The sequence below is a fragment of the Heterodontus francisci genome, chromosome 2, assembly GCF_036365525.1.
Source record: "Heterodontus francisci isolate sHetFra1 chromosome 2, sHetFra1.hap1, whole genome shotgun sequence".
NCBI classification, from domain to species: Eukaryota; Metazoa; Chordata; class Chondrichthyes; order Heterodontiformes; family Heterodontidae; genus Heterodontus; species Heterodontus francisci.
This window is the reverse complement of record NC_090372.1, coordinates 218,558,904-218,807,903: the sequence shown is the minus strand read 5'-3', so window position 1 is coordinate 218,807,903 and position 249,000 is coordinate 218,558,904. Positions and strand designations below refer to the sequence as shown.

At 45.0% G+C, this 249,000-nt stretch overlaps 3 protein-coding genes across 10 annotated transcripts in view; 2 read left to right on the top strand and 1 right to left on the bottom strand.

Annotated features, from left to right (window-relative positions):
* Nucleotides 1–7,426: 7,426 nt before the first annotated feature.
* cfap20 (cilia and flagella associated protein 20) lies at nt 7,427–21,414 on the top strand. Its single transcript, XM_068052355.1, has 6 exons — nt 7,427–7,843; nt 10,371–10,450; nt 10,932–11,043; nt 11,576–11,764; nt 19,236–19,346; nt 21,198–21,414. Exons 1-6 carry the CDS (start codon nt 7,760–7,762, stop codon nt 21,198–21,200), a joined length of 579 nt encoding a protein of 192 aa, XP_067908456.1. The 5' UTR covers nt 7,427–7,759; the 3' UTR covers nt 21,201–21,414.
* A 31,030-nt stretch (nt 21,415–52,444) lies between these two features.
* LOC137351339 (diacylglycerol O-acyltransferase 1-like) lies at nt 52,445–220,070 on the bottom strand. Of its 6 annotated transcripts, XM_068015783.1 has the most exons (18): nt 186,421–186,492; nt 180,348–180,435; nt 118,427–118,521; nt 116,268–116,308; nt 111,914–111,999; nt 110,288–110,340; nt 103,348–103,453; nt 100,982–101,110; nt 86,784–86,855; nt 80,471–80,574; nt 77,830–77,868; nt 72,594–72,635; nt 71,022–71,066; nt 63,107–63,219; nt 59,239–59,304; nt 55,474–55,561; nt 54,084–54,146; nt 52,445–53,573 (listed from the first exon to the last, which is right to left on the bottom strand). In XM_068015783.1, the coding sequence occupies exons 1-18, from the start codon at nt 186,481–186,483 to the stop codon at nt 53,427–53,429; spliced, it is 1,440 nt and encodes a 479-aa protein (XP_067871884.1). In that variant the 5' UTR covers nt 186,484–186,492; the 3' UTR covers nt 52,445–53,426. The 6 variants fall into 6 exon arrangements, with proteins under 6 accessions (XP_067871884.1, XP_067871892.1, XP_067871910.1 ...); XM_068015791.1 differs by lacking the exons at nt 118,427–118,521; nt 186,421–186,492 and adding an exon at nt 219,705–220,070; XM_068015809.1 differs by lacking the exons at nt 118,427–118,521; nt 186,421–186,492 and adding an exon at nt 213,037–213,257.
* An 18,926-nt stretch (nt 220,071–238,996) lies between these two features.
* zgc:63863 (uncharacterized protein LOC393372 homolog) overlaps nt 238,997–249,000 on the top strand; it is a 96,939-nt gene continuing 86,935 nt past the window's right edge. For all 3 annotated transcript variants that reach the window (XM_068015771.1, XM_068015763.1, XM_068015762.1), the window contains exon 1: nt 238,997–239,210. In XM_068015771.1, the coding sequence (XP_067871872.1) occupies nt 239,129–239,210 (82 nt within the window). In that variant the 5' untranslated portion in view covers nt 238,997–239,128. The remainder of the gene's footprint in view (nt 239,211–249,000) is intronic.

The window sequence follows — 249,000 nt, the reverse complement described above, 5'->3', positions numbered from 1 at the left end:
ACTTCCACCACCCTTGTGGGTAGTGAGTTCCAGGTCATTAGCATTCGCCTTGTAAAAAAGTTCCTCCTCACATTCAAGAATCGTTACAGCACAGAAGGAGGCCATTCAGCCCATCGTGTCTGCACTGGCTCTCCGAAAGAGCAATTTACCTAGTGCCGCTCCCCTGCTTTCTCCCCATAACCCTGCACATTCTTCCTTTTCATATAACAATCCAATTCCCTCTTGAATGCCTCGATTGAACCTGCCTCCACCACACTCTCAGGCAGTGCATTCCAGATCCTAACCACTCACTGTGTGAAAAAGATTTTCCTCATGTCACCATTACGTCTTTTGCCAGTTAACCTTAAATCTATGCCCTCTTGTTCAACGTCCTACCACCTATGGGAACAGATTCTCCCTATCTACTCTGTCCATAGATTTTGAACATCTCTATCAAATCACCTCACAACCTTCTCTTCTCCAAGGAAAACAGTCCCAACTTTTCCAATCTATCTTCATAACTGAAGTTCTTCATCCCTGGAACCATTCTCATGAATCTTTTCTGTACTCTCTCCAATGCCCTCACATCTTTCCTAAAGTGTGGCGCCCAGAACTGGACACAGTACTCCAGTTGTGGCTGAACCAGTGTTCTATAAAAGTTTAACATAACTTCCTTGCTTTTGTACTCTATACCCCTATTAATGAAGCCTAGGACTTTGTATGCTTTATAAACTGTGCTCTCTCAACCTGACCCGCCACCTTCAATGACTAATGCACATATACACCCAGGTCCCTCTGCTCCTGCACCCCATTTAGAATTGTACCCTTTTATTTTATATTGTCTCTCCATGTTCTTCCGACCAAAATGAATCACTTCACATTTTTCTGCATTGAACTTCATCTGCCACTTGTCTGCCCATTCCACCAACTTGTCTATGTCTTTTTGAAGTCCTACACTATCCTCCTCACAGTTCACAATGCTTCCAAGTTTCATATCATCTGCAAACTTTGAAATTGTGCCCTGAACACCAAAATCTAGGTCATTAATAAATATCAGGAAAAGCAAGGGTCCCAACACTGATCCCTGGGGAACTCCACTATAAACCTTCCTCCAGCCTGCTTCTTTTTCTTTCTTTTGGGCCTCCTTATCTCGAGAGACAATGGATACGCGCCTGGAGGTGGTCAGTGGTTTGTGAAGCAGCGCCTGGAGTGGCTATAAAGGCCAATTCTAGAGTGACAGGCTTTTCCACAGGTGCTGCAGAGAAATTTGTTTGTCGGGGCTGTTGCACAGTTGGCTCTCCCCTTGCGCCTCTGTCTTTTTTCCTGCCAACTACTAAGTCTCTTCGACTCGCCACATTTTAGCCCCGTCTTTGTGGCTGTCCGCCAGCTCTGGCGAACGCTGGCAACTGACTCCCACGACTTGTGATCAATGTCACAGGATTTCATGTCGCGTTTGCAGACGTCTTTATAGCGGAGACATGGACGGCCGGTGGGTCTGATACCAGTGGCGAGCCCGCTGTACAATGTGTCTTTGGGGATCCTGCCATCTTCCATGCGGCTCACATGGCCAAGCCATCTCAAGCGCCGCTGACTCAGTAGTGTGTACAAGCTGGGGATGTTGGCCGCCTCGAGGACTTCTGTGTTGGAGATACGGTCCTGCCACCTGATGCCAAGTATTCTCCGGAGGCAGCGAAGATGGAATGAATTGAGACGTCGCTCTTGGCTGACATACGTTGTCCAGGCCTCGCTGCCATAGAGCAAGGTACTGAGGACACAGGCTTGATACACTCGGACTTTTGTGTTCCATGTCAGTGCGCCATTTTCCCACACTCTCTTGGCCAGTCTGGACATAGCAGTGGAAGCCTTTCCCATGCGCTTGTTGATTTCTGCATCTAGAGACAGGTTACTGGTGATAGTTGAGCCTAGGTAGGTGAACTCTTGAACCACTTCCAGAGCGTGGTCGCCAATATTGATGGATGGAGCATTTCTGACATCCTGCCCCATGATGTTTGTTTTCTTGAGGCTGATGGTTAGGCCAAATTCATTGCAGGCAGCCGCAAACCTGTCGATGAGACTCTTCAGGCACTCTTCAGTGTGAGATGTTAGAGCAGCATCGTCAGCAAAGAGGAGTTCCCTGATGAGGACTTTCCGTACTTTGGACTTCGCTCTTAGACGGGCAAGGTTGAACAACCTGCCCCCTGATCTTGTGTGGAGGAAAATTCCTTCTTCAGAGGATTTGAACGCATGTGAAAGCGGCAGGGAGAAGAAAATCCCAAAAAGTGTGGGTGCGAGAACACAGCCCTGTTTCACGCCACTCAGGATAGGAAAGGGCTCTGAGGAGGAGCCACCATGTTGAATTGTGCCTTTCATATTGTCATGGAATGAGGTGATGATACTTAGTAGCTTTGGTGGGCATCCAATCCTTTCTAGTAGTCTGAAGAGACCACGTCTGCTGACGAGGTCAAAGGCTTTGGTGAGATCAATGAAAGCAATGTAGAGAGGCATCTGTTGTTCACGGCATTTCTCCTGTATCTGACGAAGGGAGAACAGCATGTCAACGGTCGATCTCTCTGCACGAAAGCCACACTGTGCCTCAGGGTAGACGCGCTCGGCCAGCTTCTGGAGCCTGTTCAGAGCGACTCGAGCAAAGACTTTCCCCACTATGCTGAGCAGGGAGATTCCATGATAGTTGTTGCAGTCACCGCGGTCACCTTTGTTTTTATAGAGGGTGATGATATTGGCATCGCGCATGTCCTGGGGTGCTGCTCCCTCGTCCCAGCACAGGCATAGCAGTTCATGTAGTGCTGAGAGTATAGCAGGCTTGGCACTCTTGATTATTTCAGGGGTAATGCTGTCCTTCCCAGGGGCTTTTCCGCTGGCTAGAGAATCAATGGCATCACTGAGTTCTGATTTGGTTGGCTGTATGTCCAGCTCATCCATGACTGGTAGAGGCTGGGCTGCATTGAGAGCAGTCTCAGTGACAGCATTCTCCCTGGAGTACAGTTCTCGGTAGTGCTCAACCCAGCGGTCCATTTGTTTGTGTTGGTCAGTGATTATGTCCCCTGATTTAGATTTGAGGGGGGCGATCTTCTTGATGGTTGGCCCAAGAGCTCTCTTCATGCCATCATACATTCCTCTGATGTTTCCGGTGTCTGAGGCCAGCTGAATATGACTGCATAGGTGTTGCCAGTAGTCATTTGCACAGCGCCTGGCTGTTCTTTGTGCAGTGCTTCTGGCTGCTTTAAGTGCTGCGGATGTTAAATCGCTGGGGGCTTTCTTGTAGTTCAACAGTGCAATGCGCTTAGCGGCTATGACAGGTTCCAGCTCTTCATTACGAGATTGAAACCAGTCTGCATTTCTCTTCGCACTTTTGCCGTAGGTGGTCAAAGCTGACTCATAGATGGCGTCTCTGATGTGGGCCCACTTGGTCTCAGCATCCCCTGTGGGAGTGTTTTGAAGGGCTGTTACAAGTGAATTTAGAAATTTTTGTAACAGCTGTGGGTGAGAAATTCTGCTCGTGTTGATGCGCGGGTGGCCCTTCTGCTTGGAATGATGCAACTTCTTTGGTTTGAGTCTAACCTTGCTGCACACCAGGGAGTGGTCGGTGTCGCAGTCTGCACTGTGGAAGCTGCGTGTGATTTGAACACTGTTTAAGGCGGCTCGCCTTGTGACAATGAGGTCTAGCTGGTGCCAACGACGTGATCTTGGGTGCCTCCATGAAACCTGGTGACAGGGTTTAGTGTGAAAGAACGAGTTGGTAATGCAGAGGTTATGATAGGTACACAACTCAAGCAGTCTCTGCCCGTTCTCATTCATCCTTCCAACGCCATAGCGCCCAAGGCAGGAGGGCCATGAGTCATGGTCGGCCCCAACCCTGGCATTAAAGTCCCCCAGCAGGAATAGGTGTTCGGTGTTGGGGATGCTGCTAATGATATTATGGAGTTGCTCGTAGAACTGGTCTTTAGCTTCAGGAGGGGAGCAGAGTGTTGGAGCATAGATGCTGAGTAGGTGTACTGGACCAGAGGTGGTGAGCAGTCGGATGGACAGTATGCGTTCCGAGCCATTTGAGGGAGGCTCTATCATGCTGAGCAAGGGGTTTCTGATGGCGAAGCCCACTCCATGCTGTCTTGGTTCTTCAGGATCCCTGCCCTGCCAGAAGAAGGTGTAGTCTTGCTCTGCTAGAGATCCACTCGCGGGGAGGCGTGTCTCCTGAAGTGCTGCAATGTCTACATTGAGTCTACTGAGCTCGTTGTTAATGATGGCGGTCTTCCGAGAATCGTTGATTTATGTAAGGTCTTCCGACAGGCCAGGACACATAGTTCTGACGTTCCAGCTTGCAAAGCGAAGGGCTGGTACCTTCTTTCCTTTTTTCGTGTTGTTTGGTGCAGTGTATTAGTCCACCTTTCGGGCAATGACCCTGAGCTCCAAGCACCCATTGAAGCAGGTAGACTGTGGCGGGACAGAACCTTATTGACCGGGGGCTGCCCGGTTTGAGGCGGACGGTAGCTGTCCAGTGAGGTGCAATGACCTCTCCCACCGACAAAGGCAACCCGTGGTGCCCAGTTTCTACGCCAATTTATCTGGACTTATAACCCGTAACTGCTGCCTTCTGTGTTGTGTCAGTCGCTGTGAGGCAACTATGGAGTGACCTCTCCATGGCGCATGCCTGGGCAAGTTTATGGAGGTTGAGGAGTTGCCCAGTCGTCAAAACCCCCCTCTCGGCCTTTCTGGTGGGGTCCAAAGGAGTGCAGGACACAACGTTTGGCACCGGTATGGCTGCAGGAACTGCCAGAAACATGCCAAAGGTGACACATGACCGCCTACGGGGTTCCGTTCCGGATTATCTGTTAGGGTTTACTCCCTTAGCCTTGGTCTCTCCCGAGACGCCCACAAGGCAGTGGGGAAGTTAGGGCCCCTACAGAGCCTGCTAAACACCCATTAACCACTACTCTTTGTTTCCTGTCACTCAGCCAGTTTTGTATCCACTTGCAACTGTCCCTTTTATTCCATGAGCAATACATTTGCTCACAAGTCTGTTGTGCGGCACTTTATCAAACACTTTTTGGAAGTCCATGTACACCAGATCAACAGCATTTCCCTGATCAATCTTCTCTGTTACTGTATCAAAAAACTCCAGCAAGTTAGTTAAACATGATTTTCCCTCACAAATCTGTGCTGGCTTTCCTTAATTAACCCACGTTTGCCCAAGTGACTATTAATTTTGTCCCAAATTATCATTTCTAGAAGCTTCCCCACCAGCAAGGTGAAACTGACTGGTCTGTAGTTGCTGGGCTTATCTTTACACCTTTTTTGAACAAGGGTGTAACATTTGCATTTCTCCAGTCCTCTGGCACCACCGCTGAATCTAAGAAAGATTGGAAAATAATGGCCACTGCCTCCACATTTCCACTCACACCTCCCTCAGTGTCCCTGGATGCATCTCATCCGTTCTTGGTGCCTAATCAACTTCAAGTACAGCTAGTCTAATACCTCCTCATCAATTTTAAACCCTTTAGGTTTTTTTAAAAATTCATTCATGGGAAGTGGGCTTTGCTGGCTAGGCCAGCATTTATTTCCCATCCCTAATTGCCCTTGAGAAGGTGGTGGTGAGCTGCCTTCTTGAACCGCTGCAGTCCATGTGGGGTAGGTATACCCACAGTGCTGTTAGGAAGGATTTTGACCCAGCGTCAGTGAAGGAACAGTGATATAATTCCAAGTCAGGATGGTGTGTGACTTGGAAGGGAACTTGCAGGTGGTGGTGTTCCCATGTATTTGCCCTTGTCCTTCTAGTTGGTAGAGGTCCTGGGTTTGCAAGGTGCTGTCTAAGGAGCCTTGGTGCGTTGTTGCAGTGCATCTTGTAGATGGTACACACTGCTGCCTGTGCGTCGGTGGTGGAGGGAGTGAATGTTCGTGGCTGGGATGCCAGTCAAGCAGGCTGCTTTGTCCTGGATGGTGTTGAGCTTCTTGAGTGTTGTTGGAGCTGCACCCATCCAGGAAAGGGGAGAGTATTCCATCACACTCCTGACTTGTGCCTTGTAGATGGTGGACGGGCCTTGGGGAGATAGGAGGTGAGTTACTCGCTGCAGGATTCCTAGCCTCTGACCTGCTGTTGTAGCCATGGTATTTATATGGCTACTGCAGTTCTGTTTCTGGTCAATAGGATGTTGACAGTGGGGGATTCACCGATGGTAATGCCATTGAATGTCAAGGGGAGATGGTTAGATTCTCTCTTGTTGGAGATGGTCATTGCCTGGCACTTGTGTGGCGCGAATGTTACTTGCCACTTATCAGCCCAAGCCTGGATATTGTCCAGGTCTTGCTGCATTACCCGAATTACCTCCTCCTTCACCATCTTCTTCCTTGGTATAGACAGATGCAAAGTTTTAATACCACAGCCCTGCCCCTTGCCTCTATGCATAAATCCCCTTTTTGTTCCCTAATCAGCCCCACTCCTCCTTATACCATGCTGTTCTTTTAATTTGCCGATACAAGACGTTTGGATTCCTTTTTTATTAGCTGCCAGTTTCCTTTCATACTCTCTCTTTGCTTCTCATATTTGCCTTTTCATTTCCACTCTTAATCTTCTACATTCAGCCTGGTTCCCAGTTGTGTTATCCACCTGACATCTGTCATAAGCACAGGTTCTCTTTATCTTAATCTCTATCTCTTTCATCATCCTAGGAGCTGTGGATTTATTTATTTTATTTTTATTTGTTTGCCTTACCTTTCCCCTTCGTGGGAATATACCTCGACTGTGCCCAAACTTCTTTAAAGGCAGCTATTCTGCCTGCCAACCCTTGATTCCAATTTATCCAGATCCATTCTTTCCCCGTTGAACTTGTCTTTTCCCCAGTTCAGTATTCTTACTATGGGTCGTTCCCCTATTGACACTTGATCCACCTCATTCCCAAGAACCTAGTCAAGCTGTGCCTGCCCTCTGATTGGAGTATAAAACATACTGCTGTAGAAAATTCACCTGAACAGACCCGAGGAACTCTTTCCCCTCACACTATCACTAAAATGCCCTGCAAACATCACCCTCCACAATGCCCACAGCCTCTGAGCCATTGAACAACAAGCAGCCCCGCTTGTACACCTGGCACCTTTGGCGGGCAATATGCAGATGTCGGGAGTGGTCCAGAGGCTGAACTGCGCAATCACATCGGAACCCTCGTGGGCCAAATCCGTCATCGATGTGTTGAAAACAATCTGACCAATGGCTTCTTGCTAAGGCAGTAGGTAACCAATCGCTTGCGAGTGTCCTCCTGACATGCAAATAACATCCCGCGAGTAACCAATAGCTGCAATCAGATCGGGAAGATGCCAAGAGCTCGCGCCCTCCGACAGAGGCTCGTGCGCTGATAGGAGGAGAGAGGAACGATTCTGACGAATAGGGCGGCGGCGCGCGCACGGAAACCATGGCAACGCCGGCCCCAAACACAATGGGAGCTCCAGTGGCAGAGAAGGAGCGAAAGGCACGTCGCCATAGCAACGGACCTTAGCAACCGGGCTGCAGCTGGGAACCACAGGCGCGGCCGCCGCCATCGAGACAGAAACTTGGGGCCGGGAGCAGCAGCAAGGCCCGGGTGCCTCCCAGAGACAGTCCCCGGAGCCCGGACCCTCACCCCGGGTCTGTATTAAACATCGGGACCGCCATACGGGGCGAGTCAGCGGCGCCTGCGCGGGGGGAACTTTCTCCCCCGGAACCTTTGTTGGGAGGCGGCGGGTTGCAGCCGGACGTTGCTAGGGCCCGGGTCCGGTGGCGGAGCGGCGGTGAGAGATGTTCAAGAACACGTTTCAGAGCGGATTCCTGTCCATCCTCTACAGCATCGGCAGCAAACCCCTGCAGATCTGGGACAAGAAGGTGAGGCCGCCGGCACACGCGCTAGCGGGAGGTTGGCGCTCAGGACTAGGCCCCAGGCCTCGAGTCCTTCTCTCCCCCCCGCCCCGAGCCCCGAGGAAAGAGGGACCTCCTCCCCCCCCCCCCCCCCCCTCCTCCCGCAGTGAGTGTAGTGTGCTGGAGAGGAATGGGTGACTCTGGACCTATGGTTCCCAATGCTATGATTCACTGGGTAACACTCTTTCTCTGAGTACCAGTCTTTCTTAATCCAGGCTGACACACTCAGAGCAGTAATGAGGGAGCGCTGCACTGTTGGAGGTGTAGTCGTTCAGATGTGTCATTAAACTGAGACCCTGTCTGCACACTCAGTTTGATGTCAAAGAACCCTATTTAAAAGAGCAGAGGAGTTCTGTGATGGTAGAATCATGAAGAGCAGAGGAAATGTATTTGTGGATATGAACCAATGTTATGCTGAGGATTTTAATGGATAGAAAGTTTGTCATGTGCAATGGTCACAGGTTTATTTGGGTGCAATTTTAGGGGCTCACCATATATTGCTTTTATTAGTAGGGGGATGGAGTTTCGGAGCCACGAGGTCATGCTGCAGCTGTACAAAACTCTGGTGAGACCGCACCTGGAGTATTGCGTGCAGTTCTGGTCACCGCATTATAGGAAGGATGTGGAAGCTTTGGAAAGGGTGCAGAGGAGATTTACTAGGATGTTGCCTGGTTTGGAGGGAAGGTCTTACGAGGAAAGGCTGAGGGACTTGAGGTTGTTTTTGTTAGAGAGAAGGAGGAGGAGAGGTGACTTAATAGAGACATATAAGATAATCAGAGGGTTAGATAGGGTGGATAGTGAGAGTCTTTTTCCTCGGATGGTGATGGCAAACACGAGGGGACATAGCTTTAAGTTGAGGGGTGATAGATATAGGACAGATGTTAGAGGTAGTTTCTTTACTCAGAGAGTAGTAAGGGCGTGGAATGCCCTGCCTGCAGCAGTAGTAGACTCGCCAACTTTAAGGGCATTTAAGTGGTCATTGGATAGACATATGGATGAAAATGGAATAGTGTAGGTCAGATGGTTTCACAGGTCGGCGCAACATCGAGAGCCGAAGGGCCTGTACTGCGCTGTAATGTTCTAATTCTAATTCTAAAAAATATACAGGTTAATACAGTAAACCACTTCAGTTATCAGAGACTTTAAATTGTGGACAAGGTTGATCCAAAGCAGAAATAAACTGCACCATTTAGGAAAACGCCAGAGCTGGTGCTTGAGAAGAGTTGTGAGACAGGGCAGAACACAATCGTTGTGGGGGTCCCGGAATAACCGAATAAGCTGTTCCTCTCCCTGCAAAGAGCAGCTCTGCTAGTTAGAGCAATATCAGAGCAAACTTTACATCATTATAAATAGTGGCCAGTTTAGAAATGTAGCTTGACCCTAGTGTTACTGAATTATTGAAGGCTGTAGTCCCAAACAGTTTGTGCTGAGAGGCCCATTTTCCAATGCTTCAACACCATGTGCACAAAAGGTGGTTAAAGCCCTGTCTCCATTGTGTCAGATTAATACAACACCTCCCCACAGGGCATTTATATCTAGTGCTGAGGAAGCTGGGCTAGTCAGGCCTCTTATAGTGTTCCCTTATTATCCGTGAGCAACGGATAGGCCGGAGATCCCACTGAATTCTGGCAGTTACTGCATACTGCTATTGAGAGAACAGTCATTGTCACAGACTGCTACTGTAGTCAACAAGTAATTCTGGTGGGAACCTCAGAAACTGGCTCTTCAGAGCTACCTGTGTCCCAGAGCCTGCAGCTACGTTGTGACAGCTGACATAGCACAATGGAATGGGAAATATTGACGGAGCAATTTCCAGTGGTAAACGTTAAGAGAACAGTGCTAACTGTGGTCTGTGTTCTGGCGTAAATCACCTTTGTCTGTCAACTCTGTGGTTGCTTATTTCTGATCTTTGTTCCTGAACTTTATTACAGAGAACTGTTAGAGGAGTAATATCTTCAGATTGGGAAAGGGACGGGTCTGGTCTCTGCTCAGCTTTGACTTTCCGTGTTTGCTGCAGTTGTATCTCTCTCTGCGATAGTGTCTGGTTACCTTGTAGCAGTAATACCACCATGTTGGTGAAATGTTAAGAAATACGTCCATTGCTCTGCTGATTCTGGGTTACTGCATGGCCTGCTTCTTCCCCCTTCCCTGTCAGTGCTGGAATTCCCTCCTTAAACCAGTCCACCAGGCGACATTACTCACCATTTGAATTAAGTGAACAAACATTTGGTTATCTCCCCTGAGCTCCCAGTTCCTGCACATTGTCCAGTCGGTCCCTCTGTGAAGGGAATGTAGATGTTTTGCTATGTTGTAGGCAGTGCAGACAAGGGCAAAGGGTAATTTCGGGGCTGACTGTTAGCTTAGCAGTTCTGACAGATTATATATTTATTATGTAAAATATCTACAGAGTACTCATTTCTACTAGTGCTTGCACTAACTCCAAACCCAGGTGCAGCTTATTACATTTTTAACTGTACATTCTGTTTAACTCTAGGTTAGAAATGGCCACATAAAAAGAATTACAGACAATGATATTCAGTCCCTGGTATTGGAGGTTGAAGGAACCAATGTCAGGTGAGTCCTGCAGATTCCATTCCTGCTTTAACCTGTTAGTAAACTCCTTGAGTAGCTCAATGAGGAGTCAGTCGCATCAGGAAGGCCCCTGGTTCAGTCCCCAATCTGTATTGGGCAGATGGATGGTAGAGAGAGCAGAATCGGCCTCAGCACCACAGGTTTAGGGAGGGGAGGGGAAGCTCGGGCATGGGGAGGGGTTTAAGTTCGGTGGGGGGAGGGGAGCGTTTGTGCCTTCAGTGATGCCAGAAATGTATTCACAGATAATATTCTGAAAGTTTGAATAGAATGTGGAGGTTACAGCTCATATGGATTTGAAGATATATTCTCGGAGTCATTAATGGAGATCAATACTGATAGCACATCCTGCCAGACTATGATTAAAACAGTTTGCAGCTTTGTGGTCTGGCTGGTAGTTAGGAGCTGTGACTGTGCCTTGGTTTAGGTTTGAGCTGATGCTAACTGTGGCTGAAATCCCTTTCAGCACCACATACATCACCTGCCCGGCAGATCCAAAGAAGACTCTTGGCATCAAGCTGCCGTTCCTAGTGATGATCATCAAGAACTTGAAGAAGTATTTCACCTTCGAAGTCCAGGTTAGAGTGAAGAATGAGCACCTTGTAGTCCTTGACCCAGACAACGGGATAGTGAACTGCATGGAAGTGGGTGGGTGGGGGACGCTTTGGGTGAGTGCATTCACCACTGTGGTCCTGTGCCAGACGCACTAACAGTGCCAGCTTGAAGCTCTGGTGTATGCTGAGCCAGCACTTTGGGAGCTCCATTTGGCTTTAGCACCAAGTTGAGCTGGGGAGAGGGTAAATCACTGGAGATTTTCCACTCCTGATCACAGTGTGCAGACTTCCTGCCACACAGTGCCCCCCTGGGGATGTCAGTCATGGACTGGATCGATGCTCCCCAATGTGGAACGGTTGGCTTGCAGGAGGAGAGTTGGCCACGTCTCTCAGGCCGGTTAGTGCCTGTGGAATTGTTTCACCACCCCTGCCTGCCTGTCAAACATCTTTGGCTTTGGAGGAAGGGCAGATCTCGGTCAGTACTGCTCCTAACCAGCCAGTCTTCTGCCCTAGTTATCTGACCCTGACCCTCACTGCCTGTACTCTGTCTTTGCAGGTTCTGGATGATAAGAACGTGCGACGGCGATTCCGAGCGAGCAACTATCAGAGCACAACTCGGGTGAAGCCCTTCATCTGCACCATGCCCATGAGACTGGATGACGGCTGGAACCAGATCCAGTTTAACCTGTCTGACTTCACCCGGCGAGCGTATGGCACCAACTACATTGAGACGCTGCGAGTGCAGGTGAGGCGGATGTGGGAGAGGGAGGGGGGCAGAGGAGCTGTTGTCAGCCATGGCATTTCCAGGTTGGTGGGTAGCTGGCGTTAAACAACAGGAGCCCATCAATCACCTGCATTTATAATAGCGCCTTATTAGATGTAGAACGCATTGTGTTCAATTCTGGGCTCTTGCCTTCCGGGAGTGGAGAGGAGAGGAGCTCTTCCAGCGTGCTGGAGTTAGAGGAAAGCTGCAAGGTGATTGGTTGGGTGAGTAGCAGCTGTTAGTGTATTTAAATATCTTTAAAAAAAAATAAGGGGAAAGTTTTTTTTTGTTGGAAAAAAAAACCTCTGGTGATAAGGTGAGTACGATTAAAGTGTCTTTTTTAAGGATTTTAGATTGGAGTGGGTAGAACAAGGCCCCTAGTGTAATTAGTATTTTTTAATTAAGGGAGTAACTAATTAATCTAAGGGTAAGTCATGACAGGAGAGCTCAGCCCTGTGATATGCTCCTCCTGCGCTATGTGGAAAATCAGGGACGCTTCCAGTGTCCCTGACGACCATGTGTGCAGGAAGTGTATCCATCTACAGCTACTGGCTACCCGCATTACGGAGCTGGAGCTGCGGGTGGATTTTCTATGGAGCATCCACGATGCTGAGGACGTCATGGATAGCACGTTTAGTGAGGTGGTCACACCGCAGGTAATGGCTGCACAGGCAAAAAAGGGATGGGTGACCACCAGACGGAGTAGTAGGCGCAGGCAGGTAGTGCAGGAGTCCCTTGTGGCCATCCTCCTCTCAAACAGATACACCGCTTTGGGTACTGTTGTGGGGGGGTGGAATGACCTCCCGGGGGAAAGCAGCAAAAGCCAAGTTCGTGGCACCTCTGAGGGCTCTGCTGCACAGCTGGGGAGGAAAAGGGGTGGAAGAGCTATAGTGATAGGGGATTCTATCGTAAGGGGTGCAGATATGCATTTCTGTGGCCGCAAACGAGACTCCAGGATGGTATGTTGTCTCCCTGGTGCTAGGGTCAAGGATGTCTTGGAGCGGCTGCAGGACATTCTGAAAGGGGAGGGTGAGCAGCCAGAGGTCGTGGTTCATATTGGTATCAATGACATAGGCAGGAAGAGAGAGGAGGTCCTGCTAAGTGAATATAGGGAGTTAGGCAGAAGGTTAAAAAGCAGGACCTCTAGGATTGTAATCTCAGGATTACTCCCTGAGCCATGTGCTAGTGAGGGTAGGAATAGGAGGATAAGGCAAATGAATGCCTGGCTGAAGAGCTGGTGTAGGCGGGAGAGCTTCAGCTACTTGGATCATTGGGATCTCTTCTGGTGCAGAGGTGACCTGTACAAGAAGGACGGGTTGCATCTGAACTGGAAGGGGACCAATACCCTTGTGGGGAGGTTTGCTAGTACTACTCGGGAGGGTTTAAACTAGTCTGGCGGGGGGTGGGACCCAAAGTAGTAGTCTCTCCAATGAGATAGTTGAGGCAAATGTAGAGGTTAAAGCAAGCAAGTCCAGTAGACAGGCCGGGCAGGGGCAGGAACAGGGAGCGTGGAAGGTCTGTTAAGCTAAACTGCATTTACTTTAATGCAAGAAGCCTTACAGGTAAGGCAGATGAACTCAACGTGGATCAGTACATGGGATTGTGATATAGCTATTACGGAAATGTGGTTGAGGGATGGGCAGGACTGGCAGCTCAATGTTCCGGGGTACCGATGCTTCCGGCGTGACGGAGGTGGAGGTGAGAGGAGGGCGAGTTGCACTATTGATTAGGGAGGACATCACTGCAGTACTTAGGGAAGATATCCTTGGGGGGGAATGTCCAGCGAGGCCATATGGGTAGAACTTAGAAATAAGAAAGGGGTGATCACTTTGATGGGATTATACTATAGGCCCCCCAATAGTCAGAGGGAATTGGAAGAGCATATATGTAGGGAAATCACAGATAGGTGTAGGAATTATAGGGTTGTAATAGTAAGTGATTTTAACTTCCCAAAGATTGACTGGGACTGCCTTAGTGCTAAGGAATCAGATGGGGAAGAATTTGTTAAGTGTGTCCAGGATAGTTTTCTGAAGCAGTATGTGGATGGCCCTACTAGAGAATGGGCTACACTCGACCTCCTCTTAGGAAATGAGGCTGGGTTGATGTCAGCGGGGGAGCACTTTGGGACCAGTGACCATAACTCTATTAGCTTCAAGATAGTTATGGAAAAGGATAGGACTGGTCCTCAGGTTGAAGTCTTAAATTGGGGTAGGCTAATTTCGATGGCATCAGACAGGAACTCTCAAAAGTTGATTGGGAGAGGCTGTTTACAGGTAAAGGGACGCCTGGCAGTGGGAGGCTTTTAAAAGTGAGATAGGAAGAGTTCAGGGCCGGCATGTTCCTGTTAGATGGAAGGGCAAGGCTGGCAAGTTTAGGGAACCTTGGTTGATGAGGGATATTGAGGGTCTGGTCAGGACAAAGAAGGAGGCATATGTCAGGTATAGGCAGCTTGGATCAAGCGAGTCCCTCGGAGTATATGGGATGTAGGAGTACACTTAAGAAGGAAATTAGGAGGGCAAAAAGGGGCCATGAGATTTCCCTGGCAGATAAGATAAAGGAGAATACTAAAAGATTCTATAAGTATATTAAGAGTAAAAAGGCAGTTAGGGAGAGAGTAGGCCCACTTAAGGATCAGTGTGGTAATCTATGTCCTGGAGCATATCAACATTACAAAGGAGGAGGTGTTGGAGGTTTTGAAGCGCATTAAGGTGGATAAATCCCCAGGGCCTGACCAGGTGTATCCTAGGATGCTATGGGAAGCAATGGAGGAGATTTCTGGGGCCCTGGCAGAGACTTTTGTATCATCGTTAACCACGGGTGAGGTACCAGAAGACTGGAGGATAGCTAATGTTGTGCCTTTATTTAAGAAGGGCAGCAGGGATAAGCCAGGGAACTACAGGCCGGTGAGCCTTACATCAGTAAAGTTATTGGAAGGGATTCCGAGAGACAGGATTTATGTGTATTTGGAAAGGCATGGTCTGATTAGGATAGTCAGCATGGCTTTGTGCGTGGGAAATCATGTCTCACGAATTTGATTGAGTTTTTCGAGGAGGTGACCAAGAGGATGGACGAGGGCAGGGCGATGGATGTTGTCTGCATGGACCTTAGCAAGGCTGGTTCAAACAAATGGGATCCAGGGTGAGCTAGCCAATTAGATACAAAATTGGCTTGGTGGTAGGAGGCAGAGGGTGGTAGTGGAGGGTTGTTTTTCAGATTGGAGGCCGGTGACCAGTGGTATGCCGCAGGGATCGGTGCTGGGCCCTCTGTTGTTTGTCATATATTAATGACGGATGTGAATGTAGGGGGCATGATTAGTAAGTTTGCAGATGACACCAAAATTGGTGGTATAGTGGACAGTGAAGAAGGTTGTCTAAGGTTACAGCAGGATATAGATCAACTGGGAAAGTGGGCAAGGGATTGGCAAATGGAATTTAACGCGGACAAGTGCGAAGTGATGCATTTTGGGAAGTTAAACCAGGGCAGGACATATACAGTGAATGGTAGGGCCCTGGGGAGTGTTGTTGAGCAGAGAGACCTTGGGGTGCAAGTACATAGTTCCCAAAAGTGGCAACACAGGTCGACAGGGTGGTGAAGAAGGTGTATGGCATGCTTGCCTTCGTTGGCCGAGGCATTGAGTACAAGAGTTGGGGCGTCATGTTGCAGATTTACCTAACGTTGGTTAGGCCGCATTTGGAGTACTGTGTGCAGTTCTGGTTGCCGCACTATAGGAAAGATGTGATTCAGCTAGAGAGGGTGCAGAAAAGATTCACAAGGATGTTGCCTGGTTTGGAGGGCTTGAGTTATAAAGAGAGATTGGATAGGCTGGGTCTGTTTTCCCTGGAATAAAGGAGGCTGAGAGGGGACATGATAGAGGTATATAAAATTATGAGAGGCATAGATAGGGTAGATAGCCAGAGTCTGTTTCCCACTGTAGGGGTGACTAAAACTAGGGGGCATAGATTTAAGGTGAGAGGGAGGAGATTTAAAGGGGATCAAAGGGGTAAATTTTTCACACAAAGAATAGTGGGTATCTGGAATGAGCTGCCAGAGGAGGTGGTGGAGGCAGGAACAGTAGTGACATTTAAGAGGCATCTGGACAGGTACTTGAATGAGCAAGGCATAGAGGGATATGGAATTAATGCAGGCAGGTGGGATTAGTATAGATAGGCATTATGGTCAGTATGGACGCGGTGGGCCGAAGGGCCTGTTTCTATGTTCTATGACACACTTTAGGAAGGATGTCAGGGCCTTGGAGAGGGTGCAGAGAAGATTTACTAGAATGGTTTTAGGGATGAAGTTACTGTGGAGAGACTGGAGAAACTGGGATTGTTCTCCTTAGAGCAGAGAAGGTTAAGGGGATTTAATCGACGTGTTCAAAATCATTACGGGTTTTGATAGAGTAAATAAGGAGAAACTGTTTCCAGTGGTAGGAGTGTCGGTAAGTAGAGGACACAGGTTTAAGATAATTGGCAAAAGATCCAGGGGGGATGAAAACGTATTTTTATGCAGAGTTTTTGTGATCTAGAATACGCTGCCTGAAAGGTGGAAGCAGATTCAGTAATAACGTCAGATAAATACTTGGAGAAGAATTTGCACGGCTATGGGAAAAGAGCAGGGAGTGAATCATAGAAAAGTTGCATCACAGAAGGAGGCCATTCAGCATGTCAGGCCCCTGCTGGCTCTCTGAAAGAGTAATTTAGCTAGTCTCACTCCCCCCCACCCTTTTCCCAAACTGGGAATGGGACTAATAGGATAGCTGGCACAGGCACAATGAGCCAAATGGCCGCCTTTGTACTGTTTGTGTCTGCAAAATATCCGAAGGGCCGAGGAAAATCTGACACCATGTCCAAGACAAAGATGGTTGGGTGGGGGGTGGTGTGGTGCATGGGTAGGTGGGCACCAAGGTTTGGTGGGACAGCTGGCTTTTTTTTTTTCGTTCATGGGATGTGGGTGTCACTGGCCAGGCCAGCATTTATTTCCCATCCCTAATTGCCCTTGAGAAGGTGGTGGTGAGCTGCCTTCTTGAACTGCTGCAGTCCATGTGAGGTAGGTACACCAACAGTACTGTTAGGAAGGGAGTTCCAGGATTTTGACCCAGCAACAAAGAAATGGCGATACAGTTCCAAGTCAGGATGGTGTGTGGCTTGGTGGTGGTGTTCCCATGCATCTGCTGCCCCTGTTCTTCTAGGTGGTAGAGGTCGCGGGTTTAGAAGGTGCTGTCTGAGAAGCCTTGGTGAGTTGCTGCAGTGCATCTTGAAGATGGTACACACTGCTGCCACTGTACGTCGATGGTGGTGGGAGTGAATGGGACCCCATCCACAAACAATCAAGTCTGCTGCTTTGTCCTGGATGGTGTTGAGCTTCTTGAGTGTTGTTGGAGCTGCACCCATCCAGGCAAGTGGAGAGTATTCCATCACACTCCTGACTTGTGTTATGTAGAGATGGACAGGCTTTCCGGAGTCAGGAGGTGAGTTAATCGCTGCAGGATTCCTTGCTTCCGACCTGCTATTGTAGTCATGGTATTTATATGGCTACTCCAGTTCAGTTTCTGGTCAATGGTAGCCCCTAGGATGGTGATAGTGGGGGATTCAGCGATTGTAATGCCACTGAATGTCAAGGGGAGATGGTTAGATTCTCTCCTGTTTGAGATAGTCATTGCCTGGCAATTGTGTGGTGCAAATGTTACTTGCCACTTATCAGCCCAAGCTTGGATATTATCCAGGTCTTGCTGCATTTCTGCACGGACTGCTTCAGTGTTGCGAATGGTGAACATTGTGCAATCATCAGCAAACATCCCCACTTCTGACCTTATGATTGAAGGAAGGTCATTGACGAGGCAGCTGAAGATGGTTGGGCCTAGGACACTACCCTGAGAAACTCCTGCAGTGATGTTCCGGGACTGAGGTGATTGACCTCCAACAACCACAACCATCTTCCTTTGTGCTCGGTATGACTCCAACCAGCGGAGAGTGTTCCCCTGTTCCCATTGACTCAGGTTGTGCTAGGGCTCCTTGATGCCATACTCTGTCAAATGCTGCCTTGATGTCAAGGGCAGTCACTCTCACCTCCCCTTTTGTGTTCAGCTCTTTTATCCATGTTTGAACCAAGGCTGTAATGAAGTCAGGAGCTGAGTGGCCCTGGCGGAACCCAAACTGAGCGTCACTGAGCAGGTTATTGCTAAGCAAGTGCTGCTTGATAGCACTGTCGACAATGCCTTCCATCACTTTACTGATGATCTAGAGTAGACTGATGGGGCGGTAGTTGGCCGGGTTGACCTTGTCTTTTTGTTTGCAGGACATAGCTGGGTAATTTTCCACATTGCTGGGTAGATCTCAGTGTTGTAGCTGTACTGGAACAGCTTGGCTAGGGGAGTGGCACATTCTGGAGCACAGGTCTTCAGTACTGTTGCCAGAATATTGTTGGGGCCCTTTGCAGTATCCAGTGCCTTCAGTTGTTTCTTGATATCATACAGAGTGAATCAACTTGGCTGAAGACCTTCAGGAGGAGGCCTTTAAGAAGGGTCTTAAAGTGGATACTAGAATCAGAAAGTTCTGGAAACACATGTCAGTCAGCAACTGAAAGAGAAAACACAAGAAAATTTCTTGGGTGAAAATGTTTTTATGTGCAGGATCTGTCGTTGGGTGTGTGGAACTTTGTGATGAAGGGATGGCATGCTGTTGCCTTTTCTAGTGTTTCTTGATTTCATTTCACAGGCAGGAATCGAATCAATTTGCTCAGCTATTGCTTCCTGTGACCTCATTTTCAGAAGGAAATCAAGAAATAAAAACATTCCAATCCAAACTTCACCACTGTCTCCTGCTAAAAGTGGAGACCTCCTGTAGCACAAGGAGATCAATTGTTCAGACATTCCTGGTGCTTCACTGGCCTCTGTTTCCTGTTGTTCACATTCCTGGTGCTTCACTGGCCTCTGTCTCCTGTTGTTTAGACATTCCTGGTGCTTCACTGGCCTCTGTCTCCTGTTGTTTAGACATTCCTGGTGCTTCACTGGCCTCTGTCTCCTGTTGTTTAGACATTCCTGGTGCTTCACTGGCCTCTGTCTCCTGTTGTACGCAGCAATCTCCAGGTATTATTTTGGTTGTGTTTCCTCATCAGACCCTCAGGCCTGATGAAGCCTTTTTGTTTGTTGGTAGCTATGTGTTTATTTCAGGCAACTGACAGGTAAATTGCGTATTTAAAAAATTCCACATTCTTTTTGGGGATGGGGTTAAGCCTGTGATGCATCGTCTCCCTGTTTCAGTCTGCTGAAAGCAGTAATGCCACCCCAGTATCTGCGTACCCCTGAATACTGATATTGGAATGCTGAGATGCATTAACTCCAACACTTCCCTAATTTGCAGAGTACATTGATAAATGGACACCATGTCACTGTGTGTGTTGACTTTATTTTCACTGGCAGTGGTGGAGTTAAAGAGTTACCCTGTTTACTTTCTAGATTCACGCAAACTGTCGGATCCGGCGTGTCTACTTCTCAGACAGGCTGTACTCTGAGGATGAGCTCCCAGCAGAGTTCAAACTTTACTTGCCTGTACAGAATAAGGCCAAGGTGAGTGTGTTGTAAAACATGGATTCCTCAAACTTGTACCTCATTAACCAGTGACACCAGCAGAGCCTTGGGAAATCTTGTGTATATAAGGGTGTAAGGTTGACAGGAGGCAGAGGGGTGGGATATGTGTAGTGGTGGAAAGAGAAAAGATTTTTTTTTTATAGAGAGATACAGCACTGAAACAGGCCCTTCGGCCCACCGAGTCTGTGCTGACCGTCAACCACCCATTTTTACTAATCCTGCATTAATCCCATATTCCCTACCACATCCCCACAATTTTCATACCACCTACCTACACTAGGGGCAATTTACAATGGCCAATTTACCTATCAACCTGCAAGTCTTTGGCTGTGGGAGGAAACCGGAGCACCCGGCGGAAACCCACGCGGTCACAGGGAGAACTTGCAAACTCCGCACAGGCAATACCCAGAGCTTGGGTCGCTGGAGCTGTGAGGCTGCGGTGCTAATCGCCAAGCCACTGTGCCTCCCCTGTGAAACAAGATGGTGAATTGTAGTCAGCCGCATGAAGTTTTTGGCCAGTTTGTATTTGATAAGGTATTGGAAACTATCAGAGGCTAGTGCTGCAGGCAGAGACTGGACTTTTTTTATTTTATTAGAGATACAGCACTGAAACAGGCCCTTCGGCCCACCGAGTCTGTGCCGACCATCAACCACCCATTTATACTAATCCCACATTCTTACCACATCCCCACCTGTCCCTATATTTCCCTACCACCTACTTAAACTAGTGACAATTTATAATGGCCAATTTACCTATCAACCTGCAAGTCTTTTGGCTGTGGGAGGAAACCGGAGCACCCGGAGAAAACCCACGCAGACACAGGGAGAACTTGCAAACTCCACACAGGCAGTACCCAGAATCGAACCCGGGTCCCTGGAGCTGTGAGGCTGCAGTGCTAACCACTGCGCCACTGTGCCGCCCTCTCTCACTGTGGGAGGAACTACCACCCACTATTTATGTAAAAATATCAATGTTTACATTTTTAAAAGCCAGCACCTAACTCCTGGTTAGGAGCTGCTCCTCGCCCTGATCCCTGAACTGACGGCACATGTTCTGAACATACAAAAAGGGTGAGGAAAAACTCCCCAGTGCTCGCCCAGTACATTACAGCGTGTGACCACGAGCACCGCCCTCCCCAACTGCTGGTAACAGAAACTTCCAAAAAAAAAAGTGGAGACATTCTGAAATGTATTGGTTTTTATACGTATTTGGGTGCTCAGAGATTGGATTTTTTGAATTTTTCTCTGCCCCACAACCTTCCTGATTTCTTTCCCCTCCCCTCCGTGTTTCTTGTTGGGATGGAACGGAAGATACTGAGAGGTAGTCGACCTGGGCAAGGTGCCAGCAGAGGGGAATGTTGAATGATTTGTTTGTCAGGTGACTAGTGGTGAGCGAAGAGCATTACTGGTGCATTTTACACACCGATTTCCCCATCCCATCTACTTTGGTCACAAAAGAATCTGTTCTGGATAAGGGAAGTAAAGGCCGGCTCAGTTCTGCAAATGAAACCCAACCGGAGCCCGAGTCCCTTCAATTTTTCCTGCGCCCGACCCGAACATCAGTTGACCTACCTTCCATTTTTCACTTAGTTATTTTAAGCTTGTGCAGATAAGTAACAAACAAAACCACCTTTCAAGTCCAAAAAGTAAATTAACAGTGGAGCCACTTACCGGAGGTGGTGATGGAGCGTGTCCGATTCAGCCCAACCCGAACCCGGCACGTCATCTGGTCCTGTTGGGTTCGGGTCAGGTAGCCGGCCTTTAAAGGGAAGGGGTGGAGAGTGCAGAGATTTAAAGGATAACTTGTCATAAACATTTCCGTCTATACAGTGAGAAATGTGAGCGGGATGAAGTTTCCATGTATTGTCGGAAGCCCAGCAACCCTCCCTTTCTTCAGTACCATCAGCTTCCCAACATGCAGAGACGCTATGGAAAGTAAATGTTTTGTATATTTTCATTTAATATAAACCCAGTGATTTGAACTTTCTTGTTGCTTTTTCCTTCAATATTGTATCTTTTATCTGAAATAAAACTTTCATATACCTGAGCTGGACCCAGTGTTTCACTGAAGAGGCCGAAGAGATTTGAGGCATATAGTGCATATTCCTGTAGGGGTTGCATCTCTCTCAGGATGGGCAGTGAATGCAGCTCTGTCAATGTTGTCCACATCCGCAGATAAAATGGTGCTGTCTGCCAGCACCAACTCTACCTGTATGCCATCCTGATTTTTATTCATTCATGGGCTATGGGTGTTGCTGGCAAGGCCACATTTATTTTTTTTATTCGTTTCTGGGATGTGGGCAGCCCTGGCTAGGCCAGCATTTATTGCCCACCCCTAATTGCCCTTGAGAAGGTGGTGGCCTTCTTGAAATGCAGCAGTCTTCGGGAACATAAGAGCAGGAGTAGGCCATTCAGCCCATTGAGCCTGCCCCGCCATTCAATACGATCATGGCTGATCATCCATTTCAATGCCTTTTTCCCCACACTATCCCCATATCCCTTTATATCATTTGTATTTAGAAATTTGTCAATCTCTGCTTTAAACATACTCAATGTGCTTCCACAGCCCTCTGGGGTAGAGAGTTCCAAAGATTCACAACCCTCTGAGTAAAGAAATTTCTCCTCATCTCTGTCCTAAGTGGCTTCCCCCATATTTTGAGATTGTGTCCCCTGGTTCTGGACTCCCCAACCAGGGGAAACATCTTACCTGCATCCACCCTGTCTGTCCCTTTTAAGTGTTTTATAGGTTTCAATGAGATCACCTCTCATTCTTCGAAACTCTAGAGAATACAGGCCCAGTCTCCCCAATCTCTCTTCATAAGATAGTCCCACCATCCTGGGAACAAGTCTGGTGAACCTTTGTTGCGCTCCCTCTATGATAAATAATATCCTTCGGGATATGTTCGGGAACAGTGACCATAATTCCGTAAGTTTTAAGGTACTTGTGGATAAGGATAAGAGTAGTCCTCGGGTGAAGGTGCATAATTGGAGTAGGCTAATTATAACAATATTAGGCAGGAACTGAAGAATTTAGATTGGGGGCGGCTGTTTGAGGGTAAATCAACATCTGACATGTGGGAGTCTTTCAAACGTCGGTTGATTAGAATCCAGGACCGGCATGTTCCTGTGAGGAAGAAGGATAAGTTTGGCAAGTTTTGGGAACCTTGGATAACGAGGGATATTGTGAGCCTAGTCAAAAAGAAAAAGGAAGCATTCGTAAGGGCTGGAAGGCTGGGAACAGATGAATCCCTTGAGGAATATAAAGACAGTAGGAAGTATGCCAGCCAAGAGCGACGTCTCAATTCATTCCATCTTCGCTGCCTTCGGAGAATACTTGGCATCAGGTGGCAGGACTATATCTCCAACACAGAAGTCCTTGAAGCGGCCAACACCCCCAGCTTATACACACTACTGAGTCAGCGGCGCTTGAGATGGCTTGGCCATGTGAGCCGCATGGAAGATGGCAGGATCCCCAAAGACACATTGTACAGCGAGCTCGCCACTGGTATCAGACCCACCGGCCGTCCATGTCTCCGTTATAAAGACGTCTGCAAACGCGACATGAAATCGTGTGACATTGATCACAAGTCGTGGGAGTCAGTTGCCAGCATTCGCCAGAGCTGGCGGGCAGCCATAAAGACAGGGCTAAATTGTGGCGAGTCGAAGAGACTTAGTAGTTGGCAGGAAAAAAGACAGAGGCGCAAGGGGAGAGCCTACTGTGCAACAGCCCCAACAAACAAATTTCTCTGCAGCACCTGTGGAAGAGCCTGTCACTCCAGAATTGGCCTTTATAGCCACTCCAGGCGCTGCTTCACAAACCACTGACCACCTCCAGGCGCGTATCCATTGTCTCTCGAGATAAGGAGGCCCAAAAGGAGGAAGGAGCTTAAGCAAGGAGTCAGGAGGGCTAAAAGGGGTCATGAAAAGTCATTGGCAAACAGGATTAAGGAGAATCCTAAGGCTTTTTATATGTATATAAAGAGCAAGAGGGTAACCAGAGAAAGGGTTGGCCCACTCGAGGACAGAGGAAGGAATCTATGCGTGGAGCCAGAGGAAATGGGTGAGGTACTAAATGAGTACTTTGCATCAGTATTCACCAAAGAGAAGGACTTGGTGGATGACGAGTCTAGGGAAGGGAGTGTAGATGGTCTGGGTCATGTCGTTATCAAAAAGGAGGAGGTGTTGGGTGTCTTGCAAAGCATTAAGGTAGATAAGTCCCCAGGGCCAAATGGGATCTACCCCAGAATACTGAGGGAGGCAAGGGAAGAAATTGCTGGGGCCTTGACAGAAATCTTTGTATCCTCATTGGCTACAGGTGAGGTCCCAGAGGACTGGAGAATAGCCAATGTTGTTCCTTTGTTTAAGAAGGGTAGCAAGGATAATCCAGGCAATTATAGGCTGGTGAGCCTTACGTCAGTGGTAGGGAAATTATTAGAAAGGACTCTTCGGGACAGGATTTACTCCCATTTGGAAACAAAAAAAACTTATTAGCGAGAGGCAGCATGGTTTTGTGAAGGGGAGGTCGTGTCTCACTAACTTGATTGAGTTTTTTGAGGAAGTTTCGAAGATGATTGATGAAGGAAGGGCAGTGGATGTTGCCTATATGGACTTCAGTAAAGCCTTTGACAAGGTCCCTCATGGCAGACTGGTACAAAAGGTGAAGTCACATGGGATCAGAGGTGAGCTGTTAAGATGGATACAGAACTGGCTCGGTCATAGAAGACAGAGGGTAGCAGTGGAAGGGTGCTTTTCTGAATGGAGGGATGTGACTAGTGGTGTTCCGCAGGGATCAGTGCTGGGACCTTTGCTGTTTGTAGTATATATAAATGATTTGGAGGAAAATGTAGCTGGTCTGATTAGTAAGTTTGCGGACGACACAAAGGTTGGTGGAGATGAGGGTTGTCAGAGGATACAGCAGGATATAGATCGGTTGGAGACTTGGGCAGAGAAATGACAGATGGAGTTTAATCTGGACAAATGTGAGGTAATGCATTTTGGAAGATCAAATACAGGTGGGAAGTATACAGTAAATGGCAGAACCCTTAGGAGTATTGACAGGCAGAGAGATCTGGGCGTACAGGTCCACAGGTCACTGAAAGTGGCATCGCAAGTGGATAAGGTAGTCAAGAAGGCATACGGCATGCTTGCCTTCATTGGTTGGGGCATAGAGTATAAAAATTGGCAAGTCATGCTGCAGCTGTACAGAACTTTAGTTAGGCCACACTTAGAATATTGCGTGCAATTCTGGTCGTCACATTACCAGAAGGACGTGGAGGCTTTGGAGAGGGTACAGAAGAGGTTTACCAGGATGTTGCCTGGTCTGCAGGGCATTAGTTATGAGGAGAGGTTGGATAAACTCTGATTGTTTTCATGGAACGATGGAGGTGGAGGGGCGACATGATAGAGGTTTACAAAGTTATGAGCGGCATGGACAGAGTGGATAGTCGGAAGCTTTTTCCCAGGGTGGAAGAGTCAGTTACTAGGGGACATAGGTTTAAAGTGCAAGGGGCAAAGTTTAGAGGGGATGTGCGAGGCAAGTTCTTTACACAGAGGGTGGTGAGTGCCTGGAACTTGCTGCCAGGGGAGGTGGTGGAAGCAGATACGATAGCGACGTTTAAGAGACATCTTGACAAATATATGAATAGGAAGGGAATAGAGGGATATGGGCCCCGGAAGTGCAGAAAGTTTTAGTTTAGACAGGCATCAAGATCGGCGCAGGCTTGGAGGGCCGAATGGCCTGTTCCTGTGCTGTACTGTTCTTTGTAAGGGGACCAAACCTGTGCACATTACTCCAGGTGTGGTCTAACCAAGGTTCTGTACAATTGAAGCAAGACTTCACTACTCCTGTACTCAAATCCTCTGGTGATAAAGGCCAACATACCATTTGCCTTCTTAATTGCTTGCTGTACATGCATGTTAACTTTCAGTGACTTATTGACAAGGACACCCAGGTCCCTTTGTACATCTACACTTTCTAATCTCTTATCATTTAAGAAGTATTCTGCACATACTCACTAGGTCTGTCTAAATCCCCTTGAAGCCGCTTTGCATCTTCCTCACAACACACTTTCTTACCTAGTTTTGTGTCATCTGCGAACTTGGAAACATTACATTTGGTCCCCACATCCAAATCATTGATATATATTGTGAACAGCTGGAGTCCAAGAACTGATCCCTGCGGTACCTCACTAGTCACAGTCTGCCAACGTGAGAATAATCCGTTTATTCCTACTCTCTGCTTTCTGCCTGTTCACCAATCCTTAATCCATACCAGTATATAACCTCTATTCCATGTGCTTTAATTTTGCTAACAAACCTCCTGTGGGGGACTTTATCAAAAGCCTTCTGAAAATCCAAATATACTTCGTCCACCAACTCCTTCATCAATTCTGTTCGTAACATCCTCAAAAAACTGCAACAGGTTCATCGAACGTGATGTCCCATTCATAAATTCATGTTGACTATACCCAATCAGATCATTATTATTCAAGTGTCCATTTATCACATCCTTTAGCATAGATTATAGCATTTTCCTAACGACCCTTTAAATAGTGGGGTAATGTTTGTGACCTTCCAATCTGCAGGAACTGCTCCAGAATCTATAGAGTTTTGGAAGATAATCACCAATACATCCACTATCTCCATAGCTACCTCTTTCAACACTCTGGGATGTAGAATATCAGGTCCTGGGGACTTATCAACCTTCAGCCCTATTAATTTCTCCAATACAACCTTCTTACTAATACTAATTTCCTTCAATTCCCCATTCTCCCTAATCCCTTGGATCTCTAATTCTGGGAGATGTCTTGTATCTTCCTCAGTGAAGACAGACACAAAGTAATCATTTAGCTTCTCTGCCATTTCTCTATTCCCCATTATAAATTCCCCTGACTCTACATTTGTCTTAGCCAAACCTTTCCTTTTTACGTACCTAAAGAAGCTTTAACAGTCCATTTTTATGTTTTTTGCTAGCTTACATTCATATCTTCCTTTTTTTTTATCAGTTTCTACGTCCTCCTTTGCTGTATTCTAAAATCCTCCCAATCCTCAGGTTTACTGCAATTTCTGGCAACTTTATAGGCTTTTTCTTTTAATCTTATACAATCCTCAACTTCCTTTGTTATCCACGGTTGACTGTCTTTACTTTTGGGGTTTTTCTGCCTTGAAGGAATGTATAGTTGCTGTAAATTATGTAATATTTCTTTAAAGACTATCCATTGCCTATGTACTGTCATACCTTTTAATGTATTTCATCAATCCACTCAGCCAATTTACCCCTCATTCCTTCATAATTTCCTATGTTCAAATTTAACAGAATCACAGAATTGTTACAGCGCAGAAGGAGGCCATTCAGCCCATCATGTCTGCACCAGCTCTCTGAAAGAGCAACTCCCTCAGCTCCATTCCCATGCTTTCTCCCTGTAACCCTGTACATTATTCCTTTTCATAGAACTGTCTAATTCCCTTTTGAATGCTTCATTTGAACCTGCCTCCACCACATTCTCAGGCAGCGTATTCTAGACCTCAATCACTCGCTGCGTGAAAAGGTTTTTCCTCATGTCACTTTTGCTTCTCTTAACAAATACTTTAAATCTGTGCCCTCTCATTCTCGATCCTTTCACGAGAGAGAACAGTTTCTCTCTATCTACTCTGTCCAGACCCCTCATGATTTTGAATACCTCTATCAAATCAACTCTCGGCCTTCTCTTCTCCAAGGACAATAGTCCTAACTTCTCCAATCTATATTCATAACTGAAGTTCCTCATCCCTGGAACCATTCTCGTGAATCTTTTCTGTTCTCTCTCCAACGCTCTCATGTCTTTCCTAAAGTGCGGCGCCCAGAACTGGACGCAACACTCCAGCTGAAACCAAACTAGTGCCTTATACCAGTTCAACATAACTTTCTTGCTCTTGTACTCTATACTGCTATTAATAAAGCCCAGGATTTTGAAACCTTTATTAACCGCTCTCTCAATCTGTCCTGCCACCTTCAATGACTTATGCACATATACACCCAGGTCCCTCTGCTCCTGTACCCCCTTTAGAGTTATACCCTTTATTTTATATTGTCTCTCCATGTTCTTCCGACCAAAATGAATCACTTCATATTTCTCTGCATTGAACTTCATCTGCCACCTGTCTGCCCATTCCACCAACTTGTCTATGTCCTTTTGAAGTTTTACACTATCCTCCTCACGGATCACAATGCTTCCAAGTTTTGTATCAGCTGCAAACTTTGACATTTTTCCCTGGACACCGAGATCTAGGTCATTAATATATCAGGAAAGCTAGGGTCCCAACACTGAGCCCTGGGGAACTCCATGACAAATCTTCCTCCAGCCCAAAAAACATCCATTGACCACTACTTTCTCTTTCCTGTCACTCAGCCAATTCCGCATCCATGTTGCTACCCTCCCTTTTATTCCATGAGCTATAATTTTGCTCACAAGTTTGTTGTGTGGCACTGTATCAAGTGCCTTTTGAAAGTCCATGTTCACCACATCAACAGCATTGCCCTCATCAACCCTCTCTGTTACCTCCTCAAAAATCTCTAGCAAGTTAGTTAAACATGATTTTCCCTCACAAAATCCATGCTGGCTTTCCTTAATTAACTCACATTTATCCATGTGATTATTGATTTTGTCCAGAATTATCTTTTCTAGAAGTTTTCCGACCACTGAAGTTAAACTGATTGGCCTGTAGTTGCTGGGCTTATCTTTCCACCCTTTTTTTGAACAAGGGTGTGATGTTGCAATTCTCCAGTCCTCTGGCACCACCCCCGAGTCTAAGGAAGACTGAAAAATTATAGTCAGTGCCTCTGAGTTTCACCCTCTCTTCCCTCAGTTTCCTTGGATGAATCTCCTCTGGTCCTGGTGTTTTATCCACATTAAGTACAGACAGCCTATCTAATACTTGCTCTTTATCAATTTTAAACCCCTCTCATGTCTGACTTACCTCCTCTTTCAACATTGCCTGGGTTGCATCTTCTTCCTTGGAAAAGACAGATGCAAAGTATTCATTTAATACCTCAGCAATGCCCTCTGCCTCCATGTGTAAATCCCCTTTCTGGTCCCTAATCGGCCCCACTCCTCTTACCACCTTTTTACCATTTATATGCCCATAGAAAACTTTGGGATTTCCTTTAATGCTAGCTGCCAGTCTCTTTTCATTCTCTCTCTTTGCTTCTCTTTTTTGCTTTTTCACTTCCTCTCTGGACCTTCTATATTCAGCCTGGTTCTCAATATTATTTTCTACCTGCCATCTGTCATAAGCACACTTTATCTTAATCTCTACCTCTTTTGTCATCCAGGGAGCTCTGGATTTGTTTGCTCTACGTTTCCCCTTCGAGAGAACATACCATGACTGTGCCCAATCTATCTCCTCTTCTACCGGTTTTCCTGCCAGCTTTTTTCACCCCAATTTATTCGCCCCAGCTCCATTCTTACCCCACTGAAGTTGGCCTTCCCCCAGTTAATTATTCTTACCCTGGATTGCTGTATGTCCTTTTCCATGGTCAGCCTAAACCTTATGATACAATGATCACTATCCCCTAAATGCTCTTCTACTGATACTTGGCCCACCTCATTCCCAAGAACCAGGTCTAGCAGTGCCTCCTTTCTCATTGGACTAGCAACATACTGTTGTGGAAATTTTTTCTGCACACACTCGAGGAACTCTTGCCCCTCACTGTCCATTACACTACTGTTATCCCAGTCTATGTTTGGATAATTAAAGTCCCCATTATAACTACCCTATAATTTTTGCACCTCTCTGTAATTTCCTTGCAAATTTGTTCCTCCACATCCTTCCCACTCGCTGGTGGCCTATAGACAACACCGAGCAATGTAACTGCACCTTTTTTGTTCCTTAGCTCTAGTCAAATTGATTCTGTTCTGGACCCCTCTGTGACATCCTTTTTCTCCAGCACTGCAATGCTCTCCTTAATCAATACTGCCACCCCTCCCCATTTTTTCCCTTTCATATCTTTCCTGAACACCGTGTATCCAGGAATATTTAACACCCACCCTGCCCTCCTTTGAGCCAGGTTTCTGTTATAGCCAGGCTATCACACCCTGGCTTCACATAGAATTTTATATTATGTTTGTAAGTAAGGTAATTCAATCATATTATGGTCACTCATCCCTAAAGGTTCTTTTACAAGATTATTAATTAGTCCTTTCTCATTACATAATGCTAGATCTAAAATAGCCTGTTCTCTGGTTGGTTCCTCAACATACTGCTCTAGAAAACCATCCCTAACACACTCCAGAAACTCGTCCTCCACAGCATTAGTGTTTATTAGGTTAACCGTCTATACGCAGATTGTAGTCACCCATGATTACTGTATGACCCATGCTAAGTGATCGCACAACCAACGGATCAGATCTAAGCTCTGCCGTCCTGCTACATTCAGTCGCGAATGGTGATGGACAATTAAACAACTAACTGGAGGAGCTGGCTCCACAAATATCCCCATCTTCAATGATGGAGGAGCCCAGCAGATCAGTACAAAAGATAAGGCTGAAGCATTTGCAACAATCTTCAGCCAGAAGGGCCCTGTGGATGATACATCTTGGCCTCGTCCTGAAGTCCCCACCATCACACATGCTCGGCTTCAGCCAATTCGATTCATTGTGTCATATCAAGAAACAACAGAAGGCACTGGATACTGCAAAGGCTATGGGCCCTGACAATATTCTGGCAATAGTACTGAAGGCCACGCCCCTAGCCAAACTGTTCCGGTATAGCTGCAACACTGGTATCTACCGGCCAATGTGGAAAATTGCCCAGGTGTGTCCTGTACACAAAAAGCAGGACAAATCCAACCTGGCCAATTACCACCCCATCAGTCTACTCTCAATCATCAGTAAAGTGATGGAAGGTGTCATCAACAGTGCCATCAAGCAGCAATTGCTTAGCAATAACCTGCTCAGTGACGCTCAGTTTGGGTTCCGCCAGGGCCACTCAGCTCCTGACCTCATTACAGCCTTGATTCAAACATGGACAAAAGAGCTGAACTCGAAAGGTGAGATGACAGTAACTGCCCTTGACATCAAGGCAGCATTTGACCGAATATGGCATCAAGAGGCCCTAGCACAACCATCTTCAGCTGCTTCATCAATGACCTTCCTTCAATCATAAGGTCAGAAGTGGGGATGTTTGCTGATGATTGCACAATGTTCAGCACCATTCGCGACTCCTCGGATGCTGAAGCAGTCCGTGTAGAAATGCAGCAAGACCAGGACAATATCCAGGCTTGGGTTCATAAGTGGCAAGTAACAGTCACACCACACAAGTGCCAGGCAATGACCATCTCCAACAAGCGAGAATCTAACCATCTCTCCTTGACATGGAATGAAACCGGATGGACCACCCGGCATCGACCTAGGCACCGGAAACGACAACGGCAAACCCAGCCCTGTCGACCCTGCAAAGTCCTCCTTACCAACATCTGGGGGCTTGTGCCAATGTTGGGAGAGCTGTCCCACAGACTAGTGAAGCAACAGCCTGAGATAGTCATACTCACAGAATCATACCTTACAGTCAATGTCCCAGACACTGCCATCACCATCCCTGGGTATGTCCTGTCCCACCGGCAGGACAGACCCACCAGAGGTGGTGGCACAGTGGTATACAGTAGGGAGGTAGTTGCCCTGGGAGTCCTCAACATCGACTCCGGACCCTATGAAGTCTCATGGCAACAGGTCAAACATGGGCAAGGTAACCTCCTACTGATTACCACCTACCGCCCTCCCTCAGCTGATGACTCAGTACTCCTCCATGTTGAACACCAGCTGGAGGAAGCACTGAGGGTGGCAAAACTGAGGTCAATAGGAATCAGGGGGAAAACCCTCCGCTGGTTGGAGTCATACCTAGCGCAAAGGAAGATGGTTGTGGTTGTTGGAGGTCAATCATCTGAGCTCCAGGACATCACTGCAGGAGTTACTCAGGGTAGTGTCCTAGGCCCAACCATCTTCAGCTACTTCATCAATGACCTTCCTTCAATCATAAGGTCAGAAGTGGGGATGTTCGCTAATGATTGCACAATGTTCAGCACCATTCGTGACTCCTCAGATACTGAAGCAGTCCGTGTAGAAATGCAGCAAGACCTGGACAATATCCAGGCTTGGCTGAGAAGTGGCAAGTAACATTCGCGCCACAGAAGTGCCAGGCAATGACCATCTCCCCTTGACATTCAACAGCATTACCATCGCTGAATCCCCCACTATCTACATCCTAGGGGCTACCATTGACCAGAAACTGAACTGGAGTAGCCATATAAATACCATGGCTATGAGAGCAGGTCAGAGGCTAGGAATCCTGAGGTGAGTAACTCACCTCCTGACTCCCCAAAGCCTGTCCACAAGGCACAAGTCAGGAGTGTGATGGAACACTCCACTTGCCTGGATGGGTGCAGCTCCAACAACACTCAAGAAGCTCGACACCATCCAGGACAAAGCAGCCCGCTTGATTGGAACCCCATCTACAAATATTCACTCCCACCACCACCGACGCACAGTGGCAGCAGTGTGTACCATCTACAAGATGCACTGCAGCAATGCACCAAGGCTCCTTCGACAGCACCTTCCAAACCTGCAACCTCTACCAACTGGAAGGACAAGAGCAGCAAATGCATGGGAACACCACCACCTGCAAGTTCCCGTCCAAGTCACACACCATCCTGACTTGGAACTATATCGCCGTTCCTTCGCTGTCACTGGGTCAAAATCCTGACTCCCTTCCGAACAGCACTGTGGGTTTACCTACCCCAAATGGACTACAGCGGTTCAGGAAGGCAGCTCACCACCACCTTCCCGTGGGCAATTAGGGACGGGCAACAAATGTTGGCCTGGCCAGCGATACCCACATCCCATAAACTAAATTAAAAAAAAAACATGCTTCTCTAATCTCCTGATTAATACCATGCCCCAAACTGCCAGTACTATTTGGTGGCCTAAAACAACTCCTACCAATGTTTGCTGCCCTTTGCTGTTTCTTCGCTCCACCCAAATAGATTCCACATTTTGTTCTTCCGATCTGGGATTCTTCCTTACTAAAGTACTAATCGCATCCCTCATTATCAGTACAACACCACCTCCTTTTCCTTTTTGCCTTTTCTTCCTTAATGTCCAACAGCCTTGAATATTCAGTTCCCAGTATTGGTCACCCTGTAGCCACGTTTCTGTTATGGCAATTAGATCATACCCATTTACCTCTATTTGGGCCTTTAACTCATCTACCTTGTTGCGAATGCTGTGTGCATTCAGGTAGAGTGCCCTTAACCTTGTCTTTGTCTCCACAAGGACGATGCGGTGGTCATTCCTACCAATACTGTCATGGTCAGATGCATCTGCGACAGGTAGTTTGGTGAGGATGAGGTCAAGTAAGTTTTTCCCTCTTGTTGGTTTCCCCACCATCTGCCGTAGACCCTAGCAGCTATGTCCTTCAGGACTCGGCCAGCTCGGTCAGTAGTGGTGCTACCGAGCCACCTTTGGTGATGGACATTGAAGTCCCCACCCAGAGTATCCATTGTGTCCTTGCTACCCTCAGTGCTTCTCCCAATTGGTGTTCAACATAGAGAAGAACTGAGCAGCCGAGGCGAGGGGCGGGAGGCGGTAATCAGTAGGAGGTTTCCTTGCCCATGTTTGACCTAATGCCATGAGACTTCATGGGGTCCGGAGTCGATGTTGACGACTCCCAGGGCAACTCCCTCCCTACTGTATACCACTGTGCCACCACCTCTGGTGGGTCTGTCCTGCCGGTAGGACAGGACATACCCAGGGATGGTGATGGCAGTGTCTGGGACATTGACTGTAAGGTATGATTCTGTGAGTATGACTATCTCAGGCTGTTGCTTCACTAGTCTGTGGGACAGCTCTCCCAACATTGGCACAAGCCCCCAGATGTTAGTTAGGAGGACTTTGCAGGGTCGACAGGGCTGGGTTTGCTGTTGTTGTTTCCGGTGCCTAGGTCGATGCCGGGTGGTCCGTCCGGTTTCATTCATTTCCTTAGTTGCATCAAACCATCACAAAGTCTGAGTGGCTTGTTCGGCCATTTCAGAGGGCATTTAAAACTCAGCCACATTGCTGTGGGTCTGGAGTCACATGTAGGCCAGACCATGTAAGGATGGCAGATTTCCTTTCCCAAAGGACATTAGTGAATCAGATAGAATCGTAGAAAATTTAAGGCACAGAAAGAGGCCACTTGGCCCATCATTTCTGTGCCAGCCGAAATTGTACATTTCAATCAGATCTCCCCTCAGCCTCTCTGTTCCAAGGAGAACAACCACAGCCTATCCAATCTTCCCTCATAGCTGCACTTTTCCAGTCCTGGCAACATCCTCGTAAATCTCCTCTGTACCCTCTCTCGTGCAATTACATCTTTTCTGTAATGGGGTGACCAGAACTGCACACAGTACTCAAGTTGTGGCCTAACCAATGAGTTATACAGTTCCAGCATAACCTCCCTGCTCTTATATTCTATACCTTGGCTAATGACGGAAAGGATTCCATATGCCTTCTTAACCAGCTTATTGACCTGTCCTGCTACCTTCAGGGATCTGTGGACATTCACTTCAAGGTCCCTCACTTACTCTACACTTCAGTATTTTCCCATTAATTGTGTATTCCTTTTCCTGGGTTGACCTCCCCATTTGAATCACCTCACACTTCTCCAAGTTGAATTCCATTTGCCACTTTTCTGCCCATCTGACCAGACCATCAATATCTTCCTGCAGCCTACAGCTATCCTCCTCGCTATCTACCACACGGCCAATCTTTGTGTCATCCGCAAACTTCTCGATCATGCCCCCTGCAGTTAAGTCCAAATCGTTAATATATACCACAAAAAGCAGGGGACCCAGTACTGAGCCTTGCAGAACGCCACTGGAACCAGCCCTCCAGTCGCTAAAACACCTATCAACAATTACCCTTTGTTTCCTGCCACTGAGACAATTTTGTATCCATCTTGCTGCATTTCCCTGGGGTTTCATTTTTTTAACCAGTCTGCCATGTGGGACCTTGTCAAAAATCTTGCTAAAATCCATGTAGATCACATCAATTGCACTGCCCTCATCTATCTTCCTTGTTACTCCTTCAAAAAATTCGATCAAGTTGTTCAAACAAGATCTTCCCTTAACAAATCCATACTGACTATCCTTGATTAACCTGTGCCTTTCTATGTGACAGTTTATCCTGTCTCTCAGAATAGATTCCAATAATTTGCTCACTACTGAGGTTAGACTGACTGGCCTGTAATTATTCGGTCTATCCTTCCCTCCCTTTTTAAACAGAGGTACAATGTTAGCAATTCTCCAATCCTCCAGCACCACAGCTGTAGCCTGTAAAAACTGGAAAATGATGGTCAGACCCTCTGCTATTTCCTCTCTTGCTTCTTTTAACAGCCTAGGATACATTTCATCCGGCCCTGGTGATTTATCAACTTTCAAGGATGATAATCCCATTAATACTTCCTCTCTCCCTATGTTTATCACATCCAATACCTCACACTCTTCCTACTTAACTACAATATCTGCATTGTCCCCCTCTTTTGTGAAGACAGGCACAAAGTATTCATTAAGAACCATACTAACATCTTCCACCCCTATGTCTTTTATGGGCCCTACTCTCCTTAGTTATCCTCTTACTCTTAATGTATTGATAAAACATCTTTGGGTTCACCTTGACTTTACTTGCCAATATTCTTCCATGCCCGCTCTTGGCTTTCCTAATTTCCTTTTTGATTTCACCCCTCCACTTTCGATACTCCTCTCGGCTTTCTGTAGTATTGAGTTCTGTGTGTTGGACATAAGCTTTCCCTGTCTCTTTATCTTATCCTGTAAGCTCCTTGACATCCAGGGGGCTCTAGATTTGGCTGCCTCACCGTTTTTCTTTGTGGGAACATGTTTACCCTGAACCTCTTGAATCTCCCCTTTGAATGCCTCTCACTGCTGTGACACTGATTTACCTTCAAGTAGCTATTTCCAGTTATAGAGTTACTACAGCACAGAAACAGGCCCTGCAGCCCATTGTGTTCGTGCTGGCCATCAAGCCTATCTATTCTAATATCATTTTCCAGCACTTGGCCCGTAGCCTTGTATGCTATGGCATTTCAAGTACTCATCTAAATACTTCTTAAATGTTGTGAGGGTTTCTGTCTCTACCATCCCTTCAGGCAGTGTGTTCCAGATTCCAACCACAGAATCACAGAATAATACAGTGCAGAAGAGGCCCTTCGGCCCATCGAGTCTGCACCGATGCATTAAAGACACCTGACCTGTCTACCTAATCCCATTTGCCAGCACTTAGCCTTGAATGTTATGACGTGCGCAGTGCTCATCCAGGTACTTTTTAAAGGTTGTGAGGCAACCCGCCTCTACCTCCCTCCCAGGCAATGCATTCCAGACTGTCACCACCCTCTGGGTGAAAACGTTTTTCCTCAAATCCCCTCTAAACCTCTTGTTCCTTACCTTAAATCTATGCTCCCTGGTTATTTACACCTCTACGAAGGGAAAAAGTTTCATCCTATCTACCCTATCTATGCCCCTCATAATTTTGTATACCTCAATCATGTCCCCCCTCAGCCTTCTCTGCTCTAAGGAAAACAACCCTAGCCTATCCAGTCTTCTCTTCATAGCTGAAATGCTCCAGCCCAGGCAACATCCCGGCAAATCTCCTCTGCACCCTCTCCAGTGCAATCACATCCTCTCATGTGGCGACCAGAACTATACACAGTACTCCAGCTGTGGCCTAACCAGTATTTTATACAACTCTATCATAACCTCCCTGCTCTTACATTTATGCCTCGGCTAATAAAGGCAAGTATCCCATATTCCTTCTTAACCACCTTATCTACCTGTGCTGCTGCCTTCAGTGATCTATGAACAAGTACACCAAGGTCCCTCTGACCCTCTGTACTTCCTAGGGTCCTACCATCCATTGTGTATTCCTTTGCCTTGTCGTTAGTCCTCCCAAAATGCATCATCTCACACTTTTCAGGATTAAATTCCAGTTACCACTGCTCCGCCCATCTTACCAGCCCATCTATATCGTTCTGTAATCTAAGGCTTTCCTCCTCACTATTTACGACACCACCAATTTTCATGTCATCTGCAAACTTACTGATCATACCTCCTATACTCACGACAAACAGCAAAGGTCCCAGCACTGATCCCTGTGGTATACCACTGGTCACAGGCTTCCAATCACAAAAACAACCCTTGACCATTACCCTCTGCCTCCTGCCACTAAGCCAATTTTGGATCCAATTTGCCAAATTGCCCTGGATCCCATGGGCTGTTACCTTCTTGACTAATCTCCCACGTGGGACTCTACACCTAGTCACCTCCCTGAAAAATTTCAATCAAATTTGCTAGACATGATCTCCCCCTGACAAAGCCATGTTGACTATCCTTGATTAATCCCTGCCTCTCCAAGTGCAGATTAATCCTATCCCTCATAATCTTTTCCAATAGTTTCCCTACCACTGATGTTAGACTCACTGGCCTGTAATTACCTGGTTTATCCCTACTACCCTTCTTGAATAATGGTACCACATTCACTGTCCTCCAGTTCTCTGGCACCTCTGGATGTGGCCAGAGAGGATTTGAAAATTTGTGTCAGAGCCCCTGCAATCACCTCCCTTGCCTCACAAAGCAGCCTGGGATACATCTCAACTGGGCCTGAGGATTTATCTGCTTTTAAGCTCACTAAAACCGCTAATACTTCCTCCCTTTCAATGTTAATTTGTTCAAGTATATCACAATCCCCCTCCCTGATCTCTACACCACTTTCACTAAATCACTCCTCAGTTTAGTAAAATTGGCCTTGCCCCAATTAAGAACTCTAACTCCTGTTCTATCTCTGTCTTTTTCCATAATTATGTTAAAACTGACTGAATTATGATAACTCCCACCAAAATGCTCTCCCACTGCCACTCCTTCCACCTGCCCATCTTCATTTCCTAAAACTGTCTAAAACTGCGCCCTCTCTTGTTGGACTTGCTACATACTGGGCAAAAAACGTTCTCCTGAATGCACCTTAAGAATTTTGCTCCCTCAATTTCTTTCACACTAAAACTATCCCAGTTAATATTGGGGTATTAAAATCCCCTACTATTACTGCCCTATTGCTCTTGCACTTCTCAGAGATTTGCCTACATATCTGCTCTTCTATCTCTGACTGTTTGGGGGTCTATAGTACACTCCCAGCAGTCTGACTGCCCCTTTTTTGTTCCTTAGCTCAATCCATATGGCTTCATTTGGTGAACCTTCCAACATATCATCCCTCCTCACAGCTGTAATAGTTTCCTTGACCAACATTGCCACTCCCCCTCCTTTCTTATCCCCCTCCCTATCGCATCTGAAAAACCTGTAACCAGGAACATTGAGCTGCCATTCCTGTCCCTCCTTAAGCCATGTTTCTGTAATAGCTATGATAACATACTGCCATGTGTCTATCTGTGCCCTCAGCTCATCTGCTTTATTTGCTATACTCCTTGCATTGAAATAGATACCATTTTCTAACCCTCATTTCTTCTGTCTCCCAGATTCATCCATTAATTTTCCGTCTTCCATTTTAATTTCTGATTTTGTCCCAACTGAAACTACCCTCAGGTCCCCAGTCCCCTGCCAAACTAGTTTAAACCCTCCCCAACAGCACTAGCAAAACGTTCCGCGAGGAACTCAGTCCCGGCTCCGTTGAGGTGCAACCCGTCCAGCCTGTCCAGGTCCCATCTCCCCCAGAGCCAGTCCCAATATCCCAGGAATCTGAAGCCCTCCCTCCTGCATCATCTTTCCAGCCACACATTCATCCTTCTATTATCCTTCTATTTCTATATTCACTTGCGTGTGGCACTGGGAGTAATCTGGAGATTACTACTTTTGAGGCCCTGCTTGCTAATTTCTTACCTAGCTCCCTAAATTCTGACTGCAAGACCACATCCCTCTTTCTACCTATGTCGTTAGTTCTGATGTGGACCACGACTGCTGGCTGTTCACCCTCCCCCTTCAGGATGCTCTGCAGCCACTCAGTGACATCTTTGACCCTGGCACCAGGGAGGCAGCACACCATCCTGGATTCACATCTGCGGCCACAGAAACGCCTGTCTGTTCCACTGACTATTGAATCACCTATCACTATGGCTCTTTCAGTCTTCCCTGTACCCCCCTGTGCAGCTGAGCCACCCGTGCTGCCATGGACTTGGCTCTGGCTGCACTCCCCAGGTGAAGCATCACTTTCCTCAATACTCAGAACTGAATACCTGTTGGGGAATCAGATGCACTCAGGGGTCTCCTGCACAACCTGCCTGATTCTTTTTGACTGTCTGGTGGTCACCCATTCCCTCTCTGCCTGTATCTGACCACATCTATAAATGTGTTATCCACGTAGCTCTCATGAATTCACTGCAGTGTCGTCAGCTGCCGCTCAAGTTCCAAAACCTGGAGCTTAAGTTGCTTCAATTGATGACACTTCCTGCACAAATGGTTCTCCAGGATACGGTAAGCATCCTGGAGTTCCCACATAGCACAGGAGGTGCACTGTCGCGGTTGAAGCAACCCTGCCATTCCTTTATTTATTAGTTGACCCTTTGCTGCTGCTAAAAAAAAGACCCTACTAATACAACAGTTTAGAATTGTTAATAAAACCTTACTAGTACTGATAAATTCTACTAAAAATCAATACAGTTAAATAGTTAAAATAAACCTTACTCAAAAAAAATACCAGCTACTCACTTGTTCCTTATTATTAAGCTATTTATACATGCACCCTAACAGCAGTGTACTAAGCCAGCTATTTACTGATACTCCCTGACAGCAGTTACTCACCAACCAATTACCTTGCAGCTTTCCTGTGACATCACTGCTCACTTTGTTTTCAAACTCCACATGCCTGGACTCCTCTCTGCTGCCCTCCCGAAAGGTAAGTGCTCTAGGCCGCGATCCTCAGGCTGTATTTATCTGCTGCTCACTCCGTGTTCTTCCCACAGGTTCGCACCTTTCCTGGAAGCTAAGTGCAGTAGGATGCAATCCTCGGGATGGGTTTTTACAACACTCAACAATGGTTTCATTGCCACAATCAGACTAGCTTTTAATTCCAGATTTATTAATTGAATTCAAATTTCACCATCTGCTGTGGTGGGATTCAAATCCATGCCCCCAGAGCATTAGCCTGGGGCTCTGGGTTACTAGCCCAGTGACATACCTCCACGCCATCGCATCCCCAATTGCCCTTGAGAAGTTGGTGGTGAGCTGCCTTCTAGAACCCCTGCAGTCCATGAGGTGTAGGAACACTCGCAGTGCTGTTAGGAAGGGAGTTCCAAGATTTTGACTTAGCGACAGTGAAGGAACAGCAATATAGTTCAAAGTCATGATGGAGCCTGACATTTAGGGGAACTTGCAGGTGGTGGTGGCGGTGTCCCCATGAGCTTGCTGCCCTTGTCCTAGGTGGTAGAGTCACGAGTTTGGAAGATGCTGAAGGCTGAAATATATCCGTCAGCAAGTTATTGGTAAGTAGGTGCCGCTCGAAAGCAATGTGGACAATACCTTTCATCACTTTGCTGATGATTGACAATAGACTGATGGGGTGGTAACTGGCTAGATTGGAATTAGCATGAATTTTGTGGGAAGGACATACCTGGGCAATATTCCACTTTGTCAGAAAGATGCTAGTGTTGTAGCTGTACTGGAGCTACACAGCAGGTCGTGACTTTCTGGCAGCAGTGGTGGACCTGGGTGGAGACTGAGACTGAGTGCAGCAACTAAGGAGTTAAAGCAGGGGCAGAGCTTCCAGCAAATTCACCAATAGCAAAAGCAATATCTGCAAAACAGCTGTAGTGTCATACCAGGGAAGGGGCCTATTAGTGAGTTGCTGGTAAGTGTTTTTCATTAGTCTAGAAAGTAAAGTCATTGCAGGGCACCTCAGCCCCGTGGAATACACTCCCCTTGTCATTTGAGAAATCCTGGACACTTCTCCTGGGCTGGATGACCACATGTGCAGGAAGTGTTGCCAGCTAGAGCATCTCGAGCTCTGGGTTTTGGAGCTTGAGCGGCATCTGAAGTCACTACAGTGTATCTGTGAGGTTGAGAGTTTTATGAATAGCGCATTTCTGGAGGTGGTCACCCCGCAGCTTAAAAATGTACAGGCAGAGAGGCAATGGATGACCATGAGAAGGACAAAGAGAAACAGGCAGGCAGGGTAGGGGTACCTTGAGTGCATCTTGTTCTCCAACTGTTATTCAGTTCTGAATAGTGGAGAGAAGTGATGGTTCCTTGGGGGTGTGCAGGCAGAGCCAAGTCCACAGCACCATGGGTGGCTGAGCTGCACAGAGCAGGAGAGGAAGATGAGTGGTTGGGGTTCATTAGGTGAGGCGAACAGATAGGGGCTTCTGCGCCTGCAGATGGGACTCCAGGTTGGTATGTTGCGTCCCTGGTGCCAGGTTCAAGGATGTCACTGGCTACAGGACATTCTGGGGGAGGGTGAACAGCAACAGGTCATGGTCCAGATCAGCACCACTGACATAGGCAGAAAGAGGGATGAGGTCCTGCAGGCAGTGTTGAGGGAGCTAGAAGTGAGATTGAAAAGCAGGACCTCCAAATTACTTCCAGTACCACGTGCTAGAGCGTATAGAAATGGGAAGATAGAGCTGATGAATACTTGGCTGGACCAATGGTGAAGGAGGGAGGTCTTTAGATTCCTGAGGCATTGGGACCACTTCTGGAGGAGATGGGATCTATACAGACTGGATGGAATGCACCATAACAGGCTGAGACCAATATCCTCACAAAGGGTTTTGCTGGGGCTTTTGGGCAGGGTTTAAACCAGCTCGGCAGGAGGGTGGCAACCTGATATGTGCATCCAAATCCATCTTACAATTACTGATCTCTCCATTTCAAGCATTCACCACCATCTGTGTGAAGTAGTTACATCTGATCTATTTATTCTTCCATTCCTCTGCTGACACCCTGCAACTGGCTGTTACTTGGGATATGGCACTTCATCCAAACAACCATGCCTTACAAGAGTCCAGAGCGAGGGGTACCCAGGTCTTTGTGGGCTGCTTAGGTGTATCATATGGAACTATCAGGGCCCACAGCTAAAGTTTGCCAATATTCCCATTAGTTTAATAGAATCATACAGCACAGAGCGAGGCCATTCAGCCCATTGTCCCTATGCTGGCTCTGTAAAGAGCTATTCAATTAGACTCACTCCTTCCCTCTTTCCCCGTAACCCTGGTGACTATTTATCTAATTCCTTTTTGCAGGTTACAACTGAATCTGCTTCTGCCATCTGTGAACTTACTTATCATACTTCCTATATTCATGCCTAAATCATTAATGTACACTACAAACAACAAGGGTTCCAGCACCGATCCCTGTGGTACACCAGGCTTCCACTCGCAAAAACAACCCTCGAACATTACCCTCTGCCTCCTGCCACTAAGCCAATTTTGGATCCAATTTGCCAAATTGAACTGGATCCCATGGGCTTTTACCTTCTTAACCAATCTCCCATGCGGGACTTTATTAAAAGCCTTATTGAAGTCCATGTCGACTACATCAACTGCTTTACCCTCATCTACACATCGAGTCACCTCCTCGAAAAATTCAATCAAGTTAGTTAGACACGATCTCCCCCTGACAAAGCCATGCTGACTATCCCTGATTAATCCCTGCCTCTCCAAGTAGAGTTTAATCCTGTCCTTCAGAATTTTTCCAACAGTTTCCCAACCACTGATGTTAGACTCACTGGCCTGTAATTACCTGGTTTCTCCCCGCTACCCTTCTTGAATAATGGCAGCACATTTGCTGTCCTCCAGTCCTCTGGCACCTCTACTGTGGCCAGAGAGGATTTGAAAATTTGTTTCAGAGCCCCTGCTATCTCCTCCCTCACATAACAGCCTGGGATACATCTCAGCTGGGCCTAGGGATTTATCCACTTTTAAGACCGCTGAAACAGCTAATACTTACTCCCTTTCAATGCAAACATGTTCAAGTATATCACAGTCCCCCTCCCTGATCTCTACACCTACATCGTCCTTCTCCATATTGAACACAGATGAAACGTAATCATTTAAAACCTCACCTAGTTCCTCTGGATCCACAACACAGATTGCCACTTTGCTCCCTAATGGGCCCCACTCTTTCCCTGGTTATCCTCTTGCCCTTAATATACTTAAAAAATGCCATAGGATTTTCCTTTATCTTGCCCGCCAGTGTTTTTTCCTGTCCCCTCTTCGCTCTCCTAATTACATTCTTTAGTATCCCCCTACACTTTCTGTACTCCTCTAGGACCTCTGCTGTTTTCAGCCGTCTGAATCTGCTGTAAGCCTCCTTTTTTTCCTCCTGATCCAAAACTCTATATCCCTTGACATCCAGGGTTCCCTGGACTTGTTGGTCCTACCATTCACGTTAATGGGTACATGTTGGCTCTGAACCCTCACTATTTTTCTTTGAATGACTCCCACTGGTCTGATGTAGACTTTCCTACAAGTAGCTGCTCCCAATTCACTTTGGCCAAATCCTGTTTTATCATATTGAAATCAGCCTTCCCCCAATTCAGTACCCTTATTTCCGGCCTGTCTGTCCTTTTCCATAACTAACTTAAATCTTAGAGTTATGGTCACTATCCCCGAAATGCTCCCCCACTGACACTTCTACACTTGTCTGGCTTCATTCCCTCGGATTAGGTCCAGTACTGCCCCTTCTCTTGTAGGACTTTCCACGTACTGGCTCAAAAAGCTCTCCTGTATACATTTTAAGAATTCCGCCCTCTTTAAGCCTTTTACACTAAGACTATGCCAGTTGATATTAGGTAAGTTGAAATCCCCTACTATTATGACCCTATTATTTTTACACCTCTCTGAGATTTGCCTACATATCTGCTCCTCTATCTCTCCCTGTTTGGAGGCCTGTAGTACACTCCCAGCCAAGTGATTGCCCCCTTTTTGTTTTTAAGTTCTACCCATAAGGCCTCATTTGAGGAACCTTCCAAGATATCATCCCTCCTTACTGCAGTAATTGACTCCTTGATCAACAGTGCAATGCCACATCCTCTTTTATCCCCTCCCATGTCACGCCTGAAGATTCATTTCCCTGGAATATTGAGCTGCCAGTCCTGCCCCTCCCTCAACCATGTCTCTGTGATAGCAATAATATCATAATCCCAATGCCCTCAATTCATCTGCCTTACTAGTAAGACTCCTTGCATTAAAATAGATGCAATCCAGTCTTGCATTTTTTGCTTGTGCCTTAACAGGTCTATATTTGCTTTGCCTTCCAGACTCACTCAGTTCCTCTTCTATATTTGACTGTGCATCACCCCCTACTGTACCTCCACTTTGTATCCCATTCCCCTGCCAAATTAGTTTTACCCCCCCACCCCCCAACAGCACTAGCAAACCTCCCAGCAAGGATGTTGGTCCCATTCCGGGTCAGGTGCAACCCGTCCAACTTGTACAGGTCCCACCTTTGCCAGAAACAGATCCAGTGATCCAGAAAACTAAAGCCCTCCCTCCTGCACCATCTCTTCTGCCACGCATTCATCTGCTCTACCCTCCTATTTCTAAACTCACTGGCATGTGGCACCAGGAGTAACCCAGAGATTACAACCTTTGAGGTCCTGCTTTTTAATCTGCTACCTAGCTTTATAAATTCTTGTTGCGGTACCTCATCCCTCTTTTTACCTATGTCTTGGTACCAATGTGTACCATGACCTCTGACTGCTCCTCCTCCCCCTTCAGAATGTCCTGCAGCCGCTCTGTCACATCCTTGACCCTAGCACCAGGGAGGCAACATACCATCCTGGAGTCACGTTTGTGGCCACAGAAACGCCTATCTGTACCCCTTACAGTAGAATGCCCTATCACTATAGCTCTTCCACTCCTTTTCATCCCCAGCTGTGCAGCAGAGCCATCCGTAGTGCCACAAACTTGGCTGTTCCTGCTTTCCCTGGGAGGCCATCTCCTCCCCCCCCCCCCCCCCAACAGTATCCACAGTGGCGCAGTGGTTAGCACCACAGCCTCACAGCTCCAGGGACCCGGGTTCGATTCTGGGTACTGCCTGTGTGGAGTTTGCAAGTTCTCCGTGTCTGCATGGGTTTCCTCCGGGTGCTCCGATTTCCTCCCATATGCCAAAGACTTGCAGGTTGATAGGTTAATTGGCCATTATAAATTGCCCCTAGTATAGGTAGGTGGTAGGGAAATATATAGGGACAGGTGGGGATGTGATAGGAATATGGGATTAGTGTGGGATTAGTATAAATGGGTGGTTGATGGTCGGCACAGACTCGGTGAGCCGAAGGGCCTGTTTCAGTGCTGTATCTCTAAACTAAACTAAACTAAAGTATCCAAAGCGGTATATCTGTTTGAGGGGGATGGCCACAGGAGACTCCTGCACTACCTGCCTGCGGCTACTACTCCGCCTGGTGGTCACCCATCCCTTTTCTGCCTGTGCAGCCATTACCTGCAGTGTGACCACCTTGCTTGGTGAATCCTTATTTATAAAGCCCAGGCTCCCATATTCCTTATTAACCACTTTCTCAACCTGTCCTGTAACTTCAATGATATGTGCACATATACCCAAGGTCCCTCTGCTCCTGCACCCACTTTAGAATTGTACCTTTAATTTACATTGCCTCTCCTTGCTCTTCCTACTGAAATGAATCTCTTCACACTTTTCTGCATTAAATTTCATCTGCCACTTATCTGCCCATTCCACCAGCCTGTCTATGTGCTCTTGACGTTTATCACTATTTTGTGTCATCTACAAATTTTGAAATTGTGCTCTGTACACCCAAGTCTAGATTATTAACATGATTCAAGAAAAGCAAGGATCCCAACTCCTGGGGAACCCCACTTCCTCCAGTCCGAAAACAACCGTTCTACTCTGTTTCCTGTCACCCAGCCAATTTTATATCCTTGCGGATTTTAGAGGAACATGGGAAATAGGACGAGTAGGAGGCAATTTGGCCCTTCGAGTCTGCTCCACCATTTAACTGGATCACGGCAGATCTACCTCAATGCCATTTTCCTGCACTATCCCCATATCCCTTGATATCTTTAATATCCAGAAATCTATCAACATCTGTCTTGAACAAACTCAATGACTGAACCTCCACAGCCCTCTGGGGTACAGAATTCTAAAGATTCACCACCCTCTGCGTGAAGAAATTCCTCATCTCAGTCCCAAAAGACTTACCTCTTATTCCGAGACCATATCCCCTTGGTGTATCCTTATTCACTGCTTTCCAATTATAAGGCAAAGAAATGAGCACAAACAGGCTTTCTTAGGTTTAAATAAGAAAGGTGAAATTTTATTAAAACTTAAACTCTATTTAGGTTAACGCCTACGGATACACGCTGTGCCCCACACTAGCATGCATACGCGATACACGCATGCAAATAGAGACAGAAAAGAGAAGAAAAATAGTGGAGAGGTTTGAGGCAATCTCTGAAGAGGGGTTTTTGTTACTGTGCTCCGAGCTCGCTGTAGTCCTTGCTTGTAGGTAGATCTTGCTTTTTGTTGGGGCCCAGTATTCTTCTTAAACCTTGTTCACAGTGGGAGACTTTTCTCTCTTTGGGGTTCATGTGTCTTCAGTTCCGTGAGAAAGAGATGGGAGCAGACAGGGGAGAGATGTTCTCAGTCTAGCAGTAAACAGCTTTCTGAGTTCCAACACCGTTTCTCCAATTTAAAACTCCCCAGTTGGCCAGTCACGTGACCGACTGGTTTGACCAGGTCTATTTTGTGTATTGGGGAAGCAGGGACTGGTTCCTTTGTTCCAACACTGTTTGCAAAAAATGTTTTTCCAGTCAGGGGCTTGGCAACCCCTTCTAATAGGCCTTCTTTTCTTCCCAGCAACAGTTTTAAACTTTAATGTCCATGTGGTGAAATTAATGAGTCTCATTCTTGGCAGGTGGGGGCCTGCATGACATGCCCATAAAGGGCCTGCCAGTTAATCCCCATAAAGGGGCCACTGGCAGGAAACCAGCTTCAATCAGCATTAAAGAGACGACTAGTCTGGGCAGGCTCAAACAGCTCCATGAATTTCTCATCATCTGAGCTATTGCTAGGGTGGAGCTAGTACCTTATCAATTGTTATCTGTATTTTGAGCACTCAACATTAGAATAATTTTACGTTTCAAGGTCTGATGCTTTTCAAGCAGTTTGGGCGCCATTAATATTTTTGGTTGAGAGAGGGTCTTGCACCTGAAGCATCAAATCGGTCTGTTCTCTTTGCAGATGTTGATGGTCTGACAGTATAGTTTCAGTGTTTTCTGTTCTGGTGATGGTGCTGAATGTTAAGATTGCTATGACAGCCAAGCTCTCCTGCACATTTGACTCTTCAACTCCTTGCTACTTCAGATCAGTACCCTGATTCTCAGAAGGAGGAACATTGTTGTTTGCCAGCTCCTGCAATCAGCTGAGATGTCCCAAGCTGTTGACAGTATATCATTTGGTTTGCCCTTGTATCTCTCTTCCTGCCTTGTTTACTATTCAAGTTTGCTACACAAAATATTGTTTTGGTAATCTTGAATCATCCGTGCAAATGACATGCCCTGATTAGCATAGCTCTTTTGAGCATTATCACACTGGATAGTTTTGGTGCATTTAAAGATATATCAGATGCTAATTTGTCCTGGTCTTAAATACACATAAAAGATAGCAAGATTTGCAAGAAAAGCATATCCAGACAATGCAGCAATTCCTTTTGATATTTCATCTGGAATTATTTTCCAGCTTCCAAGGGTAATTGAGTGTGAATCCAACGTTTTAACCCAACTATGACCATCTGCATTCCACAAACGAGTTATCTATATCCCCTGCAACAAATTATTTGTCTTGCGCCACATAGTCAGTCATTGTTGACTATCTCTGTCCATACGGTTTATCAAAAAGTTTGATTGACACATCAGCTGTTTTGTGAGAGAGGGTGGTTGCTAATTTTGTAGTCACGCTCTATGATTGCAGTTTTATGATACTGATGATGATGAGAGAGACAGAGAGATTTTTAAAAAACACGCCGAGCAGAGACTATTTGCTTGCAGAAGTCAAGTTGGACTTCAAAATGACATTCAACTGAAATCAAGGTACCCTGCAACTGACTTGTGGATACAGAGAGGTACAGCAATATCCACAAAGCAGCAATGAAAGTGGCTTCATTGTTTGGTTCCACATATCTTTGGATAGCATGCACCGTCAAGTATCACATTGAAATAAAGTTACGATCAGTTTTCCTTCATATTAAATATATTATAATTAGAATAGCTACATATTTAGTTTGCATTTATCAAAACATATGAAAAAATAAGGATAAAGTGGCTTGTGATAGTTTTCATTTATCAGAAGTAGCTGTCACTAAAGCTGTCACTGCAGCTGGTTAGCACTGCAGCCTCACAGCTCCAGTGACCCGGGTTCGATTCTGGGTACTGCCTGTGTGGAGTTTGCAAGTTCTCCCTGTGACCGTGTGGGTTTCCACCGGGTGCTCCGGTTTCCTCCCACAGCCAAAGACTTGCAGGTTGATAGGTAAATTGGCCATGGTAAATTGCCCCTAGTATAGGTAGGGGAATTAAGGGAAGGTAGGAACATGGGATTAATGTAGGACTAGTATAAATGGGTGGTTGATGGTCGGCACAGACTCGGTGGGCTGAAGGGCCTGTTTCAGTGCTATAATCTCTAAAATAAAAAAAGGTTGGTGACCCCCTCATCTAGAAGGACAAGTGCAGCAGACGCATGGGAACACCACCACCTGCAAGTTCCCCTCCAAACCACACACCATCCTGACTTGGAACTATATTACCTTCACTGTCACTGGGTCAAAATCCTGGAACTCCCTTCCTAACAGCATCGTGGGTATACCTACCCCACATAGAGCTGCAGCAGTTTAAAAAGGCAGCTCACCACCACTGTCTCAAGGGCAATTAGGGATCAAATGCTGGCCTTGCCAGTGACACAACCCATGAACAAAAAAAACTAACAGTATCTGAACCTTCTGCCAGTAGAAAGTTTCTGCTTATCTACTCTATCTAAACCCTTCATAATTTTCAACTGTGACTGAATCTCCCTTTTATTTAAGCACTCCAATGGGACCAATCTCCTTGGGCAGAATGGGAAGTTTAATGTGCAATGATCTGTTGACCTTCAATACAATGATCCTACAACCCTGTTAAAGCAACATTAATTTATTGGATATTAAACACAGGAGCAGAGTAAATCAGTCTATACTGCATCAATCTGCAGTGAGATACAGTGCAAGTTATATTGGAAAAAGTTTTCTCTACTCAGCTGGACCTAGATCCAGTTTAACCCACCCAACTTCATGCAGTGAGCCTACAGCACCAACTACAGAAATGTTGTGAGTGCAGGTGGGGAGGGAGGGGCTGCTGTCGGCCACGGCATTTTCCAGGTCAATAAATAGCCAGCCATGAACAGCGGGAGCTCAAACCACTTGCCCCTCCACCCCCCAACCCAACAATAGAAATCCAGTACTTTAATTTGGGCAACTGTCCTAGGCAGCTCATCACTACCTTCTCAAGGGCGATAAAGAATGGGCAATAAATGCTGGCCTCGTCATAAACACCCACAACCATGAATGAATCAAAAAAAATAATTTATATAGCACCTTTAGTTGAATAAAATGCCCCAAGATGCTTCACAGGAGTGTTATAAAACAAAAGACACAACCACCTAAGGAGATATTAGGTCAGATGACCAAAAGCTTGATCAAAGAGGTAGGTTTTAAGAAGCGTGTTAAAGGAGGAAAGCGAGTAAGAGAAGCAGAGGCGTAGGGAGGGAATTCCAGAGCTTAAGGACTTGGCAGCTGAAGGCACGGCCACTAATTGTGGAGCAAATAAAATGGGGGATACTCCGAGGCCAGAATAGGTAAGTGCAGAGATCTCAAAGGGTTGTGGGGCTGGAGAATATTACAGAGGTAGTGAGGTCATGGAGGGATTTGAAAACAATGCTGAGAATTTTAAAATGAAGGTGTTGCTTGATTGGAAGCTTTGAACAGACAGCCCCTTTGAAACGTTACACTTCAAAGTTAGTTTGTCTATTGCAGAACTTTGTGTTATAGACAATCAATACACCAAAGGCACCTTCAAGAACCTATTTAAAATGATTGCTTTTATTAAAAACCGTATCTATAAGCGCCAATTGAAGGATGCCCATTTTCAGGCTGGCGAGACCTTGTGTGGGCCCTGGCTTCCCTTTTTTCAATCCATGATTTCCATTAATGATCCATTTCACATGATTAAAGTAGTTTCAAAGAAGTCCCTAAAGGCATGGCACAAATAGAATGAAATCACAATAACATACATTGAAACTAAATACATAAAATTATAACAATGATTAGTTGAACATTACAGCCCCCTTCATTACAACAGCAGCTCAATATTGGGGAAGGGCTGCAGTAAGAGGAGAACACTGGGTAAACTTCTGATCCTCGGTTACAGCTGAGTAGCATAAAAGATGGGAACAAAGGAGGAACAGACACACACATCAAAGCTCAGCTATTTCTCTGATAGGGAGACTGGTGCACACCAATCAAGACACATAATATACTGTTTGGTAAACAATTTTTGGAGCTTTGTTCTTTAAAAGAAAAGATAGCCATCTTGATTGAAAGGGTTTAAGAAACCCAGTGAAGTGAAGTGGTTACAATCCATGATTACATTTCAACAGTAATTAACTTCCTAGCCACCAGGGCTCTGAATGACTCAACTATTGAGTCAAATCAGGTTGCATATGGTGCAATACATTAAAGAGGGGCATTTCTAACCATAGGGTCAGGCAGGTTATAACAACTCAGTTCTACATTATTGTTATTACTGTTATCCCTACTGCAGGGCAAAGGAAAGTGTGTGCGCGGGTGGGGGGGGAGAAACTCCAGTCTAATAAAACGTGAGCATTAAGTCCTCTTGCTCTGAACAAAACAGCCCATGTTTTGCCCAGCCCAAAGTCAGACGGCTGCAATGCATTTACACGTAAAAAGAGATCCCTGCACAGGATAGGTTCTTTTTTCCATAAACATAAAAAGCCAGTCATATATTCAAATATCAGAAATGAGCATAGGCACCCTAGAAAGTGGATGGTATGATCTTAGCCTGGATCCTCTTTGACCAGATTCCCCTGCACGCACCAGCTGCTTCTGAGCTGGGCACCAGGCATGATCGAGTACAGTCAAGGTTCACTGAAGCAGAGGCATAGACCAGATGAACAGTTATGAATACGGGTGTCAGAGATGGCAGTCGCAGCGACAGTGTTCCCTACCATTTTATTCTAGTTATCTGCCAGTCTTGTTTCCAGGGGCAGAACGCCAGCTGGCCAGCAACAAATAGCAGTAACAAAACGGAGACGGGGATCATATATCATAGAAACGGACAGCCCAGCTGTGGGGCTGGGAGGGCTGTAGAGGGAGGACGGGATCTATCTTTAATGAATGAGCCTCTCTCCTCCACACACTCAATATTTAACATTCAGATGAATGGTTACTGACCCACCTGGGGACCACATTAGAAATTGTAAACTGGATTGATCTGTCTGAACAGATAACACTCCAGAGATTGCATTGCTGATGCAGTTTTCTATCTTACAGTAAGAGACAGGAAACAGATTTACAATCAAACGTTACAAAAATCAGTCAGGCACTTAGTGAGAAAACAAACAGCAACAACCAACCATACGTTTTTGGGAGGGCTGTCTCTGCTTCAGTCTGGTTTTAGTCCCTTAAGACACAAAAAAATTATTTAAAAAAAACATTTTAAGCTTTCTAATGATTAGTGTTTGTAGTGCAAATCTTCTCCAACACTTGATTAATGCCCTAACATGGTGAAACTTGCATCCACTGTGCGCACACACATGGTTGGTGCCAAGGAGCAGATAGTTGGACTGCAGCTCTTAAAGGGCATTGGTGGATTACTTTATTGTTTAAAGTACTCACCCATCTAACATTGGAAAAAACTTTTTGCCAACCCATTAAAAAAAGTCAATGTTTCTACATGGAAGAAGAGCTGCCAGGCCAGGCCAGGGCTCCTTCCTATGAGGCCATTCTGTAAAATCCCCCCACAGACGCAGGTCCTCCAGTGACCTCATTCATAGTATTGGAGACTGCAGACTTTTCTGAGAAACTACTCACGGGTGGGCAGACTCCAGGAAAGTAGGGTACAGCCGAGATTCTTTCTCAGAGCAGATCAGGACATGGACCCTGTCATGAATCTTTAAAAGACACAATTCTATAAATGTAACTTCTGTTCTCCCCTTTTATAAATTTGGTGGGTGAAGGCTTACCATGAATAAAAGCTACTTCCTAAACAGTCCTTCACCTTCGAATACAAGGGGTGGTATCATTAGTTTTTAAATTAGAAACGACTGTTTCAATATTTCCTTCCTGGATATCTTGATGTTTAACCATCTTCTCTTCCATACTTCGACATTTTAGGTTTGGGGCCTTGAAAACTGGGTGCATATCTGGAAGCTCTGTGTCATGGCTCCGCAGCTTCCTGGGTGGCAGTGCACCCTCAGAAAACTAGCCCTTTGGTGTAAACAGACTGCTGGTGATCTAGCTTAGGTAAAGTTTGTTCATTCAGCTCCCTCACAGGTTTTGAATCCCTGTCATTGTGAATTCTACACATAATTAATTAATGCATCTACAGGCTTATAACACTTGCTCTAGTTGACGAGTTTGAATGAAATCCCTTTTTGTGCTATTTACTATTTGCAGGCTGTTACTTTATTTGGCAACAGAGGAAATTAAAGCCTCTGCTGTTTACACAACTGAGGGTAAAAAAAAAGCTTTTTGCATCTAACCTCTGAATTTCAACAGTAATAGAACAAGTGTTGAGAGTCCTTACTTTTCCAGACTGCATCTGTACAGTCTGGAGGTCAGCTCTTTTAAAAAAAAAAATAAAAAATTGATGGCAAACTGATGATGACACCAGGTTTATACAGTCCTTACACAACAGATAGTGTCGTCCTGCAAAATGGGTGCTTCTGCATCCGTCACGAGGGACTAAAACAAGAGTGATTCAGAGAATATTATATAAAATATTAATGACTCTTCCCCCCCCACCACCTCCCCCCCCACACCCTCCCAAATAAACACAGACTCACCATACATCCCAGAAGAGTGTTTGTGGAACAAATTTTATTCAGCTTCACTCAGTGGGATTAAACTATAATCTGGTTGGGAAACCAAGCAGAGAAGGATGCGATGGATTGACTCTTGCTGATCACCCTGTTAACCAGTTATGGCTGAAATTGAACTGAGTGCGCTCCTAATGGTATAAATAGCTAGACAGCAGTGTTATTCAATATTTGTAGTGCAGGCGAATCAGCTACACCCTCCCCTATCCTTTTTTTGGAAGTGGGAAATTGAAGCATGTAGTTATTTTCTGTGTTAAAATCTCATCGCTGCTGGTCAGTTTTATTTGCGATGCCCGAGGTATAAAACTGAACAGCTCCTTCAGCTGGGGCTGAGCCAACGGGACGTGGGGAGAGGCCTCGAGGGAAAAACATTTGTTTTTTACCTTGCGAAAGCTGCTGGTATGTTTTGCATTCTACCCCTCGCCCCAACTCGACAGGATGTCACTTTCCTTGCACTAACCAGAGAGAGACAAAAAGCAACCCCCGCATCCGCCAGCCCTGCAATGGATGGCTAAACTGGCACCTTATGTGGTTGGCACAATTTACATCCATCTCAGTGGCCGGCTTGCTGCTGGACTGAAATTCTACTTCTAACCTCTAATCTGCACTCCCCAATCCATTCATCAGTTTCAGCCCTTTGGATCCCATTTGTAATGTTCAGTGACTAAGGTCCTATAGTTTCCACTGCTCTGAATCCATGCACACTCAAGTGTACTGGCTGCAGATGTAATAATTAAAGGGATGGTGCCCGTGTTCCACAAACATTCTCTTTATGGCATCAAACTCTCCTCCAACCCCTTAAAAGAAAAAAAAGACAATTCCTCTCCAAGAAATTTCCACTAATTATAAAAATAGATAAGGAAGGCATCATCACAGCTCTTGCTCATGTACTAAGTCCTGTAATTGTTGCGGGGTTCCCGCAATCACTGGGGTCCCTCGTAGTTCAGGATGTAGTAATCGTGCACATACATCAGCACTGCAACAGGCTGTCCGATGATCAGGGACAACCACACCGCCGCATTCCCGTAATTCCCACTCAGGAACTTCCCAACAAACCAAGCCAGCGGAATCTGTAAGTCAAAAAGGTAAAGTGCCTCAATTTTGTTTTTAAACGCCTTGTACTTCGTCTGTCTCTCTCTCCCCCTGCATTACGCTCACTGCCCCCCACTATGTACATTTAGGGGATTAGTGACAAAAAGCCAGTCTGAAAAACGCACAGAAGTCTCTGCCCACACCCCCTTGCAGGCAGCTGGACAAACTAGGGGTTCAGATCTCGCACCGCTCAAACAGATGGACAAATCTACCTCTCCAATTCAGCAAATCATGAAGTTGAATATTCTGTACAGTTACAATTGTTAAGCTTAAAATTGCTCCCCTAGACTTGTCTGTAGGAAATGGGGCGGAATTGATCGGGGATATTTATTTCCAAGCCGCTGTGACCACTGCAAATTTATGGAGTCTTTTTTATTGCACAGAAGGTGGCCGGATTTACACTGTTGCTTGTTCTTAAAAACCACTCGTGCCTGCTGTAGCTTCACTCAAAAACCCCAGAGTCAGACAGTTCTGATACTGTTACTCACCTGAGCCATCATACCCATGAACGCCCATAGGCGGAACATCTTCAGAGGGACACTGACCAAGTACTGGGGAAATAAGACCATTTATTTAGTACTTGAGGTAGAAACCTCTCAGTCACAGTTGAAATATTACTTGTAAATAACAATATTGATGGTAGGGGCTCTATTTAACGCTAATGATATAAAAGCTGGTTAAATGTCAGCCGTGGCTCAGTCGATAGCACTCTCACCCAAGTCATGGCATCAAGCCCTGCTCCAGAACTTGAGTACATAATGCAGACTGACCTCCCAAGGCCAGTACCAAGGTTGAGCCTGCCCTCTCAAATGGATGTAAAAACTCCCATGACGCTATTACAAAGAGTCAGAGTCACTTCAGCACAGGCTGCCATTCGGCCCATCAAATCCACACCAGCTCTTTGTAGAGCAATCCAGTCAGTCCCATTCCCCTGCTCATTGATGGTTTCCACTTCCAAAGGGATAGGGTATTCCTCCCGCTGTCCCCGATAGTATTTATCCCTCAACCAACATTACAAAGAGATTACAAAAGCAAAATACTGCCTATGCTGAAAGAAGAAATGTTAGAAATATTCTGTTCCTCCTCTCCTGACTTGAGTATTTTCAGTATTTTCTGTTTTCATCACAAATAGTTAACTGATTATTAATCAGTTGCTTGTGGGAGCTTGCTGTACGCACATTGGCTGCCATGTTTCCCTACATTGCAAAGTGACTGCACGTCTGAAAGTACTTTGTCCTGAGTGTGTGAGAGGTGCTGTTGAAATGCAGGCCTTTCTTTTCTCTATGAATGGACTCCACCTGAAACATTAAGCCAACAGACCTGCTGCCCGTACCCAGTGTTTTACTTTGTTTACGATTACCAGCATGGAGTACATCTATTTATCTCAATAATCTCCAAAACACATTGCTTTTCGCAATGTGCAGTAAAATTATGCTAATAGATGTTAAGTTAATGGCTGCATTGGTGGGAAGTGAGGCAGGATGCAAAGCAATAAGCATTGCTGCATGATGTGTGATGGGGAAGACGACAGGAATGAGAGCAGCTGGTTGGCTGGCAGCAGAGTGATAAACTCTAATGTACTAGGTGGGGGAAGGGCAGGGATGGGGGTTGTGGGATACTGAGCATTACTATATGGGAGGGGTATTTGGAAACAGAGCAATAATTACCATGATAGGGGGTGGGGGCAGTAAGTGCCACTGAACGGAGATGGGGCAACAAATGTGGGGGTGGGGTGCACGCATGTCGTTGCAAGCAGCTGGGGGAGTAACAGCTGTACCGGCTCACCAGCTGGGAGGGGCAATTCCGGGATTTTTGGGGGGGGCAGGGACCATTAACAGTTTCAGCAGAAAAGGAAATTTGAAAACTTCACATCCTGACCTCATGAAAAAAAGCTGACGCGAGGAAGACTGCCGTCTGTGCCATCCTCTTGTTCACCCCTCTCTTCAGCATGGGCTTGTAGAAGTGTCTGTGTGTAAAACAGAAAGATGTTTAACAGATTTGTTTTGGTGTGGATGCAGATAATGTGGGCAGGGTTCTAAATGAGTTTTTTGTCTCTGTCTTCACAAAGGAGGGGGTTGATGCAGACATTGAACTTAAAGAGGAGTGTGAACTATAAGATACGGTGAGCATAATGAGAGAGGGTGTGGCATCCTTGAAAGTGGATAAATCGCCAGGGCCGGATGGACTGCATCCCAGGTTGTTAAAGGAAGCCAGGGAGAGAATAGCGGATGCGCTGAGGATCATCTTCAAATCCTCACTAGATACAGGAGAGGTACCAGATGACTGGAGGTCTGCGAAAGTTGTACCATTGTTTAAAAAGGGTGCGAGGGATAGGCCAAATAATTATAGGTCGGTCAGTCTGACCTCGGTGGTGGGTAAATTGTTAGAATCAATTCTGAGGGACAGGATAAACTGACACTTAGAAAGGCACAGATTAATCAGGGATAGTCAGCATGGATTTGTTAGAGGAAGGTTATGTCTTACTAACTTAATTGAGTTTTGAGGCGGTAACAAGGAGGATTGATGAGGGTAGTGTAATGGATGTGGTCTACATGGATTTTAGTAAGGCATTTGACAAGGTCCCGCATGGCAGACTGGTCAATAAAATGAAAGCCCATGGGATACAGGGAAATGTGGCAGGTTGGATCCAGAATTGGCTCAGGGACAGGAAACAAAGGGTAGTAGTCGACGGATGTTTTTGCGAATGGAAAGCTGTTTCCAGTGGCGTTCCACAGGGCTCAGTGTTGGGTCCCTTGCTGTTGGTGGTATAGATTAATGATTTGGACTTAAATGTGGGAGGCATGATTGGGAAATTTGCTGATGATTCAGAAATTGGACGTGTAGTTGTTAGTGAAGAGGATTGCCATAGACTCCAGAATTAGATCAATGGCTTGGTTGAGTGGGCGGAAAAGTGGCAAATGGAATTCAATCCAGAGAAGTGTGAGGTAATTTATTTGGAGAGGGCAAATAAAGCGAGGGAATACACAATAAAGAGGAGGCTATCGAGAAGGGCAGAAGATGCGAGAGACCTTGGAGTACATGTCCACAGGTCCCTGAAGGTGGCAGGACAGGTAGTTAGAGTGGTGAAGAAGGCAAATGGAATGCTTTCCTTTATTGGTCAAGGTATAGAATACAGAAGCAGGGATGTGATGCTGGAACTGTATAAAATGCTGGTTAGGCCACAGTTGGAGTATTGCATACAGTTCTGGTCACCACATTTCAGGAAGGACATAATTGCTCTGGAGAGAGTACAGAGGAGATTTACAGAATGTTGCCAGGGCTTGCAGCTATGAAGAAAAATTGGATAGGCTAAGGTTGATTTCCTTAGAACAGAGGAGACTGAGATGTGACTTAATTGAGGTGTACAAAATTGAGGGGCCTAGATAGAGTAGACAGGAAGGACTAGTTTCCCCTAGTGGAGAGGGCAATTACCAGGGAGCACAGATTTAAGGTGATTGGTAGAAGGATTAGAGGGGACATCAGGAAAAACCCAGAGATTTTCACCCGGAGGGGGTTGGCTGCCTGGAATTCACTGCCAGGAATGGTGGTGGAGGCAGAAACCCTCAATTCTTTTAAAAGCTACCTGGACAAGCACCTGAAGTGCTGTAACCGGCAAAGCTATGAACCAGGTGCTGGAAGGTGGGATTAGATTGGGCAGCTAGTTTTTTTTTCGGCTGGCATGGACACGACTGACTGAATGGCCTCCTTCTGTGCCGTAATATTTCTATGGTTCTATGAACATTCTCCCCCCAAATTAAAAGAAAAGGTTTGATCCGTGGCTTCTGGACTCATCACCCTTGCCACCTCCAAATTCCACTATTCCAATCTCTCTTGCCTGACTTCACAGTCAGAGGTATGACAGCACTGAAGGCCATCAAGTCCATGTCGGCTCTCTGTAAAATAATCCAATCAGTTCCATTCCTCCACCCCACCCTTGTAGCCCTGAAAGTTTATTTGCCTGAAGTGCCCATTCTAATTTCCTTTTAAAATCATTGATCATCTCTGCTTCTACTAGCTTCATCAGCAGCGAGTTCCAGGTCATTATCACTCGCTGCGTAAAAAGGACTTCCTCACATCCCCCTGCATCTCTAGCCCAAAACCTTAAATCACTGTCCCCTGGCACCTCCCCCGTATCTAGGGAACATGGAAAGATTATGGCAAGCCCTCCGCTATCTCCACTCCCAATTCCATCAGCAACCTTGATGTAAGCCTTCTGGACCAGCAGACTTTCCAGTCTAAGCAAAGCCAGCCTTTCCAGTATATCTTTCCCACCAGTTTTCACCCCATCCGTTACCTCTACCATCTCCGCTTCTACTGATATTTCGTCAGCATCCTCTTCCTTAGTAAACACTGACATAAAGTTGTCATTAAGTATTCAAGCCTTGCCCTCCACGTCATAAATCATCCTCTTGGTCCCACTAGGACCCACCCCACCTCTTAATACCCGTTTACTATTTACATGCCAGTGGATGATTTTTGGGTTCTCTTATGTTAACTGTAATATTCTCATACTCTCGCTTTGCCAGCCATATTTTCCTCTTCACTTCCCCTCTCAATTAATTGTATTTGGTCTGGTACTTGAAGAATTTACATGACGTTCATCATTCACCCTCTTTTCTGTTTCATCATATTCTCTATATCCCACATCATCTAAGGGGCCCTGGGCTTTGGCTCCCCTGCCATTTGCCCTTATTGGAATGTACCTAGCCTGTACCTGAAACATCTCCTTAACAATTACCCATTGTTCCGCCAGCTTGTCCTGTCAATTTTTGGTTCCATTTTTCCCTTGCTAGATCCCCTTCTGAAGTCTTCTATAGGCATATAAATAGTAAAGATGGTAGTAAAAGGAGTAGTAGGGCCGATTAGGGACTAAAAAGACCTTTACACAAGGAGTCAGGGAGGTTAGCTGAGGTTCTAAATGAATACTTTGCATCTGGCTTTACCAAGGAAGATGCTACCCAGGCTACAGTGAAAGAGGAGGTAAATAATATTTTTTTTAATTCATCCATGGGATGTGGGCAGCCACTGGCAAGGCCAGCATTGGTTAATACAGTTTATCCAAAAGAAAACCTGACAAATCCCTCCCCAAAGCTCTCCATTCCCCCACTTCCAATCCTTTGTGCATCACCACTACCTTTGTCCCAGCAGTCAACCATGCCTTCAGCTGCCTAGGGTCTACGTTTTGAACATCCCACTCTCAACCATTCTGCCTCTCCACCTCCCTCAACTCCTTTAAGCCTCACCATTGACTATGCATTTAAGGGGAAGCTATATTAAGTGCATCAGAGAGAAAGGAATAGAAGGATACGTTAATAGCGTTAGATAAAGTAGGGTGGGAGGAGACTTGTGTGGAATGTAAACATCTGCCCAGATGAGCTGATCAAACATGCTTCTGTGCTGTAAATTCTATGTTAGCTTTTGGCCAGCTCTCCTTTGTCATGATACTCCTTTTCCTTACGCCTCTCTGAATCACCTTGGGACTTCCTTTTTCTCCTAAGTTAAGGAGGTTACATAAATGTAAGTTGTTGTCAGATCAGAAACTAGTGGCATAGATAAACGTTTTACATGTTTTGATTTATATCACTGAGGCCAAGGAAACATCATGAGTAGAAGGAAACTGTAGGTGCAGTAATCTGTCCTTACCTGCTGCACCACTTGTGGACGGGAATGTTCCAGTTCTTCCAGAAATATGGCACAGTCTCCGAATTCCTAGGACAAAAACTGATTGTTACACATTTACTTCAAGATCAACATCCCTGCCACTACTTTTCAGTAGTACACAACTCCACCCAGCTCAAATGAAATTGACCAAAGTGGTTTAAAAAAAGTTCAATGGGTATTGTCCGTGATTCAACAGGTAGTTGAGGTGTTGAGCCATAGAGAGGAGGATGGGTTGAACCTGAGCAGAGCCGGGATGGAGTTCCTTGCGGGACGTTTTGCTGGTGCTGTTGGGGAGGGTTTAAACTAGTTTAACGGGGAATGGGGACCTGAGGATAGACTCAGTTGGGACAAAATCAGAAATGAGAATGGAAGGCAGAAAATTAATGGATAAGTCTGGAAGACAGAGGAAACAAAGGTTAGAAAATAAGAGAATAAAAGCAAAATACTGCGGATGCTGGAAATCTGAAATGAAAACAAGAAATGCTGGAACCACTCAGCAGGTCTGGCAGCATCTGTGAAAAGAGAAGCAGAGTTAACGTTACGGGTCAGTGACCCTTCTTCGGAACCATTCCGAAGAAGGGTCACTGACCCGAAACGTTAACTCTGCTTCTCTTTTCACAGATGCTGCCAGACCTGCTGAGTGGTTCCAGCATTTCTTGTTAGAAAATAAGAGAGTTTGGCAGTGCTCAAGGGTATCTATTTCAATGCAAGGAGTATAGCAAATAAAGATGAGCTCAGGGCACAGATAGACACATGGCAGTATGATATCATAGCTATTACAGAAACATGGTTTAACGAGGGACAGGAATGGCAGCTTAACGTTCCTGGTTACAGGGTTTTCAGACATGATAGGGAGGGGGATAAGAAAGAAGGGGGAGTGGCAACTTTAATCAAGGAAACTATTACAGTGGACAAGGTGCCACATAAAAGGCTATTGCGCAAAGTAGGAGCTCATAGTGTAGGGGGTAACATATTAGCATGGATAGAAGATCGGCTGGCTGGTAGAAAACAGAGTATGCATAAATGGGTCCTTTTCTAATTGGCAGGATGTGACAAGTGGAGTCCCGCAGGGGTCTGTGCTGGGGCCTCAAAATTTTCACAATTTATTTCAATGACTTAGATGAGGGGAGCAATGCCATGGTAACTAGATTTGCAATGACACAAAGATAGGTAGGAAAGTATGTTGTGAAGAGGACATAAGGAGGTTGCAGACGGATATAGATAGGTTGAGTGAGTGGGCAAAAATCTGGCAGATGGAGTATAATGTGGGAAAATGTGAAGTTGTTCACTTTGGCAGGAAGAATAAAAAAAGCAGAGCATTACTTAAAAGGAGAACGACTGCAGAATTCCGAGGTGCAGAGGGGTCTAGGTGTTCTAGTGCATGAGTCACGAAAAGCTAGTTTGCAGGTACAGCAAGTAATAAAGGCGTCTAATAGAATGCTATCCTTTATTATGAGAGAAATTGAAAATAAAAGGATGTTATGCTTCAGTTATACAGGGCATTGATGAGACCACATCTCGAATATTGTGTGCAGTTTTGGTCTCCTTATTTAAGGAAGAATGAGAATGCATTAGAGGCGATTCAGAGGAGGTATACTAGATTGATAACTGGAATGAGCGGGTTGTCTTATGAGGAAAGGGTGGACAGACTGGGCTTGTTTTCACTGGAGTTTAGAAGAGTGAGGAGAGACTTGATTGAAGTGTATAAGATCCTGAATGGGCTTGACAAGGTGGATGTGGAAAGGATGTTTCCTCTTGTGGGTGAAACCAGAACTAGTGGGCACTGTGTTAAAATTAGGGTCCCCCTTTTAGGACAGAGATGAGGAGAAATTTTTTGTTAGAGGGTTGTGCAACTTTGGAACCCTCTGCCTCAAAGTGCTGGAGGCGGTGTCATTGAAAATTTTTAAGGCGGAGGTAGATAGATTCTTATTAGGCAAGGGAATCAAAGGTTATCGGGGGTAGATGGGACTGTGGAATTTGAGACACAAACAGATCAGCCATGATCTTATTGAATGGCGGAGCAGGCTTGAAGGGCAGAATGGCCTACTTCTGCTCCCAATTTGTATGTTCATATGTGTACCAGTCAGTTTAACTTCGGTGGTGGCGAAACTTCTAAAAATAATAATTCAGGACAAAATTAATAGTCACATGGACAAATGCGGATTTATTAAGGAAAGTCAGCATGGATTTGTTAAGGAAAAATCATGTTTAACTAACTTGCTTGAGTTTTTTGACGGGGTAACCGAGAGGGTTGATGAGGGAAATGCTGTTGATATGATGTACATGGACTTCCAAAAGGCACTTGATACAGTGCCACACAATAGACTTGTGAGCAAGTTAAAGCTCATGGAATGAAAGCGACAGTATGAACATGGATACAAAACTGGCTGAGTGATTGGAAACAGTAGTGGTTAATGGATGCTCTTCGGGCTGGAAGAACGTTTGTAATGGAGTTCCACAGGGGTCAGTGTTGGGACCCTTACTCTTCCTGATATATATTAACAACCTAGACCGTTGTGTACAAGGTACAATTTCAAAATTTGCTGATCATACGAAACTTGGAACCATTGTGAACTGTGAGGAAAATAGTATTAAACTTCAAAAGGACATTTACAAGCTAGTGGAATGGTGGATAAGTGGCAGATGAAGTTCAATGCGGAGAAATGTGAAGTGATTCATTTTGGAAGGAAGAACATGGAGTGACAATATAACATAATGGGTACAACGCTAAAGGGGGTGCAAGAGCAGAGGGACCTGGGTGTTTATGTGCATAAGTCATTGAAGGTGGCAGGACAGGTTGAGAGAGTGGTTAATAAAGCATGTAGTATCCTGGGCTTTATTAATAAACATGACATGAAGTCCTGTGACATTGATCACAAGTCATGGGAATCAGTTGCCAGTGATCGCCAGAGCTGGTGGACAGCCATAAGGGCTAAAGAGTTGAAGAGACTTAGCTGTTGGCAGGAAAAAAGACAAAAGTGCAAGGGGAGAGCCAACTGTGTAACAGCCCCGACAACCAATTTTATCTGCAGCACCTGTGTAAGAGTCTGTCACTCTAGAATTGGCCTTTATAGCCACTCCAGGCGCTGCTTCACAAACCACTGACCACCTCCAGGCGCTTACCCATTGTCTCTCGAGACAAGGAGGCCAAAGAAGAGGAGAAGATGATTAATAAGGGCATAGAGTACAAGAGCAAGGAGGTTATATTGAATTTGTATAAGACACTAGTTCAGCCTCAGCTGGAGTATTGTGTCCAGTTGTGGGCGCCGCACTTTAGGAAAGATGTGAAGGCATTGGAGAGAGTACAGAAAAGATTCACAAGAATGATTCCAGGGATGATGAACATCAGGTATGAAGACAGATTGGAGAAGTTGGGACTGTTTTCCTTGAAGAGAAGGCGGAGAGATTTGATAGAGGTGTTCAAAATCATGTGGGATCTGGACAGTGTATAGAGAAAAACTGTTCCCACTCGTGAAAGGATTGAGAATGAGATGGCACAGATGTAAAGTGACTGGCAAAAGAAGCAAAATTGACATGAGGTAAAACTTCTTCATGCAGTAAGTGGTTGGGGTCTGGACTGCACTGCCAGAGAGTGTGGTGAAGGCCGATTCAATCGAGGCATTCAAAGGGAATTAGATAGTTGTTTGAAAAGGTAGAATGTACAGGGCTATGTAATGGCCTTAAATGAATTGCTCACTCGGAGAGCCGGTGCAGTCTCGATGGGCCTCCTTCTGTGCTGTAACAATTCTGTGATTCTGTGAAATATTCCCAATTGAAATTTCTAGAAAAGAAGGTCCTTCAGGATTGATATCAAGTGCAATATCACATTACTTCAGAGCTCAGTTCTTACCACCAGTCCCTATAAAACTCCCGATCTCCAAACTTCATCAGTTCAGCTAAAAAGTTCATGCAGGAGTGGAAGAACCAGTAGAAGAAGATGAGCCAAATCAGGTGGTTGGGTACCTGCAAAGGCAAAGAATGGAGATTCTGGTCCGAGGTATTTTTTTGTTACATTTCTCTTCTCTAGGTTATGGAAAGCCACTTAGGTGAAGACAAGCAGTGCAACCACAAGCCAGTTATCGACTCCAACACAGGACCAGTTATCTGTGACAGTGCTGCATCAGATATGTTCATCCACTGCTAATAAGCTTCAATTACGCACAAATTAAACAAAAGTGTTATTATTCAAGAGCTAAGTGCCCAACTCCAAAGTAGTCTTGGATACTGGGAGTTGCTCACTTTAATACAAACAGCACAGCCGACATATTAAATGTCAACGCAGCCCCACAGCTCAAACAAGAATTCTAAGGTGTATATGAGGATTGGAGGTTGGTGGGTGTGTAATAGGAGCACAGACAAGCAACACTATAGAGTGATGAGACAGGGGTCACAGCTACAACATTCCGTTGCTGAGGCCATACAATCCTACACGCAGGAGAAAGCTATTGATGCCCCTTATGCCAACTCTCCCCCGGTGCTGAAAGAACAGCAAAATCATTTTATTTCAAACCAGTTCTCTTCTGGAAACTGTCACTTGAAGATAAATCAGTGTCAAGAGTAGTGGAAGGCATTCAAGGAAGAAATAAAAAGGGTTCAGAACAAATAGGTTTCTGCAAGAAAAAGGGTGGGACTTACTAATCTAGACCCCCCCCTCCCCGGATGTCAAAGAACATACAGGGTACCTTAAGGCAGGAAACAAAGCTTATATCAGATGCTAAGAGCTCAATACTGCAGAAAGCCTAGAGAAGTACAGGGAAACGTGTTCAGGAGAACTTCCTGGACCAGTATGTTCAGACCAACCAGAAAGGAGGCATTGCTGGATCCAGTACTGGGGAATGAGGTGGGCCAAGTATCTGTTGGGCAGCACTGGGTAAGAGTGTTTAGGTTAGTATTGGAGAAAAGCGAGGAACAATCCAAAGTTCAACTTCTAAATTGGAAGAGGGCTAACTTCAATGGGATCGGAGGGGATCTAGCTAGGGTAAAATGGTAAAAAAGATGGACAGGAAAAACTGTAACTGAATAATGGGTGATCTTTAAGGATGTTTCAGGTACAGGCTAGGTACATTTCAACAAAAGGGAAAAGCAGGAGAACCAAAGCCGGGGTTCCTTGGATGATGAGGGAGATAGAGAATATGATGAAAGCACAAAAAAAAGAGGGTGTACGATGCACAGCAGGTGAATTGTACAAGTGAGAACCAGGCCAAAAAAAATAAGTTGCGAGGGGCAGCGAAGAGGAAAATAAGACAGGCAAAGAGACAGAAGTTAGCATAAAAGGGAACCCAAAGATCTTAAACCAGCATGTAAATAGTAAGAGGCGGGGTGGGTCCTATTAGGAACAAAGAGGGTGATATATGCTTCGAGGCACATGGCAAGGCTAGAATACTTAATGACTCTTAGCAAACACTGATACAAAGTAAAGACCATGCTGACAAAATATTGGTAGAAGCGGAGATGGTAGAGGTAATGGATGGGGTGAAAATTGAAAGGCAGGATGTACTGGAAAGGCTGGCTATGCTTAGAGTGGATAAGTCACCTGGTCCAGATGGCGTGCATCCCAGATTGCTAAAGGAAGTGGGTGTGGAGACAGAAGGGCTTGCTATGATCTTCAATCTTCCCTGGATACGGGGGAGGTGCTAGAGGATTGGAGAGTGGCAAATGTGACAACCTTATTCAAGAAAGGGTCTAAGGACATTCCAAGTAACTAGAGGCCGGTTGGTTTAACATTAATAGTTGGCAAGGTTTTAGAAACAATAATCAGGGTGAAAAATAGAAAATCAACAGGCATTTGGAGAGGTTTGAGTTAATTAAGGAGAACCAGCACTGATTTGTAAAAGGCAGATCGTGCTTGACTAATTTCACTGATTTTTTTCATGAAGTAACAGAGAAAGTTGATGAAGGGAATGCAGGAGAGGTTGTCTATATGGATTTTAAGAAAGCCTTTGACAGTCTCATAGAAACCTACAAAATTCTAACAGGTCTGGGCAGACTAGATGCAGGATGTTCCCCATGGTGGGGGAGTCCAGGACCAGGGGTCACAGTCTAAGGATAAGGGGGTAAGCCATTTAGGACTGAGATGAGGAGGGATTTCTTCAGCCAGAGAGTGGTGAACCTGTGGAATTCTCTACCACAGAAAGCAGTTGAGGCCAAATCATTAAATATATTCAAGAAAGAGTTAGATATAGTTCTTAGGGCTAAAGGGATCAAGGGATACGGGGAGAAAGTGGAGACAGGGTACTGAGTTTGGATGATCAGCCATGATCGTAATGAATGGCAGTGCAGGCTCAAACGGACGAATGACCTACTTCTGCTCCTATTTTCTATGTTTCTAAAAGGCTGGCAACCAATATTGAGGCTCATGACTAAGAGGGTCAGAGTCAACTTGTTTTCTATCTTTAAGCCGGACAGTCATGGTAAATGGTTGTTTCAGCCTGGAAGCTGTTAAACAGTGGTGTTCTCCAAAGGTCAGTGCTAGGACCAATAAAAATAAGCAATTTGGATATTGGAATAGAGTTAAATTTCAAAATTTGCCAATGATAAATTTTTTAAATATTCGTTTGGGGGATGTGGGCGTCGCTGGCTAGGCCAGCATTTATTGCCCATCCCTAATTGCTCTCGAGAAGGTGACGGTGAGCTGCCTTCTTGAACCAGTCCTTGGGTGTAGGTACACCCACAGTACTATTAGGAAGGAAAGGGTGGCAGTCAGCGAAGAGGATACCAATCAACTGCAACAGGACAGCTGTGCAGGGAGGGAGGAAAAAGGACAAGAGAGCAATAGTGGTAGGCGATTCTATGGTTAGAGGAACAGATAGGTATTTTTGTGGTCACAGACAGGATTCCAAGATGGTATGCTGCCTCACTAGTGCAAGGATCATGGATATCACCGAGCGGCTAAAGAGCATTCTGGAGGGCGAGGGTGCACAGCCGGAGGTCGTGGTCCACATTGGTACCAATGATATAGCAAGAAAGAGGGATGAGGTCCTGCAGGCTGAGTTTAGAGAGTTAGGAAAGAGATTAGCAAGCAGGACCACAAGGGTAGTAATCTCTGGATTACTCCCAAGCCCACGTGCTAGAGAGTATAGTAATAGCAAAATACACCAGATGAATGCATGGCTGGAGAGATGGTGTCGGAGAAAGGGCTTCAGATTTCTGGGGCATTGGGATCGGTTCTAGGGAAGGTGGAACCTGTACAAGGCAGACGGTCTGCACCTGAACAGGACTGGGACAAATATCGTTGCAGGAAGGTTTGCTAGTGCTGTTGGGGATAGTTTAAACTAGATTGGCAGGGGATGAGAACCTGAGCGCAGTCTTAGGACAATTTCAGGGTAGGGAACAGGAGGCTGAAAATTAGCAAAATTAGCGAGTGACTCTGAAAGACAGATGAAGCAAAGGTTGAAAAGTGTGCAACACAGGAATTTGGCAATGTTAAAGGGTATTTATTTAAATGCAAGGAGTAGAGTAAATAAAGCCGATAAGTTGAGGGCACAGATAGAATCATGGCAACACGATATTGTTGCTATAATGGAAACTTGACTTAAAGAGGGGCAAGAATGGCAGCTCAACATCCCTGCATATAGAGTTTTCAGGTGCGACAGAGAGGGAGATAAAACAGGAGGGGGTGTAGCATTATTAGTTAATGAATCAATAACAGTTTTGAGGAGGGATGATATGCAAAATGAGTCATCAAATGAGGCCATATGGGTGGAGATCCAGTACTAGGAGTGTACTATAGATCCCCAAATAGTGAGAGGGAGATAGAAGAACAAATATGTAGGCAGATTTCTGGAAGGGTGGGGCCTATCAGAGATGTACAGGGGAACTTATGTGTGGATGCAGATGATGTGGGCAGGGTCCTTCATGATTTTTTTGTCTCTGTCTTCACAAAGGAGAGGGTTGATGCAGACATTGTAGTTAAAGAGGAGGCGTGTAAAATATTGGATACGATAAGCATAATGAGAGGGGAAGTACTAGAGGGTCTGACACCCCTGAAAGTGGATAATTGCCAGGACTGGATGGATTGCATCCCAGGTTCTTGAGGGAAGCCAGGGAGGAAATAGTGGATACGCTGAGGGTCATCTTCAAAACCTCACCAAATACAGGCGAAGACCAGATGATTGGAGGTCTGCGAACGTTGTACCATTGTTTAAAAGGGCTGTGAGGGATAAGTCAAATAATTATAGGCCAGTCAGTCTGACCTCAGTGGTGGGTAAATTGTTAGAATCTATGCTGAGGGATAGGATAAACTGTGACTTAGAAAGGCATGGATTAATCAGGGATAATCAGCATGGATTTGATAGGGGAAAGTCATGTCTTACTTAGTTGAGTTTTTTGAGGAAGTAACAAGCAGGATTGATGAGGGTAGTGCAGTGGATGTGGTTTACATGGATTTTAGTAAGGCATTTGACAAGGTCCCACATGGTAGACTGGTCAGTAGTATGAAAGCCCATGGGATACAGGGGAATGTGGCAGGTTGGATCCAGAATTGGCTCAGTGACAGGAAACAAAGAGTAGTAGTCGACAGATGTTTTTGCGAATGGAAAGCCATTTCCAGTGGCGTTCCACAGGGCTCAGTGTTGGGTCCCTTGCTGTTTGTGGATTATATGAACGATTTGGGCTTAAATGCGGGAGGCATGATTGGGAAATTTGCTGATGACACAAAAATTGGCTGTGTAGTTGATAGTGAAGAGGATTGCTGTGGACTCCAGAATTAGATCAATGGCTTGGTTGAGTGGGCAGAAAAGTGGCAAATGGAATTCAATCCAGAGAAGTGTGAGGTATTGCATTTGGAGAGGGCAAATAAAGCAAGGGAATACACAATAAAAGGGAGGATATGGAGAGGGGTTGAAGAAGTGAAACACCATGGAGTGCATGACCACAGGTCCCTGAAGGTGGCAGGTCAGGTGAATAGAGTGGTGAAGAAAGCATATGGATTGCTTTCCTTTACTGGCCGAGGTATAGAATACAAAAGCAGGGATGTGATGCTGGAACTGAATAAAATGCAGGTTAGGCCACAACTGCAGTATTGCATGCTGTTCTGGTCACATTACAGAAAGGACATAATTGCTCTGGAGAGAGTACAGAAGAGATTTATAAGAATGTTGCCAGGGTTTGCAGCTATGAAGAAAAATTAGATAGGCTAGGGTTGTATTCCCTGGAACTGAGGAGTGACTTGATTGAGGTGTACAAAAGTATGAGGGGCCGAAATAGAGTGGACAGGAAGGACCTGTTTCCCCTGGCAAGGAGCTCTGTTACCAGGGGACACAGATTTAAGGTGACTGGTAGAAGGATTAGAGGGGACATGAGGAAAAGCCTTTTCACCCAGAGGGTGGTGGGTGTCTGGAATTCACTGCTAAGAACGGTGGTGGAGGCAGAAATCCTCAATTCTTTTAAAATGTACCTGGACATGTACCTGAAGTGCTGTAACCTACAAAGCCAAGGGCCAGGTGCTGGAAGGTGGGATTAGTTTGGGAGGCTAGTTTATTAGGTCGGCGTGGACACGACGGGCTGAATGGCCTCCTTCTGTGCTGTTCAATTTCTATGGTTCTAGGACATATATAGGCTGGTAGAATGGACAGATAAATGGAAGATAGAATTTAATACAGAAGGGATAGGATGAGGCAAGAAAGACTAAATGGCACAGTTCTAAAGAGTGTGCAGAAACAGAGGGACCTGGAGGTTCATGTGCACAGATCTTTGAAGAGCACGACATATTGAGAGAGTAGTTAGCAAATCATGTGTGATCTGGAAATTCATAAATAGAGGTATTGAGTACAAAAGCAGGGTAGTTATACTGAACCTTTATAAAGGTCTGGTTAGGCCACAATAATCGCTATTCCTTCACTGTCGCTGGGTCAAAGTCCTGGAACTCCCTTCCTAACAGCACTGTGGGTGTATCTACACATAGACTGCAGTGGTTCAAGGCAGCGGCGGCTCACTGCCACTTCTCAAGGGCAATTAGGGATGGGCAATAAATGCTGGCCTAGCCAGCAATGCCCACATCCAATGAAAGAATAAAAATGTCCCCCTCCAAGTCACACACCATCCTGACTTGGAGACATATCCTCCACTGTCACTAGGTCAAAATCCTGGAACTCCCTTCCCAACAGCACTGTGGGTGTACCTACACCACATGGACTGCAGCGGTTCAAGAAGGCAGCTCACCACCACCTTCTCAAGGGCAATTCGAGATGGGCAATAAATGTTCGCCTAGCCAGCAACGCTCACATCCCAGAATAAATATTTAAAAAAATATGTGCCTGAGGGAGAAAGGAATAGAGAGAATGCTGATATGGTTTAATGAAGTAGGGTGGAGGAGGCTCATAATTCATAAACACTGATAAAGACCTTTTGGGCTGTTTATCTGCTGTAAATTCTATGTAATGTAATGAATCACTGGAGCAACTGATAAATCACAAAGACTTTCATCCTGTGACCATCGCTGCTTACAACAGATGTGAACCTACAATGAGATGTTACTCAAGGAAGAAATTTACACAGTGCTTTCCACAACCTCAGGATGTCTCAAATCACCTTACAGCCAATGCAGTACTTTTGAAATGTAGAGTCACTGTTGCAATGTAGGAAACTCAAAGCTAATTTCCACACAGCAACGGCCCATGAAGCAACACGACGACAACCAGATAATCCATTTTAATGATGTTGGTTGATGACACCAGGAGAACTCCCTGCATTTTTTCCCCCCAAGTCGTGCCATGGGTCTTTAACATCCACCTGAGCGGGCAGACAGGGCTTCGGTTTAACAGCACATCCCAAGAACGGCACCTCCAAAAGTGCAGTGCTTCTTCAGTACTCCACTGGGAGCAACAGTCTGGATTATGTGTTCATATTTCCAGACTGGGACTTAAATCCATGAGCTTCTGACACAAAGGTGAGATCGCTACCCAATGAGCCCCGGCTGACAGCGTCCAACCTTTCGAAGAATGGTCAGGATCCATGTGCCGCAACCATTGAATGGGCCAGGCATTGATTACACCAAACGATAGAGGCATTTAAGGGGAAACTAGGTAAGTATATGAGGGAGAAAGAAATAGGATATGCTGATAGAGTGAGATGAAGTAAGGTGGGAGGAGGCTCATGTGGAGTATAAACACCTGCAGGGACAGGCTGGGCTGAATGGCCAACTGCTGTGCTTTCAAATTCATATAAAAATGGGAGCCTCATTCAGTGTTTAAGTCCACTAATATGCAGAGAATCAGTGACCTTCAGCTCTTTTGTTGCTCACTTCCTGGCCTGGTTTACCCTTGCCTGTTCCCCATGAAACTTGTGTGCTAGGGTAAACTATTAAAAGCTAACCAAAAACAGAAAATGCTAGAAATACACAGCTGAGTATTTCCAGCATTTTCTGTTTTTGTTTCAGATTTCCAGCATCTGCAGTATTTTGCTTTTGTAGTAAGATCCAATTCCTGATTGATGCTGACAAGCTGCTCCTTCGCTGGTCTAAATCCACCAGCCTTTTCAAATCCTCCAAAATTGTAAAACAGCAGAGGTTCAAAGCCGGGACTGGGTCCAGCCCATCGTCTAAGCCTTGGACACTGCCAATGTAGAACGCAGGTATGGGGTGGGGGTACAGGAGAGAAGAGGTCACATGGCTACTACAGAATGGTAGATACCTCCCTGCACCAACTTTTCCCTCTGGGATTAGGGGCTTGGCCAATTGCATATCTATGTTAAATTGAAAATGTAGAGTACTTTAGTTGAACAAAGCGAACTGTCGCAAACTTAATTTCCAAAGAAAGAAAATTACTTACAGCTAGCTTCAGTAGGCGCTCTATCATCCTGGAATAGTCCATATCCTGAAATTAACAATTACCAGGGTTTATTATACACGCACACAAACATGGAATACAAATCTTGGCCATTAACTGATCTTCAAAGGTGAATATTGTGTGGGCATATGGAATGTGCTAAAACAGACTGAAGCAGAAGAAATGCCATTAAATTAAATAAAATCCAACTTCAAGATGCACCCAGGTAGAAGCTTTGAACAGAGTCAAGAGGTCCTCTCAATGTACAATGTCTGGATCCTTAGTTATTTCAGGGTATTCAAAGGTAGGATTAAAAAAAGATGTGTGAGTTAATGTAAAGGGAGATTTACTCTGTATCTAACCCATACTGTACCTGTCCTGGGAGTGTTTGATGGGGACAGTGTAGAGGGAGCTTTACTCTGTATCTAACCCCCGTGTTGTACCTGTCCTGGGAGTGTTTGATGGGGACAGTGTAGAGGGAGCTTTACTCTGTATCTAACCCCGTGCTGTACCTGTCCTGGGAGTGTTTGATGGGGACAGTGTAGAGGGAGCTTTACTCTGTATCTAACCCCTTGCTGTACCTGTCCTGGGATTGTTTGATGGGACAGTGTAAAGGGAGATTTACTCTGTATCTAACCCCGTGCTGTACCTGTCCTGGGAGTGTTTGATGGGGACAGTGTAGAGGGAGCTTTACTCTGTATCTAACCAGTGTTGTACCTGTCCTGGGTGTGTTTGATAGGGACAGTGTAGAGGGAGCTTTACTCTGTATCTAACCAGTGTTGTACCTGTCCTGGGTGTGTTTGATAGGGACAGTGGAGAGGGAGATTTACTCTGTATCTAACCCTGTGCTGTACCTGTCCTGGGATTGTTTGATGGGACAGTGTAGAGGGAGATTTACTCTGTATCTAACCCATGCTGAACCTGCCCTGGGAGTTTTTGATGGGACATTATAGATGGTGCTCTATTTTATCCAATCTGGGAGGCTCAGTGCTGACTACTGTGTGCCACAAATGGTTTGTTCTGAGCACAAATAAGTTCAACGCAAGTTTGATTTGGTCACAACTGAAACAACAGCAGCAACAACAACTAGTATTTATATAGCATCTTTAATGCAAAAAAAGTCTTAAGGCACTTCACAGCAGCACTAAAATACAAAATTTGACACTGAGCCACATTAGACGATAGTAAGGCAGATGGCCAAAATCTTGCACAAATAAGTAGGTTTTAAGGAGGGATAAGATTGGGCCGCTTGTTTTTCAGCCGGCGCAGACATGATGGGCTGAATGGCCTCTTTCTGTGCTGTAACCTTTCTATGGTTGTAAAGGAGGAAAGGCAGGTAGAGAGGAGGAGAGGGAATCAATTCCAGAACTTAGGACCTAAGCAACTGAAGGTATGGCCATCAATGGCGCAGCAAATGGATCACTTTTTACAGCAGCTCCTCAGTGCAGACATTTTAGTATGTTCTGTATGCTCACACGATCATCGTTTAAGATTTATGCATCCATCCATAGCAACGGAAAAAAACTGAAAGAACAAGAGTCTAATATCTGATTAACATTATAACCAGTTACTTACTTTGAATGGCTTCATTGCATTCTGTATGGCTGGTACTATCCACTAGTGAAACAAAGGAAAAGTTCTAAGTTCCTCAACTTACAGAACATCTCTATACAAGACATTCAATACAAGGGTATAAAACTTAGCACCAAGTACAGGACACTGTGCATCAGTGAATTATATTACCAACTTTTTAAACACACTAGGGTAACAAACTCTATTTATACATCAGGACTGCAATCACAGAATCGTTACAGTGCAGGAGGCTATTTGGCCCATCGTGTCCGCACCGGCTCTCCAAAAGAGCAATTCACTCAATTCCATTCCCCTGCCTTCTCCCCGTAACCCTGCACAGAATGTTATCAAGGTTGACCTAATGCTTCCAAGACAACACATGCACAAATCAGGTATCGGAGAGGTCCTTTGGAAAAAAGGCAAAGAACCAGTCAACACAAATGGGTGGGGGTGGGAGGGAGGACTTGACTGTGAGAATACATTGGGCATAATATTTACTGTCTGTGTGGACCTGTATTGCAACTCGCTTGTATAAGTAGCAATGCATTTTTACACAGTTGGCTTCTACGAATTTTCTGTCAATACTGGCAAAAGTGCCAGAACTAGAGTTGTGAACATTTATTTTTACCAGCTGCACAATTCTGTACTTGCAGCTACATATTATCACCTACATTAATTCCTCCCAACAATGTAAACGAGAAGACACTGTGGAGCCCTCAGAGGGTAGCATTTTTTCCTCGAAGTCAGGTCATGGGTTTAGGTTGCACTCCAGAGACTCAAGCACCAAATCTAGGCTGACACCCCAGTGCAATACCGTGGGACTACTGCATTGTTGAAGGCGTAATCTTTTGAATGAAAAGTTAAACCTAATCCCGGTCTATCCTCTCTACTAGATTTTACAGATACAATGGCATCATTCGAACAAGAGTAGGGAGTTCTCTCCAATTTCAAGGCCAACATTTATCCCTCAACCAAAATCTGAAACAAATGGTCTGGTCATTATCTCATTGCTGTATGTGGGAGCTTGCTGTGTGGAAATTGTCTGTCACCTTTCCTACAACAGTGACAGTAGATTAAAAGTAGTTAATTGGTTGTGAAGCACTTTTGAATACCCTGAGGTTATGAAAGGTGCTTTAAAAATGGAAGGTTTTCATGCTATTTTTCAGTGCAAACAAGTCCACGGTATAAATATACCCTAGAATGTGCCACACTGCTCTGTTACATCGGGAGCAGGGCTCAAATTCTAGATTTTTCAGACTGCAATCGGAGAGCTCAACAGCTCAGAAAAATTCCAAAAAAAGAAAGATGCTCATTTAAAGAGAGTCATTCATCAAAGACTTGTGCTGCAGCTGGGTTAAAGACCAACCTTTTTCTGCCAGGTCTAGCCCAGGCCAACGGATGAAGACTATAAAAATTACATCAGAGTAATTGAAGCAGATAGTATTAAGGTATACATGAGGAAGAGTGGAATTGAGGGGAAAAAGCATAAAGAGGTAATTAGAGTCAGAGGAGACTTGTGTGGGTGATGAACAATGGTATGAACAGTTGGGCTGAATGGCCTACTTCTGTGCTATAGATTCAGCATGACTCCACATAATTTAATAGCCAGTGATTTTTCTGAGGATTGGTTTCAGACATTTAAAAAAAAATTCTTTCATGGGATGTGGGTGTCGTTGGCAAGCCCAGCATTTAGAGTCACAGAGTTTTACAGTACAGAAACGGCCCTTCGACCCAACGCACCTGCGCCGACCATCAAGCACCTGTCCAATCTAGTCCCATTTTCCCGCACTTGGCCCGTAGCCTTGTATGCTATGGCATTTCAAGTGCTCATTTAAGTACTTCTTAAATGTTGTGAGGGTTCCTGCCTCCACCACCCCTTCAGGCAGTGCGTTCCAGGTTCCAACCACCCTCTGGGTGAATTTATTTTTCCCCTCAACTCCCCCCTAAACCTCCTGCTCTTACCTTAAATCTATGCCCCCTGGTTACTGACACCTCCGCTAAGGGAAAAAGTTCCTTCCCATTTATCTTATCAATGTCCCTCATAATTTTGTATACCTCAATCAGGTCCCCCCTCAGCCTTCTCTGCTCCAAGGAAAACAACCCCAGCCTTTCCAGTCTCTCTTCATAACCGAAATGCTCCAGTCCAGGCAACATCCTGGTGCATCTCCTCTGCTCCCTCTCCAGTGCAATCACATCCTTCCTATAGTGTGGCGACCAACTGTGGCCTAACCAGTGTTTTATACAGCTCCATCATAACCTCCCTGCTCTTACAGAACATAGAACAGTACAGCACAGTACAGGCCCTTCGGCCCACGATGTTGTGCCAAACCTTTAACCTACTCTAAGATCAAACTACCTACATACCCTTCATTCTACTATCATCCATGTACCTATCCAAGAGTCGCTTAAATGTCCCTAATGTATCTGCTTCTACTACCACCGCTGGCAGTGCATTCCACACACCCACCACACTCTGTGTAAAGAACCTACCTCTGACATCTTCCCGAAGCCTTCCTCCAATCACCTTAAAATTATGCCCCCTGGTGATAGCCCTTTCCGCCCTGGGAAAAAGTCTCTGGCTATCCACTCTATCTATGCCTCTCATCATCTTGTACCCCTCTATCAAGTCACCATTCATCCTTCTTTGCTCCAATGAGAAAAGCCCTAGCTCCCTCAACCTTTCCTCGTAAGACATGCCCTCCAGTCCAGGCAGCATCCTGGTAAACCTCCTCTGCACCCTCTCTAAACCTTCCACATCCTTCCTATAATGAGGCGACCAGAACTGAACACAATATTCCAAGTGTGGTCGAACCAGGGCCTTATAAAGCTGCAGCATAACCTCGCAGCTCTTAAACTCAATCCCCCTGTTAATGAAAGCCAACACACCATACGCCTTCTTAACAACCATATCAACTTGGGTGGCAACTTTATATTCTATGCCTTGGCTAATAAAGGCAAGTATCCCGTATGCCTTCCTAACCACCTTATCTACCTGTGCTGCTGCCTTCAGTGATCTATGGACAAGTACACCAAGGTCCCTCTGACCCTCTGTATTCCCTAGGGTCCTACCATCCATTGTATATTCCCTTGCCTTGTTAGGCCTCCCAAAGTGCATCACCTCACACTTCTCAGGATTAAACTCCATCTGCTACTGCTCCGCCCATCTTACCAGTCCATCTACATCGTACTTTAATCTAAGGCTTTCCTCCTCACTATTTACGACACCACCAATTTTCGTGTCTGTGAACTTACTGATCATACCTCGTATATTTACGTCTAAATTATTCATGTACACTACAAACAGTAAGGGTCCCAGCACTGATCCCTGCGGTACACCACTGGTCACAGGCCTCCATTCGCAAAAACAACCCTTGACCATCACCCTCTGCCTCCTTCCACGAAGTCGATTTTGGATCCAATTTGCCAAATTGCCCTGGATCCCATGGGCTCTTACCTTCTGAACCAATCTCCCATGCGGGACCTTATCAAAAGCCTTACTGAAGTCCATGTAGACTACATCAACTGCTTTACCCTCATCTACATATCTAGTCACCTTCTCGAAAAATTCAATCAAGTTAGTTAGACATGATCTCCCCCTGACAAAGCAATGCTGACTATCCCTGCCTCTCCAAGTGGGGATTAATCCTCTGTCTCAGAATATTTTCCAATAATTTCCCTACCACTGACGTTAGACTCACAGGCCTATAATTACCAGGTTTATCCTTGCTACCCTTCTTGAATAATGGTACCACATTCGCTATCCTCCAGTCCTCTGGTACCTGTTCCTATTTTCCTATGTACCTCTCCTGTGGCCAGAGAGGATTTCAGAATTTGGGTCAGAGCCCCTCCTCCTCCCTTGCCTTACATAGTAGCCTGGGATACATCTCATCTGGGCCTGGGGATTAATCCACCTTTAAGCCCGCTAATACTTCCTCCTTTTCAATGCTAATTTGATCAAGTATATCACAATTCCCCTCCTTGATCACTACACCTACATCGTCCCTCTCCATAGTGATTTGATTGTATATCACCCCCTACTGTGCTTCCACTCTGTATCCCATCCCCCTGTCAAATTAGTTTAACCCCCCCCCCCCCCCTCCCCCCAATAGTACTAGCAAACCTCCCAGCAAGGATGTTGGTCCCTTAATTGTTGCCTTAATTGCCAACTGAGTGGCTTGCTCAGCCATTTCAGAAGGCAGTTAAGAATAGAAACATAGAAAATAGGAGCAGGAGTAGGCCACGCGGCCCTTCGAGCCTGCTCCGCCATTCATTATGGTCATGGCTGATGATGCAACTCAGTAACCTGTTCCCGCTTTCGCCCCAAACCCTTTGATCCCTTTAGACCCAAGAGCTATATCTAACTCCTTCTTGAAAACATACAATGTTTTGGCCTCAACTGCTTTCTGTGGTAGCGAATTCCACAGGCTCACCACTCTCTGGGTGAAGAAATTTCTCCTCATCTCAGTCTTGAAAGGTTTACCCCGTATCCTTAGACTATGACCCTTGGTTCTGGACTCCCCCACCATCGGGAACATCCTTCCTGCATCTACCCTGTCAAGTCCTGTTAGAATTTTATAGATTTCTGAGATCCCCCCCAACACTGCTCTGGGTCTAGAGTCACATGTAGGCCTGACCAGGTAAAGACAGCAGATTTCCTTCCCTAAAAGGACATTAGTGAACCAGATGGATATTTACAACAAATGATGATAGTTTCATAGCACCATTACTGAGACTAGTATTCAACTCCAGATTTATTTTATATTAATAGCATTTAAATTCCACTAGCTGCTACGGTGGTATTTGAACCAGAGTCCCCAAGTTATAAGCCTGGGCCTCTGGATTACTAGTTCAGTGACATTACCACACCACCACCGCATTGTTATTGTTTTTCCCCTTATATTTTGGGAGCTTTATTCTGCAGACAATCTTGCCAAACGTGTCTTGGAAATCCCTGATACTGACACATGGTGCCTGGATTGGAAAGATTCTAACCTCCCTCACCGTGGAACATAAATATTCACCAAGAAACCAAGAAAAAGCCTTGATAAAATGTCAAAACTAAAAACAGCAAAAATGATAAACCATCAAAACATTTTTCACATTACTTGGTTGTCACGTTGATGAGATACATGGATCAGCTCCCTCTTTTACCCAACCCCACCAAAGTATTTGGTAAACACACTGATCAATAGTGATCTTTTAAAGAACAGTGTGCTACTCCAAATTTGGCATTACTCACCTGCTGCGTTAACCCCACTTGTAATTGGATGAAGAAAAGCTGCAAAGGAAAAACAAATATCAAACCAAATATTTAGGAGAAGTGGGAAGGCACTGAGTAACGATGAAGGTCTGATGTTTATTTTTTTATTTTTTTTATTTAGAGATACAGCACTGAAACAGGCCCTTCGGCCCACCGAGTCTGTGCCATTTATACGAACCCTACAGTAATCCCATATTCCCTATCACCTCCCTACACTAGGGGCAATTTACAACAGCCAATTTACCCATCACCTGCAAGTCTTTGGATGTGGGAGGAAACCGGAGCACCCGACGAAAACCCACACAGACACAGGGAGAACTTGCAAACTCCGCACAGGCAGTACCCAGAATAGAATCCAGGTCCCTGGAGCTGTGAGGCTGCGGTGCTAACCACTGCGCCGTCCAAAAAGCTGAAGATTTCATTTGCAAAACCAACTTCAAAATAACCCATTCTGCCAGTGATAGTTTTCTCCCCCTCCATGAGTGAACACATAAAAAAATACAGACTTGTAAGCAGGTCCATTTGGACTCACCAGCATGACCACACACCAGTTGAGAATTCCTCTGTAATTGCTGTGTTTATGTTTAGTTTAGTTTAGAGATACAGCACTGAAACAGGCCCTTCGGCCCAACGAGTCTGTGCCGACCATCAACCACCCATTTATACTAATCCTACATTAATCCCATATTCCTACCACATCCCCACCTATCCCTATATTTCCCAACCACCTACCTATACCAGGGACAATTTATAACGGCCAATTTACCTACCAACCTGCAAGTCTTTTGGCTTGTGGGAGGAAACCGGAGCACCCGGAGAAAACCCACGCAGACACAGGGAGAACTTGCAAACTCCACACAGGCAGTACCCAGAATTGAACCCGGGTCACTGGAGCTGTGAGGCTGCGGTGCTAACCACTGCGCCACTGTGCCGCCCGTCACCTGATGTGTGATATCAGAACAGAACAGGAGTAGATCAGTCAGCCCCTCAAGCCTGTTCCACCATTCTATTAGATCATGGCTCCATACCCCTCGTTAGCCTTATGCAATAAAAATCTATCGATCAGAGTCTTAAAATTTTCAATTGGCCCCCAGCATACAGAGCACTTTGGAGTTCCAGATTTCTACTACTGTGTGCGTAGAGACATGCTTCCCAATTTCATTTCTAAATGGTCTAGACCTAATTTTAAGATTAGAGTCATAGAGTCATACAGCACAGAAACAGGCCCTTCGGCCCATCATGTCTGTGCCGGCCATCAAGCACCTACCTATTCTAATCCCATTTTTCAGCACTTGGCCCGTAGCCTTGTATGCTATGGCATTTTAAGTGCGCATCTAAATACTTTTTAAATGTTGTGAGGGTTCCTGCCTCTACCACCTCTTTAGGCAGTGTGTTCCAGATTCCAACCATCCTCTGGATGAAAAGATTTTTCAAATCACCTCAAAACCTCCTGCCCCTTACCTTAAATCTATGCCCCCTGGTTATTGACCCCTCTGCTAAGGGAAAAAGTTTCTTCCTATCTAATCTATCAATGCCCTTCAAAATTTTGTATACCTCATAATTTTGTATCCTTTATTCTAGATTCTCTCAACAGCTGAAGTAGTTTCTCTATCTAGTCTATTGAATTCTTCGATCAATTTAAATGTCTTGAAAAGATAACTCCTGATCTTTTTAAACTCAAGGGAATACAAGCCAATTTTATGCAACCTGTCCTCATAATTTAACCCTTTAAGTCTTGGCAACGGATGAATCTGTACTGTACACCCCACCCCCGGCCAACAGATCCTTCCTAGGATACAGTACCCAAAACGGATCTCAATACTCCAGATATTAAATGACCTGCTGTCTGGTTACTTATTTTTTGTGGTGATAGCATGACTGCACCAGCGCCATGTAAATGGTGGACTGAACACAGCATCCTACCATTATCTTGAATGAATAAAGACATTTACATTTGCTGCAGTAACACTGTTTAATGGGGAAAAAGACCAACCTCCTCTTTTACCCACTCCCCTAAGACCAACAGTGCTGGCAATGCAAAAGGGTCAACTGCTGTTTGAGGTGAACTATTCCAGCCCAGAATTAGACATGTCGCAATTTAAGGTTTACATCCTGCTGTTCTGTGAAGGGTATCATTAGTTCAAAAGCAAACATAGAATCCCTCTGGTGGTGCTAAAAGCTGGAGTTTCCAATCGGTTATAAAGTAAGCATAGCTAGAAAAGTGGGCATGTGGACATTAAGTGAGGCCCATCTGTGGTTTACTGCAGCCCAACCCTCTTAAACAGAGTCAACAGTCACCATTTAGGTTCACACATGAAGAATGCCTCATTGCTAAGGGTTACTTGCAACCTCATTAATATACCATAGCACAAGCTGCACTTTTAGGAGAGATGGGAAGAACATGTAAACTAGACTTACCTGTATTTACAAATGGGTACGGTTTCCTTATATATTTAGATCTGCTTTTGCCACAAAATCTTCTAATTTCTTTGAGAGAGAGATGCTGGCAAATTTATATTCGCCAACACCTGCCACTCCCCCCACCCCCGCCAGTATATTTTCTAGCACAGAGGGATCTACTGTAAGAGATTCTGGGATGGAATTGTCTAAAATTGCTCACCATTTCAAACATTCTCCTCAGCAGGAACCGCTTGCGGATGCGGGGCGACCGGGGAAAATTTAGCTCATAGCACAGGGTGGGAGCAAACAGGAAGTAATACATGTCTAGAAAATGAACAGAAAAAGACGTCAAAATAAAGGGGTGGCAATGAAGATGATAAACAAATGATCATAGAATCGTAGGGAAGGAAACTTGCTATCCTTCCCCAGTTTGGGCCTATATGCGACTCCAGCTCCACACAATGTGGTTGACTCTTAACTTTCCTCTTAAGTGGTCTAGCAAGCCACTGCAGTATAACCACACAGTTCAAGCAGAAGGCTCACCAACCGTCTCTAAAGAGTAACCAGGAATGGGCAATAAATCATAGCAACATACAGAAAACAAAATAAAGGCTTGCATCTGTATCATGCTTTTCATGACCACCGGATGTCTCAAAGCATTTTACAGTCAATGAAGTACTTTCCTACATTACAACAGTAACTACAGGAAAGTACTTAATTGGCAGTAAAATGCTTTGAGATGTCCAGTGGTCATGAAAGGTACTATATAAATGCAAATCGTCTTCTTTTGACGTGTAGTCACTGATGTAATGTAGGAGGTGACAGCACAGTAAGAGGCCATTCGGCCCATTGTGCCTGGGCTGGATCTCTGAAAGAGATATCCACTCCCCCGCTCTTTCCACTCAGCCCTGCAATTTTCCCCTTCTGGAATACATTTCCATTCCCTTTCGAAAGCTATTACTGAATCTTTTCCCATCACCCTTTCAGGTTGTGCATTCCAGATTATAGCAACTCGCTGTGTAGAACAATTTCCTCCCATTACCCCTTTGTTACTGGCCCATCCGTTAGTGGAATCAGTTTCTCCTTATTTACACTATCCTGAGGTCATGAAAATGCAAGTCTTTTTTCTTTCATACCTTGGCTTTTCAAAAGAGCACAGGATGACTGAATTTATGAAGAGTGCAAATTATCACTACAACCTCACCAAAAGTTTCATCCCAATTTTTTGAAAAAACTTCACTCCAATCAATATACAAATACTTGCAGATTATAGTCAGCAGGGGGCAGAACAGGTTCATTTCCTGCCACAACTCACTACTGTAACTGAGCAGCTATGCAGCCAGTACAGATATCTTACTTCATTGCGCTGAGTACTCATCAGCCCACCCTGTCTGCCGGGAAAGATGCGTTGCAAGGGAAAAATTAAGCAACCTCTGAACCAGTAATGTGAGGAAATGTTATCAAAACTGGATTTGGTTCTCTCTGATGCGGAAACTTGAAGGTGACCTCATTGAAGCTTATTTGAAGAGAATACCAAGTTTACTCAGGCAGCTTCTTCACTATGGCAAAGGATTCAAACAATGGGGACAAAGAATATATATTCTGAACTTTTACTGCCCACCCCTAGTTACTCTACGAAGGTGGTGTAGTTTGGTACTGCTTGCTTGGCCACTTCAGAGGGCAGTTGAGAGTCACTTAATGTGGGACTGGTGTCACATATCATCCAGAACTGGTAAGGAGAGGATATTTTCCAGAAAGGATATTGATGAAGTAGTTGAGATTTTACAACAATCCACTAACTTCATTGCCATTTGTAGCTACTTGTTTTAACCTGATTACCTACAGGATTCAAATCTGAATTCAAATTCCCAAATTGTCACAATGGGATTGAACTAACAATTTTCTGGATTATTAGTCTAGTAACATAACCACTACACTACCGCACCCTAATGCTAATCTGTAGCAAATGGACTGGCTTTTTGGCCTAATGGGCTTTTCCTGTTCATAAAAATCAGATTTTGGTAAAAATTTAGAGTCACATTAGTACTACAGCACTGAAAGAAGCCATGTAACCCATCGGGTCTGTGTCAGCTGTAAATTGTATATTAATTGTTTAATTCTATTCAGGTGGTGGACATTAACTGGGAGATTCACTTGTGCTCTTACACATAAGAGCAGATTGAAACTGTGGCGGTGGGTTTGGAAATGCATGTCTGTAGTGTGTGCCGCTATAAATAAAAGCTTCTAACGTGTAAAGATCGGGCTCTAGTTTGATCCTTCACCACTCGGCTATCTGGATTAGATCATCAGCTCTATGCTGGAGTAATCTGAAACTAATCCCAAATCCCCATATTTTCCAATGCTTAAAATATTTATCCACTTTTCCCTTAAAAGATGCAATGGTCTTTTCACCAACCACTCCAAAGCACAGCATTCCATGTTTCAATATTCCTCTGTGTAAGGGAATTTCTCCTAACCCCACACCCCTCCTCACTTACTGACAATTGAGAATGATAGTTTTGTTAGGCAAGGGCATGAATGAATATGAAACAAAGGTGAGTAAATGGAGTACAGGTAAAGATCAGCCATGATATTCTTAGCAGAACAGACTTGAGGGGCTGAATAGCCTACTCCTTTCCAATGTTGTTCATTCTAAACAGTTTCCTAATATCGCCAAGGACAAAACAAACCAAAGTTGTCATCATCAGTGAAGAATTACTAAGTTAAAAGGTCACACTGATAAGACTTCCTCTTCAGAAACATGCCATTTTACATATCTATATTCAATGGAGCTCTGCTATCCTGAAGATTTGCCTCTTGTCATCTGGTTAACCCAAACAGCCATTCTTTATTTGAGGACATCACACCCACAGTAGAGTGCTTGCTAATAGGAGATAAAATGGATAGTGACGAGGGGTTTAATAGCCCTGATGGTTAACTTATTTTTTTGTGAATGTACACTCAAACTAGTGGGAGTCAGTTCTTCTTATTTGCTTGTGTGGATCCAGTGAATGGAGCAGCAGGGACCAGTGCTTAAGCACCAAAGCGCTCAAAGACAAACGTCTAGGGATGCGAGGAAACAACTGACACTGTGTTACAGACACTTTGTGATGGAAGGATGTCTATCAACAATGAAATATTACTTGCGTGCAATGATTAAAAACAGGCACAGTAAAATGTCAAACTTAAATTATAGCAAGTTACAGCGATATGAGCGGTTAAGCATTCCACAATTTATTAGGTTGAAGTGCTCAGAGCCTAGAGTCTTGAATTATACTGGGATATTTTCAACCAGAGCAACTTACAGAATCACACAACACAGAAGCAGGATTTGCAGCTCATTGTGCCCATGCCCGCACTTGGTAAAGAGCTACCAATTAGTCCCACTTAGAATTGTTAAAGTGCAGGAGGCGACCATTCTGACCATTGTGTCCGCACCGTCTCTCCAAATGAGCAATTCACTTAAAGCCATCCCCCCACCTTCTCCCCGTAACTCTGCAAATCCTTTTCATATAACAGTCTAATTCCCTTTTGAATGCTTCAATTGAATCTGCCTCCACCACGTTCTCAGGCAGCGCATTCCAGACCTTAATGACTCGCTGCGTGAAAAAGTTTTACATGTCGCTTTTGCTTCTCTTAACCATTTCTTTAAATCTGTGCCCTCTCGTTCTCAATCCTTTCACGCTATCTACTCTGTCCAGACCCCTCATGATTTTGAATACCTCTATCAAACCTCCTCTCAGCCTTCTCTTCTCCAACGGAAACCGTTCTAACTTCTCCAGTCTATCTTCATAACTGAAGCTCCTCATCCCTGGAACCATTCTCTTGAATCTTTTCTGTACTCTCTCCAATGCCCTCACATCTTTTCTAAAGTGCGGTGCCCAGAACTGGATGCAATACTGCAGCTGAGGCCGAACTAGTGTCTTTTATAAGTTCAACATAACTTCCTTGCTCTTGTACTCTATGTCCCTATTAATAAAGCCCAGGATACTATATGCTTCATCAACCGTTCTCTCTACCTGTCCTGCCATCTTCAATGACTTAGGCACATATACACCCAGGTCCCTCTGCTCCTGCACCCCCTTTAGAATTGTGTTTCCTACCAAAATACATCATTTCACATTTCTCTGCATTGAACTTCATCAGTCACTTGTCCACCCATTCCACCAACTTGTATATGTCCTTTTGCAGTTCTACACTATCCTCCTCACACTTCGCAATGCTTCCAAGTTTTGTATCATCTGCAAACTTTGAATTTGTGCCCTGTACACAAAGGTCTAGGTCATTAATATATATCAGGAAGAGTAAGGGTCCCAACACAGACCTGTGGAGGACTCCACTATAAACCTTCCTCCAGCCCGAAAAACATCTATTAACCACTACTCTGTTTCCTGTCACTCAGCTAATTTTATAATTATGTTACTACCATCCTTTTTATTCCATGAGCTATAATTTTGCTCACAAGTCTGTTGTGTGGCACTGTACCAAATGCCTTTTGAAAGTCCATATACACCACCACATCAATTGCATTACCCTCATCAAGTCGCTATTACCTCCTCAAAAAAACTCCATCAAGTGAGTTAAACATGATTTTCCCGTTAAAAAAAAGCCATGCTGGCTTTCTTTAACTGACCTGCATTTGTCATGTGACTATTAATTTTGTCCCAAATTATTCTTTCTAGAGGTTTCCCTACCTCCAAAGTTAAACTGACTAGCCTGTAGTTGTTGGGCTTACCTTTACACCCTTTTTTTTTTGAACAAGGGTGTAACATTTGAAACTCTCCGGTTCTCTGGCACCATCTAAGGATGACTAAAAAATTATCATCTTCTGCGATTTCCACCCTCATTTCTTTCAGTATCCTTGGATGCATCTCATCTGGTCCTGTTGCCTTATCCACTTTAAGAACAGACAGCCTATCTAATACGTCCTCACCAATTGTAAACCCTTCTAGTGTCTGAATTACCTCCTCTTTCATCATTGCTGGGGTTGCATCTTCTTCCTTAGTAAAGATAGATGCAGAGTATTCAGTTAATACCTCAGCTGCCTCCATGCATAAATCCCCTTTATTGTCCCAACTCCTCCTTTTACCACCCTTGTACTATTCATATGTCTATAGAAAACTTTGGTATTCCCTTTAATGTTAGCTGCCAGTCTCTTTTCATGCTCTCTCTTGGCTTCTTTTATTTGCTTTTTCACTTCCCCTCCAGGCTTTCTATATTCAGCCTGATTCTCAATAGTATTTTCTACCTGGCATCTATCATAAGCACACTTTTTCTTTTTTATCTTGATCTCTACCTCTTTTGTCATTCAGAGAGCTCTGGATTTGTTTATTCTACCTTTCCCCTTCGAGGAAACATACTTTGACTGTACCCAAACTATCTCTTCTTTTAAGGTAGCTACCATTTTCCCTGACAACCTCTGACTCCAATTTATTCGCCCCAGCTCCGTTCTTACCCCATTGAAGTCAGCTTTCACCCAGTTAATTATCCTTACGTTGGATTGTTCTTTGTCCTTTCCATAATCAGCCTAAATCTTATGATGCAATGATCACTAAATGATCTCCTACTGATACTTGATCCACCTGGCCCACCTCATTCCCAAGAACCAGATCTAGCAGTACCTCCTTTCTTGTTGGACGAGAAACATACTGCTGTAAGAAAATTTCCCGAACACACTCTTGCCCCTCACTGCTCTTTAAACTACTAGTAACCCAGTCAATGTTTGGATAATTAAAGACCTCCCATTATAAATACCCTATAATTTTTGCACCTCACAAATTTGTTCCTCCATGTCCTTCCCACTAGTTGGCGGTCTATAGACAACACCGAGCAACGTAACTGCAGCTTTTTTGTTCCTTAGCTCTAGCCAAATATATTCTGTTCTGGACCCCTCTGGGACATCCTTTTTCTCCAGCACTGCAATGCTCTCCTTAATAAATACTGCCACCCCTTCCCATTTTTTCCCTCTTTTCTGAACACCTTGTATCCAGGAATATTCAATACCCAGTCTTGCCCTTCTTTAAGCCAGGTCTCTGTTATAGCCACAAAACCATATTTCCACATGTCAATCTGTGCATGTAACTCACCAATCTTATTAACACTCCATTCATTCACATACTCCCCCACTCTTTTGCCATGGCCCTGCAAATATTGCATTTTTAGTTTTCTCCCTTAATAAGCTTCGGTCTCCAAAAGCAACAGCGGGCTAGGGCAAACTTGATACGAGTGGCTAACAGGAGATTCACATGAAAAAAAACGCACAAGCTGTCTGCTTCCGTCCCCTGCATTCCAACCCTATACACACTGGCTCCCACCCTTGCAACTTACAGAAAACTAATTACTGACTGAACCTCATTGGCAGCAAAAATTCCCATCTTTCAGACGTGCCACAGGGAGTCTCACTGCTCTAGTCCAGGAAGTTGCTCACAGCCCTGTTCACCTATAAAATTACAAACTTCAACAAGGACAATCTCAGATCTGTCAAGGTGCCAACAACCAGGACTTTCAACTCACGACTCTCAAAACCTCCTCACCTTTGTATGTCAGGTTCCCTGGATACACGACAACTGTTTGCACTGCTTCTCCATTCTCTTTCAACCCAGGAGCTACAAAAAGAATCAAAATTATTCCAGCACTGCTACAGATCAAACCCAAATAATGTCAATAGTCAAAGCAAACATCTGCAGTAGTAAACTGATGCATAAATTATACTGCGTGTCTGAATTGCAGAGAAATTCTTCAAATCAGTCCTTAGCCTCTTCAAGTGGCCTCCTCCAGCAGTTGCTAAAAATAGAGGCATTAGACCTGCTTTGAAAGATATGGCTTAAAGAAAGCAGCAGAAATGAGATCTGCATATGACACTTAATTCAGCAATACTATGTCTACAAGAGGAACAAAAACATATTTCTTTAGAGTGTAATAAAAACAGGAAGTGCTAGAAATACCCAGTAGGTCTGGCAGCATCTGTGGAGAGAGAAACAGTTAACATTTCAGGTCTGTGACCTTTCTTTCAAATGTTTCTGATTTGTGACAGAGGGTGGGGAGCAAATTCCTATACTATCCTTGCACTTTTGGAACCTGCATATGAATTAACCATATGATGAAGGTCTCCCTTCTCTGCTGCTTACAAGGATCAAAAATTTGTAAAAGAAATGAGTTTGGGCAGTCTCAATTTAATACCCTGCAAAAATGGGCCTGTAGGACAAAACTATTAATTTGGCACTAATTAGAAAAAATGGAAATGTCACGCTATGTAACAGGTCTTCTGAGAGTGGGAATAAGGCACATTGTCACAAAGTTTGTAAGTCCAGACTGACTCTACAGTGTAGTTCAGGGAGTCCTGCAGTTTAAAAAGGTGCTGTCTTGAGATGCTTAACTGAGACAACTTCTGCCCTTTTAGGTAGGTGTACAAGATCCAATGGAACCAATCAAACCCATTGGATGCCCACCAAAGCTACTAAGTACCATCACCTCATTCCATGACAACATGAAAGGCACAATTCAGCATAGCAGCGCCTCATCAGACCCCTTTCCTATCCGATCCTGAGTGGCGTGAAACAGGGCTGTGTTCTCTCACCTACACTGTTTGGGATTTTCTTCTCCCTGCTGCTCTCACATGCATTCAAGTCTTCAGAAGAAGGAATTTTCCTCCACACAAGATCAGGTGGCAGGTTGTTCAACCTTGCCCGTCTAAGAGCGAAGACCAAAGTACGGAAAGTCCTCATCAGGGAACTCCTCTTTGCTGACGATGCTGCATTAACATCTCACACTGAAGAGTGTCTGCAGAGACTCATCGACAGGTTTGCGGCTGCCTGCACCGAATTTGGCCTAACCATCAGCCTCAGGGAAACGAACATCATGGGACAGGACGTCAGAAATGCCCCATCCATAAATATCGGCGACCACACTCTGGAAGTGGTTCAAGAGTTCACCTACCTAGGCTCAACTATCACCAGTAACCTGTCTCTCGATGCAGAAATCAACAAGCGCATGGGAAAGGCTTCCACTGCTATGTCCAGGCTGTCCAAGAGAGTGTGGGAAAATGGCGCATCGACACAGAACACAAAAGTCCGAGTGTATCAAGCCTGTGTCCTCAGTACCTTGCTCTATGGCAGCGAGGCCTGGACAACGTATGTCAGCCAAGAGCGACGTCTCAATTCATTCCATCTTCGCTGCCTCCGGAGGATCCTTGGCATCAAGTGGCAGCACCGTATCTCCAACACTAAAGTCCTCGAGACGGCCAACATCCCCAGCATATACACCCTACTGAGCCAGCAGCGCCTGAGGTGGCTTGGCCATGTGAGCCGCATGGAAGATGGCAGGATCCCCAAGGACACATTGCACAGCGAGCTCGTCTGTCGTATCAGACCCACTGGCCGTCCTTGTCTCCGCTTTAAAGACGTCTGCAAACGCAACATGAAGTCCTGTGACATTGATCGCAAGCAGTGGGAGTCAGTTGCCAGCGATCGCCAGAGCTGGCGGGCAATCATAAAGGTGGGGCTAATGTGTGGCGAGTCAAAGAGACTTAGCAGTTGGCAGGAAAAAAGTCAGAAGCGCAAGGAGAGCGCCAAATGCGTAACAGCCCTGTCAACCAATTTTATCTGCAGCACCTGTGGAAGAGTCTGCCACTCTAGAATTGGCCTTTATAGCCACTCCAGGCGCTGCTTCACAAACCACTGACCATCTCCAGGCACTTACACATTGTCTCTTGAGACAAGGAGGCCAAAGAAGAAGACAAGATCCAATGGAACCAATCAAACAAGAGCAGAGGAATTCTATCCATGTCCTGAACAAAATCTACCCTTGCAAAACCAGATAACCTGGCCATTTCTCTCACTGCTGTTTGTGGGGCCCTGTGCTGCACAAATTGGTTGACTCGAGGACATGAAAGATGCTATTATAAACGATAGTTCATTTACTCGTTCTTTTATTGTTGGGGCAGAATGGTGAAGGTTGGTTCTGGTGCACCTGGAAACCCTTAATGCTAATGTTGCATGCTTTAACTGGGAACGTGCTTCAATATCCAGTGCCAACAGCCTTCCGCTGGAGCACGGAAGAGGGAAAAAAAAACTGTAAAAATAACAGATTCCCACTCATTTCCAGGTGTTCCAATGTTACACACTACTCTCCAACAGAGCAGGTGAATGGTCGACCCGCTTCCAGCTCTATTGGTCTCGTGCTTACGCTCACTTCCTTTCGAGTGTACTAGGCTGTACTCCTCATCTGGAAGGTCCTCCCAAGTGAGGGGAAACACAGGTGCAGTTTGCATGCCCTTTCTATTTTCTCCAACTCTGCATCCCCTCCATTGACCTGGATGAGTTTGGTAAGTAAGTACTAGCCTATCATTCTGTCATGCACATTTCTGGCACTGCACAAGATCACAGTATCAGTATTCCTCATTTAACACAGCTTAAATATTTTGAAAGGTAACACCTTTATAGGCAACCAAATTAAAATGCCCACTTTACAGCGCCCTTCATGCACCATTTCTAAAGACAGCCCAAGGGCTTCTGGGCACTTAGGCATCAGCACGACCGGGGCATCTCATCAAGGCAAACTTAAACACTCATTAATTGTAGCCTTGGGAACACATTCATAAAATAATTGCAACAATGAAAATGGTCTTCCCTGAAAAAGTAATTGGTCTCTTTTCAGGCATGTGTTTCCAGTATTAGTTTAACATTTAAATGTTTAGTTTAGTTCTAAACTAAACTAAACTAAAATTTAAATGTTAGAGCACAGAAAAATGTCATTCAGCCCATCAGCCTGTATTTTCTCTGCAACAGTCACTAGTGTTTCTACCCCTCCTTTTAATATCCCCCTTTTTCAAATAATTATCAGATTCCCTTCTAAATGAATTAATGGACTTTGCTTCAACAATGGTTTGTGACAGAGAATTCCATATTCTGACCACCTTCTCAGCAAGCAAGTCTCCACTTTAATTATTTGTGATTACCTGTCTTGGTGCATTTGCTACTGTCTTGCCAACGAGTGGAAACATCAATACTGATATCTTATAACCAGAGTCCTGTCGTCACCCCTTAATCTTGGCAGGTCAAACTGCAACTCCATCTTTGATTCCAACCTACACTGCAAATTTTCCATTGTTTTTATATACTCCAACCTAAGGTAGTGTACAAAGTTCAACGTTACCCATTTGATTTTGCATCCTATCCTCTAGATACAAAGCCAAGGAAATAGTTTGCCTTTTCATGTACTCTACCTTTCATGACACTTGTACTTTCACACCCAGGAGCCCCTATACCTCTACTCAATATAAAATCTTGCCATTTATGCTTATTTCGTTTCCTTAAGCTTACTTAAATCTATAACATTTTATTTCTCTACATTGCACGATGTCTGCCACCTAACAGAAATTCAGGCTTTATAAATAAGGACAAAAAAATAATAGGATAAAGAGATAATGATGAATGTATACAAAACATTAACCAGCTCATAGTTAGAGCACAGTGTGCATTCTGAATTAAAGTCACAGACAGTGTAAAGCTTAGATTTACCAATAAATTGCCAGTGATGGGAAAATACGAGAACAGACTGGAGATACTCAGTTTATTTCAACGCGAGCAGAATGCTGGCCTAAGATTTAATGGAGATTTTTTCAAATAATAAAGTGCGTTGGAGTAAATATATGAAAGCCGAGACAAAGGAGAAATTGGTATGAGGCCTAAACAACTAAGGGCACAGCCACCACTGGCGGGGCAAATTGAAGGTGAATATAGAAAGGGCCAGAGTCAGAGGAACAGAGAGTTCATGGGTTGTCGATCTGGAGTAAGTTACTGAGATAAGGAAGGGCGAGGCCATGGTAGAATTTAAACACTCAGATGAGAATTTTAAATTTGAAGCGCTGGGAGACTAGGTGTCAATGTAAATAAGCAAGGGTGATAAGTGAGTGGGCGATGTTACAGAGGTAGAAGTTGATTATTTGTCATGAAGAGGATATGTTGGAATTTCAACAGGGTTAACTAGGATAAGGTTGTAAACAGTCTTTTTTAACTTGAGACAGTGGCCAAGAAGGGGGATGATGATGATGATGATGATGATTTCAGTCTTCCCAACATGCAACGGAAGGAAATTGCGGCTCATCCAAGACTGGATATTGGACAAGAGGTCTGAAAGCCCAGACAGTTGTGATGAAAACCCCACATGCCAAATGGAAAATGTTAATTTCGTCAAGTGGAGCTTTGCCTGAGAATTTTACTGGAAATTGTTACAAATAACATTTTAAAAAGAACAGCTAGCAGCCAAAATGGCCACAAACATTTGCATATGAAAGAAACCAAAGGATTGGACTGGAGACAGAAATAGTTGACTCGGCCTAGCCAGAACAATGGGCGCTGATTTCAATTATCTGAGATAGCCTTATCAATGTGGTTGTCAAGAGACATCGACACCCATTGACGTTGAAAGAGTCAGCCCCCCGACCAAGTAGGTCTGGACAGCTTGAGGGAAGAGCCTTGAATTTCAGAGAAAATTCCAGAAACTTTGCATTAAAACACAAAGAGGTGGTCATATCATGTGACTTCTTGTGCAACTCTGGGAGTTTGAGAGTCGTAACTCAGAAAGCACACAGTAACTGAGAGCCATCAGGGGAACAGGTTCTCTCTCCCTCTCTCTCACTCTGGTAGAGATCCAGAGAAGCCTGAAGCTGCAGCTGGTGGAAACCAAGTCTGCAGATCCTTACAGTCAACAACTAGGGGACAAGGATAAAGCCCCTCTTCCACCTTCCAGAACCTGAGAAGCAAGCCCAAACCATACACTTGTCCAGCGAGGACTTCAGAACTACAATTTCAACTAAAGACACTGACTACTCACCTGTATTTAAATTTCATTTTTATTATAGACTCTACTCCAACCTCCCAACTCTGTTTTTCCCTCTGTAATCTATTTGTGTGTTTGAGTGAGAGACTCTTGTGTCAACGTGAGGCGTGGATGGGTAGCATATTTTAGTAATTTTTAATTGGCTTAGAGTGATACGGTTAATAAACTTATATCTTCCTTGTTTAAACTCAAGAAAACCTGTCTGATTGGTTCATTTGCAATTATATTAGAGGCACAGGAGCAAGTGCTCACTGAGGTGGTAAGTTAAATCACTAAAGGGGCGAAAGGGGAGCCCGAGACCACTTCCTCACCTGGTCATAACATAGTGGAGGAGGTCAAGAGGTGGTGGAGGGGTAGCGCTGGGCAGTCACATGCAGATAGATGGAGAATCAAATGCTTTGCCACTGGAGAGGTGGACGCAGAGACTACTGCATCTTTTAAGGAAAATTAAATATTTAAAGTAGAGGAAAATACAGGGCTACGGCGAGTGTCAGGAACAGCAGTATTAGTTGTTGAATCTCTCCAGTAAAGAACCAGCACATACGTTATGGTCCAAATAGCCTCCTGTGGTGTAACCTACAATGGCTTTATCCTACTGGTATGCCATCCCACAGTCTTTCACAATCCTCTCCTTGGGTTCTACAGAACGTTTTTATAGAGAAGGTCTAGCATAGTTTACGTATTCCAAGACCAAGGGAACAGTGCTACCAATTGAGCCAATCTGACATGACCGAATGCAGGACAGCCAAATCTCAGCAAGGGAAGGCTAGATGTTTCCCTCAGCAAGGAGAAAGAAAATCCGAGCTGCATCCCCTCAGGGCTAGCTGAAGAGGAGCATACAGATAGCCTTCTCTCAGCTCTGCTAAGAAATGGTTTGTAGTATGGTGGAGGAAGAAGGCAAATAAAAGTCTAACTTCTTAACAAATGAGCAGTGTGATAGGGGAGTTGGGGAGGAACAGTGAATACCTTCACTATAGCATCACACTATATTAAAATATAAAACCAACACAGAAGCAGAGTAAGTCGTAGCATCAATGCATGGCAGCGTAGAGCTGAGACATTAGTTCACATGAGATCTCTGGTCAGTGCAGTCTCTAATCACAGCTGCAAGGAAAGGGCAAACATTGACCAGTAGCTTTATGCACAGGGAGAGGAGAGAGAAGAATCAAAAAGGAGAATTATCTTGAGCCACAACTGCATAACAATAGTACAGTAGCGAGAGATCAACTTAGCTTGAAAAAGCAAGAATCTGTTTGGGTAGAGATAAGAAACAGGAAAGGTAAGAGGTCACTTGTGGGAATAGTTTATAGGTCCCCTTACAGTGGTTACACCGTAGGACAGAGCATTTAGGAAGAAATAAATGGGGCGTGTAAGAAAGGTACCACAATAATCATGAATGACTTAATCTACATGTAGATTGGGTGAATCAGATTGTCAAAGGTAGCCTAGAAGAGGAGTTCAGAGTGCATTCGGGACAATTTCTTAGAGCAGTATGTTCTAGAGCCAAACAGGGAGCTGGCTATTTTAGATCTGGTAATGTGCAATGAGACGGGATTGATCAATAACCTCATGGTAAAGGTGCTTCTTGGTGACAACGATCATAACATGATAGAATTTCACATTCAGTTTGAAGGGGAGAAGTAGGGGTCCAACACTAGTGTTTTAAACCTAAATAAAGGAATTATAAGGGCACGAAGGCAGAGCTAGCTAAAGTGAACTGGGAAACTAGGTTAAAAGATAGGTCAGTAGAGATGCAGTAGCAGACATATATATATATATATATATATCTCTATCTCAGTCATCTCTATCAAAAAGGTGGTGGTGTTGGGTGACCTGCAAAGCATTAAGGTAGATAAGTCCCCAGGGCCTGATGGGATCTACCCCAGAATACTAAGGGAGGCAAGGGAAGAAATTGCTGGGGCCTTGACAGAAATCTTTGCATCCTCATTGGCTACAGGTGAGGTCCCAGAGGACTGGAGAATAGCCAATGTTGTTCCTTTGTTTAAGAAGGGTAGCAAGGATAATCCAGGAAATTATAGGCCAGTGACCCTTACGTCAGTGGTAGGGAAATTATTAGAGAGGATTCTTCGGGACACGATTTACTTCCATTTGGAAACAAACAAACTTATTAGCGAGAGGCAACATGGTTTTGTGAAGGGGAGGTCGTGTCTCACTAATTTGATTGTGTTTTTTGAGGAAGTGACAAAGATGACTGATGAAGGAAGGGCAGTGGATGTTATCTATATGGACTGCAGTAAAGCCTTTGACAAGGTCCCTCATGGCAGACTGGTACAAAAGGTGAAGTCACACGGGATCAGAGGTCAGCTGGCAAGATGGATACAGAACTGGCTCTGCGATAGAAGACAGAGGGTAGCAGTGGAAGGGTGCTTTTCTGAATGGAGGGCTGTGACTAGTGGTGTTCCGCAGGGATCAGTGCTGGGACCTTTGCTGTTTGTAGTATATATAAATGATTTGGAGGAAAATGTAGCTGGTCTGATTAGTAAGTTTGCGGACGACACAAAGGTTGGTGGAGTTGCGGATAATGATGAGGATTGTCAGAGGATACGGCAGGATATAGATCGGTTGGAGACTTGGGCGGAGAAATGGCAGATGGAGTTTAATCCGGACAAATGTGAGGTAATGCATTTTGGAAGATCTAATGCAGGTGGGAATTATACAGTAAATGGCAGAACCCTTAGGAGTATTGACAGGCAGAGAGATCTGGGCGTACAGGTCCACAGGTCACTGAAAGTGGCAACGCAGGTGGATAAGGTAGTCAAGAAGGCATACGGCATGCTTGCCTTCATCGGTCGGGGCATAGAATATAAAAATTGGCAAGTCATGCTGCAGCTGTACAGAACTTTAGTTAGGCCACACTTAGAATATTGCATGCAATTCTGGTCGCCACACTACCAGAAGGACGTGGAGGCTTTGGAGAGGGTACAGAAGAGGTTTACCAGGATGTTGCCTGGTCTGGAGGGCATTAGCTATGAGGAGAGGTTGGATGAACTCGGATTGTTTTCACTGGAACGACGGAGGTGGAGGGGTGTCATGATAGAGGTTTACAAAGTTATGAGTGGCATGGACAGAGTGGATAGTCAGAAGCTTTTTCCCAGGGTGGAAGAGTCAGTTACTAGGGGACATAGGTTTAAGGTGCGAGGGGCAAAGTTTAGAGGGGATGTGCGAGGCAAGTTCGTTACACAGAGGGTGGTGAGTGCCTGGAACTTGCTGCCGGGGGAGGTGGTGGAAGCAGGAACGATAATGACGTTTAAGAGGCATCTTGACAAATACATGAATAGGATGGGAATAGAGGGATACGGTCCCTGGAAATGCAGCAGGTTTTAGTTTAGGCAGGCATCAAGATCAGTGCAGGCTTGGAGGGCCGAATGGCCTGTTCCTGTTCTTTGTTCTATTTAATAACTCTCAGCAAAGATTTATCTCAGTGAGAAAGACTTGAGAAGAATGCATCATCCATGGCTAAATAAGGAAGTTAAGGAGTGTATCAAATTGAAAGAAACACTGTACAAATCTGCAAAGATTAGTGGTAGGTCAGAAGATTGGACAGATTTTAAGCATCAGCAAAGAATAACTTAAAAAAGAGGGAGAAAGTAGAGCATGAGAAAGCTGGCTGGTAAAAACAGTTACTAAGAGTTTCTACAAGTATTTAAATAGGAAAAAAGAGTAACTAAAGCTAGTGTTGGTCCTCTAACGAGTGAGTTTAGGGAATTGATAATGGAAAACAAAGAAAATGGTGGAGGCACTGAACAGATATTTTGTGTCTATCTTCATTGTAGAAGACTTAGAAAAATTCCCAAAGATCTTGAAAATCAAGAGGTGAAAGGCAGGAAGGAACTTAAAAACAATGACCATCACCAGGGAAAAGGTGCTGGGAAAACTACTAGACCTAAAGGCTGACAAGTCCCTAGGACCAGATGGTCTGCACCCTAGGGTCGTAAAGTAAGTGGCTGCAGAGATAGTGGATGCATTGGTTGTAATCTTCCAAAATTCCTTAGATTCTGGAAGGGTCCCAGCAGATTAGAAAATAACAAATTTATTCAGGAAAGGTGGGAGACAGAAAGCAGAAAAATATAAGCCAGTTGGCCTAATATCTGTCATAGAGAAAATGCTAGAATCTATTAAGGTGGTTATAGCAAAGCACTTAGAAAATCATAACAGTACCAGACAGAGTCAACATGGTTTCGTGAAAGGGAAATCGCATTTAACTAATTTATTAGAGTTTGTCGAGGAAGTAACAAGCAAGGCTGATAAAGGGGAACCAGGAGATGTGGTGTACTTGGATTTCCAAAAGGCAATTTATAAGGTGCCATATCAAAGGTTACTACACAAGATGAGAACACATGGTGTAGGGGTAGCATATTAGCATGGATAAAAGGATTGGTTAGCTAACAGAAAGCAGAAAGTAGAATCTTTATCAGGTTGGCAAGATCTAACTCATGGAATGCCACTGGGATTAATGCTGGGGCCTCAACTATTTACAATCTATATCAATGAATTGGATGAAGGGACCAAATGTATGGTAGCTAAATTTGCCGATGACACCAAGATAGGAAGGAAAATAAATTGTCAAGAGGGGATAAAGAGTCTACAAAGGGATATAGATAGGTTAAGTGATTAACAAAAATTTGGCAGATGGAGTATAATGTAGGAAATGTGAACTTGTCCACTTTGGCAGGAATGTTGGCATTTATTGGAAGGGGAATACAGTATAAAAGTAGGGAAGTTTTACTGCATCTGTACAGGACCTTGGTGAGAGCACATCTGGAGTTCTGTGTACAATTTTGGTTTCCTTATTTGAAAAAGAATATAATTGCATTAAAAGCAGTTCAGAGAAGGTTCACTCGACTCATTCCGGGGATGAAGGGCTTATCTTACGAAGAAAGGTTGAACAGGTTGGGCCTATATCTGTTGGAGTTTATATACGAACATACGAATTAGAAGCAGGAGTAGGCCACTCGACCCCCACCCCCCCCCGAGCCTGCTCTGCCATTCAATAAATTCATGGCTGAACTGATTACTCTACATTTCCACCTACCCCCAATAACCTTCCACCCTCTTGCTTATCAAGAATCTATCTACCTCTGCCTTAACAATATTCAAAGACTCTGCTTCCACCGCCTTTTGAGGAAGAGAAATCCAAAGACTCACGACCCTCTGAGAAAAACTTTCTTCTCATCTGTCTTAAATGGACGACCCCTTATTTTTAAACAGTGACCCCTAGTTCTAGATTCTCCCAAAAGGGAAAACATTCTTTCCACATCCACCCTATCAAGACCCCTCAGGATCTTCTTTGTTTCGATCAAGTCGCCTCTTACTCTTCTAAATGCCAATGGATACAAGCCTAGCCTGTCCAATCTTTCCTCGTAAGACAGCCCACCCGCTCCAGGTAAACATTCTCTGTGCTGCCTCTAATGTATTTACATCCCTCCTTAAATAAGGAGACCAGTACTGTACACAGTACTCCAGATGCGGTCTCACCAATGCCCTGTATAGCGGAAGCATAATCTCTCTACTTTTGTATTCAATTCCCCTCAGGTTAAACAATAAAATTCTATTAGTTTTCCTAAATACTTGCTGTACCTGCATACTAACCCTTTACGATTCATTTAGTAGGACACCCAGATCCCTCTGCATCTCAAAGCTCTGCAATCTCTCACCATTTATAGAATATGCTTCTTTTTTATTTTTCCTGCCAAAATGGACAATTTCACACTTTCCCTCATTATAGTCCATTTGCCAGGTCTTTGCCCACTCACTTAACCTACCTCTATCCCTTTGTAGCCTCCTTATGTCCTCATCATAAGTTATTTTCCTACCCATCTTTGTGTCATCAGCAAATTTAGCAACCATACCTTCAGTCCCTTCATCTAAGTCATTTATATAAATTGTAAAAGGTTGAGGCCGCAGCACAGATCCCTGTGGAACACCACTTGTTATATCTTGCCAACCAGAAAATGACCCATTTACGCCTACTCTCTGTTTCCTGTTAGCTAGCCAATCTTCTATCCATGGAAATATGTTATCCCCTACACAATGAGCTTTTATTTTCTGCAATAATCTTTGATGTGGCACCTTATCAAATGCCTTCTGAAAATCTAAGTACAATACATCCACCAGTTCCCCTTGTAACTCCCTCAAAGAACTCCAATAAATTGGTTAAACGTGATTTCCCTTTCACAAAACCATGCTGACTCTGCCTGATTACCTTGACTTTTTCTAAATGCCCTGCCATAACATCTTTAATAATAGCTTCTAACATTTTCCCCAAGATAGACGTTAAGCTAACTGGCCTGTAGTTTCCTGCATTTTATCTCCTGCCCCCACCCCCATTTTTGAATAAAAGAGTTACATTCGCTATTTTCCAATCTAAACGAACCTTCCCCAAATCTAGGAATTTTGGAATATTAAAACTAACGCATCAACTATCCCACTAGCCACTTCTTTTAACACCCTAAGATGAAGTCCATCAGGACCCGGGGACAGGTCAGCCCACAGATCCAACAATTTGTTCAGTACCACTTCCCTGGTGATTGTAATTTTCTCGAGTTCCTCCCTCCCTTCCATTTCCTGACTTACAGCTAATACTGGGATGTTACTTGTATCCTCAATACTGAAGACCAATGCAAAATATCTGTCCAATTCATCTGCCATCTCCTTATTATCCATTATTAATTCCCCAGGCTCACTTTTTATAGGATTAGCGCTCACTTTGTTAACTCTTTTTTAAATATCTATAGAAACTCTTACTTTCTGTCTTTATATTTCTAGCTAGCTTTCTCTCATACTCTAATTTTACCTTCCTTATCAATCTTTTAGTCCTTCTTTGCTGTTTTTTATATTCTGTCCAATCTTCTGACTGCTGAGAGGTGATTTTATTGAAACATATAAGATCCTGAGGGGACTTGATAGAGTGGATATTGGGAGGATGTTTCCTCTAGTGGGGGAGACCAAAACTAGGGAACACAGTTTAGGAATAAGTTGGAGATGAGAATTCTTTCTCTGAGGTTGTTAGTCTGTGGAATTCTCTTCCCTAGAAAGCAGTGGAAGTTGGGTCATTGAATTTATTCAAGGCTGAGTTAGATAGATTTTTGTTAGACAAAGGAGTCAAGCATTATAGGAGGCAAACAAAAAACTGAAGTTGAGACCATAATCTGATCAGCCATGATCTTACTGAATGGCAGAGCAGGCTCAAAGGGCCAAGTCTTATGTTCCTATAGGTGCTGCAGAACCCTGGGAGTTGGTTACAGGTCAGCACACTTAGCAGCGAATGGTCAATGTGTGGCAAAATTGGGTTGCTTGTGTTTTTTAAAATATAATCATTGCTAGGTTGCATGGGAGAGCAGGGGATCTGGAGAATAAATCCCTACTCAGAATCTTTGTTGGATCGACATTTCCCATCATTACAGCAGTGACTAAACTGTAAAAGTATCCAGTTCTGATGAATATCATTGATCTGAAACGTTAACTCTGTTTTGCTTGCCTGACCAGCAGACTGTTCCCAGCGTTTTCTGTTTTATGGTTGTAAAACAGAATCACAGAATAATACAGTGCAGAAGAGGCCCTTCGGCTCATCGAGTCTGCACCGATACATTAAAACACCTGACCTATCTACCTAATCCCATTTGCCAGCACTTGGCCCATAGCCTTGAATGTTATGACGTGCCAAGTGCTCATCCAGGTACTTTTTAAAGGATGTGAGGCAACCTGCCTCTACCACCCTCGCAGGCAGGGCATTCCAGACCGTCACCACCCTCTGGGTAAAAAAGTTCTTCCTCAAATCCCCCTTAAACCTCCCGCCCCTCACCTTAAACTTGTGACCCCTCGTAACTGACCCTTCAACTAAGGGGAGCAGCTGCTCCCTATCCACCCTGTCCATGCCCCTCATAATCTTGTACACCTCGATCAGGTCACCCCTCAGTCTTCTTTGCTCCAGTGAAAACAACCCAAGCCTATCCAACCTCTCTTCATAGCTTAAATGTTCCATCCCAGGCAACATCCTGGTGAATTGCCTCTGCACCCCCTCCAATGCAATCAAATCCTTCCTATAATGTGGCGACCAGAATTGCACACAGTGCAGCTCCAGCTGTGGCCTTACCAAAGTTCTGTACAACTCCAACATGACCTCCCTGCTTTTGTAATCTATGCCTCGATTGATAAAGGCAAGTGTCCCATATGCCTTTTTCACCACCCTATTAACCTGCCCTTCTGCCTTCAGAGATCAATGGACAAACACGCCAAGGTCCCATTGTTCCCCGAAACTTCCCAGTGTCAGGCCATTCATTGAATACTTCCGTGTCACATTACTCCTTCCAAAGTGCATCACCTCACACTTTTCAGCGTTAAATTCCATCTGCCACTTTTCTGCCCATTTGACCATCCCGGCTAACTCTTCCTGTAACCTAAGACACTCCACCTCACTGTTAACCACTCGGCCAATCTTTGTGTCATCCGCGAACTTACTGATCCTACCCCCCACATAGTCATCTATGTCGTTTATATAAAAGACAAACAATAGGGGACCCAGCACAGATCCCTGTGGTACGCCACTGGACACAGGCTTCCAGTCACTAAAACAGCCGTCAGTCATCACTCTCTACCTCCTACAGCTAAGCCAATTTTGAATCCACCTTATCAAGTTACCTTGTATCCCATGTGCATTTGCTTTCTTGATAAGTCTCCCATGTGGGACCTTGTCAAAGGCTTTGCTGAAATCCATGTAAACTACATCAACTGCACTACCCTCATCTACACACCTGGTCACATGCTCAAAAAATTCAATCAAATTTGTCAGGCATGACCTCCCTCTGACAAAGCGCTTTAGGATATTCGGAGGTCATGAAAGGTGCTATATATGCAAATCTTTTTATACACTCACCTGACAGAGACCTTGACAGCGTCTTCACTTTGGCTCTGCGCTGTTCTCTGCTCCATTTGTTTACATCCTTGTACGAGTAGAGCTTGAGGAACTGGATAGTGTAGCACATCAGCGCCATCACAGAACCAACTGCAGAATGAGAGATAAAGTCTCTTAAAACAATACGTTGTAGAACCAACCAGGGAACAGACTATTTTAGACCTGGTAATGTATAATGAGACAGGATTAATGATCCCATAGTAAAAGGACCCTCCATGGAAGAGTGATCATAACATGAAGAATTTCACAATCAGTTTGAGGGTGAGAAAATTGGTTGAAAAACTAGTGTCTTAAATAAAGGCAATGACAAAGGTATGAAGACAGAGTTGGCTAAAGTGGACTAGGAAAATAGATTAAAAAGGAAGACAGTGGGTAAGCAGTGGCAGACATTTAAGGAGCTATTTCATAAAGATATATTCCACTAATCAAGAAATACTTTTATGAGAAGGATGAACCATCCATGGCTAACTAAGGAAGTTAAGGATGGTATCAAATTGAAAGATTAGTGATAGGCCAGAAGACAATGAACATTTTCGAAACAAGCAAAGGTTGAGTAAAAAAAAAAAAGGGAGAAAATAGATGAGAGTAAATGATCAAGAAATATAAAAACAGACAGTAAGAGCTTCTACAAATATATAACAAAGAAGAGAGTAGCTAAAGTAAATGTTAGAGGATGAGACTAGGGAATTAATAATGGGAAGCAAGGAAATGGCAGAGATTTTGAACAAATATTTTGCATCTGTCTCCATGGTAGAAAACACTAAAAGCATCACAATAGTAGAAAATCAGGGGAAAAGGGAGGGAGGAACTTAAAACTATCACGAGAGAAAAAGTACTAGGCAAACTAATGGGACTAAAGGCTTAAAGGTCTCCTGGACCTGATTGTCTGCACCCTAGGGTCTTGAAGAAGTGGCTGCATTGGTTGTAAACTTCCAAAATTCTCCAGATTCTGGAAAGGTCCCAACAGACTGGAAAACCACAAATGTTACATCCCTATTCAAGAAAGGAGGAGACAGAAAGCAGGTAACTACAGACCAGTTAGCCCAATATCTGTCACTGGGGAAATTTTGGAATCCATTAAGGAAGTAGAAGCAGGATATTTAGAAAATCATAATACAATCAAGTAGTCAAGTGGTTTTATGAAAGGGAAATAGTGTTTTACAAACTGCATTGGAAGCAGTTCAGAGAAGGTTCACCAGGTTATTCCTGGGATGAAGGGATTGTCTTATGAGGAAAGGACAAGCAGGTTGGGCCTATACACATTGGAGTTTAGAAGAATGCAAGGTCATCTTTTGAAACATAAGATTCTGAGGGGGCTTGACAGGGTAGATGTTGAGATGATGTTTCCCCTCGTGGGGGAAATCGAGAACTAAGTTTCAGGATAAGGGGTCACCCATTTAAGACAGAGATGAGGAGGAATTTCTTCTCCCAGAAGGTTGTTAATTTTTGTAATTCTCTATCCCACAGACTTGCAGAGGCTGAGTCATTGAATATATTCAAGGCTGAGATAGACAGATTGTTGAACTATAGGGAAGTCAAGGGTTATGGGGAACAGGCAGGAAAGTGGAGTTGAGGCCACGATCAGATCAACCATAATCTTATTGGATGACGAAGCAGGCTCTAGGGGCTGCATGGGCTATTCCTGCTCCTATTTCTCATTTTATGCAAGTCAACTCCCTGCTTGTAAACATACTGCAATCTCAGATTACCTAGCTTCCAAACCGTAAATATCCTTTATGCCACTACAAATTGCATTTTAACCACTGCGCATCTCAGCCCACAGCCACAACAACTCTCCTACTTCTAATACCGCAAAAAATGAAACATTTGTGTGGCACTGATAAGGCCAGTTAGTATGTTCAAAATGTAGGGAAATGGTAGCGTTTTAGGAAAGGGTCAGTTCTGATGGACAAAAAGCCTTTTCTGATGTCAGTGGATTACTATTGATGCAAATTCTAGAAATGATTGAGCTTTTTGAGGGATAAGAAAATATCATTTATGAACCTTGTGAAAAATTGCCCGAAATTATTAAACTCTGTCCTAAATCTGGATAGACTCTCAATTAGTTAAACACAAATTTAAGAGCAGTTACTGTAAAAAGCAGCTAACTATCCTTGGAATGACCTCATTACAGACTGGGATTTTTCCACTCTGCACCAGATGACCCTGAAAGCCTTGGTTGGTTTGGAACAATTAGTTTTGCAAATGACAGGGCTTCTCCATATAATCTAAAGACAAATTTGGTGGGTTCTGAAATGGGGTTGAAGAAAGTTGACCCTCTTTCCAGCCTACTCCCCCACCTCCCTACTGTCTTCCATTCTACTCACCTGGAGTTATTGAATTGACCGTTAATACCACAGCTGCAGGGAAGGAGAGAATGGTGATCTGGTTAACCGTGTGCAAGACCAGCCCGAACCTCTCAGACAAAACACCCTGTGAAGGAAAAAAAGTCAAAAACTTTCCTTAACGTGATTATATCAAACAGAAAACTGTTTGGGATCACTTCTTTAAAAAAATCAGACTTTCCTGCATATATTCAATGAGTCTGTGGGTACCCCAGAAACTACAGTGATAGACTGACTGCTATGAGACCATGGTTCAAATCCCAGATTCTCAAGCAGGAGGTGCTTTGACAGAAAAAGCCACATTTGCTCCACCTAAATCATGCTAGGACCAGAATCCTGGAGAATCGCATAACTAGGGCTGTAGATAGGGCTTTAAACTAAATAGATGGGGGGAGGGTTCAGTTGCATGGAAAATTAGGAAGTCAAAGTTGAAGGAGAAGGTAGGAGTGCAGGTTAGTGATGAGACCGATTGTTACCAGAAAATAAAAGGAAGGGACAGAATGTGTGAACGTCATATTGCACTCAGAAATCGTACAAGAGTAGGGAAATTTGATAATAGAACCAACTTAAAGGCTTTGTATCTGAATGCACGAAGAATTCGGAATAAATGAGTTGACAGCGCAAATAGAGACGAATGGGTATGATTTAGAGGCAATTACTGAGACGTGATTGCAGGGAAACCAGGTTTTGGAATTGAATATCCAAGGGTACTCAGTATTTCGGAAGGATAGACAGGAAGGAAAAGGAGGTGGTGTAGCTTCGTTAGTAATGCAAGAGATGAGTGCTGTAGAGAGAAATGATAATAGGCACTGGAGATCAAGACGTAGAATCAATCTGGGTAAAAATAAGAAATAGCAAAAGGAAAGAAGTCTCTGGTGGGAGTAATCTATAGGTCCCCAAACAGCAGTTCCGCAGTGGGGCACAGTATAAACCAGAAAGTACTGGGGGCTTGTAAGAAAAGTACAGCAATAATCATGGGTGATTTTAATATGCATATAGAATGGATTAATCAAACTGGCAAGGGTTATGAGAGGCATGGACAGAGTGGATAGTCAGAAGCTTTTTCCCAGGGTGGAAGTCTCAGTTACAAGGGGACATAGGTTTAAGGTGAGAGGGGTAAAGTTTAGAGGGGATGTGTGAGGCAAGTTCTGTACACAGAGGGTGGTGAGTGCCTGGAACTTGCTGCCGGGGGAGGTGGTGGAAGCAGGTACGATAGCGACGTTTAAGAGGCATCTTGACAAATACATGAATAGGATGGGAATAGAGAGATACGGTCCCCGGAAGTGCAGAAGGTTTTAGTTTAGGCAGGCATCAAGATCGGCGCAGACTTGGAGGGCCGAATGGCCTGTTCCTGTGCTGTACTGTTCTATGTTGTTCTTTGTATCCTCAAGGGAAAGTTCACTGAATGTATTAGAGATTGTTTTTTGGAGCAATATGTTGCGGAATCAACCAGGGAGCAGGCTATTCTAGATTTGGTATTGTGTAATGAGGTGGGATTAATTAATGATCTCATAGTTAAGGATCCTCTAGGAAAGAGTGATCAAAGCATGCTAGAATTTCTAATTCAGTTTCAGGGTGAGAAATTGGAGTCCCACACTAGCGTTCTGGAGTTAAACAAAGGTAATAAATAGGCATGAGGACAGATTCGGCCCTAGTGGACTGGGCAGGAAGACTAAAAGGTAGGACAGTTGATGAGCAGTGGCAGATGTTTAAGGAGATATTCAATTCCTCCCAACTAAAATATATTCCAGAGAGGAAAAAAGATTCTAAGAGGGGGAAAAAACATCCACGGCTAAGCAAGGAAGTTAAGGAATAACAAAGACAAAAGCTAAGACATACCATATTGCAAAGGCCAGTGGCAGGCTGGGAAACTTTTAAAGATCAACAAAGGGTTACTGAAAAAGTAATAAAAAGAGCAAAGGTAAATTATGAAAGCAAACTAGCACAAAATATAAAAACGGATAGCAAAAGCTTCTATAAGTATATAAAAGGGAAGAGAGTAGCTAAAGTGAATGTTGGTGCTTTGGTGGATAAGACAGGGGAGTTCATAGAGGGGATCACAGAAATGGCAGAGACACTAAATCAGTATTTTGCCTCAGTTTTCACGGCGGAGAACACTAGTACCATCCCAATAGCAACAGGAAATGCAGAGGTTATAGAAAGGGAAGAACTTAGAACAATCACCACTAGGGAAAAAGTACTGAGTAAACTATTGGGATTGAAGGCAGACAAGTCCCCAGGGCCTGACGGCCCACATCCTAGGGTCTTAAAGGAAGTGGCAGTGGAGATAGTGGATCCATTGGTTATAATATTCCAAAATTCCCTGGATGCGGGAAAGGTTTCAGTGGATTGGAAAAAAGCTAATATAACGCCCTTATTCAAAAAGGGAGGGAGGCAGAAAGTAGGAAACTATAGACCAGTTAATTTAACATCTGTCATTGGGAAATTGTCAAAATCCATTATTAAGGAAGAACAGAACATTTACAAAGTCAAAACACAATCCATCAGAGTCAGCATGGTTTTATGAAGGGTAAAATCATGTTTGACTAATTTGCTAGAGTTCTTCGAAGCTGTAACCAGCAAAGTGGATAATGGGGATCCTGCAGATGTAGTTTATCTGGACTTCCAGAAGGCATTTGATAAGGTGTCACACAAAAGGTTAATACACAAGATAAGATCACATAGGGTTAGGGGCAATTTATTAGCTTGGATAGAGGATTGGCTAACCAACAGAAAACAGAGAGTTGGGATAAATGGGTCTTTTTTTGGCTGGCAAGATGTAACTAGTGGGGTGCCACAGGGTTTGGTCCTCGGGCCCCAACTATTTACAATCTATATTAATGACTTGGATGCAGGGATAGAAGGTACTATAGCCAAATTTGCAGATGACACTTAAGTAGGTGGGATAGTAAGCTGCAATAAAGAAATAAGAAATTTACAGTTGGATATGGATCGGTGAGGAGAATGGGCCAAAATTTGGCAGATGGAGTTTAACGTGGATAAGTGTGAGGTTATTCATTTTGGTCGGAAGAATAGAAAGGCAAATAATCTAAATGGAGAGAAACTTCAGAGTGCTTCGGTGCAGAGGGATCTGGGTGTCCTTGTGCATGATTCGCTGAAAACTAGGATGCAGGTACAACAGGTAATAAGGCAGGCAAATGGAATTTTGGCATTTATTGCTAAAGGAATAGAGTATAAAAAAAAGGGAAGTGTTGCTGCAACTGTACAAGGCATTACTGAGACCACACCTGGAGTATTGCGTACAGTTTTGGCCCCCTTACTCAAGTATGTATGTACTCAGGGATGTAGTTGCACTGGAGGCAGTTCAGAGGAGGTTCACTAGATTGATTTCAGAGATGAGGGGTTTGTCTAATTGAGATATAGAAGATGAATAAGGGGATTGACAAAGTGGACGTAGACAGCATGTTTCCTCTGGTGGGGAAATCTAGAACGAGAGGTCATAATTTTAGGATAAGGGGTAGCAGATTTAAAACAGAGATGAGGGGAAATTACTTCGCTCAAAGGTTCGTGAGTCTGTGGAATTCACTACCCCAGAGTGCGGTGGATGCCGAAACATTGAGTAAATTTGAGGAGACACAGATTTTTAATTAGTAATGGGTTGAAAGATTATGGAGAACGGGCAGGAAAGTGGAATTGAGGCCGAGATGAGATCAGCCATGATCATGTTGAATGGCGGAGCAGGCTCGAGGGGCTGAATTGCCTACTCCTTACGTTCTTCTGAAGAAGCTCCATGTGAAGAATACATCAACAGTCCATTAGGTGTCAGCCTCGTCTCTGTGATGGCAATCTTGCCCGAGTCAGAAGATGGTGGACTTGAGCCCCATTCCAGAGAATGAAGCACCATCCCAGGGCTGTTACTGAATTGTATAGATTCCGCTATTTTGTATTGCTAAAACTATACTGTTTATAATGAATATGCAGTACTTGTGCAGTATTGGGGAGTGCTGAACCATCGAAGGTGCTGTCTTTCAGATGAGAAGATAAAATGAAGTCCTAACTGCCCCCTCAGGTGGTACTATTAGAAGAAAAGCAGGGGACACATCCCCCATGTCCTGGCCAATAGTTAGCCCTCAACCAAAATCACTAAAACAGATTATCTAATCATTATCACACTGCTGTTAGTAGGAGCTGTGCATAAATTAGCAGGTAACTTGGCACAAGAAGTGAAAAGGAGAAAAAAAGGCAGAAAATGTGGTTGCCATGCTCCTTTAGCATCTTGTATCATCTGAATGAAGAGCACAGGCTCCTTCTACCTTCTAAGCTGCAGGCAGTTCCATAGCACAAAGCTCAAAGGCATTAGAACAAAACAGAGGGATATTTACTCATTAAAAGTACTGTGGCATAATGGGTTTTATTACCATCGCTTCACTCTGGAACCGGGGTTCAAATCAAGACTGAAACACTCAACTCTATGAATTAGCAGGATCCAAGTGAGAGGATTTATGTTAAGTCGCAGATCAGTTCGTACTAGTTTACAAGCCCCAAGAACAAGCACATCTGTGCAAGAATTGGAAATTTTACACAGCTGTATTTGTGTCCAAGGTTGGGTACCTACTGAAACCAAATTATCCCAGGTTTCCCTGCACCAGACTAGCAAAGGCTCCTAGTTAGGTATGGTCAGGTTAAAATAATAAAATATCCTCTCCATACATGTCAATGCACTGCAACTTTGCAGGTGGCACAGTGGTTAGCACCGCAGCCTCACAGCTCCAGGGACCCGGGTTCGATTCTGGGTACTGTCTGTGTGGAGTTTGCAAGTTCTCCCTGTGACCGCATGGGCTTGGGCGGCACAGCCTCACAGCTCCAGGGACCCGGGTTCGATTTTGGGTACTGCCTGTGCGGAGTTTACTAGTTCTCCCTGTTACTGCGTGGGTTTTCACCAGGTGCTCCGGTTTCCTCCCACTGCCAAAGACTTGCAGGTTGATAGGTAAATTGGCCATGGTAAATTGCCCCTAGTGCAGGTAGGTGGTAGGGAATAAGGGATTACTGCAGGGTTAGTATAAATGGGCGGTTGTTGGTCAGCACAGACTCGGTGGGCCGAAGGGCCTGTTTCAGTGCTGTATCTCTAAATAACAAAAACAAATAAATAACTCCAACCTTGCAAATTTGAAGCCAAAATCAACTGAATATATAGACACAGAGTACTTAAGGACTGCGAGGCACAGTATATTCTTTGCTGAGGAAAGATGCCTGTGGGAAGGGTTGCTATTTGCCAAATTCACCACAGGACAGTCCAGTTTTTCAGCACGTTGCCTGGATTTAAATCACAAGTCCAGCTCTCAGCGTTGCCACTTATTGTGCTGTGAAGTTAAAATGAGAGGCTTTCAGCGAATGATCGGACTTCAAGCCCTGATCACATCCCATTCCAGTTTTGGATTGGCAAAAAGTGGCAATGCTATCCCAGGATAATCAATTTCCCAAGTGTAATGCTCTGAACTCCACAGCATTTCCAACAGTTTGTTCAGTTGACCTCTCTGGCTATGCCCTGCAGCACACAGAAGGAATGCTATGCAAAACGCACCCTGCCAAAAAGGCAGGTGCTCAAACATGAATGGCAGTGACAAGCTGAGTGCTTTAAATAACAGGGTAAAAGGATGCACAATTTACAAGTCATATCAACCTCGATTTACACATGGAGTCAGATTAAACACAGTAATCATACAGAATGTGCACTCAAAATAAAAATGATTGAACTGTTCTGCTGAGCCACAGATCGGTTTCAGGTTTAATATCCAGACAGTGCTGTTGAGCTCTGAGCTAGTTATTTTTATTTTGCTTATGAAATCGGCAACACTGATATTTATTGCCCATCCCTAGTTGCCCCAAGAAATAGGTGCGGTAGTTTCCCATCCCCAAAGGAGACTAATGAAACTAGCAGCTTTCATGGTCACTTTGCTTCTAGTTCCAGCTCACTGATTGCCGGATTTACTGAACTTAGTTTCATCAATTGCTGCAGTGGCATTTGACCTCATGATCTTTGGGCTACTTGCCCAGTATCAATCACTCAGCATACTATAGCCTTGAATGCCCTAAGCAGCATATTACAAGTGGTGGTGGTGGCAGGGGAAGATTTGGTTGTAGGAAGAGAAACGGGACGGACAGGATTCCTCCTCCTGATTACTATCTAGCAATCCCGCCTTGAAGTGTGGGTGTCTGTTGGGCAAGAACAGGATCAAGCTCAGTCAAACTGTAATCATTGTCACAGGAAGCACATAATGAACAATGGGGAAATGGTGGCAAAGTGGTAATGTCACTGAACTAGCAATCCAGAGGCCTGGGCTAATGTTCTGCGGACATGGGTGGAACTTAAATTTAATTCAATCAATTAATAAAATCTGGAAAGCTAGTCTCAGTAAACAGTCACGGATCGTCATAAAAATCCATCCGGTTCACTCATGACCTTTAGGGAAGGAAATCTGCTGTCCTTACCTGGTCTGGTCTACATGTGACTGCAGACCCATTGCAATGTGGTTGACTCCTAAATACCCTCTGAAATGGCCTAGCAAGCCACTCAGTGGTCAAAGGCAATTGGGGATGGGCAACAAATGCTGGCCTAGTCAGTGACGCCCACATTGCATGAAAGAATTTTTAAAAAGGCCATTTGGGGGAAGTGTTCCCATTGTCTGTGGAACTGTATTTGCACAGCTTTAGAAAAACTGGGGTAAAGAAAGATTTGTTACTATCTGATTGGAGATGTTTGACTTGCTTTGACACAGGTGAAGCTCCTGCCCTCCTGACGGCAGTGACGCACGCTGGGGGTTTACATTCCCCAAAGAACAGTCAACCCATTTATCCAGCTCTACAATCAGCTTCTCCAATAGCCTCACCGACACTAATGATGAACCAAAATTAAAACATAGGCACGCCCCACCCCTCAGGAAAAAGAAAACTACAAACTCACCATAGCCATTTTCCTCTCAATCTGCAGCGTCACAATTACAAAAGCATTCGAGACTGGGGAATATAAAGAGGTGTGTTAAATCACAAACAGTAAGTGGAGAGAGAATATAGACTAATGATATGTGGGTAAAATGACACACTGACAGTATTGCCATCCCTTGCTACTAGACATTCCCTTTAGTTTCACTTCCTCTCCAGTCACGAAAGACAATACTTAGAGTCAGTCATTTACAGCGCAGGAGACAGCCATTCGGCCCATCAAGTCCATGCCAGCTCTCCACACAACTATCCAGTCAGTCCCATTCCCCTGCAAGTCTATTTCTCTTAAGTAGCCATCTAACTTTCTCGAAGTCATTGATTGCCTTTGCTTCCACTACCCTTGTGGGCAGCGAGTTCCAGGTCATTACCACCCGCTGCATTAAAAAAAGTGCTTCCTCATATTCCCCACATCTTTTGTGCGAAACGTGTCCCCTTGTCCTTGTACCATTAGTTAATGGGAACAGTTTTTCCTTGTCTAACTTATCTAAGCTTCTCAATCTTGTACACTTCTATTAATTCTCCACTCAATCTCCTTTGTTCTGAGGAGAACAAACCCAGATTTTCCAACCTAACCTTGTAACTAAAATCCTCCGTTTCTGGAACCATTCAGGTAAATTTCCTCTGCACTCTCTCAAGGGCCCTCAGATCCTTCCTGAAGCATGGTGACCAGAACTGGACACAATACTCCAGTTGGGGCCTAACCAGAGCTTTATGAAGGCTCAGCATAACTTCCCTGCTTTTGTACTCATTGCCTCTATTTATGAAGCCCAAGATCCCATATGCTTTACTAGCCACTCTCAATATGTCCTGCCACTTTCAAAGATCTACGCACATGCGCTCCCAGGTCCCTCTATTCCTGTACACTCTTTAGAACTGTGCCATTAAGTATATATTGCCTCTCCCTATTCTTTCTGCCAAAATGCATCACCTCACACTTGTCTGTATTAAATTCCATCTGCCACTTGTCGATCATCGCGGCAGCAACAGAAAAGCTGTTGACCCCAAGGCAAGGCATGAGGTGGTACCTCAAAGCAAAAAGAATTCACTAATTCAGGATGAGGGAAGGATAAGAAGATTACATTGTTATATAATAGGAATGGAAAGCACAATGCAAATATAGTAACAGGATTCTAACCACTTGCAACTTCAACATTCAAAAGAGGATTTCAGGTGTTACAAATTAAGATTAGCAGAAAATATCAGGAACCAGTTCAAAATTAGTGGATTGCAGGCATGGAGGAATATTAAATATAATTGGACAAGTACACAGTTAGGAGATCTGAAGAAAGAAGGAAATTTGGGTGAACATTGTCACATACAAGGTTAGTACAGTTGTAGAATAAGAACCAGGGAAAGACATCATGTGGATACTTTAAATAAGTTTGAGATAACTGAGTGCTTGCTTCTAAAATTCTCTGAGATATGCTGTAATGAGAATTAAACCAGCAAAGAGCTGTTAGTACAGCATTCTTCTGTGCAAACCAATGGCAAATGCCTTTAATTTAAGCTACTACTGGAGTGCTGGAAACCACGAGAGAGTGGAAAAGGCTTAGAGGAACAAGACAGTTCCCCAATGAGGGATACTCACCAATTAGAAGACACAAAGCAGGCCAACTGTAGGGATCCTTCAGGAACAGTGAGACTACTTGGATTGGGTCCACTAATATACCATACCTGCAATTGAAAAGGGATCAATACCTTTTTTTAAAAATTGATAAAAGTTAAAAGATTTTTTTAAATGTAATATAGAAAATCAATTTCAAGATTAAACTTTCAGGTAACTGCCCCATCAACTCAGAGTTAAAGACTGGAACAGTCAGTAACTCCTTCCCCAACAAACAAAATATAAATATAAAACCAGGGGAGAAAGATCAAAGATATTCTCACTTCTTACCAGGAAGGCTCCTTGCCCACCCAGACTATTCCCTATTCCACTACACAAAGTACCAGCTTCTGAATAGCTCTGTTTTAATTACATGGGTACAGTAGCGTGTAGGTTACATTACTAGACCAGCAATCCAGAGAAACTGAGTTCAGATCCCATGGTAGTCTGAGAATCTGAATTGAAAACAAATCGGAAATAAAATATATCTATACAAGTTAGAGTGATCGTGAAGCTGACAGATTGCTGTAAAAACCCAACTGGTCCACCGATATCCTTCAGGAAGGAAAGCTGCTGTTCTTATCCAGTTGACTGATAAGTGACTCCAGTAACATGTGGTCGACTCTTAACTACTTCTCTTGGTCCAGCAAGTCTCTCTGTTGCACCAAAACCACAATGGCCCACCATCACCTTCGCAGGGACATTAGGAATGGCCAGTAAACACTGGTGTTGCCAGCAATACAATTTTAAAATGTATAAAATATTTGCAGCTTGCCATGTTTCCAATTAAGTTTCTTTATGAAGGGGGAAAGAGAATTTTATTGATATATATTACATCTATAAAACCTCATCTTGTCCCCCATCTCCCAACAAGGATCATCGTTTTTCCACAGTGCTCTACAAGCACAGTTAACTGACTGCAAGCATCACCAATGTAAATAGGAAAAGCCGAAGCAACGCTGACTAATATTAAGCAAGTGTTTAGTGCACTGATCTCTATTTTGACAGCCCTCTAACACACTTTTCTATTGCAGGTTGCTGGGAAAGTGTGAAGGGGAGTGTTTAAAGTGAAGTGTTTATGTGCAAACTATTCACACTGCACTTCAGTACTACCACTTTCTAATTTACATAAAAAAGACCCCTTTCGTATCCTGAATGGCGTGAAACATGGCTGTGTTCTCGCACCTATACTGTTTGGGATCTTCTTCTCCCTGCCGCTCTCACATGCGTTCAAGTCATAGAGTCTTAGAGAGATACAGGACTGAAACAGGCCCTTCAGCCCACCGAGTCTGTACCGGCGATCAACCACCCATTTATACTAATCCTACATTAATTACACATTCCCTACCACATCCCCACCTTCCCTCAATTCTCCTACCACCTACCTACACTAGAGGCAATTTTACCATGGCCAATTTACCTATCAACCTGCAAGTCTTCGGCTGTGGGAAGAAACCGGAGCACCCGGCAGAAACCCACGCGGTCACAGGGAGAACTTGCAAACTCCGCACAGAGTACCCAGAACTGAATGCGGGTCGCTGGAGCTGTGAGGCTGTGCTGCTAACCATTGTGCCGCCCCAAGTCTTCAGAAGAAGGAATTTTCCTCCACACAAGATCTGGGGGCAGGTTGTTCAACCTTGCCCATCTAAGAGCGAAGACCAAAGTACGGACGGTCCTCATCAGGAAACTCCTCTTTGCTGATGATCCCACACAGAAGAGTGTCTGCAGAGACTCATCAACAGGATTGCGGCTGCCTGCAACGAATTTGGCCTAACCATCAGCCTCAAAAAAACGATCATGGGACAGGACGTCAGAAATGCTCCATCCATCAATATCGGCGACCACGCTCTGGAAGTGGTAAGTGGTTCAAGTGTTCACCTACCTAGGCTCAACTATCACCAATAACCTGTCTCTCATTGCAGAATCAACAAGCACATGGGAAAGGCGTCCGCTGCTATGTCCAGACTGGCCAAGAGTGTGTGGGAAAATGGCGCATTGACACTGAACACAAAAGACCGAGTGCATCAAGCCTGTGTCCTCAGTACCTTGCTCTACAGCAGCAAGGCCTGGACAAAGTATGTCAGCCAAGAGCGACGTCTCAATTCATTCCATCTTCGCTGCCTCCGGAGAATCCTTGGCATTAGGTGGCAGGACTGTATCTCCAACGCAGAAGTCCTCGAGGCGGTCAACATCCCCAGCATATACACCCTACTGAACCAGCGGCGCTTGAGATGGCTTGGCCATGTGAGCCACATGGAAGATGGCAGGATCCCCAAGGACGCATTGTACAGCGAGCTCGCCACTGGTATCAGATCCACCGGCCGTCCATGTCTCCGCTTTAAAGACGTCTGCAAACGCGACATGAAGTCCTGTGACATTGACCACAAGTCGTGGGAGTCAGTTGCCAGTGATCGCCAGAGCTGGCGGACAGTCATAAAGGCGGGGCTAAAGAGTGGCGAGTCCGAAGAGACTTAGCTGTTGGCAGGAAAAAAGATCTGACCATTTTAGTAGCGTCCGTTGAGGGATAAATATTGGCCAGGACACCAAGTCTCCTTCAAAATAGTGCCACGGGATCTTTTACATCCACCTGAAAGGGTTGTGGGGACAGGGGGGGGGGGGGTGGAAAAGAGAGATATAGCGTTGGTTTAATGCCTCATCCAAAAGGCGGAACAGACTTACAGCAGCTGATCTCCCAGAAAGCAAATTCAAATGGGCAATTTACAAGCAGCTGAGGAAAAGGGATAGAAAGGATAAAGGAGTAATCATTAATGAACATATAGACATTATCAGCTTGAGTACGCTGTGTGCAAAGTACTGCACACAGACTAAACTATATACCAACATTATCAGATTAGCAAAGTAATGATGTCAAATGACTCCAAGTGCTCTGGCTCAGACGTTGATAACTACACTTCAAAAGTACTTCACTGGTTGTGAACTTGCAATAACTGCTTAAGATTCAAGTATTTTTATCTGTCTCCACCATCTTCTATTTCATACTAGATTTCTCCTTTCTTCTCTACAGTAGTTTATCGAGGGAAGGGGCATTGCTGAAAAGATTTTGCTTGTCCTTTTCAAATGGCTATTTACAAATTTTTAACCTGTTGTGAAATAATTTGCACGTCAGCTGTGGCTCAATGGTTAACACTCTCGCTTCTGAGTCACAACGTTCTGAGTTCAAGTCCCACTCCAGGGCTTGAGCACAAAAATCAAGGCTGTCATTCCACTGCAGTACTGAGGGAGCGTTGCACTGTCTGAAATGCTGTCTTTCGGATGAGACGTTAAACTGAGGCCCCACTCTGCTTGCTTGGGTAGGTGCAAAAGATCCCATGGCACTATTTGAAGAGCAGGAGTGTTATCCCAGGTGTCCTGGTCAATATTTATCCATCAATCAACATCACAAAAAGAAATTAGCTGATCATCACATTGCTGTTTGTGGGAGTTTTCTTTGTGCATACTGGCTGCCACATTTCCTGCATTACAACTGTGACTACACTTCAAAAAGTACTTCATTGGCTATAAAGTGCTTTGAGACATCCAGTGGTTGTGAAAGGCGTTATATAAATGCAAGTCTGCTTCTTTTAAATTGGGCCGTTAAGGTTCATCCTGGTGATTACACAACTTCCACGATGCATCTCACATTAATTGGGCAACACTAGCTGGAATCTTACTTGAAACCCAAATTAAGATCTTTTAGTAGTACAGAACTTGAGTATTGCTGAAAATAGAGACATGTTGTTGAGACTTTTTTGTCTTGCACTCATCAGCACAATCGCAAGAATTACAAATGTAAGGGAAAACAACAACTTACACTGCATGAGTGCTGATCGGTTGGCAAGTGAACTGCGATTGGTAGAGGTGTTAACATGGTGAATGCACCAGTTTAAAGTGACTTACAGTTAATTGCCAAGCTTGGTTTAAAATTTAAACCAAGCAGCTTGACTCTGATTCCCAGCGATTGGGTGTCACTTATTTTGTTCAGCTGAAACAGGCGCAATGTGCGTACATATTCTTTCTGTCTTGACCACAGTCAAGCTGTCTGGTTTAACTTTTAAAGAAAGCTTGGCAGTTAACTGTCAGTCACCATAAACTGGCGCATTTGCCATGGCAACACCTCTACCAGAGCTCACTTGCCAACCAATCAGCACTCTCTTCTCATGCAGTTTAAATTGTTGTTTTCCCTTACGTTGGTTATTCTTGCAATTGTCCTGATGAGTGCAAGACGAAAAGCTTTGACAACATCTCTGTTTTCAGCAATACTTAAGATCTTTTATTTCCTCCCTCTTTCATCCACAAGAGTAAAGGAGACACTTTTTTTTTTAAACAGAATAATACTTACTTAATTAGGTTCTCTAGGAAAAGACGGGCATTGCTCAAGACCTGAAAGAAAATCAAAAACTGGTTACACAATATCTGTTGCTAACATGGTTGGTGTGCATTAATGGCGTCAACAATATCAAGATCAAATACCAATTTGTACAGTGTTCCTAATCTAATTCGTCTCCCACAATTAAACCAGACTACAATGATCACTGCATAAGTCAAGCCCAAGAGCTCTCACCTAGGAACATAGGAGGGGGCCGATCAGCCCCTCGAGTCTGTTCTGCCATTCAATTAGATCACGCTGATCGATATCTTAACTCCATCCAACCGTTTTGTTTCTGCAACCCTTAACACCCTTGCCCAACAAAAATAACCAACCAAGAGCTGGCATTTTAAAAGTTTGCTTTGGTTTAGTTGCAATTGCTGAACAAGTAAAGTTCTGGTGCAAGATTCTGTTTATTTATCATTGACAGAAACTGAACAGCCCAAGCTTGAAAGGCTCAACATCTTGAGAAATTTTTTTTTATCAGATTCTCTCTCCAACTACCCCATCCCACTCCACACTTTGAAAGTCAATGATAATTTCTAACACATTCTAACTGGATAATTTTACCTCAGTTTCCATTTTTTCTTCTGCCCCTGAAATACTTTGGGATGTTTTTATTTCATTAAAGATAGTAAACAAGTTTAAGCTATTGGTGACTTTAAATGGATCTTGCCTGTGAAGACTGAGTGTTACTCATGATGGCGGAGGGTGGTGGCAGCTTTATTATTTGTCTTATTTATATGCACAGTGTATTCATGCAAGTTTGCATATAAAAGGGGAGGAGGTTGGGGATGGGGGAAATGGGTGGGCCCAAATCCATAGGTACAAATGCTAATGAACTAGCTTTGATACGGTTTCCTGATGGACTATGGATTTGTATCTTGTTTGCATGTCTCAAGAATCAATAAACGATTTAGAGGGGAGGGGGAGTTGCTGGGCAGAAGGCTCAGGATCACGTGGTTGAGGGTGACAGATCATTGCAACAGGTGGCTTGCTTGAGGGACCGTGGGGAGTACTCCTGTTCCACATTGCTCTAAAAAGTACTTACCTCCTTGATCCTGCTGCTCTTTCTCCATTTAGCTGTTGGGTTTACCAAGCCCAGGGAAACTGGATCGGCCAGCATTAATTTTAAATCAGCCCCCCAACTGCATTGCTGGAGTATGATATATTAGAATAAGGTATCCCATTTTTCAATTGCGACACTGACATGTCACGCAACTTCCCCATAAAAATGGCACTAGGCCTGTACACGCAAGCTGATGTCCTGTTATGTGCTTAGTGATATTTAACACTCCGCCAGACTTTTGTGGAAGGGTTAACAGTGAGTAGACTGCCATAAACGTAACACTCAAGACGGTCACTGCTGTAAGCTAACACCAAACTCTTAGAAGGTATCCATTACAGACACGACTGGTCATATTCACTTGCAAGGTTTAAATGCCTGCTGCCTTAATGCATCTAAAAACAAGGGCAGATGTGAAGTGTCGGCCATGGTGTTAGCCACAAGATCAAGAAATCTTACAAACAGAAAAGTACCATCTGGCCAAATGGGCCAGTCGTTTTGTCACAGATAACCCCACTAAGGTACAAGATAACAACAGGTTTAGATAAGGTAGACAAATAAAAGCTGTTCCCATTAGCTGATGGTACAAGGACCAAAGGTCACAGATTTAAGGTCTTGGGCAACAGATACAGGGATGTGAGAAAGAAGTTTTTTTTTTTAAACACAGCGAGTGATAATGACCTGGAACGCGCTGCCTACGCGAGTGGTGGAAGTGGAGACGACAGATGATTTCATGAGGAAATTGGATAGGCACTTGAGGGAAAGAGAGTGGGGAATGGGAATGACTCGATGGGCCGAATGGCCTCCTCCTGTGCCCTAATGACCTCACTCAGCAAAGCTTCAATTTCCCTTTCACCTCTCCCCAGATATACTTCCAATTGTCTCTTGATTTATGTCACTTACTTCAATTCCTTCCTCTAACATATTGCACATACCTTTAGTCATTGAGTAAAAAAACTGTCTGACATCCAACCTTATCGTAAATTCCCTGACATATAACCTGTACCCACCTCTCCCCCCACCCACCCCCCAGTATGTGAAAACTTCACGAAAGGGAACAACTTGCCTGCATCAGTTTTCTTTTCATAATCTTGAAAACTTCCAGTAGGGGCATCAATTGTGAGGGGAGGCACTGTGCAACCCAAAATTCTGGGGGTTGGACTGGACAGGAAGGAAGGGAGGGGAGATGAGGGGGGTGGAAGGAAGAGGAGTGGAAAAGAAGAAAAACTGAAAAGGTAAGAGACCAGAGTAGATTTTCAGCTTTTAAACTCAGCCTCCTTTAAAAATTTCCAAAGGTTCATTGCAGCCTTTTATTAAACATGTCTAAAATCAAATAATTATATGACACATTATTAGAGTGTTTTTTTAAAGAATGATACCCAAGGCATGCACTTACAGCCCACAAGAGTAAATGCTGTTCAAACACCCCAAGACCTTTTGGGAAATGGATTGACTCATGCATAAATCCTGACCCAAATGTCTGCCAAATCTTCAACAAACACAGGCATTGAAAGTTTATATGTTTCGCCATGCTGTTGGATCTCTACAGTACACAGTGAAAACTAGTTCAGAACAAACAGCAAGCACCTTGCTCAGTACAACAAAACATTTGAGTGCACAAAACTCAGTGGTGTCATGGGTCAGTGTAATTCAGCTGAATGGTTAATGTTACTTTTTTTTATTCATTCATGGGATGTGGGCATCGCTGGCTAGGACAGTATTTATTGCCCATCCTTAATTGCCCTCGAGGTGGTGGCGGTGAGCCGCCTTCTTGAAACGCTGCAGTCCACGTGGGGTAGGTACACCCACAGTGCTGTTAGGGAGTTCCAAGATTTTGACCAGTAACAGTGAAGGAATGGTGATATAGTTCCAAGTCAGGATGGTGTGTGGCTTGGAGGGGAGATTTTTTTTTTTTTAAAAAGGATGGGTGGTGTTCCCATGCAACTGCTGCCCTTGTCCTTGTAGTTGGTAGAGGTCGCAGGTTTGGAAGGTACTGTCTAAGGAGCCTTGGTGCGTTTATTTATTTTATTTTTAAAAATTTTATTTAGAGATACAGCACTGATACAGGCCCTTCGGCCTGAGTCTATGCCGACCATCAACCACCCATTTATACTAATCCTACATTAATCCCATTACCCGCTCACATCCCCACCTTCCTTCAATTCCCCTGCCACCTACCTATACTAGGGGCAATTTACAATGGCCAATTTACCTATCAACCTGCGAGTCTTTGGCTGTGGGAGGAAACTGGAGCAGCCAGCGAAAACACACGCGGTCACAGGGAGAACTTGCAAACTCCACACAGGCAGTACCAGAATCGAACCCGGGTCGCTGGAGCTGTGAGGCTGCGCCACTGTGCCGCATCTTGTAGATCAGGGTTGTCCAATCTTATTGGGCAGAGAGCCGCATTACAATTTTTGCTCGGGCCAGGGGGCCAGTGAGCAAATTTCAAAAGATTAAAAATTTATCTTACTCATAAAAACAACAAATGTGCATTTTTGTGAAGCTTTAAATGAGAAGACTAATTTATTGACTTACTTTCTCATCACTATATTGAAAACTGATTTAGTGACATACCTTGCATTGTTTTTGCTTGCATGAGTAGTCAATCTCTGCCCGCATACTTGATGTAGCAATGCAAAGTATTCTGGATAAAAATCTATCTGACAGGAGTGATCTAGATTTTTCTCTCTCTCTCTCCCATGTTCCCCCTCCTGTGTTTGTCCCCCCCCTCTCTCTCTGTTTCCCCCTCAGGTTTGTGCTTTGGACCAGAGCTGTTCATTTTTCTGTCAATTAACACCCTCTCTGCACTAATGCTTTGTCTTTCAGCACAACATTAACATACCATTTGCCTTTGCTCCATGACCCTCTGGTCAATTATTCTCTGTGACCCGCTGTCCTATCAACACCTTGCCTTTTGTTATCTCTTACCCCACCCCCACTTTATTTGCTTAAAACCTATTACATTTCTAACATTTGCCAGTTCTGATGAAGGGTCACTGACCTGAAACGTTAACTCTGCTTCTCTCTCCACAGATGCTGCCAGACCTGCTGAGTATTTCCAGCATCTGCAGTATTTTGCTTTTATTATTAGACTTGAGCAGCCAGGTTTGGGGAAGTGGTGGGGTAGGGGATGTTGTGATGACAAGGTTAAAAAGACCAGGTACATTGTGGGTTATACAGATATTTATAACTACTCAATTTCCCTCTCTCCCAAGGGAGCACAGACAGCCATCCAAGTAGCTCATTTAAGAGTTACACTGTCAGAGACCTGGCAGCAAGTTTCTCTGACTTAATGAGGATTGGTGAAGGGCTTGTGGAGTCGGAGATAAGTGCAAAATGCTCCCCAAATTCAGTACCCCTGTCTTCCTCTATTCATTTCCACAATGGATCAGCTGCAGTCAGGAATTCACCATATGGGAAGCCGTAAGTACAAACATGTGTGAAGTTGCAATGAAACATGCTCCATCTGTTTTAAATGAAAGTGTTGTAGGTTCTGCAAGTAACTAAAACAAGTCTGCTCAGCATTTTGTGCCAGTTTTTTTTAAAGCCATCATTTATAATCACACTGCATTTAGCTCAGAAGCTGCAATGTCAGAATGGGAATGTCCTAAATCTAAATTTGGAAAGGGCGCATGTTGTATTGGGAGATTATAACACACATGACAAGCTAGCAGGAATTTATACCCAGTGACCTTTATAATCTCAGCCACGCTGATCTTATCCCTCATTAGAATCACAGAACAGTATAGCATGGAAGGAGACCATTCAGCCCAACAAGTCTGTGCCAGCTCTTTTGAAGAGCTTTTGAAGTTAACTCCACATCCCAGCAATTTATTTCCCCTTCAAGTATCTGATTCCCTTTTGAAGGCTACTGTTGAATCTATTATTTACGCTATTGAAACTCTTAAGCACCTTTATCAAATCTCCTCATAGCCTTCTCTGCTCTAAGAAGAATAATCCACTTCTTCAGTCTATCCACATAACCATAATCCTGAAAACATCATAGTAAATCTCTTCTGGAATCTCTCCAAAGCCTTCACGTCCTTCCTAAAGTGTGGAGCTCAGATTTGGACACTACTCCAGCTGGAGCTGAAACAGCGTTTTATATTGTCGTAGCATACTTCCTGACTTTTGTACTCTAAACCTCTATTTATTAAGCTCATGATCTGATTTGCTTTGTTAACTTATCCCGCCACCTTCAAAGATTTGTCCACAGACACCTCAGGTAGCTTGTATTGTCTCTCCTCATTCTTCTTACCAAAATGTTTCACCTCACACTTTTGTGTGTATTGAATTTCATTTGTCACATATCTGCCCATTCCACTTGCCTGATTATGCCCTCTTGAAGTCTATAAATATCCTTCTTACTGTTTACTGCACTTTCCAGGTTCCATGTCATCTGCAAAATTGTGCCCAACACCCCGAAAATGTATATCAAAAACAACAGTGGTACTAGTACTGAACTCCGGGGAACGCCACTGTACACGTCCCTCAAGTCTGAAAAACAGCCATTCGACAACTGTTCGACACAATTGCTATTATAAAAAGCAAAATACTGCAGATGTCAGAAATCTGCAGTGAAATTGAAAAATCTGGAAATACTCAGGTGGTCAGGCAGAGGGAGAGAGTGTTTCTCTCTCCATAGATAGTAGCTGACCTGTTAAGTATTTCCAGCGTTTTTTATTTTTAATCCCTTAACCAATTTTGTATCCATTCTATTTCCTACCTTTATCTCAAGGTTTCAATTTTGCTAACAAGTCTAATATATGGTACTTTATCAAAAACTCATATACACAGTATCAACCACATTGCTCTCATCCACCTCTGTTACCTCATTAAAAACTCAAATTAGTTAAACATCATCTACCCTTAAATCTGAGTTGACTCTTCTCCAAGTGGCTGCTAATTTCCTACCAGATTGTTTCTAAAAGCTTCCTCACCACCTACGTTAAACTGACTGGCCTGTAATTGCCAGGCATATAGAACAAAGAACAAAGAACAGTACAGCACAGGAACAGGCCATTCGGCCCTCCAAGCCTGCGCCGATCTTGATGCCTGCCTAAACTAAAACCTTCTGCACTTCCGGGGACCGTATCCCTCTATTCCCATCCTATTCATGTATTTGTCAAGATGCCTCTTAAACATCGCTATCGTATGAAATGGAAAAGTCCTGGGGAAAATTGATGTACAGAGATATTTGGGTGTTCAGATCCATTGTTCCCTGAAGGTGGCAACGCAGGTCAATAGAGTGGTCAAGAAGGCATACGGCATGCTTTCCTTCATCGGACGGGGTATTGAGTACAAGGGTTGGTAGGTCATGTTACAGTTGTATAAGACTTTGGTTCGGCCACATTTGGAATACTGCGTGCAGTTCTGGTCGCCACATTACCAAAAGGATGTAGATGCTTTGGAGAGGGTGCAGAGGAGGTTCACCAGGATGTTGCCTGGTATGGAGGGCGCTAGCTATGAAGAGAGGTTGAGCAGATTAGGATTATTTTCATTAGAAAGACGGAGGTTGAGGGGGGACCTGATTGAGGTGTAGACAGGGTGGATAGCAAGAAGCTTTTTCCCAGAGTGGGGGATTCAATTACTAGGGGTCACGAGTTCAAAGTGAGGGGGGAAAAGTTTAGGGGGGATATGCGTGGAAAGATCTTTACGCAGAGGGTGGTGGGTGCCTGGAACGCGTTGCCAGCGGAGGTGGTAGACGCGGGCACGATAGCGTCTTTTAAGATGTATCTAGACAGATACATGAATGGGCAGGAAGTAAAGCGTTACCGACCCTTAGAAAATAGGCGACATGTTTAGGTAGAGGATCTGGATCGGCGCAGGCTTGGAGGGCCGATGGGCCTGTTCCTGTGCTGTAATTTTCTTTGCTCTTTGTATCTGCTTCCACCACCTCCCCTGGCAGCAAGTTCCAGGCACTCACCATCCTCTGTGTAAAAAACTTGCCGCGCACATCCCCTCTAAACTTTGCCCCCTTTGCTCCTCACTTTTGAACTCAGTTATTTCTGAATAGGGTATTTCAGGAAAAAAAAAATCATGTGGGTGTCGCTGGCGAGGCCGCCATAAATTCCTGTCACTAGTTGCCTTGAGTTTGACACAACCGAGTAACTTCCTAGACCACTTTAGAAGGCAGTTAAGATTCAAACACATTGGCGAGTCACATATAGGTGTCACGCTCACACAAGGACAAATTATGAACTATAAAATGAAATAAAATTAACTCAAAACAGACAACTTTTGCTGCAAACCAAATGGAGTAAGAGGTCAAGTGATCTCTCCTGCACTGTGAATGCATATGGTAACTGCTGGAATGCTGAACCAATCATGAGATCTGGTCAAGTGTTGAAGAAAGCATTAGAAATGTAAATGGCCCAATGGTAATAACTATCTTTCTTCAACAAGTAGGGCTAACAATGATTTTGCAGACATGGAGACTCCAGACTCAGTCTCAAGATAATTGGTGTGAAAAACACCACTTTATCAAGATGGAATAGAGATGAGCAACATCCAAATTCATTGATTAACAACAGCCACACCAAACACCATTTATGAAAACACAATGGGAGAAAAACTTGGGTGACCTGACAGAAACCAAGTCTCCGAGAAGGAGTTTTAATGAGAGTACTTTCTGTGCAAAAAGCCAGAAACCAGTAGGAAGAGAGACACATCCCAGCTAGAAGGACCCTGCCAGAATACTATCTTTAAGCTACTTAGAGGCAGAGATGAAAGATGAACAGGACTTTTGCCATGAACAGTGACCGAGATTTAACCAGACAAGCCTGCAACAGAGCATCCGCCTATCTAAAACTTTCAAAAGTTTGACTTCAGCAACCCAGGAGAAAGGAAAAACAGGCCTGCACCTATTTTAAAATCTACCTCCCAGGGAAACAAACAAAGCTCAACAACAAACTCTTTAAAACCAGGCTAGATGCATGCTATCTTTTAATCTGATCTTTTCTTGTGCATGTGTGCATGAGAGAGAGAGTGGGTAAAGTTGCAAATTTTTTCAGATATTGTTTAATTAACATCTTCCTTTAAACTTGAGAAAACCTGCAATTTGTGTTTATTGACCATTAAAACACCCAAGGGTTAAAATACAATTCTAACAAACACACTGCTGTTAGTTGAGAGGTGAAAAGTGGAAATCATCCCCATCATCTCTCACCTGTCTGTAACATAGGCCAAAATGCAGCAGATTTCCTTCCCCAAAGAGGAGAACACAATTTGGGTTTTTATGATAATCTGTTAGCTTTATGGCCACTTTTCCACAGATGCTAGCTTTTTATTTGTTTTTATTTTTATAAACTGAATTCATATTCTCAAATTGCCATGGTTGGATATAAATTTGTCCAGGTACATCCGACTGCTCACTGCCTCTGGTCCAGTACACCTACTCGGCATCTATGCTCCAACACTCTGCTTCCCACCTGAAGCTAAAGACCAGTTCTACGAGGAACTCCATAATATCATTAGTAGCATCCCCAACACCGAACACCTATTCCTGCTGGGGGACTTTAATGCCAGGGTTGGGGCCGACCATGACTCATGGCCCTCCTGCCTTGGGCGCTATGGCATTGGAAGGATGAATGAGAATGGACAGAGACTGCTTGAGTTGTGTACCTATCATAACCTCTGCATCACCAACTCGTTCTTTCACAATAAAACCTGTCACCAGGTTTCTTGGAGGCACCCATGATCACGTCGTTGGCACCAGCTGGACCTCATCGTCACAAGGCGAGCCTCTTTAAACAGCGTTCAAACCACACGCAGCTTCCACAGTGCGGACTGCGACACCGACCACTCCCTGGTGTGCAGCAAGGTTAGACTCAAACCAAAGAAGCTGCATCACTCCAAGCAGAAGGGCGGCCCGCGCATCAACATGAGCAGAATTTCTTATCCACGGCTATTACAAAAATTTCTAAATTCACTTGAAAAAGCCCTTCAAAACACTCCCACAGGGGATGCAGAGACCAAGTGGGCCCACATCAGAGACGCCATCTATGAGTCAGCTATGACCACCTACGGCAAACGCATGAAGCGGAATGCAGACTGGTTTCAATCTCACTTTGAAGAGCTGGAACCAGTCAGAGCCGCTAAGCGCATTGGACTGCTGAACTACAAGAAAGCCCCCAGCAAGTTAGCATCCGTAGCACTTAAAACAGCCAGGCGCTGCGCAAATGACTACTGGCAACACCTATGCAGTCATATTCAGCTGGCCTCAGACACCGGAAACATCAGAGGAATGTATGATGGCATTAAGAAAGCTTTTGGGCCAACCATCAAGATGATCGCCCCCCTCAAATCTAAATCAGAGGACACAATCACTGACCAACGCATGCAAATGGACCGCTGAGTTGAGCACTACCTAGAACTATACTCCAAGGAGAATGTTGTCACTGAGACCGCCCTCAATGCAGCCCAGCCTCTGCCAGTCACGGATGAACTGGACGTACGACCAACAAAATCGGAACTCAGTAATGCCATTGATTCTCTAGCCAGCGGAAAAGCCCCTGAGAAGGACGGCATTACCCCTGAAATAATAGAGTGCTAAGCCTACTATACTCTCAGCACTCTACGAATTGCTTTGTCTGTGCTGGGACGAGGGAGCAGTACCACAGGACATGCGCGATGCCAATATCATCACCCTCTATAAATACAAAGCTGACCGCGGTGACTCCAACAACTACCGTGGAATCTCCCTGCTCAGCATAGTGGGGAAAGTCTTCGCTCAAGTCGCTTTAAACAGGCTCCAGTAGCTGGCCGAATGTATCTACCCTGAGGCACAGTGTGGGCTTTCGAGCAGACAGATCGACCATCGACGTGCTGTTCTCCCTTCGTCAGCTACAGGAGAAATGCCGTGAACAATAGATGCCCCTCTACGTTGCTTTCATTGATCTCACCAAAGCCTTTGACCTCGTCAGCAGACGTGGTCTCTTCAGACTACTAGAAAAGATCGGATGTCCACCAAAGCTACTAAGTATCATCACCTCATTCCATGACAATATGAAAGCTACAATTCAGCATAGCGGCGCCTCATCAGAACCCTTTCCTATCCTGAGTGGCGTGAAACAGGGCTTGTTCTCTCACCTACACTGTTTGGGATTTTCTTCTCCCTGCTGCTCTCACATGCGTTCAAGTCTTCAGAAAAAGGAATTTTCCTCCACGCAAGATCTGGTGGCAGGTTGTTCAACCTTGCCCGTCTAAGAGCTAAGACCAAAGTACGGAAAGTCCTCATCAGGGAACTCCTCTTTCCTGACGATGCTGCATTAACATCTCACACTGAAGAGTGCCTACAGAGTCTCATCAACAGGTTTGTGGCTGCCTGCAACAAATTTGGCCTAACCATCAGCCTCAAGAAAACAAACATCATGGGACAGGACGTCAGAAATGCTCCATCCATCAATATCGGCGACCACGCTCGGGAAGTGGTTCAAGAGTTCACCTACCTAGGCTCAACTATCACCAGTAACCTGTCTCTCGATGCAAAAATCAACAAGCGCATGGGAAAGGCTTCCACTGCTATGTCCAGACTGGCCAAGACAGCGTGGGAAAATGGCGCACTGACACGGAACACAAAAGTCTGCGTGTATCAAGCCTGTGTCCTCAGTACCTTGCTCTACGGCAGCGAGGCCTGGACAACGTATGTCAGCCAAGAGCGACGTCTCAATTCATTCCATCTTCACTGCCTCCGGAGAATCCTTGGCATCAGGTGGCAGGACCGTATCTCCAACACAGAAGTCCTCGAGGCGGCCAACATCCCCAGCATATACACCCTACTGAGTCAGCAGCGCTGGAGATGGTTTGGCCATGTGAGCCGCATGGAAGATGGCAGGATCCCCAAGGACACATTGTACAGCGAGCTCGCCACTGGTATCAGACCCACCGGCTGTCCATGTCTCTGCTTTAAAGACGTCTGCAAACGCGATATGAAGTCCTGTGACATTGACCGCAAGTCGTGGGAGTCATTTGCCAGCGAGCGCCAGAGCTGGTGGGCAGCCATAAAGGCGGGGCTAAAGTGTGGCGAGTCGAAGAGACTGAGCAGTTGGCAAGAAAAAAGACAGAAGCGCAAGGGGAGAGCCAACTGCGAAACAGCCCTGACAACCAATTTTACCTGCAGCACCTGTGGAAGAGTCTGTCACTCTAGTATTGGCCTTTATAGCCACTCCAGGCGCTGCTCCCCAAACCACTGACCACCTCCAGCCGCTTACCCATTGTCTCCCGAGACAAGGAGGCCAAAGAAGAGAACATAACCGCTAGATTTTTAAAAGTTATTCATGGGATGTGGGCATCACTGGCAAGGCCAGCATTTGTTGCCCATCCATAATTACCCTGGAGAAGGTGCTGGTTAGCTGCCATCTTAAAATGCTGCCAATCCATGTGGTGTAGCTACACTCACAGTGCTGTTAGGGAGAGAGTTCCAGGTTTTTGACCCAGCAAGAAACGGCGACATAGTTCCAAGTCAGGATCACGTGCGGCTTGAATGGGAACTTGGTGGTGGTGTTTCCATGCATCTGCTGCCCTTGTCCTTCTAAGGTGCTGTCGAAGAAGCCTCAACAAGTTGCTGCAGTGCATCTTGATGACGGTACAACTGCTGCCACTGTGCGCCAGTAGAGGAGGGAGTAAATGTTTAAGGTGTGGATAGGCTGCCAAATCAAGTGGGCTGCTTTGTCCTGGATGTTGTTGAGTTTCTTGAGCATTGTTGGAGCTGCATTCATCCTGGAAAGTGGGGAGTATTTCATCATGGTAAGTGTGACGATGAAAACATTACGCACGAAAACAGAAAAATTGACTTTGTCTTAAGAAAATGGACTGTGCTGAAAAAGATGGCTGCATGCGTATTCAAACCTTGCCACACTGTCTATTTAAAACAAAGAATACCTTTTCAGTTTGGAGGGATCAATTACATCCATTTTGAAACATTCCTGAATTGAATGTTTTCTTCTGAAACAAAGAAGGTGGAAACATCATAACTGGCTTATTCTCATCCTGAACCCATCAAGAGACACTTTCGAATTGAATGGGTTCTTCTAAAACAAAGGAAGTGAGAAACAGCCATAACCTCGGCCATTGTTGGTCACCACAGGGCAGGAGATCCACATTTCCCAACGGGACAAAGATGTGAAACTATTTTTTACCTTAAAGGTAGCTCCCTAGAGAGCAAGAGAGTGATAACCAGAAAGAAGCTTCACCAGGAAGCTTGTTTCCAGTTAGGGGGCTGGGAGAAATCCAGCAAGACAGAAAGGAAGCGCCCTGCTGTAGAATTCTACATCTTTAATTATGCAGCAGTGAATTAGAAGTGACCACTGTTTTTAACTGAACTTTTAACCAAGAGAGAAACCTACGAACACCTCAGGCTTGCAACCAATGAGAACTTGAGAATGCAACAGGTTTACCATGCCCCCTAAAACCTACCCCACTTAAAACCACTTACCCCTTTTCTTCTCAGTCTTTTGTGGGCGCGTGCACAGGCAAATGCATGAGTGGATGCAGTTGTGGCAATTTTGGGATAAGGCGTACTGATCAATAAATAATTGACTTTCTGTTTTAAACCTACATGAAAACCTGTCGCTGTCTATTTGACAAATAAAACACAAAGGGGTTAAACGTGAATAACAAACAAACACTTGCTGCGGTCAGGTGGGAGCTGAACAGCGGGAACCATCCAAACCCCTCGTCACCTGACCATAACACACTCCTGACATGTGCCTTGTAGATGTTGGACAGGCTTTGGGGAGTCAGGAGGTGAGTTACTCACTGCAGAATTCCCCGCCTCTGACCTGCACGGTATTTATGTGGCTGGCCCAGTTAAGTTTCTGGTCACTGGTAACCGCCAGGATCTTGATGAAGAATTCAGTAATGCTGTTGAATGTCCAAGGGAAATGGTTAGGTTCTCTCTCCTTGGAGATGGTCATTGCCTGCCACTTGTGTGGCGCGAATGTTACTTGCCACTTATCAGTCGTCATTGCCTGCCACTTGCGTGGCGCAAATGTTACTTGCCACTTATCAGTCCAAGACTGAATATTTGCTAGATTTTGCTGCATGCAGATGCAGACTGCTTCAATATCTGAGGAACTACTGAACACTGCAATTATCAGCAAACGTCCCCTCTTCTAATCTTATTTTGGAGGGAAGATCACTGATGGACCAGCTGAAGATGGTTTGGCCTACGATGACTGTACACTGGTACCCTGTGCTGTGGTACCATGGAATAGAAACAACTGCTTTAAAACTGCAACAGATCTGGAGTAATACACAATTGAATGGACAACAAATATCCTCACTCCTTCAAACACTCCAACCATCTAAAATTTATCTCTTTGGTGCTGAATACAACAACCCGGTGGGAAGGAATCTGATGCCTCACCTGCTCTGGCTACCCCTGACTTCATAATTCTTTGCCCAACTTCTAATGCCCTCAGGATGTGGGTTAATAAAATGGGCAATAAATAGGGTTTTGCTGGTGCCACCCAGATCCAAAGAATAAATAAAGCTGAGAGTAGCACTGGTTATCCGTCACAGCATATATTTAATTTCTAAATTTTAAAAAAGGAAATACAAAAAATATATCTCATCTTCACTGGGTTTGACATGGCTGTGAGGAACAGATCTGTCCCAAAAGACAAAATTTCACAAAAGGTCACTGACCTGAAACATTAACTCTGCTTCTCTCTCCACAGATGCTGCCAGACCTGCTGAGTATTTCCAGCATTTCTCGTTTTCATTTCAGATTTCAAAACTTGACTGACTTAGGTCGACTGCGTACACGGCTGTGATGGAACTGCTAAACACATGCTCACTTAATAGCACAAAGGTGGCCAACATCCCAAAATACATGAACCAAAGCAATAAATTGTACACTGGCAGAGCTCTAGCAAAGGCAGTGAGAGTGACCTTGTTACAGTCATTCGGCAATCCAGTAGATATTCTAGGACATACATAACCGCTGAGCAAAACAAGCTGAGGACTCAATTGCTTTTTTTTAAGATTAGAGATACAGCACTGAAACAGGCCCTTCGGCCCACCGAGTCTGTGCCGACCATCAACCACTCATTTATACTAATCCTACACTAATCCCATATTCCTACCAAACATCCCCATCTGTCCCTATATTTCCCTACCACCTACCTATACTAGTGACAATTTATAACGGCCAATTTACCTATCAACCTGCAAGTCTTTTGGCTTGTGGGAGGAAACCGGAGCACCCGGAGAAAACCCACACACAGGGAGAACTTGCAAACTCCACACAGGCAGTACCCGGAATCGAACCCGGGTCCCTGGAGCTGTGAGGCTGCGGTGCTAACCACTGCGCCACCTGAAATTGGCTGGATTAATTCGATACCCAAGTACTAAACCACAAAACAAGTTACTATTAGTCCCCACACACATTTTAAAACTATTAAACATGTATTGCTGTAATTAAAGGTTCAGAATGCACTAACTTCATAGCAATTTTTATTGGACTAGTTTCAGACCAATATTAATGTGGAAATTAATCCTAAATAAATGGATTATAAATACAGCTTTGCTGGTGCTGCCCAGATCAAAATAATTATGAATAATTAAAGAATCTCAACAATTTGCATTTATCTAATAACTTTAGCATAGTGCCAATGCGCTTCACAGGAGTGTTTTCAAATAAACTCAACATCGAGCCACATAATGAGATATTAGGACAGATGACCAACATCTTGGTCAAAGATGCAGATTTTAAGCAGCCTCACAAAAGGAGCAGAACATAAGAATACAAGAAATAGGAGCTGGAGGCGGCCATTCAGCCCCTCGAGACTGCTCCACCACTCAGTAAGATCATGGCTAATCTACCTCAGCTACGCCATGCTGCCCTATCCTCATATCCCTCAATTCCCTTAGTATCCTAAAATCTGTTGATCTCTGACTTGGATATATTTAACACCTGAGCATCCATAGCTCTCTGCAGTTGATAATTCAGCAGAGAAAGGTGGGTAGCTTCAGTGAGGGAATTCTAGAGCTTAGGGGTAGGCTTCTGAAGGCACAGCTACCAATAGTCGAGTGAAAGAAATAGGAGAGGCACAAGAGACCAGAAATGGAGGAACGCAGAGATCTCACAGGGTTGTAGGGCAGAAGGAGGTTACAGAGACAGGGAGCAGCAAGGGCATGGGGGAATTTGAAACCAAGGATGCAAATTTTAAAGCAGGCATTGCTGGATTGGGAGTCAATGTAAATCAGTGACCATGGGGGTGATGGGTAAACAGGACTTGGCGCTGTGGGAGTGAGTTCACACTACCCGAGTACTTCAATGGCCTGGGCTGTCTGTGGGATCACAAACGGAGTTCAAACAGTTCTCTGCTGAGCATGGGATGCATTGCATAAGCAGGCTTGAGGCAAAGGTATTTCCAGAGTCAGGAAGGGTGGTGTAATGTGCAAGAGTCACAGTGATGGTCTGGAATGCCTTAGTGGGGACACTTGCATTTTATAGTAATAAAATAATTGGAAGAGTTTGTGACAGCAATATAACCAAGGCAATAAATAATTAGAAGAGATTGAAAAGGGCTAAGTGCATTTTATTGGGTTCATATTATATAGAGTCATACAGTTATACAGCACAGAATCAGGCCCTTCGGCCCATCATGTCCATGCCTATTTATTCTAATCCCATTTTGCAGCATTAGCCCACAGATGATTACTTTTCCAGCTGTAGGAAAGCCCACTTTAACATCAGTATTACCCAGTCGCTCTTCAAAACCCCTCAGAACTAGCCTCGTTTTAGCCTTCTAAGTTCCATTGAGAAGGACTTTTTCAGTACAAATCCATCTATGTGACAAGGCTGGCTGTCCCCTATCTAGTACTTATATTGTCACTTAAGTATCTTCAATCTACTATGAATGATTGATGGACTGCATGGAGTGCACAGATCAAAGGTAAAAATAGTACAAGTAGTGTTAGAGAGATTCTGTATGCAGGAATGGCGTAGTATGATGTACCTGATAACTCATACTAAAATCGTGAAATGTGATGTCTCAGTAAAGACCTGACACTACATTGTTACAACTTCATAAGAACATAAGGAATAGGAGCAGAAGTAGGCCATTTGGCACCTTGAGCCTGCTCTGCCATTCGATAAGATCATGGCTGATCTGATCATGGCCTCAACTCCACTTGCCTGCCTGCACCCCATAACCCTTCACTCCATTGTAGATCAAAAATCTGTAATTCAGCCTTGAATATATTCAATGACTCACTCTCCACTGCTCTCTGGGGTAGAGAATTCCTAAGATTAAAAACCATCACAAAAGTAGTTCCTCCTCATTTCAGTCTTAAAAGGGAGACCTCTAATTCTGAAACTGTGCCCTCTAGTTCTAGATTCCCCCAGGAGGAAAATCATCCTCTCAGCATCTACCCTGTCAAGCCCCTCAGAACCTTACATGTTCCAATAAGATCACCTCTCATTCTTCTGAACTCCAATGAATATAAGCCCAACCTGCTCGACCTTTCCTCATAAGATAACCCTTAAATCCCAGGAATCAACTTAGTGAACCTTCTCTGAACTGCCTCCAATGCAAGTTATATACCTCCTTAAATTAAGAGACCAAAACTGTTTGCAGTACTCTAGGTGTGATCTCACCAACACCTGTACAGTTGTAGCAACACTTCCCATTTATACTCCATCCCCTGGCTATAAAGACCAACATTCCATTTGCCTTCCTAATTAAAATAGAAATGCTGGAAATACTCAGCTGGTCAGGCAGCATCTGTGGTGAGAGAAGTAGCGTTAACTTTTCACGTCTGTGGCCTTTCATCAGAACTGCCTTAATTACTTTCTGTACCTGCATGCTAACTTTTTATGATTCATGTACAGCACAAGGTCACCCAGATCCCTCTGTACCACAGCATTCTGTAGTCTCTCTCCACGTAAATAATATTTTGCTTTACTATTCTTCCTACCAAAATGGATAACCTCACATTTCACACATTATACTGTTATGATCACCTGGTCCAACGTTTATATTAATTTTCTAGAGATAACTTTTCATTAGGGAATTGAATTTTTTAATGCAAGACAAATGAAAACACCTGGTTTGAGAAGCTGGCAAACAAACCTCGGGTGGTTACAAATCAATCAACAGTGGCCCAATTTTTGGTAAGGTCATATCGGAAAGTATAAAGACTCTACATAACGGGAACCGTTCTTAACTTGATGGAGACTGTCAGTCTGCAGCTAACTCAGTCAGGGGTTTAAATTATTCATATGATTTCCCAGAACAAGGATAAAATTTAAAGTTCAAAGATTTCTCCATGAGTGCTACAGAGACAGAGTTAGAGAGGTGAGAACCATAAAACTGCAGGCGGCCTCGTGCAGTTGGAACCAGATAGTCTAGGAGAGTTTGTTCTGTCATTGCTAGCAATATCAATTATTCATGTGGGTATCAGGAATCAAAGAGAAGATTTGGAATTGTAAATTAATTTGAATTGCCATTGGAGACATCCCATATCTACCACATGCTATAGAGATAAATGATGCAGGGGGTGCCTGTTGGGTTTTTGATCTGTGTGATAGCTAACACAGTTAGCTTTGAGACAAGCAGTTGGTTTTTGAAAAGCTGTTGGCTTTGAAAGCAGCTGGGCTCAGGAGCCAAGAGGTCACCGGGAACTAAGGGTGTTTTTGTTTTGAGGCATGCTCATCTCGAGCTGGGAAGTCCAGATTTGGGAGGTGATCTCATATCTCAGAAGATAGCTGAGAAACTAAGGAATCACTTTGGATTGGCTCCAGAAACCAAGATCCTGTAAAGTATAGGAGACTCAGGGGTGGAAGTAAAAGTCAAATGGGAGTGTTCTGTAGGATTTTATGTTTAAAGTATAAAATGTCTCAAATTGTCGTGTTAAGTTAATACTGTGTTGCTTTAGTTTAGTTTAGAGATACAGCACTGAAACAGGCCCTTCGGCCCACCGAGTCTGTGTCGACCATCAACCACCCATTTATATTAATCCTACACTAATTCCATATTCCTACCACATCCCCACTTGCCCCTATATTTCCCTACCACCTACCTATACTAGGGGCAATTACTAATGGCCAATTTACCTATCAACCTGCAAGTCTTTGGCATGTGGGAGGAAACCGGAGCACCCGGGGGAAACCCACGCAGACACAGGGAGAACTTGCAAACTCTTGTAAAGTAAAACTTTTGTTTAAAACATGAAATCTTGTGGCGTAATTCTCAGTAATAACTGGGAATTTGACTTTTTAAAATATCAACAGCCCCTAACGGGATCGTAGCAATACTCCATCTGCCAAATTTGTGCCCACTCACTTAACCTATCTACATCCCTTTGTGAACTGCGCCCTCCTCAAAACTTGCTTTCAACTTATCTTTGCAGTAGCACAAATTTGGCTACAATACACTCTGCCTCTTCATCCAAGTCATTCATACAGCTTGCAAATAGTTGAGGCTCCAGCACTGTGACAACCCCACTAGTTGCAGTTCGCCTAACTGAAAATGACCCATTTATCTCGACTGTTTTCTGCTAGTTAGCCAATCCTCTATCCATGCTAATCCATTACCCCAACACCATGAGTTCCTGTGCTTTTATGAAGCACCTTATCACATGCCTTTTGAAAATCCAAGTACACAACATCTACTGGTTCCCCTTTAAGGGAGGCGGTAGGGTGGCAGTGATGTCATTGGACTAGTAATCCCGCGGCCCAGGCTAATGTCATGGGGACACAGGTTCAAACCCCACGATGACAGCTAGTGGAATTTAAATTCAATTAATTAACAATACTTGAATTGAAAGCTAGTCTCAGTAATGGTGCCACAAAACTATCATTGATTGCTGTAAAAACCCATCTGGTTCACTAATGTCAGTTGGGGAAGGAAATCTGCTGTCCTTAACTGGTCTGGTCTACATGTGACTTCAGACCCACAGCAATGAATAGAGGCGTTACATTTGTAGTTTTCCAATCTGCTGGGACCTTTCCAGAATCTAGGGAATTTTGGAAGATTACAACCCATGCATCCACGATCTCTGCTTATGTACACTCTGGTGTTTAAAGCAACAAGATGATTTAAAACAAGAAAGCAGTCTAACAAATGCACATTAGAATATGGACAGCAGAGTTTGGATGAGCTCATACTTATGGAGGGTGCACATGGGAGTCTAGAAGTAACAAAGGCATGGATGAAAGTTTCAAGAGAGGAGCTGAGGCAGAGGTAATGGAGATGGAGTGATGGAGAGGTTATGGGGCTGGAAGCTCAACCCAGGGTCAAACAGGACATCAAGGTTGGGAACAGTCTAGTTCAGTCTCAGACAGTGGCCAGGAAGAGGTATGGATTTGGTAGTACTCTCACCTGGATCAGAAGGTTCTGTGTTCAAAACCACTGCAAAGTCTTGAGGACACAATCTAAGCTGACAATGCTGAGGGAGTATTGCACTGTTTACATACAAACATATGAATTAGGAGCAGGAGTAGGCCACTTGGCCCCTCGAGCCTGCTCCTCCATTCAACAAGATCATGTCTGATCTGATTGTAACATCAACTCCACATTCCCACCTACCCCCAATAACCTTTCACCCCCCCTTGCTAATCAAGATCTGAGCAATGAGACTTTAAACCAAGATCCCATTTAAATCAGGTGGATCCAAAAGATCCTCTGGTCCTGATTCAAAGAGCAGGAAAGTTTTCCTGGTGTCGTGGCCAACATTTATCCCTCAAGCAACATCATAAACATATTATCTAGTCATACATCTCATTGCTGTGTGAATCAGAACCGTTTTATATATACATTGTGTAGTTTCATTTGTGTAGGCTATTTTTAATGAGCACTTCAATCTATATGGAATCACCAGGAAATGTGTTATTTTTTCATTTTGAGGCAATGGACAGCATGCTGAGAATCTCTCCAGAAACTGATATGATGATTCAGCTGTTAAAATAGGCTGTGCCAATCCAATCCATCTGGGAATAAAGATGTAGACTATCTTTACTTATGGAAACTGAACCCAGCTGGAAATACAGAAGGGTTGCAGGAAAAGCCTGGATGCCCTTCAGATGGCTGACTGTTCTGGTGGAATTAAACGATCCCAAAGCATTGTGCAAGAATGAGCAAGGAGTTCTCCCAGTATCTAGGCCATCATTCTTTCCTCCAACAAAAATAGAAGATAACTGGCTATTTATTTCCTTGCTGTTTGCAGATCTTCTTGTGTAGAATAGCTGCTGTATAACAATTACTATACTTCAAAGCAATACATTGGCCTTGCTCAATTTCTACGCTTATTTATCCAATTGCAGGGAGAGCATCTCTAGCAATGTCTTCTCTTTCCAACCCCACACCTTTACCTCTGGTGATCCCCCCAAGGATCGATTCTTGGTCCCCTCCTCTTCCTCGTCTACATGTTGCCCCTCAGTGATATCAAGCGCCCAAGTTCAGCTGTCAATTCCATATCCTCTCCATCACGAAGACTGCTTCTTTCCAACTCTAACAGCACCCTTCTCTGCTCCTTCTTCAGCAAAACTGATGATGGGACCTTCCCTAAAACCCATCTATTGACTAAGCTTTCAGTTACTGCCCTGACTCCGGCTCGGGTCTGATTTCTGTCTGATTACCCTTCTGCGAAGTGCCTTGGGAGGGTTTTCCATGTTAAAGGTGCTTATGCAAGTTTTGTTGCATTTTTTCCCCATTAGTGCCTGGGATCTGAGAGACATTGGCAAAGCTGCAATTATCCATTCCTCATAACACTGACGTAGTGGTAACAGCAGGCCCACTGCTTGAACTATTCCAGTCCTTTTACTGGTGATGCTGAGACAGAGAATTCCAGGATTTTGACCTGGGTGATGAAGGAATGGCAATATACTATACATCTCAATCAGTGATTAAGGTATGGCAACATATGTCCAAGTGCATGATTTGGAGGGGAACCTGGAAGTAATTCTGTGCCCACGCATTTTCTGCTCTGGTTCTTCTCAGGTGATAGAGGTCAAAGGACTGAGAGGTGCTGTCAAAATAAGCTTATGAATTGCACAATACCAATTCATAGAACAGTAACAGAACAGAAGGAAGCCATTCAGCCTGTCCTGTCTTGTCGGCACTCTAAGAGCTACTCAGTTAGTCCCAATCCCCGGCCTTTTCCCCACTGCCTTGCAAATTTTTTCTCTCCAGATAATTATCCAATTCCCTTTTGAAAGCCGTGCTTGAATCTGCCTTCACCACACTGGAAGGTAGTAATCTCTGGATTACTCCCAGTATCATATGCGAGCGAGAGTAGAAATAGGAAGATAGGGAGGATCAATGTGTGGCTTGAAGAATGGTGCAGGAGGGAGAGCTTCATATTCTTGGGGCAGGAGGCCCCAAAACCTATTCAAAAGGGACAAGTTGCATCTCAACCGGAATGGGACCAATGTCCTCATGGGGAGATTCATTAGCGTGTTGGGGAAGGTTTAAACTAAATTGGCAGGGGGATGGATATTTATTAGAAAAGAGAAATAAGGTGCATAATGTGAGTGTTGCACAGTACTGGAGAAGGAAGTAGTTCCATATTAGATAGGAGCAGACTGAGCAGTGCTACGAGGAATACAAAGACAGGACTATAATGCATGCATGTAAACGCAGAAAGTGTAGCGAATAGGTTGGTGAGCTACAAGCACAAATAGCAAAGAACAAAAGAAGAACATTACAGCACAGGAACAGGCCATTTGGTCCTCCAAGCCTGCGCCGATCTTGATGCCTGCCTAAACTAAAACCTTCTGCACTTCCGGGGACCGTATCCCTCTATTCCCATCCTATTCATGTATTTGTCAAGATGCCTCTTAAACGTCATTATCGTACCTGCTTCCACCATCTCCCCCGGCAGCAAGTTCCAGGCACTCACCACCCTCTGTGTAAAGAACTTGCCTCGCACATCCCCTCTAAACTTTGCCCCTCGCACCTTAAACCTATGTCTCCTTGTAACTGACTCTTCCACCCTGGGACAAAACTTCTGATTATCCACTCTGTCCATGCCGCTCATAACTTTGTAAACCTCTATCATGTTGCCCCTCCACCTCCGTCGTTCCAGTGAAAACAATCCGAGTTTATCCAACCTCTCCTCATAGCTAATGCCCTTCAGACCAAGCAACATCCTGGTATACCTTTTCTGTACCCTCTCCAAAGCCTCCATGTCCTTCTGGTAGTGTGGCGACCAGAACTGCATGCAATATTCTAAGTGTGGCCTAACTAAAGTTCTGTACAGCTGCAGCATGACTTGCCAATTTTTATACTCTATGCCCCGACCGATGAAGGCAAGCATGCCATATGCCTTCTTGACTACCTTATCCACCTGCATTGCCACTTTCAGTGACCTATGGACCTGTACGCCCAGATCTCTCTGCCTGTCAATACTCCTAAGCGTTCTGCCATTAACTGTACACTTCCCACCTGCATTAGACCTTCCAAAATGCATTACCTCACATTTGTCCGGATTAAACTCCATCTGCCATTTCTCCGCCCAAGTCTCCAACCGATCTGTATTCTGCTGTATCCTCTGACAATCCTCATCACTATCCGCAACTCCACCAACCTTTGTGTCGTCCGCAAACTTACTAATCAGACCAGCTACATTTTCCTCCAAATCATTTATATATACTACAAACAGCAAAGGTCCCAGCACTGATCCCTGCGGAACACCACTAGTCACAGCCCTCCATTCAAAAAAGCACCCTTCCACTGCTACCCTCTGTCTTCTATGGCAGAGCCAGTTCTGTATCCATCTTGCCAGCTGACCTCTGATCCCGTGTGACTTCACCTTTTGTACCAGTCTGCCATGAGGGACCTTGTCAAAGGCTTTACTGAAGTCCATATAGATAACATCCACTGCCCTTCCTTCATCAATCATCTACGTCACTTCCTCAAAAAACACAATCAAATTAGTGAGACACGACCTCCCCTTCACAAAACCATGCTGCCTCTCGCTAATAAGTTCGTTTGTTTCCAAATGGGAGTAAATCCTGTCCCGAAGAATCCTCTCTAATAATTTCCCTACCACTGATGTAAGGCTCACCGGCCTATAATTTCCTGGATTATCCTTGCTACCCTTCTTAAACAAAGGAACAACATTGGCTATTCTCCAGTCCTCTGGGACCTCACCTGTAGCCAATGAGGATGCAAAGATTTCTGTCAAGGCCCCAACAATTTCTTCCCTTACCTCCCTTAGTATTCTGGGGTAGATCCCATCAGGCCCTGGGGACTTATCTACCTTAATGCTTTGCAAGACACCCAACAGCTCCTCCTTTCTGATAATGAGATGACTGAGACTATCTACACTCCCTTCCCTAGTATAGGAATATGATGTAGTGGCAATGACGGAAACGTGACTTAAAAATGGCGAGGACTGGTGCTTAATATACAAGGGCATAAAATGTTCAGAAAAGGATAAAAAGGGAGGTGAGGTAGCAGTACTGATTAGGAAAGAAATTGTCGAGTTGGAAAGAGGGGATGTCCGTGAAGGGGCAACGACAGAATCCATCTGGTTAGAGTCAAGAAGCAAAACAGTATGATCACATGACTAGGAGTATTCTATAGGCCTCCAAATAGTGGGCAAGAGAAATAAAGGAGCAAATCTGCAGGGAAATCACAGGGATATGCAAGAACACAAGTCATTGATCACAAGTCGTGGGAGTCAGTTGCCAGCATTCGCCAGAGCTGGCGGGCAGCCATAAAGACAGGGCTAAATTGTGGCGAGTCGAAGAGACTTAGTAGTTGGCAGGAAAAAAGACAGAGGCGCAAGGGGAGAGCCAACTGTGCAACAGCCCCAACAAACAAATTTCTCTGCAGCACCTGTGGAAGAGCCTGTCACTCCAGAATTGGCCTTTATAGCCACTCCAGGCGCTGCTTCACAAACCACTGACCACCTCCAGGCGCGTATCCATTGTCTCTCGAGATAAGGAGGCCCAAAAGAAAAAAAGATGCAAGAACTATAGCGTGGTGATAATTGGGGGACTTTAATTACCCAAATATTAATTGAGATAATTTTAGATTGAAGGGAAAGGAGGGAAAGGAATTTCTGGATTGTGCTTAAGAGAACTTCCTTGATCAGTATGTTTTTTTATTTAGAGAAATACAGCACTGAAACAGGCCCTTCGGCCCACCGAGTCTGTGCCGACCAAGAACCACCCATTTATACTAACCCTACAGTAATCCCATATTCCCTACCTACACTAGGGGCAATTTACAATGGCCAATTTACCTATCACCTGCAAGTCTTTGGCAGTGGGAGGAAACCGGAGCACCCGGCGAAAACCCACGCGGTCACAGGGAGAACTTGCAAACTCCGCACAGGCAGTACCCAGAACTGAACCCGGGTCCCTGGAGCTGTGAGGCTCCAACTAAAAAGGATGCATTGCTGGATCTGGTGCTGGGAAATGAAGTAGGCCAAGTGGACCAAGTGTCTATGGGGGAAGCACTTGGGTAAGATTGAACTTCATATCATAAGGTTTAGACTCATAAGACAGAAAAGCAAGGAACAATATAAGGTAGAACAGCTAGGTTAGAAGAGTACTAATTTCAATGTGATGAGAAGGGATCTAGCCAGGATAAAATGAATCCAAAGACCGACAGGCAAAACTGCAACGGAACAATGGGTTATCTTCAAGGAACAGATCTTTCAGGGACAAGTTAGGTACATTGCAACAAGGGTGAAAGTCAGGGGAACCAAAAACAGGGCTCCGTGATCGAGATTATGATGAAACAAAAAAAAAAAAGGGTCTCTGATGCATGTCAGGTGAATTCTTCAAGTAAGAACCAGGCCAAATACAATAAGTTGAGGGGGGAAAGTGAAGAGGAAAATTATATTGGCAAAGGGAGAATACGAGAATAAAATACCAGTCAACATAAAAGGGAACCCAAAAATCTTCTACCGCCATGTAAATAATAAGCGGGTAGTAAGAGGTGGAATGGGGCCTGTTAGGGACAAAGAGGGTGATGTATGCTTAAAGGCAAAGGGCAGGGCTAGAATACTTACTGAGTACTTTGCATCGGTGTTCACTTAGGAAGAGGAATCTAACAAAATATGTGAAGAAGCGGACAGAGTAGAGGCAGTAGATAGGTAGAAATTAAGTGAACTGGAAAGGCTGGCTATGCTTAGGGTAGATAAGCCACCTGGTCTGGATGGCTTGCATCTCAGGTTGCTAACAAAAGGGTTTGCCATAATCTTCAAATCTTCCCTTGATGTGGGGGAGGTGCCAGAGGATTGGAGAGTGCCAACGATGATACCCTTATTCAAGAAAGGGTGTAAGGACAGTCCTAGCAACTATAGGCCAGTTACTTCATCAGTCGTAAGGTTTTAGAAACAATAATCGGGGGGAAAAAAGCCAACAGGCACTTAATTAAGGATAGCCAGCACAGATTTGTAAAATAAAAAAAAAAGTGCTGGAAATACTCAGCAGGTCGGACAGCATCTGTGGAAAGAAACAGTTCCTAAACGTTAACTCTGTTTCTCTCTCCAAAGATGCTGAGTATTTCCAGCACTTTGTTTTTATTTCAGATTTCCAGCATCTGCAGTATTTTGTTTTTATTTTACAGATTTGTAAAAGGCAGATTATGCTTGACTAATCTAAAGGCGGGGCTAAAGTGTGGCGAGTCGAAGAGACTTAGCAGTTGGCAGGAAAAAAGACAGAGGCGCATGGAACAGCCAACTGTGTAACAGCCCCGACAATCAAATTTTTCTGCAGCACCTGTGGAAGAGCCTGTCACTCTAGAATTGGCCTTTATAGCCACTCCAGGCGCTGCTCCACACACCACTGACCACCTCCAGGCGCTTACCCATTGTCTCTCGAGATAAGGAGGCCAAAGAAAGAATCTAATATATATATATTTATGGCTGGGGAAGCTGATGTTGATGTCGAGGTAAACAATCCATTCAACGGGTTCAGCTGATGCAGTGTGAACGGTTATGATAACACCAGGAATGGATCTTCAGGGAAAGAGTTCAATAGACTGATTTCTGGGATGGCAAGACTGACGTATGAAAAGAAATTGGGTCGATTAGGCTTGTATTCGCTAGAGTTTAGAAGAATGAGAGGGGATCTCAGACACCTACAAAATTCTAACAGGACTGGACAGACTAGAAGGATGCAGGAAGGATGTTCCCAATGGTGGCGGAGTCCAGGACCAGTGGTCACAGTCTAAGGACAAGGGGTAAGCCATTTAGGACTGAGATGAGGAGGGATTTCTTTACCCAGAGAGTGGTGAACCTGTGTAATTCTCTACCACAGAAAGCAGTTGAAGCCAAATCATTAGACATAGTTCTTAGGGCTAAAGGGATCAAGCGATACGAGAAGAAAGCAGGAACAGGGTAGTTTGGATGATCAGCCATGATCGTATTAAATGGCAGTGCAGGCTTGAAGGGCTGAATGGCCTACTCTTGCTCCTATTTTTCTATGTGGATGATGGTCCGACTTGTATGACCACAGTCACAACTTGAGCTGGTCATGTTCCAGTTGCAAAGCAAGGGGCCACAAATGGTTGAGGGTTGTCCAGATTTTCCATGGGAGGTTGAAACCTGGGACTTCACCCCTCAGGTCAGTTACCAGGTTGCAGTTGGTGATGTTAGCAGCCAGCCAAGAGGTGCGCCATCAAGAGGTGGGGCTGTTGTTTGTTTGTAGGGTGTGGAGGGTGTTCCAGTAGAACAACAAGATTTCAGGTGAGTGTGAGAGATTTGTTTTTGAGGTCCTGTGCCAATGGAAGTGCTTCGTTAGCAGTCAGCTTCCCTGCAGACATCAGGAGGTTCAATGTGTGCTAGCACAGGAAGATACTCAAGCTGTGTTGGTCTCAATGTTCCAGAAATAATCCTCATGATTTTCTGGAGGTGGATATCTACAAAGTTTGTGTGGCAGCTCCTGAGTCAGGTTGAGCAGCAGTACTCTGCTGTTGGGTAGACCAGGGCGTGAAGCAGTGCATAGCGTGTTGGCAATAAAAACCCACTGGAAACTAGTTTAATTCTATTTCTTCATCAAATAACAGCGAAGGTTGATGAAGGGAATAGGGTGGATTTTGTCTATATGCATTTCAAAATTTGCTGACAACAAACTTGGAGGAGTGGCAAACAGTTGAAGATGATACGAGCCACCTGCAACAGGACTTAGATAGGCTAGCAGAATGGACAGACAAGTGACAATTGGAATTTAATACAGACAAGTGTAATGTGATGCATTTTGACAAAAAGGGATAGGGTGGGGCACTAGAGACTTAACGGCACAGTTCTAAAAAGTGTGCTGGAACAGAGGGACCTGGGGCATGTGCATTGATCTTTGAAGGTAGCAGGACAAAGTGGTTAGCAAAGTGTATTGGATCTTGGGCTTCATAAATAGAGGTATAAAGTACAAAAGCAGGGAAGTTATGCTGAACCTTTATAAAGCTCTGTTTAGGTCACAACTAGAGTATTGCATCCAGTCTGTTCACCACTTTTAGGAAGGACGCAAGGGTTCGTGAGAGGGTGCAGAGGAGATTTACCAGAATGGTTCCATGGATGGGGGATTTTAGTGATAAGGTTAGGTTGGAAAAACTGGGGTTGTTCTCTCTGGATCATAAGAGCATGAGGATAGATTTGATAGAGGTGTACAAGATTATGACAGGCTTAGGTCAGTTAGACAAGGAAAAACTGTTCCCATTACGTGATGCTACAAGAACTAGGGGAGACAGATTGAAGGTTTTGGGCAAGACATGCAGTGCAGTGGGGGGGGGGATGTGAGGAAGAACCTTTTTACGCAGCGAGTGGTAATGACCTGGAACCCGCTGACCACAAGAGTGGTGGAAGCAGAGACAATGATTTCAAAAGGAAATAAGAGCAAAAATACTGAGGATGCTGGAACTCTGAAATGACAACAGAAAGTGCTGGAAATACTCAGGAGGTCTGGCAGCATCTGTGTAGAGGATAACAGAATTAATGTTTCAGGTCTGTGACACTTCATCAGAACAGGCAAAAAATAGAAATATAACAGTCTTTGAGCAAGTAAAAGGTGGGAGGGAGGAAAGAAGAACAAGAAGGAAAGTCAGTGATAGGACGGCAGGGGTGGGGGGGGGAAAGAGATTAGGGAAAGGAAAGCAATGAAGGTGAGCAATGTAAAAGAGATAAAGGGAAATCCCATCGGAGAGAAGAGCAGAACTTCAAGGTAGGCATTCCTGGAAGAGAAATGGCAGCGAATTAAAGACTAAAAAAGAGCAAAATACTGTGGATGCTAGAGCCCTGATGGGGATCAAGTGGGGTGTGGGACTGACTGGAAAGCTCCGCAGAGAGCTGGCATGGACACAATGGGCCAAATGGCTCTTTCTATGCTGTAAATGACTGACTCTCTCAGGCACTGCATTCCAGATCCTAACCACTCACTGTATAACCAAGTTTTTCATCCTGTCGCTTCAATTCTTCTTCTGGCTATTTAGACCTTAATTCTGCTATAATGTCCAAGGTAAAATAGCGGGACTCAGTGTTATAAAAAAATTATACTTTAAGTTTAGTTAGATTTGAAGATGTATAGTGGGGCTCCCAAAGGGCTGGTGTTAGGACCATTACTTTTCTTGATATCTATTCATGACCTAGTCTTGGGTGTACAGGGCACAATTTCAAAGTTTGCAGATGACAAAATTTGGAAGTATTGTGAACTGTGAGGAAGATGGTGATAAATTTCAAGAGGACATAGTCAGGCTGATGGAATAAAAATTTAATGCAGAAAAGTATGCAATGATTCATTTTGGTAGGGAGAATGGGGAGAAGCAATACGAATTAAAGGGTTCAATTCTAGAGGGGGTGCAGGAGCAGAGGAACCTGGGGGTATATGTGCATAAATCCTTGAAGGTTACAGGGCAGTTTGAGAAAGCAGTTAACAAAGCATACAGGTTCCTGGCCTTTATAAACACGGACATAAAGTACAAAACTAAGGAAGTTACGATAAAGTTGTATAAACACTATTTTGGCCTCGACTGGAGTATTGTGTCCAGTTCTGGGCTCCACACTTTAGGAAGGATGTGAAGGCATTGGAGAGGGTGTAGAAAAGATTCGTGAAAATGGATCCAAGGATGAGGAACTTCAGTTACATGGATAGGTTGGAGAAACTGGAGTTGTTCTCCTTAGAGAAGGGAAGATTGAGAGGAGATTTTATAGAGGTGTTCAAAATCATAAAGGGGGCTGGACAGAGTAGATAGGGAGAAACTGTCCCCATTGGCAGAAGAAACCACAGGATACCAATTTAAGGTAGTTGGCAGTAGAAATAACAGCGACATGAGGAAAAACTTATTTACACAGCGAGTGGTCAGGATCTGGTATGCACTGCCTGAGTGTGTGGTGGAGGCAGATTCAATCGAGGTGTCCAAAAGGGAACTGGATAATTATCTGAAGAGAAAAATTTGCAGGGCTATGGGGAAAAGGCGGAGGCGTGCGATGACGTGAGTTGCTCTTGCAGGGTGTTGGCACAGACACGATGGGCTGAATAGCCTCCCTCTGTGCTGCAACTAGTCTATGATTCGATAAGATTTGCCTCTTTTACAGTCTGAATTATATAACTAATAAGTCAGTAAAGATACTGTTGGGAGTTCTTGCCAAGTCTTTTCAAACTTATGAACAACTAACTGAGTGCTGGAGGAAGTCAGATGAGGTCAAAGCAGGTCATGTTTCACTTAGAGTTGCAGACGGGTGGTCAGATGATACAGAAAAAGTTTACAACTCATTTACTGCACCATGAAACCTTTCAACAAGTCATTCAAAAGAGGGCAATTATGGGCAAGCCCAACTACCAACAGGCACTTAACCACAAAGTTTCCCCAAGGCCTGAAATAAATATTTATTCATGGGATGGCTGAGTACTGCAAACTAACATAATCTGGGAATACGTTTTAGAGCAAAGGTCAGATATGCAACGGGAGTGAGGAGCAGCAGGAAGGGAGAACACATTCCATTCAACGTATCTATTCTGCAGAAGAGACGGGAGAGTTATCACTGACTGCTGAGACACCTTTTAGTGACAAGTTCACAATGCAGGCAAAATTCTAGAGCCAGATCCATCACCTGTTGCAAAGCAGGACATGTATCAATTAAGGAAGCAAGAAATTACTAGAGGAAGTAGAGACTGTTGCAATTCAAGCTGAATTGTGACTTGCACAATCATTCTCGAGAGTAATTTGGTTTACTCCCAAAGTAATGACTCACCAAACACTGTATATGAGCACCTCCTAACAAGCAACATTATTTTACCTAAAACTGTATACAAGTTAACTCAGTATCAGCTAGGCATGCCAGGAAACTGCCCCACAGAGTGGTAGGCTATGGGTTTGCACCACAACTTCCCAAACCAATCCTTAATGTCAATAATAAAAACAAAGTGCTGGAAATACTCAGACGGTCTGGCAACATCTGTGGCGAGAAAAGCAGAGTTAACGTTTCAGGTCTGTGACCTTTCATCAGAACTAGCAAAGGTTAGAAATGTAATAGGTTTTAGGCAGGTGAAGCAGGGTGGGCAGGGGGAGGGAGAGAATAAAAGGGAAGGTGCGTGATAGGGTAGAGGGCAGGAGAGAATAAATGACAAAGATGTCATGAGACAAAGGCAAAGGGAGTGCTAATGGTTGTGGTGAAAGACACAGCATTAGTCATAGAGTTTCACAGCACAGAAACAGGCCCTTCGGAGTGTTAATGACAGAAAAGTGAACAGCTTTATCCAAAAGCACAAACATGAAAAATTAAGTTTTAGGGAGGCACATAGTTTAAAAAATAATAAAATAAAACACAGACAGTCATGCTCCGAAATTATTGAACTCAATGTTGAGTCCAGTAGAGTGCATAATCGGAAAATGAAGTGCTGTTCCTCGAGCTTGCGTTGATGTTTACTGGAACACTGCAGCAGGCCAAGGTCAGAAATGTGGACATGGGAGTAGGGTAGTGAATCGAAATGGCAAGCAACCAGAAGATCAGGTTCATGCTTGCGAACTGAGCGGAGTCCGCAAAGTGGTCACTGAATCTCTGTTTGGTCTCCCCAACGTACGGGCAACTGTATCATGAGCAGCAAATACTCGATACTAACTGCTTTTAGTGTACAGGGCATACATGGGCAATTTTCCACATTGCTGGATAGATGCCAGTGTTGTAGCTGTACTGGAACAGCTTGTCGAGGGGTGCGGCTAGTTCTGGAGCACATCTTCAGTACTACAGCCGGAATGTTGTCAGGGTCCGTAGCCTTTGCAGTATACAGTGCCTTCAACCATTTCTTGATATCACGTGGAGTGAATCGGATTGGCTGAAGACTGCCATTGTCACGCAAGATGTCTTTGACTTGCCCTATTTCAGCATCAAGCTTGCATGATGAGCAAATGGCTCGGGCCCTGTTTATGAGGCTGCCGTTAAGGCCAATCTTATATTGTGTGGAACTGTACGAATCCCAACGCGTATACTGACCAGTGAAGGTAGGTTTGTGGTCGACCGTGGTAGAGAACCCCTTAGCAGATTTCTCAACTAGTACGTCAAGGAAAGGTAGCTCATTTGATTGCTTCATTTCAAAGGTGAATTTGAGCGCAGGATGGAGCCCATTAAGATGTTTAAGGACATGTCCTGATGAGTGCAAGACGAAAAGCTTTGACAACATGTCGCGATTTTCAGCAATACTCAAATTCAGTATTGGCTAAACGGATAGTAGGAGGTTCAATTTGAGAATTGTGTGGGCCTCCTTCTGCCCCATCCTCACTATCCCTTTCATCCTTCACTGTCTTTACTACCTGACATGCCTGTGCTTGCTTATCCTCCTCTCAGTGATGATATTGCTTCAACATATTGAAATGACATAGCCGATTCTTGTTCCGGCGATCTGGGGTGTCAAATAAATGAATTTACCAACTCTCGACCACTTTATATAGACCACTGAACTGTGCGTGAAGTGGTACACCCTGTAAAGGTAATAATAGTAACAGGTACATGGTGTTGGTGAGGCCGCACCTGGAGTACTGTGTACAGTTTTAGTTCCCATATTTAAGAAAGGATATATGGCATTGGAGGCAGTTCAGAAGAGATTCACTAGGCTGATTCCTGCGATGAAGGGGTTGACTTATCAAGAACGGCTAAACAAGTTAGGCCTTTACTCATTAGAGTTTAGAAGCAGGAAAGGGCGATCTTATTGAAACGTACAATAATTCTGATTCTGAGGGGGCTTGACAGGGTAGATGTTGAGAAGATATTTCCACTAGTGGGGGAATCTCGAACTAGGGGACATAGTTACAGAATAAGGGGGCACTCATTTAAAACTGAGATGCGAAGGATTTCTTCTCTCAGAGGAGGGTAGTGAATGTCTGGAATTTTCTACCCAAGAGAGTTGTGGAGGCTAGATCATTGAAAGTATTTAAAAGAGGAGCTGGATAGATTTTTGAAATATTGGAGAGTTGAGAGCTATGAGGAGCTGGCACGAAAGAGGAGTTGAGATCTGGGGCAGATCAGCCACGATCTTATTGAAGGGGCAGGCTTGAGGGGCCGAATGGCCTACTCCTGCTCCTTTTTCTGATGTTATGTACTTCATCCCCTGGTTGAAGTGTTCGGGTCTTGGCATGCTTGTCTGCCCATTTCTTCATGGTTGTTTGGGAAGTTTTCAGGTGTTCCTGAGCCACTTCGCAGGCTCTGTCTCATGAGCTGCTCCTGGAACACGGATACATAATCTAACACAGAAGATTCGTCTCTCTGTTATAAAAGCTTTTATTTGATTAGTTTGAGGACCTCTTACCTCATGTCCAGAAACTAATTCAAAAGGACTAAAATTGGTACACTCATTAGGTGAATCCCTAGTAGCAAACAAAAGAAATTCTAGCTCTTTATCCCAATCATGGGGATATTCAGAGAGTATGCCATAATCATCATTGAGGATCTGATGGTACCTTTCTAAAGCCCCTTGTGCCTGTAATTGATGTGAAGACTTTAACTGTGTTATAACCAAATTACCCATAACTTCCTGAAAAACTTTAGACATAAAATTGCAACTTTAATCTGACTGAATCTCAATTGGTAACCATATCTAGTGAAGAACTGGGTTAACTTCTTTCCCCAACCTTAGCAGAAATGGCTCTCAAGGGAATGGCCTACGGAAACCAAGTACCCATATCCACAGTGAGTATATATTGGTGTCCTGCTTTTGTTTTCAGTAAAGGTCCTACACAGTCTACCAACACCCTACTAAATGGTTCCCCAAAAACTGGTATGGGGATTGGAGGTGCCAGTTTTATGGCAGGTTGCGGTTTACCCACAATCTGGCACCTATGCCAAGTTTTACAAAACTGCTCCACATCTTTGGAAAGACCTGGCCAGTAAAAATATCAACCTATAACGTGATTGGGTCTTCCGGATCCCCACATGTCCCGCCATAGGAATTTCATGGGCTATCCTTAATATTTCCCAGCGATACTTGGGCAATACCACTATCTGGTGAACAACTGTCCATTCTTTGTCCACACGTCTGTGAGGTGGTCTCCACTTCCTCATCAGAATCCCATTTTTCATATAGTAGCCTTCTGGAACTCCCTTTGCCTCTGCTTCCGTTAGTGCTGATTATCCCACTTTATTATTTTTGGATCGGCTTGCTGAGCCTCGATCAGAGCAGATTTATTGAACATTTCCTTCGGATTATCCAAATCCCCAAAGTTTCAGATATTCGGCTATCTGTCTGTGGTACCAATTTTACATCCGACAATGGAACTTGTTTAGCCATTGTTCAGGTCACTACACATGAAAGAAAAATTCCTGGAACTTTTTCTTGCAACCGTTCCGTCTCTTTGACTTCGCTTGGTCTTTCCACGACTAATCCCTCTCTCCGTCCAGTCCTCTCTCTCTTTTGACAAGTTCCCACATGGCAGGCTGGTTAAAAAAAATTAATCCCGTAGGATCCAGGGAAATACAGCAAGGTGGGTACAAAATTGGCTCAGTGGCAGGAAACAAACGGTAATTGTTGACAGGTGTTTTTGCGACTGGAGGGCTGTTTCCAGTGGCGTTCCGCAGGGCTCAGTACTGGGTCTCTTACTTTTTGTGATATACATTAACAATTTGGACATAAATGTAGGAGGCATGATCAAGAAGTTTGCAGACGACGCAAAGATTGGCCGTGTGGTGGATAGTGAGGAGGATAACTGTAGGCCGCAGGAAGATATTGATGGTCTGGCCAGATGGGCAGAAAAGTAACAAATGGAATTCAACCTGGAGTAGCGTGAGATGATGCATTTGGGGAGATCAAACATGGCAAAGGAATACACGATCAATGGGAAAATACTGAGAAGTGTAGAGGAAGTCAGGAACCTTGGAGTGAATGCTCACAGATCCCTGCAGAACAGGTCAATAAGGTGGTTAAGAAGGCATATGGAATCCTTTCCTTTATTAGCTGAGGTACAGAATACAAGAGCAGGGAGTTTATGCTGAAACGGTATAAATCATTGGTTAGGCCAAAACTTGAGTACTGTATGCAGTTCTGGTCACATTACAGAAAGGATGTAATTGCACTAGAGAGGGTACAGAGGAGATTTGCGAGAAGGTTGCCAGGACTGGAAAAATGCAGCTATGAGGAAAGATTGGATAGGCTGGAGTTGTTCTCCTTAGAACAGAGAAGGCTGAGGGGAGGTCTGATTGAAATGTACAAAATTTTGAGGGGCCTGGATAGAGTGGAGGTGAAGGGCCTATTTACCTTAGCAGAGAGGTCAGTGACTAGGGGGCATAGATTTAAAGTGATTGGTAGAAAAATAAGAAAGATGAGGAAAAACTATTTCACCCAGAGGGTGGTGGCAGTCTCCAACTCACTGCCTGAAAGGGTACTTGAGGCACAGACCCTCAGCTCATTCAAAAGGAGTCTGGATATACACCTCAAGTGCTGTAATCTGCAGGGCTACAGACCAAATTCTGGAAGGTGGGATTAGAATAGGTGGATCGTTTTTCAGCCAGCACAGGCACGATGGGCCAAGTGGCCTCTTTCTGTGCCTTAAACTTTCTATGATTCTATGACTACTGGAGAAGCTACTACCTTCGCTCTTGCCAAATCATTCCCCACGAGTAGGTCAACTCCGTCTACAGGCAAGCGATGGACAATTGCTACAGTTACCGTCCCAGACATTAGGTCACACTCGGTGCACCCAACACCGTATGGGTATATACTCCCCGATGATAACATTCACTAAAACCTTGGCATTCAGTGCACTTGCTGGTGGAAACATTATGCCTTTCCCCAGCAAAAGAATCTGTGTGGCTCCTGTATCCCTAAGTATAACTATATTCAGCTGTGAAGAGAGACTGAAAAGGCTAGCGATGTTTTCCTTAGAGCAGAGAAGGCTGAGGGGAGATATGATTAAGGTATACAAAATTATGAGGGGCATTGATAGGTTAGATGAAACTTTTTCCCTTAGCGGAAGGGTCAATAACCAGGGTGCATAGATTTAAGGTAAGGTGCAGGAGGTTTAGAGGGGATTTGAGGAAAAAAATTTTCACCCAGATGGTGGGTGGAATCTGGATCGCACTGTCTGAAGAGGGGGTAGAGGCAGGAACCCTCAACATTTAAGAAGCATTGAGATGAGCACTTGAAACGCCATAGCATACAAGGCTACGGGCCAAGTGCTAGAAAATGGGATTAGGATAGTTAGGTGCTTGATTGCCGGCACAGACATGATGGGCCGAAGAGTCTGTTTCTGCGCTGTATAAGCCTATGACTCTATAGGGTTTACCTGCCTCACTTGAGAGATAAGGAGTTACTTTTTCTTTTGACAAGAATTCCCTATAACTCTCAGGTATCTTATTCACGACCCCCGCACTCTCAATGGTTTTTGTACTTGGCCTTGCAGCTGCAGTCAGAGCTACAGCCTGATCTGTCATACCCTCGCTCAGGGCCCTTTCTCTACATTGGCCTTGTGCACCCCAATAAGTCCCATGGATTTACCCCGCAACTTCCAGCATTCTGCACAAAGGTGCCCACCTTGTGACAATGGTAACACTTAGGCTTGCAGACCTCACTTTCACCCTCAGCATCTTCCTTTCTGGCCTGAGGAGATCATCCCGGGGCATTCCCAACTGTCCCTTCTTGTCCCCTCCTACCTTCTATCCTTCTCGGGTTTGCGGGTGTGACGGACAAAGAGTTTGGACTTGTAAACAAGCTCATAATCAGCAGTGATCTCAGCTGCCTGTCTGTTGAAACCTTCTGGTTCTCTACATAGGTTCTGACCAACAGAGGAAGTGAATTTTTAAATTCTTCCAGGAGAATTAGTTCCCCAAGGTTCTCTCATGTGGCCTCTACCGTTACTGCCCACATCCAAGCAGCAAAATTAATTTGCTTTACCCTCTCGAATTCTATATAAGACTGCCCAGGCTGTCTCCGGAGGTTCCAAAATTTCTGCCTGTATGCTTCAGGAACCAACTCATAAGCAGCAATAGCCTTTTTTGCCATCTACAACTGCAGAAGCCTCCTCAGAAAGCATGGCATAAATTTCATGAGCTCTGCCCATCAACCTGCTTTGCATAAGCAGTGTCCCACTTTCCTTCGGCCATTTCATTTGTCTGGCTATCTTTTCAAAAGAAATGAAAAATGCCTCTACGCCCTTTCCCCAAACTTCAGGAGGGCTTAATCAAATTTAAACAGTTCTCCACTGGATCCTGGGCTGGAGTCAGATCTTTCCTCACCAGAATTTTCCTCGGAGCCAAGGCCAATCTTTTAACTTAGTTCCAGCTTTTTAAATTTGAATGATCTTTCTTCTCTTTCTCTTTGAAATGCTCCCTCTTTTGCCCTTTCCTCTCTGTCAAGTTCAGGTTTTTTTCATTGTCAATTCCCTTTCCTGTTCAAGCTTAAGTTTTTCCAAATCTTTTTCATTTCCATTTCTCTTTCTTTGTCAAGTTCAAGCTGCCTCATCTTTAGCTAATTCAACTGCACTATCATCTGATTCACCTTCCTCTTCGACTTTCAAATGCTGTACTATTACTTTAATTATGTATGCTTTCTTAACTCCTGGTTTAACTTTTAACTCCAATTTTGCTGCCAATGCTTAATCTTGGTTAAGTTTCTCAAATCACTCAGGGATAAGTCCTCCTTCTCCAGCAAGGTCATAGCAACTGACATTGGCAAAGCCCCTTTACTTAGTGACAGTTACCAACAAGTGGGATGGAATATGACAGTGGTGTGGTGGTAATGTCACTGGCTAGTAATCCAGGCGTCCAGGCTAATGCCCTGGGGACACTGGTTCAAGTCCCACCATAGCAGCTGGTGGAATTTAAATCAATCAATTAATTAATAAATTTAATTATTTAGTACAAAGCTCGTTTCGGTAACATGCCACGAAACTATCGATTGTCGTTAAAAACCCATCTGGTTCATTAATCCCCTTTAGGAAAGGAAATTGCCATCCTTACCTGGTCTGGCCTACATGTGACTCCAGAGCCACAGCAATGTGGTTGACTCTTAACTGCCCTCTGAAATGGCCTAGCAAGTCACAGTTGTCAAGGGCAATTACTGATGGGAACAAATGCTGGCCAGCGATACCCACATCCCCCAAAAAAGCATATCACCGACCTGTGAAAGAATAGGACAGCTGACTGGATTCAGCAGTCTGAATACAAACAGGATCGAAACAGAATGATTTATGGCATAGAAGGAAGACTTGTGGTCAATTGTGTTCATGCCAACCGAAAAAGAGCTATCCAGTCTAATCCCAGCTCTTAATCCGCAGCCCTGTAGATTACAGCACTTCAAGTGCATATCCAAGTGTTTTTTTAAAATGTGATGAGGGTATCTGCCTCAACCATCCTTTCACATAATGTGTCCCAGATCCTCACCACCCTCTGGGTGAAAAAAACCCTCAACTGCCCTCTAATCCTTCTTCCAAATTACCTTATATCTGTGTCCCCTGGTTATTGACCTCTCTGAAGGAAATAGGTCCTTCCTATCCACTTTATCTCGGTTCATCAATTTTTATACCTCAATTAAATGTTCCCTCAGCCTCCCCCATTCCAAAGAAAACCCAGCCCATCAAATCTTCCCTCAGCGCTGAAATTCTCCATTTCTGGCAACATCCCCGTAAATCTCTTCTGTATCCTCTTTAGTGTTATCACATCCTTCCTGTAATTGGATGAGCAGAACTGTACATAGTAACTCTTACCTGCAGTCTAACTAACGTTTTATAGAATTCCAGCATAACCTCCCTGCTCTAGGCAACCTATCTACCTGATCAGCTAATAAAAAAGCAAAATACAGATGTTGGAAATCCAAAATAAAAATGGAAAACACTGGAAATATTCATCTATGGAGAGAGAAAAAGAAAGTTAATGTTTCAGGTCAATTTCGATGAAAGGTCATTGACCTGAAACGTTAACTAATTTCTATCCACAGATGCTGCCAAATCGGCTGAGTATTTCCAGAATTTTGTGTTTTTATTGATGATCAGATAAACAGTTTTAAGTGTTGCTTGAATGTTAAATATTGGCCAGGACACTGGGGAGAACTCCCCCCGCCCTTCTTCACAAAGTACCATGGGATCTTTAGCATTCACCTGAGAGGGGAAAGGGGGCCTCCATTTAACACCTCACTCAGAAGAAACTTTATAAACTGTAATGTCACTGTTTTAAAAACTTAAGATTCAGATTGGAGTCATTTTAAATATTAAAGTAGTCTGTATAGATCACATTTTGCTCTTTCAATTAAAGCCACATCCCTGTCTTTCAGAAGTATTTCTAAGGACTGTATATAAGCAATCCTTTCAACCACAAAACTACATATAAGCACACATTAAAAGGTACATTTATTTGCCTGTACTGAAGGAACAGTTTCTATCCAACTATTCCTGAATCAGGGGAACAGTTTGCATGGTGAGGAATTTATCCAGCAAACCATAATCAGAGGCACTAACTGGATGAAGATGTAAACATGCTTGAAATTCAAGCATGGTTGCATCTCTGTTTTACACCTGACCTATACTAGGCTACCTCAGGTGTGTACTTGGCTCATTCGTTCGTTGCTCTCTGTTTATCACCATTGTCTTGGTTTTCTTCAAATGCATTCTTAATCATATTCCACACACCTTGCATTCACTTTGTTCACAATTTCCTGTAGTACCACTTCTGACTCTGCAATCAGTGCAGTGTCATCTGCGTATCTCAAGTTGTTAATGTTAAACCCACCAACATTGCAACTTGGCAGACGTTCTATGTCTCTGAAGATAGCTTCAGTATACAGGTTGAACAGTTTTGAGGACATAACACATCCCTGATACACTCCTCTTTTGACTGGGAAAATGTGACAAGCCGCTATCAAGTCTCATCACCGCTGACTGCTTCCAATATAGATTCTGAATTATCCTTTTATCATTTGTCAATTTCTAGTTTTTTTTTTTAAGCACTCCCATTATTTTCTGATGGTAGAGTCTATCAAATGCCTTCTCAGTCTATAAAGCATACATACACAGGTTTTTGTACTTCCAAATATCTTTTGATCAATATTCTCAAGTTAAAGATGCCCTCTTGTTCCTTTTTTTGGTATTGGGCTACTGCCAAATAAACATAATCTGACTCAATCATCCCTGCCCTTCGTACCTGATGCACGGCACAAAGGCAGCTTGCACTACGGACAGTATCTGCTTTATACCAGGCTCAGGCCAACCAACCCACTCTCTGATCCAGATGTAGGGTTGTTAACCCTCCAGGTTGCCCTAAAGTCTCTGGGCTTTGAAGAGTGATTTCCTGGAGACTGCTGCAAGCAACTCAGGAGAAAAATCAATGTCTCATTACAAAAGTGTGTTTCTCCTTCCCCCCCATCCCCCCCCCCTCATTTTATTAGTTATACCAATATTGGAGATGGAAAATAGGCACATTTGACTGGGTAGGTTTGATGGAGGCATGAAGTCATGATGAAACCTCCAGGCATATATCCAACCAGAATTGGCCTCCCTGTCCAGATCAGACTTAGCGTAAAAGCTTGATCCCGGCCCGAAGCATGATCAAGCAGTCAAATGCAGCCGATACGTTTAGGAACAGAATTCACTTAGTCATACGAGCTGTGATTTAAAATTGTTCATTTCCTGCAGTCATGCTCCAAATGCTGCTGGCTGAGTTGAAGTGGAAGTCAATAATAACATAACATAGAAGCAAGAATGAGTAACATGTCAAACACACTTACATTGCTACAAAAATACTGGCACTCCTCAACACAGATTACACATCAGACCTAGATTTCTGAAATCTACTTCCAAATCACAGAACAACTTCTAAGAAAAACTTCCTTTTAGATCAGAAGTGCAAGGAGCCAAACAGTTGCCAGGGCAACCCATATCAAACACTAAGTCAGACTACTTGCTGTGAGAAAGAACATTTTAAAATTCCGATAGCACAACAGGGATAGCTTTGGTATTTAGAACGTTGCTCGTGTTGACAATTCCAAAGCAATTACAATAATCGCAGCCACGTAGCTATGGGAATACCACCAACAGAGTGGAGAAAATTTCCCACAGGGAGACTGGGTGGAGGCAGATAGAAAGTCAACCTGGTTCACTGGGCTGGTTACAGAGTGCCTCTGCAGTCCACTCATTTTGGCAGGGCAAAGGGACTTAGTGGGAGTTGAGGGGGAAGGGCGGGGGCTCGTGTACAAAGAAATAGCTGTGTGGTATTTAAGGAGCCTTTTCATTTCTCTCTGGTTAACCCTTTCTGAGCTAGGAGTGATGGAGTGGAAAAAGGGGAAAGCTAGTCTCTTGTAACAGCTTTGATTGGCTGTTTTTCACATTGAACAAATAATATTGATAAAATGTACAGCTTTGTTAAAATTCTAGCCTCCAATCAGATACACAAGATGTTTCATTTCCATCACCTTTACATTTCAGCCTTTAACTGTACCCAGCCACAAGATGGAAAAAAAGGAGATGGAATGACAAAGAATGACATAGCAATCACTACATGGAAATAGACCATCATATACAGGAAAGGAGTGTATCCCCAATTTCCTTTTGCAAGTTACTATTAAATCTGCTTCCACTACCCTTTCAGGTAGTACATTCCAGATTATAGCAACTCACTGCTTAAAACAAATTTCTCTGCATTTCGCCCCTAGGTATTTTTCCAATTATCCTAAATCTGTGTCCTCTGATTACCGACCTTATCAGTGGAAAGAGTTTCTCATCTACTCCATCAAAAGCCCTCAATTTTGAACAGTTTTATTAAATTTCCTGGTCGATGACCTTTTGTCAGAAACTTCCATTCTAATGAAAGGTCATCAACCTAAAACGTCAACTGTTTCTTTCTCCAAGATGCTGCTTGACCTGGTGAATATTTCTAGCATTTTCTAGTTTTAATTCAGATTTCCAACATCCATAGTATTTTGCTTCTATGTTAAATTTTCCCTAAACCTGCTGTGCTCTAAAGAATAACTAATGCCAGCTTCTCTATATAATGGAAGACAATCATCCTAGCATCATGCGGCACCCTCTCCATGGCCTTGGAATTCTTTGTTTTTTTCCCTCCCAAGACAGCCCCTGGGCAGTCAGCTCTCCAAGGATCTCCTCATTGTGCAGCTCTATCCTTGGTCAAATGCAACCACATTTGGCCCTTTCTCCCCAAATCTCCCCCGTTCCACTGTACGTTCCCATCTCCCCCGTTCCACTGTACGTTCCCCCTGGCTCTAATAGTGGGTACATTTTAGCTCTAACTTCAAAGTAACAGGTAGTTTCAACTGCCACTGCCCTTCCCCCGCCTTCCTCAGTGAGCTCTGGGTCTTTTCCGGAATTTTGGCTTCAAACTCCTGAAATCTCTCGTCATCCAAGACTACGCTTCTGCACTGGAAACAAAGAGTAACACTGCAAGGCTCAGGTGCCGTGTCTCGGATTTGCTCCTCTGTTGATTATATTTTTAAAGTAATGTTGATCAGCTTCAGTCCTTTTCCCACTGCTACTGCGATGGAGGATCAGTGGGACTAAGTTCCCTGCTGAACCTGTGATTGGACTGGTTCTTCTGGTTTGTCGGCTGCCCCATTTCCTGCGTTACAACAGTGACTACACTTCAAAAGTACTTCATTGGCTGTAAAGCGCTCTGAGACGTTCTGTGGTCATGAAAAGCACTATATAAATGCGGGCCTTTCAAGTCTTTTTCACCGATTGTACCCTAGTAGTGAATGGGGACTCAAGCGGAGACATGAATCCTAATCACTGCTACATCTATTTGCATGTGAGCTTTGGTTGCCACTCCAGACCCATCACTTCCATTTCCACTCTTATTTTCCTCCTTTTTCATACTTTCTCTCTACCCTTCTCTCCTGTCGTGACACCTCCTTTCATTTCTCTCCTTTTGGGTTCTTTGCCCCAATCCTTCATTACTCCTCGACTTTCTTACTCTGCTGTTGCTGTCCCAAGCTGGACTCCCTCTTAGATAAGCTTACATCTTCACTCTCTGGGCATTCTCCAAAGGGCCCATTCAAGGCACCCAGCGCTGCCTCCTCACAAACTGTAACCCCAACTGCCCAATTCTACTCTCTCTTCAATCCTCCCGCCCAGCACGCCAGCAGGGGGCTGATCTTCCCAATTTCCTCCCCAACCAACTCATCCTCCTAGTGCTGATCCTGTGGACTCTACCAGTGCTCCAGTGATCCCACCCCTCTCCGCATCTCCTCCAGACTATCAGTTCACTCATGAACAAAGCCTTTGCAATCCATGATCTTATTGTGGATGACTAAATCTACATCATGGCTTTGTCAGATACCTGGCTGACGCATGACAACACCTTCCCCTTAAGAGAAGCCTCCCCAACTGGCTATATCTTTCAAGACTTGCCTCACTCAGACCAGCAGTATGACTCCTACAACCAAATCTCACCTTGGTCTGTCCCCCTACTCCTCTGGCACTTTTGCCTCCTTTGAACATTTCATCTTGTTCCAATAATATAAAAGTAAAATACTGCGGATGCTGGAAATCTGAAATAAAAACAAGAAATGCTGGAACCACTCAGCAGATCTGGCAGCATCTGTGGAAAGAGAAGCAGAGTTAACGTTTCAGGTCAGTGACCCTTCTTCGGAACTGACAAATATTAAAAATGTCACAGGTTATAAGCAAGTGAGGTGGGGGTGGGGCAAGAGATAACAAAGGAGAAGGTGCAGATTGGACAAGGCCACATAGCTGACCAAAAGGTCATGCAGCAAAGGCAAACAATATGTTAATAGTGTGTTGAAAGACAAAGCATTAGTACAGAATAGGTGTTAATGGACTGAATATTGAACAGCAAGTGCAAACATGAAAAAACAGTGGGTAAGCAAACTGAACAAACTAAGATGAAATGAAATAAATTCAAAAAAAAGGTTGCAAAAAACATAAAAAAGAAAAAACTGACAATTAAAGTAAAATGGTGGGCTGTCATGCTCTGAAATTATTGAACTCAATGTTCAGTCCGGCAGGCTGTAGTGTGCCTAATCGGTAGATGAGATGCTGTTCCTCGAGCTTGCGTTGATGTTCACTGGAATACTGCAGCAATCCCAGGACAGAGATGTGAGCATGAGAGCAGGGAGGTGTGTTGAAATGGCAAGCAACCAGAAACTCAGGGTCCTCCCTGCGGACTGAGCGGAGATGTTCTGCAAAGCGGTCACCCAGTCTGCGCTTGGTCTCCCAAATGTAGAGGAGACCACATTGTGAGCAGCGAATACAGTATACTATATTGAAAGTACAAGTAAATCGCTGCTTCACCTGAAAGGAGTGTTTGGGGCCTGGGATAGTGAGGAGAGAGGAGGTAAATGGGCAGGTTTTACACCTCCTGCGATTGCAAGGAAAGGTGCCATGGGATGGGGATGAGGTGGTGGGGGTAATGGAGGAATGGACCAGGGTGTCACAGAGGGAACGATCCCTTCGGAATGCTGACAGGGGAAGGGAGGGGAAGATGCGTTTGGTAGTGGCATCACGCTGGATGTGGCGGAAATGGCGGAGGATGATCCTTTGGATATGGAGGCTGATGGGGTGGAAAGTGGGTTCTGGGAGGGAGGGGAAGGGTTGAGGGCAGAGGTACGGGAAATGGGCCGGACACGGTTGAGGGCCCTGTCAACAACAGTGGGGGGGAATCCTCGGTTGAGGAAAAAGGCGGTCATACCAGAAGCACCGTCATGGAAGGTAGCATCATCAGAGCAGATGCGTCGAAGACGGAGAAACTGGGAGAATGGAATGGAGTCCTTACAGGAGGTAGGGTGTGAAGATTTGTAGTCGAGGTAGCTGTGGGAGTCGGTGGGCTTATAATGGATATTAGTAGACAACCTATCCCCAGAGATGGAGACAGAGAAGTCGAGGAAGGGAAGGGAAGTGTCAGAGATGGACCATGTTAAGTTGAGAGAAGGGTGGAAATTGGAAGCAAAGTTGATGAAGTTTTTCAGTTCGGGGCAGGAGCAGGAAACGGTACCGATAGAGTCATCAATGTACCAGAAAAAGAGTTGGGGTAAGGGGCCTGAGTAGGACTGGAACAAAGAATGCTCGACATATCCCACAAAAAGACAGGCATATCTAGGAACCATGCGGGTACCCGTAGCGACACCTTTTACTTGAAGGAAAGGCGTGGAGTTGAAGGAGAAGTTGTTCAATGTGAGAACAAGTTCAGCCAGGCGAAGGAGGGTGGTGGTGGATGGGGACTGGTTGGGCCTCTGTTCCAGGAAGAAGCGGAGAGCCCTCAAACCACCCTGGTGGGGGATGGAGGTGTAGAGCGATTGGACGTCCATAGTGAAGAGGAGGCAGTTGGGACCAGGAAACTGGAAATTGTCAAAATGACGTAGGGCGTCAGAAGAGTCACGGATGTAGGTGGGAAGAGACTGGAAAGAAAGGAAGAAATAAGTTCAGTGGGGCAGGAGCAGGCTGACACAATGGGTCTGTCGGGACAGTCCCGTTTGTGGATTTTGGGAACGAGGTAGAAGCGGGCTGTCCGGGTTTGCGGGACTATGAGGTTGGAAGCTGTAGGGGGAAGATCTCCAGAGGAGATGAGGTCAGTGACAGTCCTTTGGACGGTGGCTTGATGTTCGGTGGTGGGGTCATGGTCCAGAGGGAGGTAGGAAGAAGTGTCTGAGTTGGTGTTGAGCTTCTGCAAGTTAGAGGTCGGTACGCCATACAACAGCACCACCCTTGTCTGCAGGTTTGATGACCATGTCGGGGTTAGACCTGAGAGGGCCAGATTAGAGTGAACATAGAACATAGAACAGTACAGGCCCTTCGGCCCACGATGTTGTGCCGACCCTTTAACCTACTCTAAGATCAAACTAACTACCTACCCTTCATTCTGCTATCATCCATGTACCTATCCAAGAGTCGCTTAAATGCCCCTAATGTATCTGCTTCTACTGCCACCGCTGGCAGTGCATTCCACGCGCCCACCACTCTCTGTGTAAAGAACCTACCTCTGACATCTCCCCGAAACCTTCCTCCAATCACCTTAAAATTATGCCCCCTGGTGATAGCCCTTTTCACCCTGGGAAAAAGTCTCTGGCTATCCACTCTATCTATGCCTTTCACCATCTTATACACCTCTATCAAGTCACCTCTCATCCTTCTTCGCTCCAATGAGAAAAGCCCTAGCTCCCTCAACCTTTCTTCATAAGACATGCCCTCCAGTCCAGGCAGCATCCTGGTAAATCTCCTCTGCACCCTCTCTAAAGCTTCCACATCCGTCCTATAATGAGGCGACCAGAACTGAACACAATATTCCAAGTGTGGTCGAACCAGGGCCTTATAGAGCTGCAGCATAACCTCGCGGCTCTTAAACTCAATCCCCCTGTTAATGAAAGCCAACACACCATACGCCTTCTTAACAACCCTATCAACTTGGGTGGCAACTTTGAGCGATCTATGGACATGGACCCCAAGATCCCTCTGTTCCTCCACACTACCAAGAATCCTGTCTTTAAGCCTGTATTCCGCATTCAAATTCGACCTTCCAAAATGAATCACTTCACACTTTTCCAGGTTGAACTCCATCTGCCACTTCTCAGCCCAGCTCTGCATCCTGTCAATGTCCCGTTGCAACCTACAACAGCCTTCCCCACTATCCACAACTCCAGCAACTTTCGTGTCATTGGCAAACTTGCTAACCCAGCCTTCCACTTCCTCATCCAAGTCATTTATAAAAATCACAAAGAGCAGAGGTCCCAGAACAGATCCCTGCGGAACACCACTGGTCACCGAGCTCCATGCTGAATACTTTCCATCTACTACCACCCTCTGTCTTCTATGGGCCAGCCAATTATGCAACCAGACAGCCAACTTTCCCTGAATCCCATGCCTCCTTACTTTCTGAATGAGCCTACCATGGGGAACCTTATCAAACGCCTTGCTAAAATCCATATACACCACATCCACTGCTCTTCCTTCATTAATGTGTTTTGTCACATTTTCAAAGAATTCAATAAGGCTTGTGAGGCATGACCTGCTCCTCACAAAGCCATGCTGACTGTCTCTAATCAAACCATGCTTTTCCAAATAATCATAAATCCTGTCTCTCAGAATCCTCTCCAATAATTTGCCCACTACCGAAGTAAGACTGACTGGTCTATAATTCCCAGGGTTATCCCTATTCCCTTTCTTGAACAATATTTGCCACCCTCCAATCATCCGGTACTACTCCAGTGGACAGTGAAGACGCAAAGATCATCGCCAAAGGCGCAGCAATCTCTTCCCTCGCTTCCCGTAATATCCTTGGGTATATCCCGTCTGGCCCCGGGGACTTATCTGTCGTCATATCATTCAAAATTTCCAGCACATCCTCCCTCTTAACCTCAACCTGTTCGAGCATATCAGCCTGTTCCACGCTGTCCTCACAAACGACCAGGTCCCTCTCACTAGTGAATGCTGAAGCTAAGTATTCATTTCGGACCTCCCCTACCTCCTCCGACTCCAGGCACAAGTTCCCTCCACTATCCATGATCGGCCCTACCCTCACTCTGGCCATCCTCTTGTTCCTCACATAAGTGTAGAACGCCTTGGGATTTTCCTTAATCCTACCCGCCAAGACTTTTTCATGTCCCCTTCTAGCTCTCCTAAGTCCATTCTTCAGTTCCTTCCTGGCTACCTTGTAACCTTCTGGAGCCCTGTCTGATCCTTGCTTCCTCAACCTTAAGTAAGCTTCCTTTTTCCTCTTGACTAGCTGTTCCACATCTCGTCATCCAAGGTTCCTTCACCCTACCATCCCTTCCCTGCCTCATCGGGACAAACCTATCCAGCAGTCGCAGCAAGTGCTCCCTGAACAACCTCCACATTTCTGTCGTGCATTTCCCTGAGAACATCTGTTCCCAATTTATGCTCCCCAGTTCCTGCCTAATAGCATTGTAATTCCCCCTCCCCCAATTAAATATTTTCCCATCCCGTCTGCTCCTGTCCCCCTCCATGACTACAGTAAAGGTCAGGGAATTGTGATCACTATCACCGAAATGCTCTCCCACCGAGAGATCTGCCACCTGGCCTGGTTCGTTGCCAAGCACCAAATCCAACAGTCTCCCCTCTAGTCGGCCTATCTACATATTGAGTCAGGAAACCTTCCTGGACACACCTGACAAAAACTGCTCAATCCAAACTATTTGCACTAAGGAGGTTCCAATCAATATTAGGGAAGTTGAAGTCACACATGACTTCTGCACCTTTCCAAAATCTGCCTCCCAATCTGTTCCTCCATGTCTCTGTTGCTATTGGGGGGGTCTATAGAAAACTCCCAACAAAGTGACTGCTCCTTTCCTGTTTCTGACTTCCACCCAGTGAGTGGGGCAGAGAAATTGAGATGACTATTTGCCTTTGCTCCATGACCTTTTGGTCAGCTATGTGGCCTTGTCCAATCTGCACCTTCTCCTTTGTTATCTCTTGCCCCACCCCCACCTCACTTGCTTATAACCTGTGACATTTTTTAATATTTGTCAGTTCCAAAGAAGGGTCACTGACCCGAAACTCTGCTTCTCTTTCCACAGATGCTGCCAGACCTGCTGAGTGATTCCAGCATTTCTTGTTTTTATTTCATCTTGTTCCAACCTGCTCGCCTCTTATTTAAAATCCTGATTCTCCACCATCCACCCAGGCACCACGCCAATTTTCTCAACAAGCCACATTCACTGCTTTCCTGCTTCACCTCTGCACCAAGCTGCTTCTCATCCAAGGTGATTTTAACCTCCATCTCAATTTTCATCATGTGCTCTCTCCTCTGTGTTCGCCACCCTCCTATCCTCCCTTAATTTCAACCTCCATATAAACTGCCCAACCCATATCCACAGCCATCCTTTGACCTCGCTATTCCCAGAGTATCAATCACAGATAAGGCCATCTCTCATCACTTCCTTTTATCAGTCTCCACCCATATCCCGCTTCCCCCTCCAAACCCAATAATTCTGTATCCACTGCTGGAAAAAACTCTTCCCCCAATTCACTTACAACCACACTCAAATTCTCAACTGGCTTTGGTCCTCCATTCACCACATTCCTTCTGCTACTTAACTGCTCAACCGCACCCTTAACTCCACCTTTGACACTCGAGTCCCCATTAAAAAACATGAGTCTCTCTCACTCTGCTCATCCCCCCAGTACAGCCCTCAGAGAAGGTTTAAGTTTAAACAGGCATCAAGATCGGCGCAGGCTTGGAGGGCTGAATGGCCTGTTCCTGTGCTGTACTGTTCTTTGTTGCCACCCCCTTAAGCCCTTAAGTCCAAGGGACGCAGATTTGAACGGATGTGGTGGATAACTGCTTTAGCCATTCATTGCCAGATCTTACCGGACCACATAAAGCACTATTGGGTCTTTCTCTTGTCTTTTTTTTTTAATTCATTCATTCATGGGATGTGGGCGTCGCTGGCTAGGCCAGCATTTGTTGCCTATCCCTAACTGCCCTCAAGAAGGTGGTGGTGAGCTGCCTTCTTGAACCGCTGCAGTCCACGTGGGGTAGGTACACCCACAGTGCTGTTAGGGAAGGAGTTCTGGGATTTTGACCCAGTGAAGGAACAGCGATATAGTTCCAAATCAGGATGGTGTGTGGCTTGGAGGGGAAGTTGCAGGTGGTGGTGTTCCTAACCATCTGCAAGAACTCTTCACTATTCCAGGATCATCCTGGAATGCAAAGATAACCGCCAGCTTCTTTTTTCTACTGCAAACTGTCTTTAACCCCCACCCGTGTCTCCTCACCCTCACCTCCAACAAGTGCAAGGAGCTCATGGATTTGTCACCAAGATTGAGACCATCTGATTAGCTGCCTCTGTCACTTCTCTCCCTTCCCCTAGCCCAATGGGCCAAACACCCTCTAGCCCTGAACTTGTTTCCTTCTCTAGCATCTCCCCTCATGCCCTCTCCAAGCTCATCTTGTCCATGAGATCCACCTCCTACTCTCTTGACCCTATTCCCACTAAACTACTGACCATCCAACTTCCTTCCTGGCTCCCATGTATTGTTAACAGTTCTCGCTCCTCAGGAGTTGTTCCTTTCTTTCATATCTGCTGTCATCAACCCCTCCTCAAAAAACCCACAGTTGACTCCTCAGTCGTTGCAAACCGCTGCCCCATCGCCAACGTCCCTTCCCTCTCCAAAGTCCGTGAATGTGTTGTCGCCTCCCAAATCTATGCCCATCTTTTCCGAAACTCCACGTTTGAATGTTTCCAATCAGGTTTTCACTGAACTGGCTCAAAGTCACAAAGGACACCCTATGTGACTGTGACAAAGACAAACTATCTCCCCTTGACTTCTCTGCAGCCTTTGACACAGTCAATTACATCGTCCTCCAGTGGGATGGGACTCCACTCGCCTGGTTCCATTTATATCTGTCTAATCACAGCCAGAGAATCGTAATCAATGACTTCTCTTCCCATTCCTGCACAGTTTACCTCTTTCGTCCCCAAGGATCTTTCCTTAGACCCCTCCTATTTCCCATCTACATGTTGCCCCTAGTCAGTTTCCAGACGTACACTGACGACTAGGTATTGCCGGACCGGGAGGCAATGCAGGTAGGTGAACACGGGTGATGGGTGAACAGTACTTGGTACAATTTAGGATACAGGCAGCAGAGTTTTAGATCAGCTCAAGTTTATGGAGGTGCAAGATGGGAGGCTGGTCAGGAGTGTTGGAATAGTCAAGTCTAAAGATAACAAAAGGTATGGATGAAAGTTTCAGCAGATGAACTAAGGCAGGGGCGGGTCAGGCAACATTATGGAGATGGATGTCGACAGCCTTGGTGATGGCGCGAATGTGGTCAGTAGCTCATTTCAGGTTTCAATACAACACCAAGGTTGCAAACAGTCAGGTTCAACCTCAAACAGATACCAGGGATGGAGTTGGTGGCTAGGGAATAGAGATTGTGGCAAGGATTGAAGACTTCAGAAAAGAAATGTTAGGCGATAAACAACGAAGGGTCATTTACTTCGCTTTCTACCATGCTGGTGGTCACATGATACAATAATAATGGAGTTGTTGATTAATCACAGCAATCAATCTCCAATTAGTCCACAACAGACTCAAGAGGAAAATCCCTAGTACTAGCAGTCCAAAGTCACCTGCTCCTCACAAACATGTTGCACTTAACCATGTCATGTCACAAATTATTCGTATACTGGATCCCAAAATATTTTGTAGAAGAAATTTATCCAATTACATTTGAGTGAATTAATACTAACCACTTTCAACGTCTCCCGAGGGAGTTTATTCAACAGATTTACCACACATTCACAAAAATGCTCAAGGGCGGCACAGTGGCGCAATGGTTAGCACCGCAGCCTCACAGCTCCAGCGACCCGGGTTCAGTTCTAGGTACTGCCTGTGTAGAGTTTGCAAGTTCTCCCTGTGACCGCGTGGGTTTTTGCCGGGTGCTCCGGCTTCCTCCCACAGCCAAAGACTTGCAGGTTGTTAGGTAAATTGGCCATTATAAATTGCCCCTAGTGTAGGTAGGTGGTGGGGATGTGGTAGGAAATATGGGATTAATGTAGGATTAGTATAAATGGGTGGTTGTTGGTCGGCATAGACTCGGTGGGCCGAAGGGCCTGTTTCTGTGCTGTATCTCTAAATAAAAAATAAAATATTGCTTACACGGATTCGTTTGCGCTTGAGGCAGGGTCTAACTACAGGCCTCCCAACAGCGAGCGTGAGATAGAGGTACAAATATGTAAACAGATTATGGAAAGATGTAGGAGCAACAGGGTGGTGGTGATAGGAGATTTTAATTTTCCCAACATTGACTGGGATTCGCTTACTGTTGGAGGTCCAGATGGAGCAGAATTTGCAAGGAGCATCCAGGAGGGTTTTCTAGAGCAGTATGTAAATAGTCCAACTCGGGAAGGGGCCATACTGGACCTGGTGTTGGGGAATGAGCCCGGCCAGGTTGTTGAAGTTTCAGTAGGGGACTACTTTGGGAATAGTGATCACAATTCCGTAAGCTTTAAAATACTCATGGACAAAGACGAGAGTGGTCCTAAAGGAAGAGTGCTAAATTGGGGGAAGGCCAACTATACCAAAATTCGGCAGGAGCTGGGAAATGTAGATTGGGAGCAGCTGTTTGAAGGTAAATCCACATGTGATATGTGGGAGGCTTTTAAAGAGAGGTTGATTAGCGTGCAGGAGAGACATGTTCCTGTGAAAATGAGAGATAGAAATGGCAAGATTAGGGAACCATGGATGACAGGTGAAATTGTGAGACTAGCTAAGAGGAAAAAGGAAGCATACATAAGGTCTAGGCGGCTGATGAAAGACGAAGCTTTGAAAGAATATCGGGAATGTAGGACCAATCTGAAACGAGGAATTAAGAGGGCTAAAAGGGGTCATGAAATATCTTTAGCAAACAGGGTTAAGGAAAATCCCAAAGCCTTTTATTCATATATAAAGAGCAAGAGGGTAACTAGAGAAAGGATTGGCCCACTAAAGGACAAAGGAGGAATGTTATGCTTGGACTCAGAGAAAATGGGTGAGATTCTAAACGAGTACTTTGCATCGGTATTCACCGAGGAGAGGGACATGACGGATGTTGAGGTTAGGAACAGATGTTTGATTACTCTAGGTCAAGTCGGCATAAGGAGGGAGGAAGTGTTGGGTATTCTAAAGGGCATTAAGGTGGACAAGTCCCCAGGTCCGGATGGGATCTATCCCAGGTTACTGAGGGAAGCGAGAGAGGAAATAGCTGGGGCCTTAACAGATATCTTTGCAGCATCCTTAAACACGGGTGAGGTCCCGGAGGACTGGAGAATTGCTAATGTTGTCCCCTTGTTTAAGAAGGGTAGCAGGGATAATCCAGGTAATTATAGACCGGTGAGCCTGACGTCAGTGGTAGGGAAGCTGCTGGAGAAGATACTGAGGGATAGGATCTATTCCCATTTGGAAGAAAATGGGCTGATCAGTGATAGGCAACATGGTTTTGTGCAGGGAAGGTCATGTCTTACCAACTTAATAGAATTCTTTGAGGAAGTGACAAAGTTGATTGATGAGGGAAGGGCTGTCGATGTCATATACATGGACTTCAGTAAGGCGTTTGATAAGGTTCCCCATGGCAGGCTGATGGAGAAAGTGAAGGCGCTTGGGGTCCAAGGTGTACTAGCTAGATGGATAAAGAACTGGCTGGGCAACAGGAGACAGAGAGTAGCAGTGGAAGGGAGTTTCTCAAAATGGAGACGTGTGACCAGTGGTGTTCCACAGGGATCCGTGCTGGGACCACTGTTGTTTGTGATATACATTAATGATTTGGAGGAAAGTATAGGTGGACTGATTAGCAAGTTTGCAGACGACACTAAGATTGGTGAAGTGGCAGATAGTGAAGGGGACTGTCAGAGAATACAGCAGAATATAGATAGATTGGAGAGTTGGGCAGAGAAATGGCAGATGGAGTTCAATCAGGGCAAATGCGAGGTGATGCATTTTGGAAGATCCAATTCAAGAGTGAACTATACAGTAAATGGAAAAGTCCTGGGGAAAATTGATGTCCAGAGAGATTTGGGTGTTCAGGTCCACTGTTCCCTGAAGGTGGCAACGCAGGTAAATAGAGTGGTCAAGGCGGCATACGGCATGCTTTCCTTCATCGGACGGGGCATTGAGTACAAGAGTTGGCAGGTCATGTTACAGTTGTATAGGACTTTGGTTCGGCCACATTTGGAATACTGCGTACAGTTCTGGTCGCCACATTATCAAAAGGATGTGGATGCTTTAGAGAGGGTGCAGAGGAGGTTCACCAGGATGTTGCCTGGTATGGAGGGCGCTAGCTATGAAGAGAGGTTGAGCAGATTAGGATTATTTTCATTAGAAAGACGGAGGTTGAGGGGGGACCTGATTGAGGTGTACAAAATCATGAGAGGTATAGACAGGGTGGATAGCAAGAGGCTTTTTCCCAGAGTGGGGGTTTCAATTACTAGAGGACACGAGTTCAAAGTGAAAGGGGAAAAGTTTAGGGGGGATATGCGTGGAAAGTTCTTTACGCAGAGGGTGGTGGGCACCTGGAACGCATTGCCAGCGGAGGTGGTAGATGCGGGCACGATGGAGTCTTTTAAGATGTATCTAGACAGATACATGAATGGGCAGGAAGAAAAGAGATACAGAACCTTAGAAAATAGGCGACATGTTTAGAGAGAGGATCTGGATCGGCGCAGGCTTGGAGGGCCGAAGGGCCTGTTCCTGTGCTGTAATTATCTTTGTTCTTTGAACGCCACCATCTGCAAGTTCCCCTCCAAGCCACACATCATCCTGACTTGGAACTATATTGTCACTCCTTCACCGTCGCTGGGTCAAAACCCTGGAACTCCCTTCCTAACAGCACTGTGGGAGTACCTACCCCACATGGACTGCAGCAGTTCAAGAAGGCAGCTCAGCACCACCTTCTCAAGGGCAATTAGGGATGGGCAATAAATGTTGGTGGAGGATTGGAATTCCTCCCCCTCAACTGGACTTTAAAACTGGACTTTGTGGGGCATGGGGAAGGAACCCCAACCCCCATGGACAATAGTACTGTGAACGAGAGCCAAACCTCAACACAAAGCACACAGAGGCAGGCTGCACTCAGACGGGTCAACTTCAAACATTCCAATATCACGACAGAACTGATACTGTTAAAGGACTGGAATTTGGGACATTATCATAAGAATGACACAGCATAACTGCCATCATGTTAAGTAATTGGGGAGGGGACTGTTACAACTAACTGGCCCAGATCACAGCATTCATTCCTGTCAAGACAAGAGAGAAACCTTTGTCGTGTATATCAGCTCTGGAGCCCAGGCTACCTCACCTTGGTGGAGTTCCTATTTCTCAGTCATGAAAATATCAGCACTAAATGTATCTGTCTGGACCAGGCAGGTAACAGAGGAAAGAGATTAAAAAGTTCTTAGTGCTGACCATCCAGCAGGATGACTCGAAATGATCTGTTAATGATATTTCGATAAGGATCATCATAAAAAGGACAAGGTCGAAGGATTTGACACTGTAGTTATGTGAAGAATCAACATTGGTAATGACCAGCTGCATGGGTGATTGTAAGTTTTTCATTCAAATCTTTAAGTGGTTTGTACTGTGGGGGCTGCAGTCGGAAGAAGGGTCAAAGTTGGTCATCTTGACTCAGCACCTACAATCAACACTGGGACCGTGCGGCCATGTGGGTGATTGCAAGTGTTTTCAGCCAAATCGTAGTGATCTTGGTCTGAGGGATAGGGACAGAAGTGTTGTATTTTTGCCTGAAATTTGTAAGTTGAAGCCAAGTCATAGCGACTTTGTCTTGAGTAACTGAGAGTGAAGAGTCAAGTTGTAGTGACTTTCGTTTGGGTAACTGGGAACAGTGGTCAAAATCGCTGAAGGGTTCAGGTGGGAATTGGGGTGTCAATTTTAAGTTACTGCCGGAGGCTTTGCACTGAGGAGTTTTGTTTTATTTATGTTTCAACTAACCATAGAGGTATCTGTATTAGGGTTATTATTGGATTCAATAAAACAACAATTCATGGTTAAGCCAAACCCTGTGTCATGTGCAATTTTGTTCTTGTAATTCCTAAAGTCCAAGAACTGTAGTAAGGGGGCATGGAAACAGAACCTCCAAGATCGGCCTAGCCAGCAATGCCCACACCCCATGAACGAATTATTAAAAAATGTAACTACAAAATGTCATTATGCAGAGGTGCAACTGTGTTTAACCAGCCACCTTTTCTTTCAGGCCACTCGGTCTAACAGCTGTAAACAGGACATCATGAGACCAGAACAGCCCGAGGAGCAGCAGGACCGGAGGTTTCAAAAAGCGCGCCAGAAACGGGAAGGTAAGTTGAGCTATAAAGTACTTACCTCGTGATACGGTGGACGCGGACACGGGGACTGCTGGGTAAGTGAACTTATATATTCGGGCAGTTGTCAATTTAGAGCAGAGGGGATGGAAGCTAGGGCAGTTGCATGCTCCTCTTGCAGGATGTTGGAGGTAAGGGTCACCACTTGTGTCCCTGCTGACTTCACCTGCGAGAAGTGCACCCAACTCCAGCTCCTCACAGACCGCGTTAGGGAACTGGAGCTGGATGAACTTCGGATCATTCAGGAGGCTAAGGGGGTGATAGAGAGCAGTTATAGGGAAGTAGTGAAACCTAAGTTGCAGGATAAAGGTAGCTGGGTGACCGTCAGGGGAGGGAAAGGGAACAGGCGCACAGTGCAAGGATCCCCTGTGGCCGTTCCCCTCAATAATAAGTATACCGTTTTGGATACTGTTGGGGGGGACGACCTACCAGGGCAAAGCCACAGCGGCCAGGTCTCTGGCACTGAGCCTGGCTCTGTGGCTCAGAAGGGAAGGGGGCAGAATAGGAGAGCGATAATGATAGGAGATTCAATGGTTAGAGGAACACACAGGAGATTCTGTGGTCGTGAACAAGACTCCCGGATGCCAGGGTCAGGGATGTCTTGGATCGAGTCTACGGGATTCTTAAGGGGGAGGGGGAGCAGCCAGAAGTCGTGGTACACATCGGTACCAATGACATAGCTAGGAAAAGGGATGAGGACCTGAAAAGCGAATATAGGGAGTTAGGTTGGAAGCTAAAAGGCAGGACGAGCAGAGTAGTAATCTCAGGATTGATACCGGTGCCACGTGCGAGTGAGGCTAGAAACAGAGAGCGAGTGCAGCTGAACACGTGGCTACAGAGCTGGTGTAGGAGGGAGGGCTTCAGATATGTGGATCATTGGGATACCTTCTGGGGAAGGTGGGACCTGTACAAGGACGGGTTGCATCTGAACTGGAGGGGCACCAATATCCTGGGCGGGAGGTTTGCTAGAGCTCTTCGGGAGGGTTTAAACTAGTTTGGCAGGGGGATGGGAACCGGATCTACGGATCAGTGGATGGGGTAGCTGTTGAACAGGCAGATACAGAGTGCGGAGAGTCTGTGAGGAAGGTTAGACAGTTGACAGGGCAAAGTTGCAGCCAGTATGATGGGTTGAAGTGTGTCTATTTTAACGCAAGAAGTGTCAGGAATAAGGGTGATGAACTTAGAGCATGTATCAGTACTTGGAGCTACGATGTTGTGGCCATTACGGAGACTTGGATACCACAGGGGCAGGAATGGATGTTCTGGGGTTTAGAGGTTTCAAAAGGAATAGGGAGGGAAGTAAAAGAGGTGGGGGAGTGGCATTGCTAATCAGGGATAGTATCACAGCTGCAGAAAGGGAGGTCGTCGAGGAGGGTTTGTCTACTGAGTCAGTATGGGTGGAAGTCAGAAACAGGAAAGGAGCAGTCACTTTATTGGGAGTTTTCTATAGACCCCCCAATAGCAACAGAGACACGGAGGAACAGATTGGGAGGCAGATTTTGGAAAGGTGCAGAAGTAACAGGGTTGTTGTCATGGGTGACTTCAACTTCCCTAATATTGATTGGAACCTCCTTAGTGCAAATAGTTTGGATTGAGCAGATTTTGTCAGGTGTGTCCAGGAAGGTTTCCTGACTCAATATGTAAATAGGCCGACTAGAGGGAAGGCTATATTGGATTTGATGCTTGGCAACGAACCAGGCCAGGTGGCAGATCTCTCGGTGGGAGAGCATTTCAGTGATAGCGATCACAATCCCTGACCTTTACTATAGTCATGGAGAGGGACAGGAGCAGACGGGATGGGAAAATATTTAATTGGGGGAGGGGGAATTACAATGCTATTAGGCAGGAACTGGGGAGCATAAATTGGGAACAGATGTTCTCAGGGAAATGCATGACAGAAATGTGGAGGTTGTTTAGGGAGCACTTGCTGCGACTGCTGGATAGGTTTGTCCCGATGAGGCAAGGAAGGGATGGTAGGGTGAAGGAACCTTGGATGACAAGAGATGTGGAACAGCTAGTCAAGAGGAAGAAGGAAGCTTATTTAAGGTTGAGGAAGCAAGGATCAGACAGGGCTCTAGAGGGTTACAAGGTAGCCAGGAAGGAACTGAAGAATGGACTTAGGAGAGCTAGAAGGGGACATGAAAAAGTCTTGGCGGGTAGGATTAAGGAAAATCCCAAGGCGTTCTACACTTATGTGAGGAACAAGAGGATGGCCAGAGTGAGGGTAGGGCCGATCAGGGATAGTGGAGGGAACTTGTGCCTGGAGTCGGAGGAGGTAGGGGAGGTCCGAAATGAATACTTAGCTTCAGTATTCACTAGTGAGAGGGACCTGGACGTTTGTGAGGACAGCGTGAAACTGGGAATTACAGACCAGTCAGTCTTATGTCGGTAGTGAGCAAACTATTGGAGAGGATCCTGAGAGACATGATTTATGATTATTTGGAAAAGCATAGCTTGATTAGAGATAGTCAGCATGGCTTTGTGAGGGCAGGTTATGCCTCACAAGCCTTATTGAATTCTTTGAGGATGTGACAAAACACATTGATGAAGGAAGAGCAGTGGATGTGGTGTATATGGATTTTAGCAAGGCGTTTGATAAGGTTCCCCATGGTAGGCTCATTCAGAAAGTAAGGAGGCATGGGATACAGGGAAATTTGACTGTCTGGATACAAAATTGGCTGGCCCATAGAAGTCAGAGGGTGGTAGTAGATGGAAAGTATGCAGCCTGGAGCTCGGTGACCAGTGGTGTTCCGCAGGGATCTGTTCTGGGACCTCTGCTCTTTGTGATTTTTATAAATGACTTGGATGAGGAAGTGGAAGGCTGGGTTAGTAAGTTTGTCTATGACTCAAAGGTTGCTGGAGTTGTGGATAGTGGGGAAGGCTGTTGTAGGTTGCAACGGGACATTGACAGGATGCAGAGCTGGGCTGAGAAGTGGCAGATGGAGTTCAACCTGGAAAAGTGTGAAGTGATTCATTTTGGAAGGTCGAATTTGAATGCAGAATACAGGCTTAAAGACAGGATTCTTGGCAGTGTGGAGGAACAGAGGGATCTTGGGGTCCACGTCCATAGATCCCTCAAAGTTGCCACCCAAGTTGATAGGGTTGTTAAGAAGGCATATGGGGTGTTGGCTTTCATTAACAGGAGGATTGAGTTTAAGAGCCGCGAGGTTATGCTGCAGCTCTATAAAGCCCTGGTTCGACCACACTTGGAATAGTGTGTTCAGTTCTGGTCGCCTCATTATAGGAAGGATGTGGAAGCTTTAGAGAGGGTGCAGAGGAGATTCACCAGGATGCTGCCTGGACTGGAGGGCATGTCTTATGAAGAAAGGTTGAGGGAGCTAGGGCTTTTCTCATTGGAGAGAAGAAGGATGAGAGGTGACTTGATAGAGGTGTACAAGATGATGAGAGGCATAGATAGAGTGGATAGCCAGAGACTTTTTCCCAGGGCGGAAAGGGCCATCATTAGGGGGCATAATTTTAAGGTGATTGGAGGAAGGTTTCGGGGAGATGTCAGAGGTAGGTTCTTTACACAGAGAGTGGTGGGTGCGTGGAATGCACTGCCAGCGGTGGTGGTAGATGATGATACATTAGGGACATTTAAGCGACTCTTGGATAGGTACATGGATGATAGTAGAATGAAGGGTATGTAGGTAGTTTGATCTTAGAGTAGGTTAAAGAGTCGGCACAATATCGTGGGCCGAAGGGCCTGTACTGTGCTGTACTGTTCTATGTTCAAAAAGTGAGGACGGTTTGCAGATTGGCAGGTGATGTAAATTCCCAACTTCAGACCAGAAGGAGTAAGTATGAAATTATTGCTTTGTAGTATATTTTGACTGCCTGAGATATTGCACTCAAATTACATTTATACATATTGCAGACTTGCAGGGCTACGGGGATTGACCCAGGGAGTGGGACTGACTGCATAGCTCCGTGGAGAGCCAGCACGTACCAAATGGCTGACTTCCGTGACTCTATGATATAAAACTTATCAAAAAATTTGATTAGCATTGGAAACCGCTCGTCTGAAAGTCACCACCTGACAAACCCTTGGTACCTTCAGGGAGAACAACTCCTGTTCCGATAAATAGGCAGGAAAACAAGAACTTTTCAGGTATCTATTTCCTGTTAAGCTTTAGAAGCATTCACATGGTCAAATCAGTGTGGTGTGGTTTACAGAAACCAAAGAAAACTGATTTACAAAACAATAATCCTTGAGCAGAAATAACTCCATGTGGGCTTAGCTTATATGCTCCATTTCACTCAATTAGTTAATTAAACAGTTATTATAGGAATCAGTAATGCCTGACTTGACTCCTCTCAGTATCATATTTCAACCCACGTGTGCAGCTTTCTAATACAGCTCTCTCCAGGGATAACATCACTGTAGGAAGAGAAAAAAAAAGCCTTGAAATATCCAGGATTTAAATAACTCTATTCATTCCTCCAACTATATTTATTCCTTCCAGGAGGGGCAATCGGGATGGCAAATGGATCTTTGTTTTGCCACCAACGTTTAATTTGAAGTAGGTTTCTAGGTGGTGTATTAATGAGACGTACATGAAACACACATTGAGCTGGTCAGTATGCTGGGTGTCAGCTAGTGGTTGCCAAACCTTCAAGGTTTCCTTCAAGTCTCCAGGAATGGAAGATCAGTCTCCTGGACACTGCTGTCAGCAAGCCAGACAAAAATCACTGCGCATTAAATAAAATTGTATGTTTTTCTTTTCCTAAGTTCTTTGAACACTTTCAATTATTCTAAAAAATATTGGAGATGGTAAAATTGGCTGTTTGACTGGGCAAGGCAGTTTGGGGTAGGAAGTCATGTGGATCAAACCTCCAGGAATACGCCCAACCTGAGTTAACCATCTTAGTGTTAACTCGGCACGATACTCTCAGCTCGGAGTTAAAGGTTTAGTGGTTCACGTCCCACTTCAGCGACTTGTGGGCCAGTCATACAAATTATGTGCAGATAAGTGGCTGGGAATTTTGCAGAGTAACTCACCTTCTGATTCCAAAAAGCCAAAAACAGTGCAGCATTGGACAGGGAGTGGGGGGATGGGTGCGAGACAGAGAGAGCAGGGGGGAGGTGTGGGGGGGCGGGGGAAAGAGATGATGATAGTGGGGATTCAGCAATGGTAATGCCATTGAATGTCAAGGGGAGATGGTTGGATTCTCTCTAGTTGGAGATGGTCATTGCCTGGCACTTGTGTGACAGAATTTAACTTGGCACTGATCAGCCCAAGCCTGAATGTTGTTCAGGTCTTGCTGCAAATGGACATGCACTGCTTCAGTATTTGAGTCGTCGCAAATGGTGCTCAACATTGTGCCATCGGCAGTGAACATCACCACTTCTGACCTTATGATGGAGGGAAGGTCATTGATGAAACAGCTGAAGATAGTTATTACTTGTTATTATTTTGTTAGCAGTAGTAAGGTTAGCAGTGGTAAGGTTATTACTATTGATCAGGTTTATTAGTAGCAGGGTTTAGTTGTAGTATCACAGTTTATTATCTAATAGAGGAATAGTAGGGCTGCACATCCTGTGCTATTTGGGAACGCTAGGATACTTCTTGTGTCCTGGATAACCATACGTGCAGGAAGTATTGTCAGTTGCAGCTCCAGGTTTCGAAACCTAAGCAGCAGCTGATGTTACTGCAGTGCATCCATGAGTTTGATAGTATTTTGGATAGCACATTTTTAAATTTGGTCACGCCACAGCTTAAGAGTCTGCAGGTAGAGAGGGAATGGGTGACCACCAGGCAGTTAGTGCAGGAGACCCCCCAGTGCATCTCACTCTCATTCAGTTCTGAACATTGTGGAAAGTGAGACTCATCTGGGGAGTGCAGCCAGAGCCAAGGCCATTGCACCACGAGTGGCTCAGCTGTACAAGGGGATATAAGGAAGACTGGAAGAGTGATAGTGATAAGAGATTTGATAGTCAGGGGGACAGACAGGCGTTTCTGTGGCCGCAGATGGGAATCCAGGATGGTGTGTTGCCTCCCTGGTGCCAGGATCAAGGATGTCACAGAACAGCTGGAGGGCACCCTGAGAGAGGTAGGTGAACAGCCAGTAGCCATGGTCCACATTGGTACCAACAACATAGGTAGGAAGACGGATGTGGTCTTGCAGAAAGTGTTTAGTGAGCTAGGTAAGAAATTATCAAGCTGAAGAGGTGGTAGAGGCAGGAACCCTCACAACATTTAAGAAGTATTTAGATGAGCACTTGAAACGTCATAGCATACAAGGCTACGGGCCAAATGCTGGATAAAGGGATTAGAATAGTTGGGTGCTTGATGGCCGGCACAGACACGATGGGCCGAAGGGCCTGTTTTTGTGCTGTATAACTCTATGACCTCAAAAGCAGTAATATCCGGATTACTCCCAGTAGCACGCGCAAGTGAGTATAGGACTAGCAGGATAGTGCAGATAAATATGCGGCTGGAAAGATGGCACAGGAGGGAGGGCTTTAGATTCCTGGGGAACTGGGACCAGTGCTGGAGAAGGTGGGACCTGTACAGTCCAGCCAGGTTGCACCTGAACAGAGTTGGGACAAATTTCCTTGCCGGACGATTTTCTAGTGCTATTGGCAAGGTTTAAACTAATTTGGTAGGGGTGTGGGAACCTGGAGATATTACAAGAGAGGAACACCAAGGTGCACAGAGAATAGGAAGAGACAGATAGCACTAGAGTAGGAAATAGCAAAGTATTAGATGGGGTCAGAGTGAGTGTTAATACTAGAGAAGGGAGTAGTTCCATATTAGATGGGAGTGGACTGAAGGACTACGAGGAATGCAAAGACATGATTACAATGCATGTGTGTAAATGCACAAAGTGTGGTGAATAAGGTTGATAAGCTACAAGCACAAATAACAGTATGGAAATATGATGTGGTGGCAATAATCAAAATGTGGCATAAAAATGGTGAGGACTGAGCAATACAAGGATATAAAGTGTTCAGAAAAGATAGATAAGGCAAAATGGTAGGTGGGATGTCAGTTCTGATTAGGCACAGGCTTGGAGGGCCGAAGGGCCTGTTCCTGTGCTGTGATTTTCTTTGTTCTTTGTTTGTTCCTAATCCCGCCCAATGATCACTTGAGAGTACATGATAAAGACAGTAGTAAAAATGCAGCAACAGTTTTCGCTTTGACCCATGAGCTTGCTATCTATACATCTGGCAGATAAGGCACACTCCAGTTTATCAGGAATGAGAGCTTGCCTGCAGAAGTGGTCCGAGATGCTAAGAAAAATATCTAGACTAAATACCCAGAAGCATTACAATGTAGTCTTTTAAATGAGACCATAAACCAAGGTTCCTTGCAAATTCCAGTGGTTCAAGTGGATATGAAAGATCTCATGGCATGGTTTTCCTGGTGTCCTGGCCAACATTCATCCTTGAACCAAAATTACAGAAAACAGGTTGACAGGATATTCTTCTCATTTGTTGTCTGTAGGACTGTCTTGCGCAAGCAGGTTGCCGTATCAGTCTGCCAACAGTGAAGGCACCTGAAAAATAATTGGCTCTGAAACAATCTATAATATCCTGATTACATGAGGTACTTTTTAAATGCAAGGTCTTTCTTATCTTCTCTATTCTTGGCAGCATCCCGTACCATGGGCCTTGGACCTTCACTTGAGCCTCTCAATAAAATGAATTGCTGCTTGCTTATCAAGGGGTAAGTTAGCGGAGTACCAGGTAAAGTCCACAAACGTTAAATTCATGTTAGATTGGTAGAATTGTATTAGGAAATCTTTTCCATTCCCTCTACACAAGTTCATTCAGCAGTCACAATACAAGATATCCTTGTGCCATACATTATCTTCAGCTATAAAATGCATTCAGTTTAAGCTTATAGTACCACCCTATTGCACGTTCTTGGGTACCCGGAATATAGGAGGAGTAGGCCATTCAGCCCATCGATCTGCCCTGCTATTCAATATGATCATGACTGATCATCCACTTCAATGCCTTTTTCTCACACTATCCCCATATCCCCTTATGTCCTGTTTTGCTGAAGGACATGGTACTTAGTTTACTGTATATCAATGCACAGTAACCACTACAAAGGTGTACAACATTCAAAGAAAAATATTTGCCTCAGCAGATAAGGACTAGGAGAGAGATACACAAGTTGCATAAAATTATCTACATAGAATTTTGGGACACCAATACCTCAGTTGAGAGTCTACCAGAGTAATCATGGTGCCTTCACTTCAACTCCCAGATTCACAGGTTCATTGGAGCATTGTTGGCTCAATGCAGACTGTGCACAAGTTTGTAACACCAGAAAAATGGGACAACAACGATGTTGATAACATCTGAATACTTTAAACTTAAAGAAACATTAGGTACCTTCAACATAATGCACTATTTATTTATTTAGAGATACAGCACTGAAACAGGCCCTTCGGCCCACCGAGTCTGTGCCGACCAACAACCACCCATTTATACGAACCCTACAGTAATCCCATATTCCCTATCACCTCCCTACACTAGGGGCAATTTACAACAGCCAATTTACCCATCACCTGCAAGTCTTTGGATGTGGGAGGAAACCGAAGCACCCGACGAAAACCCACACAGACACAGGGAGAACTTGCAAACTCCGCACAGGCAGTACCCAGAATCGAACCCAGGTCCCTGGAGCTGTGAGGCTGCAGTGCTAACCACTGCGCCACTGTGCCGCCCAAAAAGCTGAAGATTTCATTTGCAAAACCAACTTCAAAATAACCCATTCTGCCAGTGATAGTTTTCTCCCCCTCCATGAGTGAACACATAAAAAAATACAGACTTGTAAGCAGGTCCATTTGGACTCACCAGCATGACCACACACCAGTTGAGAATTCCTCTGTAATTGCTGTATCCACTTGCTGAGCTCAACAAGGACTCCTGGAGCTTGTGACAACTAGAACAAAAACAATTTCCACAACAGTACAATTAGCACCCCATTCACGTTCTTTTAAAAATCTCATTCTCAGAATGTGGGCATCACCGGCAAGACTGACATTTATTACCTCTCAGAAGGTTTGGTAGGCCGCCTTCATGAACCATGTGGCGATTCTGTTTATTCTTTGTAATGGTTTGTTACAATGGAGGGGCCACGTCAGAGGACAGCTGGGAGGTGGTGTGGAACTGGAATCACGCATAAGCCAGAGCAAGTAAATACAGGTTCCTTCCTTACAAAGGATATTAGTAAACAAATTGGATTGTTACTTTGGCTATAAAGCTAAGATTGTTAGCTTTATGGCCACTTTTACCAATACCAGCCTTTGAACTAAAAACAAAGTTCTCAAACGGTCAGAGGGATTTAAACTCACTTTCTCTGGGTTATTAGTCCAAGCCTCTGGATTACTGTTCCAGTAATGTAACTACTACTGTACCCATGTCATTAAAATTGAGATATGGTCTTACTGTGTGCAGTGGGCAAAGGATACACATCTTTGGTCTTGGCTGCCTGCTTTTGGCTATATTTAATTTTGTAGTTGAGGTGGTGGGCAGTGGAGCGAGTGTGTGTATGCTGGGAGACCACAGGTCAGTACCCCAGCATTTCCTCTCCAAACATAATGACGATCAATAAAATCTGCAAGTTTTTAAACATGTACATGACAGGTGAAATTAACCAAATCAGAGCATCACTTAACAGGCCATTCACATCGGCATTATTTGCACAAGCTTCACAGCACTATTTACAACCAATGATTCCTGGTGTGAAAACTTTAAAGTGGATCAAGTAGAGCATATAAAGCAGTCTTGTCATCAGGACTTTAGTAACGCATAACGAGGCTGCGAGGAATTTTCATGTTATGTCCACTGAGTCTATAATACACCTAGAAGTGCAATGATAGATTCTGTCCTTCCAAATTCAGATGGTGCCTGGACAGAATATTCAGAATTGCATAACAGCAGAGTGGAGAACAGGTGGTGACAATAGCTTGACATAATCAAGTGCATCACAAAAAGTTTGCTGATGGAATACTGGGTTTGCACAATCTGAAACTGAGCCAGTCACCCAAATAGGTCCCACATTCTATTGCAAACCTTTGCTGCGCTAGCCCATCTCATTCAGCTGTAGGTCAGGTCCCTTGCACTTATTAGCTATCAGACAATTCCTGGTGGAAGGGTGCATGGATACGTCTGTGGCAATTGCAACAGGACTGAGTTAGTCTCAGGTGCTGTGAACCTTTAACAACCCCCGTCAAACTGCACAAGTAAATAATGGGGCAACCATGTCGAATGTCATAGCTCAGCAGGGAAACAGCTACAAGGAGGAAGGGAAAGTTGACTATTCGGAAAATAATCGATTATAAAACCATATGGGATGAATAAAAACGGTTTTTCAGTCCTTTAAGATTGTAAGATCATAAGGAATAGAAGGAGTAATTTGGCATCATTCAATAAGATCTGATTATGGCCTTAACTCTTTTTCCTGCCTGCCCCCCATAACCCTGGACTCCCCTGTAGATCAAAAATCTGTAACTCAGCCTTGACAATGACCCAGTCTCCACTGCTCTCTCGGGTTAATGATTAATGACCCTCAGAAGAAATTCCTCCTCATCTGTATCTTAATTGGGAGCCCCTTATTTTGAAACTGTGCCCCCTAGTTCTACATTCCATGAGGGGAAACATCCTCTCAGCATCTATCCTGTCAAGCCCCCCTTCAAAGATCCCTCTGTATCTTCCACCCTAAGAATCTTATATGTATTCAGTAAGATCACCCCTCATTCTTCTAAACTCTAATGCGTATAAGCCCAACCTACAGTCATACAGCACAGAAACAGGTCCTTCAACCCATGGTGTCTGCGCTGGCCATCAAGCACCTATCTGTTCTAATCCCATTTGTCTTGGATGGTGTCCAGCTTCTTGAATGTTGTTGGAGCTGCATCCATCCAGGCAAGTGGAGAGTATTCCATCACACTCCTGACTTGTGCCTTGTAGATGGTGGACAGACATTGGGGAAGACAGGTGGTGAGTTACTCACCCCAAAATTCCCAGCCTCTAACCTGCCCTTGTAGCCACAGCATTTATGTAGGAGGCCCAGTTTAGTTTCTGGTCAATGGTGACCCCCAGCATGTTGATAGTGGGGGATTCAGCGATCATAATACCATTTGAACAGCAAGGGGAAATGGTTAGATTCTCTCTTGTTTGAGATGGTCATTGCCTGACACTTGTGTGGCACAAATGTTAGTTGCCACTTCTCAGCCCAAGTCTGGATGTTGTCCAGGTCTTGCTGCATTTTTACACGGAATGCTTCAGTATCTGAGGAGTCGCAAATGGTGCTGAACATTGTGCAATCATCAGTGAACATCCCCATTTCTGACCTTATGATGGAGGGAAGGTCATTGATGAAGCAGCTGAAGATGGTTGGGCCTAAGACACTGCCCTGAGGAACTCCTGCCGTGATGTCCTGTGACTGAGATGACTGACCTTCAACAACCACAACCATCTTCCTTTCTGCTGAGTACGACTCCAACCAGCAGTGAATTTTCCCCGATTCCCATTGACTCCAGTTTTGCTAGGACTCCTTGATGCCATACTCAGTCAAATGCTGCCTTGATGTCAAGGGAAGTCACTCTCACCTCTGGAGTTCAGCTCTTTTGTCCATGTTTGGACAACATGTAATGGGGTCAGGAGCTAAGTGGCCCTGGTGGAACCCAAACTGAGTGTCAGTGAGCAGGTTATTGCTGAGTAAGTGCCGCCTGATAGCACCGTCAACAACCCTTCCATCACTTTCTCCATGCAAAATATTATTCTGCTTTCAATTCTTCCTGCCAAAGTGGACAACTTCACATTTTCCCACATTATACTCCTTTTGCCAAATTTTTGCCCACTTAACCTATCTATATCTCTTTGCAGACACAGTGTCCTCCTCACAATTGCTTTCCTACCTACTTTTGTATTGTCTGTAAATTTGGCTGCAATAGACTCAGTCCCTTCATCCAAGTCGTTAATATACATCTTAAATAGTTGAGGCCCCCGGGGGTCTTACCTTTCAGGTTCCACTCTCAGGGAACGGTCCAATATATAGGTACAGAAGGAGGCTATTCAGCCTCTCAAGCCTGTTCTGCCATTCCAGTTGATCATGGCTGATCTGCATCTCAACTCCATCTACCCGTCTTGGTTCTACAACCTGTTATGACCAGGTAGTAAAGGGGCCAAGGGTTCCCTCAGTCTTCACCTGGTCTTACCATAACAGGGTTTTATTTATAAGGCAAAGAAACTAGCCAAACAGATTTTCTTGCGTTTAAAGAAAAAAGGTTGAACTTTATTTAAACTTTAATTCGGTTAACACCTACACGACACGCCCATGCTAGCATGCATACATGATACACACATGCAGATATAGACAGAAAAGAGAAGAAAATAAAGTGCAAAAATTTGAGGCAATCTCTGAAGAGGGTTTTTGTTACGGTTCTTCGAGCTCATTGTAGAGACCTTGATTGTAGCTAGATCTTGCTCTTTGTTGGGGCCCAGTATTCTTCTTAAACCATGTTCACTGTAGGAGTCCTTTCTTGGGGTTCATGTGTCTTCAGTGGATTTGGAGTTTTGTGAGAAAGAGGGGGAGAGCCAGACAAGAGAAGTCTTCAGTGCAGGAGCAAACTGCAGTCTGAGTTCAAACTGTTTTGACAATTCAGAAAAATCAGGTTGCCAAGCAGGCTACTCACGTGACCAGCTGGTCTGACCATGTCCGTTTGTGGATTCAGCCCTCCCAGCAGTCATCCTGAAATTTGAGCACCATCACCTCCAATGTCTGGTGCTCAAAGTCCATTGTGGGTTAAATTGGATAAGGGAAGTAACCCCTTTGTCTCCATAAACACCGTCTGTTAATATGCAAATGTATTTACAGCCAAGGGCCTGGCGATTATTTTTAAACAAGTCCTTTCTTCACTTGAGCAACAGTTTTCAAATCAATGTTCATATGACAAAATTAATGCGTCTCATTCTTGGCAGGTTGGGGGGGGGGGGGGTCGTCTGCATGATAAACCTCAATACCTTACCTAACAAAAACCTATCAATCTTGGGAGTGAAAGAGGGGAGGAGGGAGAGTGATCCATATTTCCTCTATGCTTTGTGTAAAGAAATGCTTTCTTACATCACCCCTGAACGGCTTGCTCTTATTTTAAGGTTATGCCTCCTTGTTCTGGACTCGCCCACCACAGGAAACAAACAGTCTTCCTCTATCTATCTTATCAAATCCCTTAACCATCCCAACTCAACACTTCAATTTGTTCATCCCTTAAACTTCTACATTCATGGGAATACAAACCTAGTCTATGCAACCTGTTCATAATTTAACCCTTTAAACCCCCATATCATTCTGGTGAATCCACACTGCGCCTTCAAGGCCAATCTATACTTCCTAGAGTGCGGTGCCCAGAACTGAATGCAGTTACTCCAGATGGTGCTCAACCCAAGCTCTGTACAACTGTAACTATGTTCCAGCACTTGAAATATTAACCTGCTTTTCCCACTGCAGATGCTTACACATTTGCTACTCTGCATTTTTTTCATTTCAGATTTCCAGCATTTACAGCTTTTCTGTTCAGCCTCATCGACTGTTTTCCCCCTCTTCCCCTTGCCCACCAAACTAAACATCACCCGTGCCCTGATCCCACAGCTTTCTATCTTCCACCTTCCATAAATCTCAGCTCATTCAAAATTCTGTTCCCTGTATCCCATACCACAACCCCATCACTCTGCCCTAGCTGACCTAGATTGGCTCCACTCCCTCAACATCTCCAACTTAAAATGCTCATCCTCGTGGTTAAATCTTTTTATGGCTTCATTTTGGTAACTTGCTTCAGCCCCAAGAACCCACTTCCTCAGGGCTGTTGTGCAGCACCTCCGTCCTTCATCCCACTAAGATTGGCCGAGTCCCAAGCTCTGGAATTACCTCTTTAAACTCTTCTGTCTCTCTCTACCTCTTTATGGCCCTCTTTCAAAGCCACCTCTGTAACCAAAGTTTCGGCCACCCTTTCCATAATGCCCTTCCTTTGGCTCTGCATCCATTTTTGTATTATCATGCCCCTGAAGCAGCTTGGGACGTAATTTCAGTTCAAGATACTGCAGGGTCATCAACTGCCTTCTTACTACACACACAAGAGCCCAATGACAAAATTCCAGCACTCTGAGCTGGCTATAGGCCATCAACTAAAATCACTTTAATTCTGATATTTTTGTTAACACTTAGTTTGTACTGGATCAGCAACCCAGAGGTTGAGAGTTCAAATCCCACAATGACAAGCTGTGAAACTGACTTCAATAATTTGGTTCACACCAAAACAAAAATAAGGACTATGAGGTCTACTGGATTTTCAAATTCCCAATTGGTTTAGGTAATATGCCACCCTTGCCTGATCCAACCATGCCCACACATAACTCCAATCTCTTACTACGTTAATGTAATAAAAGTCAGTGCCACCCACATACCAAGCAGAATATGGGAAAAAAATTAAATTTCTTTGCTGCTCTCAAGCAGCTTTTAAGATGCACCAGCTGCAGTAGGACTTGCTGACTTAATCTGTAGGCAGCACCTATTTTCTAATCATTAGGATCAGGTTACTGTTTACCAGTCACAATCCTCTCCAATTAAACAGTTTAAAAAGCTACCAGAATAGCACTACATTAACAACAGTGACATTTAAAAAATAAGGCAACAGCGGTCCGAGAACACTGGGAGGATTTATACTTTAAAAGACCAAATAAAACAAAGTAAAGATTTCTTGCTCTTGATTTATTTAAAATACAGGTTGGTCATCTTAAAAAAAAAAATTTGAAAAATAGATCTTGGAGCTAGTGAGCTTAGAAGATCATAAGAAATAGGAGCAGGAGTAGGCCATACAGCCCCTCAAGCCTGCTCCGCCATTCAATACGATCATGGCCAATCTTTTACCTCAACTCCACTTTCTCGCCTGCTCCACATATTCCTCATTTCCACAAGACACCAAAAATCCATCCATCTCAGCCTTGATTATATCTGTAGAGAATGAAGTTATGCTCTGATTTATTAATCCAGGGTACTTCAGCAGCTACAATAACAAAAACTTGTATTTATATAGCACCTTGAATGTAGCAAAACATCTCAAGGCTCTTCACAGGAGCATTAAACAACATTCGACATCGAGCCACATAAGGAGTTTTTTTTTTAGAAGAGGTGACCAAAAGCTTGGTCAATGCAGTAGGTTTTAAGGAGCGTCTTAAAGGAGGAAAGAGGTATAGAGAGGTCTTAAGGAGGGAATTCAGAGCTTAAGGCACAGGTATCTAAAGGCATGAATGCCAATGCTGGAGTGTTGAAAACTGTGCGCGCACAAGAGACCAGAATTGGAGAAACAGAGGCTTTGGTGGGTTGTAGGAGGGTACAGAGATATGTCACTATAATTGTTAATTCAGCTCTCTCTCATTACCAGGGCAAGAACCAACCTCCAAGATACAACCTTCCAACTAAGGGACTAATACAGCATAAAACAGATGAAAAAGATAAATCCGTAGAATTTATTACAAATGATAAATTTTGCTGTCATTTTTAAGAAAGGGAACTGATTGTAAAGTTTCACAGATTATTTGATTAAAAACCTTCGCTTGTTTAAACAAGATTCCAGAGTCATATCACACCAAGGTTTTTTTTAGGGTGTGAGAAAAAGTGGAGCTAAAGATAAGCGCAAGTCAGATGAAAGAAGCAAAGTCCACCCACAACACCCTTACAAACCATAGCATTAAGCATCAAATAAGCAAATGCTATACAACCTACAAGCAGCCTATCCTCCCAGTTTTTATTCCACTTATTCGTTCACCCAAGGGAAAGTTCTGCATAAAATATTTTCTAATCACAAATAAAATCTGAACAGAACATAAAGAGAAAGATTCAACCACACTATTCTATCCTGGTTGCCTGCCTCAGCAAGAAACAAGAATGTATCTTAGATTTATGGAGGGACTGTCATGTTCTCCTATAGATTTGAAAGCTGGGGGTGGGGGGGGAAGGGGGGTAGGGGAAGAGCGAGGGAATGGATGTAAAACTTCATTTAAAAAAAAGTCCCACTTTTACACTACTTGCAAGATCACCTCCATGAAAATGATTTACACAACTATACTCACACACTCTACACTCTACCCAGTCATGACAGCATTCCCGCAGATTTATCATCTGGTTAAAAGGTCATTCCACAGCCCTGCGCATCAGCATCTGGATGCAGTTAAGTAACTGTAGTTAAATTACACCGTGAAGGCCCCTCTCCACAAACTTGTTAGATAGAAGAAATATGCCTGTACAAATCGACTGCTTGAAGTTGAAGTATGCCATACACCAGGAACGTTTCAGCACAAGCAGATCATTGTGTTAAACAAGACTTCAAAACAAACATTTAAAACAGGAAGCTCAGATAGCGAAATCCATTTTTGGAGTCAGTTATAGCATTGAATAGTATGTCCTTAGCCATGGAGAGGTCACTCCATAGTTGCCTCACAGCGACTGAAACAACACGGAAGGCAGCAGTTACGGGTTATAAGTCCAGAGAAGAGCCTGTCACTCCAGAATTGGCCTTTATAGCCACTCCAGGCGCTGCTTCACAAACCAAAGAAGAAGAAGCTCAATAGTAATATTGTCGGCTCTGAGTCAAAATGTTACGGGTTCCGTTCCTAATCTAGGCTGACATTCCAGTGCAGTACTGAGGAAGCATTGCATTGTGGTTTGTTTTGAAGGGTCGTCGTTCAACGTTTCAGCCTGCCCTCTCAGGTGAGCAGAAAAGATCGCAGGGTATTATTCGAAGAGCAGTAGCTTGTTCTTCCCAGTGTTCTACTCAATATTTATCCCTTTAACCAACATCACCAAAGCATTTGGCTCATTGCGGTTTGTGGGATCTGGCTGTGCATAAACGTAACTGCAGTTTAAAATTGGCTCCAAAGCATTTTAAGATATCCTGAGGTGCGAGGGGCAAAGTTTAGAGGGGATGTGCGAGGCAAGTTTTTTTTTTTTACACAGAGGGTGGTGAGTGCCTGGAACTTGCTGCCAGGGGAGGTCGTGGAAGCAGATACGATAGTGACGTTTAACAGACATCTTGACAAATACATGAGTAGGAAGGGAATAGAGGAATATGGGCCCCGGAAGTGCAGAAGGTGTTAGTTTAGGCAGGCTTGGAGGGCCGAATGGCCTGTTCCTGTGCTGTACTGTTCTTTGTTTGTCATTAAAGCACACATAAATACAAGTTCTCTATTTCCAAAAATCAGCTCCTGGAAAAAAAAATGCTTAAGTTTGAAATCAGTATATTCCCATTGTTACTGATATTAAAGGGGCAGTAACATTGTAAATTGCAAGATATTTTTCTCCTTGTTCACAAACACAAGGATGCAATATTATCCTCGCCTTTTCAAATTCAAGTTAATCAAAGCAGGCATGATTATGTAGAAACAAAATTTGCCAATAGCATTTCTGCTCAAAGGTTCCAGATAAAGATCAAAGAATGTTATAAAAGCAAAATACTGCGGACGCTGGAAATCTGAAATAAAAAGAAGAAATGCTGGAAATACTCAGCAGGTCTGGCAGCATCTGTGCAGAGAGAAGCAGAGTTAACGTTTCAGGTCAGGTCTGAAGAAGGGTCTCCGGCCTGAAACATTAACTCTGCTGCTCTCTACACAGATGCTGCCTGACCTGCTGAGTATTTCCAGCATTTCCTGTTTTTATCAAAGAATGTTATGATTGTTAATAGTCTGAACCCGACACAAATCCATATCCAACCCAAAACGGAACGTCAAGGGACAAAACCATGACTAACATATGACTTGGCAAACTGGAGCTCTTTGACAGAGCTGTGGGGATTACATGCAGATTTCATTTGAGATGCTTAAAATTATGAAGGGACACAACAGAGTAGATGAAAGCAGATTGTTTTCACTGATTGAAAGGTCCAGAATTAAGGAACGTAGATGAAAGATTCAAAGAAAGAGATTCAGGACACAACAGCAAAAATCTCTCAAATAAAATGGTGGCGAGGCAGTGGAATACAACCAACCAACATTTATTAGCTTATATGGAGGGATGAAGAAAATTGGGATATGGGAACAGGGTGGGCATGTAGGATGCAGACTGCCACTTATGTTAAAGAAAAACATAAGAAATGGGAGGAGTAGGCCAATTGGCCCATCGAGCCTGCTCCACCATTTAATATCATGGATGATCTGATTGTGGCCTGAACTCCACTTTCCTGCCTGCCTCCATAACCCTTGACTCCCTTGTAGATCAAAAAGCTGTAACTCAGACTTGAATATATTCAATGACCCAGCCTCCACTGCTGCTTGGGAAAGAGAATTCCAAAGATTAATAACCCTCAGAAGAAATTCCTCATCTCTGTCTTAAATGGTAGACTTTAATTCTTAAAATGTGCCCCTAGTTCTAGATTCCCCTACAAGGGGAAACATCCTCTCAGCATCTATCCTGTCAAGCCCCCTCAGAATCTTATACGTTTCAATTAGATCACCTCTCATTCTTCTAAACTCCAATGCGTATAAGCCCAACTTTTCCTCATAAGAATCCCTTCATCCCAGGAATCAGCCGAGTGAACCTTCTCTGAACTGCTTTCAAAGAAAGTATATCCTTCCTTACATAAGGAGACCAAACCTGTACACAGTACTCTAGGTGTGGTCGTACCAACGTCCTGTACAGTTGTAGCAAGACTTGCCTATTTTTATACTCCATCCCCCTTGCAATAAAGGCCAACATTCCATTTGCCTTTCCAACTATTGCTGTACCTGCATGCTAACTTTGAGAGATTCAAGACACCCAGATCCCTCTATACTACAGCATTCTGCAGTCTTTCTCCTGTAAATATACTGCTTTGAATTCTTCCTGCCAAAGTGGACAACCTCACATTTTCCACATTATACTCCATCTGTGAAATTTTTCCCACTTACCTAACCTATCTATATCCTGTGCCTGACACTATGTCCTCCTCACAATTTGCTTTCCTACCTATCTTTGTATCGTCTGCAAATTTGGCTACAATACACTCAGTCCCTTCATCCAAGTCATTAGTATAGATCATAAGTAGTTGAGGCCCAAGCACCAATCCCTGTGGCACTCCACTAGTTACAGTTTGCTAACCTGAAATGCCCCACTTATCCCAACACTGCTTCCTCTATCTATGCTAATATTACCCCCAACACCATGAACTCTTATCTTCTGTAGTAGTCTTTTAATTGGCACCTTATTGAAAACCTTTTGGAAATCCAAAAACATTACATCAATAGTTCACCTTTATCAACACTGCTTGTTACATCCTCAAAGAACCCTAAAATTTGTCAAACACGATTTCCCTTTCATAAAACCATGTTGACTCTGCTTAATTGTATTATGATTTTCTAAATGTCCTGCTACTACTTGCTTAAAAATATTTTTAAATCACTGGTCTTTGAACTTTCCCAATCTCCTGGTCGACCACTAATCATTACAGCAATGTTCTTTTCTTTCAATTTGATACCATTCTTCCTTCGTTAACCACAAATGGTACCTCCTTCTCAGTCTTTCTTTCTCAATGGAATACATCTTTGTTAAGAGTTATGAATTACCTCCTTAAATGTCAGCCACTGCTTCTCTACTATCTTACCTTTTAACTTATTTTCTTAGGCCACTTTAGCCAACTCTGTCTTCATACCCTTGTAACAAACTTTAAACTATTAGATAAAGGCAAAGACACTAGTTTCAGACCTAAACTTCTCATCCTCAAACTGAATGTGAAATTCTATCATGTTACGATCACTCTTGCCTAACAGGTCCTATACTATGAGGTCATTTATTAATTTGGTCTTATCACACATTACCAGGTCTAAAAGAGTCTGCTCCCAGGTTGGTTCCAGAACATGTTGTTCTAAAAAAAACTGTCCCTGATACACTCTATGAACTCACCCTCTAGGCTACCTTTGCCAATTTGATTAGTCCAATCTACAAAAAGATTAAAATCACCCACGATTATTGCAGGACCTTTCCTACAAGCACCCACTATTCCTTGATACTCTGTTCTACAGTGCAGCTACTGGGAGGGGGCCTATAACTACTCCCACCAGTAACTTCTCTCCTTTGTTATTTCTTATCTCCACCCAAAGTGATTCTGCATCTTGGTCTTCCGAGCCAAGATCATTTCTCACTATTGTACTGATCTCATCCTTTATTAACAGAGCTACACCAACTCCTTTTCCTTTCTTCCTAGCCTTCCGAAATGTCAGATACCCTTCAATATTTAGTTGCCAGCCTTGATCACCTTGCAGCCACGTCTCTGTAATGGCTATCCCTCTTTCCCCAGTACTAGTGCCAGTGCCCTATGAATCAAAAGCCATTTCTCCCACATCAATCTTTGAGCCACGCATTCAACTCTGATCTTATTTACCCAATGCCAGTTTACTCGTGGCTTAGGCAGTAATCCAGAGATTAACTTTGCTGTTCTGCTTTTTAATCCATAGAATCAAAGAATCATACAATCATACAAAGTTTAAGGTGCAGCATGAGGCCATTTGGCCCATCATGTCTGTGCCAGCCGAAGAACGATCCACCTATTCTAATCCCACCTTCCAGCATTTGGTCCGTAGCTCTGCAGATTACGGCACTTGAGGTGCATATCCAGACTTTTTCTGAATGATTTGAGGGTCTCTGCCTCAACTACCCTTTCAGGCAGTGAGTTCCAGACCATCACCACCCTCTGGGAGAAAAAGTTTTTCCTCATCTCCCCTCTAATTTTTCTACTAATCACTTTAATTCTATGCCCCCTTGTCACCGACCCCTCACCTCCACTCTATCCAGGCCCCTCAAAATTTTGTAGATTTCAATCAAATCTCCCCTCAGCCTTCTCTGTTCCAAGGAGAACACAGTGCGGCACAGTGGTTAGCACCGCAGCCTCACAGCTCCAGTGACCCAGGTTTGATTCTGGGTACTGCCTGCGCGGAGTTTGCAAGTTCTCCCTGTGACCGCGTGGGTTTTCGCCGGGTGCTCCGGTTTCCTCCCACAGCCGAAGACTTGCAGGTTGATAGGTAAATTGGCCATTATAAATTGCTCCTAGTATAGGTAGGTGGTAGGGAAAGGTGGGGATGTGGTAGGAATATGGGATTAATGTAGGATTAGTATAAATGGGTGGTTGATGGTCAGCACAAACTCGGTTGGCCAAAGGGCCTGTTTCAGTGCTGTATCTCTAAATAAATAATAAAATAACAACCCCAGCCTATCTAATCTTTCCTCACAGCTGCACTTTTCCAGTCCTGGCAACATCCTTGCAAATCTCCTCTCTAGGACAATTACATCCTTTCTGTAATGAGGTGACCAGAACTGCACTGTTGTGGCCGAACCAATGAGTTATACAGTTCCAGCACAACCTCCCTGCTCTTGTATTCTATAGCTCGGCTAATAAAGGAAAGGATTCCATATGCCTTCTTAACCACCTTATCGATCTGTCCTAGTACCTTCAGGGATCTGTGGACGTTCACTCCAAGGTCCCTTACTTCCTCTATACTTTTCAGTATTTTCCCATTAATCGTGTATTCCTTTGCCTCGTTTGATCTCCCCAAATGAATCACCTCACACTTCTCCAAGTTGAATTCCAGTTGCCACTTTTTTACTCATCTGACCAAACCATCAATATCTTCCTGCAGCCTACAGCTATCCTCACTATCTACCACACGGCCAATCTTTGTGTCTTCCACAAACTTCTTGATCATACCCCCTACAGTTACATCCAAATCGTTAATATGCACCACAAAAAGCAGGGGACCCAGCACTGAGCCCTGCGGAACGCCACTGGAAACAGCCCTCCAGTCGCTGAAACAGCCATCAACAATTACCCTTTATGTCCTGCCACTGAGCCAATTTTATAACCACCTTGCTGCATTTCCCTGGATCCCATGGGATTTTATTTATATGTTTTTTTAAATTTAGCCCCTAGCTGTTCACACTTCCTCAACAAAGCCTCTTATTTAGTACCCACATGGACCACGACAACTGGATCCCTCTCCTCCCACTCCAAGTTCCTCTTCAGTCCCGAGATATCCTTAACCTTGGCACCAGGCAGGCAATACAGCCTTCTGTACTCATTCTCGGCTGCAGATAACATTATACACCCCCCCTCAAACTATACAGCCCCCTACAACTACATTCCTTTTTACTCCCGTTTCCCCCCCCCCACCACTTGAATGGCCGCCCCTGCACAACAGTGCTGTGGTCAGTTTGTTCATCTTCCATGCAGTCCCTGCTCTCATCCACACAAGCTGCAAGAAACTCGAATCTGTTGGAAAAGTGCAAGGGCAGAGGCGCCCCCATTCCTACCTGCTGGATCCCCATACATGCCTCACTCAGTCAAACCCTGAAAACGGACCAAATCTGAAGTACCTAGCCGAAGGAGTGTGTCTGCCTCCTGGAACAGTGTCCAGGTAACTTTTCCCCTCCCGAATGCAACGCAGTGTCTAGTCTTGGACTCCAGCTCATCAACTCGAAGCTGAAGTTCCTCGAGCTGCAGACACTTACTGCAGATGTGGTCACAGTGGATCACAATGGTGTCCACCAGCTCCGACATGCTACAGCTGCAACACATCACTTGCCCTGCCATCTCTATTGTACTTTATTTAAGTTTCAAGTTTAGAAATATCACTGGTAATTTGTAGTTATATTAGGCAATTTAATTAGGTAAGCAACAAACATAATACAATACTTATATCTCCCCAGTACCTGTTTAAACTAGTGCCCCAGTTTAGAAAATAAAAACTTAAAACGCACCAACCAATTACCTACCTGCTGAAATAATTCACGCCTCTGGGCTTCAGTTCAGATCTCGCTGTCTCAGGCCTCGCTGTCTCAATTGCCCTCTCGGTTCACAACTTGTTTTGTAAAAGGCCAGAAGAGCACTTCCCCCACCCCACCCACTACACCGAATTCCCACACTTACCAAATTCCCAAATTAAGCTCTGTCACGCAGCACTGTCAAACAGAACTTTGTGCTGCTTGGATTGGTTAGCCCGTTTTCATCTTGTAAATGCTATTTAATTCTATGCTTTCACAGTACTTCAACTGCTAAATTCCTCAGCAATGCAGAGATTGCAAAAAAATGCCATCTTGGCAATTTAGTAACAGGAATTCAACCAACGTGGTAATTTGTGGGCTAGCAACACATTAAAAAAATGACCAAGAAAGCTGCTGGATCATTGTAAAACCTGACTAATAAACTAATGTCCTTAGCCAGACCACACTACATTGTTGACTCAATGCCCTCAGCCCAAGTAAAGATGGGTAATAAGTGCAGTCATGCCTGCATGCCCACATCGTGAGACAAACATAAAGAGAATTATTCAAACTGAGCATGCTGAAACCCAAGGGGAACACAACCAGCGACAGTGCCTTTAGCTGCATAGTACATGAGCTCTGGAATTTCCTTCCTAAACCTCTCGGTCTCTCTTGGTCTCCCAAGTCCCTCTGTAAAACCTAACACTGACCAAGCTTTTATTTTAACGTCCTAATATTTATTTTGTGGCTTGGTGTCAAATTTTGCCTGATAAGACTCCTGTGAAGTGTCCTGGAACACTATTACATTAAACACGTTACTACATGGAAGTTGTCATTAAATTTCACTCTACACATCAGGTGTTTCAAATCTGACTAGTTCTGGGTTTGGTCAAGATTTTCACGATTAGATTGCTGAAGAACAAAGAACAGTACAGCACAGGAACAGGCCATTCAGCCCGGCCCTCCAAGCCTGCGCCGATCTTGATGCCTGCCTAAACTAAAACCTTCTGCACTTCCGGGGACCGTATCCCTCTATTCCCATCCTATTCATGTATTTGTCAAGATGCCTCTTAAACGTCGCTATCGTACCTGCTTCCACCACCTCCCCAGGCAGCAAGTTCCAGGCACTCACCACCCTCTGTGTAAAGAACTTGCCTCGCACATCCCCTCTAAACTTTGCCCCTCTCACCTTAAACCCATGTCCCCTAGTAACTGACTCTTCCACCCTGGGAAAAAGCTTCTGACTATCCACTCTGTCCATGCCACTCATAACTTTGTAAACCTCTATCATGTCGCCCCTCCACCTCCATCGTTCCAGTGAAAACAATCCAAGTTTATCCAACCTCTCCTCATAGCTAATGCCCTGCAGACCAGGCAACATCCGGGTAAATCTCTTCTGTACCCTCTCCAAAACGTCCACGTCCTTCTGGTAGTGCGGCGACCAGAATTGCACGCAATATTCTAAGTGTGGCCCAACTAAGGTTCTGTACAGCTGCAGCATGCCAATTTTTATACTTTATGCCCTGACCGATGAAGGCAAGCATGCCGTATGCCTTCTTGACTACCTTATCCACCTGCGTTGCCACTTTCAGCGACCTGTGGACCTGTACGCCCAGATCTCTCTGCCTGTCAATACTCCTAAGGGTTCTGCCATTTACTGTATACTTCCCACCTGCATTAGACCTTCCAAAATGCATTACCTCACATTTGTCTGGATTAAACTCCATCTGCCATTTCTCCACCCAAGGCTCCAATCGATCTATATCCTGCTGTATCCTCTGACAATCCTCATCACTATCCGCAACTCCACCAACCTTTGTGTCGTCCACAAACATACGAATCAGAAGGGTGGCAGCAGCCTTCCACTGCTACCCTCTGTCTTCTATGACCGAGCCAGTTCTGTTTCCATCTTGCCAGCTCACCTCTGATCCCGTGTGACTTCACCTTTTGTACCAGTCTGCCATGAGGGACCTTGTCAAAGGCTTTACTGTAGTCCATATAGACAACATCCACTGCCCTTCCTTCATCAATCATCTTTGTCACTTCCTCAAAAAACTCAATCAAATTAGTGAGACACGACCACCCCTTCACAAAACCATGCTGCCTCTCGCTAATAAGTTTTTTTTGTTTCCAAATGGGAGTAAATCCTGTCCCGAAGAATCCTCTCTAATAGTTTCCCTACCACTGACGTAAGGGTCACTGGCCTATAATCTCCTGGATTATTCTTGCTACCCTTCTTAAACAAAGGAACAACATTGGCTATTCTCCAGTCCTCTGGGACCTCACCTGTAGCCAATGAGGATGCAAAGATTTCTGTCAAGGCCCCAGCAATTTCTTCCCTTGCCTCCCTCAGTATTCTGGGGTAGATCCCATCAGGCCCTGGGGACTTATCTACCTTAATGCTTTGCAAGACGCCCAACACCTCCTCCTTTTTGATAACGACATGACCGAGACTATCTACATGCCCTTCCTTAGGCTCATCATCCACCAAGTCCTTCTCTTTGGTGAATACTGATGCAAAGTACTCATTTAGTACCTTGCCCAATTCCTCTGGCTCCACAGATTAAAGATGTTCATGATAAAGATCTGTTCAATCTTCTGATCCATTTACAATTCACAAAAAATTGGCAAGCTAAAGAGCTCATCTATATTTCACTAAAAACAAAGCATCGAGATTAGTAGAACGCCTTAATCTTTGTTTGAATAGGGCAACATGACTCCTGTGTTTACAAACTCATTCCATTATACAGTGTTTCCCCATATGCTGAGGCATGCAATAGTATAAAACAGATCATCTGCCTCATAGAATACAAAGGAGTGGCAGTTATGTTACAGCTGTACAGAGCTCTGTTTACACAATCTGGAGTAACTGCATTTAGTTCTGCACATCCCACCTCAGGAAGGATATACTGACCTTGGAGGGAGTGCAGCACAGATTCACCAAAATGATACTGGGACTAAAAGGGTTAGGTTATGAGGACACGTTGCATAGGCTTGTATCCCCTTGAATTTTGAATTTTAAGGGGTTCTCTAATGAAATATTTAAGATGATTAAAGGATTTGATAGGGTAGATGAAGAGATACTATTTTCTCTGGTGGGAGAATCCAGAACAAGTTAGAGATAGACCATTCAGGGAAATCTAGAATTCATTTCCCCTGCACCAACCACCTCATCACCACCACCCCCTCAAAAAAAAGCTGTTGAGGCTAGGGCTCAACTGATAGATTTCTGTAAGGCAAGACTATTAAAGGTTACAGAACTAAAGCGGGTAGATGGAGTTAAAACACAGATCAGCAATGTTCTAACTGAATAGTAGAGCAGCCTCAAGGGGCTGAATGGCCTCCTCCAGTTTCCATGTAGTGTCATGCAGACCCCTACCTGCCAAGAATGAGGCATATTAATTTTGTCATCTGAATATAGATTTTAAACTGTTGCTGGAGTGAAGAAATGACTTGTTTGAAAATTACCACACACTGGGCTGGAAGGATATTTGCATACTAAGAGACTCTGCTTGTGGTGACAAAGGGCCATTCCCTGCTCCAATTAATCCAAATGGATTTTGATCACCAGACATCGAAGGTGTAAGGAAGCGCATTCCAGGCCCTGCTAATCTAATCCATAGAGCCAGGACTGGTTAAACCAGCTGATCACATGACTAACTGATCCAAATTTTTTGAACTAGCCACAGGACACAGATTGAATTCAGAAGGCAGTGTGCAACTGAAGCCGAAAGCCAGTAAGTCTTTTGCCCAGCTTTCTCTCTCTCTCTCGCTTTCTCCCAAGCCACAGGACCCACGGAAGACACGTTAACCTCGAGAGAGAAAAGACTCCGACATCAGAACAAGTTGAAGCATGAATTGGGCCCCAACAAATTGCAAGACCTACTGGCAACCAAAGACTCCACATTAAATTTAAAGGACTATAACTACCAGATATTGCCTCAAACTTTTCCCCTTTATTCCTTCCACTTTTTCTGTCTTGATCTGCATGTGTTTATTGCGTATGCATGATAGCGTGGTCGCGTCGCATATTCGTAGTCGTTAACCGGATTAGAGTTTAGGATTAATAAACTCCTACCTTTCTTGTTTATTTTTTATTTTTATTTAGAGATACAGCACTGAAACAGGCCCTTCGGCCCACCGAGTCTGTGCCGACCAACAACCACCCATTTATACTAACCCTACAGTAATCCCATATTCCCTATCACCTACCTACACTAGGGGCAATTTACAATGGCCAATTTACCTATCACCTGCAAGTCTTTGGCAGTGGGAGGAAACCGGCGCACCCAGCGAAAACCCACGCTGTCACAGGGAGAACTTGCAAACTCCGCACAGGCAGTACCCAGAATCAAACCCTGGTCCCAGGAGCTGTGAGGCTGCAGTGCTAACCACTGCGCCGTCCTTATTTAAAGAATCCAAGTAACACCTTAACCAGTCCACTCCACTCCACATGCTGTGGACATACACCCGCTATTTGGTACTGCACAATTAAACGAATCTGCGACTAGGACGCTCATTGCCGGACTGAAGCTTCTCGTGGCCAGTACAATTCCTTCCAATTGATCAGTAGCATCATCCTCACCTTCCACATCATGTGTCATCTCAAAAACCCTGTTATTCCTTTTTGGACAATGCAACGCATTGCGATACCTTGAATCACATCGGAAACACCTGTTGACCACCCCTTGGTTATTCCTGGGGCTCATTCTTCTGCCATAATTGCCTAATTCCTGCTGTATGTTATAGCTGCCAAAAGGGTCTCTATCCTCATTCGTTTTGTGTGGGTTTCTCCTTTCATACTGACACTTGGGCCCCATACTTGAACAGCCTCAAAATGCTGCTAGCATTGTATCCTCCACCTTTGATGTCACTGCTGAAGAGCCCATATGTGCCATGAAAACGGCCAGAAAAGAATGTTTTCCCCCAAAATTTTTTAGGGCGTCAGACATCTGATCAAACAGCATATCTTTTTCGTTGAATCTAACTCTGCTTAATACCAAGAGTAAGGAAACCGGTTTGATTTCTTTGCCTTACAAGTGGAGCAGTGAACAAGGATTCACTAACGGGGAGCTAAAAACTCAGTTTTAAAAATTAAACCCTGTTATGGTTAAACCAAGCAAAAGCTGAGAGGGAACCCCCAAGACCCCTTCTCACTGGTCGTAACAGTAGTCCTCAGCACTGTCCTTATGCAGTTAGTTCTACTATTATACAGAGTACCATCTTTCATTCCATCAACTCACCCAAAATATCTTCCCGTTCACTCCTGCAGGGATCTTCTAATGCCTTTACTACCTCACCAAGGGATATTCTTTGCATCCTGGTCAGCAAGTGCATTAAGACTGTCCACTAGTGGACATCACAACTAAATTTGCCTACACAGACACACTTTCCAGGACTGGATGAAGACTAGGAGCATGCGTTATACTGTATACAAGTCAAAATCATGAATATTCTAGCACTAGATACTTCATTTCCATGAAACTGTACTCCTTACAGAGCAGGTTAATACGCCACAACCAGCTAAGATAGGGGCTGCATCATGAATTACAGAAAAAATTTAATGCTGGAGTGAAGATTTTACTACACGCACACCCCATTATGCCACAGGCTTTAGGTGTTATACTGAGATCACGGTATGAACTCATTCATATCTGTAGCTTTAAGTTTACTAGGCACAGCAAATATTAATAGTTTTTAATCTTAGCTTAAGCATGTATCTAGGGTTGACTGGCCAGAATTAAACACTATAATCATGCTAACCAGTCAAGAATGGACAAAGGCACAGCTGGGTTTCAGTGATATCCATAATGACTGGCTAATCTAGCCATTCCTTGTTCAACAGAACACGGGTACACAATGATAACTGAACAAAGGTCTAATCTTTAGTAAATATATGCAACACAGGTGACAGATCATTCTTGAAAACAGGGTTAAACCATTTGGCAAATTGAACCTGCTTGGCTATTTTGTTAGCCAAGCAATTTTAAAGAATCATAGAATGATAGAGGCCATGTGACCTATCGTTCTGGAGGAAGCCAGCAGATAACAGGGGAGTTACGTAATGCGGCAGCTGAAATTTATTGCAAGCAAAGAATTACTATTAATATCCTTTTTAAAAGCATAGTGCTGAAAGGTGGTTAATATACCAACTGGAGGTCGTTTTCCCATAGACTAAACAACAGCAACAGAGGGAGCAGTACCACAGGACATGCGCAACGCCAATATCATCACCCTCTAGAAGAACAAGGGTGACAGTGGTGACTGCAACAACTACTATGGAATCTCCCTGCTCAGCATAGGGGTGGGGGGGGGGGGCGGGAGTCTTCGCTCGAGTCGCTCTATGCAGGCTCCAGAAGCTGACTGAGCGTGTCTACCCTGAAGCACAGTGTGGCTTTCGAGCAGAGAGATCCACCATTGACATGCTGCTCTCCCTTCGCCAGATACAGGAGAAATGCCACGAACAACAGATGCCCCTCTACGTTGTTTTCATTGATCTCACCAAAGCCTTTGACCTCGTCAGCAGACGTGGTCTCTTCAGACTACTAGAAAAGATCGGATGTCCACCAAAGCTACTAAGTATCATCACCTCATTCCATAACAATATGAAAGGCTCAATTCAGCATAGCGGCACCTGATCAGACACCTTTCCTATCCTGAGTGGTGTGAAACAGGGCTGTGTTCTCGCACCCACACTGTTTGGGATCTTTTTCTCATTGCTGCTGTCACATGCGTTCAAGTCTTCAGAAAAAGGAATTTTCCTCCACACAAGATCAGGGGGCAGGTTGTTCAACCTTGCCCGTCTAAGAGTGAAGACTAAAGTACAGAAAGTCCTCATCGGGGAACTCCTCTTTGCTGACGATGCTGCATTAACATCCCACACAGAAGAGTGTCTACAGAGACTCATCGACAGGATTGTGGCTGCCTGCAATGAATTTGGCCTAACCATCCGCCTCAAGAAAACAAATATCATGGGACAGGACGTCAGAAATGCTCCATCCATCAAGATCGGTGACCACGCCGGGAAGTGGTTCAAGAGTTCACCTACCTAGGCTCAACTATCACCAGTAACCTGTCTCTCGATGCAGAAATCAACAAGCGCATGGGAAAGGCTTCCACCGCTATGTCCAGACTGGCCAAGAGAGTGTGGGAAAATGGTGCACTGACACAGAGCACAAAAGTCCGAGTGTATCAAGCCTGTGTCCTCAGTACCTTTCTCTACTGCAGCGAGGCCTGGACAACGTATGTCAGCCAAGAGCGGCGTGTCAATTCATTCCATCTTCGCTGCCTTCGGAGAATCTTTGGCATCAGGTGGCAGGACTGTATCTCCAACACAGAAGTCCTCGAGGCAGCCAACATCCCCAGAATATACACCCTACTGAGCCAGCGGCGCTTGAGATGGCTTGGCCATGTGAGCCGCATGGAAGATGGCAGGATCCCCAAAGGCACATTGTACAGCGAACTCGTCACTGGTATCAGACCCACCGGCCGTCCATGTCTCCGCTTTAAAGACGTCTGCAAACGTGAATGAAGTCCTGTGACATTGATCACAAGTTGTGGGAGTCAGTTGCCAGTGATCGCCAGAGCTGGCAGGCATCCATAAAGGCGAGTCGAAGAGACTTAGCAGTTGGCAGGAAAAAAGTCAGAAGCGCAAGGGGAGAGTCAACTGTGTAACAGCCCCGACAAACAAATTTTTCTGCAGCACCTGTGGAAGAGCCTGTCACTCTAGAATTGGCCTTTATAGCCACTCCAGGCATTGCTTCACAAACCACTGACAACCTCGAGGAGCTTACCCATTGTCTCTCGAGATAAGGAGACCAAAAAAAAAAACATTAATCCCATATTCCCTACCACATCCCCGCCATTTTCCTACCATCTACCTACACTAGGGGCAATTTACAATTGCCAATTTACCTATCAACCTGCAAGTCTTCAGCTGCGGGAGGAAACTGGAGCACCCGGCGGGAACCCACGCGGTCACAGGGAGAACTTGCAAACTCCGCACAGGCTGTACCCAGAACTGAACCCGGGTCACTGGAGCTGTGAGGCTGCGGTGCTAACCACTGCACAGTCTTCTCCAAAAGGCAGTAACTGCCTACAATACAAGATAGCATAGCACTTTTAGCCTTGATTAAGTGCCCAAATCCAGGAGTAGGGCCTGAACCTACAACCTACTTATTGCAAGTCAAAGTGCTTGTAATGTAGCCATGCTGACATTACTTAACTAGCACTGAACAAAGGTTTATTGATGCTGCTCATTCAGCCTTGAAGCAACGAATCAGTCTCCAAATGACTCCAAGTGTCCATTCTCTTTCCTATCACACAGTTGGAGACTAATCTTGGTGTATTGTCCCTGAAACTTATCAATATGGGTCAAAACAAATTGAGATAGATATCTTTGCAGTCTCTAGTTTGGCCAAAAAAAGACACCTTAGACTTATGTTGAAAGTTAGAGTACCTTCTCTATCACCGTGGCTTGGTGCTGTAGATTCAGGTGCTATAGATTCAGATGCAATAGATTGAGTGCTCAAACATCTCATTCAGGACCTTTACAACTCCAGAGGATGGATTCAGTACTCAGCTTCCAGGGGTAAAAGGACAATGTTCTAATTATATCACTTTGGACAAAGTTATAAAACTTCAAATTCTCTTCAAATGAAAACATTTGTGAAATTTTCTCTCTCTCCATTTAAAAAGAAACAGCCAAAGTATCTTTTAATCTGTTGGCGATCTGCCATTTTTATTTGCTATTGAGTTACACTGCCCTTGGTACAAACCAACTGAGCTGTATTTAATTTTAGGTGTTTAAGCCTTACTAAACTGAGACAGGAAAGTTTTACATTTCACCAAATGCTCCTTCTAGCTTGCAATAGGCTTCAAATACTGTATTAACAGGAATCTTGACACCCACCCCAACAGTTCCTTTCCATTTTAAAGTTAGAAGGAAGCCAGATTTCCTATGCGGGGAGAGTATGAAGAAATTTTAGTTTAATGGAGGGAGTTCCTGCACAATTGGAGGCAAGGAAAGAAAACTTTTACACTCAAATATGCTCCACAGAAGTGATAAAGGGTGGTACTGCAGCCCCCTGACACTAGGCACACAACAAAAGTGAAGGAAACATTACCTGAACGCAGCTTAAGGAGGCTTCCTTCCCAAAACCTTTAACTTTACTCCCACAACCTTGGGATTCCCAGCACAAACTGGTCAACTGCAGCAGGTTCTTATAACTCTCACCTGCTCCCTGGCAGGGGGAGAGACCATGATCAGTGGACTTTGATCCTGCAGGTGCTGTTTTTGTTTTTTTCTGGGGGGTTTTTTGAGGGGGTGGGGTGGTTTCAGCACCGTTTTTATGGCATTTCGCCCTTTGGGAGTGGAGATCTACCTTAGTTGTTGTTTTTCTGTTAGTTAGGGTTTTAGTACCTGTCGCAGGAAAGCTTCAAGCAAAAAATGGCTGCAACCAACACCAGAGCTCTAGGCCAGGGGGTGTGTAACACCATTAGGGTGGCGATGAAAGATAGCAAAGGAGGTGCGCCCATCAACTGCACCTTCTTCATTAAGAAAATCCTGATCGAATGCTGTGGATTGCTAGCTGTGGACATCTTCTGCCTGCAAGGCTTCCCCCAGCAGTGGATGTTTCAATGTGACGTTCAAGAATGAGGCAGGATGCATCAAGTTTCTGAAGATGTTCAAGAAGAGGGGTAACCAGGCGCCGCTGTCGATCCTCACAGCTGAGCCGCTCTTCACGCTGCTGTCACAACGGAACCGACTGGTGACAATCCACCTCTACAACCCCCATGTTCCTGTCATGGATGTGCTCACCTTCCTCGCCAGGTATGTCAAGGTGGCCGGAAGCAGCACGGAGGTCAAGGACCTGTTTGGGATTTGAACCAGCAAGCGGCAGGTCAAGGTCACCTTAAAGGTCGTGCCAATGGAACCAACATCCATCCTCTCTCCAGCTTCGCTATCCAGGGTAGTCGGGGCTTCTTGGTCTACGCGGGCAGCCCAGAGTTTGTCAGGCCTGCATCAAATCTGGTCATGTGGCAGCCAACTGCAGCACAGTCAGGATGGCCATCACACAAAGGACTGTAAGCAGATTAAGTGCTGCAACCTGTGTGGTGGGGCAGGCCAGTTCTACAAGACCTGCCCCAAACGCTGCCTCAGTTACGCACAGGCAGCAAAGTCCAAGGAAAGGCTGGAGGAAGGAACAGTAAATGCGTCTCATGCTGTGGAGGATACCAGCAAACCTCCCCGCAGCGAAGAAAATCCATCTGAGGAGAGGAAAGGGGAGGCAGCTGCAACAAGTGACCCAACACCTACCCTGTGCCCGGAAACTCAACACACAATTCATGGAGGAGGAGGCAGCAGTGGGACAATCAGATGAGTGGCAAGTGGTCAAAAGGAAAACCATAAAGAAGAAGCCCCAAAAAAAGGAACAGGCCATCACCCAAACCAGAGGCAAGAGGAGGCTACCAACTGAGACGGACTACGGCAGCTGCTCCCCATCAGATGAGGAAGGGCCGGAAAGACGGCACATGCAAAAGCAGCAGAACACCAAGGAGCTGGAAGAGAAAGACCCTCAGCTTCGTGGCACTTTAAGCAGCGATGAGCCCAGCGCTCCCCAACTCTAAAGCTCTGAACCCAGCAACATGCATAGTTCCGGGAGTTTGAGAGCAGCGAAGCATCCAGCACACTCCAGCTCCAGGAAGTTGGGAGCAGAAACGTCCTCGAGGAGGAACAGAGGGGAAAGACACCACCAGCAGATGCCTGTCCAAACCTTGCTACCTACAAGACCACCACCCCCCCCCACCCCCACAGATGTCACCCTAGTGGAACAAACACCCCATGAGTGACCAGAAGGATTTTCTGATCCCAACACGTGCAACAGCTTGTGCATACTATGGGTATGCAGGAACATACCCAAGGACTGGGACTAGTAAGAACACCTAGAGTGGTAAGCAACATCCAGTTTTAAATGGGTATAAAGATTGCTTCCATTAACATGCGTAGCGTTAAATCCACTACGTGATATGTTTCAGCCTTGTGTTACCTTGTCAAGGTCAAAGCTGACCTACTGTTTCTGCAAGAGTGTGGAATACCACACCTCAGCACTTACAGGCAATGGTGGTCCCACGGGCTATCAATCTGGTAAGGGGGAAATGATTCCTGTTCTTCTGGCCTGGGTATTCTGCTGCGGGGAGGCAACTTCACCATCTCCAAAGTTAAGATGGTGGGCGGTCGCCTCCTCGTAGCAGACGTAATGTACAACAATGCTCCGCTCTGGTTAATCAACATGTACGCCCTGGTCCAGTACAGCGAGCGGCTGACCATCCTCCAGCAGCTCCCACTGCTGCTGGCGACGTCCAGGCCGGTCATTCTAGGCGATGACTTCAACGGCATCATTAACGCAACTGGACGATCCGGCAGCGACGACAGAAAACGGGACACTACGTCCAGATTCCTGATGGAAAGAGTTAAAAGATGCCAAGCTACACGACGTCTTCAGCAACCCTGCAGACAGAGCACAACGTAGATACACCTGGTCAAGACTGGACGGGTCTTCCTGTTCCAGGATTGACTTCCTGTTTGCGTCCCATGCTTTCACGGTCAGGTACACCGACATCAAGCAGGTGTTCTTCTCTGACTACTGCCTCTTACTGGCCGACTGTCACTTACAGGACGACCAGCAGGTTGACAGGGGGACATGGAAACTGAACGTAAAACCGCGACCCCAGAGGACATTGAGGAACTCAAAAGGGATAACAAAGGTTGGAGAACCGTGAAACCCCTCTGAGTCTCCGGCACACTGGTGGGAAGTGACCAAGGCGAACATCAAGAGGTTCTTTATCCTCAAAGGTGCTCAGATGGTGAAAGAGAGAGGGGGAAATGTCCCGACTCCAGAAAAGAATGCAGATTCTGCTCCGGCTGCAGTCGATGGGGGTTGACGTAAAGGAAGATCTCCAAGAGGTGAAGAGCCAGCAGGCCTCGCTCTTTGCCACAGAAGCCTCCAAGCTCATCTTCTGGTCCAGAGTCTGCTCCGTTGAGCAGGATGAGATGTGCTCGTGTTTCTTCTTACAGAAGGTACAGAGAGAGAGAGCTCTGTGATCAGCAGCCTGAAGGAACAGGATGGTTCGGTAACGTCATCACAGTCTGACATACTAAGGATTAGCAAGTTATCGCCAGTCAGTTCAAGTCTGCTCTGAAGTTGGTGATTCACTCCGATCAGGCTTGTACTATACCCAGCAGGAAGATCTCTGATAGGCGATCATATCCCTGAATAGTGTGAGGCTATGTACAGGACAGGGGGTTGGACACCTGCTTGGACCAGGAGAAGGCTTTTGACAGGATATCGCACACATACATAATGGACATGCTCTCCAAAATGGGGTTTGGGGAGGGAATCTGCAATTGGATCCAACTGCACTACACAAACATCAGTAGCGCAGTCCCAATCAATGGGTGGAAATCAGAAAGTTTCCCTTTCAAATCTGGAATCAGACAGGGCTGTCCTCTTTCCCCTGTCTTGTTTGTTTGCTGTAGCAAAGCTTTTGCTGAATCCATTAGGAAGGATGCAGGCATAAGAGGGCTGACAATCCCAGGCAGCGGAGGCACTCAGGTCAAAGCCTCCCTGTACATGGGACGACTTCGCCGTCTTCTGTTCGGATCTGATGAGCATCTGCAACCAGTTCGAACTGGCCTCAGGAGCCAAAGTAAATCATGGCAAGAGTGAGGCCATGTTCTTTGGGAACTCGGCTGACCGATCCTTTGTCCCCTTCACCTTCAGGTCAGCCTACCTGAAGGCGCTGGGGATATGGTTCAGAAGGGCCGGGACGTGTGCCAAAACATGGAAGGAGCGAGTAGCCATGGTAAACCATAAACTGAGCATGTGGGAGCAGCGTTCTCTCTCCATTGCGGGTAAGAATCTGATCAGCATTGTTACTGTTGGAGGCGCAGGTCTGGCCCATACCCAACTCCTGCGATGTGGCAGTACCCGAGCCATTTTCCGTTTTATCTGGCGAACCAAAATGGACCATGTCCGGAGGGACATGAAGTTCAAACCTCTGGATAAAGGGGGAAAAAAAACGTACCCAACGTCGCCCTCACCCTAATGGCACCTTAGTGTGCGGCTGCATCAAGCTGTGCCGAGAACCCCAGTACGCAAACATCAAGTGTCACTACATGCTGAGGTTCTATCTGGCCCCGGTGTTACGAAGGATGGGTCTGGTCACATTGCCGCTGAACACTTCATCCAGTTGGACCGTGCCGTACCACCTATCCTTCGTGGAAAAGTTTGTGCAGAAAAACAACTTTGACCACCAATCCATCAGGCAGTGGTCAAGGCCCTTTGGGAAAAGGAGATGGCAGATCATGTCGGATGGTTCCCCAAGCAGACTGCCAAAGTCATTTGTCAGAATTCCTCATCACCAAAACTCTCAAACAAGCACCAAGGCTTGGCTGGTGGTGAGAAGGGCCCTCCCCGTCAGATCCTTCCTGCATGCTCGGAATCTCACCGCCTCTGCATGCTGTCCTCGAGGTGGCTTGAGTGGGCAAGAGGCTGTTGCCCACCTCCTTCTGGAAAGCGCCTTTGCAAAGTAGGTGTGGATAGAGATGCAGTGGTTTTTGTTGAGATTCATCCCGAACAGCTCGCTAACACAGGAATCTGTGCTCTACGGTCTGTTCCCAGAGACATATACCGAGATAAACATCAACTGCTGCTGGAGGACCATCAACTCGGTGAAAGATCTCTTTCTGCCTGAAACTTGCTGGTGTTACAGTGCAAAGAGATGTCCATGACCAAGTGTTCCAGACTGGCACTTTCCAAGGTCCAGTACCACGTGCTTTTTTAAAAATTTATTCATGGGATGTGGGCAACGCTGGCCAGGCCAGCATTTATTGCCCATCCCTAACTGCCCTTGAGAAGGTGGTGGTGAGCTGCCTTCTTGAACCGCTGCAGTCTATTTGGGGTAGGTATACCCACAATGCTGTTAGGAAGGATTTTGACCCAGCAACAGTGAAAGAACGGCGATATTGTTCCAAGTCAGGATGGCGTGCGACTTGGAGGGGAACTAGCAGGTGATGGTGTTCCCATGTATTTGCTGCCCTTGTCCTTCTAGTTGGTAGAGGTCGCGGGTTTGGAAGGTGCTGTCTAAGGATCCTTGGTGCATTACTGCAGTGCATCTTGTAGATGGTATACACTGCTGCCACTGTGCGTCGGTGGTGGAGGGAGTGAATGTTTGCAGATGGGGTGCCAGTCAAGCGGGCTGCTTTGTCCTGGATGGTGTCGAGCTTCATGAGTGTTGTTGGAGCTGCACCCATCCAGGCAAATGGAGAGTATTCCATCACACTCCTGACTTCTGCCTTGTATATGGTGGACAGGCTTTGGGGAGTCAGGTGGTAGGCGGTGGCGTAGTGATATTATCACTGGACTAGTAACTCAGAGACCCAGGGTATTCCTCTGGGGATATGGGTTTGAATCCCACCACAGCAGAAGGTGGAATTTGAATTTAATTAATAAATCTGGAATTAAAAGCTAGTCTAATGATGGCCATGAAACCATTGTCGATTGTTGTAAAAACCCATCTGGTTCACTAATGTCCTTCAGGGAAGGAAATCTGCTGTCCTTACCTGGTCTGGCCGACATGTGACTCCAGACCCACAGTATGTGGTTAACTCTTATATGCCCTCTGAAATGGCCTAGCAAGCCACTCAGTTGTACCTAACCGCTACAAAGTCAATAAAAAGGAATGAAACAGGACGGACCACCTGGTATCGACCTAGGCATCGGAAACGACAAAGGCAAACCCAGTCCTGTCGACCCTGCAAAGTCCTCCTTCCTAACATCTGGGGGCTTGTGTCAAAGTTGGGAGAGCTGTCCCACAGGCTGGTCAAGCAACAGCCTGACGTAGTCATACTCACGGAATCATACCTTACAGACAATGTCCCAGACACTGACATCACCATCCCTGGGTATGTCCTGTCCCACCGGCAAGACAGACCCACCAGAGGTGGTGGCACAGTGGTATACAGTAGGGAGGGAGTTGCCCTGGGAGTCCTCAACATCGACCAGGACCCCATGAAGTCGCATGGCATCAGGTCAAAGATGGGCAAGGTAACCTCCTACTGATTACCACCTACCGCCCTCCCTAAGCTGATGACTCAGTACCCCTCATGTTGAACACCAGTTGGAGGAAGCACTGAGGGTGGCAAGGGCACAAAATGTACTCTGGATGGGGGACTTCAATGTCAATCACCATGAGTGGCTCGGTAGCACGACTACTGACCGAGCTGGCAGAGTCCTAAAGGACATAGCTGCTAGACTGGGTCTGCGGCAGGTGGTGGGGGAACCAACACGAAGGAAGAACATACTTGACCTCGTCCTCACCAATCTGCCTGCCGCAGATGCATCTGTCCATGACAGTATTGGTAGGAGTGACCACCGCACAGTCCTTGTGGAGACGAAGTCCCACCTTCACATTGAGGATACCATCCATCGTGTGGTGTGGCACTATCACCGTGCTAAATGGGATAGATTTCGAACAGATCTAGCCATGCAAAACTGGGCCTCCATGAGGCGCTGTGGGCCATCAGCAGCAGCAGAATTGCACTCAACCACAATCTGTAACCTCAAGGCCTAGCATATCCCCCACTCGACCATTACCATTAAGCCAGGAGACCAACCCTGGTTCAATGAAGAGTGCAGGAGGGCATGCCAGGAGCAGCACCAGGCATACCTCAAAATGAGGTGTCAACCTGGTGAAGCTACAGCCCAGGACTACTTGCATGCCAAACTGCGTAAGCAGCATGCGATAGACAGAGCTAAGCGATCCCATAACCAACGGATCAGATCGAAGCTCTGCAGTCCTGCCACATCAAGCCGTGAATGGTGGTGGACAATTAAACAACTAACTGGAGGTGGTGGCTACACAGATATCCCCATCCTCAATGATGGGGGAGCCCAGTGCGAAAGATAAGGCTGAAGCATTTGCAACAATCTTCAGCCAGAAGTGCCGAGTCGATGATCCATCTCGGCCTCCTCCTGATGCCCCCAGCATCACAGATGCCAGACTTCAGCCTATTCAATTCACTCCGCGTGATATCAAGAAACGACTGAAGGTACTGGATACTGCAAAAGCTATGCGCCCTGACAATATTCCAGCAATAGTACTGAAGACCTGTGCTCCAGAACTTGCCGCGCCCCTAGCCAAGCTGTTCCAGCACTGACATCTACCCTGCAATGTGGAAAATTGCCCAGGAATGTCCTGTACACAAAAAGCAGGACAAGTCCAACCGGCCAACTACCGCCCCATCAGCCTACTCTCAATCATCGGTAAAGTGATGGAAGGTGTCATCAACAGTGCCATCAAGCGGCACTTGCTTAGCAATAACCTGCTCAGTGACGCTCAGTTTGGGTTCCGCCAGGGCCACTCAGCTCCTGATCTCATTACAGCCTTGGTTCAAACATGGACAAAAGAGCTGAACTCAAGAGGTGAGGTGAGAGTGACTGCCCTTGACATCAAGGCAGCATTTGACAGAGTATGGCATCAAGGAGCCCTAGCAAAACTGAGGTCAATGGGAATCAGGGGGAAAACCCTCCGCTGGCTGGAGACATACCTCGCACAAAGGAAGATGGTTGTGGTTGTTGGAGGTCAATCATCTGAGCTCCAGGACATCACTGCAGGAGCTCCTTAGGGTAGTGTCCTAGGCCCAACCATCTTCAGCTGCTTCATCAATGACCTTTCTTCAATCATAAGGTCAGAAGTGGGGATGTTCGCTGATGATTGCACAATGTTCAGCACCATTCAGGACTCCTCAGATACTGAAGCAGTCCGTGTAGAAATGCAACAAGACCTGGACAAAATCCAAGCTTGGGCTGAGAAATGGCAAGTAACATTTGCACCACACAAGTGCCAGGCAATGACCATCTCCAACAAGAGAGAACCTAACCATCTCCCCTTGACATTCAACGGCACGGTATTTATATGGCTACTCCAGTTCTGTTTCTGGTCAATGGTAACCCCTAGAATGTTGATAGTGGGGGATTCAGCGATGGTAATGCTGTTGAATGTCAAGGGGAGATGGTGAGATTCTCTCTTGTTGGAGATGGTCATTGCCTGGCACTTGTGTGGCACGAATGTTACTTGCCACTTATCAGCCCAAGCCTGGATATTGTCCAGGTCTTGCTGCATTTTTACACGGACTGCTTCAGTATCTGAGGAGTCACAAATGGTGCTGAACATTGTGCAATCATCAGCAAACATCCCCACTTCTGACATTATGATTGAAGGAAGGTCATTGATGAAGCAGCTGAAGATGGTTGGGCCTAGGACACTACCCTAAGGAGAACCTGCAGTAATGTCCTGGAGCTCAGATGATTGACCTCCAACAACCACAACCATCTTCCTTTGCACTAGGTATGACTCCAGCCAGCGGAGGGTTTTCCCCCGATTCCCATTGACCTCAGTTTTGCTAGGGCTCCTTGATGCCATTCTCGGTCAAATGCTGCCTTGATGTCAAGGGCAGTCACTCTCACCTCTTGAGTTCAGCCCTTTTGTCCATGTTTGAACCAAGGCTCAAATGAAGTCAGGAGCTGAGTGGCCCTGGCGGAACCCAAACTGAGCGTCACTGAGCAGGTTATTGCTAAGCAAGTGTCGCTTGATAGCACTGTTGATGACATCTTCCATCACTTTACTGATGATAGAGAGTAGGCTGATGGGGCGGTAATTGGCCAGGTTGGATTTGTCCTGCTTTTTGTGGACAGGACATCCCTGGGCAATTTTCCACATTGCAGGATAGATGCCAGTGTTGTAACTGTACTGGAACAGCTTGGCTAGGGGCGCGGCAAGTTCTGGAGCACAGGTCTTCAGTACTATTGCCGGAACATTGTCAGGGCCCATAGCTTTTGCAGTATCCAGTGCCTTCAGTCATTTCTTGATATCACGCGGAGTGAATCGAATTGGCTGAAGTCTGGCATCTGTGATGCTGGGGACTTCAGGAGGAGGCCGAGATGGATCATCAACTCGGCACTTCTGGCTGAAGATTGTTGCAAATGCTTCAGCCTTATCTTTTGCACTGATGTGCTGGGCTCCCCCATCATTGAGGATGGGGATATCTGTGGAGCCACCTCCTTCAGTTAGTTGTTTAATTGTCCACCACCATTCACGGCTTGATGTGGCAGGACTGCAGAACTTAGATCTAATCCGTTGGTTATGGGATCGCTTAGCTCTGTCTATCGCATGCTGCTTATGCAGTTTGGCATGCAGATAGTCCTGTGTTGTAGCTTCACCAGGTTGACACCTCATTTTGAGGTATGCCCTCCTGCACTCTTCATTGAGCCAGGGTTGGTCTCCTGGCTTGATGGTAATGGTAGAGTGGGGGATATGCCAGGCTGAGGGACACACTAAAGCCTGGGGCAGATGCTGCAAAGGCTCAATGGGGAATGGCCACTGTGTAAGGTCCTCCCACCATAGTGAACCAAGGGGCTGGAACCCGTGTAAAATCCCTTGGACTGTATGCAGCAAAATACGGTTTTGCTGTGTAACGCAAATGTACATTGCATGTAAGATGGAATGCAAGAGTTGTGTGGCAACTCACGTTCTGTATGGAAGAAACTGATTTCTTTTGCACTTTGTGTCATGTCAACTTGGAACGGTTTTGTACTTTTTTTTTTTAAACCAATTTTTATGAATAAAGGATATTTTTGGAAAAAAATAACTCTCACCTGCTCCCTAACAGGACCATTATTAGTACTGCTGCAGAAATGTGCTTACCTGAATTTCTTCCACTCCCTATTTTTCGCGTAACTAGGACACTTCTCATGAATCTACCATGCTCGGGCTCCTCTTCACTCTGTTTTCTCTCAAACCAGTTATTAATAGGCAACTTTTCCTCCTCTAGCTGCTTTGCCCGGATAAAACAATCATTTTGACTGGCCAATGTCTCCACCATACTTGCTCACTCCTAGGTGTGTCTCTCTCCAGATACTGATACATATGGTGGCGTATGTTAGATCCTCTTTACATTTTTCTCTCTCACCACTTCCTCCATCACACTCATCTCATGCTAAGTTTCATCCTCTCTCACTGGCTTGAGCACCTTGCTTTCAAAGTGTGAGCAGCTTCCATCTGAGTTTGTCATGGTTATAATCTGTTTTTCTCTTCCTCTCCAATTTGTAACTGCTCTACAGTGTACAAACATACACATTAGTTTTCTTGTATGGTAGATGAGTAAATACAAGTTCCTATAGCTAGAGTATAAAATCGTTCTCCTACCTGCAGTTGTTATGCATTTGTTTTCTCAATTATTGTTCCTGAAGTAGTGGATACTGTGTTTAAGGGGATTACCAGACAGTAGCACAGACAGATTCAGTGCTTGGGGAATTAACCAGAAAGATACCATGTTTCAAGTGTTTAACCAGGTAGTGGTACAGACAGACGCTGTGTTTAGGTTGATTTGCACAGAATTGTTTTACCAGAGAGTACAGACAGGCTCCATGTTGAGGGTGTTTAACCTGAAAGTGCCACAGATAGACACCGCGTTTAGACTGTTCTACCAGACAGTGGCACAGACACCGTGTTCAGGGCATTTTACTGGACAGTGGTACAGATAGACACCGTGTTTAGACTGCTTCACCGGACAGTGATAAAGATAGACATCGCGTTTAGGGTGTTTTGTTATTTAGTGGTACAGATAGACACAGTATTTGGACTGCTCTACCAGACAGTGGTACAGATAAACGGCGTATTTAGGTTGTTTTACCAGACAGCGGTACAGATAGACGGCGTATTTAGGTTGTTTTACTGGACAGTGGTACAAATAGACGGCGTATTTAGGTTGTGTTACCAGACAGTGGTACAGATAGACAGCGTATTTAGGTTGTTTTGCCGGACAGCGGTACAGATAGACGGCGAATTTAGGTTGTTTTACTGGGCAGTGGTACAGATAGACACCGTGTCTAGGGTGTTTTACTGGACAGTGGTACAGATAGACACCGTGTTTAGGGTGTTTTACTGGACAGTGGTACAGATAGACACCGTGTTTAGGGTGTTTTACCGGACAGTGGTACAGATAGACACCGCGTTTAGGGTGTTTTACTGGACAGTGGTACAGATAGACACAGTATTTGGACTGCTCTACCAGACAGTGGTACAGATAGACGGCGTATTTAGGTTGTTTTACCAATGGTACAGATAGACGGCGTATTTAGGTTGTTTTACCAGACAGCGGTACAGATAGACGGCGTATTTAGGTTGTTTTACCAGACAGCGGTACAGATAAACGGCGTATTGTGGTTATTTTACCGGACAGTGGTACAGATAAACGGCGTATTTAGGTTGTTTTACCAGACAGCGGTACAGATAGACGGCGTATTTAGGTTGTTTTACCAGACAGCGGTACAGATAGACGGCGTATTTAGGTTGTTTTACCAGACAGCGGTACAGATAGACGGCGTATTTAGGTTGTTTTACCAGACAGCGGTACAGATAAACGGCGTATTGTGGTTATTTTACCGGACAGTGGTACAGATAAACGGCGTATTTAGGTTGTTTTACCAGACAGCGGTACAGATAGACGGCGTATTTAGGTTGTTTTACCAGACAGCGGTACAGATAAACGGCGTATTTAGGTTATTTTACCGGACAGTGGTACAGATAGACGGCGTATTTAGGTTGTTTTACCAGACAGCGGTACAGATAGACCGCGTATTTAGGTTATTTTACCAGACAGCGGTACAGATAAAGGCGTATTTAGGTTATTTTACCGGAAAGTGGTACAGATAAACGGCTTATTTAGGTTGTTTTACCAGACAGCGGTACAGATAGACGGCGTATTTAGGTTATTTTACCGGACAGTGGTACAGATAGACGGCGTATTTAGGTTATTTTACCGGACAGTGGTACAGATAGACGGTGTATTTAGGTTGTTTTACCGGACAGTGGTACAGATGAACACCGTGTTTAGGGTGTTTTACCGGACAGTGGTACAGATAGACACTGTGTTTAGGGTGTTTTACTGGACAGTGGTACAAATAGACACCGCGTTTAGGGTGTTTTGTTATTTAGTGGTACAGATAGACACAGTATTTGGACTGCTCTACCAGACAGTGGTACAGATAAACGGCGTATTTAGGTTGTTTTACCGGACAGTGGTACAGATAGACGCCGTATTTAGGTTGTTTTACCAGACAGTGGTACAGATAGACGGCGTATTTAGGTTGTTTTACCAGATAGCGGTACAGATAGACGGCGTATTTAGGTTGTTTTACCGGACAGCGGTACAGATAGACGGCGTATTTAGGTTGTTTTACCAGACAGCGGTACAGATAGACGGCGTATTTAGGTTGTTTTGCCGGACAGCAGTACAGATAAACGGCGTATTTAGGTTGTTTTACCAGACAGCGGTACAGATAGACACCGTGTTTAGGGTGTTTTACCGGACAGTGGTACAGATAGACACCGTGTTTAGGGTGTTTTACCGGACAGTGGTACAGATGAACACCGTGTTTAGGGTGTTTTACCGGACAGTGGTACAGATAGACACTGTGTTTAGGGTGTTTTACTGGACAGTGGTACAAATAGACACCGCGTTTAGGGTGTTTTGTTATTTAGTGGTACAGATAGACACAGTATTTGGACTGCTCTACCAGACAGTGGTACAGATAAACGGCGTATTTAGGTTGTTTTACCGGACAGTGGTACAGATAGACGCCGTATTTAGGTTGTTTTACCAGACAGTGGTACAGATAGACGGCGTATTTAGATTGTTTTACCAGATAGCGGTACAGATAGACGGCGTATTTAGGTTGTTTTACCGGACAGCGGTACAGATAGACGGCGTATTTAGGTTGTTTTACCAGACAGCAGTACAAATAGACGGCGTATTTAGGTTGTGTTACCAGACAGTGGTACAGATAGACAGCGTATTTAGGTTGTTTTGCCGGACAGTGGTACAGATAAACGGCTTATTTAGGTTGTTTTACCAGACAGCGGTACAGATAAACGGCGTATTTAGGTTATTTTACCAGACAGTGGTACAGATAGACGGCGTATTTAGGTTGTTTTACCAGATAGCGGTACAGATAGACGGCGTATTTAGGTTGTTTTACCGGACAGCGGTACAGATAGACGGCGTATTTAGGTTGTTTTACCAGACAGCGGTACAGATAGACGGCGTATTTAGGTTGTTTTGCCGGACAGCAGTACAGATAAACGGCGTATTTAGGTTGTTTTACCAGACAGCGGTACAGATAAAGGCGTATTTAGGTTATTTTACCGGAAAGTGGTACAGATAAACGGCTTATTTAGGTTGTTTTACCAGACAGCGGTACAGATAAACGGCGTATTTAGGTTATTTTACCGGACATGGTACAGATAGACGGCGTATTTAGGTTGTTTTACCAGATAGCGGTACAGATAGACGGCGTATTTAGGTTGTTTTACCGGACAGCGGTACAGATAGACGGCGTATTTAGGTTGTTTTGCCGGACAGCGGTACAGATAAACAGCGTATTTAGGTTGTTTTACCAGACAGCGGTACAGATAGACACCGTGTTTAGGGTGTTTTACTGGACAGTGGTACAGATAGACACCGTGTTTAGGGTGTTTTACTGGACAGTGGTACAGATAGACACCGTGTTTAGGGTGTTTTACCGGACAGTGGTACAGATGAACACCGTGTTTAGGGTGTTTTACCGGACAGTGGTACAGATAGACACTGTGTTTAGGGTGTTTTACTGGACAGTGGTACAAATAGACACCGCGTTTAGGGTGTTTTGTTATTTAGTGGTACAGATAGACACAGTATTTGGACTGCTCTACCAGACAGTGGTACAGATAAACGGCGTATTTAGGTTGTTTTACCGGACAGTGGTACAGATAGACGCCGTATTTAGGTTGTTTTACCAGACAGTGGTACAGATAGACGGCGTATTTAGGATGTTTTACCAGATAGCGGTACAGATAGACGGCGTATTTAGGTTGTTTTACCGGACAGCGGTACAGATAGACGGCGTATTTAGGTTGTTTTACCAGACAGCGGTACAGATAGACGGCGTATTTAGGTTGTTTTGCCGGACAGCGGTACAGATAAACGGCGTATTTAGGTTGTTTTACCAGACAGCGGTACAGATAAACGGCGTATTTAGGTTGTTTTACCAGACAGCGGTACAGATAGACACAGTGTTTAGGGTGTTTTACCGGACAGTGGTACAGATAGACACCGTGTTTAGGGTGTTTTACCGGACAGTGGTACAGATGAACACCGTGTTTAGGGTGTTTTACCGGACAGTGGCACAGATAGACACCGCGTTTAGACTGTTTTACCGGACAGTGGTACAGATAGACACTGCGTTTAGGGTGTTTTACCGGACAGTGGTACAGATAGACACCATGTTTAGGGTGTTTTACTGGATAGTGGTACAGATAGACACAGTATTTGGACTGCTCTACCAGACAGTGGTACAGATAAACGGCGTGTTTAGGGTGTTTTACTGGACAGTGGTACAGATAGACACCGTGTTTAGGGTGTTTTGCTGGACAGTGGTACAGATAGACACCGTGTTTAGGGTGTTTTACTGGACAGTGGTACAGATAGACACCGTGTTTAGGGTGTTTTACTGGACAGTGGTACAGATAGACACGGTGTTTAGGGTGTTTTACTGGACAGTGGTACAGATAGACACCGTGTTTAGGGTGTTTTACTGGACAGTGGTACAGATAGACACCGTGTTTAGGGTGTTTTACTGGACAGTGGTACAGATAGACACCGTGTTTAGGGTGTTTTACTGGACAGTGGTACAGATAGTCACCGTGTTTAGGGTGTTTTACTGGACAGTGGTACAGATAGACACCGTGTTTAGGGTGTTTTACTGGACAGTGGTACAGATAGACACCGTGTTTAGGGTGTTTTACTGGACAGTGGTACAGATAGACACCGTGTTTAGGGTGTTTTACTGGACAGTGGTACAGATAGACACGGTGTTTAGGGTGTTTTACTGGACAGTGGTACAGATAGACACGGTGTTTAGGGTGTTTTACTGGACAGTGGTACAGATAGACACGGTGTTTAGGGTGTTTTACTGGACAGTGGTACAGATAGACACGGTGTTTAGGGTGTTTTACTGGACAGTGGTACAGATAGACACGGTGTTTAGGGTGTTTTACTGGACAATGGTACAGATAGACACGGTGTTTAGGGCGTTATACTATTTCGTGGTACAGATATTCACCGCGTTTAGACTGTTTTACCGGACAGTGGTACAGAGCCACACCGTGTTTAGGACATTTTATTATATTCACTATATATATCAATGATTCGGACGTGGGGACAAATGTAATATTTCCAAGTTCGCAGATGACACAAATCTAGGTGGGAACGTGTGTTGTGAGGAAGATGCAAAGCGGCTGCAAGGGGATTTGGACAGACTTAGTGAGTGGACAAGAACGTGGCTGATGAAACATCATGTGGAAAAATGTGAGGTTACCCACTTTGGTAGGAGAAATAGACATGCAGAGTATTTCTTAAATGTTAAGAGTTCAGAAAGTATAGTTGCACAAGGGACCTGGGTGCCCTGGTCAATAAATCGCTCAAAGCTAACATGCAGGTGCAGCAAGCAATTAGGAAGGCTAATGGTATGTTAGCCTTTACTGCAAGAGGATTTGAGTGCAGGAGTAGTGAAGTCTTGCTCCAATTGTATAGAACCTTTGTTAGATCTCACTTGGAGTACTGTGTGCAGTTTTGGTTCCTTTACCTTTGGAAGGATATTATTGCCAAAAAGGGAGTGCACAAAGGTTCAGCAGACTTGTTCCGGGGATAGCAGGACCATCCTATGGAGAGAGATTGGGGAAATTCAGCCTGTATTCTACAGAGTTTTGAAAGCTACAGAACGCTTAAAAGGGGTAGACAGGGTGGATACAGCTAAGATGTTTCCGCTGGTTGGGGAGTGGAGAATCAGGGGATACAATTTGAAAATAAGGGGGAAGCCACTTAGGACAGAGATGAGGAGAAATTTCTTTACTCAGAGGGTTGTGAATCTTTGGAATTCTCTAGCCCAGAGGGCTGTGGAAGCTCAGTCATTGAGTATGTTTAAAGTAGAGATTGACAGATTTCTAAATACAAATGACATAAGGGGATATGAGGATAGTGTGGGGGAAAAAGGCATTGAAGTGGATGATCAGCCATGATGGTATTGAATGGCAGAGCAGGCTCGATAGGCTGAATGGCCTAATCCTGCTTCTATGTTTTACCGGGACAGTGGTGCAGACAGACACCGTGTTTCGGGTGATTTACCGGGACAGTGGTGCAGACAGACACCGTGTTTCGGGTGATTTACCGGGACAGTGGTGCAGACAGACACCGTGTTTCGGGTGTTTTACCGGGACAGTGGTGCAGACAGACACCGTGTTTCGGGTGATTTACCGGGACAGTTTTACGGGTTTACCTGAAGCAGGCGCTCTCGTTCTGTTCCGCCTCCTGCTCCTGCAGTTTTTTCAGGTCCCGGTGGCTGAGGGTCCGGGTCCCTTTGCTGCCTCCCGCCGTTCCGTGTCCACGCCGCCGCATCGCAGCAGTCGTTGCCGCCGCCGCGCCGCTCATGCTGCCAGCGCCGGTCAGCGCCGTGTGGGTGGGGGAGGGGCGGAGGCTCCCCGGGTGGGAGGGGCGGAGGCTCCCCGGGTGGGTGGGGTCAGCAAAGCCGTTACTGCGCACGCCACCGACTTTCCCGCCCGACTTCTCGAGGCTCAGGCTCACGAGCGACCTGTCCACCTGACTCGCTCGACCACTGACCAATCACTCTGACCACCACTCAGCCCCGCCCACTCCCTTCTTTTGCAGCCCCGCCCACTCCCTTCTTTTGCAGCCCCGCCCACTCCCGTCTTGTCAGTCCCGCCAACTCCCGTCTTGTCAGTCCCGCCCACTCCCAAGCCTAACACGCATGCGTTGGATGGGTGAAGTGCATCTAGGGAAATGTAGTTCAATTTCAAATCACACATGTGGAAATTGAATGGTTCCTTTCCTCTGAGTTGCTCTTTGTCCTGATCATTTTTGCACTTTTTCTCATAAACCTAAGCGCCTCATTTTATTTAAATCCTTAGGTGACTGAATAGTCCAATTCTGGATCTGCACACTCTGCCACAGGTGGTGTTTGGAGAGGCGAGTGAATGGGATACTCTATTTTTCTGAATGCTCCTCTGCTGTTTGCACTTAGTCACTGTCTGGGCATGTCGACGTTGTTCAAACTAGCTGGCACCGTCGCAGACGCTTCTCCATTTTGGGCGGTCTCAGGCAAGAGATTCCCACGAATCAGTGGAGATGTCACATCCTTGTAGCATTTCCTCTGCCCTCCTGGCAGCCTCCGGCTGTGACAGAGCTCGGAGTAGAAAGCTTGTTTTAGGAGTCTTGTGTCAGGCATGCGGACGATGTGGCCCGCCCAGTGTAACTGACTAGCCATGTCTCGATACTGAGAGAGGACATTGATATTGGAGTGCCTGTCCTGCCACTGAATCTCTCCAGGGCTTTGAGATGTCTGCTGTACCATGTCCATATTTCCGACGCATACAGGAGGGCAGGTAACACTGCGGTCCTGTACACCATGAGCTTGGTGCCAGGTTTGAGGTCTCTGTCGCCAAACACTCTTTTCCTCAGACAACCGAAGGCTGCACTGGCACACTGGAGGCGATGTCTGCTCTTGCTGATAGGAGGTTCCCAAGGTCTCGGTAGTGATCCACATTGTCCAGTGGTTCACCGAAGGGCCTCCCAGTAAATCACAGAATCACAGAAGAGTTACGGCACAGATGAAGGCCATTCGGCCCATCATGAGTTGCTCTTTGTCCTGATCATTTTTGCACTTTTTCTCATAAACCTAAGCAGCTCATTTTATTTAAATCCCGTTCTCTGAGTGCTCAATTCACTTAGCGCCATCACCTTCTCCGCATAATGCTGCGCATTCTTCCTTATCAGATAACAGTCTAATTCCCTTTTGAATGCCTTGATTGAACCTGTCTCCACCATACTCTCTGGCAGTCCATTCCATTCCAGACCCCAACCACTCACTGTATGAAAAAGTTTTCCCTCATGTCACCATTGCTTCTTTTGCCAATTACCTTATATATATATTATATTCTTGATCCGTTCACGAGTGGGAACAGTTTTTCCTTATCTAATAAAAGATGTCAGGTAGATAATACAATGGAGAACCAGGCTGGATATAGAAGGTTCAGAGGGAAGTGAAAAAGCAAATAAGAGAAGCAAAGAGAGAGTATGAAAAGAGACTGGCAGCTAACATAAAAGGATATCACAAAGTCTTCTAAGGCATATAAATAGTGAAAGGGCGGTAAAAGGAGGAGTGGGGCTGAATAGGGACCAAAAGGGGGATTTACGCATGGAGGCAGAGGGCATAGCTGAAGAATTAAATAAATACATTGCATCTGACTTTACCAAAGAAGAAGATGCTACCCAGACTACAATGAAAGAGGAAGTAATTAATGCACTAGAAGGATTTAAAATTGATAAGGAGGAGGTATTAGATAGGCTGTCTGTACTTAAAGTGGATAAAGCACCAGGACCGGATGAGATGCATCCAAGGATACTGAGGGAAGCAAGAGTGGAAATTGCGGATGTACTGGACATAATTTTCCAGTCTTCCTCAGAGTCAGGGGATAGTGCCAGAGGACTGGAGAATTGCAAATGTTACACCCTTGTTCAAAAAAGGATGTAAAGATAAGCCCAGCAACTACAGGCCAGTCAGTTTAACTTAGGTGGTGGGGAAACTTCTAGAAACAATAATTCAAATGTCACCATACTTGGAAGTATTGTGAACTGTGGGGAGGATAGTGATAGACTTCAGGAGGATATAGACAGGCTGGTGGAATGGGCAGACACGTGGCAGATGAAATTTAATGCAGAGAAATGTGAAGTGATACATTTTAATAGGAAGAATGAGGAGAGGCAATATAAAATAAAGGATACAATTTGAAAGGGGGTGCAGGAGCAGAGGGACCTGGGGTATTTTTATTTATTTTTCTTATTTAGAGATACAGCACTGAAACAGGCCCTTCGGCCCACCGAGTCTGTGCCGACCATCAACCACCCATTTATACTAATCCTACACTAATTCCATATTCCTACCACATCCCCACCTGTCCCTATATTTCCCTACCACCTACCTATATATGTGCACAAATAGTTGAAGGTGGCAGGGCACGTTGAGAAAGTGGTTAAAAAAGGAATCCAGGACCTTGCAGTTTATAAACAGAGACATTCCAAAATGCTTCACAGCCAATGCACTTTTGGGGAGTAGCAACTGTTGTAATGCACGATATGCAACAACCAATTTGTACATAGTGTTACGACCAAGGCGGGAGGAATGCACTGTCAATTCAGTCCCACTTCTCCACAGGTCACAACATATATTTAGATTTTCCCACTTATCGAAACAATCAATCATATACTCTACTTTTCCCCAGAATAAAACACACCAACCAGGTTTCTTTAATAAACAATAAAATTATCAGTTTATTAAACCATGTTTTAACCAATAATGAAGTAAACATACACCTGAATTGAAATATTAACGACCCTTATTTATCCCAGCCCTCACACACATACATATACACACAGACACAGACATACACACAACTGGTTAACCAAGAAAAAAAGGGATTTGTGTTTACAGCTGTTACAAAGAAATAGAAGGGGAAAAAAAACACTTATGCTGAAAGAGGGTATGGAAGGACGTCCTTTGTTTTGGCGAGGTGTCCCAAAGGTGAATAGGCAGCTGTCAATGGGATCTTCCTAGAACAGTTCTTTCCAGGCAATGTTGATGATCAGTTTGGGTAGGCTTCCAAAAGATGCAGCACAGAATGCTCCAGTCAGGCTTTACAGCAGGAAGCAGTAACATGGATCTTCTTAGGTCTTATAGCAGCAATGTAACAGTAAATGTTTCTTCAAATACAGGAGGAAATAGTAAATGCACTTGATGCAGGATGTCTTTTCAAGAGGAAAAGCTGAGCTGGCTGGATCTTCTTCCGTTCTCCTGGAAGGTCAATAAGCAAACTGGCTTTTTTAACAGTTCAAAATGAAACTAAAAACCATTCAGCAGCAAGTCGCATGACAACCATAAATATTGGCTTGTCTCTCCTCTGCAACCCAAAACAACCCCTGCTGTTTATACTTGAAAACAGATGCCTTCCAGTAAGACTTGTTTACTAGCCAAACCTCCTGTTGACCTTTATTCTTTAACACAGATGACTCAATGTGGAAAAGAAACAGAAGCAATCTCATAACAATAGCAAAATCCTCCACGCACAGCAATAAAATAAATGACCAGATCATCTATTTTTCAGGTGCTATTTAAGGATTTAGTATTTGCCAGTAAACCTGGAAGAACTCCCCTACTCTTCAAATAGTGCCAGGGGACCTTTAACATCTGCACCTTTCACTGCCACCAGACATCTCAATGCACTTTACAGTGAATAAAGTACTTTTGAAGTGTAGTCACTGTTGTAATGTAGGAAACATAATGTAGGAGTGACAAATAGTGAGGATGGTGTCAATTGACTGCAACAAGGCAGAGATAGGTTAGCAGAATGGGCAGACAATGGCAGATGGAATTTAATACAGAGTGAGGTGATGCATTTTGGCAGAAGGGATAGGGAGAGGCAATATCGACTAAATGACAGTTCTAAAGAGTGTGCAGGGACAGAGGGACCTGGGGGTGCAAATGCATCAATCTTTGAAGATGGCATGACAGATTGAGAGAGTGGTTAGCAAAGCATATGGGATCTCAGGCTTCATAAGCAGACTCCATGACATTAGAAGAACGCAAATGAGGCTGAAAGACAACCTCCAACAGTGCAGCACTGCCTCAGTACTGCTCCTCTGACAGTGCAGCGCGGCCTCACTACTGGCCCTCTTACAGTGCAGCCCTCCCTCAGTACTGACCCTCTGACAGTGAAGCACTCCCTCAGTACTGACCCTCTGACAGTGCAGCACTCCCTCAGTACTGACCCTCTGACAGTGCAGCACTCCCTCAGTACTGCTCCTTTGACAGTGCAGCACTCCCTCAGGACTGACACTGCAACAGTGCAGCGCTCCCTCAGTACTTCACATGGAGTGTCAGCTTGGATTATGTGCTCCAATCTTTGGAGTGGGACTTGAACCCACAAACTTCTAACCCTGCAGTAAGTGTGCTGGCCACTGAGCCACAGCTGACATCATTTAGGTAGATGTCCTAATATCTCCTCATGTGGCTCAATGTCAATTGTTGTCTTATTATGCTCCTGTGATGCACTTTGGGACATTTTACTATGTTAAGGGCACTACGTAAAAGTAAGTTTTTGTTGTTATTAAACAGATACTATATTCAGATACTTTGCCCTGGTGAGCAGCTGCTGTAACTTTGATGACGGTACCACCTAGTGGTCCGTAGAAGAAGTGATGAAACTCATCCTCTTTTAGAGGAGGGAATTGTCAGTGTCTCAGTTCAGATGATCCACAAATGCTGATTATTCTTCTCCTGGGAATGATGTTCAGCCCAGGCAATGCAATAATAGTTCTCCCTATGGTTTAGTTAAACTCTTCTTCTTCTTCTCAGGTAGTCCCTCGGGAACGAGGATGACTTTCTTCCACTCCAGGGTTGTGGGTCCTTAGATGACTGAACAGTCCAATTCTGGATCCACACACTCTGCCACAGGTGGGACAGGTGGTGTTTGGTGAGGCGAATTTCTGGACACTGCTTCTGCTGTTTACAATCGGTCGCTGCCTGGGCTTGTCGGCGTTGTTCGAACTAGCTGGCACCGTCGTGGACGCTTCTTCTGCATCTTGGTCAGTCTCGGGTCAGAGATTCCCATGAATCAGTGGAGATGCCACATTTTTTCAGGGAGGCATCACCCATGCCATGAGAGGAGCTAATGACTGCTGAACCGACCATTGCCTAATCCAAGCTCCTATCTCCATAAACCCAGTCCAAAAACGGCAGAGGAAAGTCAATGTCGATGGTGTCAAGAACTCTCTGAAGAAGGACCAACTCAGGCAGTGTCTTACAACAACCAGGAACAACAGAATGCCCTCAATGCCTGGTCTGCCCTCAAAGCTCCCATAATCAGCACTTGCGAAGATACTCTTGGTTTCTCAACCAGGAAACATCAAGACTGGTTTGGCGAGAACAACCAGGAGATCCAGGAGCTGCTAAATCGCAAGCACAAGATGTTCCTGAACTGGAAGCATCAGCAAAATTCGAGGGAAGAAAAGCAGGTATACAGACAATGGAAGGCCAAGGTCCAACAAAAAAACCTGTGACCTAAAGGACAGCTGGTGGGCTGAAAGAGCGCAGGAGGTACAGTAACTCGCCGACAGCCAGGGCCTGTGTGGATTCTTTAGTTAAATATTGCAGACCTGAAGATCCCAAAAGTTTCATTCCGAGACCGAGCTGACACTACAATCACAGTTGTAACATTTTGACCGAGGCAGCATTTGGGTTTTGACAATTCACCTCATCCATTCAGGCCGAGGGAGGGGGCAGCCCTCTCTCGCTCAGGGAGAGGTGCAATAGCAACTTGCATTTAATATAGAAAAAACTTTCCAGGAAGGAGGCATAATCAAAGAAAAAAGTGGATGCCAACAACAACAACCAACACCTGCATTTATATAGCAGCTTTAACAAAGTGAAACATCCTAAGGCACTTCACAGTAGGGTTATCAAACAAAATTTGACACCGAGCCACATAAGGAGATATTAGGAGAGGTGACCAAAAGCTTGGTTAAAGAGGTCGGTTTTAAGGCGCGTCTTAAAGGCGAGAAAGAGGCAGAGAACATTGTTCCCTCTAAGCTGTGTGGGTGTGCCATCGTGCAGCAGTCTAGAATGTCCTGTGCAGTGCAACAGGCTGTGCCCACTGAAGCAGCCCGTGTCCATATGCAGCAAGACCTGGACAACATTCAAGCTTGGGCTGATAGGTGGCAAGTAACATTCACGCCACACAAGTGCCAGACAATGACCATCGCAAACCAGATTGAATCTAACCATCTCCTCTTGACATTCAATGGCATTACCATTGCTGAATCCCCCACTATCAACATCCTGGAGATTATCATTGACTAGAAACTGAACTGGACCAGCTATATAAACACTGTGGCTACAAGAGCAGGTCAGAAGCTGGGAATTCTGTGGCAAGTAACGCACCTCCTGACTCCACAAACATGTCCACCATCTATAAGGCACAAGTCAGGAGTGTGATGGAATACTCTCCACTTGCATGAATGGGTGCAGCTCCAACAACACTCAAGAAGCCCGACACCATCCAGGACAAAGCATCCCACTTGATTGGCACCCCACTACGAACATTCACTCCGTCCACCACCGACACACAGCGGAAGCAGTGTGTACCATCTATAAGATGCACTGCAGCAATTCACCAAGCCTCCTTTGACAGCACCTCCCAAACCCCCGGCATCTACCACCTAGAAGGACAAGGGCAGCGGATGCATAGGAACACCACCACCTGCAAGTTCCTCTCCAAGGCGCACACCATCCTGACTTGGAATTATATCGCCGTTCTTTCACTATTGCTGGGTCAAGATCCTGGAACTCCCTCTCTAACAGCACTGTTGGTGTACTTGCACCAGATGGACTGCAGCGGTTCAAGAAGGCAGCTCACCACCACCTTCTCAAGAGCATTTATGGATGGCAAACAAATGCTGGCCTAGCCAGTGATGCTCACATCCCATGAATGAATAAAAAAAGTGCTCTGGAATTCTGCCCTTAAACTCACCTCTCTGTCCGACTGTAAAACCTTACAAGTCACCTCTTTGATCAAGCTATTGGTCACACCTCCGAATATCTCAGATTTTCAAATTCTCTTCCTTGTTTTCAAATCCCTCCATGGCTTCTCCCCTCTGTAATCTCCTCCAGCCCCACAACTCTCTGAGACCTCTGCGATCCTCCAATCCTGTCCTCTTACACATCCGCGATTTCCATTGACCCACCATTGGTAGCTTCAGTTGTCTAGATCCTGAGCTCTGGAATTCCCTCCCTAAACTTCTCCAACTCTCAACCAATGTTCCCTCTAACTTGCCGTTGTGCGCAGCTTGCTTATTGCACTGTGTAGCACATCCAGACAGTGGAAAACACAGCTGCCAATGGTAAGGTGAAAGGGGTGAGGAGGAGGTGAGAAGTGGTGCGCAGAGATTATTATTGAGGGATGAATGAGGAGAAGATTAAACTCAACTATCATATACTTTCCCTACCTCCCCCACCTCCTCACAGTTGAAAGTCTGGTGGCGCTCAAATCTAGGCTCTATAATAAAGGTTGTAGCTCTTTTGTTTTCTGAAGAAAGGACGAACACAACCATAAACCTCCAAAACGTTCCAGGACACTTCACAGGAATGAAATATCGACACCGAGCCACAGAAGGAGATATTACGGCAGGTGATCAAAAGCTTGGCCAAAGAGGTAGGTTTTAAGGAGCATCTTAAAGGAGGAGAGAGAGAGGCCTGTGATATAGGGAAAGAATTCCAGAGCTTAAGGCCAAGGCAGCTAAAGGCACAACCACCAATGGAGTGGAGGATTGCAGGAATGCAGTGTTCTTGGACTGTTCTCGGGATGGAGGAGGTTCCAAAGATAAAGGAACTGAAGTGATGGAGAGATTTGTATAGAAGGACGGGAACTTTAAAACTGATGAGTAGCCGGACCAGGAGCCAGTGAAGATCAGTGAGCACAGGGGTGAAGAATGAACGGGACTTGGTGCAATTTAGGAGACAGACAACACAACATTGCTCACGTTTATGGAGGGTGGAAGGCGAGAGGCCAGCCAGGAGAGTTCTGGAATCTAGCGGCAACAAACGCAAGGATGAGAGTTTGAGTGGCAGATAAGCTGAAGTGGGGCGGAGGTGGCAATATTACAGAAGTGGAAGTAGGTCATCTTTGTTATAGAGAAGATGTGAGTTTGGACAGAACCAGCACCAGGAACAACACTAGTACCAGCACAGGACAAGGGACAGCACCAGAACAGAATGAGCACCAGTACAGAGCAACAGTACAGGGGACAGCATCATAAAAAAAATAAGAAATAGGAGCACGAGTAGGCCATTCAGCCCCTCATGCCAGCTCTGCTGTTCAATAAGATTATGGCTGATCTGACCTTGGCCTCAACTCTACATTTCTGTCTGTTCCCCATTTTGCTTGACTCCCTACATCTGTCTAACACAGCCTTGAATATATTGAATGACTCACTCTCCACTGGTCTCTGTGGAAGAGAATTCAAAAGATTCACAACCCTCTGAGAGAATGAATTCCTCATCTCCATCTTAAATGGGTGGCCCCTTATTCTGAAACTAGGCCCCCTAGTTGTCCATTCCCCCAAGATGGGAAACATCCTCTCAAATCCGACCCGGTAAGCCCCCTCAGAATCTTATATGTTTCAATAAGATCACCTCTCATTCTCCTAAACTCCAAAGAGTATAGACCCAACCTCTTTTTTTATTTGTTTCATGGGATGTGGGCTTCGCTGGCTAAACCAGCATTTATTGCCCATCCCTAATTGCCCTTGAGAAGGTGGTGGTGAGCTGCCTTCTTGAACCACTGCAGTCCATGTGGGATCGGTACACCCACAGTGCTGTTAGGAAGGGAGTTCCAGGATTTTGCCCCAGCGACAGTGAAAGAACAGCGATATAGTTCCAAGTCAGGATGGTGTGTGACTTGGAGGGGAACTTGCAGGTGGTGGTGTTCCCAGGTATCCGCTGCCCTTGTCCTTCTAGGTGGTAGAGGTCGCAGGTTTGGAAGGTGCTGTCTAAGGAGCCTTGGTGAGTTGCTATAGTCCATCTTGTAGATGGTACACACCAGCCACTGTGCGTTGGTGGTTGAGGGAGTGAATGTTCAATGTGGTGGACGGGGTACTGATCAAGTGAGCTGCTTTGTCCTGGATGGTGTTGATATTCCTGAGTGTTGTTGGAGCTGCACTCATCCAGGCAAGTGACAGTATTCCATCACACTCCTGACTTGCTCATCCTTTCCTTGTAACACCTTCATCACAGAAATTAACCTAGTGAACCTTCTCTGAACTGCCTCCAATGCAAGTATATCCATTTTTAAATAAGGAGCCCAAAACTGTACACAGCACTCTAGATTTGATCTCACCAATGCCATGTATAGTTGTAACAAGACTTCCCTCCTTTTATATTCCATCCCCCTTGCAATAAAGGCCAACACTTCATTTGCCTTCCTAATTACTTGTTGTACCTGCATGCTATTTTTTGAGGTTCATGCATGAGGACACCTAGATCCTTCTGTACTGCAGCATTCTGTAGTCTCTCTCCATGTAAATAATATTCTGCTTTTCTATTCTTCCTACCAAAATGCATAACTTCACATTTCCCCACATAATACTCCATCTGTCAAATATTTCCCACTCACTTAACCTATCTATACCGTTTGCTGACATTGTGTCTTCCTCACAACTTCCTTTCCTACCCATCTTTGTATCATCTGCAAATTTGGCTACAATACACTCAGTCTTTTAATGCAAGTCATTCATAAACATTGTGAATAGTTGAGGCACCAGCACATTTACTTTAGCTATTCTCTTCATTTTTATATATTTGTAGAAGCTCTTCCAATCTGATTTTACATTTCTCGCTAGTTTACTCAAATAATCTATTATCATTCATTTTTTAAGTTAGCCTCTGCTGGTTTCTAAAATTTTCCCAATCTTCTGGCCTACCCCTAATCTTTGCAGCATTGTATGCCTTTTCTTTCAATTTGATACCATCCTTAACTTCCTTAGTTATCCAGGGGTGGTCATCCTTCTCATCGAGTCTTTCTTTTGCAACGGAATATATCTTTGTTGAGAACTATGAAATATCTTTGTAAATGTCTGCCAGATATGGGGGACTTAAGTTACATAGATAGATTGGAGAAGTTGGGACTGTTCTGCTTAGAGAAGTTTGAGAGGAGATTTGATGGAAGCACTCAAAATCTTGAGGGGTTTGGACAGAGTAGATAGGGAAAAACTGTTCTGGGTTGGCAGAAGGATCGAGAAGCAGATGACATCAATTTAAGATGATTGGCAAAAGAAGCAACGGCAAGATGAGGAAAAACGTTTTTACGCAGCGAGTGGTTAGGATCTGGAATGCACTGCCCGAGAGTGTGGTGGAGGCAGATTCAATCATGATTTTCAAAAGGGACTTGGATATTTATCTGAAAAGAAAAATTTGAAGGGTTACAGGGAAAAGTGCAGGGGAGTGGAACTAGGTGAGTCGCTCTTACCAGAGCCGACATGGAGACATGGACAGGACAGGCTGAATAGCCTCCTCTGTGTTGTAACCATTCTATGATTTCACAATCAGACCTATGTTTCTCACCCTTAAACTGAATGTGAAATTCTATCACGTTATGATCACTCTTCCTTTACTATGAGATCATTAATTAATCCTGTCACATTCCACATTCCCCAATCTAAAATGGCCTGTTCCCCGGTTGGCTCCACAATGTATTGTTCTAAGAAATGGTCCCAAATATACTCTATGAACTTGTCCTCAGTGCTACCTTTGCCAATTTGATTTGTCCAATCTATATGAAGATTAAAATCGCCCATGATTATTGCAGTACTTTCCCTACAAGCCCCCATTATTTCTTGATTTATATTCTGTGCTTCAGTGTAGCTACTGTTAGGGAGCCTATTAAACTACTTCCACCAGTGACTTCTTTCCTTTGCTATTTCTTATCTCCACTCAAACTTATTCTACATCTTGATCTTCCGAGCCAAGGTAATTTCTCACTATTGTACTGATCTCAACCTATATTAACAGGGTTACCCCACCTCCTTTTCCTTTCGTCCTATCCTTCCAAAATGTCAGATACCCTTGAATATTCAGTTCCCAGCTTTGGTGACCTTGCAACCACGTCTTTGTAATTGTTATCAGATCATATCCATTTATTTCCATTTGTGCCACCAATACATCTACATTGTTACAAATGCTGTGTGCATTTAGATAAAGAGCCTTTAATTTTGTCTTTTTACCATTTTCCCTACTTTCTCTATTTGCTGGTGCACTCTTACATTTGTACACTCTGTCCCCTCCTGTCACACTTGGGTTATCATTACCCGTATCGCTAACCTGCACTATTGCCACGTCCTTTCTCTTTAAGTTTCAAAATTTTCCAGCAATTGAACCATTGCTCCCCACTATTTAGTTTAAAGCCCTATCTACAGCCTGAGTTAATCAATTCACCAGGATACCAGGGCCCAGCAACTGAAGTCTGTCCCAACGGAATAGCTCCCTTTTTCACCAGTACTGATGCTAATGCCCCATGTATTGAAAACACTTTCTCCCAAACCAATCTTTGAGCCACAATTTCAATTCTCTGGTCTTATTGACCCTATGTCAATTTGTTCAGGGCTCTGTAGTAATACCAGTACTGGGACAGCACAAGCTTCATCAGTAAAATTGCAGTGTTCCCTCAGTACTGACCCCTCCGACAGTGCAAAATGAAAAGTAAAAACTTCAGCATAATTACAATCTCAACAGATTGCTAACATAAAATGTTGATGGTGTACGGAATGCAAAAATTAGAACTTTGGCTATCACCTCATGCTTTTGACTAGTTTGGGCCCAGATTCTAGTTCAGACTAGTTACCCTCCAATCCTGTAACCTCTATAATAGCCACCATAGTTAAACAAGCACTCCATCAGTACTGTCCCTTCAACAGTGAAGTGCTTCCTCAGTACTGCCTCTCTGACATTGCATAGCTCCACTCAGTACTGCTCCTTCGACAGTGCAGCACTCCCTCAGTACTGACCCTCCAACATTGCAGCACTCCCTCAGAATGGAACCTCCGGCAGTGCAGCGCTTCCTCAGTACTGACCCTCAGACAGTGCAGCGCTCCCTCAGTACTGACCCTCTGACAGTGCAGTGCTCCCTCAGTACTGACCCTCCAACAGTGCAGCGCTTCCTCAGTACTGACCCTCAGACAGTGCAACACTCCCTCAGTACTGACCCTCTGATAGTGCAGCACTCCCTCAGTACTGACCCTCCGACAATGCAGCACTCCCTCAGTCCTGACCCTCCAACAGTGCAGCGCTCCCTCAGTACTGACCCTCCAACAGTGCAGCACTCCCTCAGTACTGACCCTCCAACAGTGCAGCACCTCCTCAGTCCTGACCCTCTGTTACGACCAAGGCAGGAGCAATGCACTGTCAATTCAGTCCCATCACTCCACAGGTCACAGCATATTACTAAAGTCTTCACACCCAACTGGAAAACAGCCAAATTAAACACGCTTGTAACCCCCAGAATAAAACAGATCACACCAGGTATCTTTAGACAACAACAAATTAACTATTTATTAAAACTAAATCTTAAACACTATTAAGATAAACCTGTGTCTTATAAAGATCTTATAACTTCTTATTTTAACCTAACTCCCCCATTCACATCCAAACACTCAAAAATCACAGTTAACTGGTTTCTTTTTTTAAAAACATGTTGTTTCAAAAATTAGCTGTTTCTTTAGAATAAATAAACAAGTAAGTCTTTGTGGGTTATGTTCCTGATGGATAAGGTATTCTAATGTGAAAATAATCAAATGCCACTCAAGACGCCACATGGATTTGATGAAATAGTCTGTTCTTGATAGGCATCCAAAACTCTTTGGCTGCAGCAGGCATCAAACAGTTCTTTCAACGATGAGCACAGCAATACGTCAACTTGTATTTTAAAACCTGAGTTTCTCAGTCGAAACTTTACTTCAACAATACAAACAGTCTTTTTTTTAAAAAGTTTTATTTCCTCCTTCGGCAATTAACTCGGCCTGTAGCTCCTTGTAAAATATTTGCTGAGAAAAATACACAGCGCTTCTCTTCAGTAGCACCCTTCGCTGGAGAGTCTCTCAAAACTGGTTTCAGCCAGTTTTTACACAGTTAAGTGGAAATATTTTACCATGTGACCTGTCTCTCTCCTGCTGTGGCCTAGGGAACAAAATGCAGCTGGCACACTGTGCCTCAGAAATCCAAAAGCTTCTCTCCCTGTCTTAAAGGTACACTGTTTTAATCCAAGGTGAAAATAAATACGGTACCATGACAGCGCAGTGCTCCCTCAGTACTGACCCTCTGACAGTGCAGCGCTCCCTCAGTACTGACCCTCCGACAGTGCAGCGCTCCCTCAGTACTGACCCTCTGACAGTGCAGTGCTTCCTCAGTACTGACCCTCCGACAGTGCAGCGCTCCCTCAGTACTGACCCTCTGACAGTGCAGTGCTTCCTCAGTACTGACCCTCCGACAGTGCAGTGCTCCCTCAGTATTGCACTCAGAGTGAAGCCCAGTTTCTGTGTTTGCTCAGCTTTCTGGACTTGAACCCATGATCTTCTGACTCAGAGGCCTGGGGCACTGAGCAAAAGCTGAAACCTTAGCGCATGTGTTTATTCAATACCTAGAATTACACAGAAAATACAGCACAGAAAAAGACCATTTATCCCACCCAGTCCTCATCCAAACCTATCACCATATCCTTCTATTTCCTTCTCCCCAATTTGGTATCGAGTTCCACATTCTCACTACTCTCTAAGAAAAGAAGTTTTTTTCTGAATTCCCGACTTGATTTCTTGGTGACTATCTTATATTGATCACCTCTAGTGTTGCACTTCCCCACAAGCGAATCATTGGGCCCAATTTTAATTCAAGTCTAAGTGAATGGGTTTTGAGTGAGTTAAAACCAGGCCCTCTCTGTATCTAGTCTAACAAATGTTTCATTAGTTTAAAGACCTCTATCAGATCTCCTTTCAAACTTCTCTTTTCAAGAGAAATGATACCCAGCCTATTCATCCTTTCCCAATAGGTGTAACTTCACAGTCTTGGTAATATCCTTGTAAATCTTCTTTTCACCCTCTCAGTGCTTTTATATCCTTCTAATATGATAGATGACGTCTCAATTCATTCCATCTTTGCTGCCTCTGGAGAAACCTTGGCATCAGGTGGCAGGACTGCATCTCCAACACAGAAGTCCTCGAGGCGGCCAACATCCCCAGCTTATACACACTACTGAGTCAGCGGCGCTTGAGATGGCTTGGCCATGTGAGCCGCATGGAAGATGGCAGGATCCCCAAATACACATTGTACAGCAAGCTCGCCACTGGTATCAGACCCATCGGCCGTCCATGGCATTAATCAGGAGATTAGAGAAGCATGTGGCATGGGTAATATAGTAACCAAGGGTGACTTCAATCTGCATATATATAGGGTAAACCTAATGAGCACTAATGCTGCGAAGGACGAGTTTCTGGAGTGTTAGGGATGGATTTCTAGAGCAGTATGTTGAGGAACTGACTAGAGAACAGGCTATTTTAGATCTAATAGGTAATGAGAAAGGGCTAATTAATAATCTTGCTGTAAAAGAACCTTTAGGGATGAGTGAGCATAATAGGAAAGAATTTTACAGCATGATTGAAAGTGAAGTAGTTCAAACTGAAGCCAGGGTGTTAAATTTGAACAAAGGAAATTATGAAAGTGAGGGGCAAATTGGTTGAGGTGGATTGGGAAAATACATTAAAAGGTCTGACAGTAATTAGGCAATGGATAGTCTTTAAAGTAATATTACATAGTTTACAGCAACTATAGATTCCTTCAAGACACAAAAACCCCAAAAGTAAAGACAGTCAACCGTGGATAACAAAGGAAGTTAAGGATTGTATAAGATTAAAAGAAAAGGCCTATAAAGTTGCCAGAAATAGTAGTAAACATGAGGATTGGGAGGATTTTAGAATACAGCAAAGGAGGACCAAGAAACTGATAAAGGGAGAATAGAATATGAATGTAAGTTGGCTAAAAATATAAAAATGGACTGTAAAAGCTTCTATAGGTACATAATAAGGAAAGGTTTGGCTAAGACAAATGTGGGTCCATTACAGGCAGAGTCAGGAGAATTTATAATGGGGAATAGAGAAATGGCAGAGAAGCTAAATGATTACTTTGTGTCTGTCTTCACTGAGGAAGATACAAGAAATCTCTCAGAATTAGAGATCCAAGGAATTAGGGGAATGAGGAATTGAAGGAAATCAGTATCGAGAAGGTTGTATTGGAGAAATTAATGGGGCTGAAGGTTGATAAGGCCTCAGGACCTGATATTCTACATCGCAGAGTGTTGAAAGAGGTAGCTATGGCGATAGTGGATGCATTGGTGATCATCTTCCAAAATTCTACAGATTCTGGAGCAGTTCCTGCAGATTGGAAGGTAGCAAATGTCACTCCACTATTTAAGAAGGGAGGGAGAGAGAAAACAGGGAATTACAGACACAATTACAGACAGAATTAAGCACATGGGATAGGAGGTAATATACTGGCATAGATTAAGGATTGGTTAACAGGCAGGAAACAGTAGGAATAAACAGGTCATTCTATTGCTGGCAGGCTGTGAATAGTGGGGTACCGCAGGGATCAGTGCTTGGGCCCCAACTGTTCACAATTTTATTTGGATGTGGGGACCAAATGTAGTATCTCCAAGTTTGCGGATGACACCAAAACTAGGTGGGAATGTGTGTTGTGAGGAAGATGCAAAGCAGCTTCAAGGAGATTTGGACAGACTTAGTGAGTGGGCAAGAATGTGGCAGATGGAATATAATGTGAAAAAATGTGAGGTTATCCACTTTGGTAGGAGGAACAGATGTGCAGAGTATTTCTTAAATGGTAAGAGTTCAGAAAGTATAGTTATACAAAGGGACCTGGGTGTCCTTGTCAATAAGTCACTGAAAGCTAACTTGCAGATGCAGCAAGCAATTAAGAAGGCTAATGTTATGTTAGCCTTTATTGCAAGAGGATTTGAGTACAGGAGTAGTGAAGTCTTGCTTCGATTGTCATTCATTTGCTACCCTCCAAATTGCAGGAACTGCTCCAGAATCTATAGAACTTTGGTTAGACCGCACCTGGAGTAGTGTGTGCCGTTTTGGTCCCCTTACCTTAGGAAGGATATTATTGCCATAGAGATGCAAAGAAGGTTCACCAGACTTGTTCCCAGGATGGTGAGACTGTAGTATGAAGAGAGATTGGGGAAATTCGACCTGTATTCTACAGAGTTTTGAAACCTACAAAACGCTTAAAAGGGGTAGACAGGGTAGATGTAGCTAAGATGTTTCCCCTGGTTGGGGAGTCTAGAACCAGGGGGACACAATTTGAAAGTAAGGGTGAAGTCACTTAGGATGGAAATGTGCAGAAATTTCTTTACTCAAAGGGTTGTGAAACTTTGGAATTCTCTACCCCAGAGGGCTGTGGAAGCTCAGTCATTGAGAATGTTTAAAGCAGAGATTGACAGATTTCAAAATACAAATGACATAAGGAGATGCGAGGATAGTGTGGGGGAAAAAGGCCTTGAAGTGGATGATTAGCCATGATTGTATTGAATGGCAGAGCAGGCTCGATGGGCTGAATGGCCTACTCCTGTTCCTATGTAAGACAGACTTCTTCTGCTGTAAGTGATGGTCACATGAGACAGGTTTCAAAAGAAGGTATAGCGCATGAAGGATGCTAGCTTCGGTGGTTTGCTGAGAGCATATTTAGTAACTGTAAATAAGAGTTGTTAGTTAACATTTACTGGAGCCCAAGACTTTCTCTAGAAAGCACTACAATGCTACTACTAACGCAAATGCAATACTACTTTCAAAGGATGTAGTGTTGCTGGCAATGCTAGCATTTGTTGCCCATCACTAATTGCTCATGAGAAGGTGGTTGTGAGCTGCCTTCTTGAACCGCTGCAGTCTATCTGGTGCGGGTACACCCTCAGTGCTGTTAGGAAGGGAGTTCCAAGATTTTCACCCAGTCACAGTGAAGGAACACCAATATAGTTCCAAGTCAGGATGGTGTGTAACCAGTCTCTGATTTTACTTTTACTTCTGTCATCTGTTCTGGTGCATTCTCCACTAAGTCGAATGGCGAATCCTCCCTTGGAATAAAAACAGAAGCAGAGTTAAAGTTTCAGGTCTGTGACCTTGTTGGGCGAGGTTAGAAAGGATTTTTGTACACGTTGTAGGAAGGAACTCTTGTGCCCCTTACTTACCTCGACTGGCCAATGAATTCAGAGGTAGATGCAACAACAGATTGTTGCGAACAACAGATGCCCCTCTACTTTGCCTTCATAGATCTCACTAAAGCCTTTGTCCTCGTCAGCAGACGTGGTCTCCAGACTACTAGGAAAGATCGGATGTCCACCAAAGTATCATCACCTCATTCCATGACAATATGAAAGGCACAATTCAGCAGACCCCTTTCCTATCCCGAGTGGTGTAAAACGGCTGTGTTCTCGCACCTACACTGTTTGGGATCTTCTTCTCACTGCTGCTGTCACATGCGTTCAAGTCTTCAGAAGAAGGAAATTTCCTCCACACAAGATCAGATGGCAGGTTGTTCAACCTTGCCCATCTTGAAGTGAGGACCAAAGTCTGGGAAGTCCTCATCAGGGAACTCCTCTTTGCTGACGATGCTGCATTAACATCCCAAACAGAAGAGTGTCTGCAGAGACTCATCGACAGGATTGCAGCTGCCTGCAACAAATTTGGCCTAACCATCAGCCTCAAGAAAACGAACATCATGGGACAGGACGTCAGAAATGCTCCATCCATCAATATTGGCGACCACGCTCTGGAAGTGGTTCAAGAGTTCACCTACCTAGGCTCAACTATCACCAGTAACCTGTCTCTCGAAGCAGAAATCAACAAGCGCATGGGAAAGGCGTCCGCTGCTATGTCCAGACTGGCCAAGAGGGTGTGGAAAAATGGTGCACTGACACGGAACACAAAAGTCTGAGTGTATCAAGTCTGTCCTCAGTACCTTGCTCTACGGCAGAGAGGCCTGGACAACGTATGTCAGCCAAGAGCGATGTCTCAGCTCATTCCATCTTTGCTGCCTTCGGACAATCCTTGGCATCAGGTGGCAGGACCGTATCACCAACACAGAAGTCCTTGAGATGGCCAACATCCCAAGCTTATACACTCTACTGAGTCAACGGCGCTTGAGAGTGCTTGGCCATGTGAGCCGCATGGAAGATGGCAGGATCCTCAAGGACACACTGTACAGCCAGCTCGTCACTGGTATCAGACCCACCGGCTGTCCATGTCTCCACTTTAAAGACGTCTGCAAACACGACATGAAGTCCTGTGACATTGATCACAAGTCGTGGGAGTCAGTTGCCAGTGATCGCCAGAGCTGGCGGACAGCCATTAAGGCGGGGCTAAAGTGTGGCGAGTCGAAGAGACTTAGCAGTTGGCAGGAAAAAAGACAGAAGTGCAAGGAGAGAGCCAACTGTGTAACAGCCCCGACAACCAATTTTATCTGCAGCAACTGTGGAAGAGTCTGTCACTCTAGAATTGGCCTTTATAGCCACTCCAGGCGCTGCTCCACACACCACTGACCACTTCCAGGCGCATATCCATTGTCTCTCGAGATAAGGAGGCCAAAGAAGAAGAATAACAGCCGTGCAAAATTACCACAAGGAAGGAAGCCGCTAAAATACTGAGTAATAATTTTGACATTATGGGATATTTGTGAATAAAATGGGTGCAACATCACACCATACACAGCCGTGAACATCACATCCCAGAGTACCTTGCGAATACACCCCCCCCCCCCGGGGCGGTGACGCCCAGAGATGATTGACATGCAGATTCACCAATCAGCACACAGAATATCATCAGTGTCGGCAGGAAGCTGGACGAAGAGTGGCTGGGCTCCACCAATCAGGTGGCGGCGGAGGCGGGGCGGGCCGGGCCAATTTCAGGTAGCGGCGTCGCCAGGACACCGGGTGCTGGTGCAGTGGCGAGAGGATGGCTCCGGCCGTTGCTTTTTTAAATATTCGTTCATTCTTATTCTTTTGACGGCAATAAAAGAAAATTGGCCAAATGAGCGCAAAGAAGGGCAGAAGGTCGAGTGTGAAGGGGCTGAAAGCCGTTAACGGCTCGAGCGCCGCCCGGAGTGGTCCAGGTAGGTGGAGCGTGACGTCACTTGCTGGTCACGGGACCAAGAAGACAGACTAGTAGCTGGTGTAGCAGGGCAGTGTGGGTGTATATTCACAGCTGGTGTAGCAGGGCAGTGTGGGTGTATATTCACAGCTGGTGTAGCAGGGCAGTGTGGGTGTATATTCACAGCTGGTGTAGCAGGGCAGTGTGGGTGTATATTCACAGCTGGTGTAGCAGGGCAGTGTGGGTGTATATTCACAGCTGGTGTAGCAGGGCAGTGTGGGTGTATATTCACAGCTGGTGTAGCAGGGCAGTGTGGGTGTATATTCACAGCTGGTGTAGCAGGGCAGTGTGGGTGTATATTCACAGCTGGTGTAGCAGGGCAGTGTGGGTGTATATTCACAGCTGGTGTAGCAGGGCAGTGTGGGTGTATATTCACAGCTGGTGTAGCAGGGCAGTGTGGGTGTATATTCACAGCTGGTGTAGCAGGGCAGTGTGGGTGTATATTCACATCTGGTGCAGCAGGGCAGTGTGGGTGTATATTCACAGCTGGTGTAGCAGGGCAGTGTGGGTGTATATTCACAGCTGGTGTAGCAGGGCAGTGTGGGTGTATATTCACATCTGGTGCAGCAGGGCAGTGTGGGTGTATATTCACATCTGGTGCAGCAGGGCAGTGTGGGTGTATATTCACATCTGGTGTAGCAGGGCAGTGTGGGTGTATATTCACATCTGGTGCAGCAGGGCAGTGTGGGTGTATATTCACATCTGGTGTAGCAGGGCAGTGGGTGTATATTCACATCTGGTGTAGCAGGGCAGTGTGGGTGTATATTCACATCTGGTGTAGCAGGGCAGTGTGGGTGTATATTCACATCTGGTGTAGCATGGCAGTGTGGGTGTATATTCACATCTGGTGTAGCAGGGCAGTGTGGGTGTATATTCACATCTGGTGTAGCAGGGCAGTGTGGGTGCATATTCACAGCTGGTGTAGCAGGGCAGTGTGGGTGCATATTCACAGCTGGTGTAGCAGGGCAGTGTGGGTGTATATTCACATCTGGTGTAGCAGGGCAGTGTGGGTGTATATTCACATCTGGTGCAGCAGGGCAGTGTGGGTGTATATTCACAGCTAATGTAGCAGGGCAGTGTGGGTGTATATTCACAGCTGGTGTAGCATGGCAGTGTGGGTGTATATTCACATCTGGTGTAGCAGGGCAGTGTGGGTGTATATTCACATCTGGTGTAGCATGGCAGTGTGGGTGTATATTCACATCTGGTGTAGCAGGGCAGTGTGGGTGTATATTCACATCTGGTGTAGCAGGGCAGTGTGGGTGCATATTCACAGCTGGTGTAGCAGGGCAGTGTGGGTGCATATTCACAGCTGGTGTAGCAGGGCAGTGTGGGTGTATATTCACATCTGGTGTAGCAGGGCAGTGTGGGTGTATATTCACATCTGGTGCAGCAGGGCAGTGTGGGTGTATATTCACAGCTAATGTAGCAGGGCAGTGTGGGTGTATATTCACATCTGGTGTAGCAGGGCAGTGTGGGTGTATATTCACAGCTAATGTAGCAGGGCAGTGTGGGTGTATATTTACATCTGGTGTAGCAGGGCAGTGTGGGTGTATATTCACAGCTGGTGTAGCATGGCAGTGTGGGTGCATATTCACAGCTGGTGTAGCAGGGCAGTGTGGGTGCATATTCACAGCTGGTGTAGCAGGGCAGTGTGGGTGTATATTCACATCTGGTGCAGCAGGGCAGTGTGGGTGTATATTCACATCTGGTGCAGCAGGGCAGTGTGGGTGTATATTCACAGCTAATGTAGCAGGGCAGTGTGGGTGTATATTCACATCTGGTGTAGCAGGGCAGTGTGGGTGTATATTCACAGCTAATGTAGCAGGGCAGTGTGGGTGTATATTTACATCTGGTGTAGCAGGGCAGTGTGGGTGTATATTCACATCTCGTGTAGCAGGGCAGTGTGGGTGTATATTCACATCTGGTGTAGCAGGGCAGTGTGGGTGTATATTCACATCTGGTGTAGCAGGGCAGTGTGGGTGTATATTCACATCTGGTGTAGCAGGGCAGTGTGGGTGTATATTCACATCTGGTGCAGCAGGGCAGTGTGGGTGTATATTCACATCTGGTCTAGCAGGGCAGTGTGGGTGTATATTCACATCTGGTGTAGCATGGCAGTATGGGTGTATATTCACATCTGGTGTAGCAGGGCAGTGTGGGTGTATATTCACATCTGGTGTAGCAGGGCAGTGTGGGTGTATATTCACAGCTAATGTAGCAGGGCAGTGTGGGTGTATATTCACAGCTGGTGTAGCAGGGCAGTGTGGGTGTATATTCACAGCTGGTGTAGCAGGGCAGTGTGGGTGTATATTCACATCTGGTGTAGCATGGCAGTGTGGGTGTATATTCACATCTGGTGTAGCAGGGCAGTGTGGGTGTATATTCACAGCTGGTGTAGCAGGGCAGTGTGGGTGTATATTCACATCTGGTGTAGCATGGCAGTGTGGGTGTATATTCACATCTGGTGTAGCAGGGCAGTGTGGGTGGATATTCACATCTGGTGTAGCAGGGCAGTGTGGGTGGATATTCACATCTGGTGTAGCAGGGCAGTGTGGGTGTATATTCACATCTGGTGTAGCAGGGCAGTGTGGGTGTATATTCACAGCTGGTGTAGCATGGCAGTGTGGGTGTATATTCACATCTGGTGTAGCAGGGCAGTGTGGGTGTATATTCACAGCTGGTGTAGCAGGGCAGTGTGGGTGTATATTCACAGCTGGTGTAGCAGGGCAGTGTGGGTGTATATTCACAGCTGGTGTAGCAGGGCAGTGTGGGTGTATATTCACATCTGGTGTAGCATGGCAGTGTGGGTGTATATTCACAGCTGGTGTAGCAGGGCAGTGTGGGTGTATATTCACAGCTGGACTAGCAGGGCAGTGTGGGTGTATATTCACAGCTGGTGTAACAGGGCAGTGTGGGTGTATATTCACAGCTGGTCTAGCAGGGCAGTGTGGGTGGATATTCACAGCTGGTGCAGCAGGGCAGTGTGGGTGGATATTCACAGCTGGTGCAGCAGGGCAGTGTGGGTGTATATTCACAGCTGGTGCAGCAGGGCAGTGTGGGTGTATATTCACAGCTGGTGCAGCAGGGCAGTGTGGGTGTATATTCACAGCTGGTGCAGCAGGGCAGTGTGGGTGTATATTCACAGCTGGTGCAGCAGGGCAGTGTGGGTGTATATTCACAGCTGGTGTAGCAGGGCAGTGTGGGTGCGTGTTGACAGCTGGTGCAGCAGGGCAGTGTGGGTGTATATTCACAGCTGGTGCAGCAGGGCAGTGTGGGTGTATATTCACAGCTGGTGCAGCAGGGCAGTGTGGGTGTATATTCACAGCTGGTGCAGCAGGGCAGTGTGGGTGTATATAATCACAGCTGGTGCAGCAGGGCAGTGTGGGTGTATATTCACAGCTGGTGCAGCAGGGCAGTGTGGGTGTATATTCACAGCTGGTGCAGCAGGGCAGTGTGGGTGTATATTCACAGCTGGTGCAGCAGGGCAGTGTGGGTGTATATTCACAGCTGGTGTAGCAGGGCAGTGTGGGTGCGTGTTGACAGCTGGTGCAGCAGGGCAGTGTGGGTGTATATTCACAGCTGGTGTAGCAGGGCAGTGTGGGTGCGTGTTGACAGCTGGTGCAGCTGGGCAGTGTGGGTGCGTGTTGACAGCTGGTGCAGCAGGGCAGTGTGGGTGTATATTCACATCTGGTGTAGCAACACTTAATCCACTGAAGTGCCAATAGTAATTGTATTGATGCAAAATTGATAATATTGCAAATAGCAAGACATAGAAACATAGAAAAATAGGAGCAGGAGTAGGCCTTTCAGACCTTCAAGCCTGCTCCACCATTCAATACGATCATGGCTGATCATCCAAACTCCATACCCTGTTCCTGCTTTCTCCTCCTATTCCTTGATCCCTTTCGCCTTAAGAACTCTATTTAACTCTTTCTTGAATATATTTAATGATTTGGACTCAGATGCTTTCTGTGGTAGTGAATTCCACAGGTTCACCACTCTCTGGGTGAAGAAATCTCTCCTCCTTTCAGTCCTAAATGGCTTACCGCTTATCCTTCGACTGTGATCCCTGGTCCTGGACTCCCCTGCCATCGGGAACATCCTTCCTGCATCTAGTCTGTCTAGTCCTGTTAGACTTTTGTACGTTTCTATGAGATCGCCTGTCATTCTTCTAAACTCTAGCGAATACAAGCCTAACCGACTCAATCTCTCTTCATACATCAGTCCTTGCATCCCAAGAATCAGTCTGGTGAACCTTTGCTGCACTCCCTCTATAGCAAGACCATCCTTCCTCCGATAAGGAGAGCAATTCTGCGCACCATACTCAAGTGTGGTCTCACCAAGGCCTTGTATAACTGCAGCAAGACATCCCTGCTCCTGTACTTGAATTCTCTCGCTATGAAGGCCAACCTACCATTTGCCGCCTTAACTGCCTGCTGCACCTACATGCTTACATTCAGCGTCTGGTGCACAATGACAGCCAGCTCTCGCTGCACCTCCCCTTTCCCAATCTATCGCCGTTCAGAGAATCTGCCTTCCTGTTTTTGCCTCCAAAGTGGATAACCTCATAATTATCCACATCATAATGCATCTGCCATGTATTTGCCCCAAATCACACTGGAGCTTCTCTGCATCCTCCTCACAGCTCACAATCCCACCCAGCCTTGTGTTGTCTGCAGACTTGGATATATTACATTTAATTCCCTCATCTAAATCATTAATGTATATTGTGAATAGCTAGGGTCCCAGCACTGATCCCTGCGGTACCCCACTAGTCACTGCCTGCAACTTGGAAAAAGACCCATTATTCCTACTCTTTGTTTCCTGTCTGCAAGCTAGTTCTCTATCCATGTCAGTACCTTACCCCCCAATCCCATGTGCTTTAATTTTGCACACTAATCTCTTATGTGGGACCTTATCGAAAGCCTGCTGCAAGTCCAAATACACCACATCCACTGGTTCTCCCTTATCTATTCTACTAGTTACATCCTCAACTTTTATTAATGCATAATTGCTGGGGAGACGGTGGTATAGTGATGTTGTCACTGGACTAGTAACCCAGAGACCCAGGGTATTTGAATCCCATTTTTAAAAAAAAGTAGCCCAATGATAGCCATGGAACCATTATCGATTGTCGCAAAAATCCACCTGGTTCGCTAATGTCCTTTAGGGAAGGAAATCTACTGTCCTTACCTGGTCTGGCCTACATGTGACTCCCAGACCCTCAGCAATGTAGTTGACTCTTAATGCCCTCTGAAATGCCCTAGCAAGCAACTGAGTTGTACCCAACTGCTAAAACGTCAATAAGGAATGAAAGTGGACAGACCACCTGGCATTGACCTCAGTACCGGAAGCGACAACGGCAAACCCAGCCCTGTCGACCCTGCAAAGCCCTTCTTATTAACATCTGGGGGCTTGTGCCAAAGTTGGGAGAGCTGTCCCACAGACTAGTCAAGCAACAGCCTGACACAGTCATACTCACGGAATCATACCTTACAGACAATGTCCCAGACACTGTCATCGCCATCCCTGGGTATGTCCTTTCCCATTGGCAGGTGGCGGAACAGTGCTATACAGTAGGGAGGGTGTTGCCCTAGGAGTCCTTAACATCGACTCCAGACTCCATGAAGTCTCATGGCATCAGGTCAAACATGGGCAAGGAAACCTCCTGCTGAATACCACCTACTGCCCTCCCTCACCTGTTGAATCAGTACTCCTCCATGTTGAACATCACTTGGAGGAAGCACTGAGGGTGGCAAGGGCGCAGAATGTACTCTGGGTGGGAGACTTCAATGTTCATCAAGAGTGGCTTGGTAGCACCAGTACTGACCGAGCTCGCCGAGTCCTAAAGGAGATAGCTGCTAGACTGGGTCTGCGGCAGATGAGGAAACCAACAAGAGGGAAAAACATACTTGACCTCATCCTCACCAATCTGCCTGCCGCAGATGCAACTGTCTATGACAGTATCGGTAGGAGTGACCACCGCACTGACCTTGGAGACAAAGTCCAGTCTTCACATTGAGGATACTCTCCATCATGTTCTGTGGCACTGCCACCATGCTAAATAGGATAGATTTTGAACGCATCTATGAGGCGCTCTGAACCATTAGCAGCAGCAGAATTGTACTCCACCACAATCTGTAACCTCATGGCCTGGCATATCCCCCACTCTACCATTACCATCAAGCCGGAGGATCAACTCTGGTTCAAAAAAGAGTGCAGGAGAGTATGCCAGGAGCAGCACCAGGCATACCACAAAATGAGCTGTCAACCTGGTGAAGCTGCAACCCAAGACTACTTGCATGCCAAACAGCGGAAGCAGCAAGTGATGGACAGAGCTAAGCGATCCCATTAGCTCTGCATTCCTGCCACATCCAGTCGTGAATGGTGGTGGAAAATTAAACAACTAACAGGAGGAGGAGGCTCCACAAATATCCCCATCCTCAATGATGAGGGAGCCCAGCACATCAGTACAAAAGATAAAGCTGAAGCATTTGCAACAATCTTCAGCCAGAAGTGCCGAGTTGATGATCCATCTCAGCCTCCTCCTGAAGTCCCCAGCATCACACATGCCAGTCTTCAGCCAATTTGATTTACTCAGCGTGATATCAAGAAATGACTGAAGGCACTGGATACTGCAAAGGCTATGGTCCGTGACAATATTCCAGCAATAGTACTGAAAACCAGTGCTCCAGGATGTGCTGCGCCCCTAGCCAAGCTGTTCCTGTACAGCGACAAAACTGGCATCTACCCACCAATGTGGCAAATTGCCCAGGTATGTCCTGTACGCAAAAAGCAGGACAAATCCAACCCGGCCAATTATTGCCCCCCCAGTCTATTCTCGATCTTCAGTAAAGTGATGGAAGGTGTCATTGACAGTGCTATCAAGCAGCACTTGCTTAGGAATAAGCTGCTCAGTGACACTCAGTTTGGGTTCCGCCAGGGTCAGTCAGCTCCTGACCTCATTACAGCCTTGGTTCAAACATGGACAAAGACTTGCAGGTTGGTAGGTAAATTGGCCATTATAAATTGCCCCTAGTATAGGTAGGTGGTAGGGAAATATAGGGACAGGTGGGGATGTGATAGGAATATGGAATTAGTGTAGGATTAGTATAAATGGGTGGTTAATGGTCGGCACAGACTCGGTGGGCCGAAGGGCCTGTTTCAGTGCTGTATCTCTAAACTAAACTATGGGCAAAAGAGCTGACCTCATGAGGTGAGGTGAGAGTGACTGCCCTCGACATCAAGGCAGCATTTGACCGAATATGGGCATCAAGGAGCCCTAACAAATCTGGAGTCAATGGGAATCCGGGGGAAACTCACCGCTGATTGGAATCGTACCTAGCACAAAGGAAGATGGTTGTGGTTTTTGGAGGTCAATCCTCTCTGCTCCAGAACATCACTGCAGGAATTCTTCAGGGTAGTGCCCTCAGCCCAACCATCTTTAGCTGCTTCATCAACAACCTTCCTTCAATCATAAGGTCAGAAGTGGGGATGGTCACTGATGATTGCACAATGTTCACCATCCTCAGATACTGAAACAATCCATGTAGAAATGCAGCCAGACCTGGACAATATCCAGGCTTGGGCTGATAAGTGGCAAGTAACATTCATGCCGTACAAGTGCCAGGCAATGACCATCTCCAACAAGAGAGAATCTAACCATCTCCCCTTGACATTCAATGGCATTACCATCGTTGAATTCCCCCACTATCTACATCCTGGGGGTTACTGTAGACCAGAAACGGAACTGGAGTAGCCATATAAATACCATGACCAGAAGAGCAGGTCAGAAGCTAGGAGTCCTGCGGCGAGTAACTCACCTCCTGACTCCCCAACACCTGTCCACCATCCACAAAGCACAAGTGGAATACTCTCCACTTGCCTGGATGGGTGCAGCTCCAACAACACTCAAGAAGCTCGACACCATCCAGGACAAAGCAGCCTGCTTGATTGGCACCCCATCCACAAACATTCACTCCTCCACCACTGACGCACAGTGGCAGCAGTGTGTACCATCTACAAGATGCACTACAGCAACGCACCAAGGCTCCTTAGACAGCACCTTCCAAGCCCGTGACCTCTATCACCTCGAAAGACAAGGGCAGCAGATGCAATGGAACACCACCACCTGCAAGTTCCCCTCCAAGCCACACACCATCCTGGCTTGGAACTATATCGCCATTCCTTCACTGTTGCTGGATCACAATCCTGGAACTCCCTCCCTAACAGCTCTGTGGGTGTACCTACCCCACATGGACTGTAACGGTTCAAGAAGGCAGCTCACCACCACCTTCTCATGGGCAATTAGGGATGGGCAATAAATGCTGGCCTGGCCAGTGTCGCCCACATCCCATGAAACAAATAATAAAAAAAAAAATTTGCAAATAATATTGCACCATATGTGAAAAAGAATATGTCTGCATAGTGAGTCGTTGGTACACGGAATGCAAAAGTGAGTATGTTGGTAAATAGAATGCAGGAGGTTTATCAAACAAAATTTGACACTGAGCCACATATGGATATACTAGATCAGGTGACCAACAGCTTGGTCAAAGAGATTGGTTTTAAGGAGCCTCTTGAAGGAGGAAAGCAAGATAAAGAGGCGGAGAGGTTTAGGTAGGTGGAGCCATTAAAATCAGGGATGCTGAAGAGTCCAGAATTTGAGGAGTGCAGATATCTTGCAAGGCTAGAACTATGAAATCATAGTGTGGTTAAAGTATAGAAGGAGGTCATTTGGCCCTTTGTGTCTGTGCTGGCTCCATAGCCCTGCAAATTTTTTTTTCTCTTCAGGTGCTTATCCAATTCCTTCTTGAAAGTCACGATTGAATCTGTTGCCACCAGACACTCAGGCAGTGCATTTTAGATCCTAACCACTCGCTGCGTTTAAAAAGAAAAGTTATGTCACCAATGCTTCTTTTGCCGTACACCTTATGTCCTCTTGTTCTCAACCCTTCTACCAATGGGAACAGTTTCTCCCTATCTACTCTGTCCAGACCCTTCATGAACACCTCTATCAAATCTCCTCTCAACCTTATCTGAGAATGACGCCGACTTCTCCAAATTCTCCATACAACTAATGTTCTTCATCACTGCAACCGTTCTTGTAAATCTTTTCTGCACCCTCTCTAAAGGCTTCACATCCTTCAGTGCCTGAGACTGGACACAATACTCCAGTTGAAGCTGAACCAGTAAACATTCATCATAACCGCCTTGCTTTTGTACTCTATGCTTCTATTTGGTAAAGCCCAGGATCCTGTATGCCTTTTTAACCACTTTCTCAACCGGCTCTGCCACCTTCATAATGATTTGTGCACATAGAGAGGTGGAGAAGCTTCAGGAGGGAATTCTGCAGCTTGGCACCCAGTCAGCTGAAGGCACGGCTGCATTGATGGAATGGTTAAAATCGGGTGGACACAAGAGGCCAGAATTAGATGAGCGCAGAGATCTTGGAGGGTTGTGAGGCTGGTGGAAATTAGAGAGAGGGAGGGCGAGGGATTTGAAAACAAGAATGAGAATTTTAAAGTCAAGGCACTGCTTGACTGGGAGCCAGTGTAGGTCAGTGAGCACTGGGATGATGGGTGAATGGGACTTGGTGTGAGTAAGGATATGGGCAGCAGAGTTTTGGATGATGTCAAGTGTATGGAGGGTAGAATGTGGGAGACCAGCCAGGAGTGTGTTGGAATAGTAGGTCTGGAGGTAACAAACACCTGGAGGAGGGTTTCAACAGCTGATGAGCTGAGGCAGGG

Excerpts from the sequence above, each read along its gene's own strand:
- cfap20 (XM_068052355.1), top strand. The coding sequence starts at position 7,760 with ATGTTCAAGAACACGTTTCAGAGCGGATTCCTGTCCATCCTCTACAGC. Across the intron at positions 7,844-10,370 it reads TGCAGATCTGGGACAAGAAG|GTTAGAAATGGCCACATAAA; the intron begins GTGAGGCCGCCG and ends GTTTAACTCTAG. Across the intron at positions 10,451-10,931 it reads GTTGAAGGAACCAATGTCAG|CACCACATACATCACCTGCC; the intron begins GTGAGTCCTGCA and ends AATCCCTTTCAG.
- LOC137351339 (XM_068015783.1), bottom strand. The coding sequence starts at position 186,483 with ATGGATTTTTGGTGTCTTGTGGAAATGAGGAATATGTGGAGCAGGCGA. Across the intron at positions 80,575-86,783 it reads AGGGAACCTGACATACAAAG|ACATGTATTACTTCCTGTTT; the intron begins GTGAGGAGGTTT and ends TTCATTTTCTAG. Across the intron at positions 63,220-71,021 it reads AGCGCCTACTGAAGCTAGCT|GTACCCAACCACCTGATTTG; the intron begins GTAAGTAATTTT and ends TTGCCTTTGCAG.